Below are 288,358 nucleotides of genomic sequence, written 5' to 3' on the forward strand. Positions count from 1 at the left end.
GGTTCATGTAGTGGAGACTTGATCTCAGAGTGACACTACTGGAAGTTTATAGAACTCTTAAGAGGTGGGCCTAGCAAGAGGTGTTCAGGATATTGGGAGTGTGCCCTTGAAGAGGACTCTGAGACCCCATCCCAGTCCCCTTTCCTCCTTGTCACTTCTTGGCCTTGAAGTGCGTGGCTTTGCTCTGCCACAGTCTCCCACTGTGATGCAGGCAGGGCCTTATCACAGGGCCAGTGGATGATGGACCAGCATCTCCAGAACTGTGAGCCAACATGAGTCTTTGTTCTGTAAGCTGATCAGCTCAGGGTTTTTGTCGCAGTGACAAAATATGGGTCCTTGTATAACACAACTTTCTGCAAAGGCAAAATTTTCCTTACCTAGAGAATTCCAGTCGAAGAGTTATTCTCAGCTGTGGGCCCCAGCCATCCGCCTCTGATTGTCCTCAGCTCTGGGTCAATTCTGGGAAGCAAGACCAGGCAGAGACAGTCAGAAAGCCCACTCTGGTGTGGTTACCACAAAGTTGCTGAGTGAATGCTGTAACATTCCTGAAAAAGACACAGTGATGGGGACAGGAGAGAGCTCGGGTGTCACCAAGGGTAGGAGCAGGGAGACACAGCCAGAGCCCAGGGGTTTGGGTCTGTGACAGTGTGTTGAGTAACATTATCATGGTGGACCTTGTCCTAGGGCTTGGGGCAGTGATGGTGCACAGAGTGACACTATACTTGTGGTTCTTGTCACTGGGACTGTGATGTAGAAATGTTGACTGTGGCCACCTGGTGACAGTGTGCCATTGTAGGTTCATCCACTGTGACATAGTGTGACATAGGGTTCTCTGCTGAAGACATTGGCAGTGGGAAGCTATGCACTTGGATGAAGAGGGTGTATATACAATTCTGTACCTTCTGCTAAATTTTGCTATGAGTCTGAAACAGCTTAAAATAGTGTTAATAGCTGGGCATTGAAATGCACACCTGTTATTCTAGTACGTAGGAAATGGAGACAGGAGGATTACTGTAAGTTCAAGGCCAGCCTAGTGTACACAAGGAGACTTTGTCTCAAAACAGAACAAAGAAGTGCTTACAAAAGTGTAAAATGCTGCTATGGATAACAATGGTAAATAACAGGGAAGCCAGGTAAGGGCCCAGCAGGTGGGCAGCAACTCTGAGCACCTGGTTACTCAGCACACTGGGATGGAACCCCAGAGGCTGCTGCTGTCACAGCCCTCCCTGGGAGTCATCCCAAGACAGGCTGATTGATGACTCAGCTTTGTTGCTGCAGCCAGAACCTTGGGGTTCCTTCTTCTTACTGTTTGTTGGTGATGGGGTTCACATATCAGACCGAGGCACAGTGGGGGGTGGAAAGAAAGCATTACCTGGTCCCATTCTCCTGTGCTCAGGAGAAGCAGGGCCTGCAGGAGGACACCTGAAATACAGCAGATGAATCCGACCAGTTTCTCCAGTAGCCTACATCTGCCTGGTTACCACCTTTCGTGGTGCCAAGCCTCTCTCTGTGCACTGTGGCAAGGCTCTGGCTGCCAGTCATGCTTCACTCAATGGCTAGTTTCTTGGTGAGTTGGGAACAGAGTGGCCCTTGTTCTGCCTCTTGCTACCCAGTCTGTCTTTGTTTACTGTCAAAGAGCCTGGGGATGGACAGGGAGCTTCACACTCTGCAGCCTGGTCCTTGTGTCTGTAATGTCCATAGTGACATGGGCACAGTGACATCCTGGCCCAAACTCCTTGGTGAAAATACTCCCACTGTGGCCACTTCTTGGCCAGGAGGAGCCAGGTGGCACCTGAGACTCCCTGTGCCCTTGGGGCTGGGTCCATTTTATAACATATTGAGCAGGAGACAGACAATATAGCTTTAACCTGGGCGTGCTTATCATGTTAGGGCTCTGGTTACAGGGGTCCACACAAAAGGAAGCTTTTAAATGTCCCCTGGTACTGAGGGCTCCCTCACCTAGAATTAGATTTTCAGTTAAATTCTCCTGTGATAGGTCCCTCTGTGATGGAAACTCCTGGAGATCCTTGTCTTCTGGGTCATGTGTACCCAGGGAAACAGTGCTCAACATATTTATTTATTGTCTTAGAATTTCATATATGGACATGTTATGTTCTGACTAAATCCATCTCATTCCCTCCCCAACGATTCCTCCCCTAATCCTCCTACCAATTTTTGATCGCAACTTCATTTAAAAAAAACCTACTGAGTCCCACTTAGTACTACCTGTATGTGCATGGTAAAGGGCATCTAGTGGAGCATGGATAGCCTTTTAGGGGCTACATACCCTGAAGAAAACTGACTCTTCCCCCGTAGCAACCATCAGTTGCTAGTCACTTCTCATCTAAGGTTGGGACTTAATGATGTCCTCCCGGATTTGTGCTGGATTTTGGCTGGCTTGATCTCGTGCGTGTAATCACTGCTGTTGTGAGTTCCTGAGTACAATGGCCTTATTATGTCCAGAAAACACTGCTTCTCTGCAATTCTCTACTACCTCTGTCTCTTACAGTCTGTCACCTCTTCCGAGACAATCACTGAGACTTGTGGAAAGGTGTGATAGAGATGTCCCATTTAGAGCTGAGTGCCCAACACTTTGCAATGATAAGGGACCAATAATTAGATCTTAATATACAGATATCTCCATGCAAAACCAAGGTACAAGCGCAAGGTTTATATTTACCATCTGCCATTGTGCAGATGTCAATAGGCACTATGCATGTGACACTGGAGCTCAAGCAAATGAAGATGACAGACAGGTGAGGATATGCCCATAGGGTGCTGGGATTATTTGCCAGCCATTTGTAGATCTGCCCGAGTAAGGGACAGATGGCTTTAAAGGTGGCTGCTGATATAGAAGGTTCTGCTGGGACCCTCACACCATTTCCTCTTTCTGAAGAATTGGGTTTTCTTTCACCCTGGAAGGCCCTGGCTGCCAGGCTCAGCAGGGAACTATGTACCTTGTACTCTGCATGGCCCTGGGCAGTAAGATCAAGTGCAGGTAGAGAGAGCTGGAGATACAGTTTCCAGCCTGGGACAGTCTTAGCCACTGTCTTGGTTACTTTTCTATTGCTGTGATAACATACCACGACCAAGGCAACTTATAAAAGAAAGTGTTTAATTTGGTTTAGGGTTTCAGTCCATGGTGTCAGAGTAAAGGAACCCTGGAGAGCTCATGACTTTATCCATAATCATGAGGCAGAGAGAGAGCTATCTAGGAAGCTGAGGTCGGAAGATTGAAGCGAGCCTGGACTATATTATGAATTCCAGGCCAGCCTGAGCTGTATACTATGAGACCCTGTCTAAAGGAGGAGGAGGAATTGGGAGCGGGCATCTTAATTCACTCTTGCTGCCCCTACCTGGTGCCGCTTTCCAGTCTCTTCTGCTTGGCAGTCAACAGGTTAAGAAGCCTTTCTGTCCAGTGCCAAGGAATGGACAGACCATAGGGCATGTGGAGGACAGAAGATTTTGAGAGATTGCTTTCTCCTTCCACCATGTGATCTCAGGGATCATACTCAGGTTGGCAGGTTTGGTAGCAAGTGCCTTTACCTGCTGAGTCATCTCACTGGTCCCCAGAATCCCTTTTGTGCACCTGAGTTCTCATGTTGGAAGGAAAACGGTGCTGGCTGTGTAGAGACCTGAAGAGGCACCTGTCTTCAGATGCAGCATCCCAGACCTGGACAGCAGAACAGTCCACATAGGAGAAGCAGAAAGAAAGGAAGGAAAAGTAGGTTAAACACTCTGCAGAGCAAAGCAGACTGGCCAGAGTGGGCATCCCCTCTCCCAGATGTACACTTGGGGAAATGAGCACTCTCTAAGATTCTCAGACACAGAACTCCAGCCTGCATTCTTGTGACACCACTAGCTAGGACTTGGGCCCTGACTTTCCTCTGCGCCCTGTGTATCCTGGTCTCTTACCCTGGAGCTAGGGGTTAGGTGGTGGTCTCCTTGCTCCCAACACTGTGACACTTCAGCACAGGCTAAGGACTGAGCTTTTGAAGTGGGGCCTGGAGCTACTCTGTAGTTCTTTCAGGCCAGGCATTAGCAAAACTGCTTGCAGGCTTCTGCAGAATTTCAGCCAGAGTACAGGGGGACTGGCAGGCCAGGCAAGTCCTTATCCTGTCAATGTAGTCCAGCCCAGTTCTTTCCCCTGTGTACAGGGTTCCTTTTCCTTGACACCCTGTCCCCCAGCCTCCTCCCAGCACTGCTCACTCATCTGCCCCTTACTCTAGGCCTGTCACCTTCCTAAGCCTGCTGATCTCAGATCTGTTCCCCACACTCCTTTTTTGAATCTGTGCCCTGCATGATGCTCTGTTTCTCGGCACAGACTGAATTGAATTACTAGGAACCAAAGAGAAACAAAACTGAAACCAGAGTCTGAGCCGACTGGGAAATGCAAGAGGGAGGGGGAAGGGGGAAGGAAGAGGAATGAAGGGGATGTGAAACAGTAGCACAGCCCTGAGAGACATGGAGGTCACTGAATCCTCCCTCCCTGTTCACCACGCTACAAAAACATGGTGAGCCACAGACACCATGCTTGATTCTACCTGCAAGAGCATCAGCAGGACAGGGTGCTGGCCACAGACCCTGCCCTCAGCCCGGAAACACAGGTTAAGACCCTGTGGCAGGGCTCTGCTCCTTAGAGGACACAAAGGGAGCCTGGTGTCTGTCCTGCCAGTTCCCCAGGCAGGCAGCTCAGCAAGTCCCTGGGCTCTGAGGAGAGGTGATTCCTTGAATTGGAGGAAGTTCTTGGCAGAGCAGGGGTCTTCTCTGAGGAATAGGGCAAGGTGCAGCTGGGCCTGACCGACTTCTCCATGGAGGCCAGCACCTGTTGCCTTCACCAGCCCTGCAGGAGCAGTGTGCTCGGCCCTCAGGACCCGCTGTCTTAAGGGAGGTTGGCAAGGTTCCTCGGTGATTCCTAGGGTGGTTTTCCTCTGGCCCTCCCTGCATGAGATTCTCTGTATAGCAAAGGGACATCAGCCCCCTCCTTTCCTTACACAATAGAGGTTTGGTTCCATCCAGGCAGGCCATGGGAACCCTGTACTGCAGCTGGGGCAGGGTCTGATACCTGCAGACACTCTTTCATCACAGCAGACTTTGGGGGCTGGTTGTCAGGGACGGAGCTGACCTGAGGCAGTGGAGGTGGGGAACCAGTGACTCCTGTGGGGCAATGATATCTCCTAGGTGGTGCCAGTGTGCACAGCCATAAGAGTCCCATAGAAGGCCACCATGTCTGTTCATCTTCAGGCAGGACAAGTTAGAGGCTCATAGCACAGGGAGGTCTGCAGGGAACAAACGAATGGAAAGAGGGAGGTGACGGGGTCTGAGGGTGGGGTAAGGACCAGGGGGGTCCTGCTGCCACTGACACAGCTTATGGGGATCCTGGTGCAGCTGGAGTGGCCCAGTGAAAAGAGAAGACTAGGCTATGTTCACCTGAAAGGAGGTCAGGCTGTTGGAGCAGAAAGTGCAACACAGAGCTGGGCTGGTCCTGAGGGAAAGCAGGCAGCCATCTGCAATTTCCATACCTTAGGACGCAGCCAAGGGCCCCTAAGTGTGAATTTTGTTTCTGAGCTCAGTTTGTGGGTGGGGGAGGCCATCTCACTAAGTTTCCGTTTTTTCACTGGGAAGGGGAGGAGCCAGCACTGTCGAAAGAGGTCGGAGCCTTGCAGCTGCACACTCTATTGCTGAGCAGTGAGCCTGAATGGTGAGTACAGCACAAGATTCTGTGCAGGGTTAGGGGATGACTCCCCCAGCTCTTTGTAGACCCTGGTGAGTGCTGCAGGGCATTTCTTGGTGCTATTACAATAATGGGGACAGTGACAGTTTTTTATGTCTGGTGTGACAGTGTGATGGTAGTCGGGGCTGCAAGCTCAGACAATCTTGCTAAGTTTCAATTCTCCCTGGGAAGGGGAGGAGCCAGCACTGTTGAAAGCCACTGAACCCAGAAAGCCAAGCACCCCATCACTAAGCAGGAGAATGGTGAGCGGAACTAGGAGTGGGGGATACCGCCTAGCTCAGGGCTAGGGATGCCTCTGGGTTCCTTGTAGATCCTGGAGAGCACTGTAGGACATTTTTCAGTGCTATTAAAATAGGAGCATCAGTGACAGGACAGGCAGGGCTACTGGGCTAGACACAGTGGGTCCCACCCAGCTGCAACTTCAGGGGACAGTCTGAAACAGACCCATAAATCCCAATATCTCTGCTAGATGGTGGCAGCAGGAGAGAGTGGGATCCTGGGAATCTCCAGGGTCTGGGGCTAAGGCCTAGATAAGAGGTTTCAGATCCCCTGCTGCATAGGCCAGGAGCCCATGGGAAAGCAGATGGAGGTCTCTCGTTAAGGGTGGGAGGAAGCCACATGATTCCGGGGCAGGCTTTGAAATGCAGACAGAAGACTCCTTTGGGGACCCTGCTGGAAGGGCTGACAAAGGATCTGTGTAGAGAAGTACATACCCAGGGTCTTCCCAGTCCCCAGACAGGAGCTGTCCTGGGTGGTCTGAAGCCCTACCTGCTCAGAGTGCAGGGTGTCCCACAGACCTTCCATTTCAAAGGCTCCATTGCAGGGGGACATGGAGGGCAGGAACCTGGGAGAAGAAAGGGCTCTTGAGTCTCTCTATGGACATTTTAACAACCAGACAGGCCTGGGAAGGCTTCCACTCTTATTACCCTAGAGTTTTCCTAGACAGGCAGGATAGCGGGTGGTTAGGGGTTCTAACAGTGAAAGGGCTGAATCCTATTCCCATGCTGCTTCTGTTTCCAAGTGGGCTGAGGATGCTTTCCCAACAGGACAGAAACCCAGGGAGCCCTGCCATTGGGATCTTTGTCCATAATAAATGGTATATGGCACATGAGGGCCATTGGCAAATGCCCACTGCCTACTGTAGCATGGAAGTGTTGCCAAGCACCCAAAGGACAGCACAAATGGGCACAGGTATGCCTGGATAGGAATGCTTAGAGAACAGCATAACTGGTTACTTGTGTGTGTCTCACCATGACCTTTAAATAGGCAGGAGCCTGCATGAAATGTGGTGGGGCTGCCCTGAGGGTCTCTCTGCAATGGGCTCTGCAGTAGAGAAGAGTTAGGAAAAGGTGCGGAGGTGCAGATGCCCTGTGCATCCACCACAAATGGGGTGGTTGCTGTGTATATTGCTCTGTATAAATAAAATGCTGATTGGCCAGTAGCCAGGCAGGAAGTATAGGCGGGACAAGCAGAGAAGAGAATTCTGGGAACAGAAAGGCTGATTCAGGAGACACTGCCAGCCGCCACCACCATGAGTACCAACATGTATGATACTGGTAAGCCACGAGCCATGTGGCAAGGTATAGATTTATAGAAATGGGTTAATTTAAGATGTAAGAACTAGATAGTTAGAAGCCCGAGCCATTAGGCCAAACAGTTTAAATAATATAAGAATCTGTGTGTTTTTTTTTATAAGTGGGCTGTGGGACTGCCAGGGCTTGGCGGGAGCTGGAGTGAAACTCTCCAGCTACAGGTGGTGCTGGAGCTGGGGGTTTCCTCCCTTTGACTGGAACAAAATCTAGATGAGCAGATGTCTTCCTCTTGGATTCAAAGTATAACTAGATACCCAGGCCACTGAGTGAGCAGAAGTGAGTGTGACCCCTGAGATTGCTCTGAGATCTATCAAGTCTCAAAGGTAACTCAAGAGTTGCGCACACTTGTAGTTTGTGGTTACAACCCAGGGGTTACATACCAGAGAAAGAAAAAGAAGAGGAAATGCTTCTCCAAATCCTGTTGTAGAGTGCTCATGTGGAATCCTTTGTCATGGGACACAAGCCCTGGGGACCAGTGATTACACCTGATGGTGCAATAAGACCAACTGAGACAACCATGGAACAATGGACAAGGCTCATATTGAGGGTGAAGGGGGTGTTCATTCTAGAGTCAGATCTGGAAATCTGAGGTCTTTCCAAAGGCAGGGGAGGTAAGAGTTGTGTCTGGACAAAATTCTTTGATTGACAGACTCGATGAGTACCTTTAGAATCACTCCTCTTTTGTGATCCCCCTCCTAACTCACACAAAGAATGCATCTCACCCAGAAGAGGAAATGATGAGGTGCTGCTGGAAGCACAGGCCACTGGGGTGGACAGAGAAGGAAGGGCAGTTCCACATATTGGTGTCTCTTTTGTGTTTCTTAGTCAAGGGCCCAGCCAGTGGCAGTGCTTTGAGACTACTCTGAATCAAACCCTTTACTTCCACCACAAATCCACCTGGAAAAATATGAGGATGAGTTCTTCGTGGAAAGCCAATAACAAAGAGCTGACTTCTGCATCCAAGCACCTGAAACCACCTAAACGTCCTGATGCTTCTAAGCACAGCCAAGCAACGGTGAGCTGCTACCAAAAGCCGTTCTCCATAGGACATGAGCTGTGTCCACCTGAGAAAAGGGTGTATCTGCAGCTAGGAGTGGGTGTGGGTGCTAGAAAGGAGTGAAGGCTGCTGCTTCTCTGATAAAGTGGCTTTCTTATCTTTTGGGGGCAAGATGGAGATCTTGGTCAGCTGCTTACTTTGCTTGGGCCAAGGTGAGAACAATGACCTATCTATCTCCTTCACTGAAAGTTGTCAGTTGTAATCTGGGAAACCAGGGGATTATTGGGGACTGGCAGAGCCCTGAGTCCTGAATGTGATATATTGTTCCTTCTCTATATGGTTCAGTCTCCAGCTATACCCCTGTGAGGTCTTATTGTGACTTTACCTCCCTGGAGAAGCCATGTGGTATATTTTCATTATTGTTGAGTTTTGAGAATTCTTTATATATTCAGGTACACATCTTTGCTCAGATACATGCTTTGTAAATATTTATTCCTTGACTATGGCTTATATTTGCATTTTTTCAACCAGATGTTTAGTATTTTAAGTATGATATAGTGAAGTGATCCAACACAGCTTGGCAAAAAGTCCTTGCTTCCCCCGCAATGCCTTTGCACCTTGTCTACACCAGTTCCATGTGGTGACTTTCAGGGTGGTGTATTCTGCTCTACTAATTCCTGTTCTGTCATGTAAAGAACACCATGCCCTGTTGCTGCTGTTTTTTCAACATCTTGGGAGCAGGGACTGCCACCTCTCTCTTTGTGGTCCTTTTAGAACAATTGCCTGTTGGAGCAAAATTTAAGCCATTTATATTTAATGTGATGTTATTGGTTGAGAACACAGTGTTGTCTGCTTTCTGTGTTAAGTCTTTGTTTCCCCCTTTCCTAATATTCTTCACCTTTTTGATTAAACACTATATTTTGTGAATGCAGTCCATGCTCTCTGTTAACTGTTCTTTTGGTGTTTTTAATGTCCTTTTTAAAATTTGATAGGCATATAGATAGCACCTCTGGGTGAAACAATACTACTTAAAGTGTAGGAGGTATAATTAATAGAAATATGATTCCATGTGCCATTGTCACCCTCTATCCTATCTGTCATAGTCTTTATTTTCTATTAACCAGAAACCCCACAATGCATTGCTGTTGTTTGTGCTCAGGCATAATTTAAGGATGGTCAATAAGAAATGTAAGAAATTCATAAGAAACAATTGCAGTCAGCACTTGTGGCCTCTGATCCACTGTATGGACTCAGGATTCTTTGCACATAGAATGCTCTTCACAGTTCCTGCAGTGCTGGTGTGCTGGGGATGAGTTTGTATTTTGCTATCTGAAAAACCTGTGTGTATTTAGTAATCATATGTATGATTTCATGAAAGCAACTCAGGAGAGAAATTAAGAGTGGGCAGGCAATAGGTTTCTTTTCTTGAATCCCAAACTGGCCATTACATGTTGGCAATGTTGCTTAACTCTCCAACTCTCAGTTCTCTTGTCTATATTATAGAGCTTAGTAACAATAGCAGTACCTGTCCTAACTGCCCTATCAGGTGGTTGAGGAGAAAGAACATGTGCAAAGTGATCAGTGCCCTCCTCAATATTTACCACTAACATACACTCTCGTCCTGTCTCATTAAAAAAAAAAAAAAATTCAAACTAGCTAATAACCCTTAACATAAAATATAAACCTCCATGATGTTGATGGAGTTTTCTCTGTCCTGCCTGCTAACTTCCAAATAACCACTCAGAGACTTATTATTAATTATATACACTCAGTTGATCGCTTAGGCTTGTTACTAACTAGTTCTTACAACTTAAATTAACCCATATTTTTTATCTATGCTCTACCATGTGGCTATACCCTTTTTCAGCATGGCATAGTCATCTCCTGCTTCCTCTGCATCTGGCTGGTGACTCCACCCTCCTTCTTCCCCACACTCTCTTTTTGTCTGCAAGTCCCACCTAACCTCTACCTGTCTAGCTATTGGACATTTAGCCCTTTAGTAAACCAGTGAGAGCAACAAATATTCACTGTGTACAAAAAGATTGTTCCACAGCACCAGGGCTTCTTATAGAGCAACTGCCAAGTTTTGGCTTGGAGACACACTAGTCCCAAGCATACTCCAAAGCCATTTGTATATAAATCCTTCTTCCATTTCAAAAGATACTTTTACTAGATATATAATGGTGGTGTTTTGTCAACAATCCTAAAACACTGTGGAATGGATATATAGCTCAGTGGTACAGCATGTGATTAGTATGTATGAATACCTGGGTTCAATTCCCAACACTAAAAAAATAAGTAAAAGTCACCCCATTGTCTCTACACTTGCATTCTTTCTGATAAAACAAACAAACAAACCGCTGTTAAGCTGGTTTTTGTTCCTCTCAATCTAAAAAATTAATATATATATTATATATATAAAATTTTGTCTTGTGTGCATTTTGTATGGATGTGTATATGGGCACCATGTACATGCCTGATACCTGAGAAGTTACAAGAGAGAAGTCTTATCCCCTGTAAGGTACAGATGGTTGTGAGCCACCATGTGGGTGGTGGGAACCAAAGCCACATTCTCTACCAGAACAAGTGCTCTAAATGCTGAGCCATCTCTCTAACTCCTCTAGCTAATTAAAAAATTTTACTTTTGTTTTATGTGCATATGTGTGTACCTGCATGTATGTCTGTGTACCACATGTGTGTGGTGCCCGAAGATGCCAGAAAAAGGCATTGGATCCCCTAAAACTTGAGTTACAGGCAGTTGTGAGCCACCTGATGTGGGTGCCTGGAGATGAACCCGGGTCCTCTGCAAACACAGAAAGTGCTCTTAACCTCTGAGTCATTTTTTTCCCCAGTTCCTTTCTGGTTAGTTTAAAAAATACCTTTTGTTATGACTAGTTTGGAACAGATTGATTCTAATGGGCCCAGGAGCTTATTTTGTGTGTCCTGTGTCTGAGTTTTGTTGATTTTCTTAGATCTTTATGGTTGTCATGAAGATTGAGGAATCCACATTTATTGTTTCTTCAGATATTTTCTGTCCATTTATCACTGTCTTGAGGATTCTGACACTGTGTATAACTGTGCTTGAACCAGCAGTCTTTGCTGGAGCACTTCCATGACCTTACTCTTGCTTTGCCCTCATCTAGGATCCTATGAACAACCTTTGCAGGCAGTATGAGGAGAAGGTGCGGCCCTGCATTGATCTCATCGACTCCCTGCGGGCCCTGGGTGTGGAGCAGGACCTGGCCCTGCCTGCCATTGCAGTCATTGGGGACCAGAGCTCAGGGAAGAGCTCTGTGCTGGAAGCACTGTCAGGAGTGGCCCTCCCCAGAGGCAGTGGTGAGAGCTCATGCTTTTTGCCTTGCTAGGCTGTGGACCTGGGGCTCAAAGATAGAAACAGATCCCTCCCAGTTTGGGCACACAGCAGAATGAAGGTCAAGGTGGTCTTCCTCCTTGACTGTGGGCAGCCTTTCCCCTGAGCAGCCCTTCAGGTTCTTCCTCCTCTCACAAGGGCACCAGTCTCAGTGGTTAGGGCTCCACCCATGCAGCTTCTCAAGCCTTCCTTCAGCCTAAGTTACCTCCTTTCAGGCTCTGTATCCAACAGTCACTGTAGGTGTTGGGGCTGAGCCTATGTGCTGGGGGTGGGGGCAGCTTTCAGTCCATTGCACTGTCCCATTGTACATTTGTGGAACCTCAGTTTGTAGAAGATCGACTAAGTACCCAGAACTATATGTGCATGATTTCTTTCTGAGCCCCTCCTGTGAATGGCCCATCCCCTAAGCACATAAAGTTTGGTGCTCAGGTTAAGGATGCTGTTTGAGTTTCAAGGCCCAGGAGGTCAGTGATGGCTCAGTGAGGCTAGAGCTGAGCTGCTCTAGCACATAGGTAAGATGTGACAGGCAGATAGGAATTGGCAGAAGTTTGTAATAGGGGACTGTAAAGCATCCTGAGGGATGTAGTGAGTGGGTGTGTAGATGCCATAGAAGGGTGCTTCATATTGGCTTGTTCCTCATGGCTTGCTCAACCTGCTTTCTTATAGCATCTAGGATCATCACTGACAGTGAGCTGGGCCCTCCCATATCAATCATTAGTCAAGAACAGGCCTCACAGCTTACCAACAGCCCAGTCTGACAGAGGCATTTTCTCAATTAAGGTTTCCTCTTCCCAGATTACTCTAGCTTGTTTCAAGTTGACAAATAACAAACAAAACAAAACAAACAAACAAACAAAACTCACAACCTAATAAACACAAGGGGGCGTGTTGTTGGTTGTTTTTATTATTTACTCTTTTGGGGGGCCCACCATCCAGCTTCCAAATAAATACACATGGAGACTTATTACTTATAAATGCCCAGCCTTAGCTTGGCTTAATTTCTAGCCAGTGTTTCTTAACTTAAATTATCCTGTCTACCTTTTGCCTCTAGGCTTTTTCCTTTTCTTACTTCTGTAATCTTACTTTCACTCTTACTCTGTGGCTGGCTCCTTCTTTTCTTGCTCCTTAATCTCTCTTGCTTTCACATCCCTCTTTTTCACCGTCTACTTATTCTCTATGCCTGCCAGCCCCTCCTATCCTTTCTCCTGCCTTGCTATTGAACGTTTAGCTCTTTATTAGACTGATCAGGTGATTTAGAAAGGCAAAGTAACACAGCTTCACAGAGTTAAACAAATGCAACATAAAAGAATGCAACACAGCTTTGCATCATTCAAACAAATGTTCCTCAGCGTAAAAAAATGTAACACATCTTAAAATAATATTTCATAACAGGGCACCACATTGTGAAGAAGAAGGAGCCTCAGGCAGATGGTAGCTTCCAAACAGAAATGCACAAAAGTCATCCAGTCCCCAGTATATAGGCCTGGGGTCAGCCTGGACTTAAGGCATCAGGGCAACGAGCACGAGACCAGAGAGGTTTAGGTTTTCAAATGAGTGTTGTGAGATAATGAGATCCATTTGTGTCTAAGGCCTTTTATGTCAAAGCACAAGACTGATATGGCTGTTGCATCTTAGGTATCGTTACCAGGTGCCCTCTGGTTCTGAAACTGAAGCAACTGGAGCAGGGAGAGGAGTGGAGAGGCAAGGTCACCTACAAGAAAACTGAGGTTGAGATCTCAGACCCCTCACAGGTGGAAGGGGAAATCAATAAAGGTAAATATATGCCCACATTTGCTCCTCATTCTGGTCAGGCAGTAGAGAAGGAATCCCCATGACTGTTCACACTCTCTGCTTTCTGGGGCTTTCTGTTGCTCAGATTCTAATGGCTCCCTCGGGTGAGGGGGTGATGAAAAGGCACAGTGTCAACAGCACAGACACTTGGAGTCCATTGAGGGTAAATAACTAACTCATTTATTCAATAATGAGGAAGGTCTTATATACCCTTCTCCCAGCACCCTGTCTATGTGGTCTTCCCTCATTGACTGGGCATGATCAAGAACTCTGATATCAATTAGGAACTCTGACAGCTCCTGTTGCTAGGCCCTCAAGCAGACACTGCACCATCAGGAACTCTGACAGTGACTAGGAACTCTGACAGCTCCTGTTGCTAGGCCCTCAGGCAGACTCCAGGTTGGCTCATAAGGAATATATTATGTGCATGCCTTGGCAGCTGGTCTGAGCCAATTTCCTCAACCCTATGGGTCTGTTCTACTATACATTTCCACATTTGGAGCCTTCCCACACTTAGGCCTATGGGATCTAGAACATTGCCACTTAATTTCATGACCTCATTTAGGGTAAGTGGCCCTTGGAACAAATAAACCTTGTTACACATGCCACTTGTGTTTCCAGCTTACATTCTTAATCAGAAGAAAACATCTTAAACAACTGACTGCTGGGCATAGCAGGGCAACTTTAGATAATGACTTGATGCAAAGTTTCTATCCTAGCTTCTGTTACTAAGGGCAAGGGGGCAAATGCCATGTGTGGACAGACACCTGGATCCAGGGTGCCTCCTAACCAGGGTGAGCTCATTTCCCTCCTGGATGTCCATTCATGCTTGAGGGATTCCCTAGGCTTTCACCATCCTTATGGTGCACATGTGGCCCTTCCCTGACAGTGCCAGAAGGGTCTGACGAAGAACGTCCCTCTCTACCCAGAGCAACTTCTTCACCTTCTGGTGGACAGGAAGCAGAAAAAACTACAGGAAGGGGCAGACATAATATATAAAACACCCATGGCCTGCTCATAGTTTTCTACTACTTCTAGTCAGAGCCAATCTCCCAAGCTTCTGGAACTTCCAACATAATTTCATAGACAACCAATCTTTCAAAATAAAAACATTTCATATCCAAATCACAAAATATTTTCCCAGAAGTCTCTGTATTAAAATGTGCCCCCTAAACTTCACTGTTTCTTTTTCCTCTTTCCAGCCCAGAACTTCATTGCTGGGAATGGGCTGATGATTAGCAGTGAGCTCATTAGCCTGGAGGTCTGCTCCCCGAATGTCCCAGACCTGACTTTGATTGATCTGCCCGGGATCACCAGGGTGGCTGTAGGCAATCAGCCTGCAGACATTGGACACCAGGTGAGACTCTAGACTCCACTCTGACCTACACTGGGATTCAAGGGGGACTGGAGTGTATCCAAGTATATGTCTAAGAGGGACCTTGAGGAGGTGGGAGTGAGACTGGATGACCAGGATTCACTACAGAGGGTTGCAGTCCATGGAAGCCAGGGCCTTAAGCAAGTGGATGTTCACAACCATCTCTCTCTCAATCCTCTCTCCATAACTAGGACTCACCATCTTATTTCTTACAGATAAAGAGACTCATCAAGACATACATCCAAAAACAGGAGACCATCAACCTGGTGGTGGTCCCCAGTAATGTGGACATCGCCACCACGGAGGCACTGAGCATGGCTCAGGAGGTGGACCCTGAAGGGGACAGGACCATAGGTAGGAGAGTGCGAGGTAAAAGTGGTGTGTGTATGCCAGTGAGGATACATCCCCTGGATCCAGATGGACCAATCTCAGTTCATACCCAGGATCCCACTGAGGCAGGAAGAAGTGACCCCTTCATCTCAACTCCCTGGTAGGAAAGGCATGAGGAGTCATAGGTGGTCAAACATGGGGAGGAAATCATATCTGCTGAGACTCACTGTCATAGGAGCCATGGTAAGGTCCACAGAGTGTAAGGATGAACAATTGTTGTCTCTCTGGGTGGTGGTCATGGAGAGGTGCTAGGAAGGAGCCTGCAGCTGATCAAGAGACTGCCTGCCCACTGCCATGCTCCCCATCATGATGCTAATGGACTGAACCTCTGAAACTTTAAGCAGGCCACCTCAATTAATGTTTTCTTGGTGAGGCTTACTGTGGTCCTGGTGTCTCTTCATAACAATAAAAACCCAAACTAAGACACAATCCATCACTGAGGGAAGTCAGGGCAGGAATTCAAACAGAGTAGGAACCTGGAGACAAAAGCTGGTGCAGAGGCCATGGAGGAGTGCTGCTTGCTCAGCCTGCTTTCTTATAGAACCCAGGACAACCAGCTCAGGGATGGCACCACCCACAATGGACCCTTCCCCATCAATCACTGATTAAGAAAATACCCTACAGGATTGCCTACAGTTCAATCTATGGAGGCATTTTCTTTCTTTTTGGCTTTTTTGGTTTTTTGAGACAGGGTTTTTCCAGCCCTGGCTGTCCTGGGAACTCAAGTTGTAGACCAGGCTGGCCTTGAACTCATAGAGATTTGTTGCTAAAGTTTTTCTGGTCCTGCCTGGCCCATGGTCAGGACAAATCTCTCTCACCTGCCAGCCCTGCAGCTGCTCATACCCAACCAAGTAAACACACAGAGACTTATATTATTTATAAACTGTATGGCCATGGCAGGCTTCTTCCTATCTGTTCTTATATCTTAAATTAACCCATATCTATAAATCTATACCTTGCCATGTGGCTCGTGGCTTACTGGTACTTTGCATCCTGCTCCTCATCTTGGCAGCCTTCCACTTCCCCAAATTCTCCTTCCTCTTTGTCCCGCCTATACTTCCTGCCTGGCTACTGGCCAATCAGCATTTTATTTATCAATCAATTATCCACAGCAGAGATCCAACTGTCTCTACTTCCCACTTGCTGGGAGCAACCATGCCCTGTTGGAAGCATTTTCTTAATTGAGGGTCTCTCCTCTCAGATGACATTAGCTATCCAGCTCAGATGGGAAGTAGCCCTTGGCTGCTGGTGGCTGGTGAGAGCTATACTTCCTGCTATCTTGGGGTGGTGTATGTCCTCTGATCTCTATCCTGTAGGGATCTTGACCAAGCCTGATCTGGTGGACAGAGGGGCTGAGGACAAGGTCATTGATGTGGTTCGGAACCTGGTGTACCACCTGAAGAAGGGCTACATGATAGTCAAGTGCAGAGGTCAACAGGATGTCCAGAAGCATCTGAACCTGGCTGTGGCCCTGAAGATGGAGCAAGCTTTCTTCAAGGAGCACCCACATTTCAGGTGCCTCCACCATGCTGTTCATGCACTGAAAATTGTTGGTCAAGAGCAGACCTCACCCGAGGAGTGTGTTTGTAGGGGGGCAGTTTGTGCATCCACATGCACAGGCACCACAGTGCACATGTGGAGAACAGAGAACAACTTGTGGGAATTGGTGGATCCAGGGATTGAACTCAAGTGGTAAGAGTTGGAGGGAGGTACCTCTACCAGTGTATGAAGATCTGGATCTATATGCTTTGTGTATGTTCATGTGTGTTATGCATTAGTGTATGTACTTGTGTGTTATTGGAATTTTCTCAGGGGCTTGCCCTGAGAAAATCCTTTCCAGAGTCCTAGGGAAGATGCTATGTCTGGAGTGGGGTTATCTGAGGGAAAATAATCTATGTACACTAGTTTCTTATGTCCGTTTACTTTATTTCTAACAAAATTCTATCTATACAGCTTCAGTTCCGTTGTGACACTCAGTTCCTTTCTGTTCTGTTCTCTCATAGTTTTAGTAAGTTCCTATGCTTTTAATCTCATCTTAGTCTTCAGTTTCTCCATCCATGCTCATTTCTTCTCTTCCTACTCTCTTGACCTGACCCAATCATTATTCTCTACAAAAGATCTACTTTGTTCCTTTCTCTCAGACCATGTGACTCTGCCCTACCATCTACAGAAACTCTGCCTTGTTCTCCTCTCCTCTGCTTGGACCAGGAATTCTGCCCAGCCTTCACTCACATCTGGATATGCAAAAATCCTTTGTTCTGAGTCACATGTTCTGGAATGCCATTTGGCCAGTCTGGGGAAGGAAAGTCTGAGCTTCATTTGCACAAGAAACAAAGCTATGCATATACAGTCTGCCTGTCTCCTAGGCTCTGTAGGGGTGTTAACTAGTAGACCAGGAGTAGGTCGGAGAAGCTTATACTGTTTGCCATATGGTCTGGTAGTATATGAGTGCACAAGAAATTCATAGCAAGAAACAGCTGAATATTAAAAGCTGAATAACACCAAATATTCCTTGATAAATGACTTCCCTCTAGAAAAGATTCCTTGATCTTTCTAGGTATAGCTTTATTATATATAGCTGAATCTCTATAATATATTCTTGCAGCTTGCAGCAATATGTATAGAGTGCATGGATGGATGTGTGTATATCAAAATGTGTATTATACATGGAACCGTGTGTGTGTGTGTGTGTGTGTACTCACATATCACACACAGAAGGATATGTGTGCATATATGTCACACAGAAGGTGTGTGCATGTGTATTCATGTGTATCACACATGGAATGGGATATTGTGCCATGATAACATATCTGTAGTTGTGTAGATATGTTTTGTGGAGAACAGATTTTACTCTGACTACTAATGAGCTGAGGAGGATCACTGCAGCTGTGGGGCATTTACCCACCAACCCCACAGCTCCCCAGAATTTTCTTGAGTGCGAGCAGCAGGAAATATTAGATAGAAGGATTTATATTGCAGAGATAAACAGATAGAAAATAAAGGATAGCCTCGAGAGGGCCTGGAACCTATTCTAGTGGGCCCCAACTGTCTCTGCCCCAGGGTATTTATAGAGATGCCAAGGGGTGGAGCAAAAGACCTCCCCCCAGCATAGCCAAGTGCAGACCATCTCAGACACCTGCACTCAGGCCCATGGTCCTAATCATCCTCTCTATGCAGACCTGCTGGGTAAAGCCACGAGAAACCTGAAAACGGGCTCCCATATGCAGCCCACTGTAGATCTATCCTAGCTGGTTCCCCTGTATCATTGTACAAAACCATCTCTGAGTACTCCATGAGTACCAGTCTCAAGGCACCCATTCACTGAAAGTACCCAGACTGGCCCAGGCCTCCCCATAGCAGGCTGCAGACTTGTGTTCTGGCTCAGTCTAATGGGATCCTCTCTCTTCTTCTCTCAGCGTTCTTCTGGAGGATGGGAAGGCCACAGTGCCCCTTCTGGCAGAGAGACTGACCTCGGAGCTCATCTCACACATCCGTGTAAGCTGGGGTGGCTGTGTCTTCATAAAGCTGAACCTGGACTCGGAGGGTCCTGGGCACATGAACTGGTCAAGGTCTCTTTGCACAGACATGTTGTATTTTGGAGTTGGTGACTCCAGCAACAGAAGACTTTGTGCTGGTTCCTGCTGCTGTCACCCTTAGGTTCTGGGTGGCATAACTGTGAGCCCCTCATTCTGGAGCTGATCTGGAGAGCTTGAGTTCAAATGGGCTCTTCAGATAAAAGCCATGTTTATTTTTCTCTGACTCGGTGGAGTCTGCATCTCAAACCACCTTAGTTCTCCACCTGGAGTGTTGAGAATACTCAGCACATGTGGATTTAATGTCTAGCTAGATCTGCATGAGGACTGGCTGTGGAAAGAAACTCAGCAGTGATCTTCCCCTGGGCTGTTCCTGTGTTCAAGGTCTTCTTGCAGCTCCCAGGATGCAGGTGGACATTAGGGCACCTGCAGAGCACCATGATCTTGAGTGACCCTCTCTGGACCTCCTTGATGCAGACAGAGGCAGGCCTGTTCTTGCTGAATTCTGTGCCTTGAGATGCCTGGGGATAGCAAGTTGTAGAGATCTGTTGAAAATAACACAAGAGTTAAAGGGTCTCATGTTAGTCCAGCTGCTCTTGTCTCAGAAGCTAATATTAGGTACTCTGTGGAGTGTCTCTGCAGAGAGTTTATGTTTTAATGTGTAAGGAACTGTCTCTGGGTGGTTCTTTTAAGCAGGAACCATGTGTAGTGGGCAGTTTTACAGAGTTGTATGCCCAGGGCAGGTGTGTAGGTAGACCTGGGTGGAGAGAGTTCCTCTAAAGCACTACTGTGCACCCAGGAAGCCTTCAGAGGCTGTCAGAATGGCACAGGCACAGGCAGGAAATCCTGTCTGCCAAGGCTCACTTGCCAAGGAGCCATGAGAAGGTCCACACAGAATGAGGGATGAACAGCTTCTGTCACAACCATGTTTCTGAGTAGCTTTGGTCCTCCTTTGCATTCCCAGTCTGTATGTCTATGACCCACTCATTTTTTTCTACTTCAGAAATCGCTCCCACTATTGGAAAATCAAATAAATAAGAGTCACCAGAGTACAATCGAGGAGCTACAGAAGTACGGCATAGATATACCAGAAGACAGTAACGAGAGAATGTTCTTTCTGATTGATGTAGGTATCACTTGGAGGATTCCTACATCACTATCTTACAGGGATCTCTTCTGCTTTCAGTCTCCTAAGATGGATAGAAACACATTCTGTGCACCACTAGTATTACGAGAAGGACCAGCACTAGTGGATGAAAGCAGGGTGAACCTGGTGGGGACTGGGGAGCATCGAGGAAGGGGCAGGATTTCCTGATGCCAAAGACATTTATCCCCAGTATTTCATGTGACTCAACAATTGTCTGGGTATGCATGTCGTCTACTGATCCTTGTATGTGAATTATGTCCTTCACAGAAAATTAATGCCTTCAATAAGGATATCACTGCTTTGGTACAAGCACAGGAAACTGTACCAGGGGGAGGCAGTCGGCTGTTTACCAACCTGAGAAAGGAGTTTCTTAATTGGAATAATTATATTGAGGAATATTTCAAAAAAAGTGAGTGTCCATTTGGATTGGTGTACTTGACACTTCAGTAACTTGAATTTGATTGCTACAGGCGAAAGGTCTTGCCCATAGTTCAAGGTCAAGGCACCAGAAGACAAGGTGTCTGGTGAGGGCTCCATCTCTGCTCCCAAGATGGTATCATCTAGCCTGGTCCTCATGTGTGAAGGATGAGAGCCAGTTTCCTTTGGCCTCTGTTCAGAGGACACACATCCCATCTCTGAGGGTGAGGCCAGTATGTCCTGGTCACTTTTTAAAGGCCCACCTTTCAGTGCCAGCACAGTAGGGATGAAGTTCAACTTATGAACTAGGAGGACATGGTCCTTCCACAGCAGTGACTCCAGGGACCATCATGGACCTGGGATTTGGGGGAGACTTTGGAGTGTTATGCAGGGGATAGGAATGGCAGGAGTGTGGACACAAGAGCCACATTTGCTCTGCTTTGAGTCACAGAACCCAAGCTATCTATTCTTGATTCTTAAGGACATCTAGAAAAAAAATGCAGGTTGATCACCCTAGTTAATTCATGGCTTTTAGAAGAATCTATGCTCCTTGAATAGAGAGCAGATAAACAATGGTATGTGGTCTGGGTAGACATGGGTAGACAAAAAGCACAGCCACAACTATAGGGCTGGAGAGAAGGAAGAGTAGAAGGGGCTGATTTCCATGAGAGTGACAGTTCCTCAAGGTGACAGGAAGGTGTCAGACACAGGCACTTTGGGTCATAGCATAGGCCTAGAAGTCACTGGCATGCCTGCTGTAAATGAGTTCTATTGCATGTGAAATGCCAGCATAAACATTTCCTGTGGGACCACTTTCCCTCCTGAGACAGGATAGCACACAGTCAGGTCTACAAGGGAAGCCTTGGGAAGGCTCTGCTCCTGATGGGATGTCTCTCACAGAAGTTGTTCTGGAAGTAAGGAGAAGGAACTAAGCATCTTGCTTCACACTTGGGCCCTCCAGGTGCCTGTCTGTGTCCCCCCCCCCCCCCTCCCGCTGCCTCCTCCCACAGTGTGCTTTGACCCTTCTTCTCTGGTCAAATCCAAATTGACTCATAAACCCTCATACACAAGGTTGTTTTGAGATCATATTTCCCCTGGTTTCCTCCTGCTATATTCTGCTGTGGCCTCTGGCTCTGAATTCCACTTTGTCTCAACTGAGGGAAATGACCTTTGACACAGTTTTCTTATTGTAGTTTTAAAGGAACATATTAACATTTTTCTCATTTCATTTTTTTCTAGGTACTCATCTTTTCAGAAAGACCAGAGTTGGTTTAATTAAAAAAAAAAAAAAAAAAAAAAAAAAAAAAAAAAAAAAAAAACACACACACACAGAACAAAACAAAACGAAAAACCCTGAAAGACAGTTTCTATAAAAACAATTCTTCCAACTCTAGGTTCTGCTGAGATAGACAGCCAGATCCAAGTATTTGAAAACCAGTATCGTGGCCGGGAGCTGCCAGGGTTTGTGAACTATAAGACATTTGAAAGTATCATCAAAAACCAAATAAAAGCCCTAGAAGAGCCTGCTGTGGTCTTGCTACACAAGGCCACTGGTGAGTGCTGTACTGAGTCTCTGGGGAGTGCTGCACAGGGTCACTGGTGAGTGTCACACAATGTCACTGAGGAATGCTGCTGTCACCCTTGTAGGAGACCATCAGCAGCAAAGGCAGCTCTATACCTCAGAGCTGTCCTCTAGGGCTGGGTCTAGGTAGGTGGCAGGGTTTCTGTGCTCTAGATGCCACTGTGGTGTTCAGGAAGTCAGTCCATTCTGACTCTCTGGGCACAGGGATTTGCTGTCAGAGGACAGAGTCACCTAACCTCCTAGGCCCTTAGCTGGATCTCCCCCAGAGCACAGCCAGAGTCCTTCATGCGAAGTGAAGCTGGTCCTTACCTATTGCAGTGGTCCTGCCTCAGTTTCCTCTCTGTTCCCTGCATGGACAGTAGCCCTGTCTCCTGGGCTCAGTGCCAACTCACTTCTGTCCAGCTGAAGCCCCGGTCGAACCTTGACTATCTCCTGCACTTTTGGCTACCTGGAATTGGCATAGACCCCACAGGTCCCTAAAGACTGTCCTTCAATACAGCAGCACTCAGAGGCCTCCCATTCCCTTGGCTGGCCCTCTCTAACTCTGGGTTCTTGCAAACCTCTCCTCAGGTTTGGTCATCACAAAACTTGGGAACAGGCTTCACTGACATTGTGTACTATGTGGAACTTAGAGAGGAGGCAAAGGGTTTGTCACTGTGGGTTGGGGTGTGCCTCCCTCCTAGCACAGAGTTGCAGCAGAGAACCTGGCACTACTGTCAACACTGGATGTATATGAGGAAACTGAGGCAAATGGAAGTTTTTTTTAAATGCAAAAATGGGGAGGATGACATAAGATTTCAGATTACAGGGACTGTAGAGGTAGCTCATTCAGCAGAGAGCTAGCCTTGAAAGCATGAGGGCCTGAGTCTAATCCCTAGAACCCACATAAAAAGCTGAATGTAGTAACATGCACTTATAATCCCAGCACTGTGGAGCCAGAGAAGGGGATGTTGGGGGTGGATGGATCTGAGGCTCACTAGATAGCTACCTTGTCCTACTTGCAAGCTCCAGGCCAGTTAGAGACCCTGCTTCTTTAAAAAAAAAAAAAAAAAAAAGTTAAACAATGCCTGAAGATCAACACCAGAGGTTGTGCCCTGGCTTGTATCAGGTGATCATGTCTACAACCTGTCCTGCATGACATCTAGGCTTTAGTAGTTTATATGACAACTTTCACAGACAGAAGTAAATTCTCCAGAGTAAAGGAACTAAAGTTACTTTCCAACTTCTGTAAATGGCTCTTGGGTTTATTTCAAGCAGATAACTGAGCACTTAGTGCTCACAGACAGGAATGAGATGGAGGTAACAGGTTTTGGACAAGGAATTGCTGTATTTATAATTTGCTAGAAATATCCTCTGTTAGAAAATTCCTCCCTGTTAGGATACAGGGCATAATCCATGCCCAGAGATGGTGAAGTTTCAGGTACTTGCAGAGTTCCTCAGTCACGGAGCACACCCTCCTCTTCACAAGGAGAAGAGGATAAGGCAGAGAGGGAACAGAGAGGGAATGTGTTTTTAGCCATGTTAATCTCACCTCTCCCCCCCCCCCCAGTCTATACAGAATACAGATGGTCTTGTCAATATTGAACTTTTTTTTCCTCTTTTATCAGACATGGTCCGATCCGCCTTCACAAAGGTTTCATTAAACAATTTTGGTGAATTTTTTAACCTCTGCAGAGCTGCCAAGGTAAATCCAACAACATATTATTTTTAAAAGAAAATAAATAAGCATGATTTCTTGGTTAGGGACCATTTCAACTTTCTTGTGTCTGTTCAGAGAAATGAAGACTCAAGTTTATGTTTGTGTCTTCAAGACAATGTTATGATTCTTCTGGTTAAAGCAGACATGAGAAGGGAAAGAGGGGAGGGGGGATGAATTCAGAGGTGAAACATTGAAACCTACAGCCCGAAGAGCCTTGTTAAGCAGGAACATGGTTCCATGTAGAGGAAGTTAATAATCCATGCCCAGAGATGGTGAAGTTTCCCACAGGAACATGAAATATAATAAAATGGGAGGAACCTGTCTGCCATTCTCTGCATTCCGTGACAGATGTTTACTTGTGACAAGTGTGTAACAAGGTCAGCCTGACAAAGGGTTTGCTTTGGCTTACAGTTTGAGGGGACACAGTCCACCATGGCAGGGAAGGAGGAGTGCTGTTGCTCAGCTCCTCCTCCAGTTTATTCAGTCCAGAACCCCAAGCCATGGGACAGTGCTGCCCTCAATAGGGTGGGTCTTCCCACTTTACTCAGTCAGACCTCTCTGGAAACACCCTCATGCTCAGAGATTAGTCTCCTGAGTGATTCTAAATCCAGAATTGGCATTGAAGATTGGCCATCACAGCATGGGGCAACCCACACCTGGCTCAGGCATCCCCTGGTTCCCACCCTCAGCTGGTAGGATGGCATGGATGAGCTGAGCAAGGGGTCCAGGGACTGTTCCCAGGTGATACTTGTGTTTGTTTTTGTTGGGTGGCCTGATGCATGTGGACACATCAGGCATCCTGTGTTTTTACTCTGTATCATGTGTTTCTTGATGGTTGTTGTAGCAAGCTTCCTTGTTGAAATATCTTTGGATCTCCAGCCCCCAAATAATGACACAGAGACTTATTACTTATGAAAGCTTGGCCATTAGCTTAGGCTTTTTCCCAACTGGGTCTTATAACTTAAACTAACCCATTTTTATTAATCTACATTCTGCCATGTGGCATTACCTAATCTCTGTACTGCCCATTCTGCTTCCTCCAAGTCTGGCTGGTAATTCTGCCTTTCTTCTTCCCAGAGTTCTCTCTGCCCCTGGAAGTCCTGCCTAACCTCTTCCTGCCTAGCTATTGACCATTCAGCTCTTTATTACATCAATCACAACAACACATCTTCACATAGTGTAAAATATCCCACAACAAGCTGTTGACTGCTTTTCTCTCTCTGCAGTCCAAAATTGAAGACATCAGATTAAATCAAGAAAAAAAAGCTGAAAAGCTGATCCGACTTCACTTCCAGATAGAGCAGATCGTATACTGCCAGGACCAAATTTACAGGGGAGCCCTGAAGGAGGTCAAAGAGAAAGAAGCCAAGAAAGAAAAGAATAATTTTAACTTTCAATTTAACTCTCAACCTCCTCAAAAGGACTTGTCTACCACTGAGATGAGCCAGCACCTGAATGCCTACTACGAGGTAAGTGTGGGAATGGCCCAGAGCTGGACTTCCAGGCCACTTCCTTTCCTTCAGTGCACTTTTCTGTGTAGGGGTATGTGTGTAAAGTATCCATCAGCAGATTCCTGAGGCCAGGGGGATTCCTTCCTCACAGGGAATGTTAACTGACTGCCAGGGGCCTCAGTGACAAAGTGGGTTACCTCCCAGGGTCAGCTGGGATTCTCCATCTTCATAAACCACTCTACAACACTAGCCCTAGACAGACCCAGCTCAGCAGTGGGAGGGCTATTTTCTCAGCCTTGTGTTTGCTGTATTTTAAATAGACTTTGTCTTTTGGGGCTTTAGCAAAGTTCTTAGGATCTTCTTGTACCTCTTAAGTCACTTCAGATCTTTATTAATTAATTTTTTTTAAGGTGAGATCTCATATTGTAGCCTAGGCTGCTTTGTCACTCACAAGACCCAGGGTGGCCTCAAACTCCTGGGGGTCCTCCTGCCTCAGACTCTAAAGTGCTTCAGAATTTTCTTACACCTCTAACCTACCTGGATTTCTTAGCCTTTAGCATCAAGCAGCCTCAGATATTGGCATATGTCCTTGGAGAATGTTCTGGCCCTCACTTTGAAAGGCCCTGTGGCCATATGTACCTCTGACCTGTACACTGAGTTTCCTAGTTTCTGTGGTGCTTCTTTGGTGGCTTTTCAGTATGTCAAAGGCAGTGTGGTCCCTTGGGGCAGCTCCTGTGTCTAGTGCACCATGCAGCTTGGCCTCTTGGCACCCCATGGCTTATTTAATCTTCTTTGCTTTAATTGTGGTAAAGCATGCACAACATAAACCGTTCCGCTTCAACTACTGTTTGGTGCAACAATTTCGAGACATTAAATACCTTTCCATTGTCACCGTGCCCTTCCAGAACTTTTTGTCTGCCACAAACAAGATTATCTCTACTAAACACTGACTCTAGTTCTCTCTCACCCCCAGCTGCCCCCTTTCTATTTTCTATCTGGGAGTCTGACCACTCTAGGGACCTCTTTCCAATGTAATCACATCACTGAGTGTCTGTCCTTCCTGCTTGGCTTATTTCTCAGAGCATAATGTCAAGTTCCCTGCATGTTGTAACAGAAGTGAGGGGTTTGTGTCTGCAGGTATCAGTCCTTCTTTCCAGCTGTGGCCCTGCTCTCAACTAAGGTGTCCACATCTGGGTGTCTGAGGTCCTCATGCCTCCTGAGTGGACCCCTGCATCCCTGATGTCTTTCTTCTCCACTTCCATTTGGAGATGAGCCACATTCCAGCTGTCTTTGGTCCTAAACTACACCTATGCTGCTGTAATCTTGCAATATGTCCCTGAACTGTCAACTAGGTACTTGTGATCTGTCTGACTTTCTTATACTTTGGTGTCCTTTGATATGGTGAATTGGCTTAACCATCCCCAGAGGGTTATGCTCATAGTATCCCTGCATCCTAGGAAAGGAAACTGAGTTCCAGAGAGGTACTTGCCTTGTAGAACCACCTTTTACTGCATTTCTAGGACACCATCCTGTCTAAGTACGGGGAGAGTGGGGCAGACTGTAGGGCTGGGAGAAAATCCTCTCAGGTGGAGACCGACTCCTCTCAAGCAAGTAATTCAGAGCTGTGCCAGGGACTTTGTACAGCCCTGCTCCCTGGGGCTGCAAAATTGGGGACTTGATGAAGACAATTGAGCGATTCTGTCAGCAGAGATCTGCCACTTGGAAATGGAGTTGGGCTATGCGTGGACCATCTTCTGGCTCATTTTACCCCTTTCTATTGAAGGTCCATCTATCTGATGATCAGGGAAGCTGGTAGGGCAGAGTCCCAGCAACCTGATACCTAGCCAGGTCATGATCTGTCTGTATACTAAAGGGGCTGAGAACAGGCCAGTTCTGTGCACCTGTTAGGGTCTCTTCCCTTGGAAACCTGGGTCCCTCTGGCACTCACAGCTCTTTCTTTGCACCTTCAACCCCTCCTCCTAGGAGTGCAGAAGAAGCATTGGGAGACAGGTCCCTCTGATCATCCAGTACTTTCTTCTGCAAACATTTGGGGAAGACATGGAGAAAGCCATGCTTCAGCTCTTACAGGACAAGACTAACTGCAGCTGGCTCCTGGCTGAGCGGAGTGACATTACAGAGAAGAGGAAATTCCTGAAGAGGCGGCTTTCAAGGCTGGACCAAGCTCGGCACAAGCTTGCCAAATTCTCCTATTAATCAGGCTTTCCAGCCTGCCCTGCATGTTAGTGGCATGGTGTGGACCAAGGGTTGCTTTGAGGGAGAAATACCTCAGTGCACACTCCATTAGTCTCACCCCTTTACTGTTGTATAGTCTGAACCTTTTACTTGTTACCATTTGAAATTAGCAAATAAAACAACAACAACAACAACAACAACAACAACACAAAAACCCTTTGATTTTCCATTTCAATCACATGAAAGCAGCTGTGTGGGGTCGAGACAACAGATCTAGTAATGAGACAAACTTTAAAATTGTTGTGCCCAGATCGTGACCCCCAGAGAGACCACCAAAGACGAGCATGCCGGAATGCAAAAGCAAGGTTTAATTCTGGATATCCAAAAGCAATACAAGCCTAGGCAGGGACTTCGTCCAATACATCCAACACAGTGGAGGCTGGAGGAAGCGCCCACCTATCTGCAAGCTCAGCTTTTAAAGGGAAAAGTCACAAGGTTACATCGTTTAGGGGTGCTAGTACGGGTATAATTCTGATTGGCTCGCTTCTAGGGGCTTCTAGAAATTACTTCTAAGGGAGTGGTTGCCCGCCACCATTTCTCATTGGCTGCCCTCAGGTGGGGGCATTTCTGTGGTCAGTTACCCTGGAAACCAGGGAGAGGACATTCCATAGTCTGGCAGGCATTACCTCATGACTATCTTGTGACTCTGTACTTTTACACTTCCTGGTTTCTGGAATCTGAACTGACTAGTTTCAGTAACTAATGGCCTATTCCCAAAAGGAAAAATCTTAGGCCTTAATTTTAGGGTGAAAGCATTTTGGTCTTATTTCTAAGATGGCTCATTTTGGTCTCACAAAATGTGTCTGTGTCTGTCTGTCTGTGTACACATGTGTCTGTCTGTGTATGTGTCGTGTAGGTCGAAGAACAACCTTGGGTGTCAGTCCTTAGGTACCTTCTACTTTTTTAGCAGAATCTCTCCCTGGCCTGGAACTTCTCCACATAGCCCTCTTAGATCTATCCCCCAGAAGATCTCTTGTCTCTGCGTCCCATCTCACTGTGACCGAGATAGCAGATGTGTATCACTATGCCGGGCTTTGCTTGTGGGTTCTGGGTATTTGAAATCAGGTCCTCATGCCTGTAACACTGATCCATCTGTCTAGTCCAACAATGACGTTTTTTAAAAAAATTATGGACTATACTACCGAAAGTGAGAACTTAAGAGACGTTGAGGCATCCTTCTGTGCCTCAATTTTCCTTCCAGCATGACAGTCAAGCACAAATGCACATAGAGAGTTTAAAGATAAAACTTGATCTGGAGACCTATAACAGCTTGGGCAAGACCTTTAAGCAGCAGAGTGGAAGAACAGGCATTTGATAAAGCTGCCTGAGAAAGCCACCTAAATTTACAAATAGCTAAGGTCTGTCCACAAAGCTTTCCAACAGTGCCACCTAGTGACAGACATATGAAACCACACCTGCAAAATGGGATTCACTTGAGAGTGTGGCTTCCAAAACCAAACCAAAAGGAAAGTGTCTCTCTGGTGATTAGAAAACAGCATCCTGGGTATTTCCTAACTCACTGCTACCTCTCTTCCTAATGAAGATTTTGCTTGTATTTTGAGACATGGTCTCACAATGTAGCCCAGTTGGTCTTGACTGACAATCCTCCTGTCACAGCCACTGGCAACCTTGGTGAGTACAGAAGTATACCACAGTACTAGTTCAAATGGTGTTTGAATGCTCTGAAAATTTTTTCATTTCCTCCTCCTGTGGTGTAGGGATAACGCCCGCGCTACCACCACCTGTTCACCATGTCCGAGCGAGGGGCTGTGGATTAAAAAATAAGGGACAAGAGACAGCAAGTCATTTGCCACAGCTGAATGCCAAATGCCAGTCGAATGCCGTTTATTGAAAGAGGGAGGAAACCTTAAATACAGGCTTACAGCACAATGGCGGATCCCCGGAGGGCAGAAGTTTGCTACTGAATGTTCTACATTCTTGCATCTAAGCTGTTAACGCCCAATATGCAGGATACACAAACAAGGAACTTCCCTAAAGCATTCAGGAGGGTGGATACCGGCAGGGAATTAGCATAGGGAGGACACCTGGTCAAGGTTGGCAAGCAGGCAACGGCTTTACTCAATATGGGAGGAGACCAGGGCCCTACACTGTGGATACTGCTAATAAGAGTGTACAGTCATGGGAGAGCCTATACCGTGTGGTGACATTTTATTTGTGCTTTAATAAAGTTTGCTTGGAGATCAGTAAAAATAGCCAGCCATTTTAAGTAAACAAGAAGTCAGGCAGCACATGCCCTTAATCCTTTAGCAGGCAGGGTCTCTGTGTGTTCTATGCCACACTAGGGAACAGAGCCAAGTGTGGTGACACATCCCTTTAATCCCAGTACCAACCATAGAGGCGTAGAGGTCTGTACAGACAGACAGAAAGTGACAGAGCTGTGTAAGAAGAGGAAGTGAGGTAGCTGGGGTAAGATAGCCAATGAGAGGGCAGAACAGTAAGGCATATAAACCTGGGTAGACAGGAAGTAACTCGCATTTGGAAGCTGCAGAGTTGGTGAGGTAAGATCTGCTGGTGGCTTCCCCTATTTCCCCGATCTAAGGCTTTCACCCCTATATTTGGCTCCGTGTTTTTTATTTAATAAGACCACTTAGAAATTCGTCTACAATACTGTGTGCCTCTCATGTCACATTTAGGGTATGGGTGTGTGTGCAAAGGGGCAGCTGTGCTCATCTGTCTCTGTGTGGCCAGGGCTCAACTTTGGGCATCTTTCTCTACTGTTCCCCACCTTACTCTTTGAGACAGTCCCTTACCAAACTTGAAGTTTGCTCTTCCGGTTAAACAGGCTGGCCCACGAGCCCAGGGAATGCATTTGTCTCTGTCCCCACCTCCCCCCAGGCCTGGGATTAGAGATGTTTGTATTTTTACACCTGGCTTTTTACATGGGTGCTAGAGATTCAAACTCAGTCTTCATGTTTTCATAGCAGGTACTTCCCCCACTAAGCCATCTCCCTAGGCCCTGAAGAGCCCATCTTAAAAAACTAAATCACAGTTCTCAGATGCTGTTGTTTGGCTCAATGACTATTTCAGCTGCTTCCTAGAGGGGCCTTCTCTAGAGGCTGGACCACTAAGCCACATTCTTACTGCACAGATGGTAATGCACCAGGACAGGGTTCAGGACTCGGGAGTGCTTCAGAAGTGATCAAGCTGAGTGAGAGTGGGGGCACACCGGGACAAACGCTGTGGCTGTGCATCCTTGAGCAGTGCCTTGTGGCTGGCTTTCAGGTTCTACAGGGCCACCCTCTCCTATTCTGGCATGTTCTACCTTTCAGTCATTGGGCCTGGGCCCTCCCTCCATTCACTTTATCTTTGGTATTTTCCAGAAACCCACATGGAAGGGAGTAGAAATAATGGCAGTGACCTGCACGGATTCCAGAGCTGAGATCCAAGAGGCACACGAGAACCCCACCTACTCTGTGTGTTTTTAACTGAGGGCTTTTTAAAAGAGACCTTCAGCCTTTGCTGGTAAGAATGTGTAACACTGTGGTCACAAAGGACAACATTTCATAAAACTATAAAGACATTTCCTTCCTTCTCAGTACCAGGGCTTGAACTCAGGGCTTTGTGAGTGGTAGGCAAGCACTATACTATTGAACTACACTCCCAAACCCAAGAAATTTTAAATCTTGTGATTCTTATCACTGCTCAATAGAGCTGTAATTAGCTATGTCTGTCTGTCTGTTGTTGTTTGTTTGTTTCTTTATCTCAGAAGGGGGTTACTCAATGCTCTCTTTCATTCAGCAGAACCCCACTCTGGCCATGTGGGGCCCCTGGGAGAGTTTTCTTCCCCAGGTAGGATGCCACAGCTTACTCTCAGAAGGTCCTAACAATGTCCATAGCAAACCATCAGCAGAAAACAGCAAGCCCAGCCCCACCTCTGATCTGTGAATATAAACTATCTAATTCCCACCCCACCAAAGAAGACCCTGCGGAGAGACTCAGGTGGGGCTGCACAGGGGCTCTGGGTCGGTCTCCTTTTACAGACACCAATGTGTCTGTGACTGTGCTCAGCTGAAGTGAGGGCTGATCATGCCTCTTTACCAGTTGTAATTATGAAGCATATGGGTAAAAATTCATGTTGGCTGTGTGCTCTGCTTTGACTGATGTGTGGGGGCACACCATGTGCTACAGTTGATCCCCAGTTGATCTCACACAAATAAATCTCCATTTGTAAATGGTGGTGTGTGCCTGGCCCTTCCATTCCTAAATGGATGACTTAACATCATACTCTTTCTAGCTGTCGCTTGGATACAAATACAATGGAAGACTTGGTCAAGAAACACAAAAGCCCTGACAGGGATTTGAATTTATGGTTCAGCCTTCACCGACCATCACCTCTTTAAGGGTAACTGTACTGTAAAAATTATAGGGCTCAGTTAAATTTAGAAACATAGGACATCTGGCTATAACATCTTATACAAAATCCAAAGGAAGCTTGTGGGCTGGGAGGAAAAGTCACTGCCCTTTGTGGTTGACATCATGAGTGCTCACCCACCCATAATGAACTCCTCACTCATGGGCTTTGTAGACACACACGTCACCAGGATTCGCATGGCTTTCAAAATCTTTAGCAACATGGCAATTGCTTCAGTTCATTCTCTGACCCAGTGTGCTTGCCCAGATTGTAATGCAGATGCCTGGGCTCACCATGCTGACTCTGAGTAAGAATGGGTACTTCTGTACCTGAGATCCATGAGACCTACTCCTGCAGAAAAGACCAGGGCCACTGTAGACAGGGCACAGACATAAAGCTGACAGCAGCAGGAGGGAGGCTCTGCCCACTCAAGCTCTTCTCTCTGGATATGTCCCTGATGGCTTTTAGAGTAAGTGTGGCCCAATAGGGCCAGCTATCATGGGACTGTCCAGCCTCAGTTTTCAGGAGCCCTTCCTGGGTACACAGTTCCCAAAAGTGACCTGGCCAAGTCAGTGTAGCCTGAGTAACTTTCCCTTGCCCAGTGAATTCCCTAGCACATAGCCTTGAACCTGCAGCCTCCGGCCTGGGTCCTGCTCCTGAACTCAGGCATTTCTGGTCTTACTGGAACAGACATCTTCTGAATAAATAAATAGCCTTCTGTTGAATGTCTGCTCAGTGGCCAATGATCTCCTTGAGGGGTTCCCTTTGGAAATTCCTAAAATGTAGGCCATGCTGAAAAACCAGAGTAAAGTGGGTTGCCCACACTGTCTGGGGATATCCCAGCTCTCCAGACCATTGAGGAACTGCAGACTGAGGTGGGACATTCGCCTCTCTCCTGACTCCTTCAGGCCTTGTCCCCTTCCAAGAGTCTAGACTTTATCAACTCCCAGGAATTCTTGACCCTTTGCTGATGGAACTGACCAATCTGTATTTGGCTCAGGCAACATGTGGCTACAGACCTCCCACATACTTTCTTTGTCAAGGCTGACTTCAATGCCTGGATGTTCTTGAAATTGGGGATGGGGGAGTTGTAGTTCCATAAAGTGAAATGACACCTCTGACAGTAAGCAAATTTGAGGGTGAAAGAAAGCTTATGCCCAGAATTGAAGCACATTTTCCAAAAGCGTTAACCCTGCTTACTCTGTGAGCTTATTTTAATCATATTATCACTCTCTTACCCCCCAGCCCCAAACTACTTTGCTGTCTAATTGATCAACTGCCATACATTCAGGTCTGTAATTCTTAAAACTTACTGGAGATGTACATAATCATTTATGTGGACTTTTCCTGGCAGTAAAAATCTACAGTTTTGTATTGTGTGGTGTTTAGTAGTTTTCTGTAGAAAACGGTGGTGATTTTTTTTCCCCTGTGGATGTGCCAATAATCAATTCTAGTAAGTTCATGTAAAAGAAAACACACTGGGATGCTGTCCAGCTATTTGGTTTTTACTAATAAAGATAAAATCTGTGAAATTCAATTATCCTTAGCTGTGGAACAGATTTCTGGGCAGTCTATTCCCAAGGAGGAAGCTGGAACTCAAAACCCAACCAGGCATAGCTGTTTCACCAAGTAAGAAAGTAGTAATACCAATTTAGCAAATCCCCATTCTTAATTAAATCATTAAGTAGTCTTTCCCCACCTCTTAAATGAGAGAATGGAATCTGCTTTAGAAAATGTCTTCTTCAAAGCTCCATGGGGTCCTTACTGCTGCTTTCTAGAAATTACTTGACTTCCATAAATTTCTGACCCAAGTGTATCTCTAACCCAAACCTCCAGGTTTCAGGACCAGTTGGATAAATTCCTTCTAAAATGCTCAGAAGTGGGACAGGCCTGGGAGGAACACATGCAGCACACCTGTCTCTTTAAGTCTAGGCACTTTTTTTCTGGCTCAAAAAAGACACAAGAAAATGTAGTTCATACCAGGAGACTGGACACAGATCACAGGTGGCTCCCAATGTGGGGAGATAGAGTCATCTTATTTCTTGCTATTGTTTTAAAAATAATTTTAGTTACCTGAAGGCAGAATTTAATACCAGACTTTTGTTTTTTCAAGACAGGGTTTCTCTGTGTAGCCCTGGCTGTCCTGGAATTCACTATGTAGATAAGCTGGCCTTGAATTCCTAGAGATCAACAGGGTTCAGACCCCCTAAGTGCTGGGATCAAAGGGGTGCACCACCACCACCCAGCTAACTCTAGACTTCTAAATAATTTATCAGGAAAAAATCGGCTTATTTAAAGTAATTGTTTACATGGAAGGTAAGCTTGGTTTCTCATCAGGGCTGGCAGGTTTATGACAAGCTGATGCAAAGTTGCATCTTGCAGGTGGGAAGCATCCCCATCTACTACTAGTGTTTTCCTCATCCTGCTCGAAGTAAAACTGAGGCCCTTGAAAGGGTGCTACTTCAATTCCTGTTTGAGGCAAACCTTCCTGGAAGTCTGCCAAGTAAAGTCTCAATTTGCAGAACTTGAGAAGGTGGGCGTCACCACAGTTTTGAATTCAAAGGCAGTACATGCCAGAAAAATGTCCCAAATTCAACCATCTATTTCATTCTGGTTGCTAAGCTATGCTTTTGTAACTTACATACCCATCAAAATGTCACATCAAGTGGCATCTGAGATACAAAGGGAGACATATTTGGTATGAAACACAGAAAACAGTAGTACTCTTCCACCTGCCTGGACACCCTGCTTGTCTGCATCCTGTACTGTGATATGGGCACCCACTAACCTGGTGTGGCAGAAATCTTCCACACTTTAGAGTCCTGACCCAATACAAAGAACCAGATATGGTGAGTATGAAGATTGAGCACTCCCCCTTCTGTTTCAGGGATTCAGAGTCCTCACAGCACAGGGAAGTGGGGTAGAGTCTGGGAGAACCTGGTTCATTTCCATGCAAACCTGCCTAGCGGACAGGAATCAATGAAAAATCAACATGAGACCAGAATCCCACTTCTAGAGATTTCTGACACTGTAATGCATTTTGGAATTACGTGCTCTCAGTCAGTGCAGGCCCAGCACACCCTCAAGCATGTGAAAACACAATGCTGTCCCTGCTTCTGTTGGATTTTCCTTCTGCAACAGCTCAACTCCTCTCCCACCAGAATCTCACAGAAGGTTCCTCTGGCTACTGGGGAGTCTTCCAGTCCACTGCAACATGCCTGGATGGCTCCTGCATGTCCTTGGCACAGCCATGTATTTCTCAATATGGAGGTGACCGGGTGAGCAGCACAGATGGCTCAGACGTCCACACAAGGTCTGTTGTCAACACCAAAGACACTCCTGCTGAAAGAGATGCTTAGCACTCTGGGAGGAGTGTTTTATATCCAACCTGTCCCAGAGGCAGCACAAAGTGAACACTGAACTTGGCACAGGAATGGGGTTGGGGACAAGACTCGCTTTGCATGTCAATTATGTCCCATCATAACAAGTGGCCACATGGAGTTACAGGCTTCACTTTTCTTTGGCAAAGGCTTCAAATGGCAGTAAATACAGATACTGCTGATCCCCCATTGCCAAGGCTTTAACTCCCTCACAGGGAAGAACCACACCACACAAGTCATCTGACAGTCAGGGGCCTTCAAATTGCTTTGGATGGTACACTTGGGCCCCAGGCGTTTTACGAAGGGAAGCACATGGCTTCAAAGGACTCAGAAAGTGGAAGGTCTCCAAGTCACGAGTCTTCCCTCCCCGACAGCTGGTCAGAAGTATGGGCATCTGGCCATGTCTCCATTTCCCAGATCAGTAATTACCAACTTAGTTCCAGAGAAGCTTTGAAGAAAAGAAACAATTACGGCAGCAGAGAGGGAGAGACAGTTTGTTTTCCTCATTAAAACATGATTAATTAACTTGAAACCCGAGTAAGTGTATGTGACTGTGACCAGCTTGGTGACAAAATGTCAAGAGTGGCATCCAGCCCAGCACCTGTTTTGCCTCACCTTATGGGCCAGGACAATGATGGGAATAGGCCACCTGCACCCCACCCAAACCACACAGGAGGCATCTACCTTCATGCCAAAGATAACACAGGCATTTCACTAGAACTCCATCCTACTCTGCCTAGATGGGCCTTCCCCTGGCAAGGGCTTGTGTGGGATATGATCTGTGTGTCAATTCTCATTCTGTGTGGAGCCCAAGACCTACTGGAGGGCCTGTGTGCAGTCAGGCTCAGAGGAAGGTTGAGTGGTTCTCTCTTCAGGTACAAGGCTGCTGCTCCTGCTAGGATATCGGAAGCCATTTCATTTGTTCTAGACCAGGCAGTAGTCTAACAAATACCCTCTGATATGGTCAATACCCAAACTAGCAACTGAATGTACTCATTTTTCCTGAGGTTGAAGAGGGGATGACAACCACCAGTGGCCTATTTCTGGTTTTTTGTTTGTTTGGGTTGTTTTTTTCTTGTTTTGCTTTTGGTAGGACACTGGTCAGTTTGGCATAACCAGTCCCATAAAGCCTGAAGCCCAATGCACTGTTTTGGTTCACAATGAGGTGTTTTTATTATCATTTCCCTCCGAAGTAGAAAAGATTTGGAAGCTTGGAAATCAAGAGTAATCAAGATACAGTGAGTCTGGAAGTCATTGAGATGCACAGCCGAGATTCCAGACAGACGGACAGAGACGCCAACTGGACATGTCCCTCTTAAAAGAGCTGAGTTCAAGGCTGCTGGAGTTCAGAGAGGTTCTTCATTTCCAGCGATGTCTGACCAGTGAGGACTCATCATTGACGACCTCAGGGTCACGGGGAGCATGTCGGCAGTGCACTGGGAGAAGCAGGAGGAGGATCAGAACCAGGAGGATGACTCCACACACACTCATCAGGGCATAAGACACAATCCACAAGATGGGCTCATTCAGAGCCGGTGCTGGGACACAGTTGCTGGCTACGTCTTCCGTGGAAAAGGGCCCAGAAATTTCAGACACTGTGGTACCTGCAATCTCTGAGGAGACAGAAGGAGAAAGGCCACAGTTGTAAGTCAAGAAACCCCCACTGGCTTGGCTATTGACTGTGCACTTAGGGACAGCTCGGGGACAGTGGGCCCTCTGGGGTTCACGCTCCTCAGTATGTACTGCTGTGCCTGAATGATGGAGAACTGTGCAGAAGAAAACACGCTGGTGCTCCCCAGCTGGTGCTCTGTGGGTGACAGCACACTGGCCAGTGCCTTGAGGTACCACCAGGACTGTGGTGTTCTTCAGGAGTGAAGAGGAAGGAGTGGGAAGTGTGCCATTCAAAAAGCTCAACAGAGGTTGCCAGGAATGGCTGGGGGAGGAGTCTCTTGGCAAAGTTAACTTGACCCCATGAAACACCGAGTGAGGCCAACCTAGTCTTTTTGATATTTTGTTTGGTTTTCTTCCAACAGGGGTCTTACTCTATAGCCCAGGTTGGGCTGGAACTTGCTATGTAGTTCAGGCTACCCTTGAACTTATGGCAATCCTCCTGCTTCAGCTTCCTGAGTGCTGGTATTAAAGGTGAATCACAACACCCAGCCCAACTCATTCTTAGTGGCTCCAAGACTTTCCTAGCCACCCTGGCTTAGGAGGGTCCCCTTCCTCCATCCTATGTCATATCTGAAGGACCATGAAGCAAAAGTGATCAGTTAGCAAACATTTGACTTGTGGCATAAACGGTGACATAGAATGTCATGATGGCTTCTGCTAAAGACCCTGGGGTCAGAACACAGTCTATGAATAAAGCTGTGTGAGGAGATTTCTGAGAGCTTGTGTGAAAACTCTAAGTATAAACAGACAAGAGTCTTGTAACCTCTGTTCCTCCATAACATGGGGTGTTCTTGGAATGTGCTTTGGTGTACCTCCCAGCTGTGAATAAGGGTGGGCTTACTTCAGATTACTCATTATTCAGAACGATGTGTGACTGTATACAGCCTAAACTTATGTGACCTGCCCTTGTGACTGTATACAACTTAAACTCAAGTGAACTTTGCTCACATGACCTTGCTTAATTCTCAGAATACCCTCAGAATATAAATGGATGCCCTGAATAAAGTTGGCTACTGCATGAGACTTTAGTACTCCTCATTTTTAGGCTCCACTCTCCCAGGTTCACTCTGCCAAATAGAGCAGCAACACCCTGGGAGAAACTGGAAGGAATTCTGGAAGCAAGCATAGGGTGAGGCATGGCACTGGGCTTGCCTCTTCCTCCAGGACTACAGCATCCTAAGGCTTTACTTGGGGGCAGAGGAGAGTGGAATAGAAAGTCCTCCTGACCACTCTCCCAGTTTCTGTCCCAAGCCCCAAGACTTACAATCTTGCCAAATATGAACTTTTTCATTTGAGGAAGAGAACAGAGTAAAAAATGACAGTCAGATAATGGTCTTTAAAGAATGCCTTTGAAGGAGGAAGAAATGACTTGGTTCCTTCGCAAAGGCCATACCCTTTCTGGCCTGTGCAGACTCCATGATAACAGCTTGTTTTTTTTTTTAAGCACCTGAGAAGAAAAATAAGTGAACATAGCCCTGCCAACACCCAAGCACGGTGGGATGCAGCCTCAGTTGATCCATACCCCCAGGGGTCCACAGTGGGAGGGAGAGGAAGGGGTATTAGCACACAACACCCAGGAACAAAGTCAACCTGCCATTTCTTATGGAAGTTGGTGTCTCCTGGCACCCAGCCACATTACTGTCCTAGATCACTCTTGGTTGGGCTACAGTGCTGGAATGGTGACTCAGTCCCTCATCTGGTATGCAAAAGCTGAAGCATTTCCTGCCCAGCCCTTTATGGAGGAGTGCCAAGCTCTGCCCTACAGTGTCCAGAGGCAAATGACCCCACTCCATAGCAGGAAGGTAATACATATTTATAACAGAAACCTTGCAAACAGAGGGAATTCAAACAGTCATAGATTCACCAGTCAGAACAATCAATACTAATATTGTTGAGTGTAACCTTTTTCTATGATAAAAAGCATTATCATTAAATCTTAAGTCCAGCTATTTTGATGACTACATAAAAAGCCGTATTATGGACATGTCAATTGATGTTTAATTTTGATTTTCAACTATATTACTTCTGAGTAGAAGAACTATTAGGGACTAGAAACAGTAGGTCAGTGGTAGTATGTTTGCTGAGCATGTAAGAGGCCCTAAGTTCAATCTTCAGGATTGCAGAAGAAAAAAAAAGAAAAGGAAAGAAAAAAAGAAAAGAAAAACTTTACTGGCCATTTGTGTTTTCACTCTTCTGTTCTCACGGATTTGTACAAATCTTTCTGAAAGTAAAATCTTTCTGACAGTAAAATCTTTCTTAGGTTGTGAATGTCTTTGCAAAGCAGGGCATTGTCTTTCTTCAAATTTACTTTGTAAATGAGATGTGTGAGCCAGTACATGGACGAAAGGGCACCTTCTCAGTCCACAGATGGCAATGCAGTAGGGCAGGAAGCAATCCAAAACCTCTTGAAACCACTTTTGCTTCCAGCCAAGATGGGGTCACAGGGACCAGCATGACCTCCCACTTGAAACAAATGCAACAATGGGTGAGATGATACTTGGTGAAAAAAGAAGAAAAACTAGGGAAGATTGCCCCAGAGCACTGCTTCTATCAGAAGCAGCAGGCAGAAGTCCAGGGAAACAAGGGCTGTAGGGTTTGCAGTGCAGGGTCATGCTGAGGAGACAGCCTTACCCAGAGACCAAGTGTCTCCAGAGGGTGAAGGACTCCTGGAGCCTTCAGTGGTCTTGCATCCACATTCAACCAACCACAGACTATTCCAGAAGAATAATGGCATCTAGACTAAACATGTGCAGACTTTTTCTATTGTCATTACTTCCTGAACAACACAGTGTTCAGGAATACCAACTATTTACACAGTCCTAACACTGTGAGAACTATGACATCATCTAGAGATGATCAAGTACAGGGTGGTGCAGGGGTTCTATGGAGACACTATGCCACCTCACAGAGGGACCTGACCCTGTGTAAGGTGTGATGTCATCTAGATATGATGCTCCTATTCGGTGAAGACACTGTGCCATCTCACAGAAGGAGCCTGATACTGTTAAGTGTGACATCATCTAGAGATGATGCAGGTACTGGACAGTGCTTGGGGGCTGTGGAGACAGCGGGCTCTTACAGGAAGGGTTTGTGCAACCTTGAGTATCCTTGGACGCTGGTGTCTCCTAGGGTCCTGGATCTCATCCCTTGGGTTCTGAAGGATGCCAGCACTAATCAGAGACCCACGGGGGCCACTGGAAAAGGATATGAAAAGTGTTCACTCAGGTCTGAGAGAACTGCACCCTCAACAGCTCCCTGTGTGCTCTGTCTCCCCAGTTTACAGGACACCAGATAGGGGATGGAGCAGGAGAGGGGCCTTTCTTACACACTGGAGAAAGTACTACTAACCACTGACCCAACACAGCTCTGACTACCTGAAGAAGCCGAAAAGAAAGATTAGAAGCAAAAATTCTTTCTAAGCAACTTAGTCCTGACCCAGGACAAATCTCAAGTATTATTAAGAGCACAAAAATACTCAGTCCCTGACAAGGTGAAATTCACACTGTGAGGCATCTAATTTATGCTGCCAAATGCAGAGTCTGTTCTCGGGGCTATGAGAGAATATCACAGACCAGAAGGCTTGCAAACAGCATGTAAGCAAACCCTGCCTGGTGATGGTTTCGTGATTTTTGGATGGCCAGCCTCTGTGTTTTCATGTGGGGAAGGAGTAAGAGATCTTGCTAAAGCTCTTTTGTAAGGTTACAGTCACAGAGGCTCTACCTCCATGCTGGGAGATGTCTTGTGTTGGATCTTAGGCTCCCATAGAGGAATCCTGGAGGGTAATGAACATTCAGTCTATAGAACACAGTACATACAGCAAGGAGATGGAACACACCATTTATAGTTCACACAGAGAAGCAGGGAAATACAGTTTATAAAGAGGAATTTTAGCCAGAAACCTCAGATAAGTTCAGTTGTACACAGGATATTATGACCTCGATTATCACATATTCTAATGAGGAAGTTGGAGGAATATTTAACACAACACAGACATAGAAGATGTTGGAAGACCTAAGTCACACTCCCTGGTACAATATATAAGATGAAAACCACATTGGCGTTACTAATGGCAGATGCACTATAGAAAAAGACCAATCAGAGATGAAGAGATGACTCGATAGTTAAGACCACTGGCTGTTCTTGAAGAGAACCTGGGTTCAACTTCCAGTGTCCACATGGCACCTCACAAACATCTGTAACTCTAGCTCCAGGGGATCCAACACTGTCTTCTGGCCTCTGCAGGCAGTGTACACATGTGGCACACATACATATACTCAGATAAAACACCCATAGAGAATAAAAAGAAATCTTTTGAAAGGACTGATCAAATTAAAGAAATTACAACAGAAACTACATGAATTGACACACAGATAGAACACTGGAAAACTGATAAAGAGAACATCAGTGCATACGCATCAGGCTGCTTAATCATGGAATTAAAGGGTCCAAAGAAGAAAAAGGGGCAGAAAACCAAAAAGAAGAAATAGTAACTAAAAATTTTCAGAATTTAATGTGAACTATATATAAATTCATAGACTGCAGAGCATGCACGCACATGCGTCACACACACACACACACACACACACACACGCACACGCACACGCACACACACACACACACAGGACACCCTCATCCCCAGTGAAGGACTGGAAAGGGAGTGGCCGGGTCCAGTGGAAGAATGAGGGGAGGGCTTGATTCAGGACAGTGCATGCACATGAGAGACTATCAGACTGACTCACCAATATGAACCATTAATACATGCTAATAACAATTCTAGAAAGGTGTTTAATCTCAGCCACACAGGTCAGGTGACCAACTCCAGAACTCTTCCTCAAGTTGAAAGCCTATATTTGTCTGTGTACATGATACGTACGTGATATGTATATAATAGAAAGGCAAAAACAACAAAACCCAAGACCCCCAAAACAAAAAACAAACCTCTCAACAAAATCATCTTTTCTTCACCTTACATGGTGTTACTTTAAAGTCAGAAGTTGAATGTATGTGTTAAGTCTGGGAAACCTCGGACAAAAGGCTAACTAAGGTGTCCTTTAACATATGAAAGCAGATGCTGGCACTCCCAGTGTCCTTCAGTACCTGTGGCTCCTGCCAGCACTTTCTGCCCCGCCCCCACCATAAACCTCTCCACCCTAGTGACTGGGCTTCAGGTTCCCTTCCCCCAGCTTTCATGGCCCAGGCTGCCTCTCTTGCTCTCCCCGCCCCTCTTCTATTATGGTCCAGTTTAGTCTGCTGGTCATGATCAGCCTGGACTCTTCCCTCTGCCTGCTTTCTCCCTCATATCTACAGTAAAAGTCTTCTCCACACTTCAGGAGTAGTCATTGTCCTCCTCTTATTTCATTCATCATGCTGTTTTGGGGGGAAAGCACCCATCTCAAGTAGTCAGACATAATGCATTAGTTAGAAACAACTCCATGTTCACAAGCGCAGTGGGCCTGCCGCACTGGAGGAAGGTGGATTTCAAACTGAGGCTGAGGACTGGGGATGTAGCGCATTTAGTGTCAAACTTGCCTAGCATCCAGGAAGCCCTGGGCTCCATGCCCAGCACTGCCCAAGCTGGTGCGGTGTACACATCTGCAACCCCGGCACTGGGGAAGCAGGAAGATAAAAAGTTGTAGGTCATCCTAGGCCACATAGGGAGGTTGGACTTAACTTCTCAAAAACAACAACAAAAGTTATTTTCTGGATGTTATTTTCTAGAATGTGTTTTTTTAATTTTCTAATTGTGCTGTGAAGCTGACTTGACTTTGCTATGTTGGACTTATATATGAGAGAACACCGTCCATCGCAGGGAAGGGAGTGAACTCTGGCTTCAGATCCCTGCTCCTTGTTGGGGACTGTGCCATTTGGCTTAACAGCTCTGTCTGCTCTGTTCTCAGCTAACTGCTCTGACTTTCACTTTCCTCATCTGTAAAATGGGGGCATAAGTGCCCCTGTAAGCAACAGTATTGGAAGAATAGGTAAGTTAGCAGATGTTAAATGTGTGTACATGGTGCCCGGGGTACTAGGTGATGGTCAATTGTTACTATGTTGTTATTTTAATTGTTTTATCAATGTCTTGAGTTAAAATTTTTTTGATCATTAATCTTTTTTTTAATTAAGAGATTTTCTATTCGTTTTACATATCAACCACGGATTCCCCTGTCCTCCCTCCTCCCACCCCGTGAGTTAAAATTTTAATTGTGTGTTTTCTCTGTTGTTCTCAGAAGGTCATGACCTGGTTGATAATGAATGCCTGGGAAGATATATCACTTTACTAAGGATGATGATTATGCTATTCAGATCCCCTCCCCCCATGAGACACAAAATAAAACAAAGTGCCCCACCAAACTGAAGATCTGCGATCAAGACATTCTGTGCAAATGCCTGCTTCACTTGGAAGACTACTCTGTAGTTAGAAGGGTTCTGGACCCAAGGCCAGTCTCTTTCTCTCTCTCTCTTGCTCCCTGCCCTTTCATTCCCTTTTGAGATAGAGTTTCTCACTGGGATCTCTGGCTAGTCACCACATCTCAGGAATCCTCTTGTCCTCCCCACCTCCCCAGAGCTGGGATTATAGGCACACACCACCATATCTGCTTTTTACATGGGTGCTGAGGTCTTAATGCTTTCGTGACAAGCACTTTACTGAATAAGCCATCTCCTATGCCCCAGGGCCAGTATTCTCCGCAGTAGGTGTAAAAGGCACAGATTATCCATAGAACTCAGGGTTTCCAACTGTACAATGTGGAGCCAGAAGAGCCTGGCCCATGGCTTTCTGGTTCTCAGTTTGGTGTCTTTGACAATATTCTAAATAGATAAGCACAGGCATATCTCTAAGACTCATCTTCACACTACTCTCCCTATTTTTAAACATGAGCTGTACCAGATGATCCACTTTCAACCTGCAGCAAGAAAAATTCCATGGAATGACTGCCACAATCCACGATGTGTTTCAAGTTGTATGAGTTGCAATCTATATAGCTCTTGGGTGCTAAATGTCTCAGTCTATAAAAAGAGATGGATGGTATTTCAGAAGCCCTGGAGGCATTAAGACACCAGAGCTGTCAATTTAACGCTATCGTTATTATCTGCTTAGCTGCAGATGCTTGGACAAGGCAATATGGAGGCAGCTGAAGGGGCCCCAGTACCCAGAGTATCTATCTGTTCAGGGGTATGCCAGAGACTTGGGAGGGTCAGTTCTACATTGCTCCACATTCTCCATCTAATTTGCATGGCTCTGCTTGGGATCCATATTGGGGTTCCCAGCAGGATGCGGGATTGGCACTGGCACAGGCAGCAGAAGAAAGCTGTCTGGGGAAAGGCTCAGATGGCAAAGAGTTGCTGAGCAAGCATAAGGACCTGAATTTGATTCCTAGAACCAAAGAAACAAAAATGCCCTGTGTGGTGGCCTGCTGTTGTAATCCCAGTGCTGGGGAGACAGAGATAGGTGGATCCCTGGGGCTCGGTGAACAGACAGCCTAGCCTGCTTGGTGAGTTCCAGACCAATGAGAGACCTTGTCTCAAAGAACAAGATGGAGAATGACAGAGAAAGACACCTGAAGTTGACCTCTGGCCTCCACATGAACCCATGTGCACATGCACCAGCACTCACACACCCACACGTGCACGCTTATATACAACCTCCAGCCTACGTACACACAAAAAGAAAAGGAGACTGGGCACTTTTCCCCAAATCACTCTGCACCATGCCACCCTGATGTACTCCAGGAAAACAAGCCAGGAAGTCCACAAAGTCAGTCTTGGAGAAGCTCTTGGAGTCCCAGGGATTCTGGCAAAGGGCTTCTCCCTGCCCCCTGCTCCCCTACAGCAACCCTCAGTGAACCCTATAAACTAAGAGCTGCCCAAAATTATAAAGCCAAAATAAAGGCACTGGGAAATAGTAGAAGCTTCTATAACTACAAGAAGCTTTTGACTCCACCAGTTTGGTTGGTTCTGTGGGGAACTTGCTCCTGTTCTGACAGACAGGAGGCTAACTGCAGCTCCCACTATTTATTCATCTAGCTAGTTCCTGAGGGTTGGACACTGGGCCTTGGATGTGCTAAGCACGTGCTCCATCACTGAGCTATACTGTCAGTATTGATTTTTAAAGAGACAGTCTTGCAACGTTAAGGAGGCTAGCTCCAAACTCCTGGCTTGAGGGATGCCCCTGCCTCGGCTTTTCAAGTAGCAGAGACTATGGGTGTGGACCAGTGTGCTCAGATCACCCTCCGGTTTTAAACACGCTGCAGGGTGTAGAAGAGCCTTTCCCTAACCTGAAGTCCACACACGAGAGCTACAGTCTCCACGTCCAGGAAGGGTGGGTGATGCTGTGGTTGTTTTCCCAGGGCTTCATGTGACCACCACCACTGTGGAGCAGGGTGGCCATGGTGACAGACCTCATCCAGCAATCATGGCAGCAAACAAACCTCTATGGAAGAGAGGTAGGTCTATGGACAGTCTGCTACCATGTGAGGGGGAAAGGCCATAGACATCACAAGCCCTTCACCAACCCCCACCCCCAACCTTTCCCCAAGATTTCAAACCCCACTCCATTCTGTGCAGCCATAGGTGATTAATATAATATAATATAATATAATATAATATAATATAATATAATATAATATAATATAATACAATACAATATATGTATATATTATATACAAGTTAAAAGACCAACTAGGGTTGGGGCTTTTCTTTTTCTCTTTTTGATTTATATCAACCCCTCCCCCTCTTCCCTTCAATACCTCCCATGCTGGACTCCCCATACTGCTTCTCTCAGATTCATGGCCTCTTTTTTAAAAAACTATCAGTTACACGCATACATAAATGAATAAATATATGAGTACAACTTGCTGAGTTCACTTAGTGTTGTTCATATGTATCAGGGCTGACCACCTGGGAGTGGATAACCCTATCAGGGGGCTCATCTCTAGAGAAGACGGATTCTCCCTCTCTCAGCAGCCAGTAATCTCCTGTAACTCTTCATCCAGGGCTGTGGCCTGGTGGGATTTTCCCCATCCACATTAGCTCGTCAACAGTGCTGCTCCCAAGGGTTGTCCATGCTTCTGTGAGCGACACCAATAAACTCATTAATGTACCATGTTGGACTTGATGGGAGCTGTCTTTGGTCTGTCTATTCCCTCTCTATTTGGCATAGACATTTTTACATCTCCCCTGGAAAGTCACACTGCAAGAAACTTGAACTCAAACACCAAGGAAGTAGGTGCTAGAGCCACAATGCCTATGAAAGACTGGCTTATCAGTGAAGAATCCAAAACTTGACCATCAAGGGAGCCTGGCTGCCTGTGGTCTGAGGAAGGGCTAGGAACAAAAGGAGGATTCTCCTGTGAGAATTGGAACCCTCAGATTTCCACCTTCACCAAGCCTGGCTGGACTCTGAATTGCCACAGGGGTAGAGACCCTGAAGTTCTCATGAATACTCAACAGTGACTTAAAAACCCCAAAAAGTATTTTTTATGTTAAAATGCACCACAGGCAAAGTTTAAAAAACTTACAACTGAGACATGAATCACAGCATTTTAGACAATAATCACCTTTTGAGGCTTTTATCAGGGAAACTGTTTATAGAAAAGAGAACACAGCTGTGCAAGAAGCTGTTCACTCACTTCCCTTCTGGGTTTGCATACTTGGATGAAGATGGCAGTTTATAAAATTATGCAATTGTTCAGTGATATGCTATTTTAATTTTTTTGTGTATGTGCATGTGTGTGGGTTTATGTTCATGTGTGTGCAGGTGCACACGAGCACTACACACTGGTGTGTGTGTGTGTGTGTGTGTGTGTGTGTATGTGTATCTGTATATGTGTGTGTATACAGACAATTGTGAAAGCCAGAAGAGGGCATCAGAGCCTCCAGAGCTGAAGTTACAGTTAACTGTGAGTCATCCTGTATAGGAACCAAACTCCAGTTCTCTGATAGAGTAGTAATTGCTTTTAAATTTTGTGCTATGTCTCTAAAAGGTTTATTAGATAACCTGGGTAGTATACTCAGACAATGTGGTATGATGTAGCAGTTAAAGAGAGTATTAACACAGAACATTTAGAACATACATTATTTAGCAAAGAGATCAAGTTGACAAGGAACACACACAGTTCCACAACAGTAACATAAATTGAAAATAAAGTCAATTAACTAAGGAAAGTATGTTTTGCCACATGCCTGTCTTGGTTTTACTTCTGTTGCTGTGACAAAATATCCTGACAGAACTTCATGGAGCAAGAGTTTCTTCTGCCACTGTTTACGGTCACAGTCCATTATTTTAGGGAGTTGAGTCAGAGACTTGAAGCACCTGGTCATATCATGTCCACAGTTAAGAGCAGAAAGAGAATGAATTCATGCATGTCTATTTGTATGTAACCTCCTTCCTACACTTACACAGTCCAGGACTGAAACCAAGGGAATAGTACCACCCACAATGCCTTCCCACCTGAATCAATGTAATAAAGACAATCTCCCACAGGACAACCTGACCTAGAGAATCTCTTGTTATATGTTCTCTTCTCTAGTGATTGTAGGTTGTGTCAAATTGACAATGAATCACCACCAATTCTACAATAGACAGAATTCAGGATAAGATGCTTTTCCATTTGAGATCCATTTCCTGATATTTAACCCATGTAGTCTCCTCCTCCACACTGCAGAACCAACAGAACGTGTCATAAACAGTAGCACTACCACTGAAACTGGGCTACAGAAAGTCTTCAGCTTATGTCTTAAGGGTTTTGTGGTACCCTCTTGTGGACAACTCATTAAGAGAGGACCAGGTGCTATTCTGAGGACACTCAGGTAAGTTGTGGTGATGCCCTTGTGGCAATGAGCAGGGACTCTTGCCAACAACCACAGGAGTGAACTTGAAAGCAGTATCTGCAGATGTCGGATGGCTGCAGGTGATGATCAGACTCAGAGCCAGACCCAGTCAGCTCAACCAGTCTCCATGCTTGATCCTTGGAAACTGCAGGAGGAACCACAGTAAAGAGCAGCCACGTTCAGAGAAAGCTGTTAGGAAGAAAAGATGTCTAATACGACATGCTTACACCTGTCTGACAAAATAATAGATGTGCAGTAATCGTAAGAAGAATCCATATGCACTGAGGGAGGGGTATTAGCTACATCTATGACAAGCTTTTGAAGAAAATGTGATTAGAAAATCTCTTAGATTGGATTTTCTGTAAGTGTGCACGCCTTATGCACAGCTAGCCCTCTGTGTCTGTGGGTCCTACATCTGTGAATTCAAGCAATCTTAGATGGAAAATATTTGAAAAGAAGTGCCTGGATGCAGTTGGCCATGTTCTCATTGTTCCCTGAGCAAGCAGAACAGGAACCATTTACATGGCGTTTGCACTGTATCACATTACTAGAGATATAGAAATGGTTTAAAGTATTTGGGTGGTGAGCACGGGCTACCTGTCTATACAGCACCATTTTGCACAAAGAACTCGAGCATCCATGGATACTGATACTTGAGAGGTGTTCTGGGAACCATCTCCCAAGCGTACTGGGAGATGAAGGAATGCTTTCTAGAATTTAAAGTATTATATAATTAAGAATGAAAACGATAAAGAAAGACAGAATGTCTAGTCCATTTCTCACAGGGTTTCAGAGCTTGGCTGTTGTAACAGCAGCCCCCAGGGAAGAAATTGCTCTGATAGCTAAATAATTTGTGTTGAAGAGGAGACAGATATCAGGGTATCTTCTCACAGCTGGTGAGATCAAGTGTGTAAGTGCCAAGGCCTTAAATCTATTTCTTAAACACCATTAAGAAAAAAACTTGTGTTACAACAACAAACATAGTTCAGAATAAAATCAATACAGCTGTGTTGCCCCACTGTGAAACAATGTGAAATCACATCCAGCAGTGGTCCATTCAGACAACATACTGTTATCATACTCCAGGCAGCGCTATGTGCACACAATGCCAGCTGCAGCAAAGGGAGCCCCTGGTTTAATAGCATTTATATGGGAACAAGATTTGTGGGAAAGAAAGCTAAGCTAACCTTAAACTTCTGATCAGCTGAGATTATAAACACATGTCATTACATCCATTTTATGCTGTGCATTGTGGTCGGGCTTGAACCTGGGCTTCCTGTATCCTAGGCAGGCACTTTACCCCAAGTTACATACCACATTCAACCCTCAAAACTTTTGATTTTCTGAGACAGGTCCTTACTCAGATTCACTCAAGGCAATCCTTCTGACTCAGGCTCCTGAGTTCTGGGATTATAGGCATGGCCCACCACACTCAGTTTGCAAACATTTTCCTCGTCCCTTGAAAGGCTATTTTGAAACCCTGCAGCCATCCCGACCACCATCCCAGATACAGGGTCTCCTTCCTCTCTCTCCAGCAACCTGATCACATGCTGAGATCTTCAGTTGCCTCCTCTTGGGCAGCTTGAGCTGCTTGTCACCAGCACCTAGTTTTTGATGGCACCAGGTGTTATGTGAGCTCTACCTGGAGCAGCTGTCAATCTGGAGGTTGCTTCTCTACCCCAGCAGCTTCCTGTGGAGTTCCACCCTAGACTCTGCAGGGTAACTCTGGTGCAGCTTCTCACATACTCCACCCAACATGTTTTGAGACAGTTACTCCTCGGCCTTATTACTTTACGATTCTAAGAAACAACTTCCACAGACCTCTACTTATTTTCTAACGAAGACCCAGATTCTCATGAATTCTTTCCTTTATTAATTTTGCACCAACTGTCAAAACATTGTAATCCATGGCTTCAGACACAGTATAATGATGGACATGAGCTTAGTCTGCTTGAGCCTCTGGGTTTCATTCCCAGAACCCCCAGAATAAAATCAAAGTGTAATTCAGCAGCAAGGTTCATGGGCATTTTTATTTCTTGTGTGGGAAGTGATTTTTCAGTGCAACCACGGTGACTAGCACTCTGAACGAACCTGCTGTGTGCCTGAGCTAGAAGAGCTGTATGTGTGCTGAGCCTGGTGGTGCAGCTGTAATCTCAGCTCGATGGGAGGCCGAGGCACAAGGATCCCAAGTTCAAAGCCTGCCTGAGCAACTTATGGAGATGCAGTTTTGGAATTTAAAAGGCTAAGAAGTAAAGGACTGAAGATATAGTTTAGTGGTAGGTATTACCCTAGCATGTGTACATACCTGGGTTCAACCTCCAGTATTACACACACACACACACACACACACACACACACACACACACACACACACTCACACACCCCTCCTTTTACCTTTCAACAAGCCCAAGAGCCATTTCAGTGGTAAGATCTGGTCACTGGAAAAGAGCACATGTCAAATGGTCCAAGAGCACCCAGCAAGCCACTCTGACTGTTCCAGGTGGGCACTTTCACCAAGGCCCTCTTTTTAGGGAGCTCCTGTGCCACGCAAGCCACACTTACCTGCACAGGGACTCACTGCAAAGCCCACCCTTTTCCGAGCTCTGTCAAAGACCACGTAGAAGCCCTCCATCACGGTGGCTCCAATCACCAGTGCGTTTGTGGAAGAAGAGATACCAAAACGGTAACACTCATAGTTGAGACCAGCTCCCATCATGGGCTGAATGTAGAGCTGTTTGTTGAAGAATCACGGGAAAGACACAGGACAAAGCATGGATTAGACAAGAGCATAAAACTGGGGGTCCCACTCTGCTCAGAGCCCCCCAAAGGTCAAGGGAGACAGAGACAATGATATAATCCCAGGCATCTTGGACACGAAATCAAAAGTGTCTTAGTAAACTTTATTTTTTTAAAGATTTTTATTTTTAATTTCAACCAAGTGTATATGTGTGTGTGTGAGTGTGGGTTTGTGTGCTCACTCTAGGGGACTGACTAATAGTGCAGTAGCTGTCTTGCACTATTAGACTGTCAGGAAGTACTACCTCAAGCAAGGAGTTACTCCCCTCTTCCCTAGAGTCTGGGGCCTTAGCCTAGAGTAGGGCCTTGGAAAATGTGTGTTAAATGAATGTGCATGGTGAAGCTTGATCAGTGTTAAACAGAGCAACTTCTAGAAAGGCTCCACTTAAATCAGGAAAAGGTGCAGGACCATATGCTTAGTTCCCACAGCAACACCTGGACCTAAGGTTTTGGAGGTTGCCCATAGGAAGCAGCTGACAGACAGAGTAGTGGCCAGATGCCACCAAGAGTGTGTTTGCATCTGTTAGTTGGTTCTTTTGTGTGTCCCTTCCAGGAAGAACTCCAGATAATGGACTTGGGAGACAAACGCAGGAAAACTTGAATATAAGATTAGTCCGGCACGCATAGTGTGACACTGCCTAAAATAAAAGAATTTAATAAAATTTAAAAAAATTAAAATAAAATAAAAATTTAAAAATAAAATAAAGTTAAAGAATTCCAGGCCATACATTTTGTATGTAACCTACGAGAACACTTAATCTTGCTGAATCTCAGAAAAAAAAAAAAAATATTTGCCTACCTTAAACCAAAGTAGCATAAAGAGAAAACTGGCAGTATTTCAACTGAGAGTAAGCACATTTTCAAGGGTGTATGAAAAAACTTAGAATTTCCTGTTGGGCTAGAGGATGTTTTAAATTAAAAAAAAAAAAAAGTGTGTGTGTGTGTGTGTGTGTGTGTGTGTGTGTGTGTGTGTGTGTGCCCAAAGCTCTGTCCTAAGAGTCTAGTGACAGGAACCCTGAGTCAGACTTCCCTAGATTCCAGGCAGAGGTTAGGCAGAGGCGATTCCAGGCAGAGGTTAGGCAGAGGCATGCTGCAGGGAAATGACTCCACGGTGCCACCTCTTGTGAGACCAGGAAGTGCAGCTCACCTGGGCCTTTCCCAGTTTGGTACCAGGTCTGTCTTAACAAAGTCAGGGCTCAGGGAAAGAAGATTGGGAGAGTGGAGAGGGGAATGTGACTCTGGAAGACAGAGCTTGGTCTACTGAGCCACTTGGGAAGAAAGAGTTTCTGCGGCTACAGGAACTATGAGGCCTTTACTTCTGACAGTCCAATGTGATTGACACAAAGACAAAATAGAAATGGACCTGTGGCAGATGTCATAACTGTCCTCAAGTTCTTCACCTCTCTGTGTTATGCCTTGAGGCTGTATGACTCCCTGCACTGAGAGGGGAAGACTGTGTCCCCAGCCCTGGAATCTAGGTCCACTTCAGGCTTCTTTGGGTGACATCAGGGAGGGAAAAGGGCTAATACTCCAGGGCTTTCTTGGGCTCTTTCCTCTAAGAACTCCACTGTCACCCATGCTATCTGATGATGGAAAGACACATGGGATTGTTAAGCCACTAAGCTGACCCCAGATATGTGAGGTGAGCCCATAACATCCCAGGCTAAGCCAAGACAGACCCAGCCAACTCCCTGCTGACCAGGGCCATATGAGGCAGACTGACAGACCAGCAGACCTGCAGGTTCACGAGCAAGCAATGGTGTGGTGGCATCATCGTGGCCACAGGTGCCTAGTTATGCATGCAATCTGATTTTACGAGTTACGTGTAAAAGTAAGGAGCAGAGCAGAAACCCAAGTTTGTACCTGTGGCAGAATGGTGATTCGGAAGGAGCGACTGGAGTTCTCATCTCTCAGGTAGATAGAGATCTTAGGGAAATACGCCCACGGCGTTTCAGAATTTGTCCAGCATGCCAGCTGGGCCCCTGTCCAGAAGCCATCAGAAAACTCTGGAATCTAGACAAACAGATCCTGTGAGAAGCAGGGACCAGCCTGGTGCATAACAGGAAATAGCTCTCTACTTTGCTGGTCCCAGCACTAGACGCCCACGAGGATAAACAACATCTCATTTGGACAGAGTGACAGGGACATCAGTCTTCTGGAAGAGCGTTGGTGATGACACAATAATAATTATTAAAACTGCTAAGATACCCAGATCACTTCCTGGGATTAGGCACTGTGAAAACACTTGGCAAATGCCTACTTTAGCCTTCCAGCATGCCAACCTGTGTGGTAATGTTCCCTTTCACATTACCAGGGAGGGAACCATAGAAGTGTGGCAACTTCCCCAAGGCCACACAGCAACAAGCCTTTAGAAGAAAGAAATTCTAAAAGTATCTATTGTAGTTTGATTTCTGTTGCTGTGATAAAATATCCTGACAAAAGCAGGCTGAACTGTCTTAGACTTGTCTGAACTGTAAGAGAGTGGGCTACTCATCTTACAACTCAGGTTACAGTTCATTATAGAAAACAAATGGCAGTGGGAGGGGCGGGGAGCAGCGAGTCACAGTATATCCACAGTTGAGAGCAGGGAGAAACTGGCTTGTGCTGCCTGACTGCCTTCCTCCAGTTTTCTCTTCTCTTACACAGTTCCGGCCCTGGCTAGGGAATGGTGCCACCCACAATGGGCTGGGTATTTCATATCAATGAACAATCTAGATAATCCTCACAGACATGCCCACAGGCCAACCTGATCTAGGTAATTCTTCAACTGCAACTCTCTTCCCATGTCTACTTTATGTCAATATGACAGTTAAAACTACCCATCACAATGGCCTCCTAGGCTCTCTGGGGCATTGCCTGCCTCTGGACTCCAGGGGTTCATTACACTAGTTGCTTCCTAATGCTGTGCTCTTCTTAAACACTCCTCCTCAAGACCTCAGCCCAGACCCCACCTCATCCAGGAAGCCTCCCTGCCTCCTGACTTAACACTAGAACACTGCTCCAGCCCTCTCTCACTTGGCCTTTCCCTGAGGAAGTCTTTGGTAACAAATCTTGCTTCTTGGTGATGAATGATCCTGTACTTGGACCTAGAACTTCTCAGGACAGTGTTCCCTGCCTGTGCCTGTCTATGTCTCACTACGTGGGCCCAACACCTACACAAGACAACACTGAGGAACATGTGGGGGGAAAATGAGTGACACCCAGGATCAAAAGAAGGCCATCAAGAACGGGAAAGGTGGTGCCACCCACCCACTTCTACCTGCAGGGGAATGAGCTCCGTAGACATGTGCTATCTCAGCCTCAGGTCTTGGGCTATGCCTGAGCCACATGTTGGTGGAAGGAATGTGTCTGACAGAGATATGGGGACATGTGGCCAAGGGGAGTGGGCCGCACCAGTGGAGCTTCCCGAGCAAGAAGCTCAGGGCAGGGAGTGAGAAAAAGGTGGTAGGCAGGGCCATAGCAAAGGTATTGACAGGAACCTGCCCACTGGGTGCCAGCGGCAGAAAGAGAGGTGAGAGGAGCTGGGAGAGTGTCCAGTGCTGCTGTGAAGCAGTCAAAGCCTGCACTCCATTTACCCAGGTCTGTTCTCAGCAGCACCACAGGTGTGACCAAGTGGGCATGTGTGCAGCTCATCTGTGCCCTGAGTCCTCTGAGCTCTAGGGGATAGCTAGAGTCAATAGCAGATGGTGGTAGGGGATGAGACTGGGAGAAGCCAGGGCTAGGAGCCAGTCCTGAGAAACAGGTGACACCTACATCTGAGTGCCAGGTGGGTGCTGTGTGCAACACTGGCACATGCTAGGTGCCACCACCCATTCTCTGCGGCAGGAAGCCACCTGTTAATCCTCCCACACAGTCATTGTAGATGTGTAAGGGTTCTAATGCTGGTGCTAATACACTTTCGTCTTTTACAGAAGTGATGGATCCCCAATAGGTATCATAGGGCCCTTCCCCTGATGAGCTAATCAGGATGGAGGACTTATCATTTTGCTGGATGTGACAGAGGTAAGAGTGCCTGGGTCTCCTGGGAGTGCCCAATGTTCCAGTGAAGCATATGACTTCCAGCTCCACTGTGTAATAAAGAGTGAGTCCCAGAGAGGCCAGGCAAATGACCAAGATGGTACAGATCAGATCTGGATGTGTATTTTCTGTTCCTGAAAATATGCCCAATAGTCATATGGAGCCCTGGGGCAGGGGGCTGCTGTTTTCCAACCTCAGGTCAGTTTTAAAGTTGGAAGACACTCTGTACAGATGCCACTTTGATGGTGGGTTCTATAGCCAAGGAGGTGCTAGGCTGAGCCCTAACTGGGATGCCACAGCTGGGATGGATGGAGCTTGGGGCTCCAGAAGATCCACAGACCTAGAAACCATTCCTTTCTACATCCTGCCTAAACAACACACACAGAGAGACAGAGCTCAGGCTTTACAGTTCCTTCCAGTCTGGATCTAGCCTTTTGCTTAATTAGGAAAAAAAAAAAAAAAAAAAAAACAAGCCAAGAGCGTGGACTTCCATGAGCCCTATGTAGGTAAAGGGGACCAATGCCCAGAGGCCCTGCACTGTAAGGCAAAAGATACACACTACTAGAATATGCCCTACCCAAGGTTGACAATCTCATGCCTTTCCTCCCTGATGCAGGTGCTGAGTGAAATCATGGGATAATTTTAGACACAGCAAACAAATGCAGTAAGCTCCTTGCCTCTGCCTCGTGGTTTGCTTAAGTCATCGGATGCTGAGATGAACTCAAGGTACCCGCACCCCTCCACTCACCTGCCCAGGCTCATGTGAGGGCTGGCTGTGGCTCACTGGCTGCACACCTGACACTCCTATGGTCCCCGTGACTTTTGTAAACCCTTAAGAGCTCAGAATATAGAGCCTGAAGGCGCTCACATCACTCCCTCACAGAACATACTTATATTTAAGCACTGGGCATATGCTCCTTATTTTAAGTAGGGTCTGATTTTAAGCAAGCATTCTAACTTTACAGCATGGAAAGACTGACTTGGCATTTTTTGGGGTGTAGCAGCTGTTGGCAAAGATACGGATTTGTTCTGATTTTGGCATGGCTGCTCTGGACCACTGCCTGATACTGGAAACCAAAACCTGTGCACACTGTCTTGCTGGGTGCTCTTCCCATATAAATCTAGGTTTCTGCAATTTGGGGACAGAATAACTGATGCCTCTCTTGTTCCCAAATTTCTGCTGGAATCTGACACACGGCCGTAGTTATCTGCTTTTGGTCTCACTCCAGCCCCTTGCCAGCATCACATGCAGGCCCTGGGCACAACATGCTCATGTTTGGTCATCTAGTGAGGACCTTGAGTAGACATGAGAAAGACAAGGGGCACCTGCCTCTCTCTGGGCACAGGGAGGTGTCAACATTGTAAAAACCAGTTACAAAATCTGTTAATATTAAGTTTTATATTAAGTACACCTCTGATGTTCATTTTCCTGTAAATAAGCAAAGATTTGGGGACAGAGCAATTTGACTCCTTAGTTAGCAGCTGAAGGACTACCCCTTGTTGCTCTGCCTGTCTTGAGCAAAGTAATTATCAGCCTAGCAGCCAACTAGACTGCCCTTAGCTGGTATTAGCCACACAGAACATTCCAGAGATGCCTTCAGACTAGCAAGGACTACAGGGACTGCCCACTACTAAAGTCACCACCTAAGCCAGGGCTGTTTGAAACATTTACTACCAGACTTTTTGTTGTGACAAGCCTGGATGAACTCTAGATGATCCTGTAACCACATCCACCTTGGCCAGGCAGAGAGCAGTTCCCCTGATAGTCTAGAAAAGGTATTGTTTGGACAGGTGCTAAGAGGCAAGGCTATGATTGGTCCAAACAAATGGCTGCCATTGGTTCAGAGCAAATGTCTGTTAGTTGTCAAACAAATGCTGTGATTGGCTTAAATACCCCTACTTGAGCTGTGCAAGCAGGCTGTTCCGGTTCACACAGGCAGTCAGCTGGGAGACCCACTCTGCGGCTACCTCCCCTGGTGTTGCAGCCGTGGTCCCAATAAAAGGCCTCTCTTTAGAGGGTCTTTTCTTTCATACTTTCAGAAGTGTGGGCCGAGCTAGAATGGAGAAACAGCAGCAGAGGGCAGCACCAGTGACATGGCAGAGTAAGAGAGGCAGCAGGGACAGCTGGACAGTTGGCCAGCCAAGCTGTGTAAGTTAAAAGGAAACTGATCGCTTCATGAAGAAGTGCTGGGCACCCTGGCCTCCCAAGTAGCCATTGATAGGTCATCCAGCCTAGCAGCCAAGCCATGAGAGAAGTCACAGTGGAAGAAGGGATAGAGATATTCACAGGTGACAGATATAGATGACAGATGGAAATATATATAAAGAAACAGTCTCAACAACCCCACAGATGGAAGCAGGGAGCCTCCCTGAGGGTTCCCTACTACCAAATAGAGGAACCTAGATTGGACTTAGTGTTACTTGGTATGTATTGAATATGGAGTGTTCCCCCATTTGCTGGGCTTCTGGGAAGTGATTCAGTACTGGGGATCTGACCTCACTGACATTACTTCCTTGAGGGATTCAGAATATCATGGCATTGTGGGGAAGTTGTTAAGGTGGGAGGTGCAGTCCAGCTGGAAGAGGGCACTGGGAGAGGGTCTAGAGCTTTATCTTGCCCTGGCCTTCTTCTGTATTCCCTTTATCTGTGTCCTGGATGGCATGATATGAGCTTCTCTGCTCCACCTCAATTTCCCCACAATGATAAACTGACACCTCTGAAACCATGAACAACATAAATCCTTCTTTCTGTGAGGTATCGTGTCCCAGCCATGAGCAAGTAATTAATAAATACCCACTGACACCCAATGCTGCACAGACTGATATATTTTTCATGTATGTATGTAGTATGAATGAGTGAAAGCATGTATGCTTACCTGTGTATGCTCATATATGCAGGTACAACTGCAAGTGTGTATATGTGTACTGTGCTGGTTAGTTTTATGTCAACCTTACACAAACCTAAACATATCTAAGAAGGACCTTTAATTGACTGGACTGTGGGCAAGCCTGTGGTACATTTTCTCGGTTGATAATTGATGTAGAAAGGCCAAACTCACTGTCAGGAGGACCACCCCAGGGCAGGTGGTCCTGAGTGCTATAAAGAAGCAGGCTGAGCAAGCCATGGGGAACAAGCCAGTAAGCAGCACTCCTCATGGACTCTGTATCAGCTTCTGCTTCCAGGTTTCTGCCATGAGTTCCTGCCCTGACTTCTTTCAGTGATGGATCGTAACCTGAAAGTTGTAAGCTGAAATAAACTTTCTTCCCCAAGTTTCTTTGGTCTTGCTGTTTTTATCCCAGCCACAGAAACCTTACTAAGATATATGTGGAGGCCTGAAGTTAACAGGAGTGTCTTCTTGAGTGGCTCTTCACTCTGTTGAGGCAGGGTCTCTTGCTGAACACAGAGCTCACCAATTCCAGCTTGTCTAGCTAGCCAGCCTGCTCTGAGGATCCCATCTCTGCCTCCCCAGTGCAGAATTACAGGAAGCCACCACACTTGCCTGCTTTGACATAGATTCTAGGGCTCTGAATCCCAATCTTCATACTTGCACGGCAGGCGCTTTATCCACTGAGCCATCTCCCCTGCCCTAGACAGATGTTTTTGGTCTATACTGTTGGTCTGCACTGACTGAAAAGCCGAGATGATGTTAGGAGAAACAGTAGGCAAGCCTCAAAAGCTATGCTGTTTTTGATGGCTAGCCTTGGCTGTTAGCTGACAGCCATTGTTGGTTTACTGTGGGTCAATCTATTACATCGTATATATTCAATCAGTTCTGTTTCTTTAGAGAACCCTGACCAATACACTGTTCTCAACCAGGATATATTTATTATTTAAGGATATGGCCATCAAACAAATGTTATTGGCTAACTGGCTTGCTTTCTAGACAATGTTTAGACACCATTCCAGTTTGGATGAGGAGCAAAGAGGGAACAGATTTGGGGCTTATTTGTTTCGTTTTAAAGGACACATATGCAACTGTGCTTTCCTGTTACTTTAGCACACAGTCATGTGCTAGGTAAGTTTTTATACCAATGACAGCATGAGGAAACAGTGGCCCAAGATTATAATGGAGGGGGACCATTCCTCTCTCCTTGAGACATCACAGCCACTGTGTCATCACAGCCCAGTGCTTCACAGGTCTGGGGTGGAGCTGGTGTGAGCATACCTACTGTACTGACAGCTGTGTAAAAGCAGAGTGACAATTCCAGGACAGAGTGACAGCAAACAGCTGTCTGACATACAACACTTCCCATGGCAATTTTGTGTACTTCTGCTTACAAAGTTTACTGCAAAGCCATATGCTGTTCTATACAGCAGTAGCTACAAACATGCTATGGTTTTTATGTTTCATTTATTTTTTTAGACATTATTATTATTATTATTATTGTGGGAGGGAACACACATGTGGAATAGTATCCATGTGGAGGACAACTTTGTGGAGTTGGTTCTTTCTTCCCATCTTTACATGGGTCCTGGGGATCCAACTCAGGATGTCAGACGTGAATGGCAAGCACCTTTACCCAGTGAGCCATCTTATCTGCCCTTCTGTCTGGTGACAGACACATCACCCAGTTTTGTCTAAATATACCCCATGATGTCTGCATAACAAGGGTATCACATGGCAATACTGTCCTGAGACCATATTTCTATCATTAAGAGGCACATGATACAATCATTCTGCAGATGATTTTTACCTCAGATTAAAAAAAATTCTTGTGCCAACTCAACTATTAGAACACTGGAAGTATTGCACACTCCAAACCAAACCCTCTGAAGCTGACAAGAAGGTATTGCTTGTGGATGGATTCCTATCAAAAGGTAACTTCATGAGTGAGCTCCATAAGCAACAGTCTACAAAACAACCTGCTTTTTAAAATCTTCAGGACACTGAGCAGCAGTCCAGAGACTTACAACACACAGCTGTGTTCTAGAAAATCCCCAAGCACCTTGGGACTCACCAAAGACGTGCGTGCCACAGCTTCCACCACCGCATCGAACACCTTCTGGGGCAGGCGCAGGAGAGTGGTGCCACTGTCCACAATGGCCTTGTCTGCATTATACTAAAACAGAAAAAGGGGAAGGCACTAAGCATGGCTGCATATGTCATCCACGTACTGTGACCCCATTTCCATCACTTGTGTCTGTCATTGACAACTTCATGCAGCCACCGTAGCTCAGTGGTGACCATGAGCCATTTTAACTCGAGAGCTCAGGAGTCAGGGGCCATCCACGCCAGTGTTTTCATAGATGAGGAATCTGAGGCACTAGAAAGAAATAGGACCACAACCCAGAGTTCCTAGGCAGAGCTTTATGACTTCTTAGAGCTACTCAAGTTGCCTATCCCTCATGCTGGGCAGAGGGATAGGTCACTAGACTTCAGAGATTAGAAGGACCCTTTTAAAAGCCACTTCTGCAAACTGTTCAAAATCCATTTTTCTATTATTTGACCAGTGAAAAAAGAGAAAGACAACTCTTGATGGACACCCCTATTTGCATTTGGGAAGGAAATTTAATAACAACACACACTTTGTATTCTAATTTATTGGATACAAACCTGGAGATGTCAGTGATAACTAAGGGCCTTTGACAGTGCAGAAATGTGGACTTGGGACCCAACTACCCCTCTAGCACTGGGGTAGACCAACATTGATTCGAGGTATTCGTAATCATGAGAATTCAGGGCAGTGTGGAGACATGTGGGAATCAACAAGAGGGGAAGTGCTAGAGGGGTCTATACAGTCACTGACTGGTAAGCTTCAGAAGCCATTCTAAAACTGGCACACAAGACTGAGGCTTCCTCAAACTGTAATAATTTTAATGCCATAACACAAAAGAAGCCAAATGCAGTGTGAGACTGGGTGTGCGGCTAATGGGATATGCATTCGTGTTTTCCTAGTGGTATTGTCAAGCTGCTGCACCTTTAGGAGTCTTAAGTTGCGTGTGTGTGTGTGTGTGTGTGTGTGTGTGTGTGTGTGTGTGTGTATGTGTGTGTGGGGAGGGGTATTTAAGGAGGATAAAGCTGATGACAGTTTAATCTCCATTCTCTCTCCTGATAAAGGTTCTTTTCACAGAGTTGAGGGACCATCTGGCCAAGATGGCTGGGGAAGATGAATATGAAGTTGGACACTATCCTCAATACTCAGCACCTTATACTAATTTTTCCAGAGGCTGTAGTGTGTGTGTGTGTGTGTGTGTGTGTGTGTGTGTGTGTATGTGTGTGCATGCATGTAATTTACTGATTTGAATTCAACATAGATAAAGACTGTGATAAATACCACCACCAGGTGGTAGTGGTGTATACCTTTAATCCCAGCACTCAGGAGGCAGAGGCAGGTGGATCTCTGTGAGTTTGAGGCCAGCCTAGTCTACAGACTGAGTTCTAGGACAGCTAGGGCTATTACACAGAGAAACTTTGTCTCAAAAAAACAAAAAAGAAAGAAAAAGATGATGACGACTACCCTGCAATATGATCTACCTTATGAGTTCATGCCCAGGTTCCAGTTAAATACTGAGCCTTCTCCATCACTTATAGGCAGAATCCAACAAGAATGGAACATACTCACCTCTCTGCAGTCCAGGTTGAGGCTCTGGCCTCCGATTTCCAATTTCAGGATCTCTATCTGATAGTACCACTCCTCTTTAATTGGGGTATACCAGATGTCTCCTTTATACAAACTTGGTTCAATCCCACCTAGGACCTGGAAGAAAAACAGTTATAAATGTAAGAGGTAAAAACTAAGTGGTTACATTAGTAGCTTCAAAGAGAAGCATTTACTCAGCGTAAAACACCATTCAAAACAGTACCTTCACTTTATTCTGATGCTCTACAGCTAATAGTGATGCTTGAAAATTCTCCATTTATAGAAGGCTTCAGGGAAGGGAGGTGTTGGTCATGTCCCACAATACTTTGCCCTAGTCTGACAAAGATGCTCCACTGGTATCCCAGGCATACAGCTCCACCTTCATGATGCTGAGAGTTCTCTCAAACAAATGCAGTAGAGTAGTTAGCCATTCTGACTGGCCCTGATTTACTGCCTCAGAAGCCAGAGATGAGGGAAACAGACCGACCATAAGATTTCTTAATCAAGACATTGTATTGCAAAAACAATGTTACCTCACAGTCCTAGGCCACCCTGTCCCTTCAGAAAGAGACAACAAAAGTGTTTGGGGCAGGTGGACTGCTAGCAGAAGGCAAAGACTGGTGCTGATCCTTCCTGCTGCAGTGAGAACAGGCACTGGACACACCTCCCAAAGAGGGGTCCTTCTTATCTTCTGTACTTTGACTTCCTCTGCAAGGAAGTTTGGCCTGCATCATCCCCAAGGGGTACACTGCCCTATTTCCATTTCATTCTAAACATTTTTGTGGGTGGTATGTCCCTGTGTGGGGGGAACAAAGAGAAGGGAGTGAAGGGGTAGGGAAGACAGGAGACTGGCTCTGCTTCCCATCAAGTACATGGAAATTATAGGTGTGCACGCCCCGCCTAGAGGAGGATCATCTGCTGCACCCTCCACGTCCCTTACTTGCTGGTGCGTCTTCCATAGAAAGCCGACTGCTTTGTATATTCTCAAAGGACAATAAGACAACAGGGGTGGGATTTGGAGAAGTACTGAGAATCATGTTTTTAGATGGCTGGACCATTATCGATTTTCTAAAGGTGGTATGACAAAGTTCTTAAATTATCATTAAATCCTGTTATGGTGCCTAATATTTAGTGATGGGTAAGCATTTCCTATAGGGTGCCTGACCAGTACCTAAATTAGATTGTGTGTTTAATGGTTCTGATTTGTTTTTAGTAAAAGAGAAAACCCATCAATTTGTGATTTTTCATCCCTTTAAGACTGAAAGATACCCACAAGACTACCTCCGTTGGTACCAGATCCAGCTACTGGCAATCCAGCTCCACACATCTGCATGGAGAAAATGTCTGGAATCTTTGCTTGGGCCACCAGGGAATCAAAGAAGGTCTCCAGAGAGCTTGATGGCTGCAGAAAGGTGGGAAAGACAGTTACTGTTTTGTGACCACTGTGAAGACAAGGATAAGCTGGTGCAGTCAGCATCCCTCTCTTTTGGTATTCTTGGTCCTTCTACTTAAGAGTCTTCATGGTTAATCAACACATGCTTGAAATTGGGTGTGATCACGCAGAAGTCTCACATCTTGCTTCCTCTTGTCTGGCATTTGAGGTTCTACCACAAAAGTATGATATCTCCAAGAGCTATTAGGATGCTGCCAAGCTGTTTATCACCATTTCAGGATACAAGGTGTGTGAACTTGTGGTAGTGGGTTACTGATTTGGGCTTAGATACTTGGAGTAAGAGAACACAGTTACTCTAAGAGTCCTACCTACCTCCAAAGCCAACCAACATACAAATAACCACTGACCTACAAGGACCATGCATCCTTATCCCAGCCCCTGGTACTCCAGCCATCTTAGGCTTCAATGGTCAGGACACTCCCCATTGCAGGATTGCAGGCTTCCTTTGTCTAGTGCCTCTCCTTCACGGGGCGACATGTTTGAAGGACAACTCCATTTCACAAGAGTGTCCAAGGTGAAAGGGACACTCTGTAAACAGCTTTGGGCTAGAATAGACTAGCATTGCAGGTGCCATGAAGGAAGTTAGTTTAGACTTTGGCTTTCACAGCTGGGAGACACCAGGGCTGGCCACCATGAGTTGCCAGAATTTTGGTTTTTGCTTTCACCTGAGACAGAGTTTTACTACATTGCCTAGGTTGCCCTTCAACTCAGCAGTCCTCTTGATCCGACCTTGAGAATAGCTGGGGTTACCAGCATGCAGCACCATACCCTGCTTGGGTTGCCAGTTTCTTCAGACAAATGTAATGCTCAGCTGTGGCAGCTAAAAGCCTGTTCATGATCACGCTGAAGGAATAGCTGCTACTAGCCACGAGAATTTGAAGCCCCATTATTGTGGGGGTCCCTGAACCTAAGTCCCTGTTCAGGGCCCCATCTGTGGGAGACCTGCTCCCACCTTTTAAAGGGTTCCTATGAGGAAGAGAGAGAGGGATAAGAAAATATTAGATAGAAAGACAGTGAAGAAGAGAAACACAGGATAGCTTTGGGAGGACCTGGATCAATACCCAATGGCCTCTTCCTCTTCAAAAGGACTTTTTATAATAATACCAAGGGTCAGGACAAAAGACCTCCCTCTTGCCATCAAAGCATACTGCACAGCCAAGTGCAGACCCTTCCAAACACCTAGTAACCATGCCCCTGGTCCCATCATCCCCTTATGCAGCCCTGCTGGGTAAAGCAAGCTCAGATTCTTGGACCCTGAGTAAGTTCTCACTAGGAAACCTCTGTGGGTCTCTACACATTATGAATGAGATAGGAGCCTCCTCACTTGATCAGTCCATCTCTCTCTGGCTATTTGCTCCTTCTGTCTCTGCTCCTATAATCCTACCCTGCATTTAGCACCATCTCTGTGGAGAGCCGTGCATGGCCATGCCTCAAAGATGGCGCAGGCATCCGGCTTCCGCCTTCCCGATGGCAGGTGTTCTCTGGGATAAACAACTCCTTATTTGGCTTGGGCGTGGAATCTGGCTTGCTTGTGTATGTCTGACCCTATCGGCATTGTCCACGTGGCACTACGGGGTTGGTTGCCCAGTGGCTATAAAGGGCGTGGGCTGGCTTTCCCCAGAGTCAGAAGATGGCTTTCCCCGGGGTCAGAAGATTGTCTCAAGGTTCCTGAATAAACTGCTTGGAGAAGAGCCTGGTGTTGCGTCTTCCTTGCTGGTCGAGGTGGTCGCGACAAGTGGTGGCCCGTACGGGGAACCTTTAAGGCTCAGAACTCTTCGCAGTCAGGGCAGTGCACTGGTAAGTCCCCAGGTAAGGTGGGGATCTGCGACAAAAGTGGGAAAATTGAAGAGTGGAGCCGCGACAAAAGCGGACGGGAAAATTAAAGAGTAGAGCCGCGACAAAAGCGGACGGGAAAATTAACGAAAATGAAAGCAGATGAAGGCAAAAGTGCTGCTAGTATCATGGGCACAACTTCTTCGCACCCAAATTTTTCTGGCTCTTAACGAGCTGCTCCTTTCAAAGAAATTAAAGATTAAGAAGAGTAACCTGGAGGTTTGGAGACAGGTTAGAACTGAAATGCAGCTAGCTTGCCCAGTGTTTCTCAATGCCCAGACTCAACAGAGATACCATGAACCTTTGGATTTTAAGGTCATCAAGTCTCTAGTGTAATCTGTCCGGGATGAAAATAAGATATGTGAGTTTGTAGAAATTAATCTCTTGTTAAATCTGTGTTAAGAAATCTTTAGATGTTTGCTAAGTTAAATATATGCTAATGGTAGCCCTATATAAGTTTGTAAGATAGATCCATAGAGTTCCTTTAAGAATATAAGCTTGCAAGAAGTATCTAAGGTAGTCTTAAGACATGTAGTAATAAGCTTGTAAGAAGTAAAGATGTTAGTTGTAAATGTAAGTTTAAATAAGATGTTAGTTGTAAATGTAAGTTTAAATAAGAAATATAAGAAGTATATAAGAAATATAAGAAGTATATAAGAAGTAATAAGAAATATATTTGCTAAAGTAGTTCTATAGTTTCATTAAAGAGTATAAATAAGTAGATGTTAATATGTTATATGTGAGTTTGTAAAAATGTGTAAATGTTGAGTGTGAGTTTAGGCTTAAGCACATGTTATATGCGAGTTTGTAAAAAGGTGTAAATGTTGATTGTGAATCTAAGCTTAATGTATGTGGTGAAAGAACCTGAGACATACAGAAGTTAGTGTCCTAGAAGACTGTAAAGCAGGCAGTCTGAGCGGTTTTCAAAGGCTCCAAAAGCCGCTAAAAATGGCAGACGCCAGAACCAGCACAACAAGGCATCCGCAGCTGAGATCTGTGGAAAATCAACGCAACACAGAAAAACCTGAGCTAACATCAAAAACGGTGCGGTTTAGAATACTACTTACCTAAAAAGGTCTCTGGCTTGAGAATAAAAGTTCAGAGACGCTTGTTTGAACAAAAATTAACTGCAGAAAGTTTTGGTTGTAAAACGTCTCTTCATATTTGGAAGTGAAAGCCTGATACCAGAATTTATTTCTTGTTTGAACTTTTTGAACTTAAAATGAGATAAAACTATATGCTTTATTGACTGGGGCCCTCGGCCTCAGGGCCTGCAAATATATGGGGCAGTGGAGAATCAGGAGCAAGGCGGGAGGTTCTGTTTGTGTTTTCCCACAGGACCGGCTAGACCCTATCTGGGTACCTGAACGATTGGTGCCAGGGGCCCCTCAGATGGAGAAACGTGATGACACCCTGGAAGCTGATGTGCCTGATCCTGATAGCCCTGATTCTGACAAGCGTGCCAGCAGGAGCAGCTGAGGATCGACTACTCTGGGCTCTTATAAAAGCCTGGCCATACCCTTTCTAGTGTATTGCTTTATTTTTGAGTTGACTTGCTGCAGGAGCAGAACCCAGATCCTGCGCAATGAGATCATTGCAGTCAACTCCACTCGTGTGCACCTGGCCTCTGCTGCGGAAATGATGTCTTGGCTGCAAAATTCTATCACCTTTTTGAGGGAGTGGGCGGGATTAGGTGCCCTGGCAGGCCTACTGGTGCTTGTCTCCCTGATGTGCCTGTGGTGCATTGTTCGTTTAAGGGTTTCTCAGCAGCGCAATGCAGCCATGATTATCCAAGCCTTTACAGCCATAGAGGCTGGACAGTCTCCCCAGGCCTGGCTGGCCTCATTAAAAGCTTGATCGCGCAGGATGCAAGGCTAGTGCACTGCACTTGGGTCTAGCTGTATTGCAAAACCCAAGAAGAGCAAGTCTAATTGCATGTGGGTTGATACCCTAATTCCCACCTCTGCAAAAAAGGGTATCGGACGGGTCAAGTGTTCTCTGGGTGGATGACACCTGGACTAACACCAGTACAATGTCCAAGTTGTATTTTGGCAGAGATTAGCCCTCTGGTCTTGCCTGCTGCTTAAAACAATAAAGGGGGAACTGTGGAGAGCCGTGCATGGCCATGCCTCAAAGATGGCATCGGCATCCGGCTTCTGCCTTCCTGATGGCAGGTGTTCTCTGGGATAAACAACTCCTTATTTGGCTTGGGCGTGGAATCTGGCTTGCTTGCATATGTCTGACCCTATTGGCATTGTCCACGTGGCACTACGGGGTTGGTTGCCCCCATGTGATCTCTGCAGAAGGGCTCCCCATGTGATCTCTGCAGAAGGGCTCCCCATGTGATCTCTGCAGAAGGGCTCCCCATGTGATCTCTGCAGAAGGGCTACGTGTCTGAAAGGACTGAAAGACGAAGTTCACCAAGGGTGGGCGGGGCCTGTCGGGAACTCATCTGGGACCTCCTTCCTGAAAGGCAGCAGAGGATGAATGCTTACTTCATGTCTGGCCCATCCTTAGACTGGTCCTGACTAGTTTGACTAGTTTTTTGTTCCCTTATCTGGCAACTGTGACCACAGTTGCCTGTCTCAGACCTGTTCTGGGGTTTAAGAGGTCCAAGGTCTTTGTATCTAAAAAGCCTGATGTTACAAGATATTTGTTTACACTATGCAAAGATATGTCATCTGATTGGTTTAATAAAAAGCTAAATGGCCAATAGCTAGGCAGGAGGTATAAGCAGGACTTCTGGACAAAGAGAGCTCTGGAAAGAAGAAAGGGGAAGTCACCAGCTGGACGCAGAGAAAGCAGAACATGCAGGAGAGGTAAAAGCCACGAGCCCATGGCAGCATGTAGAGTAACAGAAATGGGTTAATTTAAGTTATAAGAGCTAGTTAGAAACAAGCCTAAGCTAAGGCCAAGCTTTCATAATTAATAATAAGTCTCTGTGTCAAGATTTGGGAGCTGGCTGGCAGGACAGAGAAAGACTCATTACAGCCTGACACATGCATAGTTCAAACATGATGTTATTCTATGAGTCATTTTTTCCTTAGGCCCTGGGCCTGCAAATCTCTCAGGGACTAAAAAAATCTAGAGCTGTTCAGAACCAGCCCTGAAGGATCCAGATCCAAGGAGGTGTGCAGTGGGGCCTGGCATCTGCAGCATAAGACGCCCCCTAGTGGCTGTGATGTGTAGGCTCTGGAGAACTATCTGGGACCCACTAGGGCACCCATACTAGAATTACTACCCAGTCCTTGGCCAGCCATACTGTTTCAGGGGTAGGACACCTGAACTAGGCCATCCAACTGGTCCTTCTAGATGCAGCCCACTCCCTACAGAGACTATTACTAGATCATCCAATGGCAAGCCTGAAACTAGCTGTCAGTAACTTTGGGATTTTATGGATGAAAAGATAAAAAGGTCACGTGGAGAGGCTGAATGCCTCCACAGAAACCCCTAAGTAGTCTGTTCTCATGAAGGCTTTACACATTATTAATTCCATTTAATTTAGGACTGTTCTTCAGAATAATTAGCATTAAAGGCATCTCATCCTTCATTTCCAACCATTAAAGATATGATTTGCCCAAGGTCATACTGTCAGCAGAAGGGGACTTAGGAAGCCAGGTTCCACACCAGTCTTCACATCAATGAAGTCTGTCCACAGCGCCAAGGACAAAGGGGCTCTTGAGCCCGTCCTGGCTCTGCAACAGAGTGAGAGTGGCCTGGGGCTCATGTATCAATGGATGCTAAACATCTTCACTGAAGCAACCACACATGTAAATGAAACACACGGGCCTCACAGGGTCTGCCTCACAGGAACATGAGCTGCATGAATGGCTATCTTGTGATGTCCTCTGCCTGGGGTCTAACAGGCACTTGGTAGCCCGTTTCTCCAGGAGAATCCAAGGGCTTGGAATTCCCCATTTGTTGCCCCCCCCCCCACACCATTGTAAATAGACTGGAGCTGAGCACATATTCCGCAGGGTGAGTGAATAATCTTTTCTGGATTGCCCTAGGCTACACAGGGCCACTGCTCATGTGGCTACACTCTTCCCTGCAATAAGCTAAGGCTCAAAGTTTAGGCCTAAGCCACTAAGCCAGGGAATGGTGCCCACTAGCGGTGCCAGGATGGGTGACCCCTTCTGCTTTGCTCAAGTGCATAACACCTGCAGGAGCATAACAAGCAGGAGCATGAGGACCTAAGATTGATTCCCCAGAACTCATGTAAAAAGCCAGATATAGCAGCAGCACATGCCAATAATCCCAGCACTGGAGTGGGTGCAGATAGGGGTTCCATGAAGCTTGCTGGCTAGTCAGCCTAACTGAAGTGGCAAGTTACAGGTTCACTGAGAGAGAGTCTAAAAAAATAAGGTGAAGAGTAAGTGAGGAAGACGCCTGATACCAACATCTGGCCTCCATTCATTTGTGTGATGCGCATCCCCAACACATATACACATGTGTGTGTGTATACACACACACACACAAAACTAACATTATGTGGGAGGCCAGCTCCCACATTTTAAAGGGTTCCTATGAGGAGGAGAGATAGAAAGACAGCAACGAGAAGGATCACAGGATAGCCTTGGGAGGACCTGGATCAATACCCAACGGCCTCTTCTGCCTCTTCAAAAGGGCTTTTTATAACAATGCCAAGGGGCAGGACAAAAGACCTCCCCCTTGCTAGATCAAAGCACACTGCACAGCCAAGTGTAGACCCTTCCAAACACCTGGTAACCATGCCCGTGGTCTCATCATCCCCTTATGCAGCCCTGCTGGGTAAAGCAAGCTCAGATTCTCAGACTCTTTAAGTTCTCACTAGGAAACCTCTGTGGATTTCCACACATTATATCTTAAAGGAAGTTACCCTAAGCTGCAAACATGACTGGAAACTTCATTGTGTGAACACTTGTCTCATTGTGACTTTTAGCAGCTACCACCCAGGACAACCCAGGACCCCTGTGCCGGTCCCTTTAATGACTAGTTTTCACAGCCTCATTGCTTCATCTGATTAACTTGAACAGATAGACCTGCCTTACCTTGGCCAGGGCAGCATAAGCAAGTCCGAGAATTCCATTCCATTTAATTCCAGGCAAAAAGAAATTCTCGGACTCAAAAATAGTGGCAATGTTGACCAGGAAAGAGCTGTTGAAGCCTTTTGGGATGGTGACAATGTCCTCACCAACAAAGCCAGTCCAGCTTCCCTGTGTGTACTTCACAGTGACATCAAAGCCCTTGGGGTGATAAGTGCTGGATCTGCAAGAGAAAAGAAAAGTTGGTGGTATTCTGTCTATAGGCCTCTGCTCTTTGAACCACAACTGTGGCACAGCCAGTCATCATGGTTTACAGTGGTCCTATACAGTCTATAGGAAGTGATACTCAGTAGAAAGCGGTATCCATGTTGACTAAAGCACCATTCTCACAAATAATATTAAGCCTCCAAGTCAATTATGTATAAGCGGCTGCTGGGTATTTGGGAACAGGCAGGCAGGAGGGAAATTTTCATCTACACTCATCATGTACAGGGTGCTCCTAGTTTGTTTGCTTTCTGCCCACATTGTCAACTTCAACACCATTGGGAGCCTCTTACTGACCACCTCTTCCCTGAAAGGAAACCATCCAACCTGGTGTCAATCAGCTAGCAGCATGGCTCCATCACCATGCCAAACTGACTGAAGAGAGAACAGAAGCATACAAGTCAAGTTCAGAAATGCCCACAGAGTGACTTAGCACAGGAGTTGGCACACCTTTTCTATGAAATGTCTATAAAGTAATGTTCTTGGATTTGTTCACCTTATCATCTCGGTAGCAGGTACTGAGCTGTGGTGCTGTATCAAGGGAATGACCATAGGCCATAAGAAGCAAATGAGTGTGGCTGTGCCCCCAATAAAACTTTATTTATAAAAAACAGTAGCCAGTCAGATTTGGCCCACTGTCTACAATGGTGGACCCTTTGAACTAACTAGCAGATCAGCTGTTTTCCCCCATCACTTCCCCAAGCTGGGCTTTGAACAGTGTTTTATTTTCATCTCATCTAGGCTTCAGCATGTTCCTTGGAATAAGAACCTGAGCTGGCATCACATCTACACAGCATGTCTTTGGGTTTCCTGCAGATGCCTTACATGGATAGTACCATGCCACTTGCAGAGAACAAAAAGGCAGTAAGAATTACAGTACCACAGACCACATACAAGCTCACTCACTCACTACCTGTATTATTCTGGAACAAGCAAATTGAATTGTGTGCTTTAGTCCTCTAGTATTCTAGGATAAACTGGGACTGTACTTCCTGAGACTACCTATGCAGACCAGAAAGGTTAATGTGTGACAAATTTAGAACAAAATCCTGGCTCCCAACAAGTCTGCAACAAAACAGCTACAATTAGTGTAATTATCAAAGGGATTCCTAGCTTTCTCCAACCTATGAGCTACCATTAGAAAACTCAAGGCTGTTCTAGAAAATACACCTATAGGATGATATCGCCGAGTATCCTAAACTTAAAGTCTGACTGTTTCTTAAAAAGGGGGCAACCATTCCTGATGCAGAAGATATGCATCAACTATGGGGGGAGAGGCAGAAGTGTTGTTTCAGATCCCTGGGCAACAGGCTTCTAAATGGTTCAATGCTGTGATCTGGACCAGCACTGTCCAACAGAACCTGCTCTGATGATGGTGCTGATCCATGTCTCTCTCATTCATTATGGAAGCCACATGCAGCTACTGGAATGTGATGGTGCCAGAAGGCTGAACTTTTATTTCATTTCATTTAGCACTAATTAATTTAAATAGCTCCACATGATCAGTGGCCACCCCTGTAGAAAACATTTTCTGAGAGAATGGAGGAAAACTCTAAATTATAAGCTCACCCTCTTTGGGGCTCCTTTACTGAATCTGAAAGAGTAAGGGGAAGCCTGGGCAGCATCATGAGCAGCCCTAGGTTATTAGCATATCATCTCCAGCACTTTAAAGTGATTTCCGTATCTTCATTTGCTAACATCCTACTTTTCTGACACTGGGTTTCTGCTCTCACGTGCTTTTCACATTAATCACGTCAGGAGAAAATGCTGGATGGGCAGCACTTGCAAGGCCTCCATTCCAGATGCTCAGGCATGGCAAACAGTCAGGGATGTGGGTGGCCAGGAATGAGTCTTCTCACAGCAATAAAAACACTTTGAATGAGATATAGAAGACATTCTGCCTCTGTTCAGAGAGTTTAAGGAAAGCAGAACTAAAGGAGAGAGCAGTTGAAGCCAAGAACAGAACTTCAGTCCATCTTGTCTCAAGAGAAAGCCACCATTGTTTCTAGAGAACATGGAAAAGGCGGAGTTGCTGACTTCAAAGGCGAGTCTTGCATCAGCTCTGGTTCTCCTGAGCCACCCCACCCAGCGTATGCCGAGGCTCCTAAAGGCTTCTTCATAATATTTCTGTGCACATTGCGGAGTTTTGTGGTGGTATTGTGTTCCCCAAAATATTGTGTACCTTAATAAACTTACCTGGGGTCAGAGAACAGAAAAGCCACAAGATACTTAGGCTAGAAAATGTTAGCACACGCCTTTAATCCTAGCATTCCAGAGACAGAAATCCCTCTGGATCTCTGTGAGTTCAAGGCCTCATTGGAAACAGCCAGGCATGGTGGAGTGGTGGTAGAAAGCAGAAAGGTTTATAAGGTGTGAGGACCAGAAACTAGAGGCATTTGGCCTGGTTAAGCATTTTGGCTGGTTAAGCATTCAGGCTTCTAGCAGCAGTTCAGCTGAGAGCCATTGGGATGAGGACACAGAAGCTTCCAGTCTGAGGAAACAGGACCAGCTGAGGAATTGGCAAGGTGAGATAGCTGTGGCTTGTTCTGGTACTCTGACCTTCCAGCATTTACCCCAATAACTGGCCTCGGGTTTGATCTTATTAATAAGAACTGTTAAAATTCATGCTACAGAGTTTGGCACCAGTGGACTTGGCGATTTGGACCTTGTGACTTGTCAGTGATTTCAGAAGTCACCAGAGATGAATGGATGGGAACCTTGAGCTTGGCCTGGTGGTTCAAGCTCCCAGGCTCCAAAGAAGCCAGCCCCTGATGGACAGGTCAACCACAGACAGTCTTGAAAAGTTATCTGGGCAACCAAGAGAAAGAACTGTCCCCTACTGCATGTGAAGGCATCTGTGTGTCCCTCTGACCTCTTTAAAGACATCACCAGGTGGTCCTTCAGTTCCCTAAGCTCACTTCCAGGCATCCTTGCACAAAATGAATTGGTTCATTGCTTCAGTGTTTCTGTGAGTTTCACCCCAGATGGAGTGCAGGAGTGAGGCAACGTTAATAGACAAGCATGCTTAGGCTCCTGAATGACAGAGGCTAAGTGAGGCACATATGGGATCTTTCACCAAGCCAGTTTCTTGGAGGCCATTTTATTGGCTGAAAAGAAAATGCATTTGAAAAACATGAAGCCCTTTCCCTGCTGCTGCATAGTTACACATTGGGACATTCAACAACTGCAAAGAGCTCATGATGGGGACAAGTCACACAAATGACTCACAGTGGCCCCTCATCTTCCATAAATCAAAGAGATCTTCTCAAAGAACCCTGAGCCAAATCTCCAATTACTGCACGATGCTTCAGGAAGCACAAAACCTGAATATCTGAAGGTTGGGGACTTGAATCAGGCTGCCATGCCCAACCAGGAGCCTTATTATAACGAAGAAATCAGAGGACCAAGTCGATACTCAAACACTGCAGGGCAGGGGGCCACATCTCCACAAAGGCACCTTTGTCAGAGATCCAGAAGGGAAGAGACTGTTCTCTGGCTTCCATCAGATACAGTGGTTAAAAAACCTCACCATGGCCAACATCAGCAAAAGTACTAGACAAATGATAATTTACATGGAGAGCAAATATTCTTTATAATAATTATGTCTGCATTGACTCTAAGTGCAATTTCCCACCAATCTCAGTCCTCACCAAGAAGAAGGCGGAAGTGGCAGACACAGCACAGAGGGAAGTCCTGCTTTTCCTAGACCCGGGTGTGTTCTACCGTTCCTCTTTTATTTACTTAAAAGTGGGGGAAATAGATCTGAGGTGGCAGAGCTGAGGGGGTGTCTATGTTCTTTTGTGGGCTTAGCAGGGAGGAAGGCTGACCAGTCACAGCCAACAGTGCAAAGCTCAGGAGCTCCTGTTGACTCAGATGAAGGCAGGCCTGAGAAGCCCAGCCTACTGCACAGGATAAAGGGAATTTCTGCCCACCTCCCACACACCGGGCTAGAAACACAAAGTTCACCTGAAGGAGGAGCACAAAGCAGGGAAAAAAAAAAAAAAAGGAGACCTGCTGGAGCCTGAGTGAGAACCACAGTTCATCCTAACAACAGACACAGCAGGAGGTCCGTGAGAAAGCTGCCATCCTGTCTGCAACTGACTCATGAACACTGAGTGATAGAGTACACAGCATCAGCAACAGTAACTTTTATTTACCCTGGCACATTTCAACAACTGCATGGTCTTGTCAAAGGATGCCTGGGTGCACTTTGGCCCCGATGGAGCTGAGAATGAAGCTGCCAAGGGGCTGCCAGATAGTTGCCTCCTGGCTAGACATTGCCTTTACAGTGCACCATCAGCATCTATCTGTCCACATCACCCTGACTCACACCAGCTCCAGCATTACAGATTCCTTCTTGTGACTCTTATGCCAACAGATGTGTGATAAGGAAAGAACTACTGCACTGCTGGGAGGGTGGGCTATGCACCTGCCTCAGATTTGTGAGCCTGGACTTCCTAGTCTGCAAGGGGAGTGGGTCTCGGAAGGGAATGTGCTGCCCTGCTTTGGGCTATGCTGGGAATGGTGCAATCCTAGAAGAGGCAGGACATCTCTTAAAAAACCCAGAACCATCCACCTGTCACAGGGCTTCCTCAAGTCCCCTGGCATGCATGTGGGTGGAAAGCTATTTGTGTGAGTCGGGGCACCTCCCTTTCTCATTCACCCTAAGTATCATGGGCAGATTTAACACGCATTGGATCATCAACTAATACATGAATGGAAGGCAGTTGACACTGTATTTTTAAGCTCATGAAAATTCTTCTTCATTTTAGAAAATCTCATCAACTACCCAAGATAACCAGGTAACCAGTTTAAGCCAGTTGCCCAAATGGCCTCCACTGGTTCTGTGTCACATGGGGCCTGCATCCACACTGGTGTGCAGCCTCCAGCATCCTCTGCATGCCTCTCATTGGACATGCTCATATCATGTACTGAGTACTTTACTTATATCACCTCATTTAGGCTTGGTGTAGCATCCCCCCCAATACTTGAGACCAGTATTTCAGATTAAGTTTTTTCTGAATGTTTGCATATACATAATGAGATTCCTGGGGAAGGAGACCTACTCCTAAATGAAAACTTGATTTGTGTCACACACACACACACATACCCCCCTTAAAAACGTGGCCTGAAGGTCACTGCATACAGTAGTTTTGGTACATTCGTGCTGTGACTAGCCTGGGGTCAGGAATGGAACTTGCCACTTGCAGGATCCTGTGCCTGCTCAAAGCACTTCAGGTTTGGGGGTATTTCAGGTTTTTGGATCAGATATGCAACACCTGCACTATCTCAGACTCATAAGAATTATGTATGTGGTCGTTATAAGGTCATTGATCTCATGTAGGAACATTACAAGGCATTTGTGGCAAGGTGCCAGTATTAGGCTAAGGTCTGGAAGCTGGAATTCAGGAAGACTCCTTGCTCCTTCATCTCCCAGGCTACAGGGTTAAACATGAGAGGTCTGTCCTGCTCCAGTGCAGCAGTCCAAAGAGTGTGATGGAAGGGGGGGGAGAAGGGCCATATAGAGTGAATCACCCACATAGGGTGAACCAGCAGTGTGACCAGGACAGAACAGCAAAGCCACCAGAACCCAACCAGCTGGCACACACATAACCCAACCCCACTGGCACACACACAGAAACTCCACCCACTCCACACACATGCTCACAGTATAACAATAACTTTTGGGCATGTTGTAATCATCTTGGGTCCAAAATAATCACTGGCCAGGTGTTGTGCCTGGATTATCAACCTGATATTTTATCGCTATGTGGAGCCATACAGAAGAGCTATGTTTCTTGAGGGAGAGGCCAGCGCTATTGTACTGAGGTGCGGTGAGGTGCCACCTGGCACAGGCTGTCACTGCCCTCTCTTCAGCTGTGCAAACAGGAGACCCTGACATTCCTGGCACCTGAGTGGAGCCTGATAGGCAGTGGGTGGGACACACATGGGTGGGCTCGCTCTGCAACTACTTTTCCACACTGTGAAATGCAGCTCCTGTGGAACCAAGAAACACGTTGAAATTTCATAAGGCAAATTTCTCGAAGGCTATCAGGGGTACCTGATATAGATTCTCTGGAAGAAGAAGTACACATATTGTGTGCATTCATTTACACACATGTACACACACAAACACACACACAGATACACAAGCATACCACATGTACACAGCTCTCTTGAAATGAGATAGATGGTCTTCTAGCTGTTTTGTTCTAATACATTTGCAAAGATGTCAACCCAGGACACACCCCCAAGGCCAGTCACCGAAGCTGTGGATTAACCACTCACCTCTCTGAGTCAAAGTAGGAGTCTATGTAGGAATGTGGGGCACCTGCCACAGCGAAGTTACTGCTTCCAGTGTCCACAAGAATCTGTAGCTTTTGTTTTTTAAGGAGAAAAGAAATGGAAAGCTTCGAGTTATTTGAAGAAGTACAAAGCACAACAATTTATTGATTGGCAAAAACCAATCTCCCTACTGATTTAGGGAGAAATGTTGTTAGAAAATGACATATAAAATTATATGAAAAACCCAACACAGCTCAGGAAGATGCTGTTACAACAGAGCCAAGTGGGATCTGCCTCAGATACACAGAAACCTTCCAAACAGATCTGTTAAACAAGGGGTGGAGGATTTTAAGTTACACAGCCAGCTCCTTAGTCACTCATGGAATTTTGCTCAGGTTCATCCCTGGCTGAGAAATTCTTGCTTTTCCAACTATTTCTTGGAGTATCAGAGCACTATGGTCTCTGTTCCCCAGGAACCTCCCTCACTATTGGTTTTTCCTTCATCTCCCTGCTGAGTCCCCAAAGACACTCATCACAGTATCTCCTTACTAGAATCTATTTTCATTTCATGGGTGTTTTGCCTGAATGTATGTAAATGCACCACATGTGTACCTACTGCCCGTGGAGTTCAGAAGAGGGTGTCAGAGCCCCTGGAACTGGAGTGACAGATGGTTGTGAACTGCAGTGTGGGTGCTGGGAACTGAACCTGGGTTCTCTGAAAGACCAGTCTATGCTGTTGACCACTGAGATTTGCTCCAGCAAACAGCTTTATTAAAGTCTAATTTTGGTGTAATGAAAAGGCAGTGATGGATGTATGCAATCCCGGGACTACAGAGCCTGGAGAAGAAGGATGGTGGATTGGAAGCTAATCTGGGCTACACAGTGAGACCCTGTCTCTAACAAACAAAAACTCAAGTTGCCAGAGGTCTGATGGTGAGTTTGGGCTGGATCTACACCCAAGCCAAGACATCTGTAAAACCCCGATTATCCCTAAATGTCCATTTGTTCTCTTTGCCCTCTTCCCTGGGAGATGCCACTTTCTGTCTTCTATTAGAACAGGTGGGCTTCACCTGTTCTTTAGCATTCTGTAACCATGTGGTTTCTTCTATTTTGGCTCAGCTGCTTTTGAGATTTTTAGATGCTGTGGAGTATCTGCTCTTTTCTTTCTATCACCAGGCTGTCCATCACTTGTCTCTGCTTCTCCTGATGGGCAGCTGAGGTACCTCTAGCTTCAGGCTGTTAGATAAGGCTGCCTGGACGTTTCTGTCTTTTTGTGGATGTGTTTCTATTTCTCTTGGGAATAACACCTGCTGGGTCAGAGGGTAGATGCCTTTAAATAAAAAGCTACGGGAACAGTTCCCAAGCCTAGATGCAGGAGTTGTACCCCCACGGCAATGTGCTATGGTCCACTGGGCTCATGTGCTCCATGCTCCCCAATAAAAGTTGGTGGCCCTGGTCTTTTTATGTTTAGCCATCTAGTGGGCGTGGGATGCTATGTAATTTGCAGCTACCTGGTGGCTAATGACACTAAGATGTTGCCCTGTATATTAATCGTATGACTCACCTCTCCAGTAAACACTGGTCCCCAGAGGGTGGAGTGTACTATTCACCCTCTCACACCTCACATCTATCCTCAGTCTAGACATGGACCAACTGCTTAGTGAATAAACACAGACTTTAGAAACAAGCACAGACTAAATATTAAAGGTTTTAACATCGGAGTTTAGCAAACTACAGACAATGCTATTAGGTAGGTGAGTTTTTAATCCAAGACCACTCATCAACAATTTAACTCCAGCCCCTCAGCTTGGCCAGGCCCAGAACTTTCTCTCACTTGACTCAGTTTCCCTACCTTCTCCTGGACCCCAGGATGCCACCCTTGCTGGGTTTCTCCCCTACTGACCCTCTCTCCACTTCACTGTCTGGCATTCTCTGCTGGAGTTTGTACTCTGCCTCTTAGACCCTCAAGGACTCTAGGGGGTTTTCACCTGCTTGCAGTGTGTTGATGTTGGGCTCACCTGCCCAACATCCCTGTCCCTGTGAGTGGAGCAATGTTTAGAAATGGGTCAGAAGCGATCAAGTTAAGACAAAATCATTAGGTAGGGCCCTAATGCAGCACAATTGGCCTTCTCTGTGAGAGGAAAATTCTCATAAAGACAGAGGCACAGGGGATGCCATGTGATGGCAGAGATAGGGTGGACCAGGAGCTAGAAGAGGCAAGGCAGATCTACCCTTTGCCTCAGAAGGAATGGTCCTGTCAACACCTTGATTTCAGATGCTTAGTCTCTTGAACTCAGAAAATACTCCTGGTGTTTTAAGCCACATAGTTTGTGGTGCTGTGTGGTAGTACCCAGGAAATAAATATACTTGACCAGAAAGGAATCTGCCAGATTCACAGGACTTTGCCATCTCAGTTAACAGAGTCCTGTAACATTTGCTGAGGGTAAACCTTCAATGTCTTCCCTCTCGGTCCCTACATTCCACCCAGCACCCAGTCCTATTGCATCCACCTTCTGGTTCCACTCACACCTGCCCACTTTGTACCACCTCCATGGGGACCATGGTGGCCCATGTCATTGCCACCTCTTGTCTTTTCCTAACTGGTCTCCTCACCTTCTTCCTCACTCTGCTCCCACCCAGACTGCCTCTGGCCTGTTAAGTCAGAGCCTGTCACTTCTCTGTTCTTCTACCATTATCAGAGTCTAAATGAAAGTCCTTATGATGAACACCAAGCTGGTCTCCGATAAGCCTTACCTCATGCCACACCAGCCTTGCTGACTACCAGGTTGTCCCCGGAACCCACGATCCTGTGTACCCATGTGACATCGCACTACTTCTCCCAAGACATGTTGATAACACCTTCTTAATGGTGTGGTCCTGGCCACCCCTTTGAGCTTCCATCCCTGTCCCTGCGCACACCACCCTGTTCCCTTTCCTCATTCCTGCTCCTATGGCACTACTGGTCATGTCCAGCCCCATAGCTGCAGAAAGATGTTCTATAACATCCACCATGTGTCCAGTGCACTACAATAACATGTTCAGCCTCTCAAAGGCTCTCCAAGAACTGTGATATCATCACCCTCATGTCACAGATGGGGAAACTGAGGTACAGAGAGTCTGACCTTCTCAGTTATAGTGGCAGAATCAACGTTAGAGCCCAGCCAGTGTGACCCCAAATGTACTCTTAACCAACCAACTTCTCTCTAGGCACAGGAGCTCTGTGACTCACTCCATCCTGACATTTTCATTGGCCTTTCATCTCAGGACTTTCTCTCAATGACAAGGCCTTTTGACATTGCCTCCCATCATGTCTCCAATGTACAGAAAAGAGCCAGGCACCAAATAGTCACTTGAATAGTCATTGAATGGACAGTTATTTGCCCTTGGTACAGAGGTGAGACGAACTGAGAAAAATAAGCATGCCAGCCATGGAAATAGTCTAAGCATAGAAAGCTGTTGAGCTTGAACTCTGCAGGGATGGTCTGGGGCTGCTGGCTTCTCTCACCTCTAGAGTTGTTTGGATTGATTTCAGATAGAAAAGAATGCAAAATAGATGTGTGCACATGAAATTCAATTCTTCAAGCCAAAACTTGATGTTCACCAGTCCCAAGTTCTGAAGCTACAATAGGGATTGTATCTGAGTGTCTCATAAACATACAATGGCCACCAAATAAATATCCATTTATACTCAGTTGGTTCTGGCATCTAAGGCACTTGGTTCCAGGACCCTCTGCAGATATAAAAAATCCACAGAGGCTTGAGTCCAGACATAAAATACTATACAACTGGCACAGGACCTATATACACCCCATATACTTGATTTATTTACATTTTATTTATTTATTTAGAAATAGGGTCTCACTCTGTAGCCCTGACTATCCTGGAACTCACTATGTAAACCAAGTGGGTCTCAAAGTCACAGAAATCCACCTCCCTCTGCCTCCTGAATGCTGAGATAAAAGGCATCTGCCACCACACCTGGCCTCAAATGCTTCAAATGACCTCTGGCTTATTTACAGTATCTAGCACAATGTCAGTTCTATGAAAATAGGTATATTGTTTATGGAATAATGACAAGAAGTCTGTGTGTGGTCAACCCAAACAAAATTTGTATGTGTACGTGTGTGTGTGTGTGTGTGTGTATGTGTGTATGTATGAACATGTATGTGTGTATACGTGTGTGTGTGTGTGTGTATGAACATGTTTGTGTGTACATGTGTATATAAGTAAACATGTGTGGAGGCCAGAGGTTAATGTCTGGTGTCTTCCTCAATTGTTTTCTGCTTTAGTTTTTGAGACAGGGTCTCTCACCGAACCTGGAGTGCCTTGATTAAGCTGGGCTGGCTGAGTAATCAGCTCCAGGGATTACTCGTTTCCACCACCCACATCCAAGGGCTGGCGTTATTAATGTGCACTACTGTGCCCAGGTTTTCATGTGGGTGTGACAGATCCAAACTTAGGTCCTCATGCCTGCATGGGTCTTTACCAACCTAGCCATCTCTTTAGTCTTACATTAAAAAAAAAAAATATTTGTGTGTGTGCGCGCGCGCGTGTGCGCGCGCACACACGTATATGGGTGCCCATGGAATTCAGAAGATGGCGTTGAATCCCCGGAGCTGGAGTTACAGGTTGTTGTAAGCTACCTGACATGGGTGCTAAGAAACTAATTTCTGGATGAGCAGTGAGCACTCTTACCTGCTAAGCCAGTATATCATGCCATATATATTTCTAGCCATATAGATCATGCGTGTGTGCGCGTGTGTGCGCGCGCGTGTGTGTGTGTGTGTGTGTGTGTGTGTGTGTGTGTGTGTATACATACACTTTGTGGTAGTTTGAATAGGAATGGCCCCTGTAGGTCAATGGATTTGAATGCTTGGCCATTAGCAGTGGTGCTACTTCACAGGAATTAGGAGGTGTGGCCTTGTTGGAGGACGTGTGTCAGTGGGGGTGGGCTTTAGGGTTTCAAATGCCCAAGCCAGGTCTAGTCTCTCTTTCTGTCTCTGCCTGCTACCTGTAGATCCAGATGCATAGTTCTCAGCTACTCTCCAGCACCATGTCTGCCTGCATGTCACCGTGCTTCCTGCCATGATGGCAATGGACTAAACCTCTGAGCCGTAAGCCAGCCCTAATTAAATGCTTTCTTCTATAAGAGTTGCTGTGGTCATTGTGTCTCTTCACAGCAACAGAGCACTGACTAAGACACACTTCCTTGTGAGTTTTGCTCCTCTCCTCCCATCATGTGGGTACCAGGGATTGAACTCAGGTTGCCATGTTTGGCAACGGGAACTCTTACTGGCTCCTGGGTTTACTTTTGAGAGCTGTATTTCCCACAATGGCCGAGGCATCCTACAAGGAAGTAAGTTCATCACCTCCTGCCAGCCCAGGTCCAAACTCTGTTCACCCAGCTCTCAAATGACCAGCTTCTGTGCTGCATCCTGAGGGTCTCTCAGGGGAACTCAGCATGTACTCCAGGATGGGCGCCATCTTCTCCAGGCACTTCCACATTCCCAGATGCCTCACTGAGGTCTTCACACTGGAACGATGGCTTGCTTGGTTTTTGTAGACCTGGGTGACTTTTGTGGAGTCCTCACTTTATGGATATTTTTCCAGTGTCTTTCAACACCCAGCACCTGATGAGAAATCCAAGGCCTCTCTTACTTCTCCTCATTACACAGTGATTTTCTTTTCCCCCTTGGATACCTGAAAAATTCTTTAGCTGCAAAGCTCCATAGCTTTATTGATGCATCTTAATACAGATAGGCTTGATTCAATTCTCCCAAGCCATGGGCCTAAATTTCCACTGGCAGCCATACAACTTCCCAGAAACTGGGTGGCATGAAACAGCATACACTTGTAACATGAATTGCTAAATGGTCTTATTAATAGAAAACCCAGAGCCAGATATTGTTGTGAAAGTTGAAAGATCAGAGAAACAGAACAAGCCAGCCACGTTCTTAACTCTACAAAATCCTCAGCCTCAAGAGAGTGAGTTCTTGTTTTCTCACGCCTTATATATCTTTCTCTGCCCAGACATCACTTCCTAGGATTAAAGGCCTGTGTGCTTCCCAAGCAAAGGCATGAGATCTCAAGTGTTGGGATTAAAAGTGTGTGCCACCACATCTGGCTCTGTTCCCAGTGTGGGAGATCCCAAGTGATAGGATTAAGGGTGTGTGCCATCACTGTCTGGCCTCTATGTCTAATCTAGTGGCTAGTTCTGTCCTCTGATCCCCAGATAGGTTTTATTGGGATGCACAATATATCACCACATACGCTTATTCTTAGAGTACTGGAAGCCAGACAATCAATGTCAGGTGTAGGCAGAGCTCCCCTGAGAAGGGTCCTTCCTGCCTCTTTGCCTCTGCTCAGCACCCCCAAACCTCAGGCTGTTAGGAAAATGTTAGGTCTCCTATTCACTCTGTTGTGACAGCTGCTGGGACTTGCTTTAGAAACCTGCCATCCCATCACATTGTCCATCTTCAAGGTGGCTGTTTGTGTCTACTCACTGTCTGCAGAACTGGCTTCTGTGACCTGTTATTTGCCAGCTTAAGGGTAACACAGAAGCAAAAGTCAAATACATGGTGCATGTGGAAGAAGAGAGAGAGGCCCATCATAGGAAGGGGCTTTGAAATAATGCCTGTCCAGCACCAAGGCTACTTGTATCATTTAAGAAATTAAAAGGCAGGAAAAATCTCAAGCACAATAGGTAGCAGTAGGGGAAATCTCAGACACAGCAGACAGAATCAGTTAGTAAAGAAAGGCTTTTATTAGGGTGAGGAAACACAGGCTTGGTACAATTCTCCCAAGCCACGGGGCTTAAATTTCCACTGGCAGCCATACAACTTCCCAGAATGGGAAGGGCAAGAGAACGACTCTCTACAGAGGGGAGACTTAGAAGCCCAGAATCTTTCTTCCTTGAGGGTTGGGGAGTCTAAGGGTCTTTGAGAGGTCTTCCTCCCCTAATTTAGAGTTGGTCCCAAAGACAGGGAGGCAGATAGGCTCACAACTTTGAGATAAACAAGTCCCAATCTGCCCTTGAGCTTGTCAGAGAGGTCCATTGGCAGAGGGGCTCAATTGGTATGAGAAAAAGTCCTCCAGACCATTAGGTCTTTGTTTCCAGTCAAAAGTATGAGGAATAAGCCAGAAGTTTGTTGTTTTTATTATCTATCTGTGGCTTCGCTCTCTCTTTGGCTGCCCATAAGGGACCTGTTTTAAGTCTCTCACTCCGCTGACCACCACAGCAGATACATGTAACCAAGTACTCTTGGGTCCTGGGCGGGAGATGATGCTTGAAGTTGCTTGGGCAGAAGGGATAGAGAGCTGAAGGACTGAGAGAAAGCAACAGAGCCCCTGAGCACTTGGGATTGTCTCCTGAGGCAACCAGGAATGGCAGACCTCTGGAAGAGAAGAGGCTGTCAGAGAAGAGACAAGTCACCTAAAAACAGTAAGTAACCGGCTGCATGGCAGTGAGGAATACTGTCTCTTGATCATTAAAAGTTATAGACAATAAAAGCCATAGATTCTTGAACAAGAATGGCTGTCTCCCACGGCCACTGTTAGGCCACAGCCAAATGTCTCTGGGTTCTCACTGGCAACCATGCACCCAACAGCAGGCAAGAAGCCTGTAAAATGCCAGCCTGACCCAGAATCGTGCTCTTTCTGTGTGCTGCCAGGCAGCCTGGCATTCCATATTCACGCTGACTACTCCTGCATGTCTAGGCCCAGGCAGGGCAGCAGCAAGATCATTGTCTTCCACACAATGGTCCCAGTGATGGGAGCTTTCTCGGTTGCCATTCCACCCTTTCTCCAGGGTCTGGAATTCCTCCTAGCCTCCGCAGGCTCCTATGAACACAGCTCTTTCATACCCCCATCCTTGCTTCTGCCCCTCTGCTCTCTGTCCTCCCCCAAGGACAGAGGGAACCAACCCCAACAAAAACTCATGTGACTCCAACCATTTCTTACTGCTGCCTAGGCCTTCTGTGCTACCATGTTTTCCCAGCAAGTTTAGCACAAGTCTGCTCAATTCAGAGGTAGGGCCCCACATGCAAGTCACCCCCGCCCCCCACCAGTGCTTATTCCTAGAGTATGCTGCAGAAGAGAGATTGCCCAGAGTAGATAAGTATTATATTTTGAATGTAAATGTCCCCCATAGGCTTATGTGTCTAAAACTTGGTCTCCATCTGGTGGCACTGTCTTGGGAAGGTAAGTCCCTCCCTGGGTGACCTAGGCCAATGGAGGCCTTGAGAGTTTATAGCACAGTCCAACTTCTGGCCTGAGTTTTCTGCTTCCACTGTCATGTGACTAGTTGCCACTGTCCCCACCAACATAGACCAAGCTACTCCAGGCTCCAGGCCTCTGTACAACACACACACCAGAAAAGTTCGCCAATTCCTCAGAGCTCCAGACTCATGCACACTTTGAACCCTTTGCTCATGTGGCCTCCAGATAGCACCAAAACCCATGATGCTTCAGAAATATTCCACCATCATCCTGCTTGTCTGCCATAGGTATCCCTTCACCTATCATTTTATGGTGAGGATTCTGTTCCCTAGGTCTGGCCTGGCCCACTGTTACCACACTGAAGTCTAATTTTTCCAGGTGACAGTCCCAGTGTTTGGTACCCTCCCTGACACAAGGACCATGTGAGGGTCAGGAGAAGCAAACAGGAGGTCGACTCAAACAAACTTCACTTTACATTCCATTAGGGCCTGAAGGTTTTGGACCTCTTCCCCATTTCACATATTGAAACTTAGCCCTTGTTGCGCTTGCATTAGGAGCAGGGCCTTCGGTAGGTGAGTGAGTGGGTGGGTAAGGAGCTGCGTAGGTGAGTGGTGAGACCACAAGAGGGAGCCTCACAAATGGGATGAGTGTTGTTATATGCCTTCAGAGAGTATCTCCCCTTCTTCTGTTGCCTCAAGAAGGTAATGCCTCTACAACCAAGAACCAGACACCTTGACCTTGGTTGAACTTCCAGAACATAAGAAATGAATGTATGCTGCTAAGAAGCACCCAGCCTGGGTATTTGTTATTGTAGCCTCAGATGAGAACAAATGTCCCTTAATCAGGAGACCAGAATGGAAAAAATAAGGACAGTTATGAGAACCATGTGACGAGCCACAGGCCTGCCTCCTGCTGCAAACCAGCATGTATCTTCCTGCCTGCACCCCTCCTAATCTTCAGTGATGCATTGGGCAATAACCCCACAGAGAGCCATTTGCTAATTGCTGCAATAAGGTAAAATGTGGCATTAAAGGGAAAAACTGGGTGATTCATCCAATTAGGGATGAGCTCAAGATTTCTCAGATACCACTGTCTCTTTCCCAGCAGGTTAATAGATACGGAAAGCAGCAGATAATTTAAATAATGGCTCATTTAACACAATGGTTCCTAATTGTATTACTAGCCCATCTGCTGGAGTCTGCCAGCCAGCCCATCCCACAGCACCCACCTTGGCCTTCCTGCCCTGCCACTGGGGCTGTTTGCCCACATTTATTTATGGGAGTGGGGGGCGTTGCAGGCACTGATTTCCTTAATCGGGTTCTTCCAAGGCTCCCATTCTAGAAATGAATCTCATAGACTTAAACACATCTTGATAAAGAAAGTAAAAATAATTGCCATGTACCATTTTGCCACAACCCCAGATTATTACTTTTTTTTTTTTAATTTAACAAAGGGGAAAAAGATCATTTTCAAAGAGTGCCACTTAACATAAACAGATGTTGCTGAACTTGGCTGAGAGAAGGCTGGTTAGGTTACACAATTTATTCCGGCTGTGTTGCACATGCTTAGATTTTGGTCTTGTGGCACTGGATCCCTACTAGAAAGACACATGTTGAGGGACATGTGTCCCCAGCTGCTACCAACTGGGGGCTCAGCTGCAGCAGCTTTATCTGGGTCCCACTTTCCTGAGGAATGTCTGGTATCAGCAGGTGAAGGCAGGCTGAAAAGGCAGCACTCAGGGTGCAGAAGGCACTTGCTCTCAGAACCCAAGAAGTCACTCAAAACCTGAACCCCATCCTGGACCTGGAGCTGACGCTAGCCTTGCAGAGGAGCAGAGACCTCCATACCCTCTTGCTGGTGGTCAGAGAGCTATGGGAGTCTGGAAACTTTGGGAACAACTCATTCTGGTTATTGGGAGTACAAAAAACAAGTTTTTAGGGTAGAGAAAGAGTCTATACCAAACCCACAGCCAAGGCTCAGGAACATGTAGGCAATGAGTCTGCTTTGAAGGATCCACTGACAGATTCAAGTTCATTTTACAGCTCTGGACTCAATGCATACCTTGCGAGTGTTCTCTAAGAAAAGCATTGATTTGGGGGCTATTAGGCCTGGATTTGAACCCCAGATTAACCTGCTACTGGCTGTGTAATCTCTGAGGTCTACACGCCCTCTCCAAGCTTTGGTATGTAAGGATCACATGAGTGTCATGTCCATAGAAGTGCCTTGCTGAATTTTGGTTTCTTGAAGACATTAAATGATGGTGTGAAGAATTCCTCCAGAACTGACCTCACTGCCCAAACTGACTGTACCAGGGTATCCATCACACCTCCTCCTCCCCGCTGTGAGGCTGTGGCAGGCAAGAAGTCTTGGGCTGGCTGTGATTGGTATACTCAGCAGTTTTCCCATGGGACACAAGGTCTGGTCCTGTGGCAGACAGTAGTGGAATGGGTGGAGCCATGCCATGGAGCCTCTGGGAGTGACCTGTGTCAGGGGAGCACTTGTCCATGGCTGAGTTCCTTCTAGAACATCTATCCAAGGACTAGGCAGACTGTGGTCACAATGCCTGCTCTTCCTTCCCTACCCTGGTCAGGGTCCTCAGTCACCCATATTCCCTGCTACTCTGGCTCCATCTATCTGTTCCCTCTCTCGGCCAACACTCCTGTTAAGCCCACGTGTCTGCTCTATTGCAACTCCAGCATCTCTGTGAGGGTGTCACTTGTTCCTTCTCCCCACCAAGTACCAAACGGCATCTTCCTATCCTGAGCTCTAGACACAGCAAGTGCTCCATAGTACTCACTGAAGGATGGAGGATGGGTGAGTGGATGGATGGAGGGAGGGATGGGTGGATGAGAGAATGAAAGGATGGGTAAATGGGTAGATGAATAGAAGGAAAGATGGGTGATAACCTCCTCTCCGAGGCCATCCTGCCCAAGAGACTCAAGGCTAATGAGTTTGAACTCTCGGCCCAGGCATGTCTCAGGCTGGACACCCTCCCATGGTTTTGGTGAGCTCTGGGGTCTTGCAGCCGCAATGACTTTCTGACCTGGGGTGCTTCTCCCATTGAGCTCCTACTTGTTTCGCACAGCACCTGTGGCTTTACCCGGCTGGGTTCTGCTCAGGCATAGAACCCACTCCTCTGATGGCAGATGGCTAGGAGAGTATGTAGGGTAGAGTGGCAAGACACGCCATCCTCAACAGCCTCACTGCCTCCTGCACCCCACCTGTGGCCATGTCTCCCTCCCAACCTACCCACTGTATTCCTTACCTGCCCCGGTCCTCAGCACACACACCAGGTTGGCTCTTCTTAGGAAAGTGAGGAGTCACTACTAATGGCTGTGGAATTTATTTTCTGAGGGATTAAACTGTTCTAAAGCTGAGTTGATGGCTATACAGCTATGTGTATATACTAAATACCACTGGAGCATAGATTTAATTGGATACTTTGGATAATATGTAAATGTCATCTTAAATCATTTTTTAAAATATACAAAAGCAAATTAAAAACACAAAATAAGTTAAAAATAAAGTTTAAAAGACTCTTCTCTACTGAGGGATATCCAGGTCCACTGGATAACTGGAACCTAGGAAACCTCTCTCCCATGAGTGGGAGCAGCAGATTCATTTCCCATAGATGGCAAATTACATAAGCCTCACCCCTGTTTTAGAGAGCCTGTGATGGCTAATTTTGGCTGTCAACTTGACACATCTAGGAAGAGGAAACCTCAATTGGAGAACTGCTTCCTTTATAATGGCCTGTAGATGTCTATGGGGCATTTCATAATTAATGTAGAAGAGCCCAGTCACTGTGAGTGGTACCATCCCTAGGCAGGTAGGTCTGAGCTATATATTAAAGGTAGCTGAGCAAGCCAGGGGGAACTAGCCAATAGACACCTTCCTCCATTGTGCCTATGTCTGTCCCTACTTGAGGTCCTGCCCTGACTTCCCTCTAATGCAGTGGTTTTCAACCTTCCTAATGCCGTAAACCTTAATACAATTCCTCACATTGTGATGACCTCCAACCATAAAATTATTTTGTTGCAACTTCATAACTGTAATTTTGCTACTGTCATGTGTAAATATTTGGAATGAAGGATATCTGATATGCCACCCCTGTGTGTGTAATGACCCACAGGTTGAGAACCACTGCTCTAATGGATTATAACCTGTAAGATGAAATAGAAATAAAACCTTCCCTCCCTACGTTGCTTTTGGTAAGTGTTTTATCACAGCACCAGAAGAGCAAACTAGAAAAGATCAACAGGACTTTCAACCCTTTCCATCCTCAGGGATGAGTGGGCTATCCAGAAATGCCTAGGTGGAGACTGTGACAGCCTTCACTATGCAAAGAAATAGGTAACAGTCCTCTAAGCCTACTGTCCTTAAAAGTACCCAAAGGTGCCAATCAGCCACTCAGGATGCTGAGAATGGAGACAATGACCACAGGTTCCCTTTGCAACAGGCAAGACCCTGAGATCCCAAGAACATGGCATGGCAGCTCATGGCTACCTGACCAGGGACAGGCAGTGCCAGGCAGGCTAGGTCCAAAGGCCCTCTCACCAACGGGCTCAATGTCACTCTGCCTCATGGACATAGAAAGGAAGCATGGACTGGAAGGGGAGATGTTACAAGCAGCCGCATGCTCACCCAGCTTCCCAGGTGACCCCTTGTGTGAGGAGGTGAATGGGGGCTGGATGTGTTTCTCTGTTTGGTTTGTCCATTCTGCTCCTGGACAACCTTCTCTGGGAAGGAAGGACATGAGGGCAGGAGGCTCTGCAAAAGAAAACAAAGAGCCCTCTCTCCAGAGGACCTCCTGGGGCGTCAAAGCTTCTCCAAGCCTCTGAGGTTACACTCGGCCTCCTTTGCAGAGTATGAGCCTACTAATAAAAAAAGAATGTGGACAGACATTGCCAGTCATGAGTCTGTCACAAGGCTGGACTCCATTCACCTCCGCCAACAAAAACAAGGATCCATTTCCCACAGAAAAGAAAGTCCTCTCTAAACCACTGTAAAGAAAGTATTAAAAAGACAAAAGACACCCTGTCCTCAGTTGGGTGGCACTGGGGACAGACACAGTGGTTTCTTGAGACTTTTCTTTCCAAGAAGACAAGCCAGCACCTCCCAAGCCTCCAAAAACCTATTAGACATTTCCAGGGGTTTAGGAGATGTCATTTATGCCTAGAAATGACTTCCTCTGTCCACTTTTCAGGGGCTTAAACACACTTTCCTCCACACTGTGATTGTTTTTGTTTCCCGGGGTCCTTTTCACTTTAGAGCTGGTAAGATGGAAAAGCCTCTTGGGAGACAAACTTTCCCTAGAAGGACACAGTTAACTTTCTCCAGTTCCCAACATTCAAATATTGTCATAGTTTTCAGTAAATGTTACAAAAGAGAGACCGAGTACACACGCCCACCTCTGCAGCAGAAAATTCCTTTAAAAATATTACACCTTGAAATTATTTTAGGGATTTGTTTTTATTACAGTGAAATACACAGAACATAAAGTGTCCAGCCCAGTGCCATTCCACACTGTGGTGTATGTGAGCATCACTTCCAACTCTCTCCAGAACAGAAGGCTTAATCCTGCAAAACTGAAGCTCCACCTCCATCAAACCATCTCCCTCACCCTGCTCCTGCTGGTAGCCACCTTTATGTTTTATGTTTATGAGTCTGACTATTCTAGGGACCACACATATGAATGAAATGCCTTTGGAGACTGGCTGACTTCACTGAGCACAGTGTCCCTGAGGCTTGAGGCTTGACTATTTACCCAAGGTGTAGCAAGTGTCAGAATTCCTTATGTTCAGTTTAGTGATCTTCATACACTGTTGTGGCTGAGTACCTATATTGCTGTGTTGAAATGTTAGTCCTCACAGTGAATAGTGTGAGGAGGAGGCACCTATGGGCAGTTATTACCTGTGGCCATAAACCCATGATGAGACCATCCTCCTTTTAAGAAAACTCCAGAGAGAGCTCTCTTGCCTTCTTCTGCTACTCAAGGGTGTGAGAAGTTAGCAGGCAATGACCTGAAAGAAAACTCTCATCAGCACCTGACCACACTGGCACTGTGTCCTTGGATCTAAGCCTCCAGAACATTGAGACCTGAATCTACTTTTAATAAGAAACCCAGTCTGTATCATTTTGTTACAGCAGCCTGATCCAAAGCACACTGATAGACATTTTTCAATCCACTCATCTGTCTGTTAGTGGACACTTGTATGGCTTCCATCCTTTTGTTACCATGAAAGATACCACTGTAAACATGGATATGTAAATAACTCTTGGAGACCCCACTTTCAACTCTTTGGTGGAGGCTCAATTGTTCAATAAATAGTTAGCAAGCTACCAGGTCTTCATATCATAATGACGACAGGGATCTGGGGCCCTCTTCCTAACAGTCATGACCTTATGTGGTGATATATTGTATGTACTCTAATAAACTTTGCCTGAAGATCAGAGGACAGAACAAGTCACTAGATTAAACATAGATGCCAGGCAGTGGTGGGACACACCTTTAATCCTAGCACTCGGGAGGCAGAGATCCGTCTGGATCTCTGTGAGTTCAAAGCCACCCTGGACTACATAAGATTGATTCTGTCTAGGAGAGAAAGAGCCAGGCAGTGGTGGCACAAACCTTTAATCCCAGTACTGGGAAGCACACATGCCTTTAATACCAGGAAGTGATGGCTGGGTGGAGAAAGGTATACAAGGCATGAAGAGACAGGAACTAAAAGCTTTTTCAAGCTGAGGATTCCTAGAGGTAAGATGTGACAGTGGCTTGTTCCTTTGCCTTTCTGATCTTTCAGCATTTACCCCAATATCTGGCTCTGGGTTTTTTATTGTAAGACCTTTAGAAATTCAAACAACCTTACATGAAGATAAAGGGCCAGTCTTCTCTTCAGTTAATTTTGAATTAGATATGGGAAGAGGAAGAACCCAAATACACTTCACTGAATATTATGCAGTGACCCACAGGTACAATTTCCAAGCTCTTTTCTCTGCTGGTAGACTCTTTCTCTCTCTCCTTGTGTGTGTGTGTGTGTGTGTGTGTGTGTGTGTGTGTGTGTGTCCTTCTATTTTAATTTTTATTTTGTTTTGTTGAGATAGGGTCTCACTATATAGCCCCAGCTATTCTGGAACTCAATATATAAACCAGGCTAGCCTCTAAGTTACAGAGCTCTTCCAGCTTCTGCCTTCTAAGTGCTAGGATTAAAAGTGTGTACTAACATGCCTAGCTAATTACCTATCTTTATGGCATTTTTCAAGGCAACATAACCAAATTTAATATGTAGAACACAACAGAAATGAGGAGGTAAATTTTGTAATGGAGTAGACTACCAACCACTCTCTCTCTCTCTCTCTCTCTCTCTCTCTCTCTCTCTCTCTCTGTGTGTGTGTGTGTGTGTGTGTGTGTGTGTGTGTGTGTGTGTATACGTGTGTGTGTGTGTATATATATGTGTGTGTGTGTGTGTGTGTGTGTGTGTGTGTGTGTGTGTTGTAAACCAGAGGACAACATTGGCTATCATTCCTTAGACACTGTTCACACTGATGTTTTTGGTTGAGACAGGGTCTCTTGCTGTGGGATGGTCTGTATGTCAAGTGTGTTGCTGATTGGTCAATAAATAAATCACTGATTGGCCAGTGGCTAGGCAGGAAGTATAGGCGGGACAAGGAGGAGGATAAAGCTGGGAAGTGGAAGGCTGAGTCAGAGAGACACTGCCAGCTGCCACCATGACAAACAGCATGTGAAGATGCCGGTAAGCCACGAGCCACGTGGCAAGGTATAGATTAATGGAAATGGATTAATTTAAGCTGTAAGAACAGTTAGCAAGAAGCCTGCCACGGCCATACAGTTTGTAAGCAATATAAGTCTCTGTGTTTACTTCGTCGGGTCTGAGCGGCTGTGGGACTGGCAGGTGAGAGAGATTTGTCCTGACTGTGGGCCAGGCAGGAAAACTTTAGCTACAGTCTCTCACTGGCCTGAATACTGCCAAGTTGGCTAGACTGACTGGCCAGTGAGTTACAAGGATTCTCCTGTGTATGTCTCCCAGAGCTAGGACTATAGGTATGCACCACTATGGCCTGCCTCTTCTGTTATTTCCTACTATATTTAAGACCAACCTGCTGATGGGCCTTTGGGAATTTGATTTTATCTATGGAAATACATCCAAAAATACGGACTATCACTAAGTGCCTTGAAATCACAGAATGGCTGCAGGTTCTAAGTGTCACAAATGAACAGATACCTCTTGCTGCACTGCTGATTTATCCCAGAATGCTAATAGTGACTGCTAATCCAGAGCCCAGGATCCTCTGCATGGGCTCTGCTGACCCTGCTTACAGTGGAATCTTTCAAACACACCTGCCCCCTCTCATATCCATCTTTCCTCACGCCTCTCTGCTCAGCCAAACTTGGAATGAGTAACACAGATAGGCTGCTCTTTGCAATCTGCCTCCCTCTGCCAACTCCAAGCCAGCTACTTAAGAAACAGACTATTTCTATGTGGCTCATAAAAGACTTTTTTCTTTTCTCTCTTTTTTCTTTTTTGTTAAGCTCACAAGAAAAGAAAAAAATTTTAATGGGCATATGGTGATCAAAGATGCTATTTTTCTGCTCACAGTTGTCTTTTTTAAGACCTTCCAAGTAAATTCTTTTCAGGATAGGCACAAGGGTCCCATAGGCACCTACATATCTTTATGGCATCCAAATACTTTGAAAGAACAAACCCAGAAGAGAAACAGCAGATGTATCCATCCCTCTTTTGCATCCATACAGGTTAAATACAAATGTCTTCCTAATTACAGTAAAGAAAAATTACATGGAGATCTTCTAGAACATTATAGATATGGAAGAAACAAAGGTGACCTGGAGAAAACATTACAACATATAAACATTGGCAGACTCTCAGCCACACACCCTGGATAACTCCTACATCGTTGGTACACACATCTGAGGAGCCACTGACAGTTCCCAGCTGCACCCCAGCTCCAGGCCTTCTCTTGGATGCTGGCCCTTCCCTCCTGCCTTCCATCCTTCTCTTCATCTTCATTCTCTACTCCCCAGCCAGAACAAGCCCTACCTGCTTATAAGAAGGATGCGATATTCCTCATCTTAACGTTTTCTCCCCCGACACTGATCTCCAGTCCTGGCCCCATTTCTCTGTTCTCCTTGACAGCAACTCTCTGGAGAGAGCTGACTGGACTCCTAGGTGCCAGATCCTCTCCCTGTTCTTTCACTTGAGCCCAACACCCCATGAAAACAGCTCTTTCCACCAACAATGACCCTCAGAGTGTTACACTAGCCACAGGACTCTCTCTCCCTCTGCCCACCACTGGAATGGCACCTCCAAGTGCTCTCACTTCCCTCTGCTTCCAGGACACTGTGACACTCTGGTTTGCCTCCTGCCTCTGACCGTTCCTTCTCAGGGCCTATGGTGATCCCACCTCACCACCACATCTGAGCTTGAGATGTCCCAGGGACCATGCTATGCCCCATCTCCTCTCTGTCTAGGCTTGTACCATGGGGGAGTGTGTGTGTATACCCATCTCTACACAAAGAATTCCTGAACTTGGTGTCTGTCTGGGACATTTGGTGTGAGTCCCAGAAGCAGATCCAGTTGCCTATGGACTCTCAAGTGCCTCAAAAGGCACCTCAGTTTTGCATTTCGAAACTACCCACGGTGATTGTGCCCCCTTTCTCCAACCTTCTCCCCCACAATTTACCCACCATGAGGTCCAAATGGCCTCCTTGGAATCCTCTGACATGTAAGCTCATGTCTGCCCCAGGGCCTTCTCACCAGCTGTTCCTTCTGCTTATCTCCCCCACCATCTTCGTCACATCTGATTTCAGGGGCCCTCACTGGACATCATCTTGCTGGGCCATCTGTACAAAGTGTGACACATCTCTCCTCCTTTACTCCTGTCTATATCTTAGTGTTTCTCAAAGCCTCTACCGTCACCTTCACACAGTATGTCTAGAACAGGCTGTTTTGTCTGTCCCTCCCCACTGACAGGTAAGCTCCAGGAAGGCAGGACTTCTGCTGGCCTGTGCACTGTTGTGTGCTCCCTGCCCTGCACAGGCCAGGCCAACGCAAGTGCTTACTGGCTATTTGTTGACTACATTCACATGGGGTGTCACAGTAGCTACCTGGCCCAATTTAATTAGAGTTTATTAAGAATGAAAGTCAAAGAATTGAAAGGAATATTAGGGGGTTATCATTTTGTCCTGGCTGACCACTACGATCACCCCAGGAATTTACAAGAGAGGTATGGAATCTGTAATACAGAGAACACAGCTGGCATCTGGGCTATAATAGGTTCCCAGGTGAACAATGGCAGCCAGGTGTGGATGGCCCTGATGGGACCAGATCCCACAATGCAGCACTCCTGTTGCGTTACCACTGATGGTCCAACCAACTTCTGTTGATATCCTCAGCAGCTGAGTGTATTCAGCACACTGGTCTCACAATATTCCCTCTTTATCAGTTTAATTCAGTAAGTATTTACTGAGCCCCACTCTATGCTAGAAGCCTTGTCATCCTGGGACAAATAGTTGATAAGAAGGACTCAGAGTCTGTCTCCAAGAAAACCTAGTTAGCTCTTTCATAGCCTTGACTGCTCTCCAGATGACCCACAGTGATTCACTCTTTTGATTGGCAGCTTGTGGCACCAGCCTCTACTTGTGGGGTTGAGAGAGGCAAGTTGCACACTCCTTGGAGTGACCAGGTATTGGACATGTGACACCTTGGTTCTGGCTCAGTCTGAGATGGTTAATCTCAACTGTCAACTTGACAAGGTCTAGAACCACCTGGTAGATGGCCTCTGGGTATACCTATGGAGGATTATCTTGATTAGGTGAGTTGAAGTGGGAACATCCATCCATGGTGGGTGGCATCATTCCCTAGGCCAGAATCCTGGATTGTATAGAAAGGATAACGTGAGCTAAACACAAGCATTTATTTCCCCTCGCTTCCTGAATACAAATGTAATGTCACCAGCTGCCTTATGCCCTGTCGCTGGGACTTCCCTGACCCTTGACCTGGGAGTCAAAATAAATTCTTCCTCTCTTAGGTTGACCTTGTTAGGATATTTTAACCTAACAATAGGAAAAATAATTAATTCAAGGTCCCTTTTGCAGTCAGCTCCCAGCCTTCAACTACCTCCACAACCTACTAATCAAATAATATAACTACAGTCACATGCTGTGCAAGCATATTTTAATCAACAACATACAACGTATACCACAGTGGGTCCCTAAGGTTATAATGGAGCTGGTAATGATAATTCCTATAACCTGGTGACATGGCTGGTCTCACAATCCATATGCAATTCATTCCTTCAGTATCTGCCAGCAGTGTTGGTATAAACAGATCTACTGAACTCATGCAATTATGTACAGTACATCACTGACTGTGCTATTAAGCAACTATATACTAGTTTATATAGTCACATATTCTACTTTTGTAAATAATGAAAAAAGGATTCATTATTTAATTTTGTAAAGATTTTATTTTATAAAGATTCATTTTTGTTTTAGGTGTATGAGTGTTTTGCCTGCATGTATGTCTGTATATCAGATACATGCTTAGTGCTCTTGAGACCAGAAGAAGGCTTCAAGTCCCTGGAACTAGAGTTAAAAGTGGTTGTGAGCCACTGTGTGAGTGCTGGGAATTGAACCCAGATCCTTTGGAAGAGTAGCCAGTGTTCTTAACTGCTGAGTCATTTCTCCAGGCCCTATTTAATTATTTTAATTAGAATTATATGTGTGTTTCTGTGTGGGTGTGTTCACATGAGGGCAGGTACTCATGAAAGCCAGAAGAGGGTGTTGGAACCTGTGGAACTGGAGTTGCAGATGTTTTCGAGCCACATGATATGAGAGCTGGGAACTGAACTTGGATCCTCTGCAAGAGCAGCTAATGTTCATAACCACTGAGCCATCTCCCTAGCTCCACATGCACCATTTCGAGTCACTGTTTCAGAGTGTACTCCTTTATAACAACAATAGCTTGCTGTGTCATATCAACAGCAGTTTTATGCATCTAATGCTCACCTCGGGAAACTGATGTGCACCATGCAGGTTTGAGTGAGTATACTATTGCATGTTCTAACATGGATGAAATTACCTAGCAACTGTTTCTACCCACGATCCAACTGAACTTCTGCTGACATCCTCAGTAACAGAGTATATTCACTAAGGAGTAACGAATACGTTTCTCAGAACATATCCCCGCTGTCAAGTGACACATGATGGTATTGATTTCCATACATGTTATCTAAGCACGATCCATACCATGACATATACCCTTCAAAGTCATGGCTGATCATCACGAACGCCTTGAAATCACTCATTGTGAGGACTGTGTTTTATAATTTCCTAGAACACTGACATTTTTATAAAAGCTCATGTCGGACAAAGATAGGATTTCCTCTTAAACTTTTCTTAGCACAAAGGCCTTGGAAAAAGGCTCAGTCAGTAAAGTATTCACTGTGCAAGCATGAAGGAGTGAGAACCCACATAAGAAAAAAGGCTGGGTACAGTGCTGTGTGCTTATAATCCCAGAACTGGAAAGGCAGAGGCAGGTGGGACCTTGGAACTTGCTGGCCAGTCAGCTTGGCCTATTTGGTGAGTGCTAAGCCATTGAGAGATCCTGTCTCAAGAAACAACAAAACAAAAAGGTGGGAAGAGCCTTTATGGTAACACCCAAGGTTGGCCTCTGGCCTCTACATTCGTGTATATACACAAGCGTGTATACCTGTGCACACACACACACTCACCTCCCCCACACACACACACACAGTAATTGCTTAGCACTCCAATACTCCTACCCCATTCCATCCAGAGCTGCCAGCCATTAGCATTACCCAAAGACTTAAAAACAACGGAATTTAAGTTTTAAGCATTGATAATTACCCTAAAAATCTCTGTGGCTGCTAGTCTGAAAATATTGGTTACTGTTTGACATGACCAAAATTGACTCAAATTTTATTTCCTCTGCTGCCAAACAGATTGCTTTTAGAAAAGGCCTTAAGTGCAGACTTGGAGAATAAGATTTAGCCACCCAATCTTCTGCACTCTGATTTATACACAGAAGAACCTCATAGGCTGCAGGTTGGGAGAGCAGGAGGATGCTCCTAGCCAGCCAGCCCCTTATGCCTTTCAGCTCCTGGACAAAGTGAAGATCTGAGTCGGCTGCCCTGTCCTTGTAAATCTTCTCTTCCTGGAGGAGGCTGCTGGGCTTGGAGATCAATGAGCTGCTAAGACGCAGGCGACATTCAGAACGTCACATCTGAAAGCCTGATGCTTTTAAGTGCTGGGTTTTGTACCAAACACTCCAATCCTTTTTGTTTCAAGTGCTCAGAGCTCAGGCAGCCAGACAGCCCTGGCTCCTGGATGATTGGCTATAAAAGAAGCCATAAATTTCAGATTCACCAGAATGTCACGATTTTGCCCCAAGTGGATGTATCTGATTCGTAAAAAAACAAATAACTTTAACTCTATTAAGTTTCTCTTAAAACTTCACCTGGTGTGATGGGAGTGAAATGGCTTCTGGTGCCTGGTGGCTGATGGGTAAGTTTCTGTGATGTCTAACATGCAGAACAAAGACGTCCTCACAACACAGAAAGGAAGGCTAGGGGGAAACTAGAGCATAGGGAACACAGGTCCTACAGTCCTGGGAGACGCCCCCTCCTTCTCCTGTCAAGGTGAAATGGTGTGGTGGGTAACACTGGGAACCAGGTGGCTTCTGCTATGGAGGGCGTAAGGTACAAGGATGGGGACATCGCTGGAGGGGTCACCAGGAACCAAGAGCTGGGACAGAAGTGGGTGTGAGTCGGCTGGTGCTGCTGCAACAAGATGCCACAGACCTGGGCTCACACTACAGCAGTGTTATGCACCCTGGGAGTTGAAATCCAAGGTCGAGGAGCAGGCAGGTGGCTCCCCTTGTCTTGTACATGGCTGTCCTCTGTATGCACATGTCATGTGGTGTCCTGATTTTTTCTGATAAGGATACCAGGCAGACAAGATCAGGACCACCCCACTGACTTCCTTTTACTTAATCATCTCTTTAAAGACCCTGTCTCTCAACAGTGATGTTCTAAGGCAGTGCTGGCTAAGACTTCTGAATTTAGGGGCCACAAATTACTCACAGGTTGGGGGTAGTTAATACAGTACAGAGATATGACCCTGAGATCTGGCTAACAGCATGGTTTCAACCAATCCAAGATCTCATACACGTATGCACACAGACAGCCAAAAATTCAGTAAGAGATGGCAGCCATGAGGAGAGTGGATACAAAACCCTTGAGTTCGTTGCTTGTCTGAGTCTCTGCAGCTCCTGAAATTTGAATTGATGTGACCCAAAATCTTAGATTAACTTAGAAGCCGAATCAAGTTTATTCTCATTGTTATTAGGACAGAGAGAAATCCACCAGACGTTTCGTGGGAAGCCATTTTTAAGGGAAGGTATGTTCAAGGAGATATAGACAGTGTATAGAAGTCTGCACCAGAGGGACACCAGGGACCCGCTGCTGCTGGGACCATCCCAGCCCAGCCTCAAGAGGCAGAGTGCACGGGGCCTTGCTGGGCAAAGTGAGAGTTCAGAGACAGAGAATGGAGCAAATTGTCCTCACGGAATGAAGGCTCTGAAGCCAGGAAAGAAGGCAATTGGAATCTACTAGACACAAGCTTCTCTCTCACACGGCTGAGCCCAATCAGAGGCCATAAAGAAAGGCTACCCTAGACTCTTCCTCTGGAGCCTCAGGGAAGTTCTTAGAATGCAGCTTCCTTGGTCCAGATGGGAAGAAAACTGTCTCCTTACTCCTTGGACAGCCACAGGTGGAGGCCAGTGAGGGTGTCATTTCCATCTAGGTATCAAAATAAGATATCTCAGTTGAGGTGTGAGGTGGAGACCTGAACTCTACTAGCTGGACTTGCCAATAGCTGCTGGCAGCATTCACAGCTCCTCTTAGTCACCCCCTTAGCCGGCTTCCCTTAGACAGAGGTTAAGGAAGGACTGACTGAAGAAGATGAATTAGTGGGTGGGGGAGGTAAGCTCACCTCCCCCATTAGCAGGAATAGCTGAGCAGTTCCAGCCATATTTTGTCTTTCTAGAGACTCCTGAAGCAGTGGACACTACTCAAAGTCAAGGATGCTTGATTCATCCCATCTAATTGGAAAGGGGTAAAATATATTGCTTCGAAGCTCCACATGGAGATCACTGTTAGAAGCAGTTATTTCTACGGAGGAAAGGCTTTCGAAGATTGCTCTGGGACTGATTGGTAGAGGATGTGTCCTCCAAGGGCCATGCCTGAGGACCTCATCGTCAAAGAGCTCATGAACATTATTTACTGAATATCCACAACAGCTTAGCACCATGATGGAGAACCAAGACACAATGACTCCAGTAGGCAGCTGGCACTTTCTCTTTAATCAGATGAGACCCTTCCTTCTCTAAAGACTTCTAGAACCTTCACAGATGAGAGACTTTGGAAATGTACCTTAATGAAAACCATTTTGCATATTCAGCTCCTCTGTGTATGCACCTGTGACCCACGCATGTCCTTCCTCTGCACTATGCTGGCCGAGGTGTGAAATTCGTGTAACAGCACAGTGGTCCAGAGCACACACTCTGGGACCAGTTAATCTGTTTTAAACTCTTGTCGCTACCATCATGAATCCATCACCTCAGCAAGGCAACTAGTTGGTGCCTCAGTTTCCCCATACTGACAGTGGAGATGGTGACTAGGAAGTTGTCACTTACTAAGGTCAATCCATCATAGTAGCACACACAGCAGAAGGCAATGCTTTTTCTAGTATTTAATTGTTTCATTACATTTATTTAGTGAGTGTATGTGTGTATGTGCCACGTGCATGTGTGGAGGTCAGAGAACAACTTGCAGGAATCGGGTGTCTCTTTCTACCTTGTGGGTCCCAAGAATCAAACTCAGGCCATCGGCTTGACATCAAGTGCCCTTGCCCACTAAACTATCTCAGTAGCTTTCTAGTGTCCATTTTTTTTTTTAAACAACCAAAATCCTTGGGAGTTTTTTATGTATGTAAACATTCTGTTTCCAGTTCAAGGTTTTAAAAGTGTTTTGATAGGTAGTAAACTGACATCATTTTGTAATAATGGAAACATTTACAGATAATGGCTCAAGACTGCCCACAGCACGAGGTTCTTATAAAAGTAGTTTCTTGAGGTATTAAAATACCAGCTTAGAGGAATCTGACTTAATTGTGTTATATGTCCTTCCAGCACCTTCTAAATAGAACAGCACTGTTTTGACAAGAGCAAAACCCACAAGCCTGATTTTCTGGGAGGGAAAACACAGAACTCACCTTTCTTCAGAGATCTTATTTTTAAAAACACAAAACAAAACAAGTCAATTATACAAGGAGGACGGCTCACTGAGACCAGCAATGAGCTTCAGGCCTTGGTGGACCACAGTCACCGGTGGCCTGCACAGCAGACAGGTGGCCCTATCTGAGTTTATCACAACTCAGCAAAGCCCCACTCCTCATTCTCTCAGGTAAAAACCAAGGCAAGCCTTCTCTAATTTACTTCCTGTTTCCCAAAGGGTCACCACAGGCTCCCTGGACTGTGTCCATTCCAATTTTGGAGACCACTATCCCGGGCTTTCTTGAACAAGGGTCCTCCTGTACATGCTAGATGCTGCTCTCAGAGGAGCAGTAGGACACTGTGCTGGCTTTTCTTTCTCGGCACTCACATGTATTCTTGCTCAGTCCCATGGGGTACTGGTGTATCAGTAATGCATAGATTGCTAAACGGGTCCCCTCATGATGAATGTGAGACTTTCTTACCACTTGTGATTGCCACTGGTGCAACACTGGAGCCTCATGAATTGTTTTTCATGTTTTCCAGACATAACCTTTGCATAAAAGCCCCAGAAATAGACGTCTGAGGATCTATTCGGAGATAAATGCATATGCAAGTTTTCTAGGCACTTCCAAGCGACTTTCCATGGAGTTTGCATGATGGGACATTGCAGCAGAAGTTTCTTTTACCACGCATCTGTCTTCAAACATGCGCTATAAAATCTTCCACAGGGCTTATACTCCCTGCATTAGCTTTGTAGAAATACACCAAGTTTAGCCATTGTAAGTCCAGTCCTGTCAACTACGAAAGCTTCTGCTTGGTGTTGCCGCAGCCATTTTATGTTCCTCTAATAGAATCCCTGAGGCTGGGTGATATGGAAAGAAAAGAGGTTCACTGTGGTCATGGTTCTGGAGGCTGGAAATCCCTGATGAGTGATGTCAATACCTGGCTTCCTGACAACATGGTGGAAAAGAAACCAGCTGTGTATCTGCCTCTCTCTTCCCTCAGGGGGATGCTCTTTTCTAAGGACCTTCTCACCCTCCCAGGAATTAATCCACTGCTGGGAGACCCGCCTCACCCAGTGGGACAAACATCAGTTCCTTCATAAGTCCAGTCCCAATCCAATCACAGCCCAGTAGGACTTATCTTTGAAGACACTGGGAACCAGCTTCCAACATACGATCTACTGGGGGCAAGACACATCCAGAGCAACAGACTTCTACTGAAATGGGCCTGATTTACACTCTGCAGCCTGTAGCAGGGAGGTGGTGTGGCTGAGACGTTACTGCTTCGGCACTTTGTTTAGGAGTCTGCACTGGTGTCTCAAGCCCTGAAACAGGGAGAATGGAGCTACAGGGTGAGGGCACTTTACGAGATTTACATGGCTGTATCCTGTGTCCTGGGTGTGGCTTCCTTCCTCTGTGGGGCACTCTGGGTTCTCTGGAGATACTGTTTCCTCCTCCCCAGCACTCATTGCTGGCTGCCTCCCATCTGAAGCTTCCTTCTGGGGACAAAGTCTTCTTGGCCAGGTACCTCCTTACTGAAGTTTAACCCAGAGTCCATAAATGCTTCCTGTATCATTCCAGATCAAAAATATTTTAAGCTTGGTAGTAAGACACCTGCTGCAACCTCTCCATTCTGTAGCCTGCTGCAATTGGATATGGCCCTGGAAATTCAGATGTTAGAAACTTAATCTCAAACTTTTGTCTTTGTGTGTTAATAGTATTTGGAGTCAGGAAGCAATTAGAATAAAATGAGGTTATCAGGCCTCAGTGTGGCTTTATGATAAGAAGATATTTTGGCTGGCATACCTGCCCTGTATTTACATGCAATACCCTCTGCCATGTCATATCACAGAGTAAGGTCTTCCACAAGATGCCAGCACCTTGACCTTGGATTTCTCAGACTCCAGAACCATGAGCTACATAAAACCCTATCCTCCACAAATTACCTAGCCCATAGAATTCAGTTATAGCTCATGAACTAACATGCAGCCCCAGGCAGCAAACAAACATGTCTGTGTTCTAATAAACCTTTATTTATAAAATCAGGCCATAGGCAAGATTTGCCTATGGACACTATTTTGCACCTCAGGTATACATCCTTTGAAAGTCCTGGGCTATCTTCTCATGGCATCCACAGTCTAGATTCTCAACAGGGCCCACATCATCCTTACTGAAAATAAGTATGTTGCTACTAACATCAACACAATACTGAAATGGCTTTGGGAGCCATATTTAGACTATAATCTCAACATTCAGGAGGCTGATGCAGGGGGATCACCACGAGCCGGAAGCCAACAATGGCTACATAGCAGGTTTTACAATAGACTCTTTCTGCATACTTGCACACACACACACACACACACACACACACACACACACACACACACTAAATTAGAAGTATAAAAGAATTATAAATAATATAAGGGGCCACACCTGTACTTTGACCAAGTAACAACCTTTTATTTCCCAAAATCCTTCATGGAAGCTCTGACCTGCATCACAAAGGAAGCTATGAGGAAATGCTTTGGGTCTGAAGAAGAGATGTGGAGGTATTTGAATTCAGTCTCTTAATAATGCACATGGTCACATCACACAGAGACCCTGTCACTGCATGTCTCTAACATTACACATGGGTGTCAATAATGGGAATGTGTTCTAGACCCTGTACGCACATGGTGAGCTCCCAACAAGCCCCTCCTGCTTCTCCTTCACGTGGGAACAGAAAGCCAACGATGGGAATATGTTAAAAAGAGTCCCTTGACTGAGAAAAGGCTCTCAGAGAAGAAACATAAAAGGCAGGAAGAACATGTCAAACAAAATCATTATTAATTTCCCCTGAGAAAGAAGAAATGCAGCGGAAACACAAGAAAGATCCCACGGAAAGCATTCTGGGAAACAGAACATGCAGCTGGAAGTCAAAATCATGGTGTCAAGTAAAAGCGGAGGGGGACTCAGGGCCGCCAGACTAGATGGTTCAATATCTGGACAATGAGAGCATCAAGAGGAGCCGAGAACATGGTCTCTGGTGAGTTCGTAGACTGAAGACTCATCAGCAATTTTTCACTGTGACAAAATCACAGACAAGGAGTAACTTAAGTGGGGGCGTGTTGATTTGGGCTCACAGGTCAAGGACACAGTCCATGGTGGTGGGGAAGGCATGTGGCAGGAGCCTGAGGAGGCTTGCTCACACTGCATCCAGTCAGGAAGCAGAGAGATGAAGGACTGTGCTCAGCTTGCTCTCTCCTCCTCTTTAGTCTCTGACATCATGCCACCCACAGTTAAGGTGGTCTTCCCACCTCAACTAACCAAATCTAGCCACTCCCTGGGGGACAGGCCCAACAATGTGTTCCCTAGGTGAGTCTAGATCCTGTCACATTGACCATCAATGTAAAACATCACACTGAGTCTAGAATTTAAGAAAAAAAAAAGAGACCTGACCTAAGTCATGCTATATTGCTGTGGGATGTATGGCAAATGTGTTGCTAATTAATCAATAAAACACTGATTGGCCGTTGGCTAGGCAGGAAGTATAGGCGGGGCAAGGAGGAGAATAAAGCTGGGAAGTGGAAGGCTGAGTCAGAGAGACACTGCCAGCCGCCATGATGAGAAACAGCTTGTGAAGATGCCGGTAAGCCACGAGCCATGTGGCAAGGTATAGATTAAAGGAAATGGATTAATTTAAGCTATAAGAACAGTTAGCAAGAAGCCTGCCACGGCCATACAGTTTGAAAGCAATATAAGTCTCTGTGTTTACTTCGTCGGGTCTGAGAGGCTGTGGGACTGGCAGGTGAAAGAGATTTGCCCTAACTGTGGGCCAGGCAGGAAAATTCGAGCTACAAATGGCGTCCAACGTGGTGGCAAGAGTTTCCACCTAAAACCTGAAAAAAGATTCTAAAACGGAGCTAAAAACAGCTTCCTAATTGTCTCTCTCAAATGAGCGGCAGCTGCTGGTTTGAGCTATTGGTGGGTTCCTAGCGCGTGTGCTTGATCTGCAGTAGGGCGAAAATGAGGCCTCTGCAAGTGGCACATTAAGCTGCATGGTGGATTTAGACATTGCTAGTATAAAACAAAAAAAGAAGTTTCTGGACTACATGCTGCTTGGATAAAAGCATAGACCCATGATAGCTCCCAGAGCTGGTGGTAAACGTAGCCATGTTGAGAAGCTGTGGGCGGAGCCAGCAGCCACAGCTGCTGCAGGTTAAAGCAATAGATTCACAATAAGACAGATTCAGATGTAATAGTTTACAATGTGTGTAAAAGATACGTAGGCTTGAAAAAGACAAAAAAGGTGATATATACAGTTATAGAAAAAATACATAGTTTTAAAAAATAAAGTCTTTAAAGAGACAGTAAAGGTAGTATATAAAAAATAAGCCACGTAAAAATGGATATTACACAGAGAATCTGGATTGTGTTGTCTTTGGGATTTTTAACTGCAGAAAAACATTTGATCATAAAAGCTGTTGAGTTAAACCAATATGTATATTTTAAAGATACCTTGACTTCAAAATTTGGATATAAGGATATGTTGCTTTGGAAAAGAGTCTCTTTTGTTTCCACAGAAAGCCAGAGGCTATGGATTTGTTCAAGATTAAGATACATCAGGTTTGACCAGCCAAGACCCCCTGAAAGGTCTCCGATGACACCATGACCCAGATGATCCAACATCCAGAATGGTTTGAAGGCATCTGGCTCAGACGATACAGCCTCATGGACTATTCCATAATTCTAAAATTTTCTTTGTTTCCCCATAAGATACAGCGCCCCCTTCCAGCAGGAAGTAGTAAGAGAAGCTACGCCCAAATTCCCAAATTATATGTAATTTTACTTTGTTAAGGTTAAAACCTTCCTTTTTGAAAAAAAAAAAGGGGGAAGTGCTGTGGGATGTATGGCAAATGTGTTGCTAATTAATCAATAAAACACTGATTGGCCGTTGGCTAGGCAGGAAGTATAGGCGGGGCAAGGAGGAGAATAAAGCTGGGAAGTGGAAGGCTGAGTCAGAGAGACACTGCCAGCCGCCATGATGAGAAACAGCCTGTGAAGATGCCGGTAAGCCACGAGCCATGTGGCAAGGTATAGATTAAAGGAAATGGATTAATTTAAGCTATAAGAACAGTTAGCAAGAAGCCTGCCACGGCCATACAGTTTGAAAGCAATATAAGTCTCTGTGTTTACTTCGTCGGGTCTGAGAGGCTGTGGGACTGGCAGGTGAAAGAGATTTGCCCTGACTGTGGGCCAGGCAGGAAAACTCGAGCTACACTATATTAGTTATTTTTCTTATTGCTGTGATCAAATGCTTGACAGAAGCAACTTAAAGAAGAAAGAGTTTATTTGGGTTCATATTTGGGGGTACAGCCCACCATAGTAGGGAATCTGTGGTGACAGTGGATTTAAACATCTGGTCACACTGCATCGATAATCAGGAACAATAATTAGGGACCAGAGGGAGATGAATGGTGATGCTCAAGTTCACTTTCTCCTTTTTACTCATGGACTCCAGCCCACGGAGTTGAGGTGCTCACACTGAGGCTGAGTTTTCCCACCTCAATTAACCTAACCTACATGTTGCCTCACACGCATGCCCTGGGTAATTCGAGATCCTTTCAATTTAACATTAACTATCACTCATACCATCATGAACACTAGGTCTAAGATTGTCTCAGAAGTTTCCAGAAGGTAAAGAGGCAGTGCATGTACAAAGACCCGGGAATCACGAGTGCATCGTGCTTGTCCACAGCACCATCAGTCTAGACCATGTGAGAAGAGCCCCAAACCCAGATGTCATTTGGCCAGAGCAGTTGCAGACTCTGGCCCCTACAATCCAGATACTCTGCCATAGACTGGAGAGCTGAGGTGCTCACAGACCTGAGGAGAAATGGGAAAGGGTGTGCAGAGGTTCAGTAGCTTTATCCCTCCCCCTCCACAAAGAGTCCCAGGGGGGCTGGGTTGGAGAACAAGTAGGCTTACAGTCCAAGGTCTGTAGGCCTGACTCACTACATCTGATGCAAAGACTGGAATCTTCAGTCCAGGCAGCCAGCTTCATGATTCATAAGCTCAGGACAGTGAAGAACATGTCTGTACAGACACAAGAAGGCCCCCAGTGATGCATCAGCTCATACATGGAGAGAAAGAGGAAAGTCATTCTTGGGTGCAAGGTGAAGCTGCCATCTATAAATAGAGTCCAGTACATTGCCTGCAACCTGACTAACCCAAGCAGTATGTGGGCTCTACCAGTGGGATGGAGAGAAACCAGAAAGAGAGACAACAGAAGTTACCTCTACAGAAGTAGTATAGTTAAGCCAAAATGTGTATATATTTACTAATTAAAAATGATTTAAAATAGCATATACCTTGACATTTGCATATAGTCATGCAACCTAACAATAAGAATGTGTTAGTTGGTTGTGTGTTGTGGGAACATCACAAGCCCACACAATGCAGCATACTATATACTCAGGCCCCTGGGTGCAGCCATTGGTCCTGGGTACAAATCTATATGGGCCTATCACTGTTTTGAGCACTGTAGACAAGATTTATAAATCTACCCATATCTAAATACAGGGATAGCCATGTAAAAACATAGCATAGTAGATAAACAAGGGCACTTCCTATGAAGTGAGTTCGGAGAACCAAAGTGTCTGTGGATGAGGCAGAGAGTGAGAAGCAAGCAGGCATGAAGGCCCACCATGTACCACTCCAAGAAACTCCATTAATGTACTGCTTCTGTGTACCTCTTCAGTGAACCACTTCAGTGAACCACCACCTCAGAGAACAGCTTCAGTGTACCACTTCAATGAACCACTTAGAGAAACACCCTGGTGGACCACCTTAGTGGACCGCCTGAGTGAACTCCAGTGTACCGCTTCAATAAACTACCTTACTGTACCAGTTTAAGGAACATCTCAGTAAATTGCTCTAGAGTATTGCTTCAGTTAACTGTTTTAATGTACCACTACTGAAGATTTTAAAGACATCACACACATAATCTACAATAAGTTTGTAGGCAACATTTTTCTTTCTTCAATAACAAATTATCTTGCTAGAATGCTCATCTTTTACTTCATAAACTTTTTAGTTGTCATTTTACCTTTTTATAGTAAAACACTGTGCTACTATCCAAAATATTTCCTTCATCGAATCCTTAGTTGACATGTTTTTCACTTTAACATTTTTTTGTGTATGTAGTATGCTTGTCTATATGTGTATGAAGGCATGTGTATGTGGTGTTGGTGTTCATGTGTGCATGTGCAATATGGAGGCCCAAGGCTGATGTAGAAAATCACTCTACTTGCTCTTCCACTGTATTCACCGAGGCAGGGTCTCTCAGTCAAATCCAGAGCTCATCAATACATCTAGTCTCTCTGGCCAGTATGCTCTGAGGATCCTCTGCCTTACCTTTCAAGGCTGGAACTATAGGCAGGAGACCATGTCCACCCAGAATTTATGTGAATTTTGGATGTCAAGCACTTTAACCACTGAACAGTTTCCCCTGTCCTGGTTTTAGAGTAAAACATAAAAAAAACTTGTAAATCTTTCTGTTAAAAACTAAGACATAAATAGACAGACTAAGCTAGACTTCTACAGGGTCAAGTTCATTAATACCACAACCCTGCTCCTACAAACTGGCTCCTCTAGAAGAGCCTGAGAGTTACCATATCAGGATGGTATGCTTTCTTCTGGAATCCCAGCTGAAGAGCCAGTCTGAGCCTGGGTATTATTACCTTTCTACTATATGTAGAAAGAGGCACCCTCCAAGTAACAATAAGAACACAGCACACGATAAACCAGCATCAGTGTTTCCTGTTGCACTTCTTAAGTATGATGTACTTTTCTAACTGCACTGCTGTACCTTTGTGATGAGTGGTATACTGTTTATGTCAGCTTTACCATCAATATGAGAGCAATGTCTTGTGCTGGGATTCCCACAATGCCTGCAGCGTCAAGGCAATCAGAGTTGCTCAATCCTATCATGCTCTAAAAGATGCCCTCTGTGTGTGTGGTCTGTCTGTTGAGCAAAATGTTCTATGGCATGATGACTATGCTTAAGATTTTGTGTTGGGAAGAGTACAATAAAACTGTGATGTGCTAGATTTTTCTGTGTGCAAAAGCTATTAGAAATGTATTTTTCTAAATGGGGTTATGGGTCACAGGAAGTCAGTGGATTAGACACCTTTAGAATCCTGAGCCTTTCGTATATCACTATTCTGCTGTGTGAGGCACCAACTATTCCAAAGCCTCTGAATGTCTTTACTTGCAGAATGCTCATCTTTCAAAAGTGTGTTTGTGGTTGATTTTAGCCTCAAACATAATCTTCCTTCACCCCAGCCACCCCTTCTTGCTCAGTACCTCACACATCATACTGTCATCTTCCAGAAAAAAGCCCACTCCAGTCTGACTCAGAGGCACTCAGAACTGGATTCTAGGTGATGTAGGACAGGTGGGCTGAATTATACTCTGTGCATTTGGTGGCAGGTAATATCAGTCCCAGCACATGAGTGACCAGGACAATGATGGCATCATTGGGACCCTGGTCCTCAGTCACTCTGATGTGCTTACTTGACATTATCTCTCAGAGACCCCTGTGGTAGTCTGAGTGAGAATGTCCCCATTAGTTCATGGACCTGAACCCCAGTTGGTGGACTGTTTGGGGAGGTTTAGGAAGTGCAGCCTTTTTAAAGGAAATGTGTCAATGAAGGTAGGCTTTGAGAGTTTACAGATTCTCAGCACTTCCAGCTTACAGTAAATGATAGGCTCTCTCCACTTGCTGCTCCAGCCAACATGCCTGCCTGCTTCCATGCCTCCCTACAGTGGTGGTGATAGATTCGTATTCTTATGGAACCATAATCCCAAATAAACCCTTCCTTCTATAAGTTGCCTTGGTCATGGTGTTCTATCACAGCAATAGAAAAGTAACTATATACCTCCCATCAGAGGATGGGCTCCAGCTATCCGCTCTTGGTACTGTCTCCTGCACACACAGCTGTCCCAGGATCTCCTGGGATCATATCCTAAGTAAACCAGGCACACTCATTCTCTTGTTCCAAGCCTGTCCTGAGGGCCCCAAATGAAAAGATTGCTGAATAACACACATAATGGGATAAATGGTCTGTACCATAGTGCTGCCCTGGCATACAGAGTTTAATTTTCCTTTGTAATTCAGAAACTCCCCAGGCCATCCATATTTAACTATACCCTCCACAATTTAGCCCCTTACACATGCACACTGCCCATAAGTGGTATGGTATAATGTATTTATGCTCTGTAAGGCATTTTTTTTCTCTTTATAAACCCAACCCCAAAGCATGTTTATAAAGTAGATGAAAGAGGGTTTCCTGCTGAAGCAAGGTCTGGGAACACATACACACACACACACACACACACACACACACACACACATAGGCACACACATGCATATGTGGGCATGTACACACACACACGTATACACACATATGTATACACACACATATGTATACACACACAGGCACACACATTCATGCACATGTGGGCATGCACACACACATATGTATACACACACACACACACAGAGGCACACACATTCATGCACATGTGGGCATGCACACACACATATGTATACACAGACACAGAGGCAAACACATTCATGCACATGTGGGCATGCACACACACAAATGTACACACAAACATGTATACACACACATTCATGCACATGTGGGCATGCACACACACATATGTATACACACACACACACAGAGGCACACACATTCATGCACATGTGGGCATGCACACACACATATGTATACACACACACACAGAGGCACACACATTCATGCACATGTGGGCATGCACACACACATATGTATACACACACACACAGGCACACACATTCATGCACATGTGGGCATGCACACACACAAATGTACACACACACACATATGTATACACACACAGGCACACACATTCATGCACATGTGGGCATGCACACACATATGTATATACACACACACAGGCACACACATTCATGCACATGTGGGCATGCACGCACACACACACACACACACACACACACACACACACACACAGCCCCGTCCCCCACATATATACAGCACCTGTACCTCTCGGCTCACCCTGGAGCACTTGCGCCATCTTCTCCAGGCTAGTCCCTCTCAGCACGCCAGCTCGGCTCGTTTGCACCTGCTCAGCAGTGTCTTTCCCCAAGCCTTTGTTGGCAGTCTTCTTTCCCCCACAAGGGTTCCCAGGCTGCACCTTGGCACAGCATTCTCCAAAACAGTTTGCTTTCTTTACAATCTGTCTTCCTAAGACGAACACTGCATGTGTAAAAACAAGGGCCTTCTCTGTGTAGTTAACTGTCAATCCCAGGGTTTGAACAGGCTTAGTGCACAGGAGGGGCTCAATAAACAGGCACAGTAGAGGAACGTTTGTCCTTTTGAGTCTAGCCCAACATTCCTTTCTCTCTTTGATCCCTGTCAGTTTGGGCAGAAGTGACTTTTAACCTTCCTAATGGCTTACTACATCCGTGATAAGCCCACCCAAGTCCAGGAACACTAAAAGACAGCATGGTGGTCACGGGGCTGGCATGGAGACCCTCTGTCATGGTCCCCTGAGCCTACACATTTCTTCCTACTACTCTGGGAAGCTGCTTCAGGCTAGCCCTTGAGCCACACCATAACCAGCATGCCTTGCTCTCGGACCAGATGCTTCTGTATGAGGTGGCCATCTTGTGTATTGTAGGAGCTGACCAACATCTGTCCTCACCTAGTAAAGGCCAATGGCACTAGCTCAGCCCCAACACCCTCCACATCGTCTGAGCAGAACACAATCACCCAAGCTAAGAATCTCCTGTATTAGACCTATTTGACCCTCTAAGGTAGTAAGTAACTCTTTCTACCTCCTCTGGAGATGGAGAGGAAGTGCTGCTGCCTGGTGACAGAAGCCCTGGCTTTAGACAGGAGAACAGGGCTCAGATTCCTTTGGGATGCAGACCCACATTGTTAGGGTTCAAGTTACCTTTGCTTGTTTGGTGTAGTGTTCTCTCTGCTCACTAGAACTCAGATTTCTGGAACTTTCACCCCACGGCTGATGCTGTACTAAGATCCCAGAACATCTGGCCACAGCTGCTTCTCCCAATGAACAGGAAACACATGCTTTATCTGTACTGTCCCTGTCTTCCTGGACATGTATTAATAGTGGATTAACTTCCCTGAGTATGCATGTGTGCATGTGTGTATATGTGTATGTATATGTGTGTGTGTGTGTGTGTGTGTGTGTGTGTGTGAGAGAGAGAGAGAGAGAGAGAGAGAGAGAGAGAGAGAGCATGCACCTTTTTTTACTTAAATTATTCTATATGTCTTTTACATTATGTACCTTGATCCCATTCATTTCCCCATCCCTTTGCATCTGCCCTTTGCCCATGCACTCCCTCCCCACAAATAAAACTAAATTCAAGAGGAAAAAGGAAAAAGGGGGGGATTAAAAATCTCATCATGGAAGCTGCAGTGTGACACAGTGAGTCACGCACAGTAAACCCCTTTGTCCGTATATCTTTACTTGGAAGTATTCATTGCAAAGTCACTGGTCTGGTTCAAGGCCTCTGGATTCTACTAAACTATCAATACTGAGCCCTCACTAAGACTCTTCTTGGACATCCTATTGTTGCCCTGTGTTGTGGAAATCCTGCAGCTTTGGGTCTATGGGTTGGGTGCCTTCACCTGCTCCAACAGATCATAGATGAGGTGGATGTTAGAGAAGGCCAAGCCATAACACTGGATCTGGGCCTGGGCTGCTGTAGGGTTGGTCCACCAGCCAGTTCTCCCCTGGCCTCACCACCAGGGTGAGCTCTCCAGTATTGCCCCAGCTAATTCACCTCCTGCAGCAATGAAGAGGGGTGGGGCCAGTTCTCCTGCTTTCATGCCCCTAGGGTAGGCTCTACTGTGTTGCCCAGGTGAGGTACAGGGGCTACTCTTGAGTGCTGCAGCTGGAGAGGGGCAGGGACAGCCCTCCTGCTTTTATGACCCCAGGGCCAGCTCCTCTACTTGTCTGAGGCATGGACAGGCTGGGGTTGGAGGGAAGGGCATCTCTCCTCCACCCATGCTGCCACATGTCAGATGAGTAAGAGTGTGTGTGTATGTGTGTATGTGTGGGGGGTATTATGCTTCAAGTATTGTCACTTTTTTTTTCTTTGATCTCTGTATTAGTTGGCTTTCCATTGCTGTGATAAACACCATGATCAAAAGCAACTTGGGGAGGAAAGGATTTGTTTGACTTACACATCCCATCACAATCCATCATTGAGGAAAGTTGGGATAAGAACTCAAGCAGGGCAGGAACCAGGAGGCCAGAGCTGAAGCAGAGACCACAGAGGAACACTGCTTACTGGCTTGCTCCTCATGGCTTGCTCAGCCTGCTTTCTTATAGCACCCAGATCACCTGTCCAAGGTGGCACTTCCCACATCAATCATTAATTGAGAAAATTCCACACAGACTTGCCCCACAGGTCAGTTCTTTTGAAGGCATTTTCTCAGCTAAGTTTCTCTCTTTCCAAATGACTGTAGCTTCTGTCAACTTGATGAAAACTAACCAGCATAGACTCTTACTGATCTGAAGCTTATCGGTAGACTGGGCTGGCCCATCAGTGAGGATAGCCACAGTTTAGAACACAGGACAGCCACCTTGTTAGTCTAGATTCCCTACCCTTTTCCATGGTGTCTAACACAGGTGGGCACTAAAGCCATGAGTGACAGGGTGCCAGTGATCCATCTAGCTATTCTTCAGCCCAGAACAGCTTATTTAAAGGGAGCTGTGAGCCGGGCAGCAGAAGCAGGTGGATCTCTGTGAGTTCATGGGCAGCCTGGTCTACAGAGAGAGTTCTAGGACAGCCAGAGAGAGTTCTAGGACAGCCAGGGCGATGCAGAGAAACCCTGTCTCGAAAAACCAAAAGTAAATAAATAAAAAAAAATAAAACAAAGGAAGCTGTGAGGCTGGAGAGATGATTCAGTGCTCAAGATCACGTATTGCTCTTGCAGAGGACTGGAGTTCGGTTCCCAGAACTCCATCAGGAGACTCATAATGCCTCTTAATTCCAGCTCTAAGGGACCTGATGCCCTCTTCTGGACTCTACCAGTAGTTACATGATCATACATACATGTAGATACACACATATACATATGAAAAATTAAAAACGAATCTTAAGGAAAATAAAGCGATCTGCATCTGTAACAAAGTGGGGGCAGGGAGTCTCAATTTCCCAGAGGACAGCTCTGGAGAGTACAACAGAGCCCAAGAGTTAGCGTGACCCCCTTTCTGCTTTAGCACAATGAGCAATCTCACTGAGACAATGGAGAGCTCTGACCGCTACCCCACCATAGTAGCATATGGACCAGAGTTCAGTCTCCAGAGTCCACATGGTGGACTAGGGTGATAAATACAGAGTTGGAGAGGTAGAGACAGGCAAGACAACTAGGGCTCACTGATGGGGCGGCCCAGTCTACTGATAAGCTTTAGGTCAATAAGAGTCTGTCTATGCTGGTTAGTTTTATTCCATCTACACTCTCTCTGTGCAGATCCTTGAGTACCTATGAGTAAGTGTGGGTCACAATCACGTGGGGGCCAGCAAAGTGGCCACAGGTGATAGAGCTCCTTTAAGGTCAACACAGAAGCACAGGGCATCTGCTGGGTTCTGAATAGCTTTTCCTTTTTCACTTTGCCTTATTAGTGGCACACTGGAAGTTTCAAGCTTTCTGGATTTACAGTGAAGGCTCTGCAGACAGGGCATTTCAAAAGGCTGCCTTCAGCACAGCTCTGAGCAGCACATTGAAAGGGCTTGCATTTCAGGCTTCCCAATTGTCCAACACAAGGAAGCTTCTGGAAACAATCTGCCTAAGGCAGAGATATTTCTAAAGTGGACAAAGAGGGGAAACACCCAAGGACATGTCTAGGAAGATGAGAAACAGCCACTGTGCATAGGACAGCGGAGGTGCTAACCTCTGCAGTGACCTTCAGATAGAGTCTAAGGACAGAATCCAGCATGGCTGAGGGAGACAAGGCATGGCAGAAATCTCAGGCCTGGTATGGCATTTCACTTAGGAAGTGTGGACCCTGCCCCAGGACTCTGCATTGTAGCCAGCTATGGTGATCCAGCAGACTCTTGTCAGCAGGGATTCCTGATGTGGCCTGTAGCCAGCAGCAGCTCTCATCCCTGCTGACTGGGACACTAGATCCTGCCTTTATGTAGCTCCCCAAATGACTCATCAAAGGTTCCGACCAATAGAACAGATCGCAATTGAGGAGGGTCCAAACTTCCATGAAACCTCAGATCACTGGGTAAAACTCACCAATTTATAAGTTGGGAAACTGAGGCTCAGCCAAGTTAACTAACTTCCTCCCAGCACCCAATATCCAGCAAATAACAGACCTGGGCTCAGCATTCACAGTGTTAGGCATACCACACCACAGAGACACTCTTGCTGCCCAGAGGGATTTCCAATGGGAGAAACCCTTTGGCACCACATAGGGTGGAAAGGTTCTAATGTTCCTCAGAAACTTCTGGAACCTATGTCCACCTTCAGCAAGATGTGGCTTTATATCTAGCAACAAGTCTCTGTCAACAGGGTCAGACCCCAGTGACTTCAGTTTTGTCACGGACTACCCTAACACATCCACACACAGGACTTTCTGTCTGTCTCATGACTTAAGGCTTCTGGCAGGGGTATGCATGACTGACACACAGAACTTGTTTCCTTCCCATTGCCAAAGTCATTGCTAAAGTGGAGCCAGTGGTGATTTGCAGCAAGACCAGGAGACTGTGCTTAGCTCCCTGACACTCTCAAGATAAAGTGAGATGGAAAGAGATGCTTTACCCCACTGCAACCATGGCTCCCCAGAATGATGGAGCAGATGAAGGGCATCACCAGATTTCTCACCTGACAGTCCCCTCCATCCTCCTAACACAGCAGCACTGACACTGTGTGTTTTCAGGCACAGGTATACAATGCACCAGGTGATAAAACCCAACCTCCACCCAGGAACCTGTGTTGGATGGCCAGTCATTAACTCAAAAGCACTGTTTTTATTCCCAGTCTGGCATGTCAGCATGACCAGGCACTTTTTCTTCTTCGGGGAATTCTAAAACATGACCATTTTTGTTGGGTAGCAATAGTGTTAAGCATGAACTAAGAGGAACTGGGTGATTTCCCAGCTCACCTGTGTCTCACACACACACAGACTCACAGGGTCAGGAAAGTGACACAGAATATGTAATGCTCACCCTTCCCCACACTCCACCCACAACTATGTCTTCACAGCCAGAACTTAGAAAAGCCCAGAGAGGCCAGTTCCCCTCACTGAAGCATTCTGCCTATATCCACAACTTAACCATTGACTGGCCAGGGCTGGACAGCAGAACAGGATGACCAGAAGGGAGCCAGGCAGACAGCAAGACCTCTGAAGGGGTGGACATCCCACCGTCGGCCAAAAGGGAGATGTGGGTTGGAGACATGGCTCAGCAGGGCTAACTGTATTTGTCCTCCAGCCTGATGACTGGAGTTTCATCCCTGGGACCCACACTATAGAAGGAAAGAACTGACTCTGACAAGTGGTTCTCTGACCTCCACAAATGCCCTGTGGTATATTCATGCCTCTCCTACAATAAATACATAAATATAATTAAAAAATTTAAAAGCAAGGCTTAGGTAGGATGGGGAAGACATCTTGCTCATCCATATACAGAGACACCCTGATCCTGCTGGACTCTGCGTGGTGAGGAGACAGGCCTTAGCAGTTCTAAGCCTGGGTGGACTCTGCATCCAAAACCAAAGGCTTGACCCCAGAAGCCAAAAGCTAAGATGGAAAATAAGTCCCATAGCATGTGAGCAGACCCTACAGAGACTGAGAAATCCACCAGATCAGAGCACCCAGAGCAAAGCCAGTATGTAAAATGATGATTATGGTTTAACACGGTAGGTTACCTCCAATCTTCACATTCACATTTATTCCCTTTTATGATACAGGAAGAGGTAGGCCATTTAGGAGTTCATCTAGGATCTGTTGTTATGAGAGTATGAATCCATTCAGGTGGTAAGAGAATGGCTAGTGAAAAAGTACCTTGAGGGTGGGTCAGCTCCAAAAGCCAGTTTGGTTAGCCCTCTCCATGTGATGCCTCCTTGGGACTCTGCCAACAAGGAGACAGTCCCAGATACAGGCCTTCAACTTTGGACCAGAAACACAAGCCAAAATAAACTCCGTAACTTACCCGATCTGTGGTATTTTGTTATTAGCAACAGAAAGCAAACAAAGATAGCAACAGCTAATCTTACTCTTTCTCTTCTGGTGTTCAGTCAGTGAGGACTGCAAGCATCCTGAAGGAAACAGGAAGACTGGGCAGCTAACCTTGAACAACAGGTTAGGCTGACCCACCTCTGACTCAAGGAAAGCCGATACTCAGGGCGTGTCAGTCAGGAAAGAGTCCTTGGACAGCCTCCCTATTAAACATATCCTGATTCTTGAGGGGTGGCTGGAGCCGGATAAAGTCTTTAGAATACAAACTTCAAGGGTGTTTAAATACTGCTGATCTGATCTGCAGAAGTTGGGTGGTTTCAACCAAAACACACAAATTCCAGCCGTTCTAGAATGAAGCACCTGACAAGAGACACGCTAAACACATGACCATTCTCTAGTGGGGACACCAACATGAGAATGCAGAAGAGCATCAGAAACCACCTCCCACTGTCCCTCTCCAGTTCACTGTCTTACCACAGGCCCCTGACTAATACAACCCAAACTACCATCTGCTTATCAATCTTGAGGAATGCTGCACTTGAACTCCAACTTGAAATTATTAACAACTAACAAGTGGGATCTATGAAATTAGAAGCGTAGAAAAGACTTGAAAATAAAATTATATGCCCCCAAGTAGACACAGGCACTATTTGTGGACGGGGCTAGGTTCTGTGACGTGACATCAGACAATTTTGTCATTGTGCAAATCTCACAGAATATGAGACACAGATAGTGTGATTGTTAGTGGTAACTGTCAACTTGACAGAATCTAGAATCACCTGGGAGACAGGCCTCTGAGCAAGCCTGTGGAGGACTGCCTTGCTTGTATCAATTGAGGTGGAAAGACCCGCCCACCGTGGCTGGACCATTCCCTGGATGGGATCCTGGACTATATAAAACGGAGAAGGGGAGCTAAACAGCAGCACACTCTCCTTGTCTGCTGCACTCCGGTTATGAAAGCAATATGATCGACTGCTTCACATGCCCGCCACCTTGGCTTTCCCGCCATGATGGACTGTCCTTGAGCTGTGAGACAGAATCAACCCTTTCTCCTTTAATTTGCTTTTATCGGTCTTCTGTCACAGCAACAGGAAAAGTGACTAAGACAGATGGCTAAAGAGTCATAGACCATGCAGATTTATGGGACCACCACTGTCTGTGCAGTCCAGTGCTGATGGAAATTCTGTGATGTGGAGCATGACTGTAGGAGCTGGAAACCTAAGCCCAGAACCTTGTCAGTAATGTGAGTCTTCGAGACGTACAGAAGTCAAGGTCAAGCAAGGCATTCCAAGGACTGGTGTCTTTATAATGACTGTACTGTATGCAGACACATACACAAGGAAGAAAGTCAGCAAAGATGGAGGCAGAGGCCGGACCAATATGGCTACAAGTGAAGAACACAAGATGCTAAGGTGAGGAAATGGAGCATCCTCCCTGGAGCCTCCAGAGGTAGGATGTCCCTGTCACTGATACCCTAGTTTTGGGCTTCCAGCCTCTAGAACCATGAAGAAATAGATTTCAATGTTTTCAAGCCTCTGGGCTACAGGGGTTTGTTAGGAAAGTGAAGAAACGAATGCAGAGGTAACGGAACACCAACCATGGAGGACTGAGGCCTCAGAGATGGGAACCACTTGGCCCTGGTCATGGAGGACACCAAAGCGCCTCAGTGTCCTCAACACCACCAAACCGCTCAGGAAAGCCACTACAACTGAGACGGGGGACTTATAAGACAGGGGCACAAGTGCAGATGGAGCCTGATGGCATGGGTGGACCTGCCCCTTCACAGCGCGGCCATGGAGACATGACTGACTTGGCACAAGCCCCAGTTTCCATCTTAAAATTAAGTCCAGTGATTGTCCAGTGTCCATGGGAAGGCATGAAAAGCCAGTGAGGTGAGCTGAGCAAACTGCTTTGCCTGAGGAGCACACAAGACAGGGATGGGTCAATCAGGGGGGTGGGGGGTGGGGGTGGACACACCATGCTCAATGGTGAAATACTTTTCTAGTTTGGGTTTGATCCCACACCCCACAAAACAAATGTTTAGCAGGACACCTACATTGGATATGCAAGAAATAAAGGTAGGTGCTGAGCTGGGTCTCCTTGAGCTCTGTCTATCTTTTACATCCTCCGATGAATCCTCTTCCTAATGCCCAGGGGCTCCACATCTAACCTGAAGAAATGAGCGGCAACTGCCTGAGAAGCCCTGGCCTTCTCTTCCTTCATCATCTTTAACAGTTAGAATCTTAGTGTCCCCCTCCTGATTTCTTCTCATCTGGCTGCCTTCATTTTTCCAGCCTCATTTACTGTGAGCTTAATGTGATTGGGGGGCCCCAGGTGAGTTACTCTTAAAAAAAAAAAAAGAAAGAAAGAAAACTCTTCAATTATATAGAGAAGCTCATTCTGTACTTTCAATTGCTGTGCTAAGAGGTTGATCAATAACCCAGCATATGTGCCAAAGTACTTTGTTAAATGTTTACATTTGAAAGCTTAAATGTGAAGAGTTTGCCAGCTGTTTCATCCATACCACTGTGGATGACAGGAAATCGTCCAATAAAAAGCCCCCAAAGCCCTCTTCGAGCCACCAAAAAGCATACGGTTGCAGACCTTTGCTATCTTTATTGTGTTAGCATGAAAGTATATTTTAATAATGGAAATTGCTACAATTATAATCACTTTTGAACATTCTTATTATTATTAATAAGACCAAATTGCATGGTTCCAGTGGATGCTGGCTCTCCTGTTAGATAGGAGTCACATAATGCTATCAGTGTGCAACCCTGACTCTCATCTCCATGCCAACGTGGGCCTGCCTGCCAGTACAGGGCTCTGAGGCTCGTCCAGGCTGCTGGGCAGAAGCCTGTGACTCCTCACAGAGTCGGTGGGCAGGACAATTGATCCCAGTTCTTGTATGAAAGCATGCAGGACAGGGGTAAGCACACTCCCAATGGCTGGCCTTCCCATAGAACAGCAGGAGTCTGCTGAGCTTTGGTTCATATCCAGCCTCTTGTCCAACATCCTTGTTCATTCCTTAAGATTGTCTTTAAGCATGGCCTTAAAAGGGAGAATGGGTAACCAGAGTATAGGAAAGACTCTAGGTACAGTCAGGCATACAGTCCCTAACACCCTGGGGTCAGGGAAGCGCACTTTGTAGCACAAACCAAGGAAAAGCAGGCAGGAAACATGCAGGGGTGAGCGCAGTCTGCCTATGGCTCAAAGCTTAGCTCCTTCAGTCTAATGATCTGGGCTCCATTCCCACCCTCCCTCTTTCTTCCCCCATTGCCCGAGCAAGTCATTCAATGTTTCCAAACCTCACCCCTGCTACCCTTCAGGCACACAGCAATGCTAGCACAAAAGCTGGCGCTTGTGGTGATGTTTTCAATCCCAGCACCAGGGGTCAGAGATAGAAGTCCAGCTTAATCCCACCAAGAGAGCCTATCTCAAAAACCAGGGTGAACAGCCCCCCAAGGAATAACACCCAAGCTTGTGGCTTCCAGAGGCGCTCGCTCTCTCTCTCTCTCTCTCTCTCTCTCTCTCTCTCTCTCTCTCTCTCTCTCTCTCTCTCACACACACACACACACACACACACACACACACATACACACAGGCATTCATACACCCCCCCACAAGACTGTTAAGATATAAGGGGTGGGGATGTGAGAGGGAACACATCTGTCAAGGTCGTCATCCTGTGAGGAGGCCCAGGACACTATCTACAGCTATTAACACCTGAAGAAGTCTTGGTAATTTATTGCTTCTAAGTAATTTTATTTGAAGTGTTAGAGAACTCAAAGAAAATACATGCATGACCCTGTACCCATTACTAGAGCAGGAACCATCTCTGGGGTTCAAAGGTCATCTCCCTACTGCCTTCCCTAGCCAGTTGCAAACCCCTGCTGGTACCAGAGACACTACAGGGCGGCCTGCAAGGTGGTCACCAGCACCTGGCCAGGGGGATTATCAGATGCACAGATTTTGCCCTGTGGTAGCTTGTCCCTCCAGCGTGCCATGATACAGAACAGTTCACTCCTGTGGGACACAAAAATGATACTTGTGTTTGTCACAGAACAGCCTTCTTTAAAAACATGCTACAGTCTAACTGATAAACAACCTTGGAGGAACTACTATCTTGGCTGTGCTAAGGATACAAACCTAGGTGCTTGTTACATCCCAGCTAATTTAATTAACTAAACCTTATCACTGAGTTTAAAGTAAAGGTCACTGAGTTATCAACAAAGGCAAGCAATGGCTGAGGGGAGCTTTGTGAGAGGTGTCTTCTCCTCAGAGCTTTTTCTGGTTCCCCCTTCCTCAGCCCTGGAGCCTGCTTCAGTTCAGGAGAGTTTTCCCTTCTGCTCTAAAGCCAATAAGAATTTCCATCCTTAAAAGTAGAAGTTTCCCAAACGGAGAATCGGTCAAGGCCTGTGTATGAAAGATTTTTGTATGGCACAGAAGAGGCTCCTCCTGTTCTGTACAGTCCTGCTAAAGGCAGTCCACAGGATTCCCACCACCCTGGGATCATGCTCACGTGGTGGTGGTCTGACTGCTCAGGGGCCCCTAAGCTTCCTCAGCTGACACAGGCCCCACTTCAGTCTGCCCTGCAGCCACTCCTGGGCTGGCCACACAAGGATCCTGCACAGCAACCACAACCAAAGTTTTCAGCAAAATAATTTAATCTTTAAGGTTTGTTTTTTGTTTAACCAAACAGCTACAGAAGTTATTCTGCAGTTTCTCTTTTTAAAAATTAGCATGGTGTGTCTTCTTAAAGTCTTGAATAATTTAATTAGAATTATACAAAAGTTATGAGCATGTTCTATTTATGGGCAATCACATCAGCATGAAAAACCCCAACGACAATGTTAAAAATAAAAATAAAGTATCTTCATACGGTGCATTCAACTTGAACTGGAGTGGGTAGATCCGAGAAGGTCGGATCACTTCTGGGAGGCTTTTCTTTTCCTTGCCAGACTCTGAGCTTGTGTGCTCCTCGCTACACGAAGTGTTAAATGAACATCGGAACAACGGGGAGCAGAAAGCTGTTTAGACTGCATTTTGTTTTGTCTTCGCCTTGCCTAGCTATGAGCCTGGTATAGCCCCCCAGTAGTTAATGGCATTCACACTCTCCAAACCCGCAGGGTGCATGCCTTGGCGGGTGCACGGCGCCCAGAGCCTGGGCAGCTAGGTAACTAGGGGGAAGCCTGCAAACCAACTCCGAGGAAGGCAGGCGGCTCCGCGGGGCAAAGAGACACTTCGGAACCGACTATCTTTTAGCTGAGCTCATGAAGAATTCTTTTTTAAAGGGTACTGCGCCTTGGATGCCGGCCAAGAGTCTCTTTAGCAATGAGACAGCATGGAAGGAGGGTATCAACTCCAATGATTTCCCTCTACCTAACAGCACCTTCTTCCAAGACTCCCCTCCACCCACCTTGCTGGAAGGAAGCGTCACTCCTGGAGAGGAAGCGCGTTACAGGTCCCTTCAGCTGCCAGGCCCACGGGGTGGGGGAGGGCCACCAAGTTCCGAAACATTTGCTCACACCCCCTGAGCCGTGCTGGGGCAGAGGCTGCGCTCCCCAGCGCGTCTCTAGCGCGCGCCGCCGCTCCCTCTCCAACCTATGCTCCCCACGGCCCCTTTTTCTCTCAGGAGAAGAATTCTGCTTTAGGGGCAACATTAAACCGTGCGGAGACAGCTCTCAGAAGCCCCTGCCCCCAAGTCCTACCTTCTGCGGCGGGGTCCCGATCAGCATCTCCAGGTAGTAGCCGCGGCCAGAGTCCCCCTGCAGGTTGTCCACCATAGCCAAGAAGTTGGCGGCAGCCCCGGCGGGCTCCAGCGCTAGCGCCAGGCCATCTGCACGGGGCATCTCAGGGGTCCCGAGCCCGGGAACGGGCGAGGATCCGCGGCTTGTGGCTGCGGCCACCTGGAGGGGTAGCGTGAAGGGCGCTGGGGCCAGCGCGGGGGCTGCGCGCAAGAGCCACTGCGCCAACAGCGGGAGCAGGAGCGCTCGGAGCAGCGCGCCCATCCCCGCGGCGGGGGCTCTGCGAGTCAGCGAACGCGCGGGGCTGCGGGGCCGGGTGGGACGGGGCGGAGCGGACGGGGAGGAGGCAGAAGAAGGCGGCGCCGAGTTGAGCAAGTTCTGAGCCGCTGCCCCCTCTGGCGGCCGCCGCCCTGCAGGCCCATCCCCTCCCCCCGTGGCCAAGGTCAAGGATGGGCGCGGGGCCCCGGGGCGCACGGGTCTTGGGCCGCGCCTCTTCCCCGGGAAACTGAAGTGCAGAATTTCCTCGGAACGTGCCCGGGAGGCCACGGCTAACGGATATGACGAGGCTCAGCCGAGAGCTGCGGGAAAGTTTCGGGAACCCTTAAAGGCGCAGCGAGGCGCGAACTGACTTCCTGGCCATGCGCTCGAGGGGTCCGCAGAGGTCCCCTGGCTCTGCAGAGACTGGACTGGCCAGATGAGGCACGAGTCAGAGCGCGGAAGAGGCTACTGTGAAAGACCTCGCCTTTGTTTGGCAAGCGCATCTCCAAGGGGCGGTGTTGGGGGGCGGGGGTGTCTGTCAATCTCTCAGGGCTTCTCCCACTCGGGGATCTCCCCTTTCAACTTCTTAGGAGTTAGGGGACCCTTTCTCTGAGAAAGGATGAAGTTCGAATGGAGGCTGGGAGCGCTGGGGCTAAGGGAGGCAGGTGGGAGGTCTTTGGATTCCTGGGAAGAAGTCTGAGTTGCTGCTGCTGTTCCCGCCTGCTTGGCCTCCCCTGAGCCCAAAGCCGCAGGCAGGGGAGGTGGCTTTGGGCCTGGAGTTCCTGCCCTGCTCTTGTCCTTAAAGTAGATCCCATCCTGCTAGGAGCTGAGCTCAGTCCTCTGGGAGTTCAGTCAGTATACCTATTTAGTGCTATCAGGGTCCCAAATGAGGGTTTCAGAGTCCCGCTCTCCCCTTCCCTCATCCACCCGCCAGCTCTCCGTGAATTATCTAATTAATACGTGTTTAGTCACAGATGCCTAAGCCGCAGAAATGCGTTCGGAGGGCTATTTTATTTCAAATACTGAACGCAGGGGGGACAATTACACTAGCTAAACTCATCGATTTCTGCTGAAACAAGGAATAGAAGAAATCTTTGTGCCTCCTCCAGCTGAATTATACTGGCTGTTTTTATTATTTATTTATTTATTTATTTATTTATTTATTTATTTATTTATTTATTTATTGTTTTAACAAGTAAACCCATCTTCAAACAGTGGAGAATAGAAATCAAGCTACCCTAATCCCTGACTGGAACTTCCAGATATTTCCATGCTAGTGCACATGTTTATTCCTGCCTTCCTAATGTCAGAATCCCATCTTTTTGTTGTACCAGGAACCTTTCTGTCCGAGATCTTCAGCTATACTGCTTTCTAAATGACTTTGGTTATAAGTTGCATTGAACTGTATCCGAGCTCCAAGGAATCCCCAGTCACATGAAGGAAAGCCTGATTGAATCCCAGGATAGAACCTAAATTGTTATTCCCCATAAATCTGCATAGTTATCGAGAGCTCTTACATTCATATATTCACATTTCAAATTCAAGATTGTAAGGGAAGGGCAATTTTAAAGAGATGATTGTTATGCTCCCTGGTGTCCAGTATTGAAGGGTTTAAAACCAAACAACAACAAACCACCCAGACAGCTCTGAGGATAGCAGCCTGTGGAAGTACACAGAATTTATCAGACATTGATGTAGGTGCTGTGTCATGCATAAGGTTGATAATAAAGACATTTGCTCTAAGAGTTAATAAAAACAGGAGGGAAATCTGTAAAACTCAAGTCTAATTAAAGTTTGTATTTGAGACTCTCTATTCCATGTACTGTGAATGTCCCAAGCTTTCCTTGGTAAGGGAGGCATATCAACAACTGCATAAAGACACAGTATCAGGAGCACGTGCAGTTTTAATGAGTAGTGGGGCCATCTCTCCAGAAAGTACTGGGCAGGCACTGAAGTGGCAACACTGGACACCTTGTCTTTATTCAGAGAGGTCTTAGAGTTCTCCATTCTCACTAAGATGCCCCCTGGATTAGAGAGACTATAGCTTTATCTACAGCTGTTTTCTGGAAAGTGGTATTTGCTGTCCCCTCACGAGGTACCCTTGGTTTTCCTTCTCATTAACTTTTCAACCTTGAATCACTTCCAGGTAAAAGCCTTCTTTCCACAGGCCTCAGGAGCAGTGCCAGGCAGGAAGAGGTGAGCCCAAAATGCACAGCATCCCCCTGGGATAGGCTGCCTTACTGACACTCCCAGGAAATGGCTGGCTCTGTTCATGCTGAGATCCTTTCATACCAGAAGTTCTCCAACTTAAGGTCTAAGAACCCAGTTACCTTGTTACAAATGATTGGGGGGCCCCAGTCTGTTGATCTGTATTTACCAAACTGCAAATTCGAAATAAGAAACATTAGCAATTAAAGTCACAACACACCTGGTCACAATTGGTAAAGTGCTTGTTTAATCCTGAGCATCCCCTTAAAAAGTCAGGCATGGTGGCACTTCCCTGGAATCCCGGCACTGGAGAGGCAGAGTTAGGCAAATCCATAGGGCTCACTGGCCAGCCAATCTAATCTAGCTGGCAAGTTCCAGGTCCCAGTGAGAGTCCTGTCTCGAATAATAAAAAGATTCTATGGCAAATGTGTTGCTCTGATTGGTTGGTAAATAAAACACTGATTGGCCAGTAGTCAGGAGGAGGAAGTAGAGGCAGGACAAGGAGGAAAATAAAGCTGGGAAGTGGAAGGCTGAGTCAGAGACACTGCCAGCCGCCACCATGACAAACAGCATGTGAAAATGCCGGTAAGCCATGAGCCACGTGGCAAGGTATAGATTTATAGAAATGGATTCATTTAAGCTGTAAGAACAGTTAGCAAGAAGCCTGCCACGGCCATACAGTTTGTAACCAATATAAGTCTCTGTGTTTACTTGGTTGGGTCTGAGTGGCTGTGGGACTGGCAGGTGACAGAGATTTGTCCTGACTGTGGGCCAGGCAGGAAAACTCCAACTACAAAAAAGTGGACAGTTCCTGCGGTGGTTTGAATGAGAATGGCCCCAGGGGCTCACACATTTGAATACTTGGTTCCTAGTTGTTGGAGATGTTTGGTAAGGATTAGGAGATGTGGTCTTGTTGGATGAGGTTGTATCACTGGGGGTGGGCTTTGTAGTTTCAAAAGCCCACTTCAGGCCCCCCACCCCTGATTTTGCCTGCTGCCTGTGGATCAGATGTAAGCTCTCAGCTACTGCTCCCAAGCCATGCCTCCTGCTGCCACACTTCCTGCCAGGATGATCATGGACTCACCATCTGAAACTATAGGCAAGCCCCTAATTAAAATGCTTTCTCTTACAAGTTACTTTGGTCATGGTGTCTTTTAACAGCAATGGAACAGGAACTAAAATGACTCCTGATGACCGTTACCTTCACATGTGTGTGGTTGACCTCTGGCCTCCACAAGTATGTGTGTACATGCCCATACCCCATGAATTTACTTGTACACACACAAAATAAATAAAATAATAACAAATAACCAACTTCCTTTTTTTTTGGTGATGTGTAGTAGAATATTATTTTAAAGTGTGTTACTTTTGTTTATGTTGCATTTGTTTAACTCTGTGAAGCTGTGTTACTGTACTTGTTTAAAACAGCTGGTCTCATAAAGAGCTGAATGGCCAATAGTGAGGCAGGAGAAAGGGTAGGCGGGGCGGGCAGGCAGAGAGAAGGAGAAATCTGGGAAAAGAGAAGAAGTAGCCAGAAAAGGAGGAGGACTTCAGGGGCCAGCCACCCAGCTACACAGCAAGCCATGGAGTAAGAGTAAGATTTACAGAGGTAAGAGAACAGGAAAAGCCCAGAGGCAAAACGTAGATGGGATAATATAAGTTAAGAAAAGTTGGCTAGAAACTAAGCCAAGCTAAGGCCAGGCATTCATAATTAAGAATAAGCCTCCATGTGTGATTTATTTGGGAGCTAGGTGGTGGGCCCCTCAAAAGTGCAAAAACAACGAACAACAGTGATGTGTATGCATGTTTGCATGTATGGGCACTTGTATATCCACATAATGTATCAGTCCCAGGTTGATGCTGGGAACCATTCTCTATTGAACACTGTCTACCTTATTCATTGATGTAGGCTCTCTTAATCAAGTCCAGAGTTCAACTACATAATTAGTCCAGCTAGCCAGCATGCTCTGGGGGTGCCATACCTCTACCTTGAGAGACTAGAATTACAGTCAGGCTGCCATGCCCACCCACTATTTATTTGGGTTCCAGAGATCCAAGATAGGGTCTTCACACATGTGTGGCAATCACTTTAACCACTGCTTTGTCTTCCTGGCCCCAACTCAACATTTTAATGAAGACTGAAACATTTGGAAAAAACTTACTGCAAGGAGTAACATTACTGTACACGTGTGAAATTTCTTTTACTATCTGGATTAATAGAAGACAGTCAGGTCTTCCCCACTGTGTCTGCATTTAGTCAGCCTGCATCTTACATGTCCTGAAGCTGCTGGGAGACTGAGAGCGTAAAAGGGCAAAGTATATTTTAGTTCTTTCATGAAACAGTTTTGACTAAAGGGCCCACAGTTTTGAGGCCAGCCACCATCTACTGAGTCTTGTCTCATCATCAACATAACACAACATAACATAATTGGCCCTGTATATCAAACACTCTGTCCTTAGCTGGAGGAAAGGACAAACAGGACCTGGACGTTGTGGATCTGCTACCTGGACCAAGGGGCAACATTCTTCTCTATCACAGAGGCTCCAGAAGGCTGCAAATGGGTCCAGCTTCTTGCAGCTCAGTGCAAGCTTGCATCTCTGCTTTTTTCTGGAGTCCTGCTCTGTGCCTGCCACCTGGGTCCTCCCCATCCATGTATACACAAGCTAAAGCTTTCACTTGTTTAAACATTACTTGATCTTACTCTATCTCCTTATCTTTAAGCCAAGTTCTTCGTGTATGCTTGTACATGTGTGAGGTGGCAGAGGCCAATGCTAACATCTTTTTCAATTTTTCTCCACCTTATATGTTTTTAGACAGAATCTCTCATTTAGAACTTATTGATCAGGATATACTGGCAGATCACGAAGTCTCAAGGATCCTCCTGTCTCCACTTCCCCAGTGACAGGATTACAAGCGTGGGCTGCTGTACCTAGCTTTTAAAGTGGGTTCTAGGGATAGAATTCAGGTCTTGCTTGCAAGGTAAGCTCTTTACAAAATGAGCTTTCCCCCATCCCTATATGTTGCAGAATATTTTAACTATGCAAAGATGTATTGCATTTTTTAACTATGTAAAGATGTTACATTTGTTTAATTATGTAAAGTGGTGCTGCTGTTTTACCTTGCCTGTCTAAAATACTTGATTGGTCTAGTAAAAAGCTGAATGGCCAATAGCAAGGGAGGAGGTATAGGCAGGACTTCTGGGCAGGGAGAATAAGTAGGAGGAGGAATTTAGGTGGGAAGAAGAAAGAAAAATACACCAGGGAGATACCAAGGGCTATCCAGCCAGCTATGGAGGAAGCAGAAAAATAGGACATACAGAATAAAAGAAAGGTAAAAAGCCCCAAGACAAAACATAGATGAATAGAAACAAGTTCAATTACATTAAAAGAACTAGTGGGACATGCCTAAGCTAAGGCTGAGCGTTCATAATTAGTAAGTCTCTGTCTTTATTTGGGAGCTGGTTGGCAGCCCAAAGAAAGTTCCAACTACACCTATACTTTTAACAACTTTATCATCCTTCACTCTTCAACTTACAAGTACCTGCCCCACCACGACCTGTGGGTTACCCTAGATAGTTCTCAGCCTATATTCTCACTAGACAGTCCTGGGCAGCACCCCACACTGGTAACTGCACTCCTTGTGGTTTTGTGTTTATCAGGATCACCTAGGGAATCTTGCCTTTAGCTCTTCACCAGACAATCCCATTCAGGTGGTTTGGGGCCAGGGCAGGGGCAGGTATCCAGAACTGCTGGAATTAAAACAACCTGGCTGAAAGGAGAATTTGAACCTGAAAAAAATGAGATGCAAATGTCGACTGAAGTCCTGGGTTGATTTCAAATTCCAGTGTGTAATCCCAGGGTCTTCTACTCTGAAAAAAAAAACAAAACAAAACAAACAAATCCTCTTCTTTGGTGTCTACTGGAAGTTTCCAGAAACTGCGAGCTTCTGCTACTTAGATTACGTTTTTTTAAACAGCACTTCCTCCAGACGAAACTAGAGAGAAAAGACTGACTTTGTAAAGTGAATGAGCTAACCTAGAACACTCTGTCACACCCAAGGCAGGGCTGCTATCAAAGAGTTCTCAGGTCCTATCACAAGCAGGGTGAAGCTGGGACATTTAAATGTCATGAGAAACAGTGACTGCAGTAGCTCCAAACACTTCAATTATACTAAAATCTGTTTGCTCGGAATGTTCTTTTTAAAGGTACATTGATTAGCTTTGGAGAGTGCTAAGGAACCCAACTCATTACATTTAAAAGCTGGCAAAGAAAAGACAAGACTCAAACATTTGTTTTCTTAACTCCTGTACAAGCTATGACTCCTCATAAACAAATAATTGACGATGACATGCTTCTCTTTACGGACATATATTGCCCATCATACATGAAGAAGGACGAGTATAATTAGAATATTGCCATTGCATGCCCCTGTGATGACTAACTTGTCACCACAACATAACCTAGAATCACCTGGGAAGAGAGTCTCAGTGAGAAATTTCCTACATTGTGTTGATCTGTGGGCATGTCTGCAGTGTTTGTCTTAGTCAATTGATGTGGGAAAACACAGCCCACTGTAAGTGGCAACATTCCTAGGCAGAGGGTTGTGAACAAGTGGGCATGCCTGTGTTTATTTCTTTCTGCTTCTGACTAAGGATGTGTTGTAACTAGCTGTTTTAAGTTCTTGCCCTGACTTCCCTGTGATCATGGACTTTACCTTGGAATTGTGCACTAAAATAAATTCTTTTCTCCCAAGTTCCTTTTTAAATTTTTTATCATATATTTTAAAATATGTATATATGTGTAGGGTGTGTGTATACATGTGAGTGAAGGGCTTGAAGAAGCCAGAAGAAGGTGTTGGATCCAGAGCTGGAGTTGGGAGCCTGGGAACTGAAATAAAGTCCTTTCTGAGAGCAGAATGCAGCCTTAAACCCTGAGCTGTCTCCCAAGCCTGCCCCCCAAAGTTGTTTCTTATCAGGATATTTTATCATAGCCACAAAAATGAAACTAGAACAGCTCCTGTGAATCCATATGTATATATGTATTATATATCCAAATAATGTATATATGTATTAAACATCCACAAATAATTCATATGTATATATGGAATATATATATATATATATATATATATATATATATATATAGAGAGAGAGAGAGAGAGAGAGAGAGAGAAGGGTAGCAAAAATGAACATATACAATACTACACATGACTTACTCTTACCCAAAGAAGAAGGTCTGAATGTGGCCACAAGTTGGCAGATGACTTCCAGGGCGTGAATCTGGCCCTGTATCTGTAAATAAAGTCTTAGGGACACACACCCATACTCGTTTGCTTAAGCGCTTGCAGCAGAAAATATATGGCCCAGAAGACCTCAAGTATTTACTGTTTGCTAATCCATTTCATTGAAGATTTACCATCCCCTGCTGTCAATTAAGAGGTTCTCATGCCCCTGTCAATCAGTTGCAATATAAGGGAGGACCTTATTTAAACCCTCATTGGAACAAAATGGCAGTTAACTATGAAACAGAAATTCAAACATTGATAGGAATATAGTATGATGTTATTAATGATTTCAGCTATAATAATGGGTGTCTGTGTCTGTGTGTGTGTGTGTGTGTGTGTGTGTGTGTGTGTGTGTTGTAGCAGTCTTATCAAGCTGAGACATGCACCTCCACATTGAGATGGTAAAATGAGGTTTTCCAATACTGAGTTTGTTGTTGCAAGTTCTAAAGTGTACTATATCACCCTAGGAATATTCCTGACAGTCTGCCCTTCACTACTTTCGTTTTAAAGAAACTGAGGCATAGAATTAATATTTGGAGAGTGGAGAGAATGGTATTCAAAGCCTCAGGTCCAACGGGCAGAGCCTGCATTCTTCATCACGTCACAGAATGGCCCATCCCAGAAGGCCCCAGAACACTCCCTGCAGAGTGAGTACACCGCAGGAGGAGGGGTTGGTGGCGCTGCAGACAGCAGCCATCCTCACTAGTTGAGTACAGCTGTCTGTCACTCACTGGAGCTGAGCCCATATGGGAGAGTAACACCCTGAAGTGCCTTCCAGCAGAGTGTACTGGAGCGTCTGTGGTACCTTTCCTCACTGGAGACCCTAGCCCGGCTTGCGAGTGGAGGGGACTTGGATGCAGTGAGTCCTGAGACAGGAGGACCAGTGACTGCAATGGTCCTGGCAGTTGGTGGCCACTGGTCTGGACCTAGAGGACAGGATAGCCATGGTTGTGGACCTAGAAGACAGAGTGCTTGGGTTCAGGAAACTGAGTCCTCTAACACAACAAGCAGCTGGCTGGGCAGGACTTCCTGCCTAGGAATGCTTCTTATTGTGTTTAGACTGTGAAATCTAGTGCTATGATGACCTTTCTGAAGGTCACAGAATGGTCCATCCCAGATTTACATGTTGGAGGACTTGACCCCCAGCTGGTGGCATGTTTGGGAGGCTACCTTTATAGGGTAGAGCCTTGCTGGAGCAGGTGAGATATGTGGCATGGGCCTTGAGGCTTAAGCTTAGTCCCACTCCCTCTTCACCTCCTGACTGCAATTGTAATATGAGCAGCAGGCTCCCTGTGCCTGCCACCATGCCTTCCCCACTGCTGTGATGTGTTCCCAACAATGACAGACTGTGTCACCTCCAGCTGTAAGCTGGAATAACTCCCACCTTCCTTGAGTTGCTTAGGTCAAATATTTTGTTGCAGCAACAAGGACAGCCCTTGACTCGTGTGGTCTGTAGACACCTGGCTAGACCCATTCCACCTGTACCTTGCTGGTGGCGGTCATTGTCAGAGTGGTGCCACCATCCTAGTTTCTTTCGTCCTCAAGCCATGGGAGACAGGGCATGCAGGTGCCAGTGCTGCAGGAGGACACAGGCACAGGGTTGATGGCTGAGGTTGTATGGAATAATGAACAGTTGGGTCTGAACTCCAGGCAGCTGGCTTCCACAGCACATGCTCTCTTCCTACCTCCTTATGATGACTAATGAGGGATCTGAGGAGATGGAAACAGCATGCTTGCCATGCAGACACGAGGACCTGAGTTCAGATCCCGGCACCCACGTAAAACGCTGGGCGTGGCAGCACAGACCTGTAATACCAGTGCTGGGAGGCAGAGATAAGCACATCCCGAGAACGGCGTGGTGGCTCGCTTGTCAGCCAGTCTCGCTACATTGGTGAGGGACTTGTTTTTTGTTTTGTTTTGTTTTGTTTTTGTTTGTTTTACTCTTTTGGGGGGACTGCTACCCAACTTCCAAATAAATCACACACAGAGACTTATTCTTAATTATAAATGCCTGGCCTTAGCTTGACTTGTTTCTTGACAGCTTTTCTTAACCTTAAATTATCCCATCTACCTTTTGTCTCTGGGCTTTTATCTCCCTTTATTTCTGTGTACCTTTCAAAATTTCTTTCTCTATGGCTTGCTGGGTGGCTGGGTGGCCCCTGATATCCTCCTCTCCTCCTTTTCTTGCTCCTTCTTCTTTTCCTCCCAGATTTCTCCTTCTATTTATTCTCTCTGCCTGCCAGCTCCACTTATCCTTTCTCCTGCCTTGTTGTTGGCCATTCAGCTCTTTATTAGACCATCAGGTGTTTTAGACAGGCATAGTAACACAGCTTCACAGAGTTAAACAAATGCAACACAAAGGCATGCAACATATCTTTGTATCATTAAACAAATGTTCCAGAGCATAAACAAATGTAACACTCCTTAAAATAATATTCCACAACAAGAGACCCTACTCTCTGTCCAAAACCTAGGGTTAAAGGGCTAGGGGGATGGCTCAGTAGGGAAGAGGGTTACTCTGCCACCATGAAGACCTGAGTTCAAATCCTCAGCATCCATGTTTAAAGGGGGGCTGGTGTGATAGATATTGTGTCATCTTGATACAATCTAAATTAATCTGGGAAGAGGGAACCTCAACTGAGGAATTACCCATATTAGATTGGCCTGTGGCTCTGTGTGAGTCGTTGTCTTCATTGATGATTGATGTAGTAAGGCACAGCCACTGTGGGCTGTACCACCCCCAGGCAGGTGGTTCTGGGTTATATAAGAAAGGTAGATAAGCAAGCCATAGAGAACAACTCAGTAAGCAGTGTTCCTCTGTGGCATTAGTTCCTGTCCTGACTTCCCTCAGTAATGGACTGTGATGTGGAAGTGTAAGATGAAATAACTCTTCCCTCCTCAAGTTTCTTTTGATCATGGTATTTGTCACAGCAACAGAAAGGAAACTAAGGCAGCTGGGTGTTATTGGGCATGACTGTAACCCCAGCATGGAGAGCTTTGGGAGGAAGGAGTAGAGACAAACAGAGCCTAAGAACTCACTAATCAACTTGTCTAGTCAAGAAAAGGTGAGCTTCATGTTCAGTGACAGACCTGGGCAATAAGCAATAGAGAGAGGTGGAGGAAGACACCTGACATCTTGCTCTGGTCTCCACATGTGTGTACATTAGTGCACATACCTCAGACTCACGTCCATGCACCAAACCACATCACACACGTACACACACACACACACACACACACACACACACACACACCACATCTTTCCTTCTCCCTCCCTCCCTCTCTTTCTCACACACACCACATCTCTCTCCCTCCATCTCCCAACCCCCCCACATACTCACACACACACACTCACACACACACACACACACACACACACACACACACACGCACACACATACACACACACACGCACACACATACACACACACACGAGAGACAGAGAGAGAGAGACAGAGAGAGAGAGAGAGACAGAGACAGAGACAGAGACAGAGAGAGAAAGAGAAAGAGAAAGAGAAAGAGAAAGACACACAGACATTTGCAGATATAGGGAAGTAAGGGTTTACCTCAGCCCCCCTTTATCAGCTGTTCTTTATGCACATAAGATATATTCCTCTTTACAAAATGCACATACACTTTCAGGATGCACTGTTAGGATGGGGGCGCCAACTGAGCCGCAAATTTATCTGGAGGTGTGTGCTGCTATTGTCATTGAGGATTCTAAACGCCTGCTGCTGCTGCTCTTGGTCTGTGTGGAGAGGGCAGCAGGAAGGTCTCATTTTTATTACTTACTCATTTGTTGTCTACTTCAAAAGACATGCTCTGAGGGAGCCATGGCTGCAGCAGGAGGACAAAGGAGGTGCAGCTTTGCTGGCTTAGAAGGGATGGGATGGGACCGTGAGCCAAGGAATGCCCAAGAGACTGATACAGGTCAGAAAATAAAAGCTTCCTAAACCCACCAGAAAGGAGGGCAGTGCTGATGTCTACAGGTGCCCAGTGACTCTTGCCACACCTCTGAGATAATGGCATTCACATGTTTGTGAGCCGCTGAGCTTGAGACAGGTTGTTAGAGCATCAGGAACAGCGCCATGCCCTTCTCCAGAAGCTTCATGCAGCTTTCTGTCAGGCTGCCCAGAGGACACGCTGCATGGACAGCTAAGAGAGGACAAGTAGGATCTAAACTCAGTTCCCAAGGGTTAGCTTGAGTGAGACAAAGGTTAGGAGTAGGGCTGGAGAGCTGGCTCAGTAGGTAAAAGGGCTTGCTGCCAAGCCTGGCGACCTGAGTTCATCCCTGGAAACCACACAGTAGGAGAGAATTGACTCTCCCAAGTTGTCCTCTGACCTGCCCACATACATGTTGTGGCAAACATATATCTACATCCTCTCTCTCTCAATAAATAAATAAATCTAATTTTTAAAGTTAAAATTAATTTACCAGTTGAGTTCAGCTGCAGAAATGAAGTGAGCTAGAAACCACCTTTTTTTGGGTAGAAAACAAAGCATCCGGGCTCCATTATCACGCCTTCCTGCTATGATATGAGGAACACATCTTCTTGTCTTCAAAGATGGTGAAATTAGGTGATGTGGTAATTACTCAACAAATACTAGCCTGCCTTGAAAAGGTTGTCCTGGGCTTGAGGCCACCAACTGCATATGTGTCAGCTGTGGGCACCTGTCAGCTGTGGGCACCTGTCAGCTGTGGGTACCTGTCAGCTGTGGGCACCTGTCAGCTGTGGGCACCTGTCAGCTGTGGGCACCTGTAAGCTGTGGGCACCTCTCAGCTGTGGGCACCTCTCAGCTGGGGGCACCTGTCAGCTGTGGGTACCTGTCAGCTGTGGGTACCTGTCAGCTGTGGGCACCTCTCAGCTGTGGGTACCTGTCAGCTGTGGGCACCTCTCAGCTGTGGGCACCTCTCAGCTGTGGGTACCTGTCAGCTGTGGGTACCTCTCAGCTGTGGGTACCTGTCAGCTGTGGGTACCTGTCAGCTGTGGGCACCTGTCAGCTGTGGGCACCTGTCAGCTGTGGGCACCTCTCAGCTGTGGGCACCTGTCAGCTGTGGGCACCTGTCAGCTGTGGGCACCTGTCAGCTGTGGGCACCTCTCAGCTGTGGACACCTCTCAGCTGTGGGCACCTCTCAGCTGAGGGCACCTGTCATCTGGGGGCACCTGTCAGCTGGGGGCACCTGTCAGCTGTGGGCACCTGTCAGCTATGGGCACCTGTCAGCTGTGGGCACCTGTAGCTTAAGTTTTCCTGCCTGGCCCACAGTCAGGATATATCTCTTTCACCTGCCAGTCCCACAGCCTCTCAGACCCTACCAAGTAAACACAGAGACTTATGTTGCTTTCAAACTGTATGGCCATGGCAGGCTTCTTGCTAACTGTTCTTATAGCTTAAATTAATCCATTTCCTTTAATCTATACCTTGCCACATGGCTCGTGGCTTACCGGCATCTTCACAAGCTGTTTCTCATCATGGCGGCTGGCAGTGTCTCTCTGACTCAGCCTTCCACTTCCCAGCTTTATTCTCCTCCTTGCCCCGCCTATACTTCCTGCCTAGCCAACGGCCAATCAGTGTTTTATTGATTAATTAGCAACACATTTGCCATACATCCCACAGCACTTCCCCTTTTTTTTTTCAAAAAGGAAGGTTTTAACCTTAACAAAGTAAAATTACATATAATTTGGGAATTTGGGCGTAGCTTCTCTTACTACTTCCTGCTGGAGGGGGGCGCTGTATCTTATGGGGATACAAAGAAAATTTCAGAATTATGGAATAGTCCATGAGGGTATGTCGTCTGAGCCAGTTGCCTTGAAACCATTCTGGATGTTGGATCATCAGGGCCATGGTGTCATTGGAGACCTTTCAGGGGGTCTTGGCTGGTCAAACCTGATGTATCTTAATCTTGAACAAATCCATAGCCTTTGGCTTTCTGTGGGAACAAAAGAGACTCTTTTCCAAAGCAACATATCCTTATATCCAAATTTTGAAGTCAAGGTATCTTTAAAATATACATTTTGGCATAACTCAACAGCTTTTACAATCAAATGTTTTTCTGCAGTTAAAAATCCCAAAGACAACACAATCCAGATTCTCTGTGTAATATCCATTTTTACGTGGCTTATTTTTTTATACTACCTTTACTGTCTCTTTAAAGACTTTATTTTTAAAAACTATGTATTTGTTTCTATAACTCTATATATCACCTTTTTTGTCTCTTTCAAGCCTACGTATCTTTTACACACATTGTAAACTATTACATCTGAATCTGTCTTATTGTGAATCTCTTGCCTTAAACTGCAGCAGCTGTGGCTGCTGGCTCCGCCCACCTCAGCTTCCCAACATGGCTACATTTACCGCCAGCTCTGGGAGCTATCGTGGGTCTATGCTTTTATCCAAGCAGCGTGTAGCCCAAAAACCTCTTTTTTTGTTTTGTACCTGCAAAGGCTAAATCCACCACACAGCTTAATGTGCCACTTGCAGAGGCCTCATTCCCACCATACTGCAGGTCAAGCACATATGCTAGGAACCCGCCAGTAGCTCAAACTGGCAGCTGCTGCTCATTTGAGAGAGACAATTAGGAACTGTTTTTAGCTCCGTTTTAGAATCTTTTTTTTTTTTTCCAGGTTTTAGGTGGAAACTCTTGCCACCACGTTGGACGCCATTTGTAGCTAGAGTTTTCCTGCCTGGCCCACAGTCAGGATATATCTCTTTCACCTGCCAGTCCCACAGCCTCTCAGACCCGACCAAGTAAACACAGAGACTTATGTTGCTTTCAAACTGTATGGCCGTGGCAGGCTTCTTGCTAACTGTTCTTATAGCTTAAATTAATCCATTTCCTTTAATCTATACCTTGCCACATGGCTCGTGGCTTACCGGCATCTTCACAAGCTGTTTCTCATCATGGCGGCTGGCAGTGTCTCTCTGACTCAGCCTTCCACTTCCCAGCTTTATTCTCCTCCTTGCCCCGCCTATACTTCCTGCCTAGCCAACGGCCAATCAGTGTTTTATTGATTAATTAGCAACACATTTGCCATACATCCCACAGCAGGCACCTCTCAGCTGTGGGCACCTCTCAGCTGGGGGCACCTCTCAGCTGGGGGCACCTCTCAGCTGGGGGCACCTCTCTTTGTTATTTTTCTTCCTCCTGTCTCATTTCCAGGACTGTTCTGAATGTTCTCTTTCTCACCCTTCTCATCACACCAACAGCCGTTCCTCCTTCTACAGGCAGAGAGTCACTTGCTGATGATCTCACTGGTGAGAGAGTGGAATCCTCCACAGAGTCAGGCAACTCTGAAAGCATTGTCATCATTGACTCTGATCACCGACCTAAGCAAGAAAGAAGAAGCCTTGGCGATGCGGTCCTTGGTGGGTTGCTAGCAGCAGACTGACTGGCTGAGCAGAGGAGCCTCTTCCTTCATGGGCTGAATTATTTATGTCATTGTCTAAAGGTCTTAAGCACTTCCTTTTCCTGTTGAATCCCAAAGATAAATTCCCTCTGGCACCTACAAAAGTCTATTTAAGTGGGGACTGCTTGGAGTTTGGAACTATCCTTTGTGTGGATTGATGAACATATTAGGGAGGAAAAGTGAAGACAGAAGGAGGCCTCAGGCAGCAGTGTGTGCCTGAATACGCTTAGCTCTACTCTGCCTCTTCTCTTGACTGTACCAAGATGGCCCTCAGATCCTACCAGGCACCAGAGATTCAAGGCTGTGTGGGTGAACCTGCGGCTGTTCAGTAATTCTAGCAGAGAGACATGGTCCAGTCTTCTGGAGGCTCATGTGCCCAGGGCCATGAATGAGTCCTAGAAGCAGCCAGAAGCCTGTGAATTGATTCACAGCCATCAATTTTCACTACACCTCAGGGACAGTGTGAGGGCTGCTCCTACTCTCCAATCCACTAGCTATTCTTTTCCAAAGACCACTGAGTAGGCAACACAGATACTCACACTAACTGTCAGTATCTATCAATATCAGTTTCCAATTACCCACATGTGTAGACACTGTGTAAAAACCCCAGACACACCAGGAAAGCTGACTGTGTGAAGACCCGGGGCTGAGATGGTGGTGGACAACCTCACACACAACTCTCATATGTTTCCTCTAGGGAAATTTTGTAAGCCATTGTGTCAAGGAAATAAGAATTTTTATTGTTAAAATAAAATGAGCAGTTGAAGCTCAAAAGAATCATTGGAGATTAAAAAAAAAACAGCAACAACATGATTTCTGAGCATAAAAGACAAATCCAGTAAGGCTGTAAAGAACAGGAGGGATGGAAGTAAAATCTGTTGTGATGGATTAGTGGTTCCATGTAATTCAATTCAGGGAATTATTGTAGCTCAGGGCCAAAAAGGCAAGGAGACAGAAAAGATGAAAGAGTGTATTTATGACAAGGGAGGTCTGAGAGACTTCTTTCCTGTTGCAGGAGGCCATGAAAAGAACAGAAATGACAGTCTTAGAGCAAGGATCAACCAGGCAAGTTTACTTGGGGGTTCACGAAATACCAGGCCATTTTCCAAAAGACACAGAAAAATTCCAAAGACAAGGTCTGGAGGGTAGGTCAGAGGTAGACTTCTTGCCTAAGTACACACAAAGCCCTGGTTTCCATCCCTAGCACCTCCTATAAAAGAATAAGGAGAAGTTGCTGCACTCACACGTCCATGTGCATTTCAATTGGTCTGGATATCTCTCCAGAAAACTAAATGTTAGAGACAGAACAGGAGGTCTGATGTGAAGAGGACTCAACTTGGAATTTTACCCACCCAAGTTCTCTCTCCTATGAGTAAGAATAGAGGGAAGTACAGTACATTTGCTATGAAAAACAAATACCACAAAGTAACAGAGTGTATTCCAGACTGTTTCAAGTAGGTCTTTCAGTAGGGGATGGGGATGAGCATGAGGATAAAAAGGAAGGGACAGAGCTACCTCCCATCGTCCTGCCTGGGTAAGGGTGGTGATTGTGACCAGAGGTGCTCACGGGAAGGGTTTAGCTGGGGGGGGGGGGGTGGGATTCTCCGTGCCACACAGTAAGGACTGAATCCTGATGTCTTCGCTGTATGCTCTCCCTTAGACTGTGACACCTCCTCAAAGCTTAGCTTCACTCTACTGTAGAATGGGAGAGAGAATGTCAGAATCCAGCTCCTACCTGTCAAAGGTTTCTTGGGAGGAGGAGAGAAGAATGAGGGAGTATTACATAGAAATATAGGTGTAGAAAAAGACAGAGACACAGGGTAGCTTTGGGAGGGCCCTGGGTCAATACTCACCCAGAGTTTTATTCTAGTGGGCTTTTTATACACTACCAAGGGGAGAGGCAAAAGAATTTCCCCTTTCAAGATCAAGACACAATGAACAGCCAAGTGTAAACCCTTCAAAACACATGATAACCACGCCCTTGGCCAAATCATCCCATTATGCAGCCCTGCTGGGTAAAGCAAGCTCAGACTTTCTGTCTTCGAGTAAGGCCTTACTAGGACCTCTGTGGGTCCCCACAAGAAAGCCTACTTCATACATTGTTAATTACTTGTGATACTAAGTGATAACATGTCAATCACCTTACAGAGCCAAAAGGTATTGCTTCTATTATTGTTTTTCTTAGTGATATAACATAAATTCAAACATAGTTTTAAATGCTTTTCAACAAACTCATCAGGAGCCCTTATCCCAGTAGAGAGAAGTTCCCAGGATGCTGGAGATGGGGGCCACCCCTGATTAGCAGTGAGACTGGACCCTGGGGTCTATCCCTAGATGTCCATGTTGGTTAGGTTGGGCTGGAGGGGAAGGTTTGTCTGCTTTATTTCTTAAAATAAAGAAGGCCTTTCTCTGATGGATGGAGGCCCATGCTTGAGCATCCCAAAAAGCACTCCAACAAAATGTGACTTAAAGTTCCTGTGTATGATAAAGATCGTACAGAAGGGTTGACTATTACAGGAGACAGAGGGAGGGAGAGAGGGAGGGAGGGAGGGAGAGTGCTGTTGATCAAGCTCTAAAACTACCATTGGCTACCTTTAGTCTCCTTGATTTTGGGCCATTTATCACTCACTTCTGTGTCTGAACTAACATCCCTTTGACTATCAGGCAAAAGCTTTGGAGCATGTTACCTTAGCAGATCCCCAGCTGCCACCAACCCCAAAGCTGGAATGCCATCAGATAGCAGATATGCCATCAGATATGGCAGAGACTCTCTTGCTTTGCCATAACTGCCTCCCTGAGGTCCTCCCCAGCATATTTAATAAATGCATCAATTTCTGACTTCCATTTGCTCCATGACCATCGAAGTTCACATAACCCCATCACAGAGGAGTGTGTGAGCCTGAATCCATGTTCCTGAGACATGGCTGTATTTGACCCTTTACAATGAAAGCTATGTTTTGTATTAGCCAGTAATAGTGACCTCATTAATGTTCCTCTGGTGATAGGAGAGCTGGATATATAGATCTGTGCACTGTGCAACAGCAGATGTTTGCTTTTTAAATTGCAAACATAGACTGGGAATCACAAGCACTATGGCTCTTGGCCATCTGAGATCCTCTAAAGAGCCTCAACCCCAGCATGATGAGAACAGAGAAAGGTCCGAAGGTGTTTCTTCCACAGACTTGGAGCCCTTTGGTCTAGTCTCAGTGACACTAATGAGAGCTGGGCATGGCTGACCTAGTTCTATGGGGTTCTGTACATTGGAGCTGGTGTAGCCAGTCTGTCTGTTATTAGAAGCCTCTGGCAAAGACAGCACTAGAATTTATAATTTTGGGAAGGGGATCCAGGTGGTCATAGCATTGATGAGCCACCCATGCTGGCTGTGATATATCTCATTAGATTCTTAGGGCATTGTAAACAGTGGGTATTCTTATCCCCATTTTAAAGTGAGGTCATGGAGACTAAGGGAACTTAAAGATCTTGCTCCTCCTGGTAGAGACAGTGGATCTGACCATGAGAAAAACGAATCTCAGTTTAACCAGAAGATATTTGATTGTCACATGAGTCTTTGGGTTTTTGCTTTATTTTTATTTGTAGATTTTTTTTGGCAGAAAATTCTTTCATTTGCTCTTGAATGAAGATTGTGTTATGCATCCACTCTTCCTAAGACTGAAGAACATGGTGTCCATGTATCTATTGGAAGAGATACAGCTAGAGAACAAGATATCCACACTCATTTATCCACTCTCCCTAAGGTTGGAGAACACAGCATTCACTCTGAGAAATGGGTGCAATCTTATCACTTCCTAAAAGCTGGCAGCTTCATGCTCATGAGTGTAGTGCTCTGGCCATGAACTTGCTTTTCTTTTTGTTGGGAATGTAATGGCTGCAGGGCTTTTCTTTTTTAAATTTCTTTTGTGGCTCTTGAGTTGGTGTTTTGTTCTTGAAGGTATATTTGTATGCTTGTTTTCTTGGATCTGTGTGTCAACGGTAGACATTAAACTTGATAGAAATAGAGTGTAAACTCTGGGCACATGGACTTGAATCATCCAAGAAAGGACAATCAAGGGCATGGGAGTCTTTGCTCTGAACCTAGCACAAAGTTGGTGAGATTTAGCTGTCATCTGGGTTTTCATTTTCCTCAGTGTGCTCTCGTGCTCTCGTGTGCTCGCTCTCTCTCTCTCTCTCTCTCTCTCTCTCTCTCTCTCTCTCTCTCTCTCTCTCACACACACACACACACACACACACACACACACACTCTCTCTCTCTCTCTCTCACACACACACACACACACTTTATACTGTTGGTTCCTCTTTTCCTCTCAGCCTTAGTGTTGGGGATGTCAGGGTCTTTTGTCTGGATCCTGTTGTCAGCTTTCTGTCACTGAGACAATTGATTTTCAAGGAGAAAATGTTCATTTATGCTTATTTCTTTGGAGGCTTCAGCCTGCGGTTGCTTGGTCCCATTGTTTTAGGGCTGAAGTAACACATCATGGTGGTAGTGTATGAAGCCGACAAGCCACTCATCTGTGACTAGGGCACACAAAGAAGAGCAGCAGGGTGAGCTTCCACTACATCCTTCTAGAGCATGCTCTCAATGACCTAAAGATCGGCCAGTCCTTAATCCTTGAAAGTCCCTCTGACCTCCCAACAGTGCCACATGAGAACCAAGCCTTCAACACACAAAGATGTTTAAGATTCAAGTGACAGTCTCTAGGGATTCCAGCTGTTACAAAATCATGCAGTGAACTGTTCTTTTAGATTTGAATGCTGGCTCAGATTTCTGGACATCCAATACTCTTCTACACTTTGCCTCTTGATAAGCCCCTGGAATTTCTACATCTCACATTAATATGACCAAAGTAGGGCTTCTGGTTTATTAACCCTTTCTTCCCCCACAGTTTTCTTCACCTCAGTCAATACCACATCTACCTTCCTAGGTATGATGGTTTGTTTTAATTGTCAATGTCACACACCCTAGAAGCAACTGGGAAGAGAATTTCAGCGAGGGATTGTCTGTATTGGGGGCATGCCCATGGGGGACTGCATTACTGCACCATTCCCTAGATCTGAGAGTGGAGACATTGAGTTGAGCACAAGCATGCAAGTGTGCATGCATGCATGCATTCTTGTTTTTTGACTGTGGCTGTAATGCAACCACTGTTTATAGTTCTTGTCACCTTGACCTCCCTACTATGATGGACTATTACCTAAAATAACACTCACAAGCTGTTTTCTGTTAGGGTGTTTTATCACAGCAACAGAAATGAAACTAGAGCACTGGGTGTCCAGGTCCTACGTTTTGGGCATGTTATTGATACTCTTCTTATGCCCCACACTCAGTTGTCAGGAACCACACACAATCTATTTTCAGAATTACTCCCAATGGATCTGTGACTCCTCGATGGCCACCTGCAGCTGGTTTCCCAGCCCCAAGCTAGTCCTCATGGTGTGTTTTCTGTCCAGTTGTCACAGGAACCCCATAAACTTACCACGCAGTGTCAACCTCTGTTCAAAACGCTGTGAGAGTTCCCATGAGTCGCAGCCTATGGAGGTTCTTGGGGCTTTTTTTGGTTCATTCCCAAGATCTCAGATTAATAAAGACCACAAATATAAAACATACTTAGAAGTCCCACAAGCTTTACCAATTCAAACACTTTAAAAGTTCAGTCTGTAAAAACCAAGTCTCTTAAAATCCAAAATCTCTTTTGAAAATTCAAAGTTTCTCAACTGTAGGCTCCTATAAAATAAAAAATTAAGCTAAATACTTTTTTACTTCAAAAGGGAAGAACCAAGGCACAGTCACAGTCTGGAGAAAGCAAAAATATAACAATGTAAATAATTTAATGTTCAATATCTAGGATTCACTCAATGGTCTTTTGGCCTCTTCCAAGAGGCTTGGGTCACTTATCCAGCTCTGTCCTCTGAAGCACACACAGCTTGTCTTCTAAGCTTAGGCAGGCTCTACTCCACTGCTACTGCTATTCTTGGTGGTCATCGCATGTTCAGGGCATCCCTACAATGCTGGATATTCTGCAGCAACTGGGCTGTACTTTCACCAATAGCCTCTTACCAGTGCCAAGCCTCAACTTCTCTCCATGACCCCTTCAATTCTGGGGCTTCAACTGCTATTGAGGCTGCACCTTCCCCAATGGCCTCTCACAGTGCCAAGCTTCAGCTGCTCTCCATGACCCCTTCGTGCCTTCAAAACCAGTACCGCCTGGGTGACTCTTACATTACCAAGTTCAACACCAACAGAAGGTACAACCTTGGCTACTTTTGGAACCCAGTTTGTGTGTGTTGACCCTGAGGAAACACTTCCCAGATGATGCTTTTTAATCACGGCTGATTCTTTAATGACCTCAGTGATGCTTTTTAATCACGACTGATTCTTCAGCTCCAGCTACCCAGAACCACAGAATCTTAATTCAAAATAACAAATGGCCTCCAATGAAGTATTTAATCTTCCCTACAAAACTTCACAAGCCAGGCCATGTTTGTCTGTATTGCTATAAACGTTCTTATCTTCCAAACTCCTACATAACAGCTCTGAACTCTCAATACTCAGTGGCTTTTCTAGCCAAAGTTCCAAAGTCCTTCCACAATTCTCTCCCAAACAGCATGGTCAGGTATGTCACAGCAGTACTCCACTTCTGGCACCAACTTCTCTTAATTTGGGTTACTATTGCTGTGATGAAACATCATGACCAAAGTAACTGCGGAGGAAAAGGTTTATACTTTTTGTCTTACACTTCCATATCATTGTTCATCATCCAAGGAAGTCAGGACAGGAACTCAAACTGGGCAGGAACTTGGAAGCAGGAGCTGATACAGAGGCCATGGTGGGGTACTGCTTGTTATTTTTTATTTTTGTTCTTTTTGTGGTGGCCCACCACTTAGCTCCCAAATAAATCACACATGGAGGCTTATTCTTAATTGCAAATGCCCGGCCTTATCTTGGCTTAGTTTCTAGCCAGCTTTTCTTAACTTGAATTATCCCATCTGTCTTTTGCCTCTGGGCTTTTTCTATTCTTTTACTTCTGTAAATCTTACTCTTACTCTGTGGCTTGCTGTGTAGCTTGGTGGCTGGGTGGCTAGCCCCTGGAGTCCTCCTCCTTCTCTGGTTCCTAGATCTCTCCTTCTATATATTCTTTCTGCCTGCCAGCCCCACCTACCCTTTCTCCTGCCTTGCTATTGGCCATTCAGTTCTTTATTAGACCATCAAGTGTTTTAGACAGGCACAGTAACACAGCTTCACAGAGCTAAACAAATGCAACATAAACAAAAGTAACACACTTTAAAATAATATTCCACAACAGCTGCTTACTGGCCTGCTCATCATAGCTTGCTCAGCCTGCTTTCTTATACACCCCAGGTGGCACCAACCGCAATGGGCCGGGCCCTCCCACATCAATCACTACTTTTAAAAATGCTCTACAGGCTTGCCCACAGTCCAATCTTATGGAGGCATTTTCTCAGTTGGGGTTTCCTCCTCTCAGATGACTCTAGTCTGTGTCAGGGTGACATAAAATTATCCAGCAATCCTCCCTTTGGCTGTCCTCATCTCCCTTCCTTTCTCTCCATTTCCTCTCTCACTTATTCCCTCCTCCCTTCCTTGTTCAGCCCATTACACTTTCTCAGGTTCACAGTGACCATGTCTCCAATCAGCTAGACTGACTGACTCTCTAACTGCAGGGCCAAGCATTGCACACAAGGCAGAGAACTTCCCAGGTGGCAATAGCTTGTTGCTAACATTATTGGGCACTTAATGTGTACAGACATAGTGTATAAACATTTTGACTTTATGAAGTCAGTTAACTCTCCTGTGGACCTCATTGTAACTGAAGAGGAAGCCAACATAGGAAGAGTCAACACTAGCCGACTAAGTGTGGTTGGCGTTTGGAGACGAAGTGACTGGGAAGGTCACTGCCAGATGATTTTGTATTGAGGACTCTTTACAAAGTGTAAACCTCTGTACAAACTTAAATAAAGAACAAGGGCTTTGATATCCCTGCATCTCCAGGGAGCAGGGAGAGTGGATTACAGCTGAGTCAGGTGTTTTACTGCATTAATATTTTGCAGCATTAGACTATCAATATTTCAGGCCGCAGGAGACAGTGAGGGCTGAGAGCCTGCGGAACTCCCCGTCTTGGGTAGGTGTGCAGATACCCTGACCCACAGCTCACAGTCCTTATCATCGGCTCACAGAGGAGAATGTCGAGGGTCTGGGGCTCAGACAGGGTCTCCCCTACTTCTGCCAGACTGGACTCATTCACACACTCTGACTGGCTGAGGGAAACTCAGGCCATGTGCTTTCCCCACAGCTGTCAAATCTGGTCTGTCCTCCTGCACAAAGTGGGCTCCTATGGTCACTTAGGCTAGAGATCCTGGTCTGACACTGACAGACACACATGTGCCACACATACACACACCCTCACCACATACGGACAACACATATACAGATACCTCACACACAGACACAGCCTACCATCACACATATAGTCACATATACTTTCATCATACACACAGACACCACACACAGAAACATAGAATACCTTCACATATACCCTACACTACATACCATAAATGCCACCCAGGCACAACAGCACACATACTATATACATAAACCACACATGCCACATATGAATACCACATACACACCATACAGGTACACCACACATACCACGCACACAAATAATACACACCACACATATACCACACTCACACTACACATACATTACACATGCTACACACACATACACACTATACACAGACACCACATATATATGATACATGCACACCACACATGCATGACACACATGTAAACCACATATCAAACACCACATGTGTACACCACGTACATCACATATATGCTAACATATGCCATGTACACAACATATATATATATACATACACTAAACAAACCACACATATATACTACACACAGCACTCCCATATCCCATTGCTCAATCAATAGAGATTGATGGATTGCTAGCAGAGACCTGGGATCTGCTCTCACTTGACCTTGCTGTGGTCACACAGGCTTTCATCTGTCCCCTCCTAAGGAGCTCCAGAACAGGGGCTGTGTCATGTGGCTGGTCCTCAGCTGCCCTAGGTTCCTCAGTTTCCAAGTTGCTGTACCACATGATTCAGGGCTGCCTGGTTAAGTGGCAGGCAGCGCTGACAGCGTGGCTCGATGGACGTGGCTCTTCACATGGGATGCTTCTCCCTTTTAAGGTGAGAGCTGTGGTTTTGTTTCTCATCAGCAATCTCAAGAACCCATGTAACAAGCTAGGTGTGGCAACTTGCACCTCCGACCCAGTGCCGGAGGGGTGGAGACCGGAGGGCACTGAGCAGTCTCAGGCCAGCCAGTCTAGCCAAACTGGCAAGCTCCAGGTTTAGCAAGAGACGCTATATCAAAATATAAGTTGGAGAGTGGTAGTGGAAGAGACCTGATATCAACCTTTGGGATCCATCCACATGTGTACACTCGTGGATACACACCCTCATATACACACTCACACACACTTACCCACACCCACCCCCACACAGAAAAGCAGGTTTTTTTTAGAAAGGAAGACAGACACATCCCTCTTACCAACTGTTGCCCTTTCAATGTCCCCGCCATACTCTGCTGTTTTCTGTAACACCAGTGGTCTTGGAATTGGTGTGGATGCCTAGTGTACAGGAAAATGACAATGTGCCCATCGAGACTGAGCTGTCCTAGATAAGGAGTTCCCATCTTTGGACCGTGCTATATCTGCGTATACTGCCTCCCATTTTTAACTTCTAAACTGACATTGTTGGAATAGTTGCCCTCAGGGCAATTCTGAGCTGAAATACTTTCCAGGGCCCAGCTGAAGGGATTATGTGCAATAACCCTGCAGATGTGTGGAAATAGCTGACATGAAGTTGCTGTGAACCTTGGGCCAGTGTGTAAAGACGTACCATCCGAGGAAGTCCCTGTGTCCCTCTTTGGCACATTCTCACTTTCTCAGGGTCCCCCTACTTCCCTGGGCAAGGCTACATTATGCACTGGACCTTCTCAGAATATGGATGCAAATACCATACCTGTTTGAATAAAGTAAGTCTCTGGATGATTCTTCCTTCCCTGAATTAAATTTTCTATTCTGGCTAGAATATTTTGAAAGAAAAGGGGTAAGAAAAGAATAAGGCAACTGTGTGCATTCCTTTCACAGGGTCAGTGAATTCCTCATTGTTCAAAGAGCCCAGGCTTTTCTCTCCCCTTTGTTATGTCCACATGGAGCACTGTACCAGGTAATGGAAGGATCTTATGTTTCTGTTCTTTGTTTCCAAGGAACAATAGGGAGATGGTATAACCACACAAGTGAATGCACTCCCAGAACTCAGTGGCTGAGGATACAAGCCCCGGAGGAGATAGCTAAGGAGACCCTGTTCCATGCCACCCGACCATCTGCTTCTGCTCTTTCCTTCTCAGACACTGTCTACCACGCTTGTCATCCACAGCAGAATGCCTATCATCTCCCATTCCACACTGCTTGGTCTGAAAAACAGACTTCCTGTTCAGCATCCCACCTGGTGGTTCTTAAATCTATCCCTAAATGGTGTTATTCCAGGAACTTCTAATGGAAAGGAGGACCCTTGGGGCTATGCAGTCCCTACCACAGGTCTAATTTGCGTCTGGGAACCCCTGGATCAGGACAGTATGTAACTACACAGCTTAATTAGTCTAGTCAGCTTAATAATCAATGTACTCCCTGCTTAGTAGGGCCAGGTCAGAGAGCTTTCAAAAGACAATAGCCCCTTTAAAATCATGTCCCTATCAAGATGAGTGTGTCCAATAGTCATCAATCCTGGGATGCATGGGAGTTGACAGCTGGACTGTGATATTATCCTTCCCTGGTGGGACATTCTGGCTTTTGAAGCTTCTAGGTGTAGTTCAAATTGTAAGGGTGACATGGTAATTGCATTTATCTGCTGGCCTCAGATCCTTGAAAACAAGAGTGGGATGGGTAACAAGCTGTTGGATGTGAGGTGCTGCAAATCAAGAAATGAGCATTCATGTCCCATGTGCAGCCTACAACAGTGTGCAGGAGCAAAGAACAAGTGTTTGGCATCTCATTCCCTTCCTGCCCCTTGGTTTATCAAGTGCTCCCCATATGCCACTGAGAGAAGAGTTCTTTGAGAGTGGGTAATGGTAGGCGTCAGGGGCCAGGGAGGGTCCCTATGCCTCTCCATGCTAGATACTTGTATGAACCCCTGGACCCTCAAGGCCAGCTCCTTAGTTCTACTTCACCTCTTCTCTGTCAGGTTAACTCATCTCCCCTACTTCAGTCTTCCTACAGGCCCTAGTTGGGCTGATTGTTCATCCTGTGGATTTAAGCCTGGCCAGGTGCATCACAACTTCCACCAGTAAGAATAGCAGCCAACAGGTATGGTGATCCTCTCCCGCAACCCCAGCACTCAAGTGGGATTCTGAGGCAGGATTGCCATGAATTCCAGGCCAGCCCAGGCAACAAAGTAAGACCTTGTCTCAAAACACCAACCAACCAACCAACCAAACAAACAAATAAACAAAAAAAACAATAAATAAGACAAACCAAAAAACTAGCCACAACTAACACTGATTTTTCAGAGTTCATAGAACATGGAGGCTTCCTTCCCATCATCCTTTGGTCTTCATGATAGCCACCTAAAAAAGAAACTGGTAAAAACTCAGTTATTTGTGTATAGATGTTTTTATTCAGTTTTAATAAACACCATGCTTTCTCATGCTTCACACATTTAAGAATAATTTTTATTGATCAATATATAATGAAGCTTTTTGACAGTTTATTAATCTATACTGCATCTTTGCTCTCCCGAGGCTCAGGAGTAGAACGTGAGTGAAATAGCACCAGTGTCTCTCATTTCCTTTTTACCACAGGGCAAGAATATATGTTCTGCATTTCCACAGCTATTTATACTCAACAACAACTACTACATTCCATTCCCAGTGTAATTTGTTCCTGTCGACTACCTTTTAAGGGAAGGAGAAGCAAGAGTTGTGGACTTTAGTTTATAGAGGAAACTGAGGCTCACAATCGTTTGATAATTTGGAATCACAGAGAACTAGTTGGTGGAGGAGCTAGAATTTGAATATACTTACATATGCACATATGGATGTATTCTAAATTTAATGACTCTATCATATACGTAACAGAATCCAAATTCTATCCTAAAACTCTTGTTTCTAGATGCAGATTAAAAAGAGCTCCACATGTTCCACCCAGGTTTCCCTTGTCCTGCATACATGGTCGCCTCCCCACTCAGTGCACAGTGATTTTGCTGATATGTCACATGCTTCTCTGCAGTTTCTTCTGTGGAAGTGGATATGTTGCACATGGTCTTCTGGTTTCATGGCCCTGCTGTGGCTCTAGGGATGGAGTGGAGTGCAGAATAAATGAGAGCATGTCTGGGGAGATGGTCTAGTGGGCAAGAGTGCTTGCTGTGTGAGCACTAGAATGTGAGTTTAAATCTTCGATATCCGTATAAGAAGTCAGGTGTGGCTGCACCTGCCTGTAACCCCAGCACTGTGAGAGTCGGATTCCGGAGGATCACTGGGGCTTGCCCTCTGCTAGACTAGTTGCAGACTCCATGAGTGACCCTCTCTCAAGGTAATGAGATGGAGAATGACAGAGCAGGACACCTGATACCCTTTGGCCTCCATGTGTGCACACAGTGTGTGAACTTGCACACATGCACACACACACCACTCACTTTATTTATTTAATAAATAAATGAAGAATAAACAAAAGCTCTTCTACCACCTTGTGGCTTCAGCCCAGGAAGGGGACAACAACAAGAACAAAAAGGATGAACTCTATTCCACTGCCTTAAAATCTTGGTGAGGAGTCGATCAGCTGCTGTCAGTCATAGTACTAGATGGTGGGTATGATGTCTTGTCCACCCTGTGTGCAGTGAGATTCCAGAAGAGGGATAGTGGCCCTGGGTGGTCTTATTCTCTATAGTTTAGCAGGTCTGAATCCAAGAGAACCCAGGAGCGCAGAGCCTAAATCAATACCTAAAGTCTCTGGGTTCTCAGGTGTGCTGGGCCTCATGTAATTGGATTTTTCTTTGGGCTGCCAGCTCAAAAATAATGACATGGAATCATCTTATTAATTATTAAAGCTTGGCCTATAGCTTAGGCTTGTTCCTAACTAGCTGTTATAACTTAAATTAACCTATTTATATTAATCTATGTTCTATCACAATCATGTGGTGTTACCTCTCTTCCACTTTTCATCTCCTGTTTCCTCTCTGCATTTCCTGTCTTCTCCTGCACCCTAGATTCCTTCTCCTCTTCCTTTCTCTCCCAGAAGTCCTGACTATGTCTCCTGCTTAGCTATTGTCCATTCAGCTTTTTATTACACCAGTCACAGAAATACATCTTCACACAGTGTACAACTATCCTACAACATTCCCCCTTTTTGGTCTAAATAAAAAGGAAAGGTTTTTAACTCTAACATAGTAAAACTATATACAATAAGAACAATTATCAGGTAAGAACTACATTTACAATGTCCAGTCTATTTGTATTTGGCAAATTCGGAGAAAGTACTGTATTATCTATCTATCTTGATGAGTCCTAAGTTTTATACCTAAACCACTTTCTATCATAACTTATATTACCAGCCTAAGAAATATCTTTTTAGACCATAAAATACCTTATTAGATAAATAATTTAAGCTTTTATGTTTCTCGACCATATAAACTTTACATCTTTTATGTAAGTTGCTTTTCTGAATTTGGTAACAAAAAAAACTATAAAACTGTAACTATCTAGTCTTTAACCCCATCAAAGACCCAAGAAGGATATAATATTACCTGAGTAAACAGGAAGTACAGAGCAAACAACTTCCAAAACTATAGTGTAGATGTAATTCTAAACAGTCTTATTAAATAAGAAACACAGAGCCAAATAAAGAGTTAAAAGCCCAAGAAGTCAGAGCACTAGTGAATAGCCTTTAGCTTACCAGCTGCTGCCATCCTTCCCCGGAGAAAAGAGACTTACTTCCTGTGTGTCTGTATTTTTATTGACTTTCTGTTCTGCCTTCTCATTGGTTCTTCATCACATGACTTCTTCATCACTGCCTGTTTATACAGCCCTCCAGGTCTCTATGGTTGGTACTTGGATTAAAGGCATGTGTCAACAAGCTGTGTCCTTGAACACACAGACTCTGCCTGTCATGTGATTGGGATTAAGGGCATGTGCTACCACTGCCAGACTTTTGCTAAATGGCTTGCTATTAGTTCTGATCTCCAGGCAACTTTATTTATTAACATACAAATAAAATCACATTTCAGTACAAATAAAATATCACCATACTATAGAAATGGCAGAAACAACTGGCTACCTGGACAGTCACCCAAGATTCCTCTGCAATGTTGGGGCATCCATCTTCAGCTTACAGGCTTAGAATATCTGACAGACTTTTCTGTGAAGCAGGAATTTTGAAGGACTGCCCTACTTTGCCTTAGCAAAGTTCTTCAGTCACTTTCTTTTGTGTCCTATGCATCCAGTTTGGACAGCATACTGTCAGCAGTTGAGGTAAGGGCAGTTTCTTTACCAAATGGCTAGCTTTGCTACATTGAAAGAAAACTCCATATGGAGGTTCTTTGATGCCCATCGTCCTTTTTTGAAGTAAATTGGTGCTACCAGGAGCAGGTATGTCTCACTGTCATGAAAAGCCTTATGTTATTAAAACATTTTAAATGTCATATTCTATAGGTCTTTGAAAGTGTTTGAAGACCATCTATCTATTTAAAATATATTTCTGTTTGACCTTGAAAACATACCTAACCTGACTATAAGTTTGATTGTTATAGATGACTAACTATTAACCAGTCTTTCTTTATTATTGTAAATAGTTTTTAAGGACTAAAACTTTACATTATGTTTTTTAAATGCTGCATAGGTACAATACCTAACGAGTAGAAACATATACACAGTGTAACAAAAATAACCTTAAATTTGTATCAATATACAAAAATCTATACCAATCTAAAATATTTGAGACTAGTGGTTGTTCAAAAGTAACTCAATAATCCACCCTTTTACCCCATCATTTCTATACTATATCCCCATTTTCCTACACAAAGAGATTCTCAAATCTAATATCCTTTGTTTAGCTTTTTTCGACCATTACCAATAACAACTTGTAAACACCCTCCCTAAATGATGCCAAACAACCATAACCCATCAAATGACCAAAAATCACCCACCCCGCCTCTTGGGAATATGGGCATCATGTTCTCTAGACTGATTCCTGTTGTCTGGGGGTGACAACATCTTTAGGGGACACTGAGAAAATTGGGATAATGGTCAAGTCCAGGGAGAGCTAGCTGTATTATTTTTTTGTTTGGTGTCTGTGTAGAGATTATCTGAGGTCTTGGCTGGATAGTCTCTGAGGCTGGACCATCTTAGGTAATAGCTTTGAAGTTGTTCTGTATGCACAATTTTAAGGAAACTGCAACAGAGGATTTCTGAGAGGCTGAATCATCTGGGCTACTTCTCTTTACTGGTGTCTGGTCCTTTCTTTCTGAAAACATATAAACTTTTAAAGGTAACATATATATCTGCATTAACACAAGTATGGATGCTGTGGGATGTCTTTCTGTATATTGTGAATATGTGTTGCTCTGATGGGTTGATAAATAAAGCTGTTTGGCCCATGGCAAGGCAGCTTAGAGGCAGGCAGGAAATACAAGCAGAGAAAGAAGAAAGGCAAAAAGGAATAGATACCAGCCAATTGCCCAAGGAGCAACATGTAATGAGATGCAGGTAAAGCCATGGAACATGTGGTGATACATAGATTAATAGTTAAGGGTTAATTTAAGATATAAGAGCTAGCTAGCAAGAGGCCTGCCATAGACTATACAGTTTGTAAATAATATAAGCCTCTGTGAGTTTACTTGGGTATAAGTGGCTGCAGGACTGGGTAGGACACAGGAAAACTTCCACCTACATTTGATGCTTACCTTTGAGCATTAATCCACATAGACCTAAAAAAGCTTAAAGATTCTGAATGCACAGAAACAGAGCCACACTGGGCTTCCTAGTTTCACAGTCTCATGCCGGTAGCAGTATAGAGATTCAGAGATGGAGCTGGCTGCCAGCTTCCATGAGCTAAGCAGCATGGCAGATTCTTGCTGCAGTATACAGTGGTGTCTCCAAGCCACACAGTACACTCTGTGGTAGATTTAGCTTTTGCTAGTCCAAACAAACAAACAAAAAACAAAAGAGGCTTCTGGGCTACATGCTGCTGGATGGAAGCATGGACCCACTTGTAGACGAATTTCGAAATGGTCTTATTAAATAAAAAACATGGAGCCAAATATAGGGGTGAAAGCCTTAGATCAGGGAAAAGCCACCAGCCAACCTTACCTCACCAACTCTGCAGCTTCCAAATGCACATTACTTCCTGTCTACCCACGCCTTTATTGCCTCGCTGTTCTGCCCTCTCATTGGCTATCTTAGCCCAGCTACCTCACTTCCTCTTCTTACACAGCTCTGTCACTTTCTGTCTGTCTGTAAAGATCTCCAGGTCTCTATGGTTGGTACTGGGATTAAAGGTGTGTATCACCACACTTGGCTCTGTTCCCTGGTGTGGCCTTGAACACACAGAGACCCTGCCTGCTAAGTGATAGGATTAAGAGTGTATGCTGCCTGACTTCTTGTTTACTTAAAATGGCTGGCCTTTTCCCCCTTCCAGGAAAGCTTTATTTATTAATGCACAAATAAAATATCACCACATTTCCCTTTTTTTTCTAGTAAAAATGAAAATAAAAAATTATAACTAATATAAGAAAAACTATATACAATAAGTACAAAAACTATATACAATATATAAAGCAATAAATACATCAACAATGTCTAGTCCATTTGCATTTGGTAAATTCAGAGAAAATATTCCATTATCTATCCTATTTTGGTAAGTCCAAAATGTACCTAATTTACTTTCTATCTTATATTACCAACAAAAAACTATCTTATAATGTCTTTCAAACTTATACACTTTACAACGCCTTAGTGAGTTTCTTTTCTGAATTTCTTAACAACTACAACTATCTAATCTTCAATTCCCTCAGAGACCCAAGAAGGAAATATTATCTAGTAAAACAGGAAGTGCAAACTAGTGACTTCCAAAAAAAATGTGAGTTGACAGAAACAGCCAGGTGCCTGGACAGTCTGCAACGTTGGGGCATCATCTTTGGCCTACAGGCTTAGCGTATCTGACAGACTCATTTGTGAAGTAGGATATACACAAGGCCTACAGCTCGACCTCACATTCAGTACAAGTATTCCATGTACCAGATAAACTTGAATTCTGCCAGTGTCTTGTCATGATTCAGGATTTTAAATCCTGGAAATTACTGGTGTTTTTGGAAATCAGCTTCCCATTCTCCTTTGCTTGTGGGTGGCTTCATCTCCTTTATTAAATACCAGTCTACCATTGAGAGATTAGACTCCATCAGCCTAGTTACTCCTTCACGATAACTGTTTCAGCTACTGTTCCACTGTACACCAAAAGCCATCAATCCACTGTCTGTTCAGCTGCTTTTGAAGAAAGGAGCACTGTACCCCTTCCAGATTGCAAAGCCACTTCAGCAATGGTGCCATATTGTCCTGGTCTCAGAGGACACCTCTTGTCAAAGCTGTAACCACACTTGCCTTGGCAAAGATTGGTAGTCCTTTGTTTTGTGTCTTGTTTGTCCATGTTGGACAGCATACTGTCAGCAGTTGATGCGAGGATGCTTGTTGCCCAGTGGCCAACTTTTGCCACAATGAAAGTTAACTCCATATGCAGTTTCTTCAATGCTCATATCTTCTCTGAAATAGATTAGAGCTGTCAGGAGCAGACATGTCTCATAGGCATAAAAACAGAAAAAAAAATCTGTGTTTTTAAAACATTTTAAATTCCATATTCTATAGATCTCTGAAGGGTTTGAAAATGACCTATCTATCTAAAATATATCTCTGCTCATATGACTACAAGTTCAATTGTAATAACCTACTAACCTGCATTTCTTTATATCCTAATAGTTGATAATAATAACTTTCAAGGATTAGCAAATTGAATTACATTATTAAATGAACTGTATAGGTACAATATCTTGAACAAGATTAGAAATATACATACAGCATTTTCTAACAATATCAATCTCATTATATATAATTTGTATAGAATATATAAAAATCCAATCCAATGTAAAGTATTTAAAATTAGCAGTTGTCTTTTAAAAGTAGATTCAATAATCTACCTTTTTATCTGTATCATATCTATATCCTCTCTTTTTTTCTTTCCAGAGTAGATTCAATAATCTACCCTTTATTCTATCATTTCTATATTTCTTTTATTCAGAGTAGATTCAACAATCTAACTCTTACATATATCCTCTTTTTTCTTTCCTTTTTTTGTTTTTCAAACAAGAACCTTAAATCTAGTCTCCCTTGTTTAGCCTCTTTAAGGGATCCTGAAAAGAAAAATTTTGGGTTAATTGTCAAGTTCAGGAGTGGTAGCTGTATCATTTGTTGTCCAGTCTCTGCATAATGCAAAAGTGTAGGATCTTCATTAGATTGCCAGCGCCCTCATCCAGCAGGAAGGAGTATGAGAAGCTATGTCCAAATTCTCAAAATATTGTTTATAAATGTTTATTTTTATTTAAAGTGGGTTGATTATAAATGCAATATCTTTCTAAAGAAAAAAGAGGATATTGTAGATATGATAGGATGAAGAGTAACAACTTGTTTAAAATGTTTTACATTGCTATGGATTTTAGTTTATTGATACAAATTAAAAGTTAATTTTGTTATACTGTCTATATGTTTTTACTCTTGTTTAAGATATTATGTTTATACAACTCATTTAAAATTGTAATGTATCATTAAATATGGATTAATAGTTAATCATCTATAATAATCAAACTTGTAGTCATATTAGTTAAGTTTTCTAAATATACATAGATATATTAGGTAGGTAATCTTCAAACACTTCAAAGACCTACAGAATATGGTATTTAAAATGTTTTAAAAACTTAGACTTTTTGGACAGTGAGACATGTCTGCTCCTGGCAGCACCCATTTACTTCAAAGAGGAAGATGGGTGTCAAAGACACTCCATATGGAGTTTATCTTCTACTTGACAAAAACAGCCATTTGGGCAAGAAATTGTTCTTGCCTGGACTGCTGATAATATGTTGTATAAATTGGACATATAGGACCCATAGGAAAATGACCACTGAATTTGCCAAAACAAGGTGAAATGGTCCTTCAGGTTCCTGCTTCACAGAGGAGACTGCCAGATATTCTACAGGACACACAGAGAAGTGACTAAAAAACTCTAGGCCTATAGCTGAAGATGGATGCCCCAATGTCGCAGAGGAACTTTGGGTGACTGTTCAGGCAGACAGCTGTCTCTGTCATTTCCAGAATTTTGGAAGTTGCTTACAATGCTCTTCTGGTTTACTTAGGTAATATTAAACCCTTCTGGGGTCTTTGATGTAGTTGAATACTAGATAGTTATAATTATAATTTTCTTTGGTTATGATAAAAGATAAGTTAGATATAAAACTTTAGACTCACAAGTATCGGATAGATAGAATATTTTCTTTAATTTTGCCAAATATGAATGGACTAGATATTGTAATTGTAATTCCTGCTTGATAACTGTTTTATTATATGTAATTTTACTATGTTAAAGTTAAAACCTTTTTTGATTAGACAGAAAAGTGTAAGTGCTGTGGGATGTCTTTCTGTATACTGTAAATATGTGTTGCTCTGATTGGTTGATAATTAAAGCCGTTTGGCCTATGGCAAGGCAGCGTAGAAGCAGGCAGGAAATACAAGCAGATGGACAGGAAGAAAAAAAGGCAGAAGAGAAGAGATGCAAGCCAGCCAGCCAAAGAGTAACATATAATGGGACACAAGTAAAGCCATGGAAGATATGGCGATACATAGATTAATAGTTATAGGTTAATTTAAAATATAAGAATTAGCTAGCAAGAGGCCGGCCATAGACTATACAGTTTGTAAATAGTATATACCTCTGTGTGTTTACTTGGGTCTGAGCAGCTGCAGGACACAGGAAAACTTCTGCCTATATATGGAATGTGCAGTGTGCACAAGTCAGCTAATGATTTTTTTTGTTTGTTTTATGTTTGAGCAGGTAAAGGCATCTACTAACTTTATAAGTTTGTTTGGACTGTATAATCAAACCTCTAGCCATGCCATATGAAAGGATGGCATGTAATAATAAGCCATGAAGACCCTGTAGCCACAAGATTTATCATGTCTCATCCAGTCTCAGAGCTGTTGCCATAGTTGAAGGATCAACATATACATCACCCATCCTGTAGTCTTTCTTGGTTGTTTTTCTTCATGTCTGTAGTTCAGGTTTTTAGGAGGTCTCCCCCAATCAAATTCGATCTTCTTTAATACTGAAGAGAACCATAACTTTTTGTTTCCTGTGGAAAAAAAGCATAACCTCTCCCCCAATGCAAGTTTCCCAACTTCCATTCTGAAGCCAAGGCATCCCTGACGTATATAGGCTGGTTTAGTTCAGCAGTCCCTTTCATAATCCAATCTCTTCAGCAGCTGCCATTCACGCATCAGCACTCAAAAATTCAAAGTCACCAAAACACCATACAGGATCCAGATGTCCTGTGTATTTTCCATCCTTATGTGGCTTATTCTTTTTATATTACTTTACTATTTCTTTAAAAACTTTTTTATTTTTAAACTATTTTTTCTATGACTGTCTATACCCATTTTATTGTATCTCTTTAAAGTTTTTTTTTTTGTTGTTGTTTTGTTTTTGCTTTTGTTTTTGTTTTTGGTCTAGACTGCTTTATTGCATGCCTATAGCCTTCTCTGACTATGTGAGCCAAACCTTAAACCTGCCATGAGGCTTTGCACATGGTGCTGGCTGGCTTAAGCCTACGGAAAATAGCTGGAAGCCACATCTCTGTATTCCATGGCCCACCCGAGAGACCACAGGACTAGGAAGCCATGTTTGGCTCTGTGTTTGTGTGTTTGGAACTTTTTCTTTGAGCTTTCTCAGGTTCTATGTGGAAATAGATACCCCACATTGGGCACCATATATAATTTGATTTTTCTTTGGGCCACCAGCTCACAAATATTGGCACAGAGACTTCTTAATTATGAAATCTTCAACTATAGCTTAGGGTTGTTCCTAACTAGCTCTTATAACTTAAATCAACCTATTTATATTAACCTATGTTCTATCACATAACATTACCTCTATTCCATCTTGCACCTCCTGCTTCCTCTCTGTGTCTCCTGGCTTCTGACACCTAGATTGTTTTTCTCTCTCCAGAAATCTCACCTATACCTCCTGCCTAACTATTGACTGTTCAGCTTTTTATTACACTACTCAAAGCAATATAAATATCACACAATGCACAAATACCCCACAACATCCTCAGGCCAGCACTAAAGGCAAAATAAGGAGATATGGGTGCTGGGTCAGAGATGCTTTTAGAGTGAAGAGTGAGCTACAGGAGGAGGAGGAGGAGGCAGCTGGTGGCAGAGCAGGGCACCTTGTAGCTTGTCCTTCCTGAAGCTGAAAGGCTGGCTTCGTGGCAGCTGCCTCTAGTTCACAGAAGGAAAATACCTTGCTTGGATCCTCTTGGCTCTGCCTCCTCAGTATAAATGTGGGCTGCCATGCCTGGCTCTTTTTCCCTACTTGGTGCTGAGGATCCAAACTCAAGTTTTCATGCTTACAGCAAGCACTTTAATCATGGAGACATCTCCCCAGCCTAGAGTATTCATGTTTTAAATAAAATAAATACTTCAATTTTTTCCAAAGGGCTAGCAGCTCACACGGAAAGGGTGCTGATGTTGGGGGGTCTTAGGTGCTGAGAAGGGAAGTGGAGGCCGAGGGCTGAGGTCTAGTTAGCTCAAACCCTGACTTCAGAATAGCCTCAGATGCTTGCCCATCTCTGCAGACACAGGGGCTCCTTTTACTCTCTGTTCTGAAGGGTCAAGTTTTCCAGATGATGGCAACTCCCTACTTTCTAGTGTTACTATTTAATATATAATTTTAGTATGTAAAATAGCCCCGTAGTCACTGGCAGTTAACAAAACTGAGCTTCCCTAATTGCACACACTGGAAATTCTTCTTTCCCCTGCAGGCATTCTTTATAGCCTGTCAGACCATTGTTCATAGACAGTATTACTTCTAAGTCACACAACTGTCAGAGTCTAACCTGTCACACTGTTGAGGTCACAGAAAGGCTCACTCTTTCCCAATCATGGAACATCTGCAGAAGTCATAGAATTCTTGACATTGGCCAGTGGTTGTATTTGTGTCCAAACCTGGGCAGCGATGGCTGACCCAAAGCATGCGGCTGTGGCACCCACAGCTGGGGTGAAGTAGAAGGTGGACAGTGGGGTTGGAAGAGGCTGGGGTGTAGGTAGGTTTTACATGGGGCAGATGCTGGACAGGCAGTCCTAGGATTCTCTAGGCAGCAGATCCTTCTTTGTGTTGAAGCAGCACCTTTTAGGCCCAAAGGCACCTAGCGAAGCTATCATTGCTTTAGCAGGTGGTTAGACTCTCTGATGGACCGTCAGGGATGCATTTATAGAAGCATCAACTAGTATAATCTTAGAGACACAAAGCCTGGGTTGCTACAAGGAGCAAATGTTTGAAAGGGCTGGTGTGTAAAGTCCAGTACCATCCTATAGTAGGGTGCTTTGGCCATCACACTTTGTTCTACCAAGGACTGTCCTGTTTATATTTTTTCTGAGGTGTGTGGCCAGGTTCTCCCAAAGGTTTGAAGAAACCTCACATTTTACTTCCTATGAGGGAGGGGTAGAGTTAACAGGCCATGGTGGAGACTGTTGGTTCCAATTAGTGATGTGTGTAGCCCTCATTTCCAAGGAGAAAAGATTGAGTAATGTGGTGGAGGGGGAGGTCCCTCTTTACTGCTTCCTGCTTTTTAAAAAAGAAAAAAGTGCTTTCTGTTATATTAAAGAGAGAAAAAGAAGCTATGCCTCTTCACTCCTCAAATGAGAAAAAGAAAGCTATGCCTATCCTGAATGTTGATTAAGAATTATTAGTTGATGGGGGTGGGGGGGGGACCTCGGAGATGGCTCAGCCATTAAAAGAACTTGCTGCTCTTGCAGAGGACCCAGGTTGGGTTCCCAGCACCCACATTAGGCAGCTCATAACTGCCTGCAACTTCAGCTCCAGGTGATCCAATGTCTTTTTCTGGTCTCTACAGGCAGCTACATTCATGTGGTACACATACAAACATTCTCGCAGACACACATACGAATAAAACAAACATATTTAAAAGATTGTTAGTGGTCTAAGGGTGATAGTGACACACAGAGCAAGAATGTTAGCCCAGCACACACAAGGCACTGGGTTGGGTCCTCCCAGTATGGCAAGAACAAGGAAACATCTCTCCCAAAGAATTAACATGGATGAGCTGTGTTTTATGTGCTGCAGGTTTTAGAATGTGACCGTGTTTGGAAATGTCACAGACATAATTAGTGAAGATGAGGCTCTCTGTAGTATGGTGTGTGCCAGGTCCTTCTTTCCTCAGGTGGGGCAGCTCAAGTGTTTCTAAGGTCATCATGGCCTACAGCTGAGAGCCAAAGAAATGTCAAATTAGTCACAAAGTTAGTGGGGCCCAACAGTGGTGAACTTGAGTACGTGGCTCTGAGACTTCACATACACTCTGTGTGGAGTCCATTGCTAACCTCTGGCTTCTAAGTGTGCTGACAAAAGTCTTCATTTCCACATAGGTATTTCTGCCTACCTGGTTAGTCACAGCCCTCAGACTGAAGCAGGAGGAAGGGAGAGAATTGCTTGAGGCTCTTTAGAATATAGAAATCTCTTATCATGGCAGAGTCTGGCACACAATTGCCAGTGTGCGTGTGTGTATGGGTCTTCAGTAGGCAGAAGAGCCTTGTGGTGGTTTGAAAGAAAATTCTCCCTGAAGGGAGTGGCACTGTTAGGAGGTATGGCCTTGTTGAAGGAAATGTGTCACTGTGGGAGTGGGCTTTGCGTATGCTCAAGCCACGCCCAGTGTCTCAGACCACTTCCTGTTGCCTGTGGATCAAAGATGTAGAATTCTCAGCTTCTTCTTCAGCACCATATCTGCCTGCATGCTACCATGTCCCACCATGATGATAATGGACTGAACCTCTGACCTGTAAGCCAGCCAATTAAATGTTTTCTTTATAAGAGTTGCCATGGTCATGATGTCTCTTCACAGTAACTGAAACCCTAACTAAGACAAGCCTCCATCTGTGTCCCCTTCAGGTGAAAGACCAACTAGAAAAGAGCAGGTTATGGAAAGTCTTGGGTGCAGAAACTTCTGGAGACTTCCTACTACTTCTTAATGATAGACAGGTTGCTCAGCTTTGCTCATGGCCTCTTAGGATCTGGAGGGATTAGAAACAAGTCTCACTACCATGTGGCAGAGTTCCCATGCTGCTAAGCTCAGACACAAAGGGAGTCCTGGATTGACTGTGTGGCCTCGGGTGCATACCTTGACTTGTGCTTCAGTCTGCTTGTCTGTCAAATGGATAGATAACAGTCCAGATCCTGCAGGCTGTGCAGAGTTCATGCACACAAAGCATTTGCAAATGGGTTCCAGAAAAATGGTAAGCCCTGAAAACATCAGTTATAAAATGCAATGTTGCTAAAAATTTTCCCCAGGGGAAGATATAAACAATGTCCTCTCCTTGTCCGAGGTCCTGAAGACACACAAGGAATTCTGCAGAGGTACACTCTGGGAACCAATGAGTTGACTGGCCTTCCTTACAGTAGGAGCACAGGTGAAAGGTCACTTACCAGAATGTGGTGCATCCCTTCCAAAAGGCCTCATTGGAAAGGCTTTACCCAGTGAGCATGAGGCCCTTCCCCAGTCTTCCCAGGCCTATATCTTCTACCCCCAGCTCCCACCTTCAGCACATGCAGTTAGGGCACAGGTACACACAGCAGGTGGTAGGGAGCAGCTGGATTCACAGGTGAGGCCTGATGCCCCTCCCAGTCCCTTCTCTTATGAGGGAATGTAAACACTCAACAAGCCCAGCAGGGGTGATCTTTTGCAAGGAACACAGCTGAACTACTGAAGACAGAGGACAGTCTGTACAACAGGCTGTCAGGCTGTCTGAGGACAGCATGGGCCACCAGTAGCTGCCCAGGGTTGCTGTGGGAGTAATAGCAGGAAAGGCCACTAGGGGGCTTTGCCTGTCTTGGGTCCTGTCTCTCTTGTGTGACTCGTCAAGAGAGATCTGTCCTGTGGATGCCTTTGCCTGCCAGAATGCCTCTTCTGAGCAGTGGTTGAGATTGCTGTTCATGTGGATGCAGCCAGGAGCCATTTGGCAAGAGGATGTTTTGGAAGTTGATCAGCTGAGTGGGCTGGATGAGGTCTGCTGTGCCTTCCCGTGATTTCTCAGCTTCACTCAACCCTTGTGGAACAACGTTTGGCTGGCAAGGCTGGCCAGCAGATGCTCGGGGCTTTTCTCAAACTCTTCTCTGAGCCAACTTCAAATACACCTCAAGAGTGGGAAGCCTCCCTCCCCCATTTTCTGTTTTGAGACCTTTTGTATAAAGACACATTCCAAATCTTGTTTTCTCCTTAATGAGATATGTTGCGATAGTATATTGGGGTGGGATGACATCAGTATAGACTGAGGAGTTTCTCACCCAGACCTGGAGAGTCCAATAGGGGCTCACTGGCCAGCCTATTAGGTGAGCTTCAGGCCAATGAGAGCCCCTGTCTCAAAAGCCAAACCAAACTAAACCAAAAACCCAAGGTGGATGGCTCCTGAGGGAAAATACTTGAGGCTTACTCTGTCCTTCATACTCACACATATGTGCACACATATGCACATGCTCATGCACACACAAAGAAGCGCTATAGTAGAGAGATACAGATGGAGACAAGGGCATATTAGGTTCAGGTGTCAAACTGAGCACAGTAAAAAGCAGTTTGGGGTTAATTCTGTGATAACAGGCAACAAAAGCTTTGGTCTGTTCAGTTCTTAACCCACGGAAGCCAACCTTTCAATCAACTGTTTGATTACTTCAAATGCTTACTGGGGGCCCACTAGCCAGATGCTGGTTTAGGCCATGAGACTTCAGCAGCAAAGAAAACGGGAAGCAAGTTCACATGGACCCATCCATCTTGGGTAGGGCTCAGGGAGTGAGGAGGAGCCACAGCCAGCAAGCCTGTAATCAGAACCCGGGCAGGATGATGAATGGTTCCTTGGACTCTCTACCCCCACTGTGGACACTGCCTCTGGGTTCTTTGCAGGATACCTGCCTCTGAGTGTACCATGCCACTGCCTCTGTGAGAATTAGATCCACCTAAGCTCAAATCTAGGTTCTGAGGCACTGAGAGACACAATAGCCTACGATGATGTTTCAGAGTGCCTGAGTCTTAGGAATTTATAGAGGAGAAACTTACTTCATACTGTTCTGGAGGCTGGCAAGTCCAAGGTGAAGAACTTCATGGTGGGCCATCACATGGCAGTGGAAGAGTGAGAAGACATGCCTATCTATCACACACAGCATGTGAGCAATCCAAACCCGTGACCCCAAAGCAACCAGCTCACTAAGGAGCATCCGTCCTCACACGAGGGCTCCAACTGTATTGCCTCTCAAAGGCTCCACTTCCCAATTCTGTTTCATTGGTGAGTAAGTCCCCAACATATCCAGGGGGCACATTCTAAACATAGCAGAGGACTTTGGATTCCCAGGCACTCCCTTGCTCTCTCTCAGGCTTTGAAACATGGGAGTAGTCATGCCTGGGCCTCAGGAACAGTGTGCATGGTGCTACAGCCACTGCCCTCTTTCTGGGAAGTGTGACAGCAGCGGAGAGGCTGCTACTACCTCCTCAGGTAGCCCCACACCTTCACTATGTCTTAGAAGGGCAAGGGTGAAGCAAGGAAACCCTGGGGCTTTCTTAGCCAACTTATATCAAGCCCCTCCTGTGTGGGACCTTGAGTCTCATGTGTCTGAGGTCTGCACCCACTTACCAGCTGTCTGAACCATGGGCAGCACTATGGCCCAGCTGTCCCCACCTTGATGGAGAGGACCCAAGAGCCCTTGTTGTCAGGGGTACCAGATTTCTACCCACCCCGGTACAGCCAACAACCAGGCAGCAGGATGCCCTGCTGACAATTGGGAAGCTAGTGATGACTGAGGCAGGCTGTGCGGGGAGCTGAATACAGACCGAAGACCCTACCTTCTTGTCTCACCCGGAAAGATGACAACTGCAGTTCCCACAGCTTTGGTGCTGTGACAGAAACCAGGAACATGTGTAAAACCCGGCCAGACAATATGCAGAGTAACTCGGGGGATCTCCATTCTGTGTCCAGTACAGTGGAGGTCTCAGCCTAGGACTGCCAAGTCCCACCTTCCCATGATGTAAAGTCAATGCTTTGCTTCCTGGAATTAGACAAAGCTGGAGTGATGGGCATCTCATCCGCTTAACAGGCTCCAGCTGTCTGTGTGGAAGAGAGTCACTTTGTGCCAGGCTCTTCTAACCCAGAACCCCCCAAGCAGCTGCTTTGATGTGCCTGTGGCTGCAACGCCTGTTATGTAAATAGGCGACTTGTGTGTCTGCTGACGCTGGGCATTGCTTTCTACTGAAAGGTGTTTGTTCTCCTGGGGCGTTGCACAATCAACCCCCAGTTGAATGGCACACAAGGCACACACCCAGGACTGAGACACAGTGGAGACACACCGATTCTTGTGTGTTCTGGCAGGATCCACAGCTGGACAGCTGAAGGATTTTAATGACCCAGTGAGCTAATTGACAGCAGCACAGCAGGCAAACAGTGACAACAGGACAGCAAGATTGGTCATGGCCACAGTGACTGCTGCACAAAACTTCCAGATAGCATGCAGCTCAGAAAGCCAAGCCCAAAGGACTCAGGGTGGTCAGCCTCAGGGGAGGAGGAAAGAAGTTCCCCAGAGCAGCTGAGAAATGCCACAGGTCACAGAGGTCAAGCAGAAGCCAGTGCTCTCTGGATGGTGGGTTTGTTTCCAATGAGATTGAAACATTCCTTTCTGCAAGGAAGCACCTTAAGCAGGAAGGCAAACTCAAAATGGCTTCAGGAAGTCCCTGAAACTGACCAGATTCACTAGGACCCTCCCTGCCAAAATAAACAATAAAAGCTGAGAGTCCCTCCCAGACAAGCTGAGCCGCAAAGATGCCTCTCAGAGAAGAGCTGCAAAGAAACTCAGACCAGACCCGCTGCCTGGAACCAGCCGAGCTGCCTAGAAGAGGTTTAGACTAACTGAGTTGCTTGGAAAAGACACTGTCCAACCTGTTGGGCTTCCTGCAGGCTGTGCGGTGTGTTCCAGGTTCCCAGCTCTATGAGCTGTTACTCATTAAGGGGTGGGCCTTGGTGAAGCAGCTGTTTTTGAGTCATTTCTGCTGCTGTAAGTGACCCCTCACCCATATTCATGTAAGTAACCCCAATAAAACTCATTGGTTCACCAAATTGGACTTTGGTCTGTCGTGGGCTCCCTATCTCGGGTGAGTAGATGTATGTGTTGCAGATCTCCAGGAAAAGTTTTGTCACACAACAGAGTTTACTCATCTTCTCAGGACTCCGTCCCAGGCACCTCAGTCAGAAAGCTGAGAAACAATCTGGCTCTTCCAGGAGCATGTACTCTGGCTTCCCTCCTGAAGCCCTGGAGCACTCATTGCCTCTTTGAAGATGAAGTGACTGAGTTTGAAGTGGCTTCAGGAGCTCTGCCTCCCACATCCCCTGCACACTCACGGGCCTGATAATCATTCTACATAGCATTCAGACACAGAGGCTCATATAACTACCTGCCTCCAGAAAATAGGCTGTGTGTGCAGGTCCAATCCAGTTTCCTGAAACCTTGACTCCAACACTCAGGGAATCAGCCTGTCTGGACACCAGATGGTTCACAGGTCCCAGGCTTAGCAGATTTGTTGTTGTTGTTGTTGTTGTTTTTAATTTTAGATATTTTATTTAGAAGGTTCTTGGAGAGATTCTGGTCCCTAGTCAATTATGGAAGCCTGGGAAGGCTGGTTCTGCTGTCAGGGAAAGGGAGGGGCAGCAGCGGGGAAAGGCAAGTCACCATGCCATGTCCTCCTGGTCCTTCTGCAAAGATCTTCTCATATGGGCTGTTACCAGAAGGTGCCGCCCACACTCAGGGTGGTCTTTCCAGATCAATTAAGGCAACAATAATAGTTCTTCAGGTGATGCTCCCTCCTCAGGTGATGCTAATCTGTGGCAAGTTAACATTAAGACCAGCCATCACAACCTGTACTTCTGGAGTTGTGTAAAAATTCCTTAAGCCCTGGTGTAAGGGGAGGTATCCTAGTATCTTTGTGTGGAATCAGGAAATCGGAGGACTTGGAGCTGGGAAGAGGGTAGAGATCAGAGACAGTGAGGGCCACAGGCTGAGGACCAAGCCTTCAACACAGAGACCTTAGAGTCACATTTAAGATAAAAAGCTACAGGGCCAGCAAGCTAACTCAGAAGGTAAAGGGCTTCCCTGCAAGTCTGGAGATCTGAGTTTAATTCCTGGAACTCATGTAAAGGTGGAAGGAGAAAATGACTCTAAGAGTTGTCCTCTGACCTCTATAGGTATACCATGGTATTCTCTCCCTCTCTCCCTCCATGTTCACACACACACACACACACACACACACACACACACACACACCTTCACATGAACGGTTTCAGCCACACCCTCTTTTATGCTTTTATGGTGGTTATAAGTCTGTCTTCCTCTGTCCTGCTGCCTCACAGCCCTCCTCCCCGACCCTGGCACCTTTGCCCATGCTGTTTGACATGGTCTGAATGTGTCCTCACAAAAGCATGTGGCAGAAACTTGACTCCCAACGTAACAGTGTCAGGATCAGGTACCTGGTGGGATGTGTTTGTCCTTATACACGGCTAATGCCACTGTAAGAAAGGTTAGACTGTAAGTTCATGCTCTTCTCTTGACATTCCACCCTATGATATTGGATGATGCAGACACAGACCTTTGCTGGTGCAGGCCCTGGACATTGAACTTCACTCCCCCTGAACTGTAAGAAATACATTTCTGTTCTATGTGACCCAGTCTCCGATGTTCTGAGGTATAACAGCACAAAATAGATCAAGACACTATCTATTCTGGCTTCTCTATGTTCTTCAAAGACATTTTATTGATCTGTGGTCTTATTTCTGATAAGAACAGAGAGAAATTTCTTATTGTTAGTGCCCTCCGCCCCCATACACACACAGAACATATATTTCCTTTGGTTGCTTTTAAGGTGATTTTTTTAAAACAAAATGTGAATGAGTTTTCAGCAGTTTAATTATGAGATTCCTTGGTGTGCTTTTCTTTGTATTATTTGAGTTGATGCTTGCAGTAGTTTGAATAATGGCCCCCAAATATGCCACATCCCAGTCCTCAGAGCCCAAATGTGTCACCTTGCATGTTGAAAGGGACTTTGCAGATGTGATGAAATGAAAGATCTTGGGAAGGGGAGAAAATCCTGGATTATTTGGGCAGGCCCAAGGTTGTCACAAGGTCCTTATAAGAGACATGAGGATGGAACCAGAGCCAGACGGAGGGAGCAGCTATGCACTGGCCAACAGGGGGTCCCCTAGGTCCTAGGAAAGGTGAGGACACTAACTTCATCCTTTTGGAGGATTCTGAAAGCTGTGTAGTTTGAACATGAAGTGGCCCCCAAAGGCTTATGTTGATGGCATGGTCCCAGCTATTACTGCTCCTGAGAGGACCGGATTATGAGAGCATTGCATCATGGAAGGATTAATCCATTAATGGGTCTGTAGCTGAATGGACTGTTAGGACTAGAGGAGGTAGATCTGGGGGGTTGTGTCTTTGAAGGGTGCATCTTGTGTCCTGCCTTCTTTTGTCTGTCTCTGCTTCCCAGCTGCCAGGAGGGAATCAGCTTTCTCCTCTAAGCTCCCTTGCCACTGTGATTTTTTTTCTACCACTATAGGTCCAAAAGCAATGGAGACAACCTACCATAAACTATTTTTGCAGATATTTTTGTCACTGTGACAAAAATTAATACATTTGTTGATGACTTGATTTTAGACTTCTGATTTTCACAGTTGTGAGTGAATGAATTTTTGTTATAACCTCTGTGTCTGTGGCAGTTTGTCAAGGCAGTCACAGGAAATTAATGCAGGCAGTTATAAATATTTGTTCAAAGGACTAATTGGTATTAGTCAAGTGTTGTAGAATATTATTTTAAGGAGTGTTATTTTTGTTTATGTTGCATTTGTTTAACTCTGTGAAGCTGTGTTACTGTGCCTGCCTAAAACACCTGATGGGCTAATAAAGAGCTAAACAGCCAATAGCGAGGCAGGAGAAAGGATAGGTGGGGCTGCCAGGCAGAGAGAATATATAGAGGGAGAACTCTGGGAAGAGGGGAGATGAAGGAGTCAGAGAAGGAGGAGGACTCCAGGGGCCAGCCACCCAGCTACACAGCAAGCCATGGAGTAAAAATAAGATTTATGTAAGCAAGAGAATGGGGAAAGCACAGAGGCAAAAGGTAGACAGGATAATTTAAGTAAAATTGGCTGGGAACTAAGCCAAGCTAAGGCCAGGTGTTCATAATTAAGAATAAGCCTCCATGTGTGATTTATTTGGGAGCTGGGTGGTGGGCCCCCCAAAAGAGCAAAAACAAACAATAACTGAGGAAGCTGAGGTGACTCAATATGAATGTTTTTGTAATAATGTAGTGAGCGGTTGCTTCAATTCTTCATAATTCTTTGACATGGAATGAAATGACAACCTTTCAAAAGACAGCTGAAGAGTGGGAAAGGAGTGTGGCATGGGATGCTAATGTAACAAGCCCTTTAGCCCAATGGACACATGTAGAGGGGACTGTGTTAGGGAGCTCATTACATTGATCTGAGAGTTAGATTTTCTTTGCTTTGTGGAATCAACCCTTCTCAACACTTGTCTTCCAAATCTTAGCTCAGCTTTTTTGTTTTGTTTTGTTTTTAGAGACAGGATTTCTCTGTGTAACAGCCTTGACTGTCCTGAAACTCGCTCTGTAGACCAGGCTGGCCTTGAACTCTCAGAGATCTGCTTGCGTCTGCCTCCCGAGTGCTGGTATTAAAGGTGTGTGCCACCACTGCCCGACATTAGCTCAGCTTCTTGGAATCAGAAGGTCAGAGAGTTTTAATGGGATGAGCCTAGAGAAATCATCTCAACCATCAGTCATGGGAACTTATCTAGATATTGTATGACTAAGTGTCAGGAATGAGCTCACACTGGTTGGGTTCAGTCCTAGCTCATTTGACCATGAATCCCAGGTCTTTTCTCACTGTGCTGTGGTGGCTCTGAGAAGAGCTGAGCCCTGGAAAGCACCTGCTGGTTGGCCCTGCATCCTTGCCTAGTCGCCATCTGGTTACTGGATGAACAGGTGTGTCTCCCTGCATCTGCCCTCTTGAAGAATAAACCACTTGCCTATTGTCTTAGTTACTTTTTTAATGCTGTGAAGAGGTACTGTGCTGGGTAGTTTTATGTCAACTTGACACAAGCTATCACCATTTGTAAGAAGGGAACCTCGCTTAAGAAAATAATCTCCATAAGGTTGATCTGTACGCAAGCCTGTAGGGCATTTTCTGAATCAGTGATAGATGGGGGAGGGCTCAGCCCATTGTGGGTGTCATTCCTGGTCTGGTGGTTCTGGTGTCTATAAGAAAGCAAGCCATGAGCAGCAAGCAGCACCCCTCCATGGCCCCTGCATTAGTTCCTGCCTCCAAGGTCCTGCCCTGTATGAATTCCTTTCCTGACTTCTTCATGATGGACAATGATATGGAAGTATGAGCCAATTAGACCCTTTTCTCCCCGGGTTGCTTTGGTCATGGTGTTACATTATAGCAAGACAAGTAGCTAAGACAAATTGGTACCAACATAGTAGGGTATTGCTGTGACAGACCTTCCAGAATCCTCCTCAAAACATGGTCAGGACTTTGGAACTTTGGGCTAGAAAAGCCATCTAGTATTGAGAACTCAGTGGGATGTTCTATAGAAGCCTGGAAGATAAGAATGTTGAAAGCAGAGCAGAGGATTGGAGCCTGGTTTGTGACATTCCAGAGGGAAGTTTGAGAGTCACTTAAAGACTGTCAGGACCATTTGCTATTTTGAGTTGAGAATCTGTGGTTCTGGTTAGCTGAGGATGAAGAGTCAGCTGTGATTAACAAGAGATCAGAACTACTGTAGTAAAACTGTTGCTTTACTGGGAAAACTAATGCTGGTCAGCTGGAGCTAAGACATTAGCAGTGATTAAGAAGAGCAGCATCATTGAGGTGAAATCTTCTGGGAAGTGTTTCTTCAGAGTCAGCACACAAAAGCTGTGTTCCAGAAATGGCCAAGGTCATACCTCACACTTGCATCTGAGCTTGGTAGTGTAAGAGCCACTCAGGTGATGCTGGTTTTGAAGACATGCAGGGGTCATGAAGAGCAGCTGAGGATTAGCACTGTGTGGCAAGGTTGGAGTCCCTGAAAAAAAGGCTTGGAGACGCTGTTGGTGAAAGTGCAGCCCAGTTATAGCAGACGACCCTAGCATTTTGGAGATGCCAGTATCACGAGACGATCACCAAGGACAGCAGCAGGTATGGAGAGGAGCTGGACTGAGCCTAGGAGACAATCTGTGTGTGTAGAGCTGGAGGGAGGAGCCAGAGACGTGATCTGAGCCCTTTGGATGAGCTCAGAAAGTGGTGAGTGGATCCTAGACATTGAAAACTGAGTTATTCACACAGTTAGAGTTTAGTTTGGCTTTGGTTGGATAGTGGCTGTGCCCTGGTTCTTCAATCTTGAAGTAAGGATGTATTTAACTTATTTTTGATTTTTCAGGCGCTCACAGTTGAGACACTGAATGTTTAAAGAGATTTTAGGTTTTAAAAGAGACATTGGATTTTTTTTAAGAGACTGAATTTTAAAGTGTTTGAATTTGTAAAGATAGACTTTTTAAGTTCATAAAATGTTTTATACTGTGGTACTGATATTAATGTGTTATCCTGGGGATGAACAAGCAATGAGGGAAATGGAAGTCTGGGACCAAGTCAGGTTAATAAACAGGTGAAATCAATACAGTACACTCATGAATACAGAACGAAGCTGCACCATTGTCTCTTTGTTCCCAAAGGAGAGATGGAGACCAAACTGCAAGCCAAGCTTTTTCATCGCTCACACAGCCCAACACCACCCCCAACCCCTTCCTGGCTTCTTATCCAGAAGACCATGCCCATTGGGCCAAAGCTGCCATTCAATATTGGCTAATGGACCAGTGTCAATAATTCCCACAACAAACAAGAAAGGAAAGGTTGTGGCTTAACAGTGATATGTTTGTGTGTCAAGTTGACAAGGGGTCAATTGTACCAGATAGTTTTATATTAACTTGACATAAGCTAAAGCCATTTGAGAGGAGGGAACCTCCATATGACCAGGTTGTAAGCGAGCCCGTAGGGCATTTTCTTAGTGATTGGTGGGGTGGGAGGAGGGCCCAGCTCATTGTGGGTGGTGCCACCCATGGGTTAATGATCCTAATGATCCTGGGGTCTATAAGAAAGCAAGCTGAGCAAGCCATGGGGAACAAGCCAGGAAACAGCACCCCTCTGTGGTCTCCACACCAGCTTTTACCTCCAGGTTCTTGCTGTGTTTGAGTTCCTGTCCTAACTTCCTTTGATGATGAACAGTGATATGAAGGTATAAGCCAAGTATAAGCCAAAAGAAAACCCTTTATTCCCCAGGTTGTTTTGGTCATGGTGTCTAATCACAGCAATAATAACCATAACTAAGACAGATACTATGACCAAGGCAACTTATAAAACAAAGCATTTAATTTGGGGTCCATGGTTGCAGAAAGTGAGTCCATGACCATCATGGCAGGGAGTAAGGCAATAGGCAGGCACCACGGTGCTGGAGCAGTAGCTCAGAGCTTAAATGTTGAGACAACACTTGCAAGGCAGAAGTAGAGCTAACTAGAATGGCATGGGCTTTTGTAACTTCAAAGCCCATCCCCAGTGACACACTTTCTCTAAGGCCATACTTCCTAATCCTTCACTGACAGTTCCACCAACCAAAGACAAAGCATTTGAACACATGAACCTATAGGGGTCATTCTCAACCAAACCACAGCACCTGTTTTACTTGTCAATGTTCTATCTTTGAAAATGAGACCCAGCTCTGTAATTAGGAATAACAAATATTTTATTCCCACTCTCCAGCCTCCACCCTTCAGCCTCCACCCCTTCTATAGTTCCTCCTTTGGTCTCTTTTTTGTAAGGAGTGTAAAGACCCAAGCAGGTCATTCCAGACTCACCTCTCAGGACTCAGAAATGCTGATGCCTTACTGCTGCTGGGCACATACACCACCACAGTCTTCTGGAGATTCTTGCCCCTGTCTCCAAGGCTCACTGTTGGCTGTTGGGTGTTGTTGACTATTCTTTGTGCACTGACCATTCTTTGTGAAAAGCAGAACTCGTTCCCAAGGTCTCAATTCAGACTCAGTCCTTGAGCTAGAAGTGAGCACGCTTCATCTACACCAGTCTGCTCCCAGCCTCACTGGGTATACACAACCCCATCTGTACCAGGACAAGCAATTCAAGACTCTGACATGGATGGCCAGTGGATCATAGTTATGCAATCATATCCATGGGTTCTGCAGGAGCTTCCAAATGAAACAATAAATATCAGCTACAGAGTTCCAAGGAGAAAATAGCTGAGTATCTTTTCATCCCTGAGAAATGGCTATGGAGCCAGATACTCAGCATTACAGAATTTTATACACAAGATTCGAATGACCACGTACAAAAGCTAGGGAGGACTTTGCAGCAGGGTGGAAGCTGATCTTTTTGGCAATAACTATAAAATGGAGTAAGAAATGAATTTTTCCTGTTGTAGTCACACTGTCAAAGTCTGAACTAGGTGTGCACCAACTTAGAAGCCTATCATATGCTCGGATGGTAGTGGATGGTGATTTTAATATTCTCATCTCCTCAACTTTTAAATGCCTCCTCAGGTTTTATTAAGGGCACCGTATGGGAGCACATATTAATTTGGTACTTGCTCTAGCAACCAAATGCAGGTCAGGTTCGAGGAGATATGTTTAGCTAGAAAGTAAAGCAAACGGCTATTTCTAAGATCATCATTTTAGCTTGATGGATGATAATTCCATGTTAGCATTTAAAATCATTTCTCTATTTTAATTTAGTATTAAATGTTTGGTCCCCTCCTCCACTTTGGGGGGGGGGCAAAAAAATCAAATGGGAAAGAGAAGTATTTGCTTTCTTGATGAATTTTAAGATAAATTCATTAGTAATACATGCACTCTTTGAACAATTTATAACCGACATTTGAAAGATATGAAACAGGTGTTCAAGATGTCTGCATGTAGGGTGCCCTTGTCCTTGGCAGAAGTGTCCTCTCCTCTTGCCCCCAGAGACTGCTTCTCACCTGTGCCTTCCACCTTCCCAGATGTCTAGCTTGCAACCTCCCAGGAGGAGCTCATTGCCTCCCGCCCTTCCCTCCCATCCTTTCATACCCCTCTACCTCCTTCCCCTCAGTCCATAAGCTTGGGGCAATTATCGTGTGGCAGGCTGTGTTCTAGACATTGGACAGTATCTCCAACCTCAAGAAGCTTTCAAGCCAAGTGGGTCTAGTTTTCTAAGTCCACACAGCCAGCAGAGGGACACTCTTCCAAGGGCTCTGCGATCTCTGTCCTGGGTCAGACTCCTCTTACCCATGCTTCCCTGTGTTCTGTTACAGAGAAAGCCCTCCGGCCAATCGCATTTGAACCCCCACATTGTGGAGACCCCCTTTGGTGCTCAGCACTCTCCTCTCTACTTTCACTGCAGCCCTGCACACGTGTGCACACCCTGTGCTCCCCTTCATACATGCATTCATTCTTTCTTGGTGTATTCATAACCTCCTTCCTCCCTTTTCTGTAGGCAATTAGGTTGATGTAGATAATGAATATTGTTTAATTTGGAGGTAATTAAAAAAGTTACTTGTGTTTCTTGCTGTGTGTGCCCCAAATTTAAATTTTATATAAATGATAAAGGACACCCATGTTCATGTTCACTTACTTATAGCCTGTGTGACCTTGACCTGGATCTCTGTGTCCATGTCTTTGTTTTAGCTTATATAAAGCTGGGCTGATACAGGTAACAAACCCCACAGGTTTGTTGTGAGGGACAAGTTAATTAACAGGTGTAAAATGTTCACAGTAAGCTTTGGAGGGTGGGTCCCCCACAGGGCTGGCTACTATCATTACAGACAGACTGGTTGTCACATTCCATATCAAAATGTGGAGGGAGAGATGGAATAATTCAGCTGAATGATGTTTCCCACAGCCCAGGCCCCTGGCGGTCTCTTGATGGGATGGTTGGTCAACAAACTATTCTTTGGGTCAACTGCTGACTCCTATCCCCCAATTCCAATTCCTGGCCTCTCTGGGCAGAGAAAAGTAAGATCCCAAGTAGGTCTTTGGATAGGACACTAAAGACTGAGTGGACAGTTGCAGCTGTCTGAGCCCAGGGACTAGATTAAATACTGGAGTATAACCGAGAGCTACCAGCAAAGATGGGTGGTAATGCTCCAGGTAATGGGGTGGGGGTGGAGAGGCAAAGGGAAGTGCCCAGGACAACATGTGCTCTGAAGGGCTTTAGGCCAGACATCATGGGATAATATGTGTTCAGCCAGTGGACAAGTGAGCCAGTCCAGGACCTTGAGCCAGCTTTAGGTCATAACATGGTGTGGACAGGGCTGTGTCCTTCCAAACAAGAAACTGTATGGAAGGTTTGGTATCGGAGTCAGGTGAGACAGAAAAGTTCATCACCAGATACCAGGAGGCACATACTTGCTCTAGTAGCCATCTTTGCAGAGGCTGAGTCCTCCTCCATGGCTCTCCAGTGGCCTCTACTGGGAGAGCTCCATATTGCACCCTCTAAAAAGGAAGCTCATTGTCAGATGGGAAAATTGCTAGGCTACCTCCAGCATCTAATTGAGCACCTACTGTGTGCAGGTAGCATTCTCAATGCTGAGGGCTCAAAGATGAAGACACTGGGCCAGAGTTTGTGAGCTCTAATCCCAGAGGGAGAATTAGGGAAAGGAACAGATGCTAGGACATCTGGAATAAGGCAGGATTCTAGACTTGGGGTTCAGGAGGTCAACACTAAACCCGGAAGACATGAAGGGACGATGTCATAGGAATGGAACTTTTGGAAAATTTGAAACTACTACTCTGAAATTCCAAAATTGTCCAATGCCTCACCCTCCCGGCTGTATAAGTAGGAGTGTGTAACTGATTTAGTCATTTATTTTGTGTTGTGTACTTCTGTTATGCACAAGTACAGTTGAAAACCCTGTTTAAACTATGTATGCTCCTCTCTGGAGGATCCTAGAGCTTTCTTGGTGAGAATTCTTAGTGTTCCAAATGCTAGTCTTGCTTGGCTCCCTGTGTGTGTGTGTGTGTGTGTGTGTGTGTGTGTGTGTGTGTGTGTATTAGAGTTGAATACCTATGGTGTCCCACTCCGTGTATGTGTGTGTGTGTGTGTGTGTGTGTGTGTGTGTGTGTGTGTATTAGAGTTGAATATTTAGGGTGTCCCACTGTGTGTGTATGTGTGTGTGTGTGTGTGTGTGTGTGTGTATGAGAGTTGAACACCTACGGTGTCCCACTTTGTGTTTGTGTGTGTATGTATTAAAGTTGAATACCCAGGATGTCCCTCTCTTTGTCCCTGCACTTGCCAGGAAGGAACTCAGGAACTCGCTGTCAGTCCTTCTCCTCTGCCACCTGTTTTCCATCTCGTGCGGGAACCCCAGTCTTGAAGTCAATTTGAGTCCTTTGGCTCCATCCCTGGAGGTGTCTGCTCCAGTACCCACTCCCAATAAAAGCCTATGATTGCAAAGTCTCTCTTCTCTTCCCTCCCCAATCCCCCATCGGATCTCTTCTTAAACAGCTGCCACAGAGAAGGCTGGAGCCAATGCCCTGCTCAGTATTAACCTATAGAAGACAGAATGCTGGAAGGGGTCACTTAAGCAAGGAATACTTGTAAAACAGAATCTCTCTGTGATAACAGGTGGCATCAACTACTGCTGTGAGGAAGAGTGGGTGACTTCTAGTCCCCTGAAGCTTAAGCTTGGTTGAAGGCAGAGAGCACTTGCTTTCCTGCCTGTGTGTGAAGAGGGGTGGGGGTATTTTATTTATTTTGTTCACAGAGCACTTATGTGTTGATGGCACATAAACCAAATACGAATGGATAAATGACTCAAAAATGTGGTATATACAACAGACTATTATTTGGGTATGAAAGGCTATCTGTCCTAATACACACTCCAACATGGATAAATTTGATACATTATACTCTGTGAAGATCAGTGCATGATACCATTTATAAGTGGACCATAGGGTCACAGTGGGAACAGACAGAATGTAGAATGGTGGTGGTGAATGAATGAAAAAAAATGAGGACATGACTGCTCCAAGATAGGGTTGAGAAAGCTTATTGTAGATATGAGTGTTAGGCACAGAAAGAGGCATCTGGAAGGACCTGGATCAAACATGGCCAGCAGACTGAACGGAGCCATGAGAGGAGGGTGAGGGAGAGCAGGAGAGGAAGAGAAGGAGAAAGAGAGGAGCCTAGGACTGAGAGACCCAGAGGCCTCATAGTCAAAGTGGCTGAGGTTATATAGGAATTTGAGAAGCTGGGGGAAGAGAAGTAAAGCTTGGAGGCTGGAGAGGTTCAGGGTAGGAGCAGGGTGAGAAATGCTGAGAGGAGCCAGGACTCTGTAACAGGTATTGGCACTGCTGAGAGAGACTGGGGCCAGCACCTGCTTTGATGTGTTAAATAGGCTGTAGCAGGACTTTCTCATCAGACTTTTCTTTTGAACAGCCAGCCCCCAAATAACGACACAGAGACATATTATTAATTAAAAAAGCTTGTTCCCAACTAGTTCTTATAACTTTTTTCCTATACTTCTTTTTTTTTTCAATTTTTTAAGACTTTTTTTATTCATTTTAGATACCAACCACAGATTCCCCCCTGCTGTGGGAGGTCTTTCTGTATGCTGTGAATATGTGTTACTCTCACTGGTTGATAAATAAAGCTGTTTGGCCAATGGAGAGGCAGAATAAGGCTAGGCAGTACATTTAAACTGAAGATGGAGATAAAAAAGGGTGGAGTCAGGAGAGACACAAGCTTGCCGCCCAAGCCCAAGGAGCAACATGATGCAGCAGACCAGTAACACCACAGCCATGTGGCAACATATAGATTGATAGAAATGAGTTAATTTAAAATGGAAGAGCTAGCTAGCAAGAAGTCTGAGCCATAGGCCATACAGTCTGTAATTAATATAAGCCTTTGTGTGTTTACTTAGGACAGAGAGGCTGCAGGACTGGGTGGGACATAGGAAACTTCCCACTACATCCCCTTCTCATCCCTCCTCTCATTTCCACTCTAGCCTTCTGTCAGATGTGGGGTTGGTGAAGATCTTTTCCCATTCTGTAAGCTTTCATTTTGTCTTATTTACTGTGTCCTTTGCTTACAGAAGCTTCTCAATTTCAGGAGATCCCATTTATTAATTGTTGCTCTCAGTGTCTGTGCTACTGATGTTATATTTAGGGATTGGTCTCCTCTGCCAGTGTGTTCAAAGCTACTTCCTACTTTCTCTTCTATCAGGTTCAGTGTAACTGGATTTATGTTGAGGTCTTTGATCCACTTGGAATTCAATTTTGTGCATGTGGACAGATATGGATCTAGTTGCAATCTTCTACATGTTGACATTCAGTTATGCCAGCACCATTTGTTGAAGATGCTTTCTTTGTTCCATTGGACAGTTTGGGCTTCTTTGTAAAAAATCAGGTGTTCATAGGTGTGTGGATTAATATCAGGGTCTTCAATTTGATTCCATTAGTCCACATGTCTGTTTTTATGCCAATACCAAGGTTTTTGTAATACTATAGCTCTATAGCAGAGCTTGAGGTCAGGGATGGTGATGCTTCCAGAAGTTGCTTTATTGTACAGGATTGTTTTAGCTATCCTGAGTTTTTTTTTTTTTTTTTTTTTTTCCATATGAAGTTGAGTATTGTTCTTTTGAGGTCTGTGAAGAATTGTGTTGGGATTTTGATGTGGGTTGCACTGAATCTGTAGATTGCTTTTGGTAAGATTGTCATTTTTTTTTAATGTTGGTTCTACCTGTTCATGAGCATGGGAGATCTTTCCATTTTCTGACATCTTCTTCAATTTCTTTCTTCAAAGACTTAAAGTTCTTGTCATACAAGTCTTTCACTTGTTTGGTTAGAGTTATCCCAAGATATTTTATTTATTTGTGGCTATTGTAAAGGGTGATGTTTCTCTGATTTCTTTCTTGGCTCACTTATCACTTATATATAGGAGGGCTATGTTGTCCTTTATTTAAATGGTTGCTGCCTTTTAAGCCACAGCTGCCTGAATCAGCAACTACAACTCCACCACTACCAGCAGTAGTTAGGCTGCAAGGGCTGTGGCCAGAGAGAAATCTATTCCCTCTGGTGCCAATTCTTGCAAAGCTATGAAGGGAACTTAACTAAATATCTGTCCCTCTAAAGAACTTAAGATTCAAAGGTTAAGGTGGAATTCTGCTCTTCAGAGGCCGAATAGCAGGTAGCTCACCTCCTCTCAAAAAAAACCCTCATGCTTCTCCTTGCCCCTCCTTATAAACCCTTTCTCACCTGGCTCCTCCCTACCACTTCCTGTCAGCTAGTTGCTGACTCAGCCTCCTGACTGCCAGTGAATTTTATTTAATCAAACACGTCTTTGCATCATTAAACAAATGTTCCAGAGCATAAGCAAAAATAACACACCTTGAAATAATATTCTACAACAGGGCTACTGATTTTCTTTTTTGAGTTAATCTTGTATCTCGCCACATTACTGAAGGTGTTTATCAGCTGTAGGAGTTCCCTGGTAGAATTTTTGGGGTCACTTATGTATACTATCATATCATCTGCAAATAGCAAAGTTTGACTTCTTCCTTTCCAATTTGTATCCTCTTGATCTCCTTTTGTTGTCTTATTGCTCTAGCTAGAACTTTGAGTACTATATTGAACAGATATGAGGAGAATGGACAGCCTTGTCTTGTTCCTGGTTTTAGTGGAATCACTTTGTGTTTCTTTCCATTTAATTTGATGTTGGCTGTTGTCTTGCTGTAAATTGTCTTTATTATATTTAGGTATCTTCCTTGAATTCCTGATCTCTCCAAGAAGGGGTTTTGGATTTTTGTCAAAGGCTTTTTCAGCATCTAATCAGATGATCATGTGGCTTCTTTTCTTTTAGTTTATATGGTGGATTACATTGACAGATTTTCATATATTGAACCATCCCTGCATCTCTGGGATGAAGCCTTCTTGATCATAGTGGGTGATTTTTTTTATGTGGTCTTGGATTTGATTTGCCAGTATTTTGCTGAGTATTTTTGCATCAATGTTCATGAGAGAGAGTGGTCTGTAATTCTCTTTGTTGCATCTTTGTATGGTTTGGGTATCAGGGTAACTGTAGCTTCATAAAAAGAGTTTGGAAATGTTCCTTTTGTTTTTGTTGTGTGGGACAATTTGAGGAGTATTGGTATTAGCTCTTCCTTGAAATTCTGGTAGAATTCTGCACTTAAACCATTTGGCCCTGGGCTTTTTTTTTTTTTTTGGTAGACTTTTAATTACTGCTTCTATTTCCTTCTATTTCCTTAGGGGTTATAGGTCTATATAACCAGATTGTTTATCTAGTCTTGATTTAACTTTTGTATGTGGTAACTATCCAGAAAATTGTCCATTTATTTTAGATTTTCCAATTCTGTGGAGTACAGGTTTTTGAAGTGTGACTTGATTCTCTGGATTTCCTCAGTGTCTGTTGTTATGTCCCCCTTTTCATTTCAGATTTTGTTAATTTGAGTATTCTCTCTCTGTCTTTTGGTTAGTTTGGATAAGGGTTTCTCTATCTTGTTGATTTTCTCAAAGAACCAACTCTTTGTTTCATTGATTCTTTGTATCGTTCTCTTTGTTTCTATTTTTATTTATTTCAGTCTTTAATTTGATTATTTCCTAACATCTGTTCCTCCTGGGTGAGTTTGCTTCTTTTTGTCCTAGAGCTTTCAGGTGTGCTGTCAAGTCATGGTGTTTTATCACAGCAGAAAAGTCTTCAAATTTGAACTTCTGATCTTCTAGCCTCTACCTCCTGAGTACTAGGATAACAGGTATATGTCACCAGGCCTAGATTTTGTTGTATGGGTTTGGAGTAGCACCCAGAGCTTCATGTGTGTTAGTCATTATGCACACAGAGGCCTTTTAGTGTTGCCAAGTTTTCACACCCTGCTCCACAGTTGAAGAAGCTAGTGAATGAATAAGACCATACCTACTCCAACAAGGACACATCTCTTAATAGTGCCACTCTCTATGGACTTATGGTCATTCAAACCACCACATTCCACTCCTTGGCCACCATAGGCTTGCAGCCATATCATAATGCAAAGATGCATTCAATCCAACTTCAAAAGTACCCATAGTCTATCACAGTATCAGCACTCTTTAAAAGTCCAAAGTTCAAACTCTCTTCTGAGATTCACATAATCTCTTAACTATAAGCCCTTGTAAAAATCAAAATGAAAAAGCAGATCACATACTTTTAACATATAATGGCACAGGATATACATTACCACATTGCCATTCCAAATGGTAGGAAAGGGAGCATAGTGAAGAAATGCTGGACCAAAGCAAGACTGAAAACCAGCTGGCAAACTGCAAATTCTGAATCTCCATGTCTCATGTGGCCAAAGCTACCAAATGCTTGCTGGGGCTAGAACACACCCCCTTGTTTAATTACATTTTCACCAGCTTTCTGTTTTCAATGGTTTCTTTCAGTGTCTAAATTTGGCTGTTCTGGAACTCACTTTGTAGATCAGGCTAGCCTCAAACTCAAGATATCTGCCAGCTTCTGCCTTCTGAGTGCTGGTATTAAAAGCATGCAGCATCATGCCCAGTCCTAAGCTTTTCTTTAATTCCTTTTTACAAGCTGGAAGCTTAGCTTCTAGTAGGTAGCTGTTCCAGCTTTGACCTGGAAGTACTACCCCTAGTGAGGCTTCTGGTAACTGCCACGCCTACCTATGATGCACCCCTGGGGCAGGGCCGAGATGGGATCCCTTAAGACTCGAGATCCGGATGTGCCAGTGCTCTTGGTTCCTGGTGATTCTGGATGCTAGAAGACAGACTGAGTCAGTTCTCCAGAGAACCTTGCTAGACTGCACCTCACCTCTCTTGGATCCTGTAACCAACCCCTTTATTGGTTGAGATCTTTCTCTGAGGTCACCCCTCCCTCTATTCTTCTTAGCCTTATGCATTTCTTTCATCTGTTTATACTTCCTGGTGCCCCTTTTCTCCTCAAATTGTACATTTTGTATTTTTCCTTTCTCAGTTTGATCCTTTTCATTATAGATGTACATAAGAATGAACGCTAATAACCAAGTAACACAATTAAAACTAAGCTGTTGGAAATCCCCTCTGCCAAAGCTGTTAATCCATGACTCTTCAACTTAGCCTCAGGCAGATTTTTTTGGACAAGGTAAGAAAGCAGTCACATTTTCCACCCAAATATCACAAGAACAGTCTCTAGGCCACACACTATAATTCTTCTCCTCTGAAACCTCTTGAGCCAGGCCCCCACAGTTCAAATCACCCTCAGCACCACTGTCTTCCATGTTTCTACTAGTATGGCCCATAAAACCCCACTTAAAATGTCTACTCACTTTTTTAGTCCAAAGTTCATATCCCTCCAAACAAAAGCATGGTCAGGCTTATCACAATTCTACAGTCCCTGGTATCAACTTCTGTCTTAGGGTTTTTATTGCTGCAAAGATACACCATGACCATGGCAACTATTATAAAGGAAAACATTCAGTTGGGGCTAGCTTATATATAGTTCAGAGGTTTAGTCCACTGTCATCATGGCTTAAAGCATGGCAGCATGCAGACAAATATGGTGCTGGAGATGAAGCTAAGAGTTCTACATCTGGATCCTTAGGCAGCAGTAAATGAACTGGCTTGAACTTCTGAGGCCTCAAAGCCCACCCCTACAGTGACACACTTCTTCCAACAAGATCACACCTACTCCAACAAGGCCACACTTCCTAATAGTGCCACTCTCTATGGACAAAGTATTCAAACACATGAGTCTATGGGGGTCATTCCTATTCAAACCACCACACTGGCCCTTCCTTTCATCTACCCTTTACTCTCCTGGCTCCTCCCTTCATCCTTCTCCTCACATGGCCCAGTTCAGGGTCATGTTCACTCTGGACTCTCCAATATGTCCCTGCTTCTGGCTATGTCTCCCTTTTATTTACAATAAACCTTATCCTCCACCATACCTAGGAGTAGTCATGTCCTTTCTTTTATTTTGGTAGCTTTGGCCACATGAGACATGGAGATTCAGAATTTGCAGTTTGCCAGCTGGTTTTCAGTCTTGCTTTGGTCCAGCATTTCTTCACTATGCTCCCTTTCCTACCATTTGGAATGGCAATGTGGTAATGTATATCCTGTGCCATTATATGTTAAAAGTATGTGATCTGCTTTTTCATTTTGATTTTTACAAGGGCTTATAGTTAAGAGATTATGTGAATCTCAGAAGAGAGTTTGAACTTTGGACTTTTAAAGAGTGCTGATACTGTGATAGACTATGGGTACTTTTGAAGTTGGATTGAATGCATCTTTGCATTATGATATGGCTGCAAGCCTATGGTGGCCAAGGAGTGGAATGTGGTGGTTTGAATGACCATAAGTCCATAGAGAGTGGCACTATTAAGAGATGTGTCCTTGTTGGAGTAGGTATGGTCTTATTGGAGAAAGTGTGTCATTGGGGTGGGCTTTGAGGTTTCAGATGCTCAAGCCAGGCCCAGTGTCTCTTTCTCTTTTTGCTGACTGCCTATCCAGGTATTAGAACTCTTGGCTCCTTCTGCAGTACCATGTCTGCCTGCATGCCGCCATGCTTCCCGCCATGATGACAATGGACTAAACCTCTGAAATTGTAAACCAGCCCCAATTAAGTGTTGCCATCATCATAGTATCTCCTCACAGCAATAGAAACCCCAACAAGACACTAAGTTTTAGCTGGCTCACACAAGGGGACTCTCACGACATTTATCCCACTTTTCTCATTTCTCATTATCACCTTGCCCATGAGATTGATGCCTGCTGTCATACAGCAGAATTTCTTTTGTAAAGCTGAACGATTCTCTAAGCCATGCTTTTCTAATCAGCTCTAACTGTCAACTTGACACGGTCTAAAGTCACTTGAGAAGGGAATCTCTGTTAAGGGACTGCTCGGATATATTGGACCAAGGGCATGTCTGTGGGTGATTGTCTTGACTGTTATTGATATAGGAGGGACTCGCCCACCATTAGCAGCAACATTCCCTTATACAGGTCCTGACATGTATAAGAAAGCTGATCATGGACCTGTGAATGGGGCACCAAGCAGTGTTCCTCCACGGTTTCTGCTTTAGGTTCCTGCTTGAACTCCTGCCTAATTTTCCTCACTGATGGACTGTAAGCTGAAAGTGTCAGCCAAACAACCCCCCACCTCCCCTAAGGTGCTTTAGGTTGGAATGTTTCATCACAGCTTCAGTAAGCAAACACGGTTCTCATCTACTCATCTGCTGATGGGAGCTCTGTTGTTAATTGTGAGCAGAGTATTCCTGAGACTCCCACACACAGGCCCAATTTTATTTCTTTCAGATAAATGCCCAGAGATGAGATTGCTGGGTCTGTTAGGAAGTCTAACTCACCGACAACTTGCAACATTTTCTCCACATCTGGCCATAGCTCCCTCTTTTCTTTTTGTCATGGAACAGCTGCCGTACCAGATACTGCTCCGGGGGCTTGTCTGCATTTCCTTGGTGACTAGTGATGTTGGGCACCCTCTCACACAGCTGCTGGCTAACCTGTGTCTCTTCAAGCCCTCAACTCCTTTGTGAAGTCAGGTTCTTATCTTGCTGGTGACCTGCAGGAGTCCCTCATGTCTTGTGTCAGTCCATCCACCACGTGGCTTGCATACTCTCGTCCCTTCTGTGGTTGCCTCTGGGTTGGTCGCCCTTCTGTGCAGAAACTTCTTGGGGGCCTGCCATCCTCCTCCTGTTTCTCTTTTGCGGCTGAGGCTTTTGGTGTCAAAGCTATGAACTCATTGCCAAGATCAATCCTATGAAGGCTTTCCTCCAGGCTTCCACCTAGGAGTCTTGCTACACACAGGCTTTTGTTCTGGCCTGGCACAGTGCAGACTGGAGCCAGGGAAAGACATTGGTGGCCACTGCTGTGTTTGAGAGCGCCTCCTGGTGGTCACACAGTAGCACTGCCATTTCTCCCTCTTCAAGGTCAGAATTTTCCTATTTAAACAATTTACTGACATTCCATTTGTCTCTAGGATACTAGAAAGGCGGAAACCCACTTTTAGTTTTCATAATCAGCCAGTCTTTATATTAATATTCATTAATAATTCCTCTTTCTCCACAAACTTGAAATGTCATTTTAATCAGGAACTGAATATCGATGAAATTTGTTATTTATTTATTCTATTTCATTAATATTTTTCTTATCTGGTGTAAGGAGCTGAAAGTGGCTCCCTAAAATGTCTGCATTCTCAGAGCCTCAATATTTTAAGTCAGGGCCTTTGCGGGTGTAATTAAGATAAAGATGAGCTCTGTCTCTACCATTCACATGGAAAATCTGGGTGTGGCCAGTGTGCACCTCTAATTTTTGTGCTGGGAGGCAGAGACAGGAGGACACCTGGGCTGTGCTGGCCAGTCAGTGTAGCCAATTGACAAGCTGTGGGTTTAGTGAGAGACCCAGTCTCAAAAGAGTAAGGTAATAGAGAAGAAAGACACCTGTCAACATACATGTGCACACATATCTGCATACATACACAAACACTCCCCCCCCACACACAGACAAGAGATCTTTGATAGTGTCCTTAGTAGGACACAGAAAAGGAGAACACAGGAAAACATGAAGAAACCATGGGAAGATGAGGCAGCATTTCAGGTCTGATACCACAGGTCAAGGATTGCTGGCAGCCACTAAAAGCTGGCAGGATTCTCCCCTATGGGGGTCAGTGGTAGACGGTCCCTTCCTACATCCTGGCTTTGAGTATCTGTTCTCTTGGCCTGTGGATTATAGGATAAAATTTTACCACCATGTTTGTTTTGATTAGTGAAGTGAACTTGGAAACAGATGCCCTCAGTGCTCACTGATCACAGCACCAGGAACCCATCTGTTGTGGAATATTATTTTAAGGTGTGTTACTTTTGTTTATGTTGCATTTGTTTAACTCTGTGAATCTGTGTTACTGTGCCTGTCTAAAATACCTGATGGTCTAATAAAGAACTGAACGGCCAATAGCAAGGCAGGAGAGAGGATAAGTGGGGCTGGCAGGCAGAGAGTATAAATAGAAGGAGAAAACTGGAAAGGGAGATCTAGGAATGAGAGAGGAAGGAGGAGGACTCCAGGGGCCAGCCACCCAGCTACACAGCAAGCCACAGGGTAAGAGTAAGATGTACAGAAGAAAGAGAAAAGGAAAAACCCAGTGGGAAAAGGTAGATGGGATAAAGTTAAGAAAAGTTGGCAAGAAACTAAGCCAAGCTAAGGCCAGGCATTCATAAATAACAATAAGCCTTCGTGTGTGATTTAATTGGGAGTTGGGTGACAGGCCCCCTCAAAAAGAGTGAAAAACTCCCAACAACACCCATCATCACTCAATGCAAATTTGTGATGTTTTCTGAGGTAAATTTATGGAGAGCCTTGAATCAAGACCAGACTTTGGAAGGGAAATTTGATAATAAGCTAAAATTCATTTTAAAACACACAAAGAACTCAAAATTATACTGTTTACATGTCAGAGGACATAAGTTGTGCCTGCTGCAAAGACCATTCAGGAAACAGGACAGACCTTGAACAGAATGCATACAGCCCAGCTTTGTGCTGACTTAACATTCAAGTCAGGAAAATCACAAATGGGTGCATCTTGGTGAACAATGAGGTGCATCCTCAGCTCTTTAGAGGTAGTATCCCTTCACCCTAGAGCCAGAATTAAGTCATCCTCTGGAATTAATTATGCAAATCCACAGAGCACAATTGAATCTCTTTTGTCATTGGCTGCCTCTTTTACTGTTCTCCCAGCTAATGGAGACAGTGGTTTCTCTTTTTTGGACTAATGAGACCCTGTCAGTCAAAGTAGCAGCTGAGGCAGATTTCACATACTCTGGAGAACAGTTGATTTCTGCCATAGAACAAGGTCCACAGATGCCTGGGCTATAACTCACTGCTTAGCATTGAGGATGCTGCGGTCCTCTGCTGTGAAGAACACAACTTGTAGTTTTGTTTACCTTCATCCTCTTCTTTCCACTCAGTTCAGTCTCAGCCAAGTCTGGCCCTTCTGTCAAAGGCTCAGTCTCAAAAATGGAGGCCATACCCTCAAGTCCAGGTTTATGTCTTGAACATCTGCCAGACTTGGAATCAGAAGGCAACTGGAGAAAGGGAAGGCTCTTGATTTTCCACAGCATGTTCTCATTTAGCCCCTGCCCCCAGGAACTATCTTGGCTGTTGGTGAGATCCATCTCTGTGGAGGGTGCCCCTTCCCAGAGCATCTTGGGAGCTCCCCGACAAGCCATCTGCTGCCTTCTAGGTTCTGCATTTTACAGTGTAGAAGTAGGTCGCTTATTACCTCTGTGGTTCACGTGGTTAATATTCACTGTACTGATAATAGGTTTTCATGCTTTAATCATAAATCTGCTTCTTGACATGATGATCACATTTTAAAACAATCAGCTTCCATCTAAAGAGGAGAAGAGAGAGTGTATTCTGGAACCAAATATGAGTGGCCACAGCCTGGGAATGCAGATTCAGGTCACTCTGACACGTCCAACATGGTAATAGTTTTGTGGAGTTTTTATAGTAACAGAACAAAGAAAGTCATAAATCAAAACATTTTAAAATACATCAGTGGGGACATCAGGTGCCATATCACAGCAAAGCAGAGACACCTCTGCTACAGCCTCAGAAGCTAGCTGGTGACGCAGAGCTTTCCAGTTTGGTGAGTGATAGGATCTATTTGTATATGCTAAAGGATTTACCTGACAGTTACAAGTCACATACAGAGATGGGCAATGAGGGGCTAAAGGAGACACTCAGCTAAAGACAGCTCAAGATAACTTGGTTCTGGGCCTGCACTGCTCCAACCCTCTCCCCAAATGATGAAGTTCTAATCATGTAGCCTTTGTGACATGCTCAGCCTAGGCAGGGTTTCTTTCTGGGAATTTTAGTTTATAGGATGCAGATCAGAGGCTGAGGAGCCTAAACATTCACCAAATTTGCCTGGGGCAGACAGATGCTTCTGTAGTGACAGCTGCATCCTAGGGTAGCTTGTCTCACCCACATCCTTCATGTGAGTCCCAGAGGGTACTGGGTGATTGATGGGTATGTGAACTGGAGATCTGGAATGCTGCTGGTCTGCAGCCGAATCACCCAAGGCTGTCTTTAGCAGACACAACTGGCTTTCCCTGTGCTCAGGGAAGCCCATGGGACACAGGTGCCTCGATCTCACCCCTGACACAGACTTAAGGAAGCACCTGTGTCCTGGATGACAGCCACATGTAACATCTGTGGTGAAGCTTGTTGGTGGTTCTCATTCTGGGGCAGAGTTGGAGTCATGCCCCAGGACCCCTATACACTGTCTCCACTGTGGTATGCCAGGCTCTTCTTTCCTCCTGGACTTTATACCACCTCCCCATTCCTCCTCCCCTATCATTGCTGTTCCTTGCAAAGCAGTTATTCTAGGATCTTGGATATTTATGTAACACACTGAGCAGGCAGTGTAGGATGGGTTTCTGTCTGCAGCATAGTGTCCAACTCTTTTCAAAATATTTATTCTGATTTTAACTTACATTCTATTTATCTATCATCTATCATCTATCTATCATCTACCATCTATTTATCTATCATCTTCTATCATCTGTATCTATCCATTCATCAATCTTCAGTCATCTCTCTGTGCATGTGTGATTGGGTGCATATGTGCATGAGGGGTTTAGAGAACAACTTCTGAGACGTAGGTCTCTCCTTCCACAACATAGGACCCAGGGATCAAACTCAGGTTGTCAGACTTGGCAGCAAGTGCCTTTACCCAAAGAACCATCTTGTCAGCATGTATTTTCCCAACTCTTGATCATATTAGCCATGCCTATAAAGTGTTATACTTTTCCATTTTATTTTTTATGTGTTTGAGTGTTTGCCTGCACATATGTCTGTGTACCACATGCATACCTGGCAGAGGCCAGAAGGAGTCAGATCGCCTCGAACTGGCTATACAGACAGTTGTTAGCTGTCATGTAGGTACTGGAAACTGAACCCATGTCTTCTACAAGAGCACCCGTGCTCTTACTGCTGAGCCATCTGTTCAGCTCCCCTATAAAGTGTTCCTTAAAGATGGTTTGACGTGATTTGAAGATTTGTCTACCTCCAAAGTTCATGTTGGTGCTTAATTCTCGTATCCACAGTAATTAAAGTGGGGCTTTCAGGAGGTGGTTGGGTCATGAGGGCAGCAGCCCCACAAGGGACTAGTGTCTTATAAAAGGGCTGGAGGGGAGAGTCAGTCTGCTTCCATTCCTTCTGCTGCGTGGACCTGCCCACAGTATCTGTCCCTTTCCAGGGAACAAACAGCATACAGTGGGGGACGTAGCCATGCCCATCCCAGATGTGGAACCTGCCAGAACCTTGACTTTGGACATCAGCCTGCAGAACTATGAGAATCCAGTGCCCCCTTGTGCTATCCAGGCTTATTGTCAACTTGATGCAACCCAAAGTCACCCGGGGAACCTCCACTGAAGAATTGCCTCCATCAGAGGGGCCATGTCTGTGAGAGAGTGTCATGATTGATGATTGTTGGAGATCCAAGCCATTGTGAGCAGCACCATCCCTAGGCAGATGGGCCTGTGCTGTATAAGAAAGCAGTCTGAGCATGAGCCATAGAGAGAGCTAGAAGGCAGTGTTCCTCTGTGATTTCTGCCTCAAGTTCCTGCCTCAACTTCCCTAAGAGATGGACTGTGACCTGGAAGTGTCTGCCAAAAGAACCCTTTCTTCTCTTAAGACACTCTTTGTTAATGGAGTTTGTCACAGCAACAGAAAAGGAAACCAGAACGCTGCTCTTTATAACCTGCCCAGTGTCAGTGCCACGAGAGGGTTGATTTGGTGTCACTTGTGTCTTTTTTGATTGCTTGTGATTTTCCCTCCTTTTTATACCCCCATATCTAGTTTCCCATGCACCTTGTTTTTCTCTGTAGGATTTCAGTGTGGAGGTTCCTTTTGTGGGTGGCTTCTAAGATTCTAGGTAATAAAATTCTGGGAATTTGGACAGAGCAGATATCAGCCTCCTCTACCTCTGGTTGTGTTTCGGTGCTTGTCACAAACCATAAGCATTCACTTCCTTTTGTTAAATTGATTTATCCAGAAAAGACATGTTCTTCATCTGCTTTGGACCTTATTCAAAGATTCTGGTGCCAACTTCAGGTGGTAAAGACGTCTCCTTACATCTCTGCAAAGGCTTTCAACATTGAACTGTCTGGCATCGGGATATATGCATGTCTAACGTGTGCCGAATTCCCATCTCTATGGTCTATGTCACACACGAAGGCCACAAGGCTTGTGTCTGGTTCCTTCTGGTCTCTGTTGGTCTGCTTGTCCAACTCTGTGCCAGACGTGTGTGACTTTCATCAGATTCATTTGCTCCAGGTATGTCCACCTGGTTCTCACCTTGACATTTTCATTTCCTAAGCCTATTTGTTAATGCTTCCTAGAGTTTAGAATCATTATGTTGAATAGTGAGATGGCGCTAAACACGCAGATTAATTTAGGACTAATTAAGGAAGTTAGCTAATTGATATACCTTGTGTATTGTCCAGTGTCGTGCTAATTTAAACCAGAAGCATCATATAAATCTCTATTTAGATCACTACTATTAATTTTAAATTTTCATTATGGCGGCATATAGTCACTACTATACTATTTTTTAAAAGCACAAGTTTTTGTTGTAATGAAACTTAACTTGGGTGTGTCCTTCTGAGGGGCTTTCTGTAGAGTCCCTCGCAAATGTCCATTGATAGGCATCCTTCTCAGTTGGGTTGGCTCGCTTTGCTGGCTTGACTTCCAGTGTCTTGTTCTCAGATGGAGCTCCTCAAAAATTTTAAGAAACAATCAGTTAAAATAAATTAACAGCACCCTGTGCTATGACTTAAGGCATGAGTTCCACCTGTTTCTAGTTCGATACACCTCCCAGGGAGCTCTGGAGCCCTTGATTCACATATCAAAATAACACACTTCCCCAGGTGGGGTGCTGGCACCCATGTTCTCCTGGAGATTGCTTTAGCTATTCTACAGGGATTTCTGTGACAGAGGAAGGAGAGCCAGCTGCGGGGTCTGTGAACTGAGACCAACAGGCTATCCTTCTCCTGAAAGTGTGTGTGTGTGTGTGTGTGTGTGTGTGTGTGTATGTGTGTGTGTGTGTGTGTGTATGTGTGTGTGTGTTTGTACACACATGCCCATATGCATGCCTCTGTGTGTATGTGTGTGTGTGTGTGTGTGTGAATGTGGGTTCCTGTGTGTGTGTGTGTACATGTATGTGTGAATGTGGGTTTGTGTGTGTGTGTGTGTTTGTACACACATGCCCATATGCATGCCTCTGTGTGTGTGTGTGTGTGTGCGTGTGTGAATATGGGTTCCTGTGTGCGTGCATGTGTGCGTGCATGTGTGTGTGTGTGTGTGGGGGGGGTCTTTATGGACTTTGTCACTCTTCTTATGGGCTCAGGTGTCCTTCTTCTCCCTGGCCCCCTAAATGTCAAAGTCCTGATTCTCAGTACTACAGAACCAGACTATATTTGGAAGTAGAGTCTCTAAAGAAGTTAGCACATGGCCTTATGGGTAGGGCTCTGATCCAACCTGACTCGGTACTGAGAAGAGACGGGCAGAGAGAGATGGCCCGTGAGGAGACAGGAGAGGTCCAGGACCAAGGCCATCACTGGCTACTGTTGTGTTACCTCTGGTCTGTCACTTGGTCATAGTGGACTCAGAAGCACACTAGTGTTAGGAGGACTCGCAGCTTAGCTATCTGTGGCCTGGTGCTTTACAACCTTCCTTTGGCTTTTCCACAAAGTACGGTTTCTTGGTGGGAGATAAAGACTAGAATACAGGCTGGGGAAGGACAGAGGGCGTCTGTGAATTGTCCCCTGACCAGCATAGCTATGCAGGCCATGTCTGTCCCTGTGAATAGGTAACTTTCCTTGCCTGAGTCACTATTACAGCATCATAGAGCTTGTGTTTGAGTGACATGTGCCTTATTGATATTACAAACTGTCGGGACAGTATTATTATAGTATCTGCTCTATTAGTAATTATTGTTCATTTCTTACATGTCCAACTTATGAATTAAATGTTACCACAGATTATTCATAAATAGGGAAAGTCTCATCTATATAGAATTTAGTGCAAGTCTGTGTCTCCTGGTGTCCTCTGGGGTCTAGGAACATCTGAAGGGATTATTGCAAATGAGAAAACCTGTCCTATTGGGTTTGAGCCACAATGGTAGACTGAGCTTGAAGCTAAGACAGAAACTTTGGGGGAAGAGGCTGGGGGCAGAGCAGGGCTGAAGCACCTTGGTACTCAGGTGATGGGGGATGCCAGTATTGGGGTGCTGTGGCTAGCACGGGGGAGTTCCAGGTTTCCTGGCATGGGAGCTTGGGTATGGATGGTGGGACCCTGCCAAGAGCTTTGTGTGGACTTCAGAGACTTACATGGAGTGGCTGAACTACATTTTTCATGTGTGCATGTGTATGTTCATGCACGCATGGCTGTGTGTGTTCATATATATCTGTGTGTGTTCATATACGTCTCTGTGTGAAGGTCAAAGGACAATCTTGGGTCACTTTTTTTTTTTTTTAAGATAGAGAGCCCTGGCTGTCCTGGAACACTCTCTGTAGACCAGGCCGCCTTGAACTCAGAGATTCTCTTGCCTCTGTTTCCTGAGTGCTGGGATTAAAGATGTGTACCGCCACCTCCTGGCTTGGGCGTCATTCTTAGTCACCCTCCACATTATTTTTTGAAATGGGGTCTCATTGGGAAGTGGGGCTCACCAATAATGTGAGGCTGGCTGGCCAGTGAGGCCTAGGGATCCCTGTCCTTCTCCACCCTCCAGCATTGGGATTACAAGTACATTCCTGGTTTTCTAAAAATGTACGTTTTGGGGTGCAAACTCAGGTTGTCATGTTTTCAAGAGAAAAGCTATACCTTCTGAGCCCTTCCCTGCCCCTGAAATCCAATTCTGAGACCACTGGACTCACAGCAAGGCTTGGCCACAGGAGCCCAAGAGTGTGAGACATTCTCACCCACTTGGTATTCACTGGCTGGTGTTGAGCAGGGCTTACCTAGACTCCTATTGGGGAAGGTGCTAGAAGAGAAACCAACTTGCATTCCCATCACATCCTTACACGACCAGAGCCTCTTCACCTTCTTCACGCTGGAAGCAGGACAGTGTGAGGGACTCTACAGGGCTGGAGGCCGGAGTGGGACTCGACCTGCAGGTTTGGCACAAGTTGGTACCGGAAGTTCATTGCAGACAGGCACCGGGGCTCAGAGCTGGGGCACTGCCTGCTTGGCACAGGGGCCTGAGGTGCCGTGTGGCCCCTAGGACTTGACATATGGAATCTGTCCACAGGAGAAGGGATGTGGGCGGTTAGTGATATCACAAAACCCCAACTGTAAGACTAGCAAACAGGCAATTATTTTAGCAGAAAATGAGAGACCAGCTTCAGGCTTCTTGTTTGGGACTTGTTTCTAAACAGCTGAATAATTACCACCGTCTATTTAAGACTTCCAGATGGCTTCTACATTTTTCTGCTTTCTTCAAACTTTCTCAGCCTCTTCACACTTGTCTCAGAGATTGCCGGAACATTTCTAATTGGATCACGGCAGTTACAACAAACATTTCCTCATGGGTTCTCGGCTACACTCTGTGACAGAAGTGAATGGAACATTCCAGGGCAAAGGGAGGCAGAGACGGGGTTCTGTGCGACTGGGCACCTGTGGAATCTTTCTTCCTTTATAGTCACTATTAAATCGGTGTTGACAAATCAAATAAGTATGGAACACCATCATCTGACTGGGTAAAAAGGCTATCTTGGTAATATTTCAATAAAAATGGCACTTTAACTTGACTCAAAACACCCAGTTTTATGCTTTAAGTGTTCTACATTGGGGGACTATAACTTTTTATTCTTTAGTATGGAAATTGGAGGATTCACTAGTGTTGGATTCATTACTCAGAAAATTAAACAAAATTACATCTTGCTGTTGTAGTGGCTGCCATGGTAATGATGCCTTGAATTATAAATGCTGCTACTGCTGTGGGTCTAGTATAGGACATAAGCATGTGGGCTGTGTCTTGGCCCATCTTACTGTGGTCCTTGTTTCCCACTTTGGGACTAGAGCCCCAGCTACCCACTTCCATTTCTTGCTAGCTTTCTCTCTCTCTCTTTTTCCTGTTTCTGTCTTGTCCCCACAATGTCAGAGGTCCTGTCTGTCTACTCCCCCAAACAGCCAGGGCTAGATGGAAATTGCACTGAGGTTTGTTGAATGAATGGCAGCTCTAAATGCAAAATCAAAATAGATTTGTCATGGTGGAAATGTTCCCCACAGGCTCAGGTATGAGAATACCTGGTCCCCAATTGTTGGTACTGTTGAGGGCGTTGTGGAACCTTTAGATGGTGGAGACTTGGAGGAAATCTGTCACTAGGGGTGGGTTTTGGGGGTTTATAGCCTTATCTTACTTCCTGTTCTCTCTCCATGTCTGTGTGTCTCTGTCTGTCTGTCTGTCTGTCTGTCTGTCTTCTTTCTCTCCCCCCATCTTTCCTGCTATGATGAACTCTGCCCCCCCCCCCCGCTGGAACTGTGAGCTTTTATCAGGGTTTTTTGTTTGTTTGTTTGTTTTTTATCATAGCAACAGAAAAGTTAGTAACACAGCTGAGGAGTGGAAACCTTTAATTTTTTGAGAGAAAGGTATTTGTAAATAATGATGCACACTGGTATTTGAAGTGAGTTAAAAGACTACTAAAAAGTATGATCATGGCTTTACAGCCATGCTTTCTGCCCTCTCTGAGGTGGCATGTGACTGATCTCCCAGGGCTGTGAAGGTCCCTGGGTAAGGCTGTTGGCAGGACTACCGTGCAGACTGAAGTGAGGGCCTGGTCTGCAGGCCTAGTTCCTCAACCTTGAACAGTAATAGGGGGTCAGTAGAGCTTGTGCCCATGTCTGGTGCATTCTCAAAGATGTTCTGTGGTGATATTTTGTTTGTGTTTTAACAAATAAAGCTTGCCTGGAGATCATAGAACAGAGCTAGCCGCTAGTTAACCACAGAAGCCAGGCAGTGGTTGCCTACACCTTCAATCCCAGCACTAGGGAGGTGGAGACAGGAAGTGATATGGCCGGGTGGAAAGAGGAAGTGATAAGGCAGGACGGAGACAGGAGCTCAGCCCTTTTATGTCTGAGGATTTGGTAGAAGTAAGAAGTCTTTCTAGTGGCTGGCTGTTTTGCTTCTCTGCTTTCACCCTCCATATCTGACTCTGGGTTTTTACTATTAAGACCAATTAGAATTCATGCTACATCATTTCCTTACAGAATCTGAGAAATCATCCACAGCTCCTGAGTGGAAGCACACAGAAGATACATTTCTGTAGGTGACCCTGCTGCCATGGCTTGTGTGTACTGTCCCACAGGTTCATGTGTTGAATGCTTAGTCCTTGACTAGAGAGTGTGGAGCCTTGGGGGAGGAAGTGGGGCAGGGACTGGAGGTTTCATTTCAGATCCCACTTCCTGTTTGTTCCCTGCTTCCTGACCCACCATGATGTGAGCGAGCTGCTTCCTGATGCCACAGCCAGAGCTGTTCCCACCACCAAGCCTTCTCTGCCATGGTGGACTCACCCCAGACTGTTAGTCTTCCCTTAAGTTGCTTCTCAGGAAATTCTGCACTGACCACTCACCCTCAGTGCACAGATGTGACCATGGGCATCAGAAGCAGTGGCTTTCCTGGCGGTGAGGGATGCAAGGGGAATGTATGGGCCCATCACATGTTTGAGGTGGAGTATGGCTTAGCAAAAAACTGGACAGGTTCCAGTGCTGACATGGGTGTCTCTGCTCTCTCTGCAGGATGCTGGGGACCTGGGGGCTAGGCTGCATCTGCTCTGGCTGAGCCTGTTCCATGCTGTCCTGCAGCTCCACTGTCACATCCTTTCTCTTGATGGTGAGAGAGCTGATGGGGGACAGACTCAGGTCCTCACAGGAGACGTGACTTTGCCACATCACCTTGCTAAAGTTCTCATGTCCCCCATGCCTTTCTGCTTGGATTTTTCTTTTAAGACAACCTTTTTTTTTTTCTTCTTAAAAGAGCAAATTATGCCACACATGGAGAAAATGAGCTTAAATTTAGAATTTATAATACAGGCTTCAGTGAAGACATAAAGAGATGGTTTGGTAATTTAGTATACACATACACATTAAAGGTTTATGCAGAGTAAGAACATGGAATACCCCACAATGGACTTCCCAGGTAGCTGTGGGATGCACAGACCACTACTTGCACGGATCAAGATGCATCCTGGCCTGGACTTCCCACTGAGACCCAGGAGCCTGGTTGGTGATGCAACAGAGGCCTCTGTCCTTTTCCTTAATATCCTCATTTCCTTTTTGAACCTTTACAATAAATAATAGAATAATAATAAATGGGATTGGCCCTCAAATGCCTTTTTCATTCTGGGAACAATGGGGAGACAGGTGAGATGACCAGAGGGCTACAGTCTTGGCCTGTGACTGAGGTCCTCTCAGTTCTCAAAGGCCCTGGTCCTCCTTCCTGCCTCAGCACTCTCCCCCCGGTATCGAGGTGACCTCTCAGGAGTCTAGGTCTGCAGAGAAGTGTTCCAGGAGGTTCGAGGGAACTCAAGGGTCCTTATGTCACTTGCTGTCATTAACCAGAATTTCTCAGTGTTAATGGACCCGGATCATAAGTACCTAGCCACACAGTTCAGTGCTATTAAAAACAATTGTGGTGTGCTGTTTTTATCCTCTATGTGTGTGTGAGATATTTCACTTTTACAGTGAATTATATCCTGCACCCTGTCACTCACTGGGTACATTTTGGAGTCACAGTTAACCCTCAAAAAACCCCAAGCTTGGGTGAAGTGTCTTTAAAGTTTGAAATAAACAGAAGATTCAACTGGAAATTTTTCAGTGGTCATCACCCCTCACGGCCAGCAGAGGGAAGCAGAGGACCAACCCTTGCAGATCTGCTCAGGGCCAAGGGAAAGCCTAGGACTGGGGAGACCAGGCAGCTTGGAAGACAAAGGCTGGGTTCACATAGCCAGCCCCGGAGCTAGACAGCCTTTCAGTAACATCAAGTTATTTTCCCATGAATTCCAATCAAAAAGCGATAATTCTCCCTTCCCTTCCAGCCTGCTCAGCTCAGAGTTCTAAGCTAGCACTTGGGGACATTGTCACCTGGAAGGCCCCTTACAGACACAATAAGGTACTCAATACCAAAACACTAAGAGGCGGGGTGTTCAGAAAATAAAACCCGGCAACTGTGGCCCCGGACAGATAAAAACGAGTTAGCTAAGAAAAACACAAACATCCCTCCCGCCCCCAGGATGTGATGCTGCCAATCCATGCCTCCCACCTCCAAAATCAGAAAACTAAATCCCTAGGGCCTTAGGAAGCCTGAGCAGGAACAAGTCATTATCCAACAGGAAAAGAAGGTTCCCCTTTCTTGGTCACATTCTACTCATCATCTGTGAACAAGTCTAGGAATTAAAAGGAGCAGAACTCTATGGCAGCTTCTTCAACTGGCTGCTGCTGCCCTTCGCTGCATGGCCAGGCCCTCCAGATCTGATATTAGCAAATGCAGGCTGAACTTCAGACCCCCCCCCCCCTTCCCTCCTACCTCTAACTGAAAAGAACCTTCTTTATGCAAATTAAAGGCTATGCCATTTGACTTCCTGGTCTAGGCAATGGGTTGCTGGCATTTCTTTGACCTCTTAGTAGAATAATTAGGTGATCTTGTTACTAAGCAACAGAAAGGCAGGCAATAAGGCAGCTGAGCTCTGGGAGCAGATGGAGCTGGACTCCTGAGAGCCTGGGCCGGCGGCTGTGGTGCTGTGGGGATGCTGAGCCTTCTGCTAGTGACTGATGCTCAGGAGGAGTCAGTGTGATTCCACTGTCCACCTTCCCCCAGCACAGACAGAACCCTTTCACTGGGCAGAATGCCTGAATACCTGTTGCCACACAGTTGCCCTTTGAGGATCCATGCTGTGCAGGCCCTGAGAGGAGAAGCCAGGATTGTTTCCTCTAACACTGACTCCCAGGGAGTCAGGCTCCGCCCACTGAATAGTTTGGGGTGGTAGTTTTGTAACTCAAGCTCCCAAATCCCAAAGAGGAAAAAACACATGACATAAAATTATAAGAGTTTAATCTTTGTTCCATATATATTTTAAAATGTGTTCATTTCCTTATTTTTCATTTAGGGCCAAAGAGGCAGCTCAGGTAGTAAGTGCTCGGTGTGCAAGCATGATCACCTGGGTGTGAACCTCAGGGTATGGCAGCCTGCTCTCAGAGTTCCAGCTTTGCACAGGCAACGATCCCTGGGGGCTCACCGGCCAGTGAGAGACCCTGTTTCAAAAACCAAGGTAGATGTACCCAAGGACACATGAGCCTGGCCTCAGGGCTCCAAAGGCAGGAGCACATGTGTGCAGGTGCCCCTCCCCCCAATGGCAAACACAGATACATATATGTAAAATTATTACATCACCAGCTTTGTGGTGGCACTTTTATATGTGTACATACTGCCCATTGATCATATCCTCCCCTTTCCCTCCCCTCCTCTCTCTCCATCCTCCACCCCTACCAGTCCTTAGGATCCCTCCTGTATGAGGAGAAAGATTGGATTTTTGTCTCCTTATGTTTGGCTTATCTTGCTTATGGTGAACTACTCTGGTTCCATCCATCCTTTTCCTGTGGATGACAAGCTTTAATTCTTCTTGATAGCTGAATAGTACCCATTGTCTCTATTCCACATTTTCTCTGTTTGTCCTGAACTGGGCTAATTCCATAACATGGTTTTTGTGAACAGTGCAACAATAACCATGATGTGCAGGTGTATTTATGGCATGTGTACATCTTCAGAAGTATTCTGGCTGGACCGTATGGTATTCTATTATTTTTGGTTTTCAGGGAAGCTTCCGTAATGGGTCTCACAGTAGGTGCACCAATGAACACCCTACAGCAGTGTGAGGCTTCTCTCCCCCACATCCTCAGTGTGTGCAGCTGTTCCTCAACAGTCATTCTGACGAGGGTGAGGTGGACTCCCCATGTGGTTTTGGTCTGTGATTCCTTTCTAGCTGCGGCTGGGGAGTATTTCTCCCCATACTTGCTGGCTGTTTGTGGGTCTTTGGGAACATCCTCTTCAGACCATTGCCCATTTTCATGGGATTACATGCTTTGCTATATTTTTCTGAGCGCTTTCTATATTCCAGATAGTCATCGTCTTCAAGTGAAGGGCTGAAGCTCCCTCCAAACCTGTAGACCCTTTACTGGCTGCTGCTTTTGCTCTAAGATTTTTTTAAAAATTAACTTTATTTTATGTGTGTGAGTACCTCATGTATTTCTGTGCACCATGTACATGCCTGTACTGAAACGGGAAGCTAGAACAGGGTGATGGAATTACAGGTGGCTGTGAGCCTCCATGTGTATGATGGGAACTGAATCCAGGTCCTCTGCAAGAGCAGCCAGGACTCTTAACCCTCGAGCCATCTCTCCAGCCCCTGCCTATACTCTTCATGGTGACGCACCCCCTTCTGTTAATTCTTGGCTTTGTTTCCTGAACTACAGGACTTCTGTGCAGGAAATCAACATTTGTAACAATTTCTCCCACAGTCGCTCTAGCAATTGCAGGGATTCAGGTCTTACAGTGAGATCTTTAATCCACCTGGAGTTGGGTTTTGTACAGGCTGAGTGATGGGAACCTAGTTTCAGTTTCCAAATGGAACAGAGTTGGAGGTACCACAGCACCTGACTTAAAGACAAGGGGACAAAGCCACCATGGCACTGGTATAAACACAGAGTCACGTGGAACAGAATAGTGGACCCAGAAGTAAACCCAGGCCCCCTCAGCCAACAGACTCTTAGGCACCAAAAACACACGTAGAATTTCAGACAGTCTCTTGCAGTGACTGGAGAGCTGGCTCAGCAATTAAGAGCACTTGCTGTTTTTCTAGACTCAGTTCCCAGCACCCATGTCAGGAGGCTCACAACAGCTGTAGCTCCAGCTCCAGGGGATTTGATGTTCTCCTCTGGGCAATCGCCCTTCGACACACAAGTAAAACTAATCTTAAACAAAACAATCACAGCCCTCTGGGAGATGTGGGAGGGGAGAGCGAGTGTCCACGTCACACAAAGAAAACTGAGCCTTGTGCTTTCTTTGAACTGCATCTCAGGAAAGGACACTATGAAAACTGCCCAAACAGAGATGCTGTCCCCAGTGCATGTGTGTTTAAGAAATCCTTGTAGATCTGAGGGTCTGCATCCTGTGATGTCACCTGGGCTGCGACTTCTCAATGTTTTTTATGTTTTTCAAATTTTATTACAGTTGTCATTGAGAGAAAAGGGGGAGAGCTATAGGGAAGGAGAGGTGTATTTTTGTGTGTGTGTGTGTGTGTGTGTGTGTGTGTGGTTACTATCAGCTGAGATCTAGGTGTTCCTTCAAGGGTAGTTAAGGGGCAAATGCCTCTCTGAGCAATGCCATAAACATTCCATGACAGAACTAGAAAAACAACTAGCTTTCTAGCCACTTTGTTTATAAATGAGTGTGCACTTGCACGTGTACACATGGGTACATGGCACCCACTGGAAGCCAGAGTTCAGCTCTGTGGAGATAGCTCTCTTCTCCCTACCTTCATTGGGTCCCAGGGATTGGTTAAGCAAGTGCTTCATGGATTTGGAAACACAACTCTTGTCTGAAAGGAGATAAGACACTTTGTTCTGAGCCAAATATGAATGATAATGGACCAGGGCACAGATTCAGGTTAACAAAGTTCGTGTTCCAATGGGGTAACAGTTAGAGGGAGATTTTATAGTAACAGAACACAGTCATAAACTGAGTCACTCTCCAAATACTCCAGTGGAAGCATCAGGCAAGCAAGTTTCAATGAAGCTGGGAACCTCTGCTGTAGGCCTTAGATTCCAGCTGATGACACTCTTAGCCTGGGGTTGATAGAAGTGAAGAGTCTACTTAACACATTATAAAAGATCTCAGCCATTAGTAACAGAGATATTAGGTCAGACAGACATGGGCAAGGAATGGCTAGCAAGGGGGCTGAGGAGAGCCCAAGAGAAACTAAGATTTGAACTTGTAATGTCCCAACCTCTCCAGTCACTGACATTCTAATCAATCAGCCTTGCAGAAGACCCAGAGGAAAATGTGATTCTTTCCAGAAACTTCTGCTCATAGCTTTTGTCTACTGAGCCATATTGCCCAAGAAGTCTTTTTTGTGTGTTAACATTCAAAAATAACAAAATTGCTATAAAGAGTTTGATAGCAGGGTGTGGTGGTGCATACCTTTAATCCCAGCACTTGGGAGGCATAGGCAGGTCTATCTCTGTGAACCTGACACCAGCCTAGGCTAAAGAGTGAGTTTCTAGACAGTCTGGAGTTCATAGTGAGACCCTTCCACCCCAAAAAAGCTTGAATTCAGACCTAAGGAACATTCTAGAGTTGTTGCTATATTGCTACATGCCTAGAGGTTATGGCAGCATGAAAGGGTCTCCTTCAGACCTGTTCAATCTGTTACTCAGCTTAGGGCTCAACACAAGCTCCAATGTGTGACATGCCTCAAGTCTAAAAATCTGGGGAAGCTTGGAGAAGAGTCATTGCCTGGTCTATGCTTGCTCCAGGAGGCAGACTTGGTCACCCACATCCCACAGGCAGTTCTGTGCCAGGCTAAGATGGGATACTATTGAGACCAACCTGGACCAGATCATCATGGTGCATGTGTGTTTGAACTATGGATCTCCATGTATTCTGCATCCCAGGCCTCCCAGTGTACATGTTGGGCATCAGCATCCTTGGTGGCTTCAGGTCTCCTGCTCACCTCTGAAGATGGGAAAGGCAACACAAGTGACAGTTTAAGTGAGAAGTGCCCTACAGCTTCAGGCACTGGAATACTCAGTCCCCGGGGGGTGGTGCTATTCTGGGAGGCTTAGGAGGAGGTGTGGTCTTATTGGAGGAAGTACATCATGGGGACTGTGACCATGAAGTGGGACACAGAGCTCCACTTCATGGTTCAGTGGGTATGCCTATAGCTCTGTGAACAATGGACTTGGTATCTCCCCATGAGGGTAATCCAGAACTTGGGTCAAGGTTTAGCAGAACTACTTCTGTACTAGATCCATTTTCCCACTTGTTTGGAGCCAGATGGCCTGAACAAACAAGGCCTAAATGAAATGCTATTAGAACCCCACCCTGTCCACGTCCATTCCATCTGGTTTCACCCATCTCTAATCTCATTTCTTCCTGGTGCTCATCAGCTACAGTTTGGCATCAGCTCTGCAGAGCGATACCTCTAAAATTAAATTCACAAAGGCCTTGGCAGCTAGTGCTAAATTCAGTCCTGACGTCGTCTCCATCCTGGGTTGCGGCCAACTCCCAGACCTGGGAATGAAGAAAGAGTGCAGGGCTTCACTATGCTCCTGGATCCTGTCTGGCAGGTGGGAAGGAAGCTAACTCATGCCCAAGGAAACACTAAGGGCTGTTGCCAATCTGTACCCTGCTCCTTCTGGAAAGGTAACTCCTGTGATAGGCAAGACTACTCCATGGTCAGGAAATAGTCTCAAAATATCACCCTCTGCTCAGTTCCCAGGGCTCCAGCAGCCCTGATTCTTTCTCTTCTTCCAAATTTCTTGAGGTTGGCCCTCCCTCCTCATTCATAGTTCACACCCCCATCTTTCCAGGCTGACTGAATAGTGAGTTGGGAAAAGCAGAGAGACCAGGGTGGCTACTTCATATCCTTTGGGGGATTGGTTGCATCACAGGCCTTTAATTCCTAAGAAAATTGATGCTAGGTGCAAAATATACTGTCCCCACTCACTGCTCTACAGAGCTGTTTCCCGTAACACAGAGTCCTTTTAAACACCACAGAACATTATGCAAATTTTAAGCCAACAAACTCCACTCGTTCTCAAGCCTACTGCTAATGTTTTTCTGAGAATCGTCACCTTCAAACAAGGAATTGCTGTCACCTTCCTTTTTGCCTGGTACCCCATCACTGCATTCTCTCTGTCATTGACTGAAAAGATATCTTGTGCTCAGGGCCCTTCCTAGGTATATGTCTATATTTATAAATACGTCATCTTTAAAAATTGGCACCCTAAGTTGTTGCCTGAGCTGCATTCTCTTGGAGAGGCCCAGGCTCAGGTTGAACATCTCATTGTGTGTGAACTTGGTACCTTAAGTCTATTTTAGAATGCTCAGTTCAGTGTAATTACCACAGTTTCTAAAGGAGTTACTGTGTAATTGCCTCGTAGTTTATTTCGTGGTAACTATGCAATTAACTTGTCTCATGTCTCTAAACGGAAAATACTGTAATTCTAATACAAATGCATTTAGTGTTAGTGTTCTCCACCATGCTTTAAAGTATCTGCATTGTAAATGTTTCCTTTACTTTCCCCTTCCTCTTCTTCAAATAACATGGAGTTCAGTTCATTATTTATTCTCTTCTCTCTTCCCTGCTTCCTCCATCACCCCTACACTTTCCATCCTTCTCACTCTCCTTCCTGCCTGCCATCTCCCTCTTTCTTTCTTTTGCCTCTTTAGGCCAAAGAAAGTTAAGATTGTTAAAATTTTGCTGGAAACCCCTAAATTATCAAGAAATTTAAGACATAAATATAGCAATGGTAGCTAAATTATCCACAGGGATGAATGCTGGGTTGGGGCTCTAAGAACCTCTCAAGGTCTGAGGGAAATAAGGAATGAGGCCAGGAGAAAGCTGGTGGGATTGTGTTTACTTCCCATTGTGTGTTAGTTGGGTTTGGGAGGGGATTGACTTGGCTTGGGCCTTTGTGTTTTCTGGCACAGGTTGGGGTGGTACTTGAGGGTGGCACTTGGCAAATGTCTCCAGGACATTCCACCCATTGTTTAAGGCAGGAGAAGAAGGCAGATAGAATTGCAGAGTAACAAAAGGCTTTACAGACTGGAAGAAATTTTAGGGCTAATTACAACCTAGAAGAAAGTGGGATGTGCCAACTCAAGGACTTCTTTTTAAATATCATTTTGTCTGTGGTCAGCATAGATAGTATCTGTATAGCCCACTGAAATGATGGATGAATTAACTTTTAAACACAAAAGAATTTCCCCATCGAACCCAGGCCATACCCCTAGGCATAATTTAGGCTTGTCTAATGGACCCATCCATCCATCCATCCCCATATATAAAGTAGCACATAGAATGCCCAGGCTTGTGGGGTATACTTCTGTCTGATAGAAGAGGTGGTGGGAGCAACCCACAATTAAAGGATAAGTAGAGAGCCTGGTGCTGGAGCTCACAGCTGTGAGGGCACCTCAACCATGGTACAAACACTTCATGGCTCATGGGTGCTCTCCAAGGTACTGAAGGTACAGCTGCAACCCAAACCCTCCTAGAATAAAACAGAGAGCAGACAAGGAGACACAGGAGCACACCGATTGTGTGGGATGCCACGTTCTGTGTCCTGCAGGGGAAAGGAGAACATGTGAGGAAGGCAGGGCCATAGTGGACATACGTGCTGAGGAGGGATTCTGAAATAAGTGAATGACAAGAGAAGGTGAATCAAGTCAGAGCCTTGGGGAGGTTTGAAGAAACAGCCTCTAAGTGTGAAAGCTGGAGACTTTCATTTGCAGAGCAGGAGGCTGGAGACAGTGATCTTGGGCAGAAACCCTTGAGCCAGGACAGAGAAATCTAAGATGGCTTCGTGGAAAGGTGCTGAGTGTGTGGGGCTTCCCTGCCATCTTGGCTTTTCTGTCTGCCAAGAAAAGTCGTGGGGAGAATGAATGCCACTCACCTAAAATTCCTGTGTCCATGACAATGTGTCAAGATTCTGGTTGTCAAAAGTGAGGGTGACAGATGTGATGGTTGTCCTGGAGGGGGAGCTGGGGACCAAGACCCCAGACCACTCCCTTTCCCTGCTCCTTACATATGCACACAGACATTTCCCCATCCTGCTGAGGTTGGGGATTCCTGAACTCACCCTGGGCATCGTTGTGACTTTTCCTGGAGGCTGTGGAGGAAGCTCAGAGTGGTTGTGTCTGGAGCACTTGCAGGCCTGGCTGGGGCCTGGTGAGCAGTCTTGCCTAGGGGATGGTGAAGTAATTAGATGGGGCAACTGCATTCTGTTGGGAAGAATGGGGCGAATCACGCTATCAATATGAGGCAATTATGCTGGGCATGTTGTGGCAGCATCTGTGTTTTGCTGTACACTTGTAGTTAACATGTAACTGATCTAGCACTTCTCCTGATGGAATTCCTGCTGGAAAGTATGACTAATGTGGAGGTGGCAGCTGCTCACATATGAAGCAAAGGGTGGCACCGGGACCAGCTATGTCCTTGGCTCTTATCCAGGCTTCAAGCTCTTATGTGGTCATGTTCTTGGATGAATTTAGACAAGACTGTGAAAAGGGGCTATCAAAGCATTGTATTGACATGTATATGTATTGACAATTTATATCATGTGATGAGGTGGTTTTGTTTTCTCGTGTGTGTGTGTGTAAATGCATGTTGGTGTACATGCATGTGAAGGCCAGAGGTCAGTCTCAGGTGGTGTTCCTCAGGCACCGTTACATTATTGTTTTGAGACAGGGTCTCAAATTGGCCTGAAACTCACCAGGTAAGCAGGCCTGCCTGGCCTGCAACACCAGGAATCCATTTGTCTCTACCTTTCCAGTGCTCAGAATATGGTTGCATGCCACCACATCATCTTTTTTATGTGTTTTTTGGGGGCTCACACTGAGGTTCTCATGACTATAGGACAAGCACTTAATTAAGCTTCTCCCAAAGCCCTGGTCCTTTAGAGACCTCAAGTCAAACATGGATTGTTTTTAGGGACCAGCTTATTCACCAAACAGAATATTCTATACTTTGGAGTGTGGGTACAAGCAGAGCATGTGTCTCCATTCCATTCCATATTCCAGTTTGGTTACATTTTTTTAAATATAGAAATCATTGTTGTCTTAGAATTCTCAAGTGTTAGTTTTCCTCAGATGTCCACAGCTCTGACAGCCTCTGAGCATCTCACAAGATGGCAACCTTCCTCTGAATTTTTAGTCATGATCTGCTGATTGTTTCCAGCAAATGTGTTTTCAGCAATGTTCCACTTTGAATGGAATTTTTCTCCCTTTTAGTCATTTCCTGTGTCCAGATAGGGCAAGTACAGAATTACTGTGCTTGGTGTTTTGTGGAGACCTTGGTGGTACCCTGGCAGCTGATAACATCTCAGCAACATGTCCAAGCTGGGGGCGTAGAGGGCATTGGGTCCCTGTCTGCCTGTGGATGGTTGGCTGCAGCAACACCAGAGGCCCTGGATCTTGCTAAGGCTGCCATCCTGAGCACATGGCTGAGAAATGGATGGTAGGGCCTCTATTCTCCTATCTTTTTTGGACCTGGGACCTTGGTTTCAACAGAGCCTGCAGTGCAGGCATTTATAGACAGCAATAGACCTTCCACACACCGGCCCTACGTCTAATGAATATCCAAGCCTTTGGGCCTCAACACTGACTTTCAGGGGTCTGAGTCCTCCAGCTTTTCTAGGAAGGCTGCATCAGTGACAGTCTTCTCTCTCCTGTCTGACACGTGGTGATGATGTCAACATCTCCTAGTTACCACTCTCCCATGGCTTGATCTCCTGCGTATATCCAGCTAGTGGCCTACGTCTTGGTGTTCTCTCTTTCTTTTGCACCTGTGTTCGGTTTTGGCTTCTCATGGGCAAAGAAATTAATAAAGCTGTTGGAACAAGTTCCTAGGGCCCCAGTTCCTAGATGCAAAGAGTTCAGGTCACCTTCTGTTTTTTTATCTTTTTTTATTATTCTTAATTTTGTTGTTTTGAGGCAGGATCTTACTTTATAGTCAAGGATGGCCTGGAACTCTTCTGGCTGCCTTCAAACTCTACAGTCCTCATACCTTGGACTCTCAAGAGTACACAGGAGGACCTATGTCCTGCTAATATTTTATCTTATTCTTATTTTGTGATGCTAAGGGTTGAACCTAGAGCTTTATACTCTAGCACCAATTGTCCTACTTGTGGGTATTTTAAAAATACATGTTCAGTCAGAGTGTTGCTGTGAAGCCCAGGTAGGCCTTGAACTTTCTGCTTCTTGCCTCAGCTGTTATGACAGTGTATATCCCTGAGATGGGCTGGAGTTGGTTTCTGGTTAAAAAAAACAAACCCAGAAAATATGGGATGGAGAGATGGATCAGTGGATAAAATGCTTACTACACAAATGTGGGAGCTAGAGCTCAGATTCCAAGCACCGGGTACGTGCAGGCAGGTGTCAGAGCTCCCTGAAATCCCAGAACTTAGAAGGAGGAGACAAGGGATCCCTGGAGCAACCTGCCTAACTAGACTAACTGAATCAAACAAGATCTTGTTTCAAGTGAGAGACCCTGGCTCATTATCAAGGAAGACAGACATCAATCTCTGACCTACACACACACACACACACACACACACACACACACACACACACACACACACACGCACACACACGGAAAATGTTGTCTGGGAGAACTCTTCACTTACGGGGTTACTCTTATTTTATTGCCATTACCATTTACACTCATTTTGTCATCAAACCATATCTATGGTAGCAATCAGCTGTGGGGGCCTGATATTTTGTACTTTACATCTCTTCAAAGCAATCTTCTCTGCATTATATCTCCCCTCTTGCATGTAAGGCATACTTTAATTTGCTTAGAAGAATTATTGAAACCTAGTTTTCCAGATACCTATTGAATGTACCTAGTGTAATTATGGAGGGTAACAACCGGACATTGTATGTGGATTTGAAAACACCCTCTTTGTTTTACATGTTCACAGTCCCAAACAAGGCCACAGGGAGGCCTGGGTCTGGATCCAGCCTTGACTTCCCCCAGGCTCCCACACGCTGCCTTAATTAGCCCGGCTCCTCAATCTTCCTCCTCTGCAATCATTTCATAATGGTTACATCTAAGCCACTAGTTTAATAATCTAGATAATAACACACTTTGTACAGAGCTGTGGATAATAGCTGCGTATTTATAATCCACGCTGTGTGTGTTTTCAGCTTTGGAAACATTGTATTTCTCATAGAATGCGGAATCCCCACATGATCTTATTTTCCCCGCAACTGCTGCTTCCTCCTTGCTGACGCAGCTGGGAGTGCCCATCCGCTGCCTGGGAGACCCGCCTGGCTCATCTCTGCATTTATGGCCCTTGCTCTGCCTCTTGTTCCTATTCAGCATTGAGTTAATGCTCACTCACCTCCATCCACAGTGATTGCGTTTAGGAAACAGATTTGATGTCTTCATTTTCTTTTGGTATTGGACAAGTCAGGGTCTCAGAGTTGAATTCAAACACACACACACACACACACACACACACACACATGTGCACACACACAATTATATATGTGTGTGTACATATATGAATGCATATGTATGTCAGAGTTCTGTAAAGGAACAGAGCTGATAGAATGAACAGACATTGTAAAAGGAGATTTATTAGAGTGGTTTACAGGTTATAGTCTGTGTAGTCCAAAAATGTCTGTTTCACACCAGAGAGGCCAAGAATCTGCTGGTTTTCAGCCCGTGAGACTAGATGTTTCTGTAGTCCCAGTCAGGTGCTGGAGCTTTGGAAGGTTCCTTGGGAGTTGTTGGTCTTCAGTCTGTGTTGGAATCCTGAAGAGGTGGGTTCTGATACCAGTGAAGGAATGTCTCAGTAACAGGAAAATGGGCTTGCCAGAGTGGGGAAAAGCAGGCAAAAAGCCAAAACTGCTTTATTTGAGATTGCCACCAGAAGGTACATTTAAGATGACTTTTCCTGATTCCAATAATCAGATCAAGGAAGTCCATCATATAATGTAATCACACTCCGATACCTCCCTCAAGTCCACCGGAGGTGAAGTGTGGACTTCAGGTCAAGAGCTAGCTCATGGGTGGTAAAATGGAGGCCTCACCCTTGTCACACTGGCCAAGCTCACACACTGAATCCTGAGTCACCAGTAGGCATGTAAATAACACTAAAGCAGTGCAGTCCTGACTAAGAGCTTTCTTGGTGTGAAATGGTTACTGGGGTAATGTTCGGATGTCAGCTTTGGTCTTACTGCTACAGGCAAAAGACCAGTGTTTTGCTAAAAATTCTTTAGAAGCTAATTAGCCATTAATCAGTAAACCATAATGTGTGCTTTGCAAGTACATTGAAAGAGAAGTCTTTCTCCATGACAGCTGGGGTATTAAATGTGCCGCACAGTCACACAACCCAAAGGCCTGGTCTGTTGCCTGTGGTGCTGTTGTGGTGTGCTGGAGTCTTGAGTGGAAGGAAATCAGGTCACGAATGGCTTGCCCTTGATGGTGATATTGGACCCCGCGCCCCTTGCTCTCTTGCTCTGCTTTCTGACTGCCATGAGGTGAGCAACCTCCTCCACAACATGGTGTACCATACATACCCAAAGGAGATGAGTCCAAGCAAATACAGACCGAATCTCTAACATTGTGAATCAAAACAAGCCTTTCTGCTTTTAATATGGTGATTGTGAGTATTTGTTTTAGTAACTGGACTCTGACACACTGTCCTTGGGGTTTTTGTAGTTTGCTCTACATGGATTTAGCTGAGTGGACTGGGTGCCTCTCCCAGAGGGCAGCCTTGGCATGTCATGGGACTTGTTAACTACATAACCTATGTTCATTTTTTAAAATTTTTTTGGTTAAATGTTTTTATTATTTGAAATTGTGGAAATTTAATTGAAGTGACTCATAAGACCCTATTTAATTATAAGTAGGTCTCTATACTGGGGTTTAGTTTAGGAATGTCACTGTTGACATGGACTTTGGAGAGCAGATGAGGGGACTGGATGATAGAATTCAATTATTCATTCTACAGATGTCTTAGGGTTTCTATTGCTATGATGAAATACCATTACCAAAATGGAAGTTGGGGAGGAAAGGATTTATTTGGCTCACACTTCCAAATCCCTGTTCATTGTAGAGTGAAATCAGGATGAGAACTCAGACAGAGCCTGGACCTGAAGGCAAGGAGCTAATGTAAAAGCCATGGATGGGTGCTGCTTACTGGCTTGCTCCTCAAGGCTTACTCATGCTCAGTCTGATTTCTTATAGCACCCAGGACCACCAGCCCAGGGATAGCACCATCCACAATGGGGCCTCCCCCATTGATCACTGATTTGGAAAATGTCTTACAGCTGAATCTTATGGAGGCATTTCCTCAACTGAGACTCCTTCCTCTCTGATGACTCTAGCTTATGTCAAGTTGACATACAAAACCAGCCAGTACAACAGACATTCATCTTTTTATCAGTAGGAATTAAATGCTCATTTGAGAATATTCCAGAATTAGAAACTGTGCTGGGTGTGTTGATTCATACCTGTAATCCCAGAACTTAGGAGGCTGAAGCAGGGAGATGCTAGGTACACAGGCTCTCATGGCTTGATCTCTCATGCCTGGGATGCATAGTGAGTTCTGGGACAGCCTGGGCTTTGGAGTGAGATCCAGACTCAAAAAAAGAAAAAGAAAGAGAGAAAAAGTAGGAACATCATGGAAGAATTAGAAGATGTTTGAATGTTTCCTTCCAATATACATAGATGTGTATGTATACACACACACACACACACACACACACACACACACACACACACACACACACACAGAGGCTTTGTTTTCCCTTTTGTAAGGTAGCTGACAACAAATGGCACGTATTCTCACAGGAAAAGTAGTGGGCACAAGTGAAAAACTGACTCAGATAAAGGTGAATGAAAATTCTCATATTTTAGTCAATAAACAATTTTACAAATACAAGTTTATAGAGTCCTAGCTGGGCCACAGAACACAAGTTAGAAGATTTGTGGACATTAAGGAAACGTTGGAATGATGGTGGATGTTCTTAAGTATATATATACATGGTCTTGGATCACAGGGGTCAGTTTGAGATTCTTTGTGTTTTAGGTTTGTGTAAAATCAACACACTTTCAGTAGAAACTGTTCTTCTGAATTTTGATCTATTCCCAGGCTGGTGGCGTGTGGGAGCATCTTTCTATAATGTAGCTCTGAGCCAGCCGCACAATCAAAAGAATAAATGTGTGTGTATGCTTACGCAAGTGTGTGTGCCTGTGCATGCATGTGTGTGTGAAGGTAAATGTATGTGTGTGTGTGTGTGTGTGTTTCATGCATATGTAACTCATTGATAAAGTACTTGCCTAGAGTGTGAGTGGCATTGGATTCAGCCACCAGCACTTGAAAAGAAATATGGACAGTAGTCAGGGGGAAAGTGGCCCTGTGGTAGGCTCTGTTTCGAGGCTGTGATGAAGGCCAGGTCAGGTGAACTGAATACATTTGGTCTTATGCTTGACTTATAATGGGCTTATCAAGATGTGATCTGTCACAGGCACATGCATATTATGAATCTTTGTATATGTTAACTACAAACAGATACCGTAACACGCTGTGCATGTATTGAAGAAAAACGCCAGCAGAAGACATCGTATCATTTACTGCATTCTTCCACACAGGAACTGCTGACCTAACATAGCCATGTTCTACCCTGGGCATGGAGTGGATGCTTTTATCCTACACAGAAACCGGTGCCCAGCATGAGAGGGTAGGAAGTGAGCCACTGGGGGCCTGGTGTGAGGTGCAGTCTGTCCCACCAACCCTGTTGGAGACTGGAGACCCCACAGGCCACCAGACGTCCTCTGTACTGGGTTCATAGCATGGTCAGAAGTTTCTCTTTTGGCTCTTGTCTGCTTCTGTGGTGCCCTATACAGGCTTCTCCATCATTCTTGGTATTGAAATATTAGCCGGGACTGGGAAGATGGCTCAGTGGGCAAAGTATTTGCCACATAAGCCTGAAGACCCCAGTTTGTTTCCCCAGAATCTACATAAAGCCAGACATGGCACCTTACGCTGTAAGTCCAGTGCTTCTGCAGGAAGGTGGAAGGTGAGGCAGGAGAATCTGGAAGCCATGAGTCAGATAGACTGACATACGCAGCGACCAACAGTAAGACACTCTATCTCAAAAAAGGTGAAAGGTAAGGACTGGCACTCAGATTGTCTTCTGACTGTCACACATGTACTGTGGCATGTGCTTGGCAGCACTCACAAGAACATGTATGTATACACACTCACATGCACACATGTGCACATGTACATACACAGAGGAAGAGGGAGGGAGATGGAAAAAAAAAGACTAACCAAGAAGCATTACATATTACATACTTGGGAAGTTGCCCAGTTAGCCAACCGTCCATGTTCTGTGTGAACATGAGTCCTATGGTATGCATGCAATCAACTTCTGGCACTTGGAGACATAGTAAGGTCAGGAAGTAGGAAGAACTTTGATATTCTCAAAGGACAGATGATACCTTTATCAACAAGGTCCTCAGGGGTAATGGTAGGTAGGTTAGCCCTTGGAAAAGTTCATGATGGGCTGTGAGAGAGCCATGCTCTGTGGAATTGTCACTTTGTTCTTTAGAGTGACCTGCCCTGTCCCCAGGGAAGGACTGTTGTCTGCTCTCTAGCACTAACTTCTGCAGACATTTATCCCTCTACAAGGTGGAGTCTAATCAGCTCACAAGATGTAGTCATGAGTGACATGGAGCAGACACGCATCTGGGTTTTGGGAGATGGGGACACAGGGTCAGCAGGCTCACTCCAGCCAAATGGTTTGTTCCCATATGACTGTTCCCAGCTGGTGGGCAAACAGCTTGTCAGCAAAATCACACAGAATGATAGGTCATGCATATGGGGACCAGAACAGTCAGATCACAGACTTGCATGCCCAAGGCCAGGTGGGATCCCTATTAGTTATTAGTTATGGGGTCTCCTGGGAATGACTCCAGTGTCCTTGGGAAGTTACCCAGTAACAAAGGCTGAAGATGCTTTCAGTATGAAGTTGTGACCTGTCTCCTGTGCCAGGAAAGGACAAGGCTCAGGGTTGCCATAAGTAGTTACTGCAAGCCCTTAAACCTGGGGTCCTTATCCATAAACATTGTAGGAGATAAAATGTAATTTTATGTAAATTTTAAATAATATAATTTTATCTTATTAAAATTTACTTAAAATTAATTTTAGACAATATGTGAGAAGTGAAGGTGCAGATCTGGGGAGGTGTCTCAGTAAATGTTGTTGTGTAAGCATGAGTGGTTGCACATAAAACCCAAGTGTGGTTGCACAGTAGTCCTAGCACTGGGGAGGCAGAGTCAGGAGGATTCCCAGGTTTTCACTGGCTAGACAGCCTATGCAAGTCAGTGAACTCCATGCTCAGTGAGACGACCCTATCTCAAAAACTAAGGTGGAAACTAACAGAGGAAGACACCTGACATCAGTCTGTGGCCTATGCACATGCACACACACACACACACACACACACACACACACACACACACACACGGGGACAACTGAGGAGGTAATGTGGACAAACTCAGGACTGAAATGCAGAATTCCAAAGTCACAGTCTTGGTGCCTGGGAGCCACAGTTTGGAAAAATCTTTCAGCCATGGCTATGGCATTGACCTTGGGCCCAGTGCCAGGAAATGCCACTCTCAAATGTGAATGGCATAGCAAGGCTTTCTTTCTAAAATCATGTTTCCCCTTCAGTTACTTCCTTCATGGTCATTTTGGAGTGCCCTGAGCTCAAAGAGAATAAATACTTCATGTGTGTGAGTTGGGTAAGTCATGTGCATAATCTCCTTGCAGTGGAATATGAGCGCAGAGTCTCTTGATAATAAACAAAAAGCAGTGTGTGTAATTTCCCACTGGTCTGTTTTGTTAATTGGGCTCTTACCGTCGAAGCCTTTAATGTAGAGAATAAATGAATAACTAGCTTTTATGCACAGTCTCCTTTCATCATGTACAAGGGCTCAAAATTTAAAATGAACTATTTTTAGATGTTACATGATGATATAAAGGACTGTTTATTGCGAGTAATGCAGGAAGCAAATTGCATTTCTGCTTCTGCCTGCTTCCCCTGTGGTGGGTTTTGCCAGCTTCCATTCTTGCTGATTCATTGTTATGTCCAAAAAATGACTACAGTCAAATCTGGTCGTTTTCAACATGGAATATGAGCTGCAGACATTTCCAGTAGAACTCAAATTCAAGGTTTGCTCTGGCCAACCAGGATGGCATGTTTAAATGGATCAAGGTGCTGGGGGGAAATGAGGAAGCCATGCACCATGTTGGGGGTGGGAGCACAGGCTGCTATTGTCTGCTTCAGGGGCTGGTTCTGTGTGCTTTCTTTCTTTCTTCTCCCCGACCTCATTCATCTCTTTAACTTTCTCTCTCTCCTCCTCCTCCTGCTTCATGCTCTGGTGTCAGGACTTCATTTTTAATGCATGCATTGGGGTGTGTGTGTGTGTGTGTGTGTGTGTGTGTGTGTCCTGTACATGTATGTGCAGGTGTGAGTGTACTGTAAGTGAAGGCTGGAGGTCAGTCCTGAGTGTCATCCCCCAGAACGCCATCTGTCACTTTTGAAACAGAGTCTCTAACTGGCCTGGAGCTCACCAATTAGGTTAGATTGTCTGGCCTGTGGCCCAGGGATCCTCCTGTCCTCTCATTGTGGTGATATTTTGTTTGTGCTCTAACAAATAAAGCTTGCCTGGAGATGAGAGTGTGGAGCTAAGCTACTAAGTTAACCACAGAGGCAGAAGGTGTGTGCAGTGGTGGCACACACCTTCAATCCCAGCATGAGGGAGGAGGAAACAGAAGTGATATGGCTGGGCGGAGAAAGGAATATAAGGTGGGCGGAGACAGGAGCTTGACCCCCTTTCAGGCAGAGGAGCTGGCAAGGTAAGAGTTGGCTGTGACTTGCTCCTTTGTCTCTCTGATCTTTCAGCATTTGCCCCTATATCTGGCTCTGAGTTTTCATTATTAAGACCAATTAGGATTCGAGCAACATCTCATCATTGGGATTACAAGTGTGTGTTACCATGCTCGTCATTGCTATGTGGGTTCTGGGATCGAACTCGGGTCCTCGGCTTGCAAAGGCAGTGCTTTACTGACCAGGCCATGCCTCATCCTCTTGAAATCTCTCTTTTAATGTCATGAACGTTCTGGATAGCTCTTACGCTTTTAGCCTTTGACAAAGCAATATAAGAAACAGTGCAGAAAGCTTTTGCAAGTCATTGGAGTCTCTGCAGATGCCTCCAAAGATCCTAGAAAACACAGGAAGAGTCACCTTTTCAGTTTATGGACCCAATAGACCCAAGGTAACCTGAGAATGGAGTCACATCTGCCTGTGGGTTGGGAACTAGGGAATTCAGCACATGTAAGTACCTGTTTCTTCACTGCTTCCAGGGACGTCCTGGGCCTGAGGGTGACAATCAAGAGATAACTTTTTCTCTTGGGTCATCAGAGCTGAGTTGTGAGGCTTTCTTCCAGCCCTTTAGTAGCTTTGTGGCGCTGGGATGCCATATTTCTGAAGATGAAATGGAGGTGGCATTGGTAGCTCCTCCACTGAGATTATCAAGAGTCAAATGAGTACGTGTTTAGGAAGTGGTTAGTAGCAGTTAGTGCACAAATGCCAAATGTCAGGTGAGTGATCACTATCATCTCTTGTATCTTTGTGAAAAAGTGGTGTGTGTGTGTGTGTGTGTGTGTGTGTGTGTGTGTGTGTGTATGTGTATGAATATGACATGTAGGTGCCTGGGGAGGCCATAAGATGGTGCTGGATCCCCTGTAAGTGGAGTTATAGGTAGTTGTGAGCCACATAAGGTAGGTACTGGGAACTGAACTCTGGTCCTCTGTAAGAGCAGCGAGTGCTCTTAAGCACTGAGTCGTCTCTCCAGCCTCATCTCTAGTGACTTGTGTCCAAGAGGCAGTACAGGGTCTCAAGTCCCACAAGTCTGGGTGTGCAGATGACTTGTTGGATAAAGGACTGCTCTCTTATCCTTCTGTTAGCAGAGGGAGTCTGTAGTGGGTAGCTATTCCAGCTTTGACCTGAAAGTACTACCATTGAGGCTTTGGTAATTGTCATACCTACAAGGCAGAGCCAAGAGAGGACCCTTAAGACCCCAGATCCAGATGTGCCGGCTCTCTTGGTTCCTGGATCCTGGACGCTGGAGGTAGATTGAGCAGAGTTTTCCAGAGAACACTGCTGGACTGTGCTACACCTTTCCCGGACCCTGTAACCTAGCCCTTTACTTGTAAGTTACCCCACAAAATAAACCTCCCTTTTAACTATGGAGTTGCCTTAATACTACAACCAATATCTGGTGTTCACATGAGGCAAATTCCAAAGGCCTGGTTGGCTTCCACCCTCAGCCTCCCCGGTGGCTGCTGTGGCACGCTTTCCACAGGAGTCCCTCTCAGCCCTCTTAGAAATGACTGGCAATGTGGAATAGGAAGGTCCAGAGACTGACAGGGAGAACCTACCTACACCAGCAGAGAGGTTGGAGACACCCAGAACTTCGCACAGAGGCAGGGCTGCCTAGGAGGAGGGCAGGAAGAGACTCTGCTTGTCAGCCCTCCCATCCCGTGCAAGTCCCCACCTGCTAACAGGGAGCAAGAAGCAGGGGTCATCTGCAAAGCCCTCCTGAGAGGCACAGGAAAGCCACTCTCTCATCTTCTTGCAAAGCTCAGGTGTTGCTGAGTGCAGCTGGGGATGATGGCCTTGGGTGACATGCTGATGGTGCATAGAGCCAGCTCAGGGACCAGGGAAGGTGGCTACTGACTTATAATTTCCCAGTCTGCCCAATTTTCTTTGCCTCTTCCTGTTGATACTCTTGGCAGATAGGCTCAACCAAAGCTGCTTTCCATTGCCTCTGGTGGGCCCTCCTCTCACTGATCCCATCCACTTCTTGGTCAGGAGACAGGAAATGAGACTAGCTATGATTCACAGCTCCCATTCTTGGCTCTTTTGCACCCTTTCCCAGCCCTGGTGTTTCTAGAAAGCACAGCTGCTAATCTGAGGGGTGGAAGTGGGATCAGAAGGACACCCCTGACTTCCACCGGCACCTTTCGAGTGAGAAAACCCTCCTTCATTGTCAAAAATAGGGAGGTTTGGGGACATAAATTTTTTTTTGCATTTCTAAAGAGCAGGACTCTCCAGTCTTTTATGAGAAAGTGTGAGTAGTTTTGGACTTACCATAAATATAATGGCTATTGAACAAAATAATGAATTCTGGCCAGGATATCAAGGAAAATGGGCTCTCAAATGCTATCGATGGAAAGGTAAATTAATATAGTCATTATGGAGAATACTATGAAGTTCCCCTCAGTAAACTAGAAATAGATTCTCTGTATATATATATAAAACCCAGTGTTATATCCCTGCAAGTATATCCAAGGGAAATGTAATCCATCCGTGGAGGAGACACCTGCATACCTATGGTTATTGTTGCACTGCTCACAACAGCCAGGGTGTTCATCAACATGGGTAAATAACTGAATAAATGGAAAAAGAAATTGTGACCCGCCAGACAGTGGTGGCGCACACCTTTAATCCCAGCACTAGGGAGGCAGAGGCAGGAGGATCTCTGTGAGTTTGAGGCCAGCCTGGGCTACAGAGTGAGTTCTAGGACAGCCAGGGCTGTCAAAAAGAAAAACCCTGTCTCAAAAAACAAAACAAAACAAACAAACAAACAAAAAAAGAAAGAAAAGAAATTGTGACTCATAGTAGAATACTATTCAGACGTACAAAGAATGCAGCCCTGTCATTTGTAGCAACATGGATGGAACTGGAAGGCATTATATCAAATGAAATAAGCCAGACATAGACAAGTGCTGTATGTGTTCTGTATACAAGCTGGGAAGTCAGCTCTGGGGCCAGAGAGATGACTCAGGCGGTAAAGCTTGCCTTGCTAGTGAGGACCTGAGGTCAGATCCCAGCACCCATAAAAATGATGGCTGTTCTCTAAGGCCAGCACATGGGACATGGAAACAGGGGGCTAGCTAGACCAACTCTGGGCGTAAGTGGGAAACTCTACCTCAATATAATATGCTGCTAAGAGCACAGTTTTTTCTTGTAGAGGACTCAAGTTTTGTTCTCAACACCCATGTCAGGTGGTTCACAACAGCCTGTAACTCCAGCGGCAGGGAATCTGATGCCCGTGGCCTCCAAACACATTGCATGCATGTGTTCAACCCCCATACATAATACTCATAATTAAAAATAAAAATATAAGTCCTAAAAAGTGGAGAATGATTAAGGTCCTCAGATGTGCATACACGTGCACTTGTGTCCATACTCACGTGTCCCCACACATATGTGAACATGCATACAGCACACATGTGAACATGCATATAGGACACTGTATACACATAGACCTATAAAGTAAAATCAAATTAAAACAAAATAGAAAGGTGGATTTTATAAAGGGAGGCAGGATTCGATCAGCACACACTGCACACCTGAGCAGGAACATCACAGTGTAACATGCCGTTTAAAAAAAATGAAACATTGAAAGAGGAATCCCAGTAGTTGACATCACAAAATATTTCCCTCCCACCCATCCCACAATTTCCTGTTCTGTGTACAGCTCAGAGCTACAGAGATCTAGACACCGTGTGAAAGAGAAGTACCAGATGTGAAATATCCTGGCAGAGGGGGCTGTTTTCTGGGCCACATTTTGCTTTTCCAGAGGAGAGAAAGTAGGGTGGACTTTGGAGGGATCAGGAAGCCTGCTTATGGCCAGGTGCAGCCTGCATTTCAGGAAACTGCCAGCAGGTGGGGGAGAAGCATGGCTCCCTCCTGTGTCTGCAGAGCAAGGAAGCTTCAGCAGAGAAGACCAGCTGCGGAGGCTGCAGCACCGTGGAGGGGAGCCTGGCTCCCGAGCCCAGCATGGAATGACCCGCCCAAGTCTGTCTTCTGTGCTCTTGAAGCCATTTTGCTTTCTGAACACTAGCTTCCAGCCAGAGCTCATTTGCCCACATGCAGGTGCACTCCTGGGCTATGGGGGTCCCCAAGCCTCCCCCACCTTCCAGTTGACCTGTTTATTCTGGAATAGGTTCTTGCTACTCACCTCCCTCATGTGCATAGTCCATCTTCCTTCCACCTTCATTAAAATTTAAAAATCAGACATTATAAAATAATGCCGCTGCTTTCAGGAGGGCAGGTGCCACAGCTGGCTTCCCCCCCCCCCCCACACCTGATTTATGGTCAAATGAAATTGTTATAAAAGGGCTCTGAGCCAGACCAACGATGTCAAATAAACGCCAGTATGGGTAATTAAAATGCCTAAGTTCCTGAGGCACCTAGAGGTGCTGTCCTAGTTAGGGGTCTGCTAGGCACTCAATTAGAACAGCCCTCTTCAGGAAGCTGACTCTTGACACCAGCCCCTGTCACTCACTCTGGACAATTGGCTGTGTTGTTATATTCCCAGATTTTTTCTAATTTTGTGAATGTGGGGATTGACCTCTCAGGAAGGATTCAGTCATTGTGCTTTGTTAGGTGTGTGAAATGACACCAATGTGATTTCTGAGAGGTGTACTCCATTCTGAATGTGAACTCCAGGCTCACCTCTCCCTGCATCTCTGCCCTACCCTTCCTGCTCCTTCCCCAGTGAGTCAAGTCTTGAGTAAGGGTTTGCTCAGCCAGGATCCTGCAGGTGCTTTATCACATTCGAAGGGGGCAATTTCCTCTCCCTTAATTCTGTGTGAGGTTCAGCTTGTTACCATATTCCTTCAGGTGGAGGGATCACACTACTGAGTTGAAGCATTTTTGACTCAGCTAATCACAAGACAGAGTGGTGATGTGAACAGGTGCTAGGTCTGTGACAAGACTAAGTCTTTCAAGCACATGGATTTCGTTCTTCACCTGACAAAAGATAGAAAGAAGAGTGTGCTCACTGGTGTGGCAATATAAGAGGTGGTGAGCCTGGTAAGAGGTGGAGCCTGGTCAGGTCATCGGGGCGGTCTCTAGGAAGGAGTTGACACTGGTCTCATGGAATGACAGCCCTCCAGAAGTCAGCAAATAAGGCTGCACCCTGACACTGGGACCTTTCTGCGGTGCAGTGGGATAGGGTGCTTTCTTTTTCTGCCTTGCTCTGCTTTGATGCCTCAATGGGGTGCTGGCCAGGGTGCTGGAGTAGTGCCTTGGCCCTCCAAAACTCTGAACTGATTGAATCTTTTTTCTTTGTAAAGCATCTAGGCTCAGGTGTTTTCTTATGCTAATGATACTTAATTTGTGGAGAAACACTTCATGGTCTCTGTACAGAAAGGCGGAGATGGTTTTCTGTCTGTGTTTTGGGATTAGGCCATGTTAATCCCGTGTGAATTTACCATAATTTAGCATGTCTGCAAAGACTTTTTTCAAATACAGTCACCATGCTCCAGTAACAGCGGATAGGCTCTCCACAGGACTTTTGGGAAGACACTTCTGCAGTCAGATGCTCTACCCCTGAGCTATCCCAGCCCCCACTGTGTGCTTCCTTCCGGTTCCTGCTGGGGGAAGAGGTCAGAGAGCAGAGAGGTAACAGCAGCCAGATTCACAAGCTACAGTGCCAGGAAACACCTCACTGCTGCCCACAGCACTCATTTAGGAACCACTCTAAGATGTCTAATGTATGTCTCCTACAAGGTAGGTGTGAAGACAGATAGGAATATCTGTGATTGTGTGGTGAAACTTCAGCCATTAGAGCCAGCTTACCTGAGGTGAAAAAGGGGAATAAAAATTCGGTTTATTGGGGCTTGAGGGATGGCTCAGTGGTTAGGAGCGCTGGTTGCCTTTGCAGGACACCTGAGTTGGGTTCCCAACACCCACATGGTAGCTCACAACTGCCTATAACTTCAGCTCTAGGGGATCCGATGCCCCTTTCTGGACTCTGTGGGCACCTGCCCATATGTGTACACATACACAAACACATACATGCCTCTGTTACTTTTGTATTGCTGTGATAAAGCACGGTGACCAAAGGCAACTAAAGGAAAAGTTTATTCTGGCTTGTGTTTCCAGAGGAATAGGAGTCCATCACGGTGGGCGGAGACATGGGAGCAAGTGGCAGGAGCAGGAAACATGAAACGGGGTGAACTGGAAGTGGAGTGAGGCTATATATTTTCAGATCCCACCTCCAATGGTGTACTTCCTCCAGCAAGGCCACATCTTCCAAAATTCCCCAAACAGTGCCACCAACCAGGAACTAAATGTTCAAACACCTGAGACCATGGCGGACATTTCTCATTCATCATATTCATAATTAAACGAAAATAATTTAAAAGTGGATTTACTAAGGTTTACACCATGATGGTCTGGCCTTGGCATAGATTGAGAAGCAATTAACAGTTGGACTAATTAGCATATCTAATCCATTGTTTTTTGTGCTGAGACTGTTTCAGCTGTACTCTGCAAATTTCAGTACAAGATGGCAGTCACTTGTACTGTAGCCATCCTGTTGTCAACAGCTTCCCAGAGCCCATTCAGATTGTAACTAAAAGTCGGGACTCTTCTGGCGGTCTTTCCTCGGTGATCCTACGCCCTAGCCCCCAGAACCTCTGCTCTGCCTGCTGTTTATATGACTCACCTGTTTTAGATTCTGTTTGTAAATGGAATTGTGTAATGGTTGACTCTTTTGCAGTGTAGAGGATCGTAGAACTCAGAGCTTTGCATGTGCTAGGCCAGTGCTCTACTCCTGAGCCACGCCCACTGATCAGTGTTTGTCTCTCTGGCTTGCTACAGTTATCACAAATGACAATATTTCCTTTTCCTTATGGATGGAAATATTTCCTGTGTTATATATAAAGTACATCTTATGTTTTCTTTTTTATTACGTGTGTGTGTGTGTGTGTGTGTGTGTGCACGCGCGCGTGTGCGCGCGCGTTACTTGGGTCCCATGGTACATGTGGGGAAGTCAGATGATAACTTGTAGGGGCTGATTCTCTCCTTTCATCATGTAGGTCCTGGGGATCAAACTTAGTTCAACAGGATTGGCAGCAAGCACCATTATCCACTGATCCATCTCATTGGCCCCCTTTTCATATTTTCTTTATCAACTCCTCTGTTAATAAACACCTAGGCAGCTTCTACACATAGGTCATCCTACAGCTGCTTTGATGCCAATAGGGATGAGCTGCAGACACAGCTGAGAAGTACAGCTTTGTGTGTAAACACAGGAGTGGGATTTGCCGAGTCATACCATAGGCTGTTTCTAATGTTTGAAGAAACTATTCTGTTTTCCACAAAGAACACAGCACTTTAGATGCCCATGAAGTATAAAGGTTTTAATTTTTCCACCCCACTGTCCACACCTTTCATCTTCTTGGTAACAGCACCCTGAGGTGTAGGATGGTACCTGGTGATCTGAATGAGAAATGCCCCCACAGGCTCAGGAGTTTGAACATTTTGTCCTCAGTCCGTGAAGCTGTTTGGGGAGGTGACAGAGCCTGTGGGAGGCTCAGGCTTGCTGGAGGGGTCTGTCACTGGGGGCAGACTTCAGGGGTTTATAGCTTGCCCCACCTCTCTTCTTTCTCTCTGCTTCCTGTGTGGTATGAAAATGTCATCAGCCATCCATCCTCCTGCTCCTGTCCCCAGGCTTTGGCTGTCTGTTGCCAGGCCTTCCTCACTGTGATGGATGACTCTCTCTCTCAGGAGCTGTAATCCAAATCAACCCTTGCTTTCTGAAGTTGCTTTTCATTGGGGTATTTAGTTCATCACAGCAGCAGAAATGAAGTGAATACAGCGTCCCTGTGGCTTTCGTTTGCACACCCAATGACAGGATTTGAGCCCCTTTCCATTGACTGTTCGTCAGCAGATTGTGTCTGTCCGCTGCGGGTCTCTTACTGAGTTATTAGGGAGTTTTAAAATTCAGATATTAGAGCCTTATCAAATGCAGGGCTTGCCAACCCATTTCTTCCATCCCGTGGGTCACCTTCCATTTTGCCGTTGTCGTCCTCCCCTGTGCAAACCTGCCAGTTGGATGATATCTCAGTTTTAAAAATAGTTTCATGGCTAGGGAGATGGCTCAGCCAATAAAACACTTGTCGTGCAAGCAGAAGGACCTGAGTTCGGATCCCTGGTACCTATGTAAACCCAAGTGTGGCAGCATCTCTATAACCCCAGCAATGGGCAAGTGGAGAGGCTCCCCGGGGCTCACTGACAGGAAGCCTCATCTAATTGGTGAGTTCTGAGTTCAGTGAGAGACATTGTATGGAAAAAATAAGAGTGACTTGTAAGGCAACTCTGGTTTTGATAAATTAGTTTATCTTTTGTTTTTATGGTAAAATACTTCTTTCATTTCTGAAGGAAAGTTTTGCTGACATAATATTCTTTCTTAACAGGATGTATCATTTTCTTCCAGAACCTTGCTGAGAAATTTGCTGATAGCCTTGTGGAATTTACTTCATTATGTGACTAATGGTTTATCTCTTGTTGCTTTCAAAATTCTCTTTGCCTTTGGATCCCACCATACCCAAGCTTACTTCTAATGTGTCTTGGGTAATCTCTGAGTTTATCTTGCCTGGGAGGTTCTGCATTTCATGGATATGGGGTTCAAAATCCCTCTTGATGTTTGGGCAGTTTTCCTGTGATCTTTCTTAGCTTTTGAGGGTTCAGTTGTGTATAGTTTTCAGCGTCCTATGGATCCAAATGTGTTTTCACAGTTTCCATCTGCATCTTTCTAGTCATTTATTTTTGGGTGGTGCTTTCTTCTCCATGACAAAGTCAGCTGTTAATGCTGTTGATGGGACTTTTGGGGGTCCATTGTATTCTTCTGCTCCAGGATTTCTGTTTGACTCTTCGTTCATGTTTCCTGTTTCTTATCCTTCTTATTGTGTTTTTCATTTCAGTGTCTTCTTGTGGGATTTTCCCATCCCACTGAGTTTATTGAAGTCTTTTTGGGCAGTTTACAGATTTTATTTCCTTGGGGTCAGTTCTTGGATCACTGGCTTTTATTGGTGATGAGGTGTTTTGTTTGACTATTCTTCTTAATTCATGTGGTCTTGCTTGAGTGTTTCTTAAGGGGTAATAACCACAGTTTAAACTCCATGGATTATATTTGCATTTTTGTGTAATTAGAAATAAGTGAAATCTTTCTGAGACATGCAGTAAGTAACTATTTCTTGTGCTCAGCTTACTGTATCATCCCATAGTAATCAGATACTGTGCAGTTACATAGTCAATCTACTAACCAACTCCGTGAAGGTAAAAGTCAAACTTAGGTGTCATTTTCTGGGGCCTCCTGCTTTGCATTTTTTCTTTGAAACAGAGTCTGTCATTGTTTTGGAGCTCAGCTGGTTTGCCAGCCAAGTCCCAAGGATTTGCCTGTTCCTGACTCCCCAGTACTAGGATTAAAAGTGTTTGCAACCACACTTGGCTTTTAAAATGTGGGTTCTAGGCATTGAATTCAGGTCTCATGCTACATGGCAAGGACTTTACTGCCTAGGCTCTCTCTTTATCTCTTTTTTCAACTCTTTAAAAGCAAATACGAAGTCTCTGATTTTAATAAAGTAACACACAGCAATTGTTTCTTTTGTAGCCATATGCCTTGGGTCAGAAATAAGGAATGCTGTTCTATTTTAAAGCCAGGAAGACCTTCTCAATTATTCTTCCATAGTATTTAGAGGTTTAAATTTCTCAACTATCCATTTCAAATTAAAGTTTGTGTGTGTAAATTCAAGGTTCGTTTCTCCCCGAATTGATAGCTAATTCCTTTCATATAATTTTTAAAGATTCACCCTTTCTCCATTTTGTTGGTGTGCAGATGCCCATGTTATAATTTGGAGACTGCAAATGTGTAGGTTGGTTTCTGAACTGTCCTATCTCTGCTATTAACTTTGAGCTAATTCAAAATTAATGGAACTTTTATAGGCATGTATTGAGATGTAGTAATGTAGTCCTCTCACTGTTTTAATCCAGATTGTCTTTGCTGTGCTAGATCCATACATCTTTAAGATGGAGCTCATGGTCACCTTGTCAAGTTACACACACACACACACACACACACACACACACACACACACACAAATGCATATATACACATATGCACATACACATAATACACATATACATATAAACATATACACATAAACACACATACCTCTGTTGGTATTTTAATCAATATTGGCCAAGTGTATAGATCATTTGGGGTGAAAAGCTATTCAAACATTGAGCTTTTTCCATTTATAATAACAATTTATTCCTCCATTCCTTCAGCCCCCCTTTTACATTTTAGTAATGCATCTTAGCTCTCACCACGGCAGTCCTGCACAGATCTTGCCAGGTTTACTCCCATGTGTTTGATGTCATTTGATGCTATTGCCTGTAAAAGATTAAAAATTCATCTTCAAATGGCTTGTTCCTGTAGAACTCCAGGCCTGAGCCCTGGTTGTCTTGGGGATCAGCTTTGTGCATTTCACATTTTCCTCCCTTAGCTGTGTTTACCTGTCAAATGGAGACAATATAGCAGTTGCATTTATGTGTCACAGAGATCAGCTAACACTGCAGTACCAGAGTGAGATGCTCAATTCTGCCAACTTGAGACCTTGGGCAAGTTGACCTGTCCTGAAGCTTGAGTCTGAACAAACCTCGAAAGCCTTCCTTCTTTTTTATGAGTTTTCCTGTCATGCCAATGTTCTCTGTGTAAGATGCTCAGTTATTAAGTCTTTAATGTGAGAGGGGATCTGCATCTATCATAAACAAGTCAATATGTGTGGCTGAAGTATTCAAAGTCTTGGTAGAGAGAAATTTACTGGGTTGTGTAAGTCTACAATTCTTCTTCTTCTTCTTCTTCTTCTTCTTCTTCTTCTTCTTCTTCTTCTTCTTCTTCTTCTTCTTCTTCTCTTTCTTTTTCCAATACAAAGTTTCTCTATATAACGTTCCTGGCTATCCTGGAACTCGCTCTGTAGAAGTCTGCAATTCTTAGCTAGGAAGCCATTGCAGGAACCCAGTAGCAGCCTTGGAAGATACATTCTGCCTCCTCCCCACCGATTAGGCCACACTTAGTGCCCAAATGGACTGGGTAAGTGTTCTGCATGAGTTATTTTTTCCACATAGATGGTTTTGCTTTGAGTAGAGTAACTGAGACTCAAGCACCCTGAAGGGTTTCTGGAAAGTGTGCATTTGGTGGGCAGTTGCCCACAGAGCGAAGATAAATTGTCTGAGAGGCCAGGATTTCTGGTGAATTATGAATCATGGAGATAAAAGACAGATAGACTCTTCAGCTCGGATGGCCACTGTTCCAACCCATCCCTCAGTAGCCATAGTTCTGCCCTGCTCAACAGGAACCTGATTTATCTTGTCTCCCTCTCTTTCTCCTGCCACACTCATTTCCCAGAGAGTACCATTTAGATTGTGCCTACTATTGAGGAAATGTCATACTGAGACCCACCTTTCCCTTATTCATTCCAGAAGCACCTTTCCCTATCACACTCAGGTCTGCCTAGCAGCTGGGGAAACTTTCTCACAAAGGCTTTTGACCTTTTATCCTTGACTTTGCTTCCAGTGAGGTAGACACAATAGACCTGCAGGATCCATGGAGACATCTGCCACTGAACTTTCCTCTCCTTAGTCTCAGGTTTTCTCTTCTGTTTTCAGTCTGTTTCTTGACACAAGAGTCAGCCCTCCATACCCATGTGTTCTACATCTGAGGATCCAACCAAATGCAAACAGAAAATACTCAACCGATCTTTACTGAATATAGATGACCCTGTAAACAACCCAGTACATCAGTCATTTCCACATATCATTATAGGTTTATTGGGGTGTGCATATTACATGTAAAACTATGTGATTTTGTGAATGGGACCTGAGTATATAGAGGTGTGGATATCTGAGCGTTTCTGAAAAGGTTCTCCTTGAGTCCTGCTTTGGCTTAAATATGAACTATTGGTGTTTTGAATACTTGGTCCTCACCCAGTGGCACTCTGTTGAGAGGTTTTGGAAGCCTTGGGCCGTGGGACCTAGATAAAGGCAGAATGTCATTGTGGCTGTGCCTTTGAAGGTTATACCCAGTTTGCAGCACCCTCCACTCCCTCTCCTTCATGTTTATCAATAAGTAGAGAGCAGCTCTGGCAAACACTTCCACAGCCATGATGTTCTGTCTCAGTGTGTGGGACCAAGAGCCTGTGGAGTGAACCCTCTAGAACCATGATCCAAGATCAATTCCTTCCTCCCCCTAGATTGTTTCTGATGTGTGCTTGGTCACAGCGACTATAAAATTAACTAAGACAGATCTTGAGGAAAGACTATACTTAGTGTCTGTAATCATTAATATCAAACGTCATCTTGACAGAATCTAAAAGCTTTTCAGTGGTGGGGTTCTGGGCATGTGTGTGTGGCATTGTCTAGATTATTTTATTGAGGTGGGGAAGCGTGCTCACTGTGGGTAGCACCACTCCCTGGCTGGGATCCTGGGCTGTGTAAGTGGAGAGAGGAGCTGAGCAGCAGTAGCATGCATCATTCTGTTTTCTGTGGGTGTGATGTGACCAGCTGCTTCAAGCTCTTGTTGTCTCCACTTCCCTTCCATGACGGACTATCTCTTGAACTAAAACAAACTCTTCCTTCCTTGAGTTACAATGCTTTACCTAAACTTTTTTGTTTCAGACTTTTAGTTTTTACCGTAATTATTTTAATGTTTTTAAATGTCCAGACATAATGCTGATTTTGCATTTTTTATTGTGTGTATGGTGGTGGTGATGGGGTTGCAGCAGAGCATGTGCATGGAAAGTGGAGAGAATTTGTAGGCGTTTATACTCTCCTTCCACTATGTGCATCCTGTGGATGAAACTCAGATTGCTAATCTTTGGTAGCAGATGTCTTTACCCACTGGGCCATCTTGCTGGCCCATTATATCATTATTTTAATTGTACACATTTATGAGGTACAGCATGTTATTCAAATAAACTGATTTAAATATGGTAATTAGTGTTTTCATCTCACCGTTGTGTTAAGTTGAAGACTTTAAGTTCTTCTCATCTATTCATGAAATTTATACTAGGCTATGATTATACTATATAGCAACCCTACTGTGCTACAAGGCACTCAGGCTTGTTGCTTCTTTCCTACTCTATCTTGGTAGCTCTTATATAACTCTATCCTCACCTTATCTCCCAAAACCCTTACTCTCGAATGAGCACTATTTTACTTTCACACTGAAGTTATTTGAGCATATGTCTATGAGGGGGACATTTGGTATCTGTCATTCAATGTCTGGCTTACTTGCTTCCTTCATTTCTACATAAAAAGCATGAGTGGCCTGTCTGCATATAGACTCAATGTTTACCAGGCCATGTGATGTCAGGGCCTTCTCTCTTATCCAGGCAGCCCACCCACATGGCCTCTTAGTGTCCTGGCCTGAGGGAAGTCACTTCCCAGGTGGGTTGGGCTCCTGTGTGTCTTTCATGGCACAGCCCTGCACAGCAAAATCCACAGAAGGTTGAACAGAGCTATGGTGAAGTGTGCTCTCTGTTGTCTGTTGAGAGTTAGGCTGAGTGGCTTGTACCAACCTTATGGGAGTCCAGGATTCCTCTCAACAAACACACGCATTGCAGCTTCCTGATGCTCTCAAAGAGAAGACACCCTCTTAGCACCTCTGAGTGTCTGGAATGGGGAATGCATGGGAGTCCTATGAGGACCTATGATACTCTGAACAGTTGCTAACCCCAAGAGAGACTTTCATACACATGAGCTGAGTTTATAATTATTTACTCTACCATCATTGGGCCAGGAGCTGTGGGAGGTTTGCTTTGTTAGAGGCACACAGAGGGAAGCCCTAGGTAAATGCTTGCCCAGGACTAAATGACCTCTCTTTGTGAGACAGTCAGTAACATGTCTTTCAAATTGAGAGTCCAGGCCTGGGGAGTGGCTTAGTGGGTAATCACTTGCTGCACAAGCATGAAGACCTCAGTTCGGTTCCCAGGACCACATACAAGCATCATACGGCAGCATCCATCTGTAACTCATGTTCTTTCAGCAGGTTGGGAGACAGAGACAGGAGAATCCTGGGACCTTGAGGGCCAGCTAGTCTACAGTACCAGTAGTAAACAGCAAGAGAACCTGTCTCATGAAAGGTGGAAGGTGAGGACCAATGACCAAGGTTGTCCTCTGACCTCTGACCTCCACACATGAACCACTGCATGCCCAACCCCCACCCCACAGATTGAAAAAAAAAAAAAAGCAAAAATAAAAAAGAAGCTTGCATGGCCTACTTTTCCTGTTAGATTTTATTCGGCTGCTGTGACCCCAAAAAATCCTCCTGAAATACAAAACAAAAGAAAGATGAGATGTTTTATTCTCTTGTATTTAAGCTAAAAAACTCAAAAAGCCTTCCACTCCTACCCTCTCTGTTGCCAAAGCTGAATTTTAAGCCAGGAGTCAGAGTCTCAATGCTCACTTGGAGGATCCAAGTGGAGTCATTAAATCTTATTACAACTCCAAGTGCAGAAAGTAATTGCACACTTTTGTAAGTAGCTTAGGATTGATTAAAAATGCATAAAGGAAAGCTGCAAAACTCTCCACAGGCTGGGGATGCTGCCCCCTTGGGGGAGCCTCAGCAGCTGTTCATTCTCTCAGAAACCTCTCCAGTCTTCTGGCAGGGCAGAAAGGCAGGGTTCCCACCTCTTGAGGCGAGCAAGGCAGCCTAGATATGCTGATATGACTCCACAAGCCCAGATAGAGTAGACTTCATTTCATCATGTTGAGCTTGTCGACTTGCTGGATCATGGTCCTCACCTCAGAAGCTGCATTCCTGTGCACAGCATAGTGGTAGTTGCTACCAATGTGGGTGGAAAGAGAGAAATGGAGACAAGCTCTAGGGATGCTTGGGAAGAAGATCCACCCATGACGCATGTTGCAAGCAAGAAGACCAGTGGAGGTTTGCAGTCCAGAGAGTTCTACTTCCCTGTGTCTCTTCTGCCTCTGTCTCTCAGGAATCATTTCCCCACAGCATTGCGTTGGTTCAAGGTCACCACAAACAAACTACCATAACTGGCACAAAAGATGAGGTATGCTCATTCAACAAAGAGTTAATGAACACCTTGGGAGGCCAGAAACTGGTTTAGTTGGTAGAGAAAGAGCCAACCAGAGTTTATGGTAGGACAGTGGGAGACAGAATAGTGGCAGGGGCTGTAGTGGTTCTGTGGCAGTGAAGAGGGGCCACACGAGGTCCAATGAGGCTGTGCTCAGTAACAAGTAAATAGTATTGGATTTCAGAGGCCAGGCATGCAAACCTTCCTTCCTTCCTCCTCCCTTTTGCCCCTCTCTCACTGGACATCTCTCTACTCCATGCCAGTCATTTTTCTAGGTTCTGTAATATAATGGGGAAAAGTTCCTATTTCTAAGAAATCTCTGACCTGTACCTAGTTTTCTCCTTTTAAATAAATTCACAAATGATTTGTGTTTGACCTACCTACGTGGTCCCCTTTCCACTTGTTTCTTATTTTGAAAACAGACCTGTGAAGAAAGTACGTATGAGAAGCTGAATTTCCCAAACTAAACACAACCCCAAAAGCAACTGCATCTGGATAAACGAAGCATTTCCCACACCCAAAGCTCACATTTGTATCTTTCAGTCATTATTCCTTCTAAGTAATATTATCAACTCTTCAAATTTGTTTAACTTTATAAATAAAATCATACCTTTCACAAAAAGAACTATAAAGAGATACAAGAATGGTGTTTCTTTGACACCATTTGTAAGATTCATTTGTGTTTTGATAGGAAAGACTTGTTCTCTTTCTCTGCTGTATGATATTTCATTGTGCAGATATACCCCAAGGAGTAGTTCTCATCCTTCTATTCATGCAGAGGTGAGCTGTTTGTTTTTGACAATTTCACACAGTTCTATTATGACAATCTTGTGCGCATCTTTTTGTGAATATACATGTGCCTATCTTCCAAGCATAATTTTAGTTCTAGACCTACTAGGTTACAGTATGCATATATTTAGTGTAGTGCAAATAGTGAGTTTCCTACAGGAATTTTCCAGTTCATATTCCAACCAGAATGATGTGAGAGTTTTTCCTTGGTCTCCTCTGAATGTAGCACTGCCTATCTCCTCTCTGTGGTTTTAATTTGCATTTATCTGATGAAGAATGAAGTTGTTGACTTTCTCTTGTACTTATTCACCATCTGGCAAATCTTTATTGACCTGACTGTGTTGGGTAGTTTTTGTCAAGTTGACACAGATTAGAGTCTCCTGGGAAGAGGGAACCCTAATTGAGGAATTACCTCCATCCAACTAGCATGTGGGCATTGTCTGTGGGGCATTTTTGAGAGTTAATGATTACTGTGGGAGGATGTAGCCACTGTGGGTGTTGCTACCCCAGGGTAGGTGGTCCCAGGTAATATAAGAAGTCTGAGCAAGTTGTGTGTGTGTGTGGGGGGGGTGGGGAAGCCAGGAAGCATCATTTGTCTGTGGACTTGCTTCAGTTCCTATTTCCAGTTCATATCCTGAGTTCCCTTGGTAGTGGACTATGACCCGGAAGCGTGAGATGAAACAAGTCCTTTTCTTATTAGTTGATTTTGGTTAGTGTTTTTCTCACAGTGACAGAGAAGCAAACTAGAACAGAGATTGGTACCAAGAGCGAGGCATTGCCATAACAGATCATGATGTTTTTGGGAGAGGATTGTGGAAGTTTTTGGAAGTCTGGGCTGGAAAAGCCATTGAGTACTTAGAGCTTAATGGGCTCTTCTGTGGGAGCTTTGACGATGATAAGAGTATTGAGAACAACACAGATTTTAGAGGCCTGACTTGTGAAGTTTCTGAAGGAAGTTTGAGGGCCCCTCAAAGACTTTATGTATGATATATTTGAAATAAGAATCTTTAGAAGTTTTACTGTCTGTGATTTATTGGGATAATAGGTGTCTGCTCAGCTGGAGCTGAGAAGTCAGATGTGATTAATTAGAGACGAGTATCATTCAGGTGAATACTTCTGGGAGTATTTCCTCAGGCTAACACCCAAAAGCTGTGGTCCAGAGATAGGGGTAGGGATAAGACTGCATCTTAACATGGTAACCAAAATTGTTAACTGTGTAAGAGTCCCACATGGTATTGGTTTTCAAAGCCTGAAAGGGTTATGGAGAGAAGCTGAGGACTGACACCATGTTATCAGGAGTCCCTGAAGAAATGTCAGGAGGCCAAAACAGGCCACAGCATATTAAAGGTACTAGGACTGTGGAGACTGTGGGCAGCAACAGGTGTATAGTAGAGCTGGTAGGAGTCTATTGGATGTGTATTTCAGATGGCAGAGCTGGAGAAATATGACATCCCAAGCCCTTTTACATCCAGAAGATTATGATTAAGTCTGATATCCTGGACACTGAGCTTCAGGGTTTGACTTACACAACGGTATGCTGTGTTTTGCTTTGATATGATTGTAATTGTCCTCATGTTATTCTCTCTTAGAAAAGAAATATGTAACTTATTTTGGATTTTAAAGAGATACAGAACTTGTTTTGGATTTTACAGGAAACCACAGTTAAGGGCCTTTGGGTATTTTAAATGACTTAGAACTTTTAAAGTGTTTGGAGTTTTAAAGATATTGTGGGACTTTTAAAGACATTAACACCAGATCTTGGGGATAAACCAGAAAGGAAAGGTTATGGTCTAATAGTATTGTGTTTTTCTGTCAAGTTGACTATGCCCACAGCATGCACTCAGCCCAAGATGCAGCATGGTTTTATCCTGCTCACAGTGTGGATGAAACCTCAGATCAGGAGCCTTATTTACACACAGAATTCAGCCATGCAGTTGCTGTGTTTTCAGGTATGAATAGACAATGGGGTGGCAGAAATTTGAGGGAACTCTGAAATGAGAAGAAAAAACAAATTAAATAAGAAGCAAACAACTAGGAGACAAATTATTCAGGGAATAAAAATGTATGTGAAAAAAATCCTCATTGGTGTGAGCAGGGAGACCTGGGTGTATATAGTTCATAATACATGGACAGGATGCTGGGTTTAGAAAAGATTATCAGAGAACACAGAAGATGCATTGGAAAGAAAAGCAAGTTCTTTAAGAGTAAAAACTTTAACAGACTGTTTAACAAGGGAAGTTGATGATTAAGTGGCTGAAAACACTAAACAGAAGGCTGGAGTACATCCAGGTACTGAGGAGGCAACATAGATCCATTTCAAAGGTTGAAACATAATAAACAGAATTTTACAGGAAGAGAACAAATCAAACAAAGGAATATGATTTTGAGGGAACATTAGAAGAAACTTACACAGAGCTGAACATACACACAGTCTCCTGAAATAGTCTTTTTATCTTGTCATAATGCATGGGAAAGAACACATTGAGATATATTTTATGGAGATCAATTATATCAATTAGATGATTCCTGTGGTTCCAGAGAATAAGGACTGTTGATCTACAAGGGATCCGGATCAGACTGGCTGCAGAATTCTTACCAGAAACAAACTTACAAGGGATGTTTTCCCCCAAGTTCCAAGGTCATTTACAACTTAGAACTCAATAGGTAACAGAATGATCTTCTGGGTGTTAAAAGAGATTGTGCTAGAATCCAGGTGTTTTATTTCCTGAGCAACATATGAGAGAAAGTTATTTCAGAATGTGTACCAGGAAAACAAAAATGACCCCAGAGAGAAAGACTTAAGGTCCAGCTAGAGTAGACATCAAGGTGCTGCCTCTGAAGCAGAAGTGTAGGGCAGTACTCTAGATCACAGGGCCCAGGGAAAATGAGAAAGGAGAGGAGATTCCATAGATCAGAAACCATGTTTGAAATATTGATGGTTATAAGTATCCAATTAAAGTAAATATTGCCAGATAGATATATAGATGGATGGATGATAGAAATGATAGATAATACATAAGTGATAGATGGATAGATGATTGATAGATGACAAGTAGATAGATGTTAGACAATAAATAGATAATTAAATATTTCAGGAAAAACAAAATCTACAACTCCATGGAAAAAGGAAATCAACTATTGCCTTATTATCTATTTTTAACTTTTAAAAACGTTATGAATTTGTTTCTCTGTATTCATGTTGAGATCAGATGTCACAGTCAGTTGTCTTTTTCTGCTACATGTTTTTGAGGCAGGGTCTCTCACCAAACCTAGATTAGCTCATGGATTGGACTAGACTAGCTGGTCAACAAGCCCCAGGGATCCACTGTCTCCACCTCCCACAGCAGGAGTTAGGGGTGCACATGACCATGACTAGCTATTTTACGTGGGTTCTGCAGGATGAAACACAGGTATTTATGCTTTCACAGCAAGCCCTTACCAATTGAGCACCTGTCCACCCCAACCACCTTGTCTTAGACATTATTACTTTTTACATTTTAGGGTCAGTCCAAAGATGAAGCAAAAAGTATGGCTGTAGGACAAGTTATACACAGTGTTGACCTTGACAAACAAAGCAAGTATGCATGAAAGATTTGAAGAGAAGGAAGACAGAAAGAGTGGGGTAGATGGGAGGGTCACGCACACACCCATTTCAAGAAGAAAATGACAGGTATTGCTATTAGTTGTAAACAGAAATGTCTTAATGATGACTATATGGGACCATAATTCTAGAATATAACTACATTGGAAGTGTGATGTCCTCCAGGTTGGTGAAGCTGCTTGCAGAGGTTACACAATCTTTAGGAGGTACAGCCTTGCTGGAGGAAGTGTGTCATTGAGAGCAGGCTTTGAAGGTTTATAGTGTGACCCCATTTCCAGGTTTTTCCCTGCTTCCTGGGTGCAGTTGGGTTATGATCAGCCAGCTTTATGGTCAAACTGCCTGCTGCCATGCCTACTGCCATGATGGACTCTTATCCCTCTAGAACCATAATCCTAAGTAAATTCTAAAAGTCACTCTGACCATGGTATTTTGTCATAGCAACAGAAAATAACTAATACAAACAGGAGTGAGGACAAAAAGGAATTTAAATGGTTTGGTTAACATAGCTCTTGCCTCTGATTGTGGGCCAATCAACAATGACTGAAATTTAAAAGTTCTTTATTTATGGGCAATGCAACAACTTGGTAACTAAAGACGCTAAGTGGAGATTTTGTTGTTGTTATTATTATTCTTATTATTTTGAGACAGAGTCTCTTTAAATAACCCTCGCAATCCTCGAACTCTCTATGTAGATGAGGCTGGCCTGGAACTCACAGAGGTCCTCTTGTCTCTGCCTCCTGAGTGCTGGGATTAAAGGTGTATACCACCATGCCTGGCCTATATGGAGATTTTTACTGAGAGGTAACTCTAAAATACATGGATTCTTTAAAAAGAGTTAACAGTTGGTTTTCTGTGGCACTCTTCAGGGTGGGGAAGAGCTTCTTTAAAGGCATATAGAGGTGGTCTGACATTTTTTTACTTTGGTTGAAGACAGGATAGTCAGAGAAACACATTGAAAATTGTACCCTTAAAAACTAGTCTCTTTGTTTTGACTAAGTGTGCAAGTCTTCTGTTTGGAAGCCTAGGAAGAAGTTAATCCTCCGTACTCGCCCCCAGACAACAATAACAACAGCAACAGCAGCAGAAGCAGCAGCAGCAATAATAACAATTTGCTAGTGTATCTCTCCAGAGCCAACCAGGCTTCAAAAGTATCCCATGTCCTCTCCATTTGAATTAATATTTAAGAGAACTTTGTAAAAGATTGATAACATTTTTAAAAGTGCATGCATAATGTCTTAGATCTTTCTGGTCTAGTATCATGAGTGCACAAGTGGCCAGTTCTTTTGCTTAAGGGGTCCACAGTACAGGGAGTTCTCCAGGCAGTAGGCTATACCAGCTGACAATCTAGCAAGGAGTTCTTTAGGTAGTGGGCTATACCAGCTGACAGTCTAGCAAGCTGAACTGCTCAGAGCTAAAATGATTCCTGACATCCTGTCTGCAGTCAGTTGATGCCTCTGCTGTGTGCACAGCTTTTGCTGGTGGCTTCTCACATCCTTCCATACTTTCCGTGCAACCTTCTTACTTAGGACTGTGTTTGCATAAAGCCTGCTTTCCCTGAAAACTGACATGGGAGTGGCCTGCTATTTGGCAGTGTAGACCAGGCCCATGTGGGGTGGTTAGCTATGGGCTAATGGAAGCAGTTCTCTGTCTTTGTCTTCAGCATCTGAGCATTACTGAGGCTCAGTAATCCACAATGTGTGGTAACTCGTAAGGCCACCTGCATTACCTCAGTGGAGTGATGGAGCTCTGTGGATTTTCCTATTATTTTTTGTGAATCCACATTTTGCTTGTCTGTGTTATTAACCATCATGTCTTGACACCCGAGACTGGCTTTTGCAAGACAAAACAACTATGCTGGCATTAGCATAAGATAAGATGCTCATCCTTTCTGTGGGCTACACAGATACAAATAGACATCTCTGTTTCATCCATTCAGACTTTGTTGTCCATTTAGCTTCCTGACAGGAAATGAAAATGGTGGGGCACAGGCAGTACAAGGGTCCAAAGACTCCAGGAAGGAGAGTCAATGATGCTCGGTCCAACTTTCTGGAGAAAAGGGAGATTCTCTTCACTGCTATAATCGTGACCTTCCTCTGACCTTCAGAGATGGAGCTTGATAAGTCTGTTAACTATGCCACAAATTACAAAAACCCTTCATAGCTGTGAAGGATCTGGGGCCCTGAGAAAGGACCACTCCCTCCAACTTCTCTGTTGGCATTGGTGACAGGTGTGTTAGTGTGTAGATGAAAGAGATGAGCATGCATGGTGGGGTGTGGACTGCACCCCTACTGGATATGAGGGCTGTAGCTCATATACACGCCTTCAAAATGTATGCAAATATGTATATTTTTGTCAGTTTTCAAAATATGCATGTTCAGATTATACATATTGTATATGTATATTATGCATTAGGTATATATGCAGCTCATATACACACCTTCAAAATGTATGTGAATGTGTATATTTTTTGTCACTTTTCACAATATGCATGTTCAGATCCCATGTGTGGAAGGCTTCAGTGTGTATCCCAGGGGCATTCAACCTTTTTGGCTTCTCTGAGCCACATTGGATAAAGAATTCTCTGGGGCTACACCTTAAATCCAGGAGTGTCCTGGTATGTGGTCTGTAGATTTCAAGAGCATACATATATAACTTGAGTTTTCCTGCCTGGCCCACAGTCAGGACAAATCTCTCTCACCCGCCAGTCCCACAGCCGCTCAGACCCAACCAAGTAAACACAGAGACTTATACTGGTTACAAACTGTATGGCCATGGCAGGCTTCTTGCTAACTGTTCTTACAGCTTAAATTAATCCATTTCTATAAATCTATACCTTGCCATGTGGCTCGTGGTTTACCGGCATCTTCACATGCTGTTTGTCATCGTGGCGGCTGGCAGTGTCTCTCTCACTCAGCCTTCCACTTCCCAGCTTTATTCTCCTCCTTGTCCCGCCTATACTTCCTGCCTAGCCAATGGCCAATCAGTGTTTTATTTATTGACCAATCAGCAACACATTTACCATACAGAACATCCCACAGCATACATATGTTTATTTTGTGTGACACTGGGACACAACATTGTCATCTACAAAATTTCCCCTTGAAAACTGTATAGTTGAGCACAGTTAGTCAGCATTAAAAAAAAAAAAAATCTCATACTGTTTTAAGTACCCTTAAGAAATGTACTAAATAGTATTCATTGTGATCCTGGGGCACATGTGGCCTGTGGGCCATGGGTTGGCCATCCCTGCCCTAGATGCTTTTTTTCTTTCTCTGAAACTTCCTTTTGTTTTTCTGTAGTGGTCTGGCCACTGACAGAATGTCCAAATCTGAAGTCCGCTCTCTGCAGCACCCTCCTTCCCACTTAAGACCACCTCTTTGCCCTTGTTTGCTATGCTGTTCAGCACTGTGGTTCCATGCTCGAGGTCAACTAGCATGCGACACTTGACCCATGGGGCATCTGTGTACTATTATGCCCAGATTTCGGGGACTCCCAAAAGACCACCACAGAGACGGAATCCTGTATGTAAAAGCAAAGAGCCTTTATTTTCAAGCTCGGAGCTTGGACTCTGTCTGACACAGAGGTGGGAGCAGAGAGCCCTGAACCCAGGCAGGGTGGGGTTTTCAATCATAGCAGAAGTTGGGATGAGGAGATTTCCAGGGTTCAGGACCCTGATTGGCTGACATTTGTTTAGGGGTATGGGGAATGTTTGGAATGTCAGGTATTTCCTCTTAGATGCAGGCCCTCCCTGGGTGGAATCACCTTATGATTTTTCCTGGTCCAGGTGTTGCCTGCCAGAAGCTAAGTCTAAGCTTCTAAGCCTGTCATGGCAACTGTATGGTCAAGCTGTTTTGGGCCCCCCACAGTACCTCACTGTGGGTGACACTTTGTGCTGTTGCCCATGTCTACTCTGAAAAATGTCTGTGTCTGCTTCCTTAAGAAGCATTCACGTCCAACACCTCTGTAGAAGATTCTACAAGGGCAGTTGACTTGTAAAAAGTTTGAATGTTGCAGATTCAAAGTCAAGTTATTTTGGGCCACCTTGAGCCCCCTTTATAATCACGTATTGACTCTCTGTGTCTGGTTTAACAACATTTTGATTATCAGTTTGAGGGGATACAGTCTACCTTGGTGGGGAAGGTGTGGTGGCAGCATCATGAGGTGGCTGGTCACACTGTATCCAGTCAGCAGGCAGAATACAGACAGGAAGTAGGGCCAGATCATAAACCTTAATGTCCAGTGACAAAATCCCTGCATTGAGTCTCCACCACCTAAAGGTTCCTTCCAAAGCAGCGCCACCATCTGGGGGCCAAATGTTTAAACCCACAAACCAGGAGGACAGTTGAGGTTCAAAACACAATATTACCCCTTCTCTTGTACCTGGGCAGAACACACAGTATCCTTAACATTTCCTGGCAGCAACCTGCTTTCTCTGAGTGACTGGATTTTCTGTGTGAGGCCTGAGCCCTGGGTACTCAGTCCAGAGCTGAGGCTCTATTTGTTTATTCATTAAGCAGCACAATGCCATTCATTAAGCAGTGTGCTGTTTACTATGTGAGAAAAGCCAGGAGGTACAACAAAATCCACTATAAGAGTTTATTAAGGGAAGGGAACAGAAGGGATGTGCACAGGCCTATGAGGAATGACCATGCAAGAAGATGGGGGAGGAATCCATGGAACCCACTTTTATAGGTTCCCCCTGCACATGTGCCTATGGGCTTACATAGCTATGCCACGCCCGTGCAAAGATTAGGTGATCATGCTTCACGAAAATTACGTGATCATGCAGCACACGAATTAGGATTACCTAGGACATAAAGCCCTGGGATGACTAAGCATCTTGCCAGCACACATGCGGTCATGGAGCTGGGGGGAGTGGCTAGGAATTCTAGCATGCCGAGGGTCAGAGGTGATGATGATGCCAGGGCAGGAATGGAGAGGTATCATGTCCACAGGATACCGGCATGAGTTTGTTTTTCTCTTGTTTCTGGCAGTCAGTGACGTAAAGGGAAGCCAAGGATGTTTCCAGTCACAGTATTTGCTACAGTGCAGAAGCTTGTTATTGTAACTGGCCTTTCTTTAAACATGAAAGCATGCATTTCCCTCATCTTCTACACAAGCAATGTATCTATTTAACTGAATAAAATCAGGTGTGAAAGATGAATGAAGTAAAGTCAGAGCACTCATCGCGCCTCCCATCTGTGACACCCTTGTGCGCTCCCCCATCCTCCCCCCAAACCAGGTCTTGTTTCACAAGCTGCTTTTATTCTTCTCTACTTGAATCTTCTCCCACACTGCCGACATCTGCCGTCATTGATGGATATCCTACGATTTTAATCCACTCAGTTTTTTATTATTTATTCAGTTTTTCCATCTGAGACATGAGTTAGATAATATTGCTACCATTTGATGAGTGACCTGGGCCAAAATTCTGCTTTGGTTTAAAGTATCTAGATGACAAAAAGAGGGGGAAGAAAGGCCCTATGGCTTGTGCGTGTGTTCCAGAGGGGTGGCTGGAAAACACCTTCTTTAAAAGGGAATTTCTTTGCTTTTCTTTTAACTAGCTCTAAGTACCACCTCCCTGGTTGTCTTTTATTTCCTGGACCTGAGGGTGGGGCCAAGGTGAGCTGGGCTTCAGACCAGGAGCCCAGCAATCTGGGTAGAGTGCCCTTGAACGACCTCCACCCTGCAGCCTTCATCCTCCTGTTAAAAACAAAACAAAACAGGGCTCTGCTAAAAAAGATAAAAAAAAAAAAAAAAAGCTGAGGCATTCAGCACTGGCTTGCTGTCCCGGCTTTATAGCCGATGGACAACAGTTACTTGGTTTAGCTCACTAAAACCATGATGTCTCTGCTGGAGGAGGCCACAGGTTTCCATAGCAACTGAAATGATGCATAAGCCTTTAGCCCACTGTTAGGTGGGTCCATGTGGGGGAAAGAGGTGTGGTTTCAGAGGCTCTGGGCTGCTATCTGTCAAGTTGGGAAGATTGTCTTCCCTACTCTCCTGCTACTCCTCTGTCATCTGTCTGTCCTTTTCAGTTCCATCCTGCAGGGGCCATTCAAGAGTCTGTGCTCTGTCTCTGTACCGAGGTAGCTTCCTGTGGATCAGGCCTTCCTCTCCTGCTTAGTCATCTCAGGCCCCAATCTCTGCAGTGCCTTTAAGGATTCTGCAGCTGACCTGAGAGTGCTTATCTATCTGTTAAGCCTGTCGATGTCGGATTTCCTCTCCCGCAGTGTTTGCATCAGCAGGAGGCCTCCACAGGCAGGGGTGTCACCTCAGAGTCCGCAAATGTATTTCCTCATTTCTTTGGAAGGCAGCTCAGATCTGGCCAATATTGACGGAAGCTGAGATGATGACGATGATGATGATTGATGATGATTTTCTCTTCTGGATCAGGGAACTAGGATTTGTGCATGCCAGGCAAGCACTGTACTCTGAAGCATCTACCTCCCAACTCCCTGAGGAAACAAATGCTGCTCCTAGGCTAAGCAGGAAGGGCACCACCATGGTTAACTGGTGATGGCCACCCTGTGTGTGTGAGAGAGAAGTTGGTGATGGTGAGGGGCTGTTTGTTCACTGTGAGATCTCAGACACTGGAGTAGCTGGGAACAGATGCACAAGCAGTGCTGTGGAGAGATGATCCGTTTGTGCAGTGGACTCCAGTTTGCACGATTTCCCCTATGCAGTGCTGCAGAGAGACTGCATGATCTATGCAATGCATTCTGGTTTGCACACTTTCCCCTGTGATATGTTCTTACCTCAACAGAGTCCTGGGAACACCCACAGATCACATGAACAGGGAAAAGAGCCATTGATTTATCCCAATGGTGCATGTTTATATTGCATCTTGAGTCAGAAAGTATAGGTCTTTCTTATTTCTAAGCTATCTTCATTATGCCAGTAAGTCTCACCTTGAGATAGTATGTTCTAGAACTTGACTCCTTGGAAAGAAAAGGTCTCCCCTTTCTTCAGCAGCCTGATAGGATAGTCTATGCCACCCTAGAATAACACTCAGCTCTTCACAGTAGGTTTCTCACCCCACAGACTCCAGGGAGATGGGACCTGATATCCTCTTGTGAAAACTTCTAGAATGTCATGTTTGAAGCTTTTAATCCTCACCTTTAGTGTCTATTTGGTTACATCTTTGTCAAATATTGAGCCAGGATCTGAAAAGCCATCACATTTCAAATATATGCATTTTAGGATTAAAAATGAAAATCTGAGGGGTACAGCTAACTTTCTTGGAAGATAGAGAAGGGCTTTTCAAATTTATTGAATTATGTGTGTGTATGTGTGTGTGTGTGTGTGTGTGTGTGTGTGTGTGTGTGTGTATGGGCATGCAACCATGTGAATGTAGAGGTCAGAGGACCACCTATCTATAGGAGGACATTCTTTCCTTTGACCATGTGGGCCCTGGGGATCAAACTCAAGTCATCAGCTTGGTGACATTTGTCTTTACCTGGTGAGCCATCTCAGACCCCAAGAAGGAAGGGCATTTCTTATCTACATGCAGTGGCAGCTAGGGCTGCTGAGCCTTGGAGGAGACTGGGCCCTCCTGTCTTTAAGCGTGCTTGTTTTATTGTTGCTGTAATAAAATACCTCCATGCCCTGCACAGCTTTGGACTTGACCTAGAAACCTGACTAGGATGGCAAGGGAATGAAGAAAGGACAGACACACAGACAGACACATAGAAAAGCCAAGTGGGATGCACACACTCTAACGGAGTGGCATCAACTACCTGGAACCTCAGTGCTGTTCCTCACACTGTCAACATTCACACTCAGAGGAGAGGAAAGTTTTGTCATCCTTCTGAGTCTCACCCCAGTGGAAGGACTTTGCTATTCCCATGGGTCTGAGGCCTTGGGGCCCTTGACATGGCTGTGCTCAAGTCAAACAATACAGAGTCCCTCAGGGCTTCCTTGGATCCCCACAAAATGTCACATGCCTAGCAGCTTCTAACAATCTGTCTTGGACTTCACAAAGCTTTGGAGATGAGCAGTCCTCAAGGCGAGGTGCCAGCAGCCTTGGGTGTTTCCAGAAGTCTCCAGGAGGAAATGTGTCTTCCCCACTTTCCCAGCTTCTGGAGGTCACTTGCATTTCTTGGCCCATGATTTCTTCTTCTACCCTTAAAGCCAGGAGGATGGCATCTTCCATGCTGGTACAGACCTCTGACCTCCGGGCTAGAATGGGTACACTTCTCTGTTCCTGACCTTTTGATAGAAGCAAAATGGAAGGGAGGGAGCGAGGGGGACCATCCTGCTTCCTTCCCTGTGACCCTTTTGTAAGCATCATGTTGGCCATATGCTGCCAAGTCCTCAAGCCAGGCTAATCGCTCCATCTCAGGATCCTTCCCAGTGCTTCACGCTCCTTTCTGCTTAGTAATCCAACACACTCACAGGTCTCAGAGGGGACCTGAGAGCATCTTTGGGGGCTGTCATTCTGCCTCCTGAACATAGGGTTGGTCATCCCTGTGACAGCCTGGCTGAGATGTTTCCAGTTCTGGGTCCTTTGTGGTTAGGAGATGGCTTGTCATGTTGACCTTCATTCAAAACAATGAACAAAAAAAAACCCTCACTATTTTAGAGGATGTGGCTGTGTCTCAGTGTGCACGGTGTTCTCCTAGCATGCACAAAACCCTGGGTTCAATTCCCAGCACCAACTGCTGTGGTGCAGGCCTGAAACCCTGGCACTTGGGAGGTAGAGGCAGAAAAATCAGAGGTTCAAGGTCATTTTTATCTATTCAATGAGTTTAAAGACAACCTAAGATATCTGAGATCCTGCTTTAAAACACATAAGACCCCAAACACCACCACATCCTGTTTTGTAAGAGAATGAAGAGTGCCAGGTCTGTAATCAGAAACAAAGCAGACACTTCTAGTCCTCATATTACCAGCTTCTGCCCATGAATTTAGGCAACTAAATCTTCAGAGACAGTCTGGAGGTAGCCTCTGGGAGGCTGCTTGGCTCCCTCTCTGTTTTCCCTTCCTTCCTCTTCCCCCGTCCCCCTCCTGTCTTCTTCCCTCCCACCCCTGCCTGCCTCCCTCTTTCCTTCCTCCCTCTCCTCTCTCCTCTTTTTCTCCCCACTCCCCCCTGCTCTCTGAAGTCAGCTCAGCAGGCTGATGGAGCCCACGTGGCACACCTGTTGATTCTGGGCTACAGTCTGGTTAGGGAGAGGGGTTTGATTACCTCAGAGGAGGCAGGCATGGGGTTGCAATCAGCACTTAATTGGGCACTCTGAGTGTGGAGTCAGCCTCCTAGTTCAGCAGGTGCCCACCAGGGTAAGGATAAGTTCAGACCTCTGCGTGGGGCCTCTTGAAGCCCTCCACGCTTAATAACAGCAGAGGAAGGTTCTTGAATGGGCCTAGGTAGGCAATCAGCACCCGTATTTCAACTGCAACACAATTTCTCCAACTCCCAGAAATGCAATTAATCCTCTCAAAAAGACACTGGGGGAGGGACACCATTTCATGCTGAAGGAGGCACAGTCTCTGTGGCTCAGCGGGTGAGTGAGCCAGGGCAGACAAACTCAGGCAGGGATGCCCTGCTGCCTGGCATGGGCCACCAACTCCACGCAAGTCAAGACGCTACAGGTTGAGCCAAGTCTTTGCTTGGGACTGCTCTTCTGGCGTCCTGGGTTTGAGTGGCTCCAGGCCCCACAGAGGCTGACTTCACGTCCCACCTCTATCCATTCTTGTGTCTCAGCTGGAACTTGGTGTGTGGGACCGTCCAAGCCTGGCTGGTTAGGGGCAGTTTGCTCATGTGCCTCTTCCTTGTGTGTGATAATGTGTTGTGTTACCGTGGTGGGTTTATCAGTTCATTCATTTTAGACATTTGGGTGATTTTCATGTCTGGGTAGTTTGGGATGAGCTTCTGTGATGTTCAGGGGCACGTCTTCAAGCTGACATGATTTTGTTCCCCTTGTGTGAATCCTTGTAGTACTAGTTTGCTTTTATGTTGCATTTCAGGAAGGAAATCATTCGACTTACACTTTGAGCCACAGTCATGCTCTAAGGGAAGTCAGAGCAGGAGCAGAGGCAGGAACCACAGAGGAACTGCTCACGGGCTGCCTCATAGTCAGCTAGGTTTCTTACATCACCCAGGGCCACAGGCTGGGGACAGTGTTGCCCACAGCTGGCTGAACCCTCCTACATCAATCACCAGTCAAGACAATCCCTCACAGATGTGTGGCAGGCCAGCCTGGCCTGGGAAATACCTGAATGGACATTCACTAAGACTTTAGGACTGGAGTAGGTATAACTGTGTAAAGAACTTGCTTTCAAAGGAGGGGTAGGAACTTTTTCACCCACCAGCCAGGCATGACCACTGCAAAGCCCTCAGTTCTTTCCAGGCACTGGTTTTGTCTCTTTCTGTTGTAGCCTTTCTGCTGAGCTTCCAGATATTTTTGTTGTATCTCTAAAATCGTTTGTCTTTATTGTACTAACATTTGAACTATGTATCTTTAACTTATTCCAGGCTTTTAAAAGTGGTTATCTACCCTTCCACCCACCAGTTTATCCAACACCTCATTCCTCCATTTACTCATACATACCAAGTCCTTCTGTGTCGTAGGCAGCAAGGTAGAGTGTAAAATGCTGAGCAAAGCTTACTTCTGAGCCTTCCGTGAGTGGTGATGTCAGCACAGGCCTGATCGGTCATAAAGATGATAAAGGTGTTTTGAATGGATATCAGAACATGGAGTTGGCACCATAATGGCTTTGCCTTCCCTGTGAATGGAATGCCTCAGTCTTGTCCCCCTACTCAGCATGCTTCTAGGATGCTCTCAGCTTGTGCTGGTGCAGAGTTGGCCTACATACTTCCTGTCTCAAGGATCTTGTTACTACCATGGGAGGCAACACATCTCATCATGGAGTTCTCATTAATTGCAGAGTTCTCTAGCCTGGGAACTTGACCAGTGGAAAAGCACAAGGGATGTTCTGCAGAGAAGTAAGCACATTAAGGGAGGATGTGCCTTTGTGGAAGCCATGAAGATAGACATGATTTACCAATTTTCCCTGGAGCTGGCTCAGGCCATCTGATGGACCCCCCTCCCCCAAGTCCCTGTCTCCATGTTCACACATCACAGCTGGCCAACAGCTTGTCTGAGATGCTGTGCTAGGAACTTGTGCAGACTGTGAATGACAGGCTGGGACTGGATGGGGCTGTTTGACCTCTGAGGCTCTTCCTGCTTCTGAGAACCTTTTCTGGGATGTCCTTGGTCAATTTTGCTGGTCGGAAGCTCTGGTTCCTGTACCCTTCCTCAACACACACCCTCACCTGGGAATTTATAAGGTGCTTATTTGAGTTTCTCCAATATTTTTCTTTGAAACTGTGGAATCTAACTCCATTTATTTTGTCTCTACATTTTTTTCACCTAGTTTCTTAATCTTCCCTCAAAGCCTACTGTGTACAACAGGTCTGAACTCTCAAGCACAAAAAATACTGTTCTCAGCAGTGCAGGTCAAACAACCCCAGGTTTCTAGGCCCTTGGACAGTCAGTCAGGAAGTGCAGGTTCATGGATTGTGATGTGTTTATGATGTTTAAAAACATTTATTTTTCTAGAGCATATTAATTTCCTTTGGAACAAACAAATTGAATTGAAAATTAGGAATCAGATTACACTGTGAATAGGGCCCATCTATCCCTGTAATTTGGGCTTTGAATAACTTTGTCAATTAATTTCATGCAACCATGATTGCCTACCTGAACTGACACTTGGTCCAAGGAGGCAATGATGTAGATGGTGTTGCTGGTGACTGAAGCATAATTGTGTCTGTTGCCCTGCCTCTCAGAGGGTACCTGGGTCATGTAAACCCTTCAGCTTTAGTAAGGTCAGGGATCAGCAAAGCTTTCAGCCATTCCAGGTGTGGAAAACTACAATTTTTACATTTTGCGTACCACACCACAAGGCTCAGTACTGTGAAGGTGTCAAGTCTTCTCACCTTTAAGGACTCTAGTAATAGCATGTAAAAGACACATATTAGGACAAATTCAAAATTCTCATCTGCCAGAATCTAAATTACATAAACATTGCATGTATTAAAAGCAATATTGTGCATGTTTGTGTGTACATATGCTTTGTGCAATAGCCCACAGTTTGGGATCTTTCTTTTAGAACTGGTTTGTAAGCACACATTCTCCCCATAAAATTGTCCCTAGGGAATGTACTATATAAATATTTAGGGGATGTTACCTGAATATGTGGTCTCTAACAAGCAGAGAAAAATGCTTTTACCTAAAAAAGGATTCTGGAGATGCTGATAGAGCCAGGTAAAATAACTCAAGTTCCTACAAAGCAAGGGAGCCTTAAAAGAAATCTACCCTTGTATTCTGTCATGTGCTCTGTTCCCTCCACCGCAGCAGGCCCATGGCAGGGAAGCCCTGGCTGGACCCACTGTGTGTGTACTTTGGGTCATAAAGAGCAGTCTGGTTTCATCAGCATGCACCTTCCTGACCTACTGGGGGCTTCATCTTGGGAAGTACCCTGGCAATGCTTGAAGAACCACTAGCTCTTTGAATGACTCTCCTGGTAAAAACATGCAAAGGCACTTAGTTTCTTAGCAATCAAATTGAGGCTTGTCCTGTGTCTGCTCCTTCACACAATTCTTAGCCTTATTCTGGCTCTGCACATCAGAAAACCTGTTTGTTCCATCTTGTTCCTTCCTTGTTGGTCATACTATCAAAACACTAAAGAACACTTCACAAAGATTTAAAGTTTGCAAGCTGCCTTCCTACCCTCTAACTCCTTTGATTTCTACCGTGTCACCTGAGACTTGGAGAGCCTTTGTGGCTAGACAGTGGCACAACCCACATGCTGTGACCCCTTAACCAGGAACCTCCACCGACTGTTCTTCCCAACTGCAGAGAAGTGTCTGTGCCCAGCACTTCTCAGGAGGGAGGGTCTCTAGCCTCTTCGCTCCTGCAGCCTTGGTAAACCAAATGGTGGTGCTGCTGGAGTGATGAAGGTTTCCTTGGGATTCTGGCTCCAGCACACATCGCCCTTCTGGCCCACACTAAGATTACTTGACATTAAAAGGGAGAGAGGGAAGTACTGTGATGGTTTACATATGAAATACACTCTAGCATTGCTGTGTGCTCATCCAACAGTCACAGACAGGTTTATGAGAGAGCTGAGTTCCATATACATTACATATCAACACCACATCATACAGCTTATGGGTCTTTTCTGACACTTGTTAGGTTGTCTTTATGGTTTTTCCTTTTCTGTGTAGAAGCCTTGTGATTGGATGTGTTCCCAATGCTTACTTTTTGCTTTTGTTGCCTGTGGTTTTTGGAGTAATAATCAAGATGTCATTATTAAGACCCATTCAGGAAAAAATTTCCCCAATGTTTTCTTCTAGAAGTTTTACAGTTTCACATCTTTGGTGTCTTGTACATCTTGAGTTGATCCTCATATGTGCTGAAAAGCAGAGACCCAGTTTATTACTTTGCCTGTAGATATCCAGTGTTCTTAACTGAAGACATTGTTTTCTAGTATGTAATACTGACATGGGGTTGTTGAAGAGTCAATGACCATACATATGTGGGTTTATTTTGGGGGTCTCTTCTGTTTCATTGATCTATGTGTCTTTATGTGGGTAACAATATTTTAATCAGTATAGCTTTGAGATTATAATATTACTATATCATTTCCCCCTTCACTTTCCTCCCTTTAAGCCTTTCCATCTCTCTCTCTCTCTTTGCTCTCTTTTTGATTCATGCTCTCTTTTTCATTAGGGGTGTGTGTGTGTGTGTGTGTGTGTGTGTGTGTGTGTGTGTGTGTGTGTTATTATACATAACTTGCTCAGTTTGCATAATGTTACTTGTATGTATGCTTTCAGGGCTGACCATTTGGTATTAGATAACTATTGATGTGCTCTTCTAGCATATTTTAAAATCATAAAATATCATGCCTCCAGCAGGCCTTTGGCTGTTTGTATGACAGCTTTGATCCTTTGTGATTATGGATAGATATTAGAATTATTTTAGTGTTTGTATAAAAGCTATCATTGGGATTTTGCTAATGATAGCATTGAATCTACAGATCACTTTGGATAGTAAGTATGGCCGTTTTAATAATGCTAATTTTCAAAATTATAAATAATGAACTTTACTACTAAAAAAGAAATAAAGCCTGCCCATAAAAATGGTTGAGACAGATGTGCAAACATCAATGTAAGAGAACAAGAACTATGCATAAACAAGACACATGGAAACTGCCCAGAACCCAGTAACCTGCTGTCAACACCTCCAGAGGGTATAATATGGAAGAAACCCCTGACTAAGAATTCACCTTTTTAATCTTTTATAACTTCTAATAATTTTACTCCACACCCTCCTCACGTGTATGTTTCTGCTTTTAACTGTGTGACCATTCATCTTGTGGGTGCGCTGCTTTATTTTGTCTAGCTTTTTCAAGGTTTTTTTTCATTGTCATTGAGTTTCTGAAGCTTGGATTTAGTACTCTTAGTCATGTTTTGTTTTGTTTTTAAGAATGGGAATATTAATTTGTCCTATGTGGTATTTTCTAGTTTTGTGTGATCTGTGGCTCAATGTCAGGCAAATTAGAAAAAAATTATTTCAAATAATTTTTGCTCAATGTTCCCTTTCTTTCTTTTTTGATGAATGAATTATATGTATTATACCTTTGAAACATTCAGTTTTTGGATAGCCTCCTTCCAGGTGGGCTTTACCCCAATTCTTTTTATTTTCTCTCTTTTTCAGTTTGGCAGTTTTTATTGACTTATCTTAAATTTAACCAATAATAATGTCATATCACATGTATGATTAAAATCATCAAAATATTCTTCATTTGTTTTATAGTATTTTTTCTAATATTTTTCTCTTTATTCTTTCTTAGAGTTTTCAATCTTCTGCTTATATTATCCATATGTTTTGCCTATCAGTTACATACTTTAATAATATATTAATGGTAGGCATCTCAAATTGCTGGTCTGATACTCCGATGTCTCTGTCATGCATGAGTGAGGTTCTGAGGTTAGCTTTGTCATCTCAGGCTCTCCTTTCCTCCTCTCTGTATAGGACTTGCAATGTTTTGTTGCAGTTTAGGTAAGAAGTATGAAGTATTGGGTAAGGAGAGGTCAGATTTGTGTCCACCTGGCTAGGTGCCTGGCTGTGCTTGGTGTTTGTTGTAGCTGTGGTTTTCAGGGAAGCTTCTCCAGCTTCTGCTTCTTTTGTATAGTTTGCATCTCTGCAGCTCCTCTTTAGTTGTGACCCTTTCTTTCTCACACTGGAGAAAGCTGGTTACATATGGGAGACTAAGTCCCAGAGTTTTCACTGCTCTAACTCTGAGCTATGACTGCACAAGTACTTTTTAAGGAACTTTGCCCTCCTCCTTCCTTGGCTACAGCATCTCCAAATCTATTTCCTTAAATCTCTGGTTCCTGGTTATTATGCATTTTCCCATGTCAGACAGAAGGGCTGGATGGGGCTAGCCTGGGAGCAATGCCTCTTACCAGCTGGGGTAATATCCATCCAGACCTCACTTCTTTCGCCTTTATTGTAGAGGAGAACCCTGCATTTCATGGTGATTGCCTTTCTCCAAGCAGGACTTTTTTCTCAAGTCTTCATATGTGAGCTCCCTTTGTGTCTTGGTAACCAAGTACCTGAAAGAAACCAGGGGAGATGGCTTTATTTCTGCTCATTGTTGGAGGGTTCAGCATTTGGTCATTTTGCCTCCTGTTCTTTGCCATAATGGTGGTTCAAGTGTCTAGTGGAGGACAGCTGTTATTCATTCCTTGATGGATGGGAAGCAGAGAAAGGGGAATCTGAAGAGGTCATGGGGACATGCAGTTTGAAGGATATAACCATGGTTTTCTACTTCCTCCTACTAGACCTCATCTCCTACCTTTCATCACTTCCCAATAATGATATCTCTCCATGAATGCATCAAGTAGTTAATCCCTGTATTATCTCAGGGCCCTCATAATTTAGTCTCTGTAAATAACACCTGAGACTAGGTAATTTAACAGAGACAAAAATTTATTTTCTCAGAGTTCTAGAGGATGAGAAGTCCATGTTAGAAAGACACTGGCTAAGGTCCTCTTTCTGCCTCATTTCATGGTGGAGAGAGGAAAGGAAAGTGAAGAGGGCAGGCGAAGAGACTCATTCTCACAATGTCCTTTCAGAGAGACTACAGCTCCTCATGACCTAAACACCTCTCACTGGCTCTGCCTCTTGATTATCCCACCTTGGAAATTCAATTTCCAACATATGCATTCAGGGGTCACATTCAAACCATAGCACCATAACATTCCCATCCCTTAAATCCCAGAGATAAGTGGTTTGTCTAGTTCTTATAAAAATGTTGTGGCATTAGTGTTGGCCCACTACACCCTACTATGACTATCAGGGCAGATGACATTTTTAATAAAATGGCTTAGTATTCATGTTGGTATCTCTGGCATGTATGCTAGGAGAGCAGCACATGTCACTTTCACGGACTCCTCACAGTGGCTGGACCAGGAAGTCATGTCCCATGCTCACGTTGGACTGTCAAAAAGAGTGGGGACCTAGTGTTTGTGATTTGAACTCTGAAAATGTAAGTGACCCCAATTAAATGTTTTTTCTTTATAAGAAAAAGAAAAATAAAGAAAGAAAAAAGAAAAGTAAAAACCCCGCAGATGTCAGTGACTCTGGTGGGCATTTCAGGGAACAGGGGAGGGGAGGGCTCAGGGGGAGGGGAGGGCTCAGTATCCATCAAGAGGAGCAGAATGCACATAAAAAGTGCACACTATCATACAAAGCAGAAGAAAAGTCGAGTATCCTGTGGGGGGCACTTTAATTAGAACTCAGAAAATTGCGATTTCTTTAGAAACAACACAGTGCACTGAAAGCATCCAGCGTGGATCCAAGGAAGGTTGTGAGGTGTGCCCCAAAAAATTATGCTGGAGCTGGTCACAGGGGAGAGGAACTCAGAAGGAGAGAGGAGAGAGAAGTTGTCTTTACAACATTCTTGTAGTAGGTCGGCACTCCATAGTGTCAGTCAGGTCATCATGCAGGAGAAAAAACAGAAACCAGAGTTTTAATTCTTAGTATCCTTGAAAAGATGTGAGCTGTCAGGAACACAGGAAATAGCTAAACAAAGCCCATGGGGCTTCAGATTGGCCTCCGGGGAAGGGTGAACAGGACAGGGATGGTGGAGGTCTGCACTTGCAAACAGACCTTTATTCACCCAGGGATAGGGCTTCCTAGATTGAGATACTTGCCTGTCCAGAGTGTGGGAGTGTGTTGTACACGTGGCATCAGCATGAGTCTGCGCAGCAAAGAACAGTGGAAGGTCATGTGTTACCAGCTTTACACACAGATATTGCACTCTCTTTCCCACAAATTAATTACATGATTTGTATGCATATGTCAGGGTAAAAGTAACAGAATATCTGAAATCACTAATGTTCTAGAACATTGAAGGACTATGGGCTGCTGTGCAGGGACTATAGACAGAGAATGGGATTTGGAGTCAGAAGTGGGTCACACCCTGACATCACACTTGACAGATGGAACTTTCTGAGATTTTGTGTCCTCATGGAGAGAGTGGATATGGTCTCCAGGACACAAGGCTTTGGAGGAAGTTAAATTAGACACTTGATACATACCATGTGCTGTGCCTAGGGAGCAGAGTCATCAGGTATGGTGAGCAGAGGTGTGTATCAGCCACTTTTTTCACCACTGTGACAGAATTCCTGGAAAAGCAACTCAAGGGAGGGTTTATCTTGATCCACAGTTTGAGTGTCCACCAGCATGGTGGGGAGTCATGGCAGCTGGTCACATTGTGCCTGCAGTCGGGAAGGGGGAGAGAGGGGGGGAGAGAGAGAGAGAGAGAGAGAGAGAGAGAGAGAGAGAGAGAGAGGAAGAGAGACAGAGAGAGAGACAGAGACAGAGATAGACAGAGACAGAGAGAGGGAGGGAGAGAGAGAGGGAGGGAGAGAGAGACAGAGACACACAGAGACAGAGACACACAGAGAGAGACAGAGACAGAGAGAGACAGAGAGAGAGGGAGAGAGAGAGAAAAGAAAGGAAAGAGAGAGAGAGGGAGAGAGAGAAAAGAAGGGAAAGAAAGAAAGAGAGAGAGGGAGAGAGAGAAAAGAAGGGAAAGAAAGAAAGAGAGAGAGAGGGAGAGAGAGAGAGAAGAAAGGAAAGAAAGAGAGAGAGACAGAGAGACAGAGACACAGAGAGAGACAGAGACAGAGAGAGACAGAAAGAGAGAGAGAGGGGGAGAGAGAGAGAAAAGAAAGGAAAGAGAGAGAGAGAGGGAGAGAGAGAGAGGGAGAGAGAGAGAGAGAGAGAGAGAGAGAGAGAAAAGCTGGTGTGGTACTCAGCTTGCTTTCTTCTTCGTATGCAGTCCAATACCCACCCCCTTGGATGGTGTCACCACATTTAGGGTGTGTCTTCTCATCTCACTTAACCCAAATCTGCAAACTCCCTCACAGACACACTCAGAGGTTTATCTTCAAGTGGTTCTGTCTAGAGGGAGAAAGAGGCAGTGGCTTCCCACCTCTTATAAGGAAAAGGAAGCACCTGTTCCTTGGAGCTGTGAGAAAAGGGGGCCTCGGTTCTCATTGTCACCTTCTGGAGTGCAGATCTGTGTTCAAGGACAAAGCAAGTACCATGGGCAGCTTCCATGCTATGCCTCCAGTTCCCAGGGCTCATTTCCCCTGCTGTAAACACAACCTCCAGAGTTAGGGTGTCTCTGGGATGTCTCATTATATATGCATTGGCCAGTTAATTCCCAAGACTTTATGTGAGCCCAGACTCCCAAATTTGTGGAAAAATTTATTTACAAAACCCTGACTTTAGAAACACAAAAAGTATTTTCTTTCCACATAATTGTTGAGGGGCTGTGAGGATAGCCTGAAGGATCTTGCTGACCTTCCTACTCTGTCCCTCTGTGACCTTCCCATGTAAAGTGGATTCTGCTGAACAGGAGAACTGCATTGCTGAATGTCCTGGAGCACTTCAATATCACATCACGTTAGGATGCTGCCCACAAATGTAATTTTAAAAAGCTCGTGAAGTAGAGCTCGGGTAAGGCTGCTCTACTCCTCTAAGGAGACAACATCTCGTTGCATTTGGAATATGGTCAGTCCCCTCCAAAATTTATTTTGAGATTTGATTGACATTGTAATATGCTGGGAGGTGGGAGGATGACCCAGTCAGTAATGTGCAGGATCCTGAGTCTAGATCCCCAGCACTCACATAAAGGCTGGACATGGTAGCACGTACATCTGTAATCCTGACACTGAGGACATGGATATAAGAGGATTCCTGGGTGGGGTTTCCCAGCCAGCCAGTCAAGTCTGAGATCCAAGTTTAAATAGAAGCCCTGTCTCAATAGTATGGTGGAGAGAGGTTGAGGGAGACACCCAATGCTGACCTCTCATCTTCACAAGTGTGAATCTACAAGTACTCATGCACCTGAATGTGTAACCCATATTCATACACATGCACACACAGGAGAGGTGGTGAGGTCATTAAGGAAAATGACTAGATGGCAGAATTTCTCTGGCTGGACTAGTTACATCAGCAGGGTATTGATGTGCATCACCCAATGGTTTCCACTTACCCTCTTTTCTGCCTTGTTATGGAACAGCACAAACCTCCTACAAAATGGTGAAATTTCTGCCTCCAGAAACAGGAGCCAAATAAACTTGTCTTCTTTATTAATCACTTAGTCTTGGGTTGTTTATTATATCAACAGAAAAAAGACTAAGACAATCTTCAGTAAATGGCTATATCAGGGTGAGAAGTTTGACCCCCGAGGCTGACTAGAGACGTGTGCTTCTCAGTGCCTCTAGTCCTGGTCTCAAGGGGTTTGTCCCCTGCATTTGAGTGACTGAAAGCTCTGTGCCCCCACTGTGGCTGCCCTGTCAGAAGTATATAAAAGAAGGCAGACATCTGTCTGAGTTGGATTGCTTTTTGTTTTATTTATTATTTTGTTTATTGATTTTGTTTTTTGAGGCAACGTCTTGTTATATAGCCCATGATGACTTTGAATTCACCTTAATCCTCCTGCCTCAAGAGCTGGAATGATAGGCACATGCCAGCACTCCCAGCTTGTGCTGTCTTCTTTATAGTGCAATCCCACACAGGTTCTATCCTCAGAGTCAGGAAAGGCCACTGGGACGTTCACCATCATTTAGGAATTATTAATAATAATACTGAAATTTAAGGAAACCCACTAAACATTCCTTCCTTATGTGCTATTTGGGGATGAACGTGCTCTGAGCTATAACAAGAATGCAGTAAGTCACTCCTGAATGTGAAGGACTGAGGGGGCTGCACAGCAGATACCAGCAAGCAGGAATTTATAATTCATCGAACAAAGCTTGAAAAATATGAAATGTGTGACTCACACGCTGCCTTGGACACTTCTGTATTCACTGGGGAGAGACAAATAAGACACCAGAAGCTGAGTGCACTCTTGATGTTCCTGCTGAATGTCCCCCTGTGATGGCCATTGGCTCCAAGTTCTGACACAAACAGGCCATCAGTCTCCATCTACAGAGCTAAGACCCTTTCTTCAGGGAAGTGCAGATATGATGCCAGTCAATTTTTATAGATCGGCTATCAGGTCCCCTATTATGCGATTCTATTTTGTGACAAACTCATTCCAGAAATTTTCTTAAGTCATAAGAAGATATCCCCAAAGTAGACTGAGCTTAGTGTTAGTTCAGGGAAGATGGACACCACTCATTGTTAAATGTTATTTGTCCCTCCTGATAATGCTCCATCACCTCCCACAGGAAGACAGCCCCAGTCCCCTCTCCCCGGACTTCTAGTCAGCAGCAGAAAAATCACAGGAGGGGAAATCTCACAGGAGGGGAAACCCATGTGTCCGTTTCTAGGATAGATTTTAAAACACACTAACTTCAACAGGTTTTCATTTGGATAGTGACATGTCCAGGCTGAAAAATTTTTAAAGTTCCCATGGCAGTGAATATAGCCCTGCCTCAGGACAAGGTAGGGGCTGAGAGTTTCAAAGCTCTCCAGTTCAGCTGGGTGAAATTTGTGTCTCTTGGGATCCAAGGTGCTCAAGTCAACAAGAAGCTGAAGACATCTCAGAGGATGGGTCACCAGTCTTCTGTCAAGGTACTGACCATCCCAGCACGGTCACATCTGGGTCACATCTGTATCACTTGATACATCTGGGTCTAAGGTCACTCCAGAGAGGTTACCTTTGGACTCTGGAACAGTTTGGTTACTTAAATGTAAATGTTATTATATGCAAGTGACCTTATTTACTCTATGGAAATGAGCTTAGAGGTGTTTCCTGAGCTCCCCAAGCTCATTTATAGTGTTGAGGGCTGATAAGGACTGACAGGTGATGCAGGGAATGCCACTGTGGGCAAGCTAAATTCCCTTGCCTTGCAGAATGTGACTCACTGGACAGTTAAGAATGAATGTAAAAGAAAAAGTTATGAAGAAGCCCTGCTAGAGGTGAAGAGCAGCCTTAGATGTACACGCTGCATGCCATAGCACTACCTGGGTTCTTCACACACTCATGCCTCACAGCACGGCCATGATATCTCATGCCACAGTGAGGCTTGATGGCAACTGCCAGGCTAAGAAAACCCAGGGCCTGGACACAGGCAGGTTTTTTTTTTACAGATTACAGTCAGTGAAGATCAGAGAGACCCATTGCCAGACTCCAGCGGACTCTGCAGAGGCCATTTAACAGGAGGAAGTGTTTCCCCTCATCTCCTCCCTTCCTCCCTCCCACACTTCCTCCTCTATAAGGAAGCTCTGGCATCATCTGTGCAGATTGTTCAGGAAGGAGGACAACCCAGCCTGCCACAAACCACAGGACATTTCATGGAGGTCACCTTGTATACCAGGCCAAGTGAAGCCAGAGGCAACCTCATTCTACACTGAGTTGACAATGAGGAGGAGGAAAAGCAGGTCATAGGGAAGTTTTATCACACAGCAGTGTGTAGATATTCCAATAGTGTATCCATCAAGATTTTGTGCTGCAGAACAATATCTTCTCATGCAAATCAGAAGTGACTACAGTGGCAATGTAGATGCCATTAGCAAGTGCAGTCTTTGAGCCCTGGGGTGTGGCTTAATGGTCCCTGGCACAGTCATTTTGTGTCTTTTTTTTTCTTCTGAGTGTGTGTGAGAGAGAAAGGTAAAAGTGGGCTATTATTTCTATGGCCCCACATTAATGCTGACATGCCTTGCAAGGAATCTCATTATGTTTCTTATTTCTGAGTCAAAGTGCTTTTGTTAGAAAGCAGCTAAAATTTTACCTGTAGGAAAATTGGCACAATTTCTTATCTTACCATCCTCAGTGCCAAGCATAAAAAATGCACTTTCTGTTTGGGTAATTTTGCACAGCGGGAACTTTAAATTATTTACAGCTTTCCTTATCTGGAATCAGAGGGAAGGGACCACTTCCCACACCACAGTTGGTCCTGGGAAATGTTCTTAGGAAAAAAAAATGGGAATGAATTACCGATGTGAACAAGAATCAGAGAAAGAACAAAGAGTGTCCAAACACAAGAGTGCTCCTGCTCTTGTCACCGATGGGACATTCAGCTGGAGCAGGGACAGCAGGAAACTGGAAATAGCATGGCTCTCAGGGGCTTCTGCAAATTGGCTTTGAGACAAGCTGAGGTGGATGGGAAGGAAAGCCCTGGGTGTGATGCGGGAAGCTGGGCTGGGCAATATGTTCCTGGTCAATGAAGCTGCAATGCTCCAGCGTGTCATACAGCAGGTAGGGTGAGGGCTGGTTGCAGTAGGCAATTATCCCTTACAGTTCTAGGCTTGGGGAGTCCAAGATCAAGGTGTTGCTCTTCACTTACAGAGTCCATCCTCTCATCATGTCAGGAAGAGGAAGACAGAGGGAGAGAAGGGGGAGGAGAAGGAGGAACAGCAGAAGAAAGGGGAGGAAGAAGAGGGACAGAGAAAAGGGAGGGAGAGGAGGAGGCAGAGGTGGAAAGAGGAGAGGCAAGAGAACTATAATATCTGTTACTATAAGGGTGCTTAACTTACAGGCCCACCCTCCTAACTCCAGCCACCATCACCCCTTAAACCCCCGAACATCATCACACTGGGCTTAGAGCTATAACACACACATCTTGGAGGGACACATTCAATCCGTAGCAATTTTCTTTTAGTTTGTTAGAAATGTTCTAGAAATGCTGGGGCTGCTGATTGCACAGGTTTTTGAACCTGGTGAAACCTTTGAATTATCCACTTCTGGTGGGTGCATTAAAGCCATGCTGTGAGTTTTGTCTTCACGAAGCCATTTTTGTCTGGGTTCCCTGAAGTAGAAGCTGAGGTGTGCCTGAGAACCCAAGGGTGGCAGGGAGAGGGACATGTAGGCTGACACAGTTGGGTGGGGAAGGGCTGAGGCAGTTTTAGAAAGAGCCTTCGTACAGATGACAGGAGGGAGGCCTTCCCAGAAGCCCTCGGCAGACAAACAGTGTGAGCGTCACGTTTAAACAGTCACTCAAAGAAACACAGGATTTTATTTGCCTTTTCTCCCCCTGCACTGAGGTGTATGCTTGCAGTGAAGGCTGAGCGGAGCTTTCCTGAAGGTCACCCTGCCCTGGTACCAATGCCATCACCACCTTACCCTGGGGTGGGGTTTGGGTATTCCTGTGTACCGCAGCAGCCCAAATCCCTTCCCCAATGGCTGTAGTCATCATGATTACTAAACCTCAAACCTCAATTCTGTTCCAATCATATTCTTGGAGCTATGGCATCCACTTTGTGTATGTAGATTATAGCGTGTGTGTGTGTGTGTGTGTGTGTGTGTGTGTGTGTGAGCATGCATGTGGAGGCCAGGGGAACACCTCAATTGTTGTTCTTCAGGTGCTACCCACCTTATTATTACTATCATTTTGAGACAGAGTCTTTCACTGGCCTACAGCCTGCTCTGAAGGCTAGGCTGGCTACTCAGTGAGCCCCAGGGATCTGCTAATCTCTGCCTTCCCAGTGCTGGGATTACAAGTGTGTGTCTGCACTCAGCATTTTATATGGGCTCTGGGGTCATTTGCAAGTCTTCATGCTTGTGTGGTGAGCACTTTACTGACAGAGATAGCTCCCTCGCCCCTCTTTATACTTTTTGAGTTAAACTGAACAACAGAAAAGTGTGACCACTTTATCAAGGTATTGGGTACCTAACTTAAGAACTTACATCTTACGTACCTTGATGATAAGGATGTCCAGATGGTCTTGGAAGCTTGCATACGTAGACCTGAGCCTCCTGTGTGGCCCTGGTCATGACACTACAGCTGTACAGGCAGCATGGAAGTTCAGTGTGTGTTTTTGATTTACAGGACACTCTGACATACATTTTGAAGCCACTGTTTGATGTTAGCTGGGTCAAAATGACCTTGTCAACACATTAAAAATCACTGTTCTCCAAAATACCAAATAGCTGAACACAGGCCTTCCCGGTCTGATGGCACTCTCTCCTTTGCTGAAAGGATCTCCATTTCTTATTATAGAAATTTCTAGAATGCATCTTCCCTGCTCCTGAGAACATGTTCCCTTTGTAATCAGAAAAATAGAATGGATTTTTACAAAGTTCGTTAGAATTGGATTAGTTTCTTAAGTCCAGTCAGTTTAAAACAGACTTTCAAAAGGCTTTCATGAGTTTTAAGTGTACTGCACAGAACAAGGAAGGAACATTTTACCGCTGAGTGGGGGACTTCTGTCATAGCCAGACTCAGAACAAAGAATGATTCTCAGTGGAGGCTGCTTTCCTCCTTTAATTCCTCAGGCCCAGTGGCTAGTCCTTACTTACATGTTCCATCTGCAGGGGACACGGTTGCAGAGCTCATGCAAAGCAGGGGCTACAGTAGTGACAGTTGGGAGAAGTCATAATTGTGGTCAATTTTTTGTTTGTTTGGGACAGGGTCTCACTGTGTAGCTCGGGCTGTCCTGGAACTCACTCTGTAGACCAGGCTGACCTTGAACTCACAGAGATCCACCTGCCTCTGCCTCCTGAGTGCTGGGATTAAAGGTGTACAGCACCACATCCAGCTATAATTGTGGTCACTTTTCAAAGATGATGTACCCACAAGGTACAACACATATAGATATGAAGCAGAATGTGGCATTATCTCCTCTAGCTACCAGCTCCTTTTTGGAGGCATCTAAGAATATCAGAATCCTACAGTTATTATACACATGTGCAAACAAGCAAAATGTTATGTTCATGAGGGTATATGTATATATGCAAATACATACTATATGCATCCACTAATGAATTTGTATGTCAAAGCCAGGTGAGATGATGTATGCCTTCAATCCTAGCTACTTGGAAGGCTGGGGTAGGAGGGCTGTGAGTTTTAGGCCAGCCTGGGCTATATGAATTCATAGGCTGAATGTAGGTGTATAGTCTGAACAGTGAGTATAAATTCCTTGTTTTTGTCTGAGTGACAGCACCATAAAGTGATTCATAGCCTTTCCTGAATCTTGTTATAAAGAAAATTTTCTCCAAAAGGACATTGTGCAATCTTCAGTTCCTTGATAAAGCACACACTATTTTATGTGCCACAAAGAAAGAAAGGAGGAGAGAGAGAGAGAGAGAGAGAGAGAGAGAGAGAGAGAGAGAGAGGAAAGAAGAAAGTAATTAAGGAAGGAAGGAAGGAAGGAAGGAAGGAAGGAAGGAAGGAAGGAAGGAAGGAAGTAAACAAGCCACCCATTAATACACTCTAGAACATCAACTATAAAAACCATTGCAGTTTCTGAGATACATCTTCAAAAGTGAACCAGGTGCAGTTCACAGGGTGGTGGGGTAACACCCAAGAGGTGTCATTGCAAATTCACAACTCCTCAGTCTCCTGTGAGGCCCATAAGACAGTCAGTTTTCATCTGAAATAGCTGAGCACAATCTTACCAGCCTTATTTTGTTTTTGAATACTTACATTCTTTACTTATTTTGCTAATACCTTGCTTATTTTGTTTGTAGCTATATAGACTTATTTGTCTTCAAAAAGTTAGATCACCCATTTTAAAAAGAATTCTCCATTTATTTTACTTTTTCCATATGCATTATTTTTTATTTTATAGTCAAGTCTTTCCACCATCTCTTTTATAGTTTCTAGGTTTTTCATCAAGGTCAGGATCTGTTTGAACTTGAAGATGGTTGGAAACAATCCATCCCTGATCACTGAGGCTACTTCTGGTAGTCCTTACAAACTTCTAGGAATTCCTTTGTCTATGGTTTTAAATGTGGATTCATAATATTTCAGATCAGGTTTCTCCAGTGATACAAAATGCCACCACAGATACTAACGTCCCTCATGCATCTGGATTTTTATTGTCTTATTTGTGTGTTTGTGTTTCTGCTATGCAGATTTGATTGCAGTTTGTTTTAATCTTATCCGTAGAGGCTCTCTCAATGAGTCATTTTGTGTTATCATTTCAACATTTCATGGTCTACCTTGCTTCTTTGGAATATTTAGTTAGCAAAAGAATTTCCACTCATGTTTTTATTGTGACTGTATCTATTGGATATCATAGACTATTCAGGGTTTCAGTGTCTGGTTCTTCACAGGAACCCTGACCATCTCCTGTTAAGTTTATTTCCATTTAAAATTGATGTTTTATAATTGTAAGAATTCTGTTATTTTTATAATCACTTTTAGACAAGTTACTCAGGGGTTCTAAGTAGATATATGTTAGGATTATAATATCACTCCTTCCTGTATTAGTTTGCTTTTCTCTTATGTGATAAACACCATGACTAAAAGCAGCTTACAGAAGAAGGTTTATTTTGGCTTAAGTTTCAAGAGGGAGAGTCTGTAAGTGTTAAAAGTGAAATTGTATCAACTTGCATTCAAAAATCATACCTGAAGAGAGATAATGAAAGCCCTCAGTTCCTAGCTACCTAATGATGCCTCTGTGATTGGAATGTACATATGCTATGGTACCCACATAGCAGATAACCTGCCAATGTAATGTCATGGGCTTGCGTCAGGTGATGTCACAGAGGTAGCTTGAAATCAGCCATGGGCAGTGTGTTCTCATCTTGGATTCTGGCAAATCCCCCCCCCCCCCCCCCCCCGCAACCAGAACTTGATTTATTGTTATATTTTTGTCTGGAAAAAGGAAGTACTGGAGAAAATGTTGGCAGATGCATATTAAATATAAAAGTATGTAGTGCTCTTTACCATTATGATACAAACAGAAAGAAATTTGAGGCCCTAGACATCTAGCATGCAAACTATTAAACCACTTAGCAAAGAAATAAAATATTCCAGTGACCAGTGAGTGAAGTTCTGAAATACGTTTGTTTGTGTTTCGTCTATCTTGTCAATGCGAATAAAAACACCAAGATCCAGCTCCAGCCTGGAACTGTAAGCTGAAAAAGACCCCTTCATCCCCTAGCTTCCTTTCAGGTCAAGAAATTTTATCACAGCACCAGCAATGAAGCTAGGACAGTTAGTAAAGTATCACATGAGGATCTGATGTGGCAAGTGTGTGTAATCTCAGGGCTGTGGAAGCAGAGACAGGTTGGTTCCTGAGGCTTGATGGCCAGCCAGCTTAGCCAATCAATCAGCTCCAGATTTAGGGAGCGACCCTGTCTCAAAAACTAATAAAAAGACACCCGATGTTAATGTATGCACAGACATAGGCACACACACACACACACACACACACACACACACACACACACACGTGCCACACCCTAATGGATGCACACATCTCTGCCTCTGTCTGTCTGTATATCTCTCTCTCTTACACACACACACACACACACACTCATACACACTCACACACAAGGACTCATACACTAAATTAAGCCCTGTTCATTGTCAGATCTAAACTCCTCATCAATTGGATCATGAGTTCTCTATGGACATAAAAGAATTCTGCCAGAATGAATAAAAGCACATTGTAAGAGACAGTGTACTATGTGAAATTTATAATAAGAATGTTGCATAGGGTATAATTTGTAAATTGTGCCCTTTATATGAGCAAATTCAGACTTAACATTATATATGTATCATAAACATACACACCCTTCTGTACTTACCAAATATTAAAAAACAAAACAACACACTGTGAGAAGCACTTATGGCTCAGCACACATGTGGAGGTCAGAGAACAGCTCTCAGGGGTCGATCCTCACCCTCCCCCTGAGGCAAGGCCTCTCAGATGTTTCTGCCACTGCACTGGATACTCCAGAATCACTGGCCTGCAACCGTCTAGGTGATTCTCTCCCTCCCATCTTGCTGTAAGAAGGCTGGGATTTCAGATGCCCACCATAGAATTAGGGTTTTGTTTTTGTTTTGTAGGGGCTGGAAAGATGTCTCAGTGATTAAGAGCACATGTAGCTCTTTCAGAGCACCAGGGTTCATTTCCCAACACCCACTTGAAGACTCACAACAGTCTTTATTTCCAGTTCTAGGGGACGTAAGGTGGTCTTCTGGACTCAAACACTGGGCATACACATGATGCATAGTACACATACATAAGACAAAGCACTCATACACATTAAAAAACAAGAACACAACAATAAACTCCAAATAAAACCTATGGGTTTTATGGATCTCAACTCAGTTCCCCAAGCTTGCACACCCAGCACCTTACGCACCGAGGACATCCCAGATCCTGCTTCTCTCCTTTTGAGAGCTAGTCATTCAATAGTTTCCATGGCACCCTTGGTCCCCACCATAACCTTTGTGCCCGCCTATTGCCTGACTGTCTCAGGAAGGTTCCCAGCCTCCACAGTCCAATCACCTGTCAACACTAGATCTCTAAGTGTCCTCTCTGCATCCGTCCTTGCCACTTCCTGTCACTTTCGCCACGCTGGGGATTTAGTTAGGCCTTCAAACACCCTCAGCGATGCCCTTCCTGAACAATATCCCTAGTCTTCCTTGTACTTTTCATCTAAGGATAGGGCCTTCATAAAATCATAGCTTTGGATTTGCCAGGTAGACTGGGCTGACTTTGGCTTGTAACTTTCCTGCCTCAACCTCCAGCAGCTAGAATTAGAATTATAGGTCTGCACCACCAGAACCCTGCTAATCTTTCTGAAATTCAAATGTGTTCACTGATCTTTTTGTTTCTGGTAACCATTTTACCTTCTGTGAGTATGAGTCATAGGTCTGAGCAACATGGTTGGTACAGACATATAAATGCCATCTTTATAGTATAGAATTTATACTCTAGAGAGTCAGACACTAGTGAGTTCTGTAGAAAGCCAGAGCAGGGAAGAAAGCTACAGAGGGCAGCTAACAAGGGTGGCATTAAAAATAACAAAAGTCACACAGGAGAGGCTCATAGTATTGTCCTTGGGACCAGCTTTGAGCTCTGCTTCCAAGTGTCACCCCAGCCCCGTGGTGGCTCAGTCCTGTCTGACCTTGGCCGTAGGTCATGGCATCTTTCCTTTGTCCTCTGTTGTAGTCTCCACCGATGTACCTAGAGCCAGCTTTGGTGAAAGCCCCAGGCTTATAGTTTGCTTAGGGAAAGAATTTGCGTAAAAATCTGGAGCCTTATTCTAACTTCAAGTAAAACTTGTTACCCAACAGCGAGTGCTAGAGGGGACATGTTGAGAGTGACTGAAACGTCACTGAGAGTGCACATACTTGAATGAAAGTGGTAGAGTCATATTTTGCTCCCTGACTGTGTCAGAGAGGCTGTGACTTATGCAAATGGTATTATGTAAAGCTGTTCTTCCTGCTCTCTGAACACCAGAAGCATCCAGAGGACTTGTGCTTGTCTTGGCTGTGGAGACAGACAGGCTTTTACTTCAGAGACTTAGGTGAGTTCCAGTTGTTATCACCATAATAAATTCCCACAAATTAATGGCTCACTGCTCAACTTTATCACCTCTGGGTTTTGTAGATCCAAGGCTTATCCTGGAATTCTTGATTTCTCCTCTCAGGATATCACAAGGCAAACAGCAAGGTATTTTCCAGTGTGAGGCTAAGTTAGAATTATGATCTGACTCAATTGGGGATTAGAAGAATTGAGCAGATCAGAGGCAGGGCTTTGAGACTGATGTCCTATCTAAACTCTGTAACCACGAGAGTAAAGAGCATCTCCATACATATGTGTACACACACACACACACACACACACACACACACACACACACACGAGGAGGAAAACTTATACCTAAGTGTTCAGCAGTGATGTGTGGAGTTCATATCCTGCTTCCTCTGACGCTCTGGTGAAGAGCATCTTTGATTGCATGGCTCACCAAGGAAACCCACTGTCATATCTCGGTATTCAGGTCCCTCGTGGGTATACTTTATTACATCTGTAAGACTCATTTCACTGTAGAATTTACTAGTTATTGGTATAACACCAGGTTTCAAAGTGATAGGATCCTGAATTTTCTCTACCTGGCCCATTGCCCATAATGGTACCCAAACCCTTATGCTGAAATTACAGACATGTCCTCTGTTACAGCACTGGCTCACAGTCTAGATTTCATCGGCTCACAAGCACCAAATGTGAGTGTTCAAATTAGAGGCAGCTGACAAATCCTGTTGAGTACAGCTAGTGGACATAGTTACTTCATATCTGTGGGCTTGTGATGCTACAGTGACATGTTATTTGTCACCAGTATACAGGGCAGAATAGGCACAGCTTAGTAGGTGCATTTTCCATCAAAATGGCAGATTGTGGAAATGGAAAAGGAGTCTTAAAGTCCATCCAGGCAAATCCCACTGGACTCCAAGCCTGGGAATGCTGACTATATTTCTTGTCTGGGACCACTAGGTTCTCTTCACCCCCAGTCATCTTCCCTTTGCTGTGAAAACGAGGAGAAGAGGAGACAGAAACTGGTCTGGTAGGGGAGGGAGCCTGTCACAGCAAGTTTTATGCCAACTTGACACAAGCTAAAATCATCGGAGAGGAGGGATCCTCAACTGAGAAATTACCTCTGTAGGATCAGGCTGTAGGCAATGCTGAAGGGTATTTTTTTAATTGGTGATTGATGCGGGAGATTAGCCCATGTCAGGCGGTGCCACCCCTGGACAGGTGGTCCTATGTGCTGTAAGAAAGCAGACAGCAAGCAGCACTCTTCCATGGCTTCTGCATCAGTTCCTGTCTCCAGGTTCCTGCCTTGGCTTCCTACAATGAACTGTGATTCAGCATGTGTTCTTCAAACAAACCCTTTCCTTCCTGAGTTGCTTTTGGTCATGGCTTTTCATAATAGCAATAGTAATCCTAACAAGGCAGATCCTAAGAATGTCCACAGTTCCAAAAATGTCCTTGCTGGTGGCTGGGGATGGTTCCCTGTTATCTTGTTAATGGGCACTTCTGCCTACAGGGTTTGTGACTACATGAGGAGGTGCCAGAGGTGGGATTGGTGGCTGTTGAGTTTCCATAACCCCATCTCTCCCTCCCCAGATAACTACAATCAGAGCTAAGAAAGGCTCTGCCACTCTCAGCCATCCTGACACTAAAATTCTCTTCCATACTAAAAGCTATCCCTGTTTTCTGTTGAAATTTTTGATCAACCTGCTTCCTGCCCAGAGAAATTTAGAAGACCAGAAACCCTGTCATTTTACCCTCTTTCTGACTCTTTGCAATGTATAGTAAGTGTTCCCAGTGCAAAGGATTCAAGAACCTTGTGGGTCACTGGGATCACCTGGGGATCCTTCACCCCAGCATGCTATTTTTCGTTGTAAAGCTGTCACCAGATTTCCCCCTTAGAATGTTTTTCCCCCTTTGAAACATTTTAGTTCCTGAATCAATAAGCAAAACCCAAAACACAGGTGTTCATTTGTTCTGAGTGAACTTGATCTCCGGGAATCTGACTTTAGGTAAACAACAGGATAGGAAGCAATTTGATGCTCTTTACTTTCGTGGCTGCAGAGACCAGACATCAGTCCTAAAGCTATTTGTTTTCCATGACTGTGGGATCAGTTCACAATAATCAATGAGAACACTACAAAATACATTAGAAATTCCACTTTGACAACCCCTGGTTGATGATATATGATAAAGTAGCCATCCATACATAAACTAGATAGATATTACATGGATATATTCATGGCTGACCCTTGAATAGATAGGATGAAATTTGAATTGAGTAATAACTGGGCTGATCATTAAACCCAGCATGTCAAAATGGACAATAAGCAAATTAAGAAGTATCTGCACACAAGGACACATATTGTCATAGTAAAGAATATAGCAATAAAGTTTATCAGAAATAAATAAAGCAAGAACTAATGTAATAAAAATGTCACAGAATTGATTGGGGGAACATAGAAGAAATTGTTGCAAACAGTATGTTTAAAGAGACTCTGTTTGAACCTAAGAATTTCCTTGAAAATGAGAAACATTGGTGAGGGAAATAATTGCGAGACTGAATACAATATAAACAGATTGAGGAAAATGTAAGAATAGGTGTGGGGTTCCCTATAACCCATTGACAAACACTGTGTGAACATGTATGGGTATTTAGAAGATATAAATTGACATCCATCTTCATACTCACACACAGGCTCCAAATATTTGGCTGTTATTTCCCTGGGGCACCTGAGCTGAAATCTGCGCTCGGTCACAAAATAACAAAAATAGTCCATCATTTATTCTTGAAGCCTGGATGTCACATCAGACACTTATTGCTGCATCTCAAGGACCAGGAGGGCTTCCAAGTGACAACACCAAGATCACCTCAAAGGTATGCATTTCTGAGACGCTGACATGCGGACTACCAGAGCACCTAGTCTCAGTAGCAGATGACCGGGGAGAATTCTGGATGATTTAGGCTGGAGTCTTGTCATTGACATAGGAAGAAAATAGTCCCCTGGTTATTTACTCAGTGCAAAGAGATGCAGCTGACTGGAAAAGATGGCTTTCTACCACCCTTCCTTCTCCTGCCTATCAAAGAGATTTGTTTTCAAGGCTGCTGAGGAAGGGTGTCAATGACTACAAGCTCAGATGTTGGGGATCCAGCTGCATCACACAGGGCAGAGAATTAGCTGGGGAGAACTGTGTGAGTGTGGATGAAGGAGTGATGGGAACGTTTGCAGAGAATATTTGAGATATTTGGGTGCACATGCTTGTGACATGTGCCAGGTATGCTGGGTCAAAATGATGGTCCCCAAAGATTTGTCTAACTGGATGCTGTGAACATGGCTTTGTTTAGAAAAGGAATCTTTGCAGATAAAATAGAAGTGACCATTCTAGCTGAGGGCAGGTCCTAGATGAATAATGCATCTTCTGTTTATAAGAAGGAGAGATAAGAGAGGAAAGAAGATGATGGAAGCAGAGATCTGAGGGAGGCATCTTCAGGCCTAGCAGCACTCAGGGTTACCAATAGCAACAAGAAACTAAGAGAAAAGCATGATCTGGACTCTCCCTCAGAGTCTGCAGACACAGCCAACCCCACTGCCCTGGGATAGCAGATTTCTGACCTTCTGAACAATGAGATTAACTCTTTGTTGCTTGAGAATTTCATACACGTGCATAGTGCATTTTAATTAAATCTACCCCCTTTCCTTTCCCTCCAAATCCCCCCTTATTCCCCCAACTACCCTCACCTCCCAATTTCATGTGATTAAAAAAACAACCCACTTAGTGCTTGTCCGTATGTGCATGGCTGTATGATTATCTGCTGGAGCATAGGTAGCCTCCCAGGGGCCGCATCTCCAAAGAAAACAGACTTCCCCTAGAAGCCACCAATTGCCAATAGCTCATCTGTTAGGGATTGTACTTCATGAGTCCCCCACCCCAGTCCATGCTAGGAATTTGTCTGGCTTGGTTTTGTGCAAGCCTTATAGAAGCAGTCACACGTACTGTGAGTTCATGCTTGCAATGGCCTTGTTGTGGTGGACAAATACCATTTTCTTGCAGACGTCCACTACGTCTGGTTCTCATAGTCTTTCTGCTTTCACTTCTGCTGTGATCCCCGAGCCTTGGAGGGAGGGGGTGTGATATAGCTGTCTTGTCTCTGGCTGGTCACTCTCCATAGTCTCTGAGAATAATTATCTCTTCTTCTGAGCTACCCAGCCTGTGTGGTCATTTGTTCAGAAACTCTAAGAAATGAATCTACTGGGCAGGAGTGGAGGAGGGAGGGAAGGAAGAACCAAAAGATCCTGCCCTTGTAAAGAGTGCCCAGAGTTCCTTGTCAGAATCCCCTTGGCTCATTTGTATGGGGACCACAGGGCACTACAGACAACTTATGTATAGATTTTATTTCTCATGGTTCAGGCAGCTGAGAAGTCCAGCCTCAGGTCCCTCACCTGAGATCACCATGCTTGCTAATACCCGCCAAGACCCCATTTACAAACGAGGCTACACACTTTGCCACGTCGTAACATGGATGAAGTCTATACTAGTTGCATCTCTCCTTGCCCTGACAAAATGCTTAACAAAAGCAACTTAAGGAGGGAGGGGTTTATCCTGGCACAGTTTGAGGGTACATCCCTTCATGGTGGGGAAGGCATGGCAACAGCTGGGTACATTGTATGTGCAGTGAGGAAGTATTCAAGATGAATGCTGGTGCTCAGATCAGTTATTTCCCCTACTGACTGAGGTAATGACTGATGTTGAACTATAGTGGATGCTGTTAGGACAGACTTGGAAGGGAAGGTCTGCAGGAGGGTTGGCTATTCATTGTTTTGCGCTACAGAACCTCTGTTTTCATGAAAGACAGAAGTCCTGCAAGAGAAGTAACAGAATAAGTGGGGGAGAAGCCATGATCATGAGGGAGAGAGCTTATCATGGAGGAAAATGCTGCTTGGGTGTTATGGTTTGAACATGAAACATGTCCCATAGGCTCATGTATTTGAACACTTGGTACAAGGTGATGGTGTGGTTTTGAAAGGCTGTAGAACTTTTAGAGGATGAGACCTAGCTGGTAAATAAGGTCTTGAAAGTGTTAACTATCGTTGGTTTCAGTCTAGCTCTCTGCTTCCTGATTCATGAAGATATCAGAGTTGCCCCCTTAGATTCCATTGCTATGTAAGTGTCCAGTCTCCATATCTTCTCTTCTATCATGGACTATATCTTCTGAAAATTTGAATTAAAAGAAGTCCTTCCATGATGCTTTGAGTCTCAACCTCAACATATTGCAATCTAGAATCACCAAGGAGAGTCTTAATTGAGAAATTGTCTAGACCAGGTTGGCCTGGGCACATGTCTATGGGGATTGTCTTGATTGTTAATTGAGATGGGAAGATCCATCCTGGATGCGGGCTGCACCATTTCATGGGCACTGAATTGTATAAAAGGTAATAATGCTAGCTGAGTATACACACAAACAAGAGAGTGAGCACAGATCCATTTGTTTCTCTCTGCTCTTGACCATGGATATGATATAATGGGTTACTTGAGTTCTGCCTAGACTTCTCTGATCAGGACTGTAACCTGGGATTGTAAGTCAAATAAACCATTCCCCTCCTCTAAACTGTCTTATTATAACAACAGAAATGAAGATAGAACACTCCCTCAAGTTGCTACTGTAATATATTTTTGTCACTATCATATATAAAATAACTAATATGCTGTATTTTCTGATGGAGAAGAAGCCATATTAACAATACCACAAAGGGAATTTGCAATTCTGGGTCAGGTGAACTAGGAAGATCCACAGCCTAAACTTATCAAACCTAGAGACTTCCCTTGAGATGAGAGGTTAGCCGGGTGGTGGTGGTGCACGCCTTTAATACCAGCACTCAGGAGACAGAGGCAGGTAGATCTCTGTGAGTTCAAGGCCAGCCTGGTCTCCAAAGCGAGTTCCAGGAAAGGCACAAAGCTACACAGAGAAACCCTGTCTCGAACCCCCCCCCCCCCCTAAAAAAAGGAGAGAGATGAGAGGTTCACTGGAGTTATTCTAGGAATCACTACAAAGTCAGGGTCAAAACCCAAGAGAAATTTGGGCTCTCACTGTTGAGGGTGGTAGAGGTAATAGTCAATGTGACTTTTGTTGTTGATTGATGGAAATCTTTCCTGCATGCCAGGAGGAGCTCTTAGAAACTGAATGGTGTAGCCAGTACCTGGAGGATCTGGACGGAGAGAATATAGCCCCTACAGTCTGGACCCAGGCCCTGTTGCCTGCTTTCTACATCCCATGCTTCTTTACCACACTGTTCAGGTGAGGCTAGTCATAAGCAAAAACGATCAGTAGGCATCTCTTCCAGGACCCTCTCTAGTCCTCTAAGGAACCCCCATACTGGAGTCTCTGGTTCTCTTCAGGATCATTCCTCCAGGTTCCCTTTAGGTTGAAGAGCGCCCACCTGCCCTCATGGGCTAAGACTCAGCTGGCAGAGAGGAAAGACCTGTTTTAGAGGGTTTCAGCTGTTATACAGTCACTTTGTTCAAGAAGAAACGCAAACATCACACATGCTGCATGAAGTTGGACACTAATACAGTTGACGATGTCTGTTTTTAACTTTTATTTTTCCATGAGAACAAGTATTGTTGGGGCTGGTGAACTGGCTCAGCTGGTAAACTTACTTGCTGTGAAACTCTGAGGAACTAAATTTAATCCCAGGATCCCATGGTAGAAGGAATCAACTCTTTTGACCTTTGACCATGCCTAGATCAGCACATACATGCTAAAAAAAAGAACAGGTATTTCAAAGAACACAACATCGTCCCAGGGTGGATGATCCCTTCTGTAGCAGAGTTTTTGGTCCTTCTTTTACTTGGGCTGCAGTGTGGCTATCGGACCCTGTGCTTTGGGCCTTTCACTCCTTATTCCAGTCCCTGTACCTTCTCTTCTCTTTTGACACAGGCTTTTGCGTAGTCAGCCATGTACCACAAAGCATTTTGTTACAGCCTGAATCCACTTCAAACCTTTTTGGGAATAATAATAGTTGTAATCATCAGAGGTCATGCTGGTTTAACATAGTAAAAGTTTAACTTGCTAGCCACTTTCAATGCCAACAGACTTTAAACCACAAATATAAAATGGCTAAATGTGAAAAGGAAAAAAAAAAAGGAAGAAAGAATAGGAAACATAGGTACATAGTACCCATCCATGACCTTGGAAACCAGTTAGAAAACCTTTTATATTTTGAAAAGATTAAATGAGTGGTTGGAGGGAGACATTAAATATGATATACAGTTCTAACAATACATCCATCCAACTAATTGGAGCCTGTTTGCAGTAATGAACAAGCCTGTCGCCCATTACCAGTGCACCAGTCAACATTAACAATGGCAACATTGTGTGTTCTAGGGACCAGGAAGGCTGTGATGTGAAAATTATCCCATTCTTGGCTCCTTCAGCCCTGATTTCAAATTGAACCCTTAGAGAAATATTTGGTTAGGCTCAAGCTTTCAAACTAATGTAAATGCACTTAAAAAAATTAAGATAAATTAGAGACAATTTTTTTAAAAACCAGAACCATGTGGGTTGGGTGGATTTAGCTGTAAATTTAGACAGAATAAGGTGTGTTGGAGGCAAGTTCCCATCAGGAGTTTTAAAAGTTAAACAAAACACATCAGCATGATAAAATTCCAGGCTGGCTACCTGGTGCCAGAATGAATAAGGAGCTTCCAAGAGTACTGGCTGGGAACGGTGGCAAATACCTATTCAAACCAAAGAGAATCAAAAGACAGACTACACCTAGAGATTTTATGTACAGTAGTTTTTGACTGAAACAACACATTATCATTTTTATTTTTTAAGTTGAATTTGTATTAGGAAATCTAGTGGAAGTTAACATGTGTTACATACAGGCCAGTGGAAGTCGAAGAAGAAAACAACCCGCCTGAAATTGAGGCACTGTCCTAGTCTCTCTGCTGCTCTGATAAAACACTGACTAAAAGCAGCTTAGCGGAGGGAAGGGTTTACTAGGGTACACTTCCACGTCACAGTCCATCACTGAGGGAAGTCAGGGCAGGAGCTCAAGGCAGTCTTGAAGGCAGGTCGGCTTGCTCTCCCAGCATTGCCTCTGGCCAAGGAACTCGTTCATAACCAAGGAAGAACAGCAGGAACCACGGTGGATGCTGTTGCTGGGTGGCTCTCAGGCTCATACAGCCCAGAACCCTGTGTCCAGGGAAGAGTGCCCCCACCCGTGGTGGACTGGACCCTTCCACATTAATAAACAAACAAGACAACTCCTCACAGATGTGAGGCCATCTGTGATCTGGGTCAACCTGACCGGGGCAGTTCCCCATAGGGACACCCTCAAATGACTCTGAGCTGTGTTAAGATGACAGCTGAAGCTCACTAGGAAAATAAGAAAGGGGTTACTTTCTTCAAGAACCCAGCCCAACTCCACATTCCTGCGTCACTCCTCACTGCCTTGAGGTCTTCAGTCTTCACGTGTGTTTGGTGGGGAGGGTAGTAACCAGGCCCTGTAGAGCCCCCCCCCCAGTCAGGTGTGTCCTATCTGGAGCCCCTGTAGAGCCTGCCCAGCTCCCCACATCAGGTGTGTCCTATCTGGAGCCCCTGTAGAGCCCCCCCCCAGTCAGGTGTGTCTTATCTGGAGCCCCTGTAGAGCCTGCCCAGCTCCCCACATCAGGTGTGTCCTATCTGTCCCATCTACTAGAGTGAGCAGAGTTCTCTGCAATTGTGAAACAAGGATTTCAGTTGTCCACTCATGTGCCTAACAAGTTTCCCGGCTCTTACAGAGTGTGATGGTCCCTATCTTCTCTCAGGTCCATTGCTGTTATGGGTTTGTATCTAGTTGGACTGGACCCCTTCACCTCGCCTTCTAGCCCTTGTGAGCCGCTTTGAGAGTGGGTGGGTGGTGGGAGGCAGAGGGAAAGCCAGAGCTCCTCTCGGGTTTCCATTGGCTGAGATGAGCCCCTGGCACCAGCTATATCTCTGTTATGGCTCCCCTCCTGCTTCTGGCTGCACTCCAGAGATGGTCCCTCCCTCAGTCCCTCCATCCTAGGCGAAGAGATAGCCACCTCTTGAGTTTACAGTCTCTGGGTTGCCTCACTTTACCTACTGCTGTTTTGTTTCCTTCAAAGCATTTAATTTTCAAGATAACATTTTATATTAAATTATCTGATAGGAACTTTGTTTCCCTGGCTAGACCCTGGCAGATGTACCACCTAATCAGGGTAAGAGAAGTATAGATTAAAAACACAGCTTAGTATTTGCCTCAGAGGTTAACAACAGAGCTGAAGAATTTCAGAACAGTGTTGTGCAGAACATGATGTGGCCAGTGACAATCCTGCACCCCCAGAATATGATGGGGACACAGATGAGGTGTGTCCTACAGAGAATGTACGCTTAACAGGTACTTGATGTGAGCATGGAGGGGATTTCCAGACAAAATGGTGGAGAAAAATGTCTATAAGAGCGTATCAGTGATCATAGAGGAGGGAGCTGCTGGATGGGATGGAGGAAGGGGAGGGACAAAGCAGGGTAGAGTCAGTGACACATGCCCTGTGGGACAATAGAAACCCACTCCCACAGTTCTAGGGGCTGAGACTCCAGCGACAAAGTGACAGATGAGCACATGCTGTCTCTGAGAGGTCTTCCAGGTGCTGATGGCAGTCTTAATTGGTGTCCCTGGAGTATGGATGTACAACTCCAATCCCTCTGTTACTGTGGGATGTCTTCCATGTGCTCACCTTTGTAACCAGATTTCTCCCTTACAGGGACTGTAGTCACTGTATACTGTGACCTCAAGTTGACTTCATCTGTAAAGACCTTATTTCCAGATAGGGCCACATCCAAAAGTCTCAGGGGTTCAGACTCAGACATATTTTGGGCAGGTCCTAATCCTACTCATGACAGGCTGGTTTATGGAGAGATGGGTATGTTTGGTGATGGGGTATGGTTTCAGTGGGACTGAGGGTAAAGAGCTCTTTGCTCTATTGGCATGCTTTCCAGGGGGTTAGACAAACTCCAAACTCTCCCTTACCAACCAAATCAAAAGCAAAGCAAGGCAGCACCTTCTCCAGGTCATGTGACCTACTGTCCTTTCTCTCCCCGGCAGAAACCAGTGAGTCTGCACTTGCCACCTGACTCTACATGCTCCACCCACCCTTTCACCTGCTGTTCCTGTCACTCATTCCATTCTGCATGCTGTCAGCCACCTTCCACCTGCTGGTGACACTCCATTCAGCCACACAGGACTGTTGACCTTTCCTGCCCCTCCTATAGCTCAGCTTCTGGAGAACCGCATTGCTCTCCTCCCAGGCTGTTCCTCTCTTTTCATCTCTATGGTCATGAGTGATCTCATCAGTGCCCCCAAAGCTCTGAAGGCATCCCCAGTGACGTCTCTGAAGCTACCATCCTTATCATTCTGCTGTGTCTCAGGTTTTTGAAACCACTTGGGTAATCTTAGTAGCCTTAGCATGCTCACACTGCCTGGGTGCAGGCTCATAAACATGATTCAGACCAAGTGACTTGCTTGCTTAAAGCCTTCCATGCATCTCTTGCCTCAGCATTCAGATGAGTATCTCATGCCGATAATGAACTCTGAGGGGCATGTGCAGCCTCATGGCTGCCTTCTTTGAATCCTTCAGGACAGTTGTTTTCCTGCAGATATGACCCCTGCTCAAATACTATACTGGTGAGTGACCCTGACTGCCTGTCCTCTCCCACAGAGCCTTTATCCAGCATGAGAACTGCCTTTTTGTCTTTACCTAGCCAGCACTTATTTGTTCAGTGCTAATGGAGCAGGCTTCTGTGATGGGAAGGAGAAATGTCCCAGAAGCTTCTGTGTTTGAACACTTGGTGTTGGTGGTACTGTTTGGGGAGGTTATGGAACTTTTCAGAGATGTGGCCTTGTTGCAGGAGGTACATCCCCAGGGTTGGGCTTTGAGGGTTTATAGCTGGGTCCACTTCCAGTTCTATCTCTGCTTCCTGAGTGTGGACACAGTGTGACGAGCCAGCTTCCTGCTGTCATGTCCTTCCTATCATGATGGATTGTTTTAAGCTCTGGAGCTTTAAGCCAAAAAGAACTTCCTCCTCTAAGTTGCTTCTTGTTGGATATTCTATCAAAGAAACACAAAATGAACTAGCACACAGATGGACCATGTGAAGCCCCAGTACTGACTTGATAACAATGATAAAAGGCAACTGTACTTTCTTTGTAGTATGGGATGGACTTCCTAGTCACAGGCCACAGGGTGCTGTGAGTGTCCATCTCTTCCTACCATGCCGGCCACTCTACTGATAGCTGTAGTTGTAAGATCACCACGGAGCTCTGATGCAGCCACAGTTTCTGCACACCTGTTTCAGTGAAGAACACATGTAGCTTACTAGCTACTCTTCTAAGAAGGTAGAGGGGGTCATCTGTGTTTCTGAGGCAGGATACTGGGACTGTGATGACACCAGGATGAGGGTCACCAACAAGCACAGAATTTGGGGAAGCTGCCATCAGCAGATTGAAGGAGACAGGAACATGAGCTTTTCTCCAACCCTTTCCATCATTAGCTATGCCTGTCTTAATTTAAGGCATTCTGTGGTGATGTATTGTGTCCCCAATATACTGTGCACCCTAATAAAGCTTATCTGAGGATCAGAGGAAAAAGCCAGCCACTATATTAAACATAGAAGTCAGGCAATGGTAACACATGCCTTTAATCCTAGCATTGGGGAGGCAGAGATCCATCTGGATCTCTGTGAGTTCAAGGCCACACTGGGGAACAGAGACAAGCATGGTAACACACACCTGTAATCCCAGCACTAACCATGGATGTCTGGAGGTCTGTACAGACAGAGAGGAAGTGATGTAGCTGGGTGGACAAAGGAAGTGAAATGGCAGGACAAAAAGGCATATAGGTGTGAGTAGACAGGAAGTAGGTCTCTTTGGAAGCTGAAGAGTCAGTAAGGTGAGGTTGGCTGTGGCTTCTCCTATTCCTCTGATCTCTCAGTTTTCACCCCAATATCTGGCTCTGGGTTTTTTTTTTAATTAATAAGACGATTTAGCAATTTGTTTTACAGCATTCCTCTATCTAATTGTGATGTGTCCTAAGGTAATATTTTTTTCATATTTAACACCTCTTCCATTTTACCTATGTCATAAGCCACTTCATGACTCATAGCTACGCCTCAACTGTCCTACAGTTTCTCTGTTTAATAAACAACTGCCTTGATTAAGGTCCATGCTTAATATCCATACGGTTCATCTGCTTCGTTTCTTTACCTTTATAGCAGAATCAAACATTTTTAGACAGTTAAACAAACACACATTTTTATTTTCCTATATATATCTGATTAAAGGGAAAGTAGCAACAATTCTAAAATCATTAGAGCAGGTAATTCCATGTACTAACACTCCTGGGAATAGCTAAAGCAGCACGTTGGTGCACATTTATAGCTGTAAACAATTTAATTTCAATACTTCCATATGACTATATGATTGTGACTTATTTCAATAACACATAGTCTTAAAGTAAAACTAATAAACACATGATTTATACATTTAATCCACAAAGGTAGATAATGAAGAGCAGCAGGGTGAAGAAGCATAAAGAGAGGGTTTTTGTCAGGAGACGTGTGAGAAGTCAGGGTAGCTCAGCAGCTCTGGTCACTGCTGAATTAAACAAGCAAAGGAATATAGCTGAAGGCTTATGTATAACCGGGTACTTTGAGACACGGATGGGCATTGCTGCTGGATATTCTGTATTGCTGTTTATCACCACAGGTCTGCGGTGCTTGGGGAGCAGGGGACAAAGACATGATGGTCACGTGACACAGAGGTGCAGTTGCACAGGAGGGCTCAGTTTCAAGAGGCTGATTGTGCAGGTAGACAATGGTGAGTAAATGTGCTTTACTGACCTCTTGGAAGCTGTGGTGAGAGTGGATGATCAGAGCTGTCCACACACACACACACACACACACACACACACACACACACACACACACACACACACACTGCCTGTGTGGTGCAATAAAGATCAGGGAGGCTTGCTTAGCAATTGCTATGGAAACCAGGAGAGTCTAGCCTAGAAAACAGCTATCAAGGGAAAGCTCTGTGGGAGGGCAGTGAGCTAGACTCAACTTTTTTAGTGATTTAGTAACAAATATCATGTAATTTCCCCCCAAAACATGATATTTAGATGTTGCAAAAAGCCCAACTTCAAGCAGTTACCTCATGATGAAGATGGCACCAAGTGGAGCCATGTGCCTGCTACTGTGTTTGAATGAGAAACATCCTCCACAGGCTCGGGTGTTTTCACACTTGGTTCACTGAAGGTGGTGATGTTTGTGAAGGTCATGGGAGCTTATGGTGTTTCTCAACCTATAGATGACCTCTTTGGCAAACCTCCATCTCCAAAAAATATTTACATTATGATTCATCACAGTATAACAGTAGCAAAATTACACTTATGTAGTAGCAAAGAAAATAATTTTATGGTTGGGGGTCACCACAATGTGAGGAACTATACCAAAGGGTCACAACATTAGGAAGGTTGAGAACCACTGCTTTAGAAGGTGCATCTTTGTGGAAGGGTGTCACTGTAGGCAGCTTTGAGGGCTTATAGCCTCGGCCCACTTCCTGTTCTCTCTCTCCCTCTCTCCCCTCCCTCTCCTCTCCTCTCCTCTCTCTTTCCTCTCTCTCCTCTTCTCTCCCCTCTCTCTCCTCTCCTCTCTTCTCCTCTCCTCTCCTCTCTTCTCCCCTCTCTCTCCTCTCCTCTCCCCTCTCTCTCCTCTCCTCTCCCCTCTCTCCTCTCTTCTCCTCTCCTCTCCTCTCTCTCCTCTCTTCTCCTCTCCTCTCCTCTCTCTCCTCTCTTCTCCTCTCCTCTCCTCTCTTCTCCCCTCTCTCTCCTCTCCTCTCCCCTCTCTCTCCTCTCCTCTCCTCTCCTCTCCTCTCCTCTCCTCTCCTCTCCTCTCCTCTCCTCTCCTCTCCTCTCCTCTCCTCTCCCCTCTCTCTCCTCTCTTCTCCTCTCCTCTCCTCTCTTCTCCCCTCTCTCTCCTCTCCTCTCCCCTCTCTCTCCTCTCCTCTCCCCTCTCTCTCCTCTCCTCTCCCCTCTCTCTCCTCTCTTCTCCTCTCCTCTCCTCTCTTCTCCCCTCTCTCTCCTCTCCTCTCCCCTCTCTCTCCTCTCCTCTCCCCTCTCTCTCCTCTCCTCTCCCCTCTCTCTCCTCTCCTCTCCTCTCCTCTCCTCTCCTCTCCTCTCCTCTCCTCTCCTCTCCTCTCCTCTCCTCTCCTCCCTCCCTTTCCCCCTCCCTCACTCTCCCCTCACTCTATTTCACCGTTATGATAGATGTGAGGTCTCAGCTTCTGGCTCTGGCCACCCACTACCATGTCTTTTCATCATATGGACTCTCCCTCTGTAACTTTAAGCCCTAATTTAACTCTCTTTTCTGCAATCGCTTTTAGTCATGGTGTTTTATCACAGCAACAGAAAGTAATGGATACAGCCAATAAAGTCAAATCTTCTTTGTTCTGTCCTACAAAAAACAAAGCAGTATCAGAAAGTTTGGATCCCTTAGAGTAATGGAAAGAAGACATGGAGTCTACCTGTTTATAGGATTCGTGTATCCAGTCTAGACTCTGTGAATCTAGAGTAATACTTGCCGCAGAGAAAGTACCTCTCTACCATGAAAACACTACTATTTACACAGTTCAAGTGATGTAACACCAAGATCTTGTTCATGCATCAATGTGAGCTACTCCATGTTTGAGTCTCCCCACTCCAGTCCTGTCAGATGCCATCACTGTTTCTCTTCTTTTTTTTAAAATATTTTTATTTTATAATGAACTTAATTTCACATATCAGCCACGGATTCCCCCATCCTCCCTCCTCCCACCCCCCAGCCACCCTCCCCCCAATACACTCCCCCATCCCCACCTCCTCCAAGGCAAGGTCTCCCCTGGGGAGCAGAGCCTGGTAGACTCAGCCTTGGCAGGTCCAGTCCCCTCCTCCCTACACCAAGGCTGAGCAAAGTGTCCCAGCATAGGCACCAGGCTCCAAAAAGCCTTCCCATGCACCAAGGACAGGTCCCCAGGCTCCACTGCCTGGGGGCCTCCCAAACAGTTCAAGCTAATCAACTGTCCCACTTATCCAGAGGGCCTGATCCAGTTGAGGGCTCCTCAGCCATTGGTTCACAGTTCATGCGTTTCCACTAGTTTGGCTATTTGTCCCTGAGCTTTTTCCAATCGTGGTCTCAATATCTCTCTCATACAATCCCTCCTCCTTCTCGCCCATTGGACTCCCGGAGCTCCATCTGGGGCTCGGCCATGAATTTCTGCATCTGCTTCCATCAGACACTGGATGAGGGTTCTATCATGGCAGCCAGGGTGTTCGGCCATCTGATCACCAGAGCAGGTCAGCTCAGGCACTCTCTCGACCATTGCCAGTAGTCTACAGTGGAGGTATCTTTGTGGATTTCTGGAGACCTCTCTAGCACTCTGCTTCTTCCTATTCCCCTAGGGTCTTCATTCACTGTGGTATCTCCCTCTCCTATATTGTTCTTGCTCACCACTAAAGCAGGTTACCTTGCCCAGGTCTCTGCAACTCAGAACTGTGTAATGGACCAGCATAGGGTTGCCACTAGATGGTCCTGTTCAAAGGATGTTGGGGGAATATTATTTTAAGGTGTGTTACTTTTATTTATATTGCATTTGTTTAACTCTGTGAAGCTGTGTTACTGTGCCTGTATAAAACACCTGATGGGCTAATAAAGAGCTGAACAGTCAATTGCAAGGCAGGAGAAAGGATAGGCGGGGCTGGCAGGCAGAAAAAAATTAATAGAAGGGGAAATCTGGGAGAGAAGAGATCTAGGAATGAGAGAAGGAGGAAGACATCAAGGGACCAGCCACCCAGCTACACAACCAGCAACAGAGTAATAAAGAAATGTATACAAAAATAGAGAAAAGTAAAAGCCCAGAAGCAAAAAGCAGATGGGTTAATTTAAAGTTAAGGAAAGCTGGTAAGAAATAAGCCAAGCTAAACTTGGGCATTCATAATTAAGAATAAGCATCCATGTGTGATTTATTTGGAGGCTGGGTGGCAGGCCCCCTAAAAGAGCAATAACAACAACAAAAGGATGTGTCAATTCAGCACTCTAAATGGAATAGCTGCATTCCCAGCTTCCTGAGCACTTGAGATTTCTACCTGAGCAGGTTGCTCATGGGAGAAGGTGGATGTTCCCCTTTTATCAGACACTCAAGGGGGCTCCAGCCACAAGTAAGGATGAGAGCCAGGGGTTTAGTGAGGGCAAGAGATGAGCAAGTTTCCTCTTCTCCCAGAACACTGTGGAGCATTTGGACCAAGTGCAGCCTCTACAGAGTGCCAAAAGCCAGGGCTGTGCACCAGCCAGACAGGTTGGCCTTAATCAGACTCTCTGATGAGACAAATTCTCTGTTGTACTGCACCTGCTAGGAGAGGGTTTGTTTCAAATTCTTTTCTTTTGGAGGGATATTTGAATTTCACAATAGCAAGAGAAAGTTTAAAGAGTACAGAACCCAAACCATCTCTTTTACATTGATCACTGTTTTTTACCATCAACACAGAATGGGCAGTGGAAGCAGAATTACTTCTCAGAGAAGCACACACACACATGCCACATATATACATAAATACAGAATATGTACGCATACTGCATGCACAGGACATATACTTAAAGCATGCATACAAACAGGGAACATACAGTGTATGTATAAAGAGAACACACAGGCCGGGCGGTGGTGGCGCACGCCTTTAATCCCAGCACTCGGGAGGCAGAGCCAGGCGGATCTCTGTGAGTTCGAGGCCAGCCTGGACTACCAAGTGAGTTCCAGGAAAGGCACAAAGCTATATAGAGAAACCCTGTCTCGAAAAAAAAAAAAAGAGAGAGAACACACAGGTGCAGAGCACACAAGTGTAGAACGTGCACACATATGAAATATGAATAGACAAGATGCACAAAAAACATATATGTGCTCAAAGACAACACACATGTACAAATACAGAACACACACTGGTACAGACAGAAGACACAAAAGAGAAGATGCACAAAACCATGAAACACATGTACACAGAACGCACAAGCAACACACAAATATACTACACATACAACATATACAAGCATACAACACATATCGGATACACATAATGTATCCATAAACACAGGACACACAGCTAGTATACTGTGTTCCCAGGGAAAAGACTGGAACATCTGGTGGCCTATACCATGCAACTGGATCATTTTTATTCCTGCAGAAGTAATTTTTAATGATCTGATTATGGGCAAGATGGCACACTCCATTCTTGGGAGTTAAGTATGCACTTAAAATCAGTCTCAGGGACAGCTATGAGCAGATGATGAAAACAAATTTGGCAAAATAGCCTAGTCTTCCCCCAACTCTCTCTTGTGTGTGTGCGCGTGTGTGCCTGCCTGCCTGCCTACCTGCCTGCCTGCCATGTGTGTAGAGATACTCTTGGAGACCAGAAGAGAGCATTGGATCCCCTGGTGCTGAAGGTTTATGAATCACCTGATGTGGGTGCTGGGAATTAATTAGGGTTTTCTGGAAGATCAGCATACACTCTTAACCTCTGAGCCATCTCTCTAGTCTCTGTTCTGACTTCAGGTAAGTTCTCCTCACTTCTGAAGTCCCTGCTTCCTTTTCTTCCTTCCTACCATTTCTGCATACCCATCAAAGCACAGGAGATGCATACCCACAAAGCTGGAGATGATGGCAGCCCATGAGTCTACTTCTTCTCTTCACCGTGCCCTCCATGGAGGGCACTAGACAGTCAGGTGCACCTCACCCTTCTCACCAAGTCAAGGCCTGTCTATTGATGTAATGCACACGAACGTCCCACTGGATTCTGCAGGACCTACAAGCAGAACAGAGAGTTGGTGCTGCCTGTCAGCACAGGTGATCATCCAAGGTGAGATGTTCCAGGGGGTTTCACAAAAGGTAAAACTATGCCCCTCAGTGTTCCATTCTGTCCCACGTAGAACTAGAAATGGAGTGAGATTTGTTTTATCCCAGGGCAGAAGAAAAGAGGAGTCAACAGCCCACTTGTGCTTCTGGCTTCCAAAGATGCTTCAGTGGTTGTAAAAATTACAGCTACTTAAGCCAAGTGTACAGGGGCTGAGGATGTAGCTCACTCAGTACAGTACCAGCTTTGCCTGCTCCAGTCCTGGGTTCAATCCTTAGAACACTATCAACTGGGCATGGTGACACACGCTTGTGCAATCTCAGTACTCAGGAGGTAGAGGCAAGGGAATAGAAATTCAAGATTCTTCTTGTCTATATAGTGACTTTGAGGCCAGTGTGACCTACATGAGATGCTGTCTCTCCCTACCCCACAAAACCAAACCAAAACCAAAACCAAACTCAGAGACTGTGAGTTGAACTGGAGACTGTTCTTAGGATTATCCCCAATACACACAAACTCTTCACCATCTCTTGGATATTCAAATCTCTTCATCATTCAACATAAAGTCCAGAGCCAGGCTTCTCCCCAGAGGGTGAGAGAAATTTCACGTTAGGTTTTACGTCATCCTGGGCCCCTCATGGAATTTCCAATGTGCCACCCTGAGTTGAGCTTTGCAGACTTGATAGGCTGTCAGGACTGGGAACACAGTAGGAATGAAGACAGTGGGAGTGGGAGTCTCAGTTCCTCACACCCCGGAGGACTTGTTCCTGGTGGTTTTCGTTCAAGCAGCCAGGAGTCAGAGCATGCGCGTGTCCTCCACACCATCATTTGTTCTGTGTCCGAAAGCCCCTCTACAGCTACTTTTTTTTTTTTTAATGTGACCCACAGAGGGACAACTCCACCGTGGCTGCAGCCTCTCCTCTCTGATCAACAATCTCTGTTTCTCATTGCCATCCTCATTTTTCTCTCCTCAAGTGGGTTTTGCATTTTTCTCTAATGCCTTTATGAATAAAATCTGTGAAGTTATAATTTCCCCGATGTAATAGCATTGTTTTTGTTGTCAGCTTGACTCGGTCCAGAGTTATCTGAGGGAGTCTTGGTGAGGGGATCACCTCAGTCACCTTGGCCTGTGGGCATGTCTGTAGAGCATTTTCTTGACTGCTAGTCGATATAGGAGGGTCCAGCCCGCAGTGGGCGGTGCTGTCTCTGAGCAGATGGGCCTGGGTTGTGTTAGAAAGGTAGCAAGCCATGAGGGGCAAGTTATAAGCAGCACTTCTCCGTAGTCTCTGCTTCAGTTCCTGCCTCCAGGTTCCTATCTTGAGCTCCTGCCCTGACTTTCTTGAGGATGGACTATGCCTTGTAAACTGGAGTAGCCCCCCTCCTCCCCACATTGCTTTGGTCTTGGTGTTTATCACAGCCATAGGAAGCAACCTAGGACAGCAGAAGTAGCAACTGCCACATTTGAAAGGGAGATTCTTTTTCCCACTTTGGGGTTTTGAATGAGAATGGCCCCAGAGACTCATGTGTATGGAATGTCTGGTTCACAGTTGGTAAAACTGTTTGGGAAGAGTTAAGGAGGCGTGGCCTTGTTGGAGGAGGTGTGTCACCGGGGATGGGCTTTGGGGTTTCAAAAATCCATGCCATTCCCAGTGAGCTGTTTCTCTCTGCATTGTGGTTATTGTCTCAAGATGTGACCCCTCAGCTACTCCTCCAGTGCCATGCCTGCTTGCCTACTGCCATGCTCCCTGCTATGATGGTTAGGAACTCATTCTTCGAAACTCTAAGCCTCAATACACTTTTTGTTCTATAAGTTGCTTTGGTCATGGTGTTTCATCACATTTATAGAAAAGTAACTAAGACATCCACCAGTTGCCATTTATAGATTATCTGCATTTAGACTTAGCTTTGATGGCGAGTCTCTATCCTACCATACAGAGCATCCTCCCACCACCCATTAGCACCTACCACACCAGGGGATAGATGTTAATATGTGTGAATGTTCTGGGTGGTGACTTGGTGCTTCCAGAGCTTTCAGGGGTGATTTCACCCTTGGGATGGGCTCATCCCGGATAGCATTTAAGGTACTCACATTCTTGACAAGTTTTAAGGATTCTGGATTATGCTGTGTGGTTCCCTGGCAGAATTCAGGTACTTTATAAACATCAACTGTGTGGCCCTGGGTGTTAATTGCCGTTATTTTCCCCAGAGACCCACAGAGCCAGGCTCCTGGGGCTGGCCTCAGCCTCTCCAGCTTCAAGCTTTTGTTAGACTAAAACATCTGAGTGTTGAGTAAGAATAGTAACCACCGCTCCTCCCAGGTCTTCACTGACATTCCAAACTTTACATCTCAAGGAACACCACATCACCTTCCTTAAGCCTAAACAAGATCACTGGTCAAATTGACACCAGAGAAATATGTGGAGAAGCCTAGAAGACAAGCTAGAGATGAGCCTCAAGCAGGAAATAAATAGATGTTTTGCATTTCTAGAGTCACTGAAAGCAATCCCTAAGCATTAAAAATCGTGCACCCACATGGAATAATTGGAAGTGAGATGTGAGGGAATCGCATCATGCTGATCTACTTACACTGGGATGAATGGCTCCTCATAGCCAACTGCCAGATGGGCCACTGCAGTCAGTAACTCCAATGCTGAACTTCCCCCAGGCGAACAGACAGTTTTACCACCAACTGTGGACTGTTTTTTCCTTTTCTCCCTTTTCCTGAGGTGGTCTGGCACTGGTCCAGAGCTTTCTGAGATCTTGCAAAGGGAGGGGCACCTGCCCAGTGTCTTGCAGTTTCTTGCTGAGTGTGCTGAGCCTTAGAGGCACACAGAAGGCCTTGATGTGCCCTGCTTTATTCCTCTGCAGTGATGGCTCAATTTGTAGTAATTTACAGGAACAAAATATGCATAGCTATGTCACCTGAAGAATGTGGATGGGACTGTAAGGACTTTGTTGTCAAATAGAATCATCAGAAAAGCTGCAACAAGGGGACTCGGGGGAGCAGATGTCAGGGACACAGTTGGCTGTATAGGGAGGCTTAGGAAGGATAGGGTTGGGGTCTTCTCAAGGACTCAGAGCTCTATCTTACAAGTCATGTCTGATATGGAGCCAGTTACATGCTTTGTTACTAAATCTGGAGACTGCAGAGATAACAGAAGAAACTGGTCCAGGCAACATTCTCTGAGTGGCCCAGGGGCCTCTAGGAATGTCTCAGAGCCTTTCTGTGCAGTGTGAGGAGAGAACACCATCGCAGCATCATAGTCACAAAGAGATCTTGAAGTAAGACCAAGATGACATTTTCTTTTTCACTGACAAGTATTCACCCTGTTGACATAAGGGTTTATCAGAGTGTTCTAGACAGAGTCAATAGAATGAAGAGAGAAAGATCAGAGGGAGAAATGGAAGAGAGGGGATAAAAGGAGAGAATGGAGGAAAGGAGAGTGGGAGAGAGAAAGAAAAGGATAACTGGGTAACAGACAGATGGTTGACAAATGATAGAAGATAGTAGCTAGCTAGATACATAGATTATAGAGAGACATGATAGATGGATGATAGAGATTGATAAGTAGTAGCTATCTATATATGTAGATTATAAAGATATAGATGATAGATAGATAGGTAGACAGACAGCTAGATAGATCAATGATAGCTATTTCATAATTCGTATGATTTTAAGTGACAGAAAACTGACTAGATCCAGATTAGATGAGGGAGAACTCTCTAGGAGGGTCATTCCCTCAACGAAATCCTAGGAAAGGCAAGAGCACCACAGAATCTCCCTGTGGAGTAGGACTGGAGCTACCCTGCAGCTGGGACTCCTAGCCACCTTCTCTCGTTGCTGCTTGTCCATGTGGGCGTATTATGTTTCTTCTCACAGTGCTGGCATTTCCACATCATGAATACATCACCCTAAGGGTCTAGGTGTTCTGAAGAGAAGCCCTATTTTCCCTGTCTGAGTTTAATGCCACTTCCTAGATTGATCAACTAAGGATGAGTGGCATATTTGGGGCACAGGAGAATAGGGTGCAGGCATCATCATTGAACACACATCCCCATCTAAGCAGCCCCTCTAGAGGTCAATGAGGTACTAACAGCAGCATCTCTTTTCTGAGGACTTTGGAATGGGGAGAGAATTCAGCTGGAATTTGACTTGAGGTTCAAGCAAGAAGGGCAAATGGTAGATGCAGAAGCCATATGCCAGAGAGAAAGCACTCCAACTACCAATGTGGCATCAGCATCAGGCTCAAGTAGGCCTTTTCTAGCCTTACCATGTGACCCCCACAGTGAACAACAAGCAACCTTCAGCTTATTTCTCTCTTTTTCTAGCTACATCTACCCAACAGCATTGTGACTTCCGTATTTTGACTCTATAATGAGCCACGTTGCCGGCTGCTAAGTCACTGTTCTAACTTCTGCTTTCCTGAGACTTACTGGAATCAGTATACAGGGCTGGTACACCATCCCAACATGCTTTCCATTCTACTCCTCTTTCTTGGTCCCTACTACCTCCCCGTCATGTTAAGGATGGAATCTAGCTTCTCACACATTCAAGACAAGTGCTCTAAAAGAGGCCATAGCAGAGGACTTATTCCTACCCCTGCCCATCCCAAGCTGACTATCTTGCTATTTGAAGCACTACAAGAAGCCATACTCTGTGTACACATTTTTTTCCAGATCCCTGAGCATAGCAGCTGTTTGTAAGGGAGAGAGAGAGAGAGAGAGAGAGAGAGAGAGAGAGAGAGAGAGAGAGAGAGAGAGAGAGACGAAATAAAGCTTTTAAGGCCATGGCTTTGGATTTCCACACTATTCCCATGGGCTAGAAGAGTGTGTGGCCTGGGACCAGTCTCTGAGCTAGGAGCCATTGAGGAGGTTGGACAGCTGAGCTCTACAGAGCAAACCTTCCTTTATCCTTCCCTAGCCTCAATCTGCTCTCCTCATGCCTGTTCTCAGGCTGAGTTAGTGATGAGGACCTACTACTTCTGTAGCAGGAGACCTGAAAGAGGCAGGAGGCAGATGGATGAGGTGCCCTGCTTGTTCAGGTGTTTGCCTCTCTGGCTTTCTCTCTTGCCTGTCCATGGCAGATGCATTCTGTGCCCTGTCAGCCTCTGACCTGATGTGGGCTGACAGTTACGATTTGAGCACTGTGAACAGAGAGGTTAGCAATGGGCCTTTAATCAACACAGAAACATGGTACAAAATCCGACATCATAAAAGCCCACAGAATCCAGCTCATTAGAATTTCAAGTGCATTTTCTGTTCTGTGTTTGGGCCACTGATAACAAATCTGTGGTCAGTGGATTCCCCAAAAGGAGCCAGAAAGTGACACGAGGATTGATTGGAGACCAGGTGTGACACCATTTCAGCTGTTGCTGTTCAGACATACACTAACACTTGCTGGGACCCACAGTAGTAACTCAATGATGGTATTAATGGGTGTAAATAAAGAGATCATTTATTAAAGAGGAACTTGGCAGCAGCCATGACGAAGAGTCTTGGAGGAGTCCCAGCGTTGGCTGGAGACAGAGTGGCATCTGGAAGCTGGGTCTATAAGCAGGGAAAAGGGGACTCCACTGTTTCTGGTGAAGTGAGGATTCCACCTGATGGGCACTGCACCTGGCTTGAAGGCCCAAGGCTTCCACCCCCTTTAGGCTCCAGGACACTGTGCCTAGAAGGTTCAGACATGCTCCAAACTCAGCATGTGGGGATTTCAGTAAAGGACAAACAGAAAGGGAAGCCAAGTGCAAAAGAGCCCTGTTCTAGTCAATTCTACCTGCTAGCTGAGGAGGGCATCCCAGTCAAGGGTCTTTTCCAGATCAGATGGACCCTGTGGGGGTCAATTAGTCTGCTATTGCAGACTAGAACCTGGTGCTTACTCAGGGTTCCTGTCCATGTCACTCATCCAGCAGTGATGATGTGCTCCTCTATTTCTTTCAACTTCTGAGTTTTCTTTGATTTATCTCTGTAAAAATTTTCATCTTGCATTCTGATGCTGTTTTGCAAGTGGGTGTCATTGCTTGTTGAGGCATGGAAAAAGTGCCCCACCCCCCGCTAATTTAAGACTTTGAAATGAGTATTAAAACCTGTTTATAGTCATTTATCTAACTTAAGATGCTCTGAATTCTATTCTTAGTTGTGTAACCATCTTTGAAACAAGCTGGATTTACTTTTCACAGCAATAGTGTAGTATGTGATGGACTCATCGGGGTGATATTGTAAACAAGCAATGAGGTAACATTTCTACACTTTATAGAAGCATTCAATTAAAATTAGCTGAAGAGGTTAAATAAACAGACTTAAAATAAAATGTAGAGTAGAGATATAGCTCAACCATTAAGAGAGCTTGCTGCTTTGTGAAGGACAAAGCTTAGTTCCCAGCACCCATGTGAGGAGGCTCAGGACAGCCTATAACTCCAGCTCCTGGGAATCCAGC

At 45.1% G+C, this 288,358-nt stretch overlaps 2 protein-coding genes and 1 long non-coding RNA gene across 3 annotated transcripts; 1 reads left to right on the forward strand and 2 right to left on the reverse strand.

Moving 5' to 3' along the window:
• Window positions 1-6,791: 6,791 nt before the first annotated feature.
• Window positions 6,792-27,464, forward strand: LOC131922718 (protein Mx1-like). Its single transcript, XM_059277560.1, has 14 exons — window positions 6,792-6,925; window positions 8,152-8,341; window positions 11,467-11,659; window positions 13,329-13,466; window positions 14,687-14,841; window positions 15,075-15,213; window positions 16,566-16,764; window positions 18,666-18,744; window positions 19,786-19,908; window positions 20,197-20,338; window positions 21,741-21,899; window positions 23,536-23,612; window positions 24,854-25,096; window positions 27,062-27,464. The coding sequence occupies exons 2-14, from the start codon at window positions 8,234-8,236 to the stop codon at window positions 27,290-27,292; spliced, it is 1,986 nt and encodes a 661-aa protein (XP_059133543.1). The 5' UTR covers window positions 6,792-6,925; window positions 8,152-8,233; the 3' UTR covers window positions 27,293-27,464.
• An 8,767-nt stretch (window positions 27,465-36,231) lies between these two features.
• Bace2 (beta-secretase 2) lies at window positions 36,232-122,680 on the reverse strand. The gene is made up of 9 exons (XM_059277005.1): window positions 122,366-122,680; window positions 75,836-75,924; window positions 69,290-69,506; window positions 62,247-62,375; window positions 60,956-61,090; window positions 59,351-59,452; window positions 52,238-52,387; window positions 50,141-50,309; window positions 36,232-36,696 (listed from the first exon to the last, which is right to left on the reverse strand). Exons 1-9 carry the CDS (start codon window positions 122,663-122,665, stop codon window positions 36,443-36,445), a joined length of 1,545 nt encoding a protein of 514 aa, XP_059132988.1. The 5' UTR covers window positions 122,666-122,680; the 3' UTR covers window positions 36,232-36,442.
• Window positions 122,681-190,648: 67,968 nt separating this feature from the next.
• LOC131922214 (uncharacterized) lies at window positions 190,649-193,582 on the reverse strand. Its single transcript, XR_009382240.1, has 3 exons — window positions 193,491-193,582; window positions 193,062-193,211; window positions 190,649-190,818 (listed from the first exon to the last, which is right to left on the reverse strand). It is a non-coding gene; the product is annotated as an uncharacterized LOC131922214 (long non-coding RNA).
• Window positions 193,583-288,358: the final 94,776 nt, after the last annotated feature.

The sequence above is a fragment of the Peromyscus eremicus genome, chromosome 12 (genome assembly GCF_949786415.1).
Source record: "Peromyscus eremicus chromosome 12, PerEre_H2_v1, whole genome shotgun sequence".
NCBI classification, from domain to species: Eukaryota; Metazoa; Chordata; class Mammalia; order Rodentia; family Cricetidae; genus Peromyscus; species Peromyscus eremicus.

Excerpts from the sequence above, each read along its gene's own strand:
- Bace2 (XM_059277005.1), bottom strand. The coding sequence starts at position 122,665 with ATGGGCGCGCTGCTCCGAGCGCTCCTGCTCCCGCTGTTGGCGCAGTGG. Across the intron at positions 61,091-62,246 it reads GTACCAACGGAGGTAGTCTT|GTCCTAGGTGGGATTGAACC; the intron begins GTGGGTATCTTT and ends TTTTTCTTCCAG. Across the intron at positions 52,388-59,350 it reads CTGTGGCACGCACGTCTTTG|ATTCCAGAGTTTTCTGATGG; the intron begins GTGAGTCCCAAG and ends CTGTTTGTCTAG.
- LOC131922718 (XM_059277560.1), top strand. The coding sequence starts at position 8,234 with ATGAGGATGAGTTCTTCGTGGAAAGCCAATAACAAAGAGCTGACTTCT. Across the intron at positions 16,765-18,665 it reads AAGGAGCACCCACATTTCAG|CGTTCTTCTGGAGGATGGGA; the intron begins GTGCCTCCACCA and ends TTCTTCTCTCAG. Across the intron at positions 18,745-19,785 it reads AGCTCATCTCACACATCCGT|AAATCGCTCCCACTATTGGA; the intron begins GTAAGCTGGGGT and ends TTTCTACTTCAG.